General features: G+C 40.8%; 2 protein-coding genes and 1 non-coding gene across 8 annotated transcripts; 1 reads left to right on the plus strand and 2 right to left on the minus strand.

Moving 5' to 3' along the window:
- The first annotated feature begins 25,438 nt into the window (after nucleotides 1-25,438).
- FAM168A (family with sequence similarity 168 member A) lies at nucleotides 25,439-225,082 on the plus strand. Of its 6 annotated transcripts, none has more exons than XM_032853139.1 (10): nucleotides 25,439-25,700; nucleotides 161,131-161,218; nucleotides 200,367-200,447; nucleotides 205,692-205,718; nucleotides 209,754-209,765; nucleotides 210,631-210,756; nucleotides 217,500-217,642; nucleotides 219,166-219,340; nucleotides 220,818-220,948; nucleotides 221,665-225,082. In XM_032853139.1, the coding sequence occupies exons 2-9, from the start codon at nucleotides 161,149-161,151 to the stop codon at nucleotides 220,928-220,930; spliced, it is 747 nt and encodes a 248-aa protein (XP_032709030.1). In that variant the 5' UTR covers nucleotides 25,439-25,700; nucleotides 161,131-161,148; the 3' UTR covers nucleotides 220,931-220,948; nucleotides 221,665-225,082. The 6 variants fall into 6 exon arrangements, with proteins under 6 accessions (XP_032709030.1, XP_032709033.1, XP_032709035.1 ...); XM_032853140.1 differs by lacking the exon at nucleotides 25,439-25,700 and adding an exon at nucleotides 36,009-36,029; XM_032853141.1 differs by lacking the exon at nucleotides 25,439-25,700 and adding an exon at nucleotides 130,180-130,199.
- On the minus strand, nucleotides 114,330-115,743 carry LOC116865082 (heterogeneous nuclear ribonucleoprotein A3-like). Its single transcript, XM_032853138.1, is given in 2 exon segments — nucleotides 114,330-114,850; nucleotides 114,853-115,743. Coding segments are annotated over 2 exon segments (1,041 nt in total). The 5' UTR covers nucleotides 115,739-115,743; the 3' UTR covers nucleotides 114,330-114,695.
- Nucleotides 140,234-140,371, minus strand: LOC116865450. Its single transcript, XR_004382186.1, has one exon. It is a non-coding gene; the product is annotated as a U4 spliceosomal RNA (small nuclear RNA).
- Nucleotides 225,083-230,753: the final 5,671 nt, after the last annotated feature.

A 230,753-nucleotide genomic window follows, 5' to 3' on the forward strand; every position in this document is an offset into this window, starting at 1 on the left:
ATTTGCATATATATGAACTTTATATAAATATTAAAATATATATTGGGGCATCTGGGTGGCTCAGTCGGTTAAGTACCCGACTCTTGGTTTCAACTCGGGTCTTGATCTCAGGGTCATGGGCTCAAACCTTGTATTGGGCTCCATGCTGGGCATGGAACCTTCTTAAAAAAAAAAAAAACACATACATATACATACACATATATGTATATATCCAATTGTTTAAATATGTGCAAAATACTTCTAGAGGGCTATGTAAGAATTTCCATGGGAGATGTGGTAGATTGCAAAAAGATGACCACAGGGGTGCCTGAGGGGCTCAGTGGGTTAAAGCCCCTGCCTTCCACTCAGGTCATGATCCCAGGGTCTTGGGATCAAGCCCTGAATCGGGCTCTCTGCACTGCGGGGATCCTGCTTCCTCCTCTTTCTCTGCCTGCCTTTCTGACTACTTGTGATCTCTGTCAAATAAATAAATAAAATCTTTAAAAAAAAAATGACCATAAATTCCTCCCAATCCTTGTGTCTCTGACCTTTTGCAATGGGACTTTGCTGTCCCTTCCATCAAGAGGTGGAGCCTGCTTTTTCCCACTCCCCAGTCTGTCTGGCCAAGTAACTTGCTTTAACCAGTAGAATGCAACTGAGGTGATTTCAGAACTCTGAGCCCAGGGTGACTTGCCGTTTCCCTCCATTCTTACCATCATTCAGAGAAGCCTCTGTGAGGATGAGAGATCACAGGGAAAGAGGGGTCCCCGGACAGCCAGCCTTATACATGGGAGTGAGGCCATTGTAGACCTTGTAGTCCCAGTCCTTCAGCCAAAGGACGAAAGCAGCATGCCTCATGCCAGGTCAGACCAGCAGAAGCACCATCCAGCTGTGTCCAGCCCAAATTACTGACCCACAGGGTCCTGAGCAAATACAGTGGTTGCTGCTTCAAGCCGCTGAGTTTTGGGCCAATTTAATGCACAGTATTAGATAACTGTTATAGGAGGGAACTGAGTGGCTGAAGAACAGGAATAGAAGAGATTTTCATTTACCCTTTTGTATCATTTGAGTTTTGAAACTTGTGAATATATTACCTATTAATTCTCAAAAACTGGGCGCCTGGGTGGCTAAGTAGGTTAAGCCTCTGCCTTCTGCTCAGGTCATGATCTCAGGGTTCTGGGATCGAGCCCCACAAGGGGCTCTCTGCTCAGCAGGGAGCCTGCTTCCTCCTCTCTCTCTCTCTCTGCCTACTTGTGATCTCTCTCTCTGTCAAATAAATAAATAAAATCTTTTTTAAAAAAGGTTGGAATTTTTAAAAATTCTCAAAAACTTTTGTCACATTTGATGAATACATCTCTTATTCTGAACATAAGGAGTACAGTGCTTGACTCATCATTACCATCGATTTTTTTAAAAAGGTAGATTTATTTATTTTAGAGAGAGAGGGAGAGTGTGCATATAAGTTGGGGGAAGGGCAGAGGGTGAGGAAGAGAATGCTAAGCCCACTCACCACTGAGCATAGAACCCATTTGGGGCTCCATCTCACCATCCATGAGATCACAGCCTGAGCTGAAACCATGAATTGGATGCTTAAGGGTGACCTGAGCCACTCTTGTGTCCCACCACTGGTTTTTAAATAAACTTTTCTTGAGACATAACATACCTGCAGGAAAGTACACAAATCATAATAGTACAGCTTGATGAACTTTCACAATGTGAGCATACTTGTGTAACTGGACCCAGATCAAGAACCGCCACTAGTCTCCTTCATGCTGCTCCTAGCTGCTACCCACAAGCAGTGTATGTGTACATATACACACATATAATATATATATATATATATATTTACTTATATTTATAAATGTATTCACATATATATTTTTTATTGTTTCTTATTTATTTAGTGAAACAGTTTCTTTTCCTCTCCATTAAAAATATTTGAACAAGTATTTAAAGAATGTCATTTTAGGGGCACCTGGTTGGCTCAGTTGGTTAAGCTGCTGCCTTCAGCTCAGGTCATGATTCCAGGATCCTGGAATTGAGTCCCACATCGGGCTCCCTGCTCAGCAGAGAGCCTGCTTCTCTCTCTCCCTCTGCCTGCCGCTCTACTTACTTGTGCTATTTCTCTGTCAAATAAATAAATAAAATCTTAAAAAAAAAAAAAGAATGCCATTTTAAAGGCACATGGAGTTATCTGCCTTCACGAGAGCACCCGCCGATCTCCATCTGGCCCTTCGGCTTTAGCAGGTGAAAACTTCAGAGCTGTTCCTGGTTGAAACCAAACCCCTGCGGCTGGGTAGATGCGTTCCTCCCTCTTGTGGCCATATTTGGCTACTGCACCCAAGCGAGGCACTCAGGTCAGTCCAGGACTTTGCCAACACTTAAGCCAGGGTGCAGAACCAGATAAACCGGGCTCTGTTCTGGGTTGGCATTTTAGAGTCACCTTTGTAGGGCGAAGTGACCTGACCGTCCCCAGCTTGGGTAGCACCTGTAAGGTTGCCTTCGTGGTTGGTAGATGCTCCTGGGCTTGCCTATGTAGCTAAAGACCTGAAGCCCTGCTTCTCTGGAGCTTCTCCCTCCTGTCAGGGGCTGTGGGAGAAGGCGAGGTGTATGGGAAGCTTCAGTAAGAACCAGGAACCTGCGGGCGCCTGGGTGGCTCAGTTGGTTAAGCGTCTGCCTTCCGCCCAGGTCATGATCGCAGAGTCCTTGGATCCAGCCCCGAATGGCGAGCCCCGCATCTGGCTCCCTGCTCAATGGGAAGCCTGCTTCTTTCTCCCTCTCCCTCTGTCCCTGCTTGTGTTCCCTCTCTTGCTGTGTCTCTCGATGTCAAATAGATAAAATTTTTTTAAAAAGATTTAATTTATTTGACAGAGACATTGCGAGAGAAGGAATATACGCAGGGACAGTGGGAGAGGGAGAAGCAGGCTCCCCACTTAGCAGGGAGCCTGATGTGGGCATTGATCTCAGAACCCTAGGATCATGACCTGAGCCCAAGGCAGATGGTCAATGTTTGAGCCACCCAGGCACCCCTCTGTCAAGTAGATAAATAAAATTTTAGAAAAAAATATAACCTGGGGCCTGCCCTGGAGACCTGGGACTTACAAGGTATGGCCTGGAGGGGCGGAGGGAAGAGGCGGGAAGCTAGGAGCTACACACTTGAGTGCCCCAGGAACTGACAAAGAAATGACATGATGTGATTTCTGTCTTCAAAAGTTTACTCTTTGGGGAGGTGGAAGCAACTGGGTGACTTCTTGAGAGGAGTCCTGGTAGAGGAGGGCCCTGAGGAGTGGATCTCTGGGGGAGGTCTCCACAAGCAGGCCTCACCTCCTGCCACTCCCACCTGGGGCTGGTCCAGAGGACAGAGCCAGTTGCAATCTGTAAATGTGGACGTTGGTCATTTCTACTTTATGTCTGTTTTCCAGTCCCTATCTTTTGGTTTCCTCCTTGTGTAATATTTTGTCATGAATGGAACACACTCCACTAGCCCTCCTCAGCAGTGCAACTACCAAAAAGGGTATGAAGGGGGAACCGTACAGGCGGAGAGTAGGGCACGGGCAGCCGCTGGAACTCATTTCCCATGGCAGTGTCGCCAGAGTCCTAGTAGAAAGGGTCCTGTTCCAGTAATGTTGAAATGGAGCAGAAACGTGTTTTGGTGAGGTGAATGATTAAAAAAAAAAAAAAAAGAAAAGGAACTTTTAAATAGAGTGAGTAAGGAGAGGAAACAACTATGTGACTAGGCCACCTTGGAAGTATCACTGTTTAGCAAGTAGCCTAGTGAGAAGGGGGGAGCCTCTAGAACCCGGTGGCTGATATCATGGGGCTAATTCAGACGTACAGAGCTAGCTGTCTGGGGGATGAATGAGCCTCTAAGGTCATCAGATATATCTTTCCTTACACTTGAAAAAATATTCTGCACCAATTAGGATGCTTTTGGATGTAATTGAGTCTTTCTAACCAAAATTGACTTAAGGGGTGCCTGGCTGGCTCAGTTAGAAGAGCGTGTGACTCTTGATCTCAGGGTCATGGGTTTTAGCTCCACACTGCATGTAGAAATTACTAAGGAACCCCCCAAAACTTTATTTATTAAAGATTTGCTTATTTTAGAGAGAAAGAGAGAGAGAAAGCACGAGTGGGAAGGGCAAAGGGAGAGGGAGAGAGAATCTCAAGCAGACCCCACAGTGAGCACAGAGCCCCATCTGGGGCTTCATTCCACGACCCAGAGATCATGACCTGAGCCGAAACCAAGAGTTGGAGGTGTAACTGACTGTGCTACCCAGGCACCCCCAAAATAAATAAACTTTAAAACAAAACAAAAGCAACTTAAACTGTAGAATTTTCATAATCTTGCTTTACAAGAAGCCAGCAGAACAGTGCCTAGGTTGAAGCCAGCAGAACAGTGCCTAGGTTGAAGCCAGCAGAACAGTGCCTAGGTTGACTCAGTGGCTTAGCCTGTCCCTCCGGGACCTTGCCATCTCTCCCCTCACCCACCCTCCTTGGCAAGATCTTCCCTCAAGTGCAAGGTGGCTGCTGCAGATCCAAATATCACACCATCACTCAACGACATCCAAAATCTTCCCTCCTTATCTCTCCTCTTTTTTCTTGTTAATCACAGAGGGCAAGCTTTCTTAAAAACCCACCCCCACCTCCCACCAGGAGATGTCCCCTTTCACTTCACTGGTCAGAACTGGGGCGCACAGGCTCCACTGACCCAGCCACTGGGAACAGGGACTGTTACCAGGGGTGGCGTGGACCATGATTCGTCCTACCAACAGGGAAGAGGGAATGCTTGCTGGGAAGTGACCCCCTGTGTCTGCCATTATATTTGTTCTTTTCTCTGATTACAGAAGTCAGGTATGTCCAGTGTAGAAAATTTGGGAAATCCAGAGAAGGATGAAGTAGAAAATAAAATCTCCTGCTCTATCACTGGATCCAAGCACTGTCTTATAATGATAATTGCATTGCTTTTATCCCTCTCTGCACTCTGCTCCACCCAGCCCCCTCCATCCTCTGCCTCTACCAGCCGTTCATCTCTGCCCACCCACTTCCAAACCACCTTCGGTTCTGCACGGAAACACTTGCTTTTGACCTTGGCCCCAAATTCCTCCCTCGCTTTTTTTAAAAGCTGTGAAAAAAAATCGTAAATAACAGAGTATGTAAAATGAATGTGTATAGTTTAAATAATAATGTGATGAACGCTTGTGAGCCCACCACTCAGCCTGAATACTTTGAAGCCCTTGTCCCATCCCCTCCCCGAATCGGCTGTTGCTTTTATTGCGTTAGTCATTTGTTGCCACAAAAATGCCACGTATTGCCTCAAAACTCCACAAGCTTTCATCTCACTCTCACGGTCTGCAGGTTGCAATAATCTAGATTGGGATTGGTGGTGTGGCTCTCCTTCAGGTGGTGGGTTGTCTGAGTTTGGCTCCAGACTGCAGGCTGGACCCCGGTCTGCTCCACATGTCTCTCATCCTATGAGGATCAGAGTGTACCTGGTGCATATTCTCCTCCTGGCGGCTCCCTGACATGGGAGAACCACGTCCAACAGCAGCACAAGCACGTTTAAGGCACTACTCAAGTCCTGTTTACTAACATTCTGCTGGCCAAAGCAAATCATATGGCCAAGCCCAACCTCAGCGGAGCAGGAAAGTAGGCTCCCTTCACAACAGAGGGAGGTACCCCGAACATTTACTAAGCCATAACCCAGACTGCCACAAACATGCCTTTGGTTTTCTTTATGGTTTTACCAGAAAGGGATGTAACTCTGTGTAATATATTAGTTGTCTTCCTCTGATTTTAAATTTTATATAAATGGATTCCGAGTGGATATATTTTCTCTGAGTTACGTTTCTCCTCCCTTCTCCTTTCTTTGTTTTCTCCATCTTTTATCAGTCAGGAAGTTTGGTCGTGAACACAGACACCAATTCTGGCATTTATTGGAAGTGTGTTGGGTGGTTTGCAGAATTGTTGGGAAAATTGCATGGAGAACCAGGCTCAGGAAGTGGACAGGGTACAGATCAGTAGTTGCCTGGGGTTGGAGATGGAGGTTCCTTCCACAGGGAACTCCCTGGAAAGGGGCACAAAGAAACTTTTGGGGATGATGAAAATATTTTGTATCTTGATTGTGAGAGTGGTCATCTGGGATTAGTCAAAACTCATCAAAACTATGCACTTCCAATGCATGTGGTTTGTTATATGTAAGTGATACATCACCTTGATATAAAAAAGAGGACCGCCTCATTGAATAATAATTTTCAACTCTAGTGGCTAGTGCTTGAGAAAGCAACTGTGGGGTTCTCCCCAGACCAGTTTTTTTTTTCTTTTAAAGAATTTATTTATTTATTTGACAGAGAGAGATCACAAGTAGGCAGAGAGGCAGGCGGGGGGGAGTGGGGGAAACAAGCTCCCCGCCGAGCAGAGAGCCCGATGCGGGACTCAATCCCAGGACCCTGAGATCATGACCTGAGCCAAAGGCAGAGGCTTAACCCACTGAGCCACCCAGGCGCCCTCCCCAGACCAGTTTTATATGATTTGGGGTGATATTTCTGGCTCTATACCTCTATACCTTCTCTAGGCCTCTTGTGATTCTCTGAACTCCCCAATAGCACTTTTTTTAAAAAAGATTTTATTTATTTATTTGACAGAGAGAGAGATCACAAGGAGGCAGAGAGGCAGGCAGAGAGACAGGAAGGGAAGCAGGCTCCCCACCGAGCAGAGAGCCCGATGCAGGACTTGATCCCAGGACCCTGAGATCATGACCTGAGCCAAGGCAAAGGCTTAACCCACTGAGCCACGCAGGCGCCCAGCCCCAATAGTGCTTTTTGTGTTTTAAATATAAACCAATATAGCTCAAGAAACAATTCGGTGATTTGAGTATATTCACAGAATTGTGCAAGCATCACCACAATCAATTTTAGGACATTTTCCTCACCCCATAAAGAAAGGCTTTAAGCTCTGGCAGTCACTCCCCATCTCGCCCTAGTCCCTGATATTACTTTGCGAGCACTGCCATAACAAAGAATCTGGGTGGCCTAAAGCAGCAGAAATTGATTCTGTCACAGTTCTGGAAGTTAGGCTCCCAAACAGGGTGCTGGTAGGACCACACTCCCTCTGCAGGCTCTTGGGGAGAATCTGCTCCATGCCTTTTTCTTAGCTTCTCATGCTGCCAGCATTCCTCGGTGCCCCTTGGCTAGATGAAGAACAGATCTTACTCTAATATGACCTTATCTTAGTTTACATCTTGATTATGTTTGCAAAGACCTTATTTCCCAAAAAGGTCACATTCACAGGTACCAGGGGTTAGGACTTCAGCATATCTGTTAGGGGTACATAATTCAGCCCACAACACCTTTTCATCCCTAGGCAGCCACTAAGCTACTATCTGTATTTATGGATTTACCTACTCTGGACACTTCCTATCAATGTAATCATACAATGTGTAATCTTTCGTGATTACTTTATCGCATAGCATAATGTTCTCAAGGTCTATCCATGTTGTAGCATGTCGTATTAGTACTCCATTACTTTTTGTTTGAAATAACAGTCTGTTGTTTGAATATACCGTATTTTGTCTAGTCATTCCTTAATTGAGGGACTTTTGGGTTGTTTCCATTCTTTGACTATTACGAATGGTGCTGCTGTGAACATTCTGTACATATTTTTGTGTAGACAAGTGTTTGTTTGTTTTTTTTAAGATTTTATTTATTTATTTGACAGACAGAGATCACAAGTAGGCAGAGAAGCAGGCAGACAGAGAGGAGTAAGCAGGCCCCCTGCTGAGCAGAGAGCCCGATGTGGGGCTCGATCCCAGGACCCTGGGATCATGACCTGAGCCGAAGGCAGAGGCTTTAACCCACTGAGCCACCCAGGCACCCCATAGACATGTGTTTTAATTTCTCTTGGATATATACCTAGGAGTATCATTGCTGGGTCCTAAGGCACCTCTATGTTTAATTATGAGGAACTGCCAGTCTGTTTTCCAAAGCAGCTACAACACTTTACATTCCTACCAACAGTGTATGGGGTTTCCAATTTCTCCACATCTTTGTCAACACTTGTTATTATCTATCTCTTAAATTATTAGTCATTCCAGGGAGTTGGAAGTATTTCATTGTGCTTTTGATTTAGCATTGCCCTAACAACTAATGATGTTGAGCACCTTTTCATGTGCTTATTCCCATATATATTTTTTTAAGATTTTATTTATTTGTCAGAGAGAGAGGGAGAGAGAGAAAACACAAGCAGGGAGAGCAGCAGGCAGAGAGAGAAGCAGACTCCACGATGAGCAGGGAGCCCGATGCAGGACTTGATCCCAGGATTGTGGGATCATGACCTGAGCTGAAGGCAGACAGTTAACTGACTGAGCCACCCAGGTGTCCTTTTTTTTTTTTTTTTTTTAAAGTAGATGCCATGTCCAGCATGGAGCACGATGTGGGGCTTGGACTCATAGCTGTGAGATGAGACCAGAGCTCAGACCAAGGGTCAGATGTTTAATGGACTGAGCCACCTAGGTCCCCCTCCCATATTCTTTAAACGAATTCCTTCTCTTAAATCAGCCAGAAATTTTTGTCATGTTTTTGTTGCTGGACACCTGCAAACAACAAAACCATGAATCCCTGAAACTTTCCTGAAAGTCTCCTTAGAGATGTCTGTCTTCTGAGTTGGTTGTGGGCCTAACAAAGGAGTCTTCCGGGGTCCTTTGAGTCTTCCTTTAAGGTCCCTGAAGGTACAAGAGTTCCATTTCACAGAGGCGCTCAAAATTTACCAAGGCCCTCAGGGATGAGAGGTGCTTCCAAACTCATTAAATCATTTAGAAAACACTCACTCTTCCTACTTGCCCCATGCCTGGCTTAGTGCCTAAGGTTGTGCCTTCAAGGAGCTCATCATCTGCTACAGAAGGCAGACATGGACATAGCCAGTTTCTGCTCAGAGTGACCAGTGCTGCTGCAGAGGAAAACACAGGGCCTCTGTCCCTGGGAACAGGAGGCTTCTTAGAGACGGCAATGGCTGAGATCTGTCCTGGAAGATGAGTGGGAGACAGCCAGGTGAAGAGTGGGGCGTGTGATGATGCTAGAGAAATGGCTCAGTCGAAGGGACAGCTTTGTATTAGTGATAATGTAAACTCAACTGCTAGGATAACAATCCTCTGTGATGTAAATAGGTATAGATCTTTAAAGTTCAAGTGTGAGCTGTCCAAGTGGGAATATAAATTATCTAGTTCTACATAAGAACTAACCAAAACTTAGTGACTTGAAACAATAGACATCTATTTTTTATTTTTTAATTAATTAATTTTTAAAAAAAGATTTTATTTATTTATTTGACAGAGATCACAAGTAGGCAGAGGCAGGCAGAGAGAGAGAGAGAGGGAAGCAGGCTCCCTGCTGAGCAGAGAGCCCGATGTGGGACTCGATCCCAGGACCCTGAGATCATGACCTGAGCCGAAGGCAGAAGCTTAACCCACTGAGCCACCAAGGCGCCCATAATAGACATTTATTGTCTCACATATTATATGTGGTCAAGGATTTGGAAATGGCCTAACTAGATGGTTGCTACTCAAGGTTCTCATGAAGTTACAGTCAAGACATGAGCCAGGGCTGTGGTCATCCAAAGTCTCGACAGGAAGCTTCATTGTTGGCAGGAGGTCTCAGTTCTTCATAATGTAGTTCTGTTCTCATGACATGGCATCCAGCTTCTGCCAGAGCAAGTGATCCAAGAAAGAGTGAGGCAGAAGCCACAATGGTTTTTATTACACAGTCTCAAAAGTCACCCTCTGTCCAGGGTGTGAATACCAGGAGGTTAGAATCATGGGACTCCTGAGTGGCTCGGGTTAAGAGTCTGCCTTCGGCTCGGATCATGATCCCAGGGTCCTGGGAATGAGCTCCACATCGGGCTCCCTACTTGGCAGGAAGCCGGCTTCTCCTTCTCCCACTCCCCCTGCTTGTTTCCTCTCTCGCTGTGTGTCTCTCTGTCAAATAAATAAATAAATAAATAAATAAATAAATAAATAAAATCTTAAAAAAGAAAAAGAAGGTAGGAATCATGGGGGCCATCTTGGAGGCTGGATAACATAAACTGCCTTTTTAAAAATATATATTTTATTTATTAAGAGAAAGCGTGAGCGTGAGAGAGACAGCATGAGCGGGGGAGAGGGAGAAGGAGAGGCAGGCTCCCCACTAAGAAGGGAGCCTGACGTGGGGCTTCATCCCAGGACCCTGGGATCAGGACCTGAGCCGAAGGCAGATGCCAACCAACTAAGCCACGGAGGCACCCCCATAATCTGCCTTTTTGACCCCAATGATTTGTGTGTCTCCTACATGCAAAATACTCTGACCTTCCCCTAAGGCCCTAAAAGTCTCATCCTATCAGGGCATTAACCTGAAATCCTGAATTTTGTCACTTTAGTCAAGTTCTGATGAAAACAGGGCTTCTTGGAAGGAGTTCCTTAGCTGTCCTCACCAGATGCAGTACTGCTTTATCCAAACACTGCAAATGAGAGACAACAAGTTATCTGTTCTCTATCTATCCAACACACAGGCAGGCCCATGGTAACTGCTGTGGACCTTCCTCCTCACATAGGGAGGAAACAGGCACACAGGAGCCACTGTCTGTAGCAATTCTGAAATCAAGCAGTTCTATGATTTAGATCAGACTTAGGAATAATTCTCTGTGGGTCTTGGTTCTGTCCTCTGAATCATCCTTCCTTACTCATGAAAGGTGACCAGTGTTTGCAGCTGAGGGGTTGTTTCAGCCCATTTCCTAAACTATTGCACATGTTAAGGAATCTACAGTTCTCTTCTCACTCTATATTGTCCCTCTCACTTTCAAATGTCAGCATTTGAGTTTGTGACACATGGTTTGGACCGAGTTCTTGTAGGGAAAAATGAAATCTGTATTCAGGGAACTTTTTAGGAGTTCTGAATGACCAAAACATTGAGTGTTCCCTGGGTTTCTCTCTGCTAGAATGTCTAAACACATACCCACAGTTATTCTAGAGCTGTGTGTCAGCCCTCATTTCTGACTGTGTGAACCTCTAGGGCAGGGCCTATTTCTCAAGAAGAAATAGACAAATCCATTAAGCTGAGCTATTTTAATATAGCTCTCTCAGTAACTGATAGAAATAAAAACATCAATAAAGACACAGGAAATTTGAATAACATGCTTCAGAATTTTGACCTGATTGACATACTAGAATACTGGATCCAGGGTGCCTGGGTGTCTCAGCGGGTTAAAGCTTCTTCCTTCGGCTCAGGTCATGATCCCAGGGTCCTGGGATCGAGCCCCACATCAGGCTCTCTACTCAGCGGGGAGCTGCTTCCTCCTCTCTCTCTCTGCCTGCCTCTCTGCCTACTTGTGATCTCTCTCTCTCTCTCTCTCTGTCAAATAAATAAATAAAGTCTTAAAAAAAAAAAGAACACTGGATCCAATAACTATAGAATACATATTCTTTTCAAGTGCACATTGAATATTTATTGATATGCTCAGCCATAAGGTAAGTCTAACCAAATTTCAAAAGGCTAAAATTGTATAGAGTATGTTCAATGACCACAGTTGGATTACACTAATCATCAAAATCAAAAAGAAAACTAGAAAATTTCAAAATATTTGGAAATTGAACAGCACACTAGTAAATAATCCAAAGGTCAAAAAAGAAATCACAATAGAAAGTAGAAAATATTTGATTCAAATGGCAATGAAAGTATAATATGTTAAAACCTGTAGAATGTAGCTAAAGCCATGTTTAGAGTGAAATTTGTGGCTTTAAATGAATATATTTCCCAAAAAATGGCTGAAAATAAACTATCTAAATATCTACCTCAAGTAGTTAGGAAAAACATTCAGAAATTAAATCCAAATGAACTAAAAGGAAGAAAATAACGTTGATAGGATGAGTTAATAAAATAGAAAATGAAGATATGGGGGCACCTGGGTGGCTCAGCTGGTTAAGTGTCTGCCTTCGGCTCAGGTCATGATCCCAGGGTCCTGGGATGGAGCCCTGCATTAGGCTCCTTGCTCAGTGGGAGTCTGTTTCTCCCTCTCTCTCTGTGTCTCTGTCCCTACTTGTGCTCTCTCTCTCTCTCTCTCTCAAATAAGTAAGTAAAGTCTTAAAAAAAAAAAAAGAAAAGAAAAGAAAAAGGGGGCACCTGGGTGGCTCAGTCATTAAGCTGATCTGCCTTTGGCTCAGATCATGATCCCAGAGTCCTGGGATTGAGCCCCGCATGGGGCTCCCTGCTCAATGGTAAGCCTGCTTCTTCCTCTCCCTCTCCCCGACTTGTATTCCCCCTCTTACTGTCTCTCTCTGTCAAATAAATAAATAAAATCTTAAAAAAAAAAAAGAAAAAGAAAATGAAGTATGAAAGAGAGGTATCAAAGAACCAAAAGTTAATTCTCTGATAAAACTACTAAGATTGAAAAACTTTTGGCTAGACAGATGAAGGACAAAAAGAGGAGACACAATTATCACTTTAGAAATGAAGAATGCCATGACTACAGATCCCACATGAATCAAAAAGACAGTGAGAGGATATTGTAAATAACTATATCCCAACAAACTTGAAATTTGAATGATGTGAACAAATAACTAGAAAAGCAAAACCCACCAAAACTGACACAGGAAGAAATAGGAAAACCGAGTAGTCCTATTTCTATTAAAGAAATTGAATTTTTTATTTATAAAAACCTTCTTATGACGAAAACTCCAGGCCCAGGTGCTTCCAGAGAATAGAAAAAGTAGGAGTGCTTCTCAGCTTATTTTATGTGATCAGCATTACCTAGACACAAAAACCTAACAAGGGCATTATAAGGAAGGGAAATTAGAGGCCAAAAAAAGATGGAAAGTTCTAAACAAAATATCAGCAAGCCAAACCCAAAGATCTAAAAGTAAGATAATACTACACAACCAAGTTGTGTTAACTCAAGGATATAAAGTTGATTTGACATTTGAAAATTAATCAATATAACTCTCCACTTAACAGAATAAAGTTAGGAAAACCATAGGATCATCTCAAGAGACGTAGAAAAATTTATAAAAGTCACCACCCATTTATGATAAAAACTTTTCAAACTAAGAACAGAAGGGAACTTCCTTCATCTGATAAAGGACATGCACCAAAAAACCCCACATCCAACATCATACTTACTGATGAAATATAAAAACCTTTCCTCCTGAGATGGGAATGAGAAAAGTGTGCCCACTACCACCCCTTCTATTCAACATTGCGCTGTCCCTTGTGAAATAACAAGAAGGAGTGTAGAATAAGAAAAAAAAATAATTAAAATTATAATTATTTGAGGTCAGGGGCTTGGCTTGATTCTTCTGCTGGGTCCTGGCACAGAGTAGATGTTTGGTTGGTGGGTAATTGTTGAGTGGACAGATGAGCAATGGATGGACAAAGAGAATATTAAGTAGTGGGGCCCTAAGGCAGGGTCCTATATTACAGGGGCACTGGCCACTACGTAATCAACAGAAAAAATAAAAGAACAGTGAATTGCACATGGTGAAATTTTTTATTGATAAAAAAATTGATGGAAGAATCAGGGAAATCTTCCTGATATAAAATATAGGTCAGCAAAGTCTTGGCCACCGTGTCCATTTCTTTTTTCTCTCTAGGAGCTTCAGTAGAGAAGTAAAGATATTTGGCCCTGCTTTGACCCTAAGGATTTAAAAAAATCCTTAAATTTGGGGCGCCTGGGTGGCTCAGTGGGTTAGAGCCTCTGCTTTCGGCTCGGGTCATGATCCCGGGGTCCTGGAATCGAGTCCCGCATCGGGCTCTCTGCTCAGCAGGGAACCTGCTTCCTCTTCTCTCTGCCTGCTTCTCTGCCTACTTGTGATTTCCCTGTCTCTGTCCAAAAAAATAAATAGATAAATAAAATCTTTAAAAAAAAAATCTTTAAAAAAATCCTTAATTTTTTTTTTTTAATTTTAAGGATACTTATTTTATTTTGCCATATTTAAAAAAGATTTATCCACTTATTTTTTTTAAAGATTTTTATTTATTTATTTGACAGACAGAGATCACAAGTAGGCAGAGAGGCAGGCAGAGAGAGAGGAGGAAGTAGGCTCCCCACTTGAGCAGAGAGCCCAATGCGGGGCTTGATTCCAGGACCCCGAGATCATGACCTGAGCCGAAGGCAGAGGCTTTAACCCACTGAGCCACCCAGGTGCCCCTATCCACTTATTCTTAAAAAGGATTTTATTTATTTATTTGAGATAGAGAATGAGACAGAGAACACGAATGGTTGGGGGGACAGAGGGAGAGGGAGAAGCAGGTTCCCCATTGAGCAGGGAGCCCAACGGGGGACTTGATCCCAAGATCCCGGGATCACAACCTGAGCTGAATACAGATGCTTAACCAATAGATCCATCCAGGCACCCCTAATTTACTTATTTTAGAGAGAGAGAAGGAGAGAGAGAAACAGAGCATGTGGTGGGGAAGTGCAGAGACAAAGGGGGAGAGAGAGAATCCCAAGCAGACTCCCTGCTTAAGTGCAGAGCTGGAAGGGGGCTCGATCCCACAACCCCAAGATCATGACCTGAACTGAAATCGAGTTGGCCGCTTAACTGACTGAGCCACCCAGGAGCCCCTAAAGATTTTTATTTCTAAGTAATCTCTACATCCAACGGGGGGGCTCAAACTCACAATCCCGAGATCAAGAGTCACATGCTCTACCAACTGAGCCAGCCAGGTGGCCGGCACCTATCGATACTTTTGTCTTGTATTTATGAATACAGATTTTTTTGGTCAAGATTTTATTTATTTATTTATTTACTTACTTACTTATTTATTTGACAGAAAGAGAGAGAGAGAGAGCATGAGCACAAGCTAGGGGAGAAGCAGGCAGAGGGAGAGGGAGAAGCAGGCTCCCCACTGAGCAGGGAGCCTGATGCAGGGCTCTATCTCTTGACCCTGGGATCATAAACTGAGGTTAATTGTCTGAGCTACCCAGGTGCCCCATGAATACAGATTTTTGATGAAATTATATTATATTGATTACTTTTCACTGAGGAAATATTTCCCAGGACAAATCCCATTAAGTCAGTTCAATACCTTTGATTTTTCTACACAGCTATTAAATCTATTTCCAACCTTTTCATTTTCTCTTAAATTGAGCTATAATTATCTTCACCTGAAAAATAATTTTCCGTATAAATTGCATAATGATGACTTGTGTTATCAGTCAATTTAAAAAATCCATATCACAGTTTAATAATTATAGCTCCTGCCATTGTAAGTTATCTTTTGTGGTCATTATTTCTATATTCTATGAAGTTACTTTTCCTGGGATGAGTTTTGCAGATCCACATTTTGTCAAGAAGACTTACTTGATTTTTTCATCAATTTTTAGTCAAGGAGTAATTTCACTGTGTGCAATTTAGATGTTGCCATTTTTATTTTTTTCTGTTGATTATATAGTGGGTATGAATCTTACTTCCCAAAGTTAAGGAAGTAAAAAATGACATATTTATTCATTTTAAATCAAATTAAGTCTAATTCAGAACTTAAATTACATTGGGTCCTTCCCTTGCAAAGGATCCAATCTTTTGTAGAGAAAAATATTTCATGAGTCCCCTCCCATGCTTAATGGGTACCAATGTACTTCAGTCTACCATATTCTGCTCCTCCTCCACCTCTAGAGAGTAGGCCACCCATACGTCCAAGCTCCAGACCTTCCTAGCTCTGGCAATCTCTTCTCTTTTGCTACCCTCAAAGGCATTGGCTCCTTAATGACCTTTCCAGAAAATAGCCTCCCAAGCCTTCTTGGGTGAGAAGCAGACAAATTTCTTTTCCTGTTAATTTCTTTAGGTTAGGATTAAGTATCTCAAGAGCAGTTTAGGAGAAAACAAAATGCCTAGAAGAAAATGTGAGAGCTGGGAGGGATGCATTTGGTGGAGGAGCACAAATTTCTCCTCTTTGAAATTAGTTTTGACTGTCAAAGGGTGATTGTCCACAATATATGAAGACTTTCTAAAATTAGAGAAAAAAGGAACCCCCCTTAAGACCACAATGGGATGGACTAGTGGGTACACAGGTGGTTGGTATTCTACTCTCAGAACTTTTCCATGTCTTTCATTTCATTAACAACATGGCATGTCATAGGTATTTGCACAGAGCCTCAGCCTTTGTGGGTATCCTGACTTCTAGGCTTCCCCCCCCCCCCCCCCACGGGATTTCCTGCCTCAGTCCTGATCTCTCTGCTCTGATTTGCTTACCTAAAGTGTATTCTATGAGAAGCACCAATATCACTCCATCCTGAAACAACTTCTCTTCTGTCTGATCTTGTCCACTTTGCTATATCCATCCTTGCTACCCACGAGTGCCTCCTGCCAACCTTTCTAGAGATTTTGTCCTCCATAAGGAACCAAAACAATTCAGTTGTAAACAAAACAAAACAAAATGCAAAATCCTTGTCTCTATACAGAGTTGTAGGACTAAAGAAAAATTTACCTGAGACTCTTAAAACAGCCCTGTAGGGTGTGTATGAATATCCACATTTTGCAGAAAAATGAAATGACTTGCCTGAGGTCACACAACCTCTGGGAATGGAGATGGGGAGGAGGATTGGAATTCAATTCTCTCTGGCTTGTCAGTCTCTGCCAGCTGCATCCCATTACCTTTTCAGCCCCACACTCCAATAAAAATTCCTATCACAGGGGCGCCTGGGTGGCTCACTGGGTTAGGCCTCTGCCTTCAGCTCCGGTCATGATCCCGGAGTCCTGGGATCAAGCCTCGAATCAGGCTCTCTGCTCAGCAGGGAACCTGCTTTCTCCTCTTTCCCTCTGCATGCCTCTCTGCCTACTTGTGATCTTGTCAAGTAAATAAATAAAATCTCAAAAAAAAAAAAATTCCTGTCACAAACACAAGTCCCCAGTTTTTGTCATCCCTTCCTACATACTCTACATTCTAGTCCAGTTACTTGGGACAGAGGTTCTTAACCTGGGGCCTGAGAGGCCAGTGGGCTTGATCTTGGATGGAAGAGTTACTTTTTTTTTTTTTTTTTAAGTAATAAGCTTCACGCCTTGCATAGAGTCGAACGTGAGGCTCAAACTCACAACCCTGAGATCAAGACCCCAGCTGAGATCAAGACCTGAGCCAAGATCAAGAGTTGGACACTTAACCAACTGAACTACCTGGGAGAACTACCTTTTATATTCATTAATCTTTATAGAAATTAGTTTTTCTTTCCACTTTGAATATAGGTAACAAACCACAGAGATAGCAGTACCCGTGACTTCGTCATCAACAGAAATCACAGATGTTCCCCATCACATTGCTGTTGTTGCAAAACATCTTGGAATACTGTTTGTGTTTGTTCATCACCACTTGGAAATTGTGCAATTATTAGACAGGCAGTGAGATCTTATTATTTAATTTGTTAATGAATATATGTATTACTGATGAGATTTTAAAATATCTTGATAACTGTATTTCAGTGTAAATGGTTTCCTTTTCTCGTGTTTAAGTTATGCACTTAAAATCATTATTTTGAGAGGGCCTTCATAGACTTCACCAGCCTGCCTAAAGGGTCCAAGGCACAAAAAAGGTTGGGAACCCCTGACTTAAGTTTTCCTGAGCTCAGGGGAGGCTTCCTCTGCCCTCAACATGCTCCTTCACTGTCTGCTGTCTTCATCCTTCACAGTATAATTCGAGAGTTTCCGCTTTGGTAAACTTGCCAAAAGGATCTCAGTCCAGAGTGGAACTTCATAATTACAGGGCCGGTGACCCCTCTCTTGGCCGCTGTTCCTTCCAAACCCCTGGCAGCCATTGCAGGAGTTCCTTTGTGGAACATCCTTATTTTTTTGGCAATGCAAGGAGATTTGCTTTGCTTGTGATCCTTTATAGAGTCAGAAGCTGGAGAAGGGTCTTGCTGAGGCTCCAGGTATGAGAACCTTGACTTCTTGGGGGCTCAGGTGACTGTGGACAGCATGGGGCAGGGGAGAGGACCCATCTCTCCTCGTCTGAATGGAATCTGGTGCTTTCCTGGAGCCTGTGGCTGAGCTACGGGAACATCAACACAGGGCACAGAGGAACTAGGCCAGGTTAGAGAGGTCATGGAGATTACATAAGGAACATCTTTTGTTCTTTTAGACATTGAGTTTCATGAAATCCTGTCTGTTTGGCACACAGAATCTGATATCATGTCTGGCAAACACATGGTACTCAGGAAAAGCCTGATGAATGAATGAATGAATGAGTGAATGAATGAATATGAGATTATACCTGTGTGTGTGGATGAACAGTTGGAAGGGCTTTGTAGGGGCTAAAGTCCTGTGCGATGAATTTATATTCATTCACGTGACAAATATTCCTGAATGATTACTTCATGCCTGGCCCTGTTGCTGTGCTGGGGACACAGCTGTAAACTAGATAAAAATCCTGGAACCTCCTGGAGCTTCTAATGTCTTGAGGAGAATTTGTAGGTGGTAACCCTGGGCTTCTACTTGACCTCTTGGCCTGGGTTAGGCTTTCCCTCTAGGTTCCCAGAGCCCTCTTCTTTCTCCCACTATAGCACTGATCACACTGAGATGTAACTGTTCCCCTAGACTGCGAGCAAAGGCCTGGGGTCAATACTTTAAAGTAGGAGTCAGTACCTTATGCTCAGTGAATAATGACTAAGTGTACAACACTGTCCATCTTCTTCCATGGGGGTCCATGGGGGGTCCATGGCCCGACCCGCCCAGAGGAAATTCAGCTTTTCTGGGAATAACAGTACTTTTGTTCTTCCTCTCTTTCTGGAAAGCTTTCCAACCTTCTAGTTGAAATGAAAATTGGGAGCTCCTTCTTTTCCCTTCCCCCACCATCCAAACATCACCCAAACAAAAAGAAAGAAAATCTCTCTATTGCCCTCAGGACAAGGCAGTTATGAAATTCCTGGGTCAGGCACTGCATGTTCCATGAATTAACTCATTTCACCCTATAAAGGATATGATATTAGTCACATCCTACAGTGGAAGACATGAAGTTTCAAAGAGGACAAATGATTTTCCCAGTGTTGTAGCCTTTAAGTGACTGAGCTAGGATATGAACCCAGATCTGTTCTCCTTTGTGCACTTTGTATGACACCAGAGTTCTTCCCACTCGTTTGAAGTATGGGCCATTCCAGGAGACGCGTCAAGAACTAAGAGTTAAAAAGAGGGCACAGGTTCGAAGACAATGGACATTAACACAAATTTTTCATAGCTGCTGTTAGAGTGGACAAATTAAGTGGAACTGATAAATATTTCCCAATATATATAATCTTCTGAATCTATGGGGGTGTGTCTCAAAATATTTGCTAATTACTTGATTACTTGGCTTTCCAGCTTCACTGCTATATTAGTCTCCTAGGACTACCTTAACAAATTACTGCAAGCTGGTGGTTTCAAACAACAGAAATTTATTCTTTCAGAGTTGAGAGGCCAGATGTCCGAAATAAGGGTGTTAGCAAGGTTGGTTCCTCCGGGAGGCTGAGGGAGAATCCTTCTCTGCCTCCCTTCTTTTAGTGGCTGCTGGTGGTCCTAGGTGTTTCTTAGCTTGGGGCTGCGTGACTGACTAATCTCTGCCTTTCTTTTCTTTCTTTCTTTTTTTTTTTTTAAGATTTTATTTATTTATTTGACAGACAGAGATCACAGGTAGGCAGAGAGGCAGGCAGAGAGAGAGACGGGGAAGCAGGCTCCCTGCTGAGCAGAGAGCCCGATGTGGGGCTTGATCCCAGGACCCTGGGATCATGACCTGAGCCGAAAGTAGAGGCTTTAACCCACTGAGCCACCCAGGTGCCCCTAAGATTTTATTTTATTTTTTTTTAAGATTTTATTTATTTATTTGACAGAGAGATCACAAGTAGGCAGAGAAGCAGGCAGAGAGAGAGGAGGAAGCAGGCTCCCCGCCGAGCAGAGAGCCTGATGCGGGGCTCGATCCCAGGACCTTGGGATCACGACCGAGGCTTTAACCCACTGAGCCACCCAGGCACCCCTAAGATTTTATTTTTAAGTGATCTCTACACTGAGTGTGGGGTTCAAACTCATAATCCTGAGATCCTGAGTTACAGGCTCTATCAATTGAGCCAGCCAGGTGCCCCTAACTGAGTGATGTATTCATTCATTCAATCACTATGTATGGAAGCCTTACACTTGTAGAAAGCCAAGGCCGAACTGACTTATGTGGGCCACAGAGAAGCAGACCACCTTGGTCTTTGTCCTTAAGGATGGTAAACAGACAGTGAACATATAGTGCGAGCAGTCTATGGGAGCCCAGTAGGCTTCTAACCTAGCCCGGGTGTCAGGAGAGATTTCCTGAAGTCTGACTTGGGTCTTAAAGAATAGATGGGCAGGCTGTAATCTTATTCCCCTATTGGTTGTTAGAATTACATATTAGGATGGTCATTCGACACCCATGTATTGAATGTTATTATGTTACTCATTCTCTAGCACTCTGACAAAGTGCCTAACAGGTTCATATAACAGCCTGCATCACAAATGGCATTAACTTCCACTTGCCCAGGATTTGGTCATTTACACACCATTTTCACACTCCTTGTCTCATTTGCTGTTATAAAAATCTCTTGTTAATACATATTTAAAACCTTTAATTTCCAGTATAATTAACACACAGTATCTAATAGTTTCAGGTGTACCATATAGTCATTCAACGATTCTATATATTGCTCCGTGCTCATCACCGTAAGTGTGCTCTTAATTCCCCTCACCTGTTTCACCCATCCCCCACCAACTCATGGTAACCATCAGTTTGTTCTCTAGAGTTAAAATCCTGTTTTGTTTGTTTGTTTTGTTTCCTAAATTCCACATACGAGTGAAATCCTTTGGTGTTTATCTTTCTCTGACGGATGTATTTCACTGAGCTTTATACTGTTTAGATCCATCCGTTTTGCTGCAAATGGCAAGATTTCATTCTTTTTTATGGCTGAGTACTATTCCATTGTATTCCATATATATACCACATCTTCTTTATCCATTCATTTATCAGTGAATGACATTTATCAATGACACTTGAGCTGCTTCCATATTTTGGTTATTATAAATAATACTGCAATAAACATGGGGTGCATATGTCTTTTTGAATCAGTGTTTTTATTTTTATTTTCTTTGAGAAAGTACCCAGCAGTGGAATTACTGGATTGTACAGTAATTCTGTTTTTAATTTACAAAAGCTCTTTGTGGATGCTTTGTTTATATTCATGTATTTCTCTCAATTGTCTTAGCTAAACTAAAAAATCTTTTAATTTTCCATTAAGATGATTGCAAAAGTTAAAAATTAAGTAACATAACTTTGGAACTTATAAACATTCAAATTGTGCTGGGTGTTCAGGTTTCTGATCCTAATTTGGCTTCTTTTTCTGTCTCTCTGAGTCTCAGTTTTCTCTACTATAAAGTGGGCATGTGAAGGAAATTTAGGCTGAAGGATTAAATGAGATAATGGATCTTAGATGCCAGCACAGTACCTGGCTCGTTAAAGATTGGTTTTCCTAACATGGTCTCTAATGTCCATTTTTCCTGCAACTCTTTTTTTTTTTTTTTAAAGATTTTATTTACTTATTTAAGAGAGAGAGAGAGAGAGAGGGAGAGCAGGAACACAAGCAGGGGGAATGGGAGAGGGAAAGCAGGCTTCCCACCGAGCAGGGAGCCTGACATGGGGCTCCATCGCAGGACCCTGGGATCATGACCTGAGCCAAAGGCAAACACTTAACAACTGAGCCACCCAGGCACCTCTTTCCTGCAATTCTAAAGCAATTCTTTTTGTTTGTTTGTTTGTTTTTTAAGATTTATTTATTTTAGGGACGACTGTGTGGCTCAGTCTGTTAAGCATCTGCCTTTGGCTCAGGTCATGATCCCAGGGTCCTGCGATGGAGTCCCACATCGGGCTCCTGCCTCAGCAGGGAGGCTGCTTCTCCCTCTGCCTGCCTCTCCACCTGCTTGTGCTCTGTCTCTCTCTCTCTCCCCCTCTGACAAATAAATAAAATAAAATCTTAAAAAGATTTATTTATTTGAAAGACAGAGAGAGGGAGCAAGCAGGGAGAGGGGCAGAGGGAGAGAGGGAATCCTGACGCAGATTCCCTGCTGAGCATGGAGCCCAACATGGGGCTTGGTCCCAGGACCCTGAGATCATGACCTGAGCCGAAATCAGGAGTGGGCTGCTTAATCAACTGAGCCACCCAGGCAACCCTAAAGCAATTCTTAAAGTAATAGTCCAGCTCACACATATGTGTCAATGCTCTTAAAGAGATGCTCTGAGAGAAAAAGAGAGCTCAAACAGACTCATTAACATAGCTGATACAAAACCATCTCACAATCCCAGTTAATCAGATAGTAATAGGCAAAGGTTAGTGTTTTGACTTTTTTTTTTTTTTTTTTTTTTTGGTCATTTTGTTCCTGAGTTTGTTTGGGTTGGGTTGCAGAGGAAAAAAAAAAAAGATGTGGTAGAAATAATGAGCCCAAAATAAAACTGAAAATGGCTAAAACTACATGTGGTAAAAATTTATTATGGATGGAAAAGCAAGCTGAATGATCCCATCTTCGTTGGTAATATTAAACATTGCAAAGTTGACTCCTGGGGAAATTCCACTTGGTGGAAATAATCGACACAAAATAAAAATGACAATGGTTCAAATCTCTTCCAGGAAAAGGTGGAATTGGTGGAAAAAATGACTAGAAACTTCAAAATAGCTGAAGGAATAATCAGTAAAAATCGATAAAGATAAAAAATAACTGATGAATCTAATCTTTCTTATAAAATTAATAGAAAAAATATATCTTGATGAAAATTCAATAAAGAAAAAATTTCAGAAAAATCAGAAATTGTTTTTGCTATATGGAAAGTTTATCAAGGGCTAAAATTGACTTAATAGAGTTGATTCCTGAAATACTTTAATAATTTCATTAATAATGGTATAATTCTGAGTAAACAGTTTACCTGCCAACACTTGGCAGGGTTTTGGAGAGAGAATCATCCAATTAGATGAAGGGTTTGGGCTATAAATGCCACTTTACAGTCTTCAAAGCATTTTTATACTCATTGCTTTATTGGATTCTCCTAATAAACTTTTGAGGTGACAGGGCAGGAATCATTCCTTCCAATTTACAGATGTAAACACCGAGATTCAGAAAAGTTAAGAGACTTACTAAAGGTCACCCAGCATGTTCATAGCAAGGTCTGATTTATCATCTGATTCCCAGATTCCTAGTCTGGTAAACTTCCTCATACCTAGGCGCCTAACTCTAATAATGCTTTACTGTTCGCCAGATTAGATCCATTCTAATTCTGATCTTCACCTAGTCCCCATTTTGTGCCAGTAGGAGAAGTGGGAAAAAGGAGGAGAGGGAGTAAAGAGAGAAGAGGGTGTGGCCAATGCAACACTTATAGAGGGGAAGGGACTTGCCTGTCACATAGTCAACATATCATAGGTAATTTTCTTATTCTCAGAAAAGGGATCAGAGGGGCTAGGATTTTTTGGGGAGGTGTGGGTGGACTGGTATTTTAAGGCTGGGCTAATAGGTTGAAAAATGAGATAGGCAGTTTGAAAATGACAGTGCCTGATATACTTGGGTAAAGTGAGTCATAAGGAATAGGAGTGTAACTAGAGTAGGTGGAGTGAAGCTGAAGAGATTGGCTGCAGCAGGGCTGTGGACCGCATTAACCTCTGATATAGGAAAGCTGGCCTTTCTCAGGTAGGCCTGCTGTTCTCCAGTGGGCTGGCTAGTGAAGCTTGAATGTTTTGGTCTTCAGAACATCAAGGAATAATGACTTATAAAATCTAAAAATACTGTAATTGGATACAGGATTTATGCTACATCAGAGATTGTCTGATGCCATATTCCATGTTAGGAGAGCTGGACACAGAAGAAGGCAAATTATGTTTTTAAGTATAAGACTTACTCTATCTATAGACAATGTTTTGTTTAAGTAAAGCTTTGCAGACCCTTTACAATAACTCTGTTCCTCCCTCCTCACTCCCCAGCTCCACAGAGATATTTGGCCCACAGATTAAAACCAGTGCAATAAGATTTCAGATACAAGGAAGATCAATGTGCCTAAAATATGTTCTAGGGAAGGTAGGACTTTGGCTTGAGTTTCAAGAATGAAGAGAAAAGGAGGAAATGGCTATGGAAAGACCAGAAGGAGGAAAATTTTGAGAATAGACAATGAAAATAGAGAACATTCTTTGTACTGATTTAACAGTCTTTTATGAATTGTAAGTTACCACCATTATTTGTTTTAATAGTGGAACTGTTGAGCTCACAGAAAAACCAGACAGGCCTCATCCTGAAGCACCACTGAGGGCAACAGGAACCCATGATAAGCTTTTTAGGCAGCAAAGTATGGTTGCTGGATTTGGAAATTACATTTCTTGAAAATAGTCTTATAACTTAAACTATGCGCTCTTTTTAAACAATTTAGGCAGTAAGAGAATGAAAATACTTGAAATCTGACACCCTTTCCTTCAAGATAATCACTAATAATATTTTGAGGAACCTCTTTCCTGAAATCCCTTTGCTTATAGAATATCCTCTCACACATCACATAAATTATACCATTTTAAACGTTTTGTAATCAATTTGTTTCCCTCGAGAATAAATTGTGAATAGCTTTTCGTGTCAATAAATAGATCTATATCATTATTTTGAATAGCTGCTTACTACTGCATTGTTTGTATATATAATTTAACTAGCCCTTATTGACGGACATTTACATTACCCCTGTAATCAGCAATCCCATATAACCACCTTGTGCATTCATCTTTCCTAAAATGTTTCATTCTCTTTTTAAGGTAAAAATTGTAAAGTAATGGAGCAGGGTCAAGAAGTATCTTCTTTTCACATTTGGATTTCAGTTGCCAAATTGTCCTCTGAATTGCAAGGAGACCAGGAAGAAGCTGCTGCATTAGTTCTGGTGTGACAGTGGCAACGGGGATGGCGAAGAGAATACAGACTCAGGTGATCTATCCCATCGAGGCCTCTTCTCAGTGGGTTGGCATACTCCCACCCTTTTTCTTCTCTTTCGCTTCTTTTCCTTAACATGGAGGAAGAACTGAGAACTGCATCTCCCAGCATTTCGCAGGCACCACACCCCCTGGGAACTGTAGTACCGCGTTTTGAGAAGGGTCCGGAAGAAGGGCGGGAGACTGTGGGGCATGTTGGGAAATGTAGTCCAGCAGGGACGAAGGCGGGGATGTATGTCCGAGCGTAAAGAGGTTGGAGACGCTGCAAACATTGCTACTTGGAGAAGAGAGCACTTAACTTTCCTCACAAGTGGTCTCTGAGCCCACAAAAGCCGCCAGCGGATGGTGGATTTTACTTCATTGTCCGTAACCAGGAAGGGTTCGGCCCCTCGGTATAAGGCGCGCGGCTGCCAGCGCAGGCCGCGCAGGCCACGCGCGGGCCCGAGCAGGGCATGCTGGGAATTGTGGTCCCGGCGCGCTGTGGGACGTGTCACGGCGCCGCGCAGGCTCCTCCTTCCCCGCCCTTCTTAGCGGTCCCCCGCCCCCTCCCTCCGCCTCCTCCTCCCTCTCCCTCGCCCGCAGCCGAGCGTCCCCTCCCCCCACCCGTCGGGCTCTTCGTCGGCTACTGCAGAGGATTCAGAGCCGAGTCTGAGGAGGAGGCTCCCGTTCCCTGCGCGCCATCCGCCACCTTACTGGACACGGGCGAGGGAGCGAGAGCGTCGCCACTGTAGCCTCCAGAGAAGACAAGGGCATCGCCGCCTTCCGCCGTCGTCTTCGCCTGCAGCGGCTAGCCGGTGAGGAGACCGCCCCCCCTCTCCCGGTCGGCTCTCCTGGAGCCTGGGCCGGTGGTACTTATGGAGAATGAGAGTGGGGGCTGCTGAGACCCCGCGCGGGTTGGGGGAAGGGGGTTGAGGCTGCGATGGAACGGCGGGTTGGCAGGGGAGACTTGCCCTGGCGCGGGGCTGGGGGTGGGGTGAGGGTGGGACCCAAGCAGGTTGGGGGGGGCGACAAGGGAAGGGGACTTTTAATAGCGATTGACCCGATATGGGACAGGAGCGTGAGATTGGGAGGTGGGGGTGGAATTTGGGATGGTTTTGGGCGAGATAGATGATGAGAGTGGAGTGGGATGGCTTTTAATGGGGGAGGGGACTGAATGAGGGTGATGGATTTGGGGTTGGCTTGGAGCAGTTGACAGCTTGGGATCCAGCCGGGGTGCAGGGTAGGGGGATGATTTCAATACACAGTGGGATTGCAGGTTTGGATAGGACCCTGGGGGAGGGGTGTTAATTCATGAGAGTGGAATTTGGGGTGGATTTAAGGCAGACTGATGGAGGTGGTAGAGCTGGGAGTAAGGGGCTTGGCACGGGTTGAGACCTGAGCTGGAAGTGGGCGTTTGCCATCTCTGGGTGGTGGGATTTGTGGAGACTTATGGAATAGCGTGGGTTAGGAGAACAGAGGAGGTAGAATTTGGGGTTTTTCTGGGGAATGCTCATGGAGGTTGGAATAGGAGCTGTTGGGGGTGGGACTTTCAGTGAGAGGAGTGTGATGGTGAGCTGGCAGGAGGGGGGTAAATTAGAAGTTAGGCCCAAAATGGTCAGGCAGAGATTGAAATTGGAGGTGGGTACAGGAGATGGGATTTAGGGTGATTTTAGAAGGACTGGAAAAGGCATGGTGGCTCCTTGGGTGCAGGCGTGAGGCAGAGGGCTCAGAAGACGCTGCTGGGCTAGACTCACTGAAGGAATAGTGGCAGGTGGTGAACAAGGTTGGGGGATGGTATCTTAAAGAAAATGTCCCTTGGCTGAGGTGGCAGAGGGAGTTTTGGAGAAGCAGTGTCTGAGATGAACTCATAGGACTGCAGAGGTGGTTGCTGATAGTAAGGTGGCAAAGAGGCTATTTAACGAGTAGGAAACCTTGAGTTGTAGGTATGGATGGGGCAGGGAGGATGGAGTGGGGCAGTGAGCAGGGCTGGGAAGAGGTGCACTGGATGATTCTAGAGAGGAAGGATTCCGATGTCCTCCAAGAGACACAGGAGGGTCAGGGGTTGGACTTAAATGGACAGCTTTGGAGGCTGTGGTTGGGGGAGGAACAGTAATCAGAGGGGACTTTGCAAGGGACAGAGAAGATGCATTAAAGACTCTTTCCTAGAGGACTTCTTAAGCTGTTATTTCAGTCTTTTTGTTTCATTTGTATTAATATCATTAGTAAATCAACCCTAAGGGTAAAGTTAAGAGGGGCTTCAGTTAAAGCAGAATTAAGCAGGGGAGGGTGTTTTCTATTCATTTATTATAAAAAGAAAGTTTGGGGAAAAAACCTACTCTTGAACTAAAGGTGAAGATAAAACTGGAACGTGATAGATAATCTTTCTGTATGATGTCTCTGCCTTCTCTTTTCTGCCGTCCCCTTGGTGCATTTAAAAATTAGTCCTGGAATTTGGAATTAAATAGATTTGATGAGCTTGAGGTATTTAAGGGAGCATTCTTTGCTTGAGAACCCATGAATGACACTGAAAAATACGAGGCTGAATTTATTTTCTAGTCAGGCAATGTGCACGTATGTAGAAAGAGCTTAGGCCTCCCCCCCCACCCCTTAAAATTGATTGTCTGAAGACTCCATTTATTGGTGTCCTGGTTTGCAAGGCAATTAGGCCCATCATTGTATTGCAGGCTAATAATCCTGAGATGAATCTTGGCACCACTGCTTTATGTAAACAGAGAGAAGACAGGAAATATGGAAATGTCATAAATATTCATTGGTGAAATGGTTTGGTATTGATGGAGTTTTTCATTTGATTCTCTTTTGGCATTACTCGATAAGATTTAAAATAATTGGACTATATTTCTATAGATTGAATTTTCTTCTAAAGGAATTCAGGTGGTCAGAATTCTGTCAGATGTGGATAAATAAAGCATGTAGAATCATTTTTATTTTATTTTTTAAGGGTTGGTATTGATGTAGGCACATTGCATTAACTGCAGCGACAATGTCTCCATCTATTCATCAGCAATTTTCTTTAAAGCGTCATGATATATTTATTCTTATGGCCGACTGGTGATGCTGGAAGGTAAAGAGGGATGTGACTGGGGGAAACAGCTTTAGGGAACCAATTTTCTGCACTTAATTGCATTAACTATGATATGTTAAACATGAAGTGGCTGTTGATTAGAGCTCAGACTGAGAAAACGTGGGGAGGGGTGTAAAGAGGATAAAACTGGCATCAACAGGATCAAATTATTCTGTTTTTGTTCAGGCTTCAGAGTTCAGCTTGTAAACAAACCATTTTCTTTGGTTTGACAGTGGAGCACGTAAAAATGCCCAAAATTTAGGATTTTTTTTCTTCTTTTTTGTAGATCCAAAATAGGCAGAATGATGGAAGGTTGGCCTTATCCTTGGAATTGAAAGTGTTTTATTATAAGGAAGCTTTATTATAATGAAGTCCAGGTTTGAGCAGTTACCTGTAATTTGATGAGGGTGTAATCTAACTAATGCAAGCATTTCTCATAACTTTACTCTGGGGTCCAGACATTGCTTTTGTGGATCTGCAGGCTTGAGCTAGAGGTGAGATATTTATATTAAAGCTCTGGCTTTTGAAAGCTCAAAATGAAAACTAATCGCTTAGGAGAAATGTCTTAGTGGATTTTTTCCTCCTTCACAGCTATGGGCATCTGTACAGTGGAAATGTATATAAAGTGTTTGTTTGATTCTTCTGATGTTCTGGTAAGGAGAGAACAGAGGAGGTACTGGTAGGCCCCTTGGTAATGAATGGCCTGTGAATTTAGAGGTGCAGAGTCCTGAGTTCAAATTTCCCATTTTACTACTTGATAGCTAAGTGATTTCAGTAAAGTCATTAAAAACCTTTCATACTGGGGCGCCTGGGTGGCTCAGGGGGTTAAAGCCTCTGCTTTCGGCTCAGGTCGTGATCCCGGCGTCCTGGGATCGAGCCCCGCATCGGGCTCTCTGCTCAGTGGGGAGCCTGCTTCCTCTCTCTCTCTCTCTCTCTCTACCTATGATCTCTCTCTGTCAAATAAATAAATAAAATCTTAAAAAAAAAAAAACAAAAAACCTTTCATACTTAGTGGTAATGGTTGCACAACATTACTTCTCCTGAATTGTACATTTAAATATGGTTGAAATAATAAAAACAAAACTTTTATACTTTGCAAGGCTGTCAAGGGAAACAATGCCTTTATGCCCTAAAATAACCTTATGACCTGAAAACCCTACATATATGAACTATTTGTTCAGTGTTTATTTACTTATTACCTGCTAAATGTCAGGGGAAATGAAAATGAACAAAAAACAGTTGTCAAGGAGTTTTCATTGTTGGGAGAGAGATGATTTAAATATAGTGAGAGAAGTGAGGCATAACTAATGTGGTGGTTAAAGATGTGGATTCTGAAGTGGGTCCACCTTCCACTGCTAGCTGTGTGACCTTAGGCACAATGGTCTTATCTGTAAAGTGGGCATTAAGAGAATAATTTCATAGGATTGTTTTGAGGATTTAACAAAATAATCCATGGAAAGTATTTAACACTGTGGGTTGGTTACATAGTACACATTAAAAAATACTGTTGCCGGGCGCCTGGGTGGCTCAGTGGGTTAAGCCGCTTCCTTTGGCTCGGGTCATGATCTCAGGGTCCTGGGATCGAGTCCCGCATCGGGCTTTCTGCTCAGCGGGGAGCCTGCTTCCCTCTCTCTCTCTCTCTCTCTGCCTGCCTCTCCATCTACTTGTGATCTCTCTCTGTCAAATTAAAAAAAAAAAATACTGTTGCCATTATTATGAGATAGGAAGGTATTAGAATGTGCATAGCCTTGTATATCATTCCATTGAGTTTTTGGTATTATGTTCTATAATTTATTAAAGAGGGATTACTTTGGATTATCATCTCACAGTTTATCTGGATATTTTCATGTTTACATATTTGCATATTTGTAGTCTAGGAACTTTATTTTATTTTATTTTTTTAAAAGATTTTATTTATTTATTTATTTGACAAGAGAGATCACAAATAGGCAGAGAGGCAGGCTGAGAGAGAGAGGGAAGCAGCCTCCCTGTTGAGCAAGAGCCCGATGCGGGGCTCTATCCCAGGACCCTGAGATCATGACCTGAGCTGAAGGCAGAGGCTTTAACCCACTGAGCCACCCAGGCGCCCCATAGTCTAGGAATTTTAATCAGTAAAGTACTAAACATATGTCTTAGCTGTTCGCTTCCTCGTCTATAAAATAAGAAGAAAAACTGCTCTGAGGGTTTAAATGACTTGCTTAAGGTTGCACAGTAAGTGGAAGAGTCTGGGCTACAGCTCCCAAATTCTGATTTCTTAACTCTGTATCTTTTTAAATTATGGAATTAAACCGTAAGTATAAAGTGCATATAACATACATCTTTAAGGAATGGAACAAATTGAAGATCGATGTTTTTCCTGTTCGGCTTAAAAAGGAAATTTGTAGTACCTTTAAAGCCTCTTGTGATTTCCTGCCTGATTGAATGTCTCTCCATTTCTCTTCCTCATAAGTAACCACTTCCCTGAATTTTGTGTGAATCATTCACTTTCTTGTCTTTATTCTTTATAGTTTTACCAAAACAAGTGCATATTCTAAACAATATATATTTTTTTACCTTTGCAACTTTATATAAATAGAATCATAGTGTAAATATTCTTCTGTGACTTGCTTTATTTTTATCTATTATTATTATTTTTTTTTTTTGTAAGAGGTTTATTTATTTGAGAGAGAGAGAGAGAGAATGCGCACTAGCGGAGAGGAAGGGCAGGGGGAGAGAAATGTGGGACTCAATCCCAGGACTCCGGGATTATGACCTGAGCCCAAGGCAGGTGGTTAACTGACTGAGCCACCCAGGTGCCCCAATTTTTATCTATTATTTTTTAACTTTAAAGGAGCTTTATTTCTTCCACCATTAAAATACCATATGTGCATGGTACAAGTTGGAAATTATAAAAAGTAAAAGGAGGGATTCCTGGGTGGCTCAGTTGGTAAGCGTCTGCCTTTAGCTCAGGTCATGATCCCAGGGTACTGGGCTCGAGCTCCACATCGGGCTCCCTGCTTGGTAGGGAGCCTGCTTCTTCTCCCACTCCTCCTGCTTGTGTTCCCTCTCTTGCTGTGTCTCTGTCAAATAAATAAATGAATATAATCTTTAAAAAAATAAGTAAAAGGAGGCAAAATTATTTTCTATAATCCCATTATCTATCAATACTTATTTATATGTATGTGTAAATAAAAAAATAAATACACATATCAGTAGATGTATGTGTACACATACATACACACACACAGGCATAGTCTAGATAGCAAGAGGAAGCCAGTTTGCATTTATGGCTAATCAGATTAGCCAGATGTGGGTCAATCATACTTAGGAATGGGAGAGGGGAAATAGCAGCCTTTGTGAGCTGTGAAACAGCACTTTCTTAGAGCTTTTACCTCATTGACAGTTCTTTATTTACTAAATACTAATTCTTTATCACCTTAGCACTTCATTTCATACTTTGATAAGTCACTTAACTCTTTGGGTCAGAATTTTTGTGCGTTTTTTTGTGCCTAGTACATTGATCCTTTCCTGTTTGTCCAGGAGGGTCTGTCATCTGATGTACAGAGAGTACCATGAATAGGAAGTCATCACTTATACATACCAGAATTCAGCAACATAAACACCAAGAATGTTTTGTCTAAGAGATATGAAATCAAATTCATTAATAGTCTGTTGGAGCTTCAGTTTACTTATCTGTAAAATGGGTTTCAAATGAGATAATAAATGTGAAAATACCTTTTAAACTATAAAGAATTATATAAACATTAGGGTTTTTTTTCCCCCTCCTAGTTTACAAAATTGAAATCCCCACACAGAGGTACAAAGCTTGTTATGTTTGGTTTATTGCTTTTCTGAAAGGTTCTTCTTGGAGGCGGGAGTATATGGACAGTTCACAATTTCTCCCTTGAGACTTGAAAACTGTTGGGGCAGAGAAGGTGCTAGAAGACTTTCTTCTAGTTAATTTATGGGACATGGTTCTGCTGTTAACTGTGCTGGCTAGCTCAAAATGAAATAATTGAGGCTGTATTGAAGTGGAGAATGCAGTATACAATGTTTGCTCTTCATTATCCTGACAAAACTCAGTTTTCTACCTGTAACTTATTACCAAGATAGGGTAGTAAAGTGAGATAAATTATCTGTGCATGTGTAGAAGGGAGATAATACTCCATTGTTGATTTGTCCTATGGGTTAAACAAGATAAGAAGGACAGAGCACCTGGAACCTTGACTGACACATGTATAATTGGTACTTAATATGGTAGCTATGACTATTATTTTTATTTTACTTATGAATTGTTTAAATTTATGAATTGTTTAAATTTTCCTGTAGGCTGTTCTTTTGTTATTCAGTGTTTTCCTGGGCTGTATCTCCTCACACTCATTTTACATTATTTTAATATTAATACAAGTAAAGCAGAACAAAAACCTAAATCCACAACTGCAGTACATTCCAAGGCCAAAGAGCTAGTAGTCTTGTCTGCGTCAGATATGTTTAAGACATCTGTCCAACAAATAACATATTGAGTGATTATTAGATGGCAGTGAAGGAGTGCTGGAAATATGGGATACAAAAATTAAATTTCCCTGCTCTTAAGGAGTTTATAGTCCGTTTTTTTTTGGAAGATAGACATGCCACACATTGCCATAGCATAGCTTGGTAGGATAAGTGCTATAGTGGGGGAATGAACAATGGGCATGGAGGGGATGGTGGTGGTTGTGGCCTGATCTGCCTGGGGGGAGCAGGGAAGAGAGAGGTGCTTGAAGGAGTTAATGCTTGAGCTGAGACTTGAAGGAGATTTGGATGTGTTGCGAAGGAGAGCTTAAGAAAGGTTCATGAAGTCAAACCACAATCTTGATTGTTCCCTCCCAGTGTTCTTGTAGGCCTTGGTCTGTATCCCCTTTTTAAGGCCTTTCTAACATGCATACCTACTGTAAGACCAAATAAGCAAATCCCCAAATATATTGTACTGTCATGCTCCTGTTCTTTCTGTATTCTATTTCTTTTACCTGGAAAGCCCTCTTCTACTGAATTTCTTAATCTTTACTTTGTCCATTAGACAAGTTGTACTAATGAACACGTTTTTTGGTTTTTGTTCTTTCCAGTTTGTTGTTTAGCAGGAAGAGATTTTTGAAGCTATTGAAACTAGCTGGTATTTAAGAAGAAATTTTTATTGTTTTTGCTCTCTTAGTAAACGTTGATATTCCTTAGGGTTGGCTCCTTGGCTCACTGGACTTTTTTATTTTTTAAGGTTTTTTTTTTTTTTTTAAAGATTTTATTTATTTATTTGACAGAGAGCATAAGTAGGCAGAGAGAGAGGGGGAAGCAGGCTCCCCACTGATCAGAGAGCCCAATGCGGGGCTTGACCTGAGCCAATGGCAGAGACGTTAACCCACTGAGCCACCCAAGTGCCCCTCATTGGACTTTTTTAGATTCTTTCCTTAAGTAGTCTTGCCCATTCTGTTGGCTTTAATTGCTGCCTATAGGCTGATGAAATATCTCGAGCTTGGAGCTCTCTGCTGAGCTCCAGACTTGTAAATGTCACTGGCTTTTGGCTATCTACATATATCTATTTAGATTTAGCTCAGATTCAGTAGGTCTGAAACATAGTTCATTTTCCTGTCCACTTCTAATCTCTTCCATTTTGTACCTCTCCCCAAACAAAAAGTTAAAATCGTCTCTTCCTGTAGTTTTGTAACTTAAATGCACTCCATCCAATCATACAGGCTAATGAATCTGTGCCATGTCTTTTTTTTTTTTTTAGTTTTAATTCCAATATCATTAACATACAGTGTTATATTAGTTTCAGTGGTACAATACAGTGATTCAGCAATTCTTCCTGTTACTCAGTGCTCATCATGTTAAGTGTACTCTTAACCCCCTTCTCTGTTCACCCTTACCCCCCCACCCTCACCCCCTGCCACCTCCTCTCTGTTAGTCCTTGGCTTGTTTTCCATAGTTAGAGTCTTTTTCTGGTTTATTTCTTTTTTTTTCTTTGTTTTGTTCTTAAATTCCACACGTGAGTAGAATCCTATAGTATTTGTCTTTCTCTGATTTATTTCACTTAGCATTGCACCTTCTAGATCTATCCATGTTGTAGCAAATGGCAGTTTTTTTTATGGCTGAGTAATATTCCATTGTGTATAAATACCACATCTTCTTTATCCATTCATCTGTTGACAGACACCTGGACTGCCTCCATAATTTGGCTGTTGTAACTAATGCTGCAGTAAACATAGGGCTGCATGTATCCTTTTGAATTAGTGTTTTTGTATTCCTTGGGTAAATACTCAGTAGTGGAATTACTGGATCATTGAGTAGTTCTATTTTTAACTCTTTGAGAAACCTCCATACTGTTTTCCATAGTGACTACACCAGTTTGCATTCCCACCAACAGTGCACAAGTGTTCCTTTTTCTCCACATTCTTGCCAACACTTGTTTCTTGTGTGGCAGGTGTGAGGTGATATCTCATTGTGGTTTTGATTTGCATTTCCCTGATGATTAATGATGTTGAGCATCTTTTCATGTATCTGTTGGCCATCTGTATGTCCTTTAAGAAATGTCTGTTTTTAAATTGGATTATTATTATTTTTTGATGTTGTATAAGTTCTTTATATATATTTTGGAAACTAATCATTTATTGAATATGTCATTTGCAACTATCATTTCCCATTCAATAGATTGTCTTTTGTTTCCTTTGCTGTGCAGAAGCTTTTTATCTTGATTTAGTCCCGGTAGTTTGTTTTTGCTTTTATTTCCCTTGCCTCAGGAGACATTTCTAGAAAAATATCACTATGGCCCATGTCAGAGAAATTACTACCTCCGCTCTCCTCTAGAATTTTTAAGGTTTTAGGTCTCACATTTAAGTCCTTATCCATTTTGAGTTTATTTTTGTGTATGCTGTAAGAAAGTAGCCCAGTTTCATTCTTTTGTATGTAGCTGTCTAGTTTTCCCAACACCATTTGTCGAAGAGACGGTCTTTTTCCCATTGCATATTCTTGTGCCCTTAGTCTTCTCCCTTATCTCTCACAGCCAAAAATAAATCTAACTAAGTATTTCTGAAATTCATCTTTCCTTTCCTTTCCTAATTACCACCTTAGTTCAGACCCTGATCCCACCTGGACAAGTACAATAGTCTCCTAACTGGTTTCTGTATTACCCATCTAGTAAACCTTTCACTCAGCAGCTAGAATGTATCCAGTAGATGTGTATGTCTACATCATTCTCTTGCTTAAATCCTTTTATTGGCTCTAAAGTCTAAGCTCCTTAGCATGACTATTAGGACTTCTATGCTAGCTCCTTAGCATAACCTATTAGGCCTTTTGTGACCTGTTCTTGTGTACTTCTCCTACCTATACTTTTCCTATGGTTGATAATACTGAGTAGCGTGTAGTTCCTACAGACACCTTGCAATTTCAGACCTTTGTTTGTGCCATTTTTCCTGGGGGTTGGGTGCATCTCTCCTAAGAAACCTTTCAGAACCCTTAAGATTGCCCTAAGTGCCCCATTTTGTTCCGGGGGTCATCCAGTGCATGCTTCTGTCATAATACTTTGTTATGTAAGTCAACTGTTTTTGTTTGCTACTTCAGTTAACTCGAAGTGTCTTGATGACAGGGACTCCTGTCCTCGTCATAGTTTTCGCTCCTGGAGGGTGCATCCCAAGTAGCGAGTGAGTAGTTTTTTTTACTGAACCCAGTAAGGACAGGTGATAAGCCAGTACTATGAGATTCTACTTAGGAGTGAGGTGGTATTTTTTTCGATGTGTTTTTTAATTTGTTTAGAATGGAATTTAGAATTTAATTGGATTGATAAAGGGTTTAGTGATGATGATGGTGTGTAGCACAAGGTTCAGAAGTAGAAGATAGTAAGAGGGTATATTCAGGAGTTGGTAAATGCTTTCAGTAAAAATTTTAGGCTTTGTGGGTCACATGCAGTCTATATTACTTCTTCTTTTCCTTTTCCTCCTTTCCCTTCCCATCTTCTTCCTCCTCCTCCTCTTTTCTCCTCTTATGTTTCATTCTTAACTCACAGGCTATCGGAAATCAAACTTTAAGTTGTAGAATATTGAAGATCAAAGAGATTAAGGCAAGGTCATATTTCTTGTTTTATTTATTATTATTATTATTTTAAAAAGATTTTATTTATTTATTTGACAGAGAGAGAGACACAGTGGAGAGCAGGAAGCCTGATGTTGGGGCTCAATCCCAGGACCCTAGGATCATGACCTGAGCCGAAGGCAGATGCTTAATGACTAAGCCATCCAGGCGCCCCTTGTTTTATTTATTATAAAATTTAGTGCCTTGGGTAATTATACATATCTTTAGTTTACAGAACAATTATACAGGAATTTTATGGTCAAACTACCATGCTGTTTATGTAAAAGTTGGACATTTTATTAAATGGGCCATTGATCTTTGTATGAAGATGTTGTGAGGATACTTTGGTTTATTTTATTTTATTTTATTTTATTTTATTTTTTTAAGACTTTATTTATTTATTTGACAGAGATCACAAGTAGGCAGAGAATGAGGCAGAGAGAGAGAGGGAGGAGGAAGCAGGCTCCCCGCTGAGCAGAGAGCCCGATATGGGGCTCGATCCCAGGACCCTGGGATCATGACCTGAGCTGAAGGCAGAGGCTTTAACCCACTGAGCCACCCAGGCGCCCCGACACTTTGGTTTATAAAGCTCCAATACAACTCCCCTTCCTCCCTCTTTAAGCAGATATCTGGGTCCTGTCAGAATATGCCTATTTTTATGATGATATAGATTGTGTTTTTTCTTAGATATGGACATTTTCTTTTTAAATATTTATTTTTTTGTTATTTAAAAAAATATTTACTTAACTGAGAGAGAGCATTAAGTGGTGGGGAGATGGGGGAGAGGGAGAAGTAGACTCCCCACTGAGCAGGGATCCTGACAGGGCTTGATCCCAGGACCAGGGATCATGATCTGAGCTGGAGACAGATGCTTAACCAACTGAGCCACCCAGGTATCCCTGTTTATTTATTCAAGAGAGAATGTGAGCCAAGAACGTGGTGAGGAGAGGGGTAGAGTGAGAGGGGGAGAGAGAGAGAATCACCAGCATACTCCCTACTGAGCAAGGAACTGAATCCCATGACCCTGAGATTGTGACCTGAGCCAAAATCAAGAGTCAGATGGTCAACTGACTGAGCCACCCAGGCACCCCAGATATGAAGATTTTGAAGGAATTGTGGCTGATAAATTTTTTACAGTAAATTTCAATCCCTGACTGACTCAAGATTATGATCTTTATTTGCTTTCTGATCATGTCCTTCAAGCTTGACTGTTTCTGCTGATGCTCATATTTTCTAGCCTTTGTTTTATCATTTTTTCACATAGCCTAGTTTTTTTTTTTTTTAAAGATTTTATTTATTTATTTGACAGAGAGAGAGAGATCACAAGTAGGCAGAGAGGCAGGCAGAGAGAGAGGGGGAAGCAGGCTCCCCGCCAAGCAGAGAGCCCGATGTGGGGCTCGATCCTGGGACCCCGAGATCATGACCTGAGCCGAAGGCAGAGGTTTAACCCACTGAGCCACCCAGATGCCCCAGCCTAGTTTTTTTTTTAAAGATTTTATTTATTATTAGAGTACGTGCTTCTGTGGGTTGGGAGAGGGGCATAAGGAAGGGGCAGAGGGAGAGGGAGAGAGAGAATCTCCAGTGGACTCTGCACTGAGTGAGAAATCCTATATGGGGCTCAGTGTCACCACCCCAAGATCATGACCTGAAGTGAAACCAAGAGCTGGACATTCAACTGACTGAACCACCCAGGTGCCCCACATATCATAGTTTTCTAATTTGTCCTTCTTCTTGTATTTTGAATTTAGAGCAAAAATCTCTATCTGTAAATATATTTCTGCAAACATAATTTTATTTTATTTCTTTAAAGATTTTATTTATTTTTTGACACAGAGAGAGAAGGAACATAAGCAGGGGGAATGGGAGAGGGAAAAGCAGGCTTCCTGCAGAGCGGGGAGCCTGATGCGGGGATTGATCCCAGGACTCTGGGATCATGACCTGAACCGAAGGTAGACATGTCACAGGCTGAGCCACCCCCGCACCCCTGCAAACATAATTTTTTTTTTTTAAACTTCTCTTTTTTTTTTTTTTTTTTTTTTTAGATTTTATTTATTTATTTGTCAGAGAGAATGAGCACAGGCAGAGGCAGAGGGAGAAGCAGGCTTGATCAAGCGGGACTCCATCCCAGGACGCTGGGATCCTGACCCAAGCCAAAGGCAGCTGCTTAACCAACTGAGCCACCCCAGCGTCCCACAAACATAATTTTTGTATTTTACTTGACCTGTAGTGCATAGGTGTGTCATGTTGAATTATTTTCCTTAAGGATGAAGAAATCGAGACTCAAGGGTAATTTGACTGGCCTTAGGACTAGTAGGGATGAAGATGCAAAGATAAAAGGGACCTAAAACTTGAGTATTTGTAATAGGTAATGTGCTGGGTATTTTCTTTCCCTTATATAATTGTCACATTTACCCTTTATAGGGTATTGTGCCTATTTTACAGAAGAGGAAACTGAAGCAACTGTGGCTTGTAGGGATAAAGTAGCTTGCATTTGGTTACATAGCCAGGAAGAGAAGAGAGCATGTATTAAAAATCTAATCTGCCTTGTTCCAAAGTCCTCTGTAGTTTTAAACTCTGAGGTCAGTATTTTTTAGTCTACTTAGATGAGTGGTAAGTATTTGGCTACACATTAGACTCACCGGAGGAGCTGTTTAAAAAAAAGAAAGATGAAAAGACATGCCCCAGTTCCACCCCAACCAGTGCTAACAGAACTTTTGTAGATGAACCTAAGGTTGGTTGTGTATGTGTTTATGTTTATATAGAATGTAAAATTAAAAAGTTGTATGGGGGGAGTGAAACAGGTGAAGGGGATTAAGAGTATATTTATTATGATGAGCACTAAGTAGTGTATAGAATTGTTGCATCACTATATTATATACCTGAAACTAATATAATACTGCATGTTAATTATATTGGAATTAAAAAAATAAGTTGTATTGAGATGTATGTAACCTATATAGAAAAAAGTGCACAGAAAGTATAACCAGCACTCAGATCAAGAAAGGGAACATGGGACGCCTGGGTGGCTCAGTCAGTTGGGCATCTGCCTTTGGCTCAGGTCGTGATCCCAAGATCCTGGGATGGAGCCCCACATCAGGCTCCTTGCTCAGCGGAGAGCCTGCTGTTCTCTCTGCCTGCTGCTCCCCCTGCTTGTATACACTCTCTCTTTTTCTCTCTCTCTCACTCTGATGAATAAATTAAAAAAAAAAAGAAATAAGGAACGTTTCCCCTTCCTCCAAGATAACCAATAATCTGACTTCTAATACCATAGATTTTTTTTGCCTATTTGAACTTTCATAAGATATGACTGGCTTTTTGCACTCAACTGTGATTTATTTACGTTCTTGTGTATAACAATAGATTGTTTATGCTCATTGACATACTAGCAGTAGTTCTCAAGCATTTTAGTATCTTCACTCTTGCTAATTATTGAAGACTACAAAGAGCCTTCATTTGTGGGTTTTATCTATCAATTTTGCTGTATTAAAGATTAAAACTGGGGGCACCTGGCCGTCTCAGTTGGAAGAGCATGCTACTCTTGATCTTGGGATTGTGAGTTTGAGCTCCATATTGGGTGTAAAGGTTACAAAAAAACCCAAAAAAACCCATGAAATTTATTTTATTTTATTTTAAAAGATTTTATTTATTTATTTGACAGAGATCACAAGTAGGCAGAGAGGCAGGCAGAGAGAGAGAGGAGGAAGCAGGCTCCCTGCTAACAGAGAGCCCGATGTGGGGCTCGATCCCAGCACTCTGAGATCATGACCTGAGCTGAAGGCAGAGGCTTTAACCCACTGAGCCACCTAGGTGCCCCAAAACCCCTGAAATTTAAAAAGTATTAACTTACTTAAAAATACCAAATATATTAAATATTAGCATATTTTTATGAAAGTAATTATATTATTCCAAGTCAGAACTGTTAGAAGGATAATATTTTACATTTTTCCAGTCTTTTTACTGTCTGGATACACACACACACACACACACACACACACACACACACATATATATATTTTTTAAATTTATTTATTATTTTTAATTGGAGTATAGTTGACATCTGACTGGATATATATCTGCTTCTACATTAAATGTTTGGCAGTTGATTGTTTTGTATGTAATATATTTAAAAAATCTAGTCCCACATAGATAATGTTGCTAGAAGAGGAAGGACTGTTTTAATTGCCTTTTTAGATAATTGTGGATATTGCTTTTTGATACTACACCAAAACTTGACAACTGTTAGTTTCTTGAAGGTCCATTATGTTATAGAATCTGAAACTGTATCAGTGAGCTTTTCATATTGTATTACATTAAAATCATCAGTTTGTTTTGTACTTTGAGTGATCTACCTGTGCATGATTTTGTAGCATCATACATTGGTCATTTGGTTTACTGGTTATGTAAACTGGTTTACTGAATTATGCAGATCTTCTAAATGTTAATGCATTCTAATACATAATGTCAAAAAAATCACATTAGTTCATATTTCCACCAATCTTTTTTTTTTTTTTTAAGATTTTATTTATTGATTTGACAGAGAGAGAGATCACAAGTAGGCAGAGAGGCAGGCAGAAAGAGAGAGAGGGAAGCAGGCTCCCCGCGGAGCAGAGAGCCCGATGCGGGGCTCGATCCCAAGACCCTGAGATCATGACCTGAGCCGAGGACAGAGGCTTAACCCACTGAGCCACCCAGGCACCCCTATTTCCACCAATCTGATCAGACAAGTCTTTTCTAATTTTTGCTTCAAAGCTTAAATTTTAGCATTGGCAAGAAATAGTGACAGTTGTTTTCCATGAAGTGAGACTCATTGTTCATTTTTGAAAAAGTGTCTGCTGAACATGGAAGTCTGAATAATCATAGTTTGTCTGCCAGTTGTTCTTTCTTTCTTTCTTTTTAAAGATTTTATTTATTTATTTGGCAGACAGAGATCACAAGTAGGCAGAGAAGCAGGCAGAGAGAGAGGAGGAAGCAGACTCCCTACTGAGCAGAGAGCCCGATGTGGGGCTCTATCCCAGGACCCTGGGATCATGACCTGAGCTGAAGGCAGAGGCTTTAACCCACTGAGCCACCCAGGCGCCCCTGCCAGTTGTTCTTTCAAGTAAAAATGGTGTTTCATGAAAAAAGCTAGTTCAGCTTGGAACTTAATTGCACAAGTGCTTTAATGCTTTTCTTTGAGACAATTCTTGTACTTTGGTATGCAGGAAAAGTGCTTTATGTGTACTTTCCATTTCATCACAGAAATTAAAAACATGTGTAGTTAATGATTGAGATTAATAAAATTAATCATTTTTGTGGCTTCATTAAGAACATTTCACTAAAGTGAAACTGAAACTCTCTTTTTTTTGGCATGGTTATGAAGAATGTATAGATACTATTATAGTTTGGTGTCACTGCCTTCATTCAATACAAGATGGTGTGTTTTTATTTATTAGTATGATTATGTTTCCAGACTTTACTTATTTCTTACTGAGGGAATAGATGGTTTTGTTAAACCTTTACTAACAATACTGTTTGACAGCCAGCATGAATGCAGTTCGTTTTTCCTTGGCTTAGTAGAACCAAAATACTTTAGAGTTGAGCAGTTTCACAGGTTTGTCAGGATATTAGAAAATCACTGGACTTGGTACTTATTCTTCACCACCTTGTGGGGAAGGAAAGGTATGAAATGGCCTTTAGAGAATGGTGCATAACTATGCATAAAAGTGGTTCTCTAGGTGTATTTAGTCTTTCTGCTTTTAACTTGGATAATTTGCAATAGAAAAAGAAAAAAGATGCGGATGAAGTCACTGCCAAGTACTGTTGTTGCATAATGACTTGGGTTTTTCACTGTGATTGGGCAGGGGAGAATGGAGGAGGTAGGTTAGACAAGTTGTAGTGCTAAGCATTATTTTACCTTTCTGCTAGCATGCTTTTTTTTTTTCTTTTTTAAGATTTTATTTTTTTGAGAGAGAGAAAGAGAGAGAGAGAGAGATCACGAGTAGGGGGAGGATCAGAGGGAGAAGCAGACTCCCCACTGAGTAGGGAGCCCAGTGTGGGTGGGGCTCGATGCCAGGACCCTGGGCTCATGACCCCAGCTGAAGGCAGACACTTAACTGAAATGAGACACCCAGGTGCCCTCTGTCAGCACGCTTAAACAGCCTGGGACCTCAGTTCTGAGGGGAAAATGAACATTCATTGTGTATCTACATTGTGCTAGTCCTTTATGTATGTTATCTTATTTAAACTCACAATTATCCTGTAGGGTGGTCACAATTATTTTATACAAGAGAAAACTTAGGCTCAGAGATGTGGAAGCTGCTCGGGTCCATGAGCCAGTAAGTAATTAGTGTGAAATTTATTCCTAGACTTTTCTGTCTCCAAAGCCTGAGTGCTTTGCTATCTTCCAAGGACAGTGTCTTAGTGATCATTTGTGTATCTTTGATACCTGGGACCTAGTAAAGCTTAGTACATTTGGTTTAACAAATGAGTCAGTAATAAATGAGTGAACCAGTTTTTACAGAGTAGGATGTAGGGGTGCCTGGGTGGCTCAGTCGGTTAAGCATTTGCCTTTGTCTCAGGTCATGATCCCAGGGTCCTGGGACCGAGCCTTGCTTCTGGCTCCCTGCTCAGGAGGTTCCCTGCTGAGCAGGGACCACCTCCCTCCCCCCAATGTGGGGCTCAGTGGGGAGTTTGCTGCTCCCTCTGCCACTCCCCCTGGCTGTGCTCTCCCTCTCCCTCTTTCTCTTTCTCTCTCTCTCTGCCAAATAAATAAATAAAATCTTTAAAAAAAAAAAAAATCCACACCTAATCCCTCTGGGCTACTGTGTAGATTGATATTGATGCCACAAAGTTTGCCCTCTACGGTCTGGTCACCATTTGCTGTGGGGGAAAAGGTTAACCTTCTTGGTGATAAGCTCTATAAAATTATTTAATTTGGGTATTTAGGAATTGAAGAGATATAATAGGGTGAACGTTCCTTGCATTGTTACTGATATCTTTAGAAATAGGTAGTACGTCTATTTTGCTCTTGCTTTCCCCCTTACTAGCTGTGAGACCTTGGACATAGCACTTTTCTGTGCCTTGTTTTTTTAATATTTAAAAGGAGAAGGGCAGGGGTGCCTGGGTGGCTTAGGCAGTTAAACATCTGCCTCTGGCTCAGGTCATGATCCCAGGGTCCTGGGATGAGCCCCACATTGGGGCGAGGGAGGTGGTCCCTGCTCAGCAGGGAACCTCCTTCTTCCTCTCCCTCTGCTGCTCCCCCTGCTTGTGCTTTCACACACTCTCTCTCTCAAATAAATAAATAAAACTAAGAAGAAAATAGAAGGGCGGTAATATTAGCAGATAATTCCTGGTAGTTATGAGGATTGAATGAAGTAATTCATATAAAAATCTTAATACCATGTTTAGCATATGTTAATTACTCAATAAATGCTAGCTGTTATTCATATTATCCTTCTAGAATGAAGTATAGGATTTAATATGACTTATTGGAACAATGTTTTGACTTTTAAAGCATTTTCTAAAGATGAAAAAAAAATTTTAAGTAATCTCTACACCCAATATATGTCTTGAACTCACAACCCCAAGATCAAGAGTCACATATATTGCACTGACTGAGCCAGCCTAGATGCCCCTAAAGATTTATATTATAGAAATAAAGCACTGAATATATTGGGTTTTGTATTTTGGGATTTGTTTTCTGATTGTAGTTTGCTTGGTCTTCCTGGCAATGAAGCTCTAATTTTCACTGTTTGCCTGAATTTCCTGGTGAGCCAGAGCAGAGCAGATATGATGACCTTTAACTCTCCATCAACTTTTTAAACCTTGTAGTCTAGATGAAATAGGTTGGATTGTTCTGGAGAGTTCACAGAGGTTGATAGTTTTTTCTAATTTAAAAATGTCAGTGAATGTGACAAATACCCCTTTCTAAATTTTTATTAACTATACCAGTCATCAGTGAGAAGATGCAGTATTTCTCCATAGTACCCAGAACCAAAAGGTGTGTGTTTTTTAAAATTTTCTGCATTTATTTATGGTGGTGGAAGTATCCATCTTTTTGGGACTTCTGGCTTAGACAAGTACATTTTGGTCAAGCTGTGGAGTTATGGAGAGGAAAAACTTACCTGTTCTAAATGAACATATCTGAAAGCGTGACACCCCTTCAGTGAAGTATCAGTGTAAGTATACTGTCTCCTAGATGGGAGTTAGCATGAAACTCTTGAATACTTAAAACCTTTGAGATGAGGTCTAGGTTCCCTAATACAGTATAGAAGACAGTTTGTTAAATAACCTCTCCCTGTCTCCCTCTTGACTGTCATTATTTGCCTCTCCTCCTGTGTTACACATTTTATCTCTAATACTAATGAAATGTACACTGTACTGTGTTTTCAGTTCTCCAGATGCGCCGTGCCTCTTGTTTCAGTGTCTTTGACGTTCCTCTTTGGGCCTGGACATCTCTTTGTAAATCTTTTTTTTTTTTTTTTTTTTTAAGATTTTATTTATTTATTTGTCAGAGAGAGAGAGAGAGAGAGCGAGCGAGCGAGAGCGCACAATCAGGCAGAGAGGCAGGCAGACAGAGCAGGCTTCCCACTGAGCAAGGAGCCTGATGTGGATGTGGAACTCCATCCCAGGATCCTGGGATCATGACCTGAGCTAAAGGCAGAGGCTTAACAGACTGAGCTACCCAGGGGTCCCTAATCTCTTTGTAAATCTTAATTGACCTAACTCCTACTTGGACTTTAAGGCTTAGCTTAGGAGTTAACCTTTTCTAGAAAGCTTTCCTTGATTTTTCCCAGGTTGGGATTGGGTACCCTATCTCTGGGTTGCTCTGATTGTAATTGTGTATTTATTATCTATTGATTTCCTCCACTTGCAAGGAGCAGGGATTGTATCTGATCACCTTTTTTCTCAACGGCCCATTTTTGGAACTCGGACATCAGTAAGATCTTGTTGATTGAATCCATAGTTTCTGTCTAGTCTGTTAGCAGCTGTAATTTCCTAACTGGCTGCATTTACTCCATATTGTTCTAGGCTTAGTTTTTGTAGAATGGCTTTTTCTGATCCCCCTCCCCCAAGTCTTGTCTCTGCTACACTTCAGTCCACTCTCATGCTGTTCTTTGTCCGTGGTGGGATCGGTGGAGCCATTCGCAGTAGACCTGTAGATTCTCAGAAGTTGATTTGTGATAGATCCTAGACTCTCACTTGAAATGAGTCAAGGTTTTATTGGTAAATGAAGAAGTTGGGAACTTTTGATTGCTTTTCTAACTCTTGGTTCTTTTCTGTGCTTCTAAGTTTCCTCTTTACTAACCTTTGGGTCAGTTTTAACTTTTAGGTAACATAAAACAAATGCCACAAAATTAAATTTTATCAGTACTCAGCTTGTGCATTTGATTTTTTGACCCTAAATATAGGATTTGACTTATCAGTTATGGTGATGGGATGGACTGAGACTTAAGGAAATGTGGGGTTTTATGACTGTCTTGTTAAGCCCTTAGTGGTTCCTGACAGGTGATTTAAATTATGGCTTCCAAAAAAAACCAAAAAAGGTTTTGCTAACTAAAGTCTTAGTAGCGGTTAAAAATAATCATTTATGGATGTATTCATTTAGTTAACATGGATGTTACACTCTGTGCTAGGTAAGCTCTTTTTTCTTTCTTTCCTTCTCCTATTTTTTTCTCTTTTTCTTTTTCCTTTTCCCTTTCCTTTTCTTTTCTTTCTTCTAAGGGTTGAGCTCATGACCCTGGATCAAGACCTGAGCTGAGATTAAGAGTCAGACGCTTAACCGGTTGAGCCACCCAGGCACCCCATGTGCTAGGTAGGTTCTGATGAGATGAGTAGGATGTGGTCTCTGTCTCCAAGGGGCTCCCTGGTGCAAGGGAAAGGTATAAACAAATACATTACATTCAGTGTTTTATAGATGCTGTAAAATAACTAGCAAAGAGGGAGGTGTTGGTACCTTTTTCAGGGAAGAGTTCTTGGAGGAGTGAGACACCTGAGCTTATTTCTGAAGAGGAATGGGTTTGGTGTGTGGAAGATTCTAGATGTAGAGTCAGAAAACCTAGATTTGAACTCCAGCTCAGCCACTTACTAGCTCTCTGACGTGGGGAAAGTTGTTTAAGTACTCTGAATTTCAGGTTTTTTACCCTCTAAAGTGAGAATAATCATGTCAATAATTATTGTCAATAATAATATCAATAATAATGTCAATAATCATGAATAATTATTTAAGACATGAGAAATAACTTCATAAATGTTGTACACAAATATTGTATCTTGGTTTTTGTTTTTTATTCAGTGATAATAGTATTTTGACAGATTGGAGCATCAGTTTTCTTATCTAGTCTAGAAATAAGTGAAAAAAAGGCTGGATATATTAGTGTGTAGATGTCATTTTTTTAAGTACTAACACTGTTGGTATCATGAATTAGGGCAAAGACTTTTAAGTCTAGCATCCACGAAACTTTGGTTCTGTAATATTAGGGAAGATACTGCTGAGGATACTTAAGGTGTGGTCACTGAAAAAATACTGAATGTGGTTCTGAGTGGCTTGGATGTCAATAAGCCAAAGTGGAAAAAGGTCCTTTCTTACCTCTGTGTCAGCTTTGGATTTTAACGTTTCAGAATTACATTTTCCTCATCAGTAAAGCAGAGAAAAATAGTAGTTACTTTGCAGACTGAGAATTAAGGGATAAATTGGGTGAAGTGCACACCACTAGCCTTAGTTAAGCTTAATTAGTAGAATATTTAAAAATATTTTTCCTTTTAATGCAATAGACTTTGTAGAGAACCTTGCTTTACAGAATAGAGGGAGCTTTCTGTCATTTATATTGTACTAATACTAATAGTATTTTACTTCCTTCTTCAAATTTATTACACTGAATAATTTTGCAAGGTGAGTTTACCAGCTGTGGTACTTACTGGCTTTGTGACCTTCAAAGTTACTTAATCTTTCTGTAACTCATTTTATCTGTCTTTGAGGGAATATAGTGGTATTTACAGTATATAGTTATTAGGATTAAATGAGATAATTAGATAAAGTGTTTAGTTTGGTGTTTGGCATATAGTTAATAATTTCAGCAAATGAAAGGTTGTTATTATTACTTTCATTTTGTAAGTGAGGAGCTGGATAGAGATTTAGCAACCTGACTAGATTTACTTGTAAGAACCAAAGATGGGATTTAGTCCAGGTTGAGTAATGCCAAAGCCTTCACTCTTTATCCTTTTACTAGGCTATGTTTTGTAATTAATATTACATTTATTGGAAATGTATTAGGAGATGCTGTCGAGTGCTTGGAAAAAATCTGTTACTCTTGGATACTTAAAACTTTCTTTTGGTCATGTTTTACTAATAGTTTGCATAAACTCCAAACTAAATTGTTGGGGAAAGAATTCCTTGGCCTAGCTTCCCTGTGAGCAAACACAGTTTAAAGGCAGATATTCTGGTTAGTAAAAAGTGGTTGGTGGTTACTAAAAAGAACAGTGTATATTTTTTCCCCTCCGAAACAGCTTTCCTGAAGTAAAATTGACAGCGAGTGACAGAAGTTTAATATAGTTTGCTAAGTTTTGGCATATGTATATACCTGTGAAACCATCACAGTTCAGATATGAATATATCCATCACCTCCCAAAGTTTCTGGCATCCCTCTGTAGCCTCTTCCTCCTGTCTCTGATCCTCCATCCAAACAACCATTGATCTGCTTTCTGTTACTATAGTTAAAGATGGTCTAGAAGTCAGTCCAATCAGGATTCAGATTCCTAGTCTGCCACTGTACTGGTTGGGCATCTTTGGAGAAATCATATCTTCTCTCAGCCTAGTTTACTCATCTGTAAAATAGGAATTATATCCTTTGTTCAGAAGACCATGATAGGAATAGTTTGTAGAAAGCCTGGCATGGTGTCTGACACATAGCAGCCTTCAGTCACTGGAAGTCAGTATCACCAGCCAGCTTTCAGTTAGTGGTCCAGAGTACACTTAGGAGTTCAGAGCTCCAAAATGCTTTTCTATCACCTTAAACCCTGTCATTCCCTCCCATTGAATGAGCTTTTAACAGGAACATTTAGATTTGGGCCGCTTGAGGCCCTCAAGGGCTTTTGGTACTCTGTCCTTTCCTCCCCCATGCCCAGTGTTCCACATGCCATTAATTATGAACAGATGTTCTTCATAAATAAGCAAAGAACTCCACAAAAGATTTTTGAATTCTTGATGCCTATGTTTAAGTCTGGCATTGTGATAAAGCTGCATGAGCAATGAACTTACAGTCGGAGTTCTGAGTTTTAGTTTCCAGGCTGCCTTGGGCAAGTCATAAAATCTTTCTGAGCCTGACACAAAGTTTTCTCACATATTAAGTTGGGAAGGATCATACCACACAAATTTGGTGAGAGGATTAAAGAATTTTGAAAATGAACTGTATGATGAAGTCTTCGTTTATATGCATCATCCCATGACTGCTTTGCATTGTTAGAACTTTGTAAAATGCTCAGGTAGCATTTAAATGTGATGTCTTACAAGTTTTGTTTTTTGTTTTTTTGTTTTTTCAAAAACTGTATTTTATTAGGTTTTGCCACTAGTACAAAAAAGCAAAAACCAAAGGTTAAAAGTGCTTAGAATTTAAAGTCAGAGGAACTTAAATTCAAGTATTATGTTAATAGCTGTGTGACCTTAGGCAAGTTATTTAATTTCTCTGAGCCTGAAATTCTCACCTGTCAATAAAGGGTATCTAGTCTGCCTCAGAGGGTTGTTGTGAGGATTATAAATAATGAATGTGTCATGATTGGAGTATAGCAGATGCCCTCTGAAGCTAGTTTCTTTCCTTCCATTTCCAAAATTAGTAGATTTGTGGAGTTCAAGTTAGCTATTACTGAAAGGATTACTTTTGCCTTCCTCATTCCTTGATGCAGTTTGGCCCAGGATGGCTGTTAGCTAATGTCTCAGATTTCTCATTTAAGTCTAGAAATGAAGTTGGAAGTTTATGATGCTAGCCATTATTGTAAAGGGATTTATTTATTTATTTATTTATTGCCTAATAATGGGAGGAACCAGTGCCATGCTTTTGTACTTTCTCATTAATTCTCATTGCTGTAGCTAGAGATACTTTGTATTGTGGGAGTCAGGGAAACCGGGGCCATTTTCTTGTCTTTTCTGTTTGTGTTTATTTGGGTTAGAGAATTGTTTAAACGTTTCTCAGTGAATAAAGTGGATTTGCTTAGTTCAGATTCTTCCTCCTGGGCGAGGCCAGGAATGACCTACTGGGGTGGGGGTGGGGGTGGTTGGAGTTGGGGGGACTGGTGTGTTCTGCTTGTAAAGTAGTCAGGATCTTTGAGTTTGGGGGCGGTGGCGAAGAGTTGATTCTCTCTTCCCCTTTTCCTCTTCAGAACGTTTACAGCCCAACACAAAGGGAACTTTAAGATGGAGGTCTGCATTGTAATTTCCTAGAAATTGCTGCTTCTGGTAACTGCTCATTCAGTTTGCACCTCTTTGCTGCAGTGGATGAAACAATGGGGACAATAAAGCCATTTATCTGATAGCTGTAGCCTCAATGGGATGTTTGTTTTAATAATGGTATAATTTGCAGGGCTCATAAATTGTGATTTTATTCTCATGGAAATAACTGCCCGGTGGTATTTGGATTCTCAGGTCTCCTGTTGTGGATAATTTCACTAACATTCTGGCTGACAATTCCCTTTATTCTAGACTTCGTTTTAGATTGTTCAGGCTGGTTGAGTAATTAGCCCAGCGCAGAGCCAATTTTCTTTAGTTTGGGGCTGGCAGGTGGTTACTAGGTAACTAGAGGATCTTCTGAACAGCGAAGAAATTCTGCTTAGGGATTCAGAGAAAAATAGCTGAATTTGGTTTTGATTGTCATCTGGATTTTTTTTTTTAAGGTTTTGTGTATTCAATCCCAAAGTATCTGAATGAAAATAAAAAATTTAAATTGTCTGAATATTTATTTTTCACGCTACCAGACATCTCATTAGTTTTGGAAAATCATCTGTTTGAATTTTTAATTTTCATCTACATGTTTTTGCTGGAAATACATCCACAGAGGGCAGAGGATGATAATAGCTACCACAATCTAGACATTGCCCCTAGGTGTTTTAAATACATTATCTCTAAATTGTAATTAGAACCGTGAGAGGTGGTATTGTTTCTGTTTCACATAAGCAGAAACTCAAATTTGGAGAAGTAACCAAATTCAGGTTTCTCAGCTAATAAGTGGCAGGCTGTTTACCAGATTCAGAATTTGTGCTAGGTTTTTAATTATAGTATAAGACATTCTGAAGCAACCTTGAAGTTTTTGTTAAACTCTAGATATTGTAACAATTGGCTCAGTAATATACATGAATTAGTACCAACCATCAGATTCAGATATATCTTTATCTATATCTATATCTATATATCTATATCTACATCTATATCTATCTGATTGTTCTTCCTGTCTTCTAACCTTGTATGACAACGGTAAGGTACCTGGAGTATTTTGATTATCTTAACCAAAGTTAAAGGTCTTCCAAACATAACACTATTTAAGAAAGCTTTGAAAAGTACCAAAGCATAGTATAATGTCTGCAGATAGCCTCAGATTTGGAGTTTGGGGACTGTATTTTTATTTTTAATTTTTTTAGAGAGAGAGGTAGGGGAGGGACATAGGGAGAAAGAGACTCTTAAACTGGGCTTGGAGCCCTACTTGGGACTCGATTTCACAACCCTGAGATCATGACCTGAGCTGAAATCAAGAGTGGGTGGTTTAACCAACTGAGCCACCCAGGCACCCTGGGGACTGGGTTTTTAAATCTTGCCGCTGCCACTTCTTGGGTGATCTTGGGTAAATCTCTTAACCCATGTTGACTAACGCTTAGCCTTTGGCTAAGCCTCTGGCTTATCTGCAAAATAGGGATAGCATACCCATTTACTAGGAATAGTAGTGTTAATGTATGTGATAGTGCCTAGTATATGCCTGTAACATAGTGGAAGCTATGTTAAGAAGAAGCTTTTCTTCTTTTAGACTAACTCTAGTAGTAGCGAACTCTTGGAGTAATTTGATGTTTGTTATTATTGGCTGTAGGATTTATTAAAAGCTGGCCGACTTCTAGTGCCACTGTGTTATATTTTATGTTGATGCTGTTAGATTGACAGAGTTCATTTTTCTTGAGGAACTTCCTGCCCACACTAGGTAATTCGTTTGTTGTTTACACTCTGGTCAAAAGAGTGAGTGCGTATGTGGTAAGGAAATTGAATTTGTGATCATACAAACTTGTTGAAGTTCCATCCTTGCTGCTTACTGAGTTTCTTGGGACAACTGACTTTCTCTGGCTAAGACTTGGGATAGGGATAATACTATCTGACCTTCTCATCTGTTGTGAGGATCAAATGAGATAATAGATGGGACAGTGCCTTTTAAATTAAAAAATGCAGGGTGCCTGGGTGGCTCATTCCCTTGAGCATCTGCCTTTGGCTTAGGTCATGATGGCAGGGTTCTGCGATAGAGTCCTACATCCATTCCCCTGCTCAGCAAAGGGTTTGCCTCTCCCTCTGCCTCTCCCCCCGCCACCCCCAGCTCTCTCTCTTTCCCTCTCTCTCAAATAAATGAATAAAATCTTAAAAAAAATAAATTTAAGAATGCTAGGTGAGATAGTAATTATGTGACTTTCATAGTTTAGGTGGGCTTAATAAGAATTCACTACCATTTGAAGAGAGAAATTTTAAATTTCACTTGAACTATAAAAAGGAGATATTTTGATGAGTTTTATGTTAGCTCTTGGGGTAGTTGAAGAGAAGAGGCCAGGATGAGGTCCCGAGCAGAGGAAGTATTGGGTGAATGAATGTTACTGGATGGTGGAGGTAAGAATGGGGTGGGGTGGGAGTACAACTGTGAGGCCAGCCAAGGGGATTTGGAGAAGAGCCAGATATGAGGTTTGGATCTTGTGCTAATCTTGATCCATAGAGCAAGGAAGGTGGAGGCTCCTTGATTAAGAAAACTTAGAACATTGGGCATTGTGTGGAGAGTTGGTTGAAAGAGTAAGGATGGTGATAACGGCTGTAGTCTCTCTCATGAGGACACTCAAGTTGAAATCCCAGTTTTAAATCTTCTAGGAATATGTACAGAAGTTAAAATAGGTTTTGTTTCGGGACGCCTGGGTGGCTCAGTTGGTTAAGCGGCTGCTTTCGGCTCAGGTCATGATCCCAGCGTCCTGGGATCGAGTCCCACATCCGGCTCCTTGCTCGGCAGGGAGCCTGCTTCTCCCTCTGCCTCTGCCTGCTTCTCTGTCTGCCTGTGCTCGCTCACTCTCTCTCCCTCTGTCCCTGACAAATAAATAAAAATAAAAAAAAAAAAATAGGTTTTGTTTCATTCCTAGCTCTCCCTACTCCCCCCCCCCCCACAGCTAAGTATGTACATGTTTGGAGGCAAGTTCCAAGCAAATCCTGTGCTTATTGTACATGAAGCGATTGGTGGCTCTCAGGTGAGCATGTTGGCATATTTTCATTTAAAAGAGGTGCAGGTGGCTGGCAAGTGGGGGATCTCTTTTCACAGACTGGAAAGCTTAATTTTATGTAGTCATATTCAGGTTATTTCTTCCCTGAAAATTAGTTCTGTTTCCAGCATTTCAGTAATGCAGATGATATTTTTCCTAAGTGGAACATCAACCAAAATTTTTAATGTGTTTAATTATTGATGTGTCTGAATGTTGCAGTGTAGGAGTTAAAGATATTTTCATATGAAGCAAGCCCTGGCTTTTGGTGCTGCACCAGTTTTATTCATTTTTCTTTCAGAGGCTTGTCAGTTTTTCTTTACTACAAGTGACTGCATTATGTTGTGTGGATCATTGCCTTTTTTGTTGGGTATTGGGGTAGAGTATTGTACAGGATAGTCTCAAAGTCTTCATTTTATTTGATTATAAGAACTTATTTAGACTTCTGTTCTGCTAGTATGAAGGTGTTGCCATGATTAGGTGGGAGATGGATTTCCATAGGCCCCATTCAGAATCAGTGAGATTTATTTTATCATATTAACTTCTTATATAATATATGATAATGTCAACTGATATTTGCATAATTATTTCTTTGTTAAGTATTTTATGTTATGTAATATTTTTCTTTTTACTTACCTGTTACTTGCACTAAACCGATAGCTCTTTGGGGCAAGACCATGTATTTTTTCGTCTTTGCATTCACTGTATTCAACACATATCTACTGATGATGATGTGAGCTAACACTTTGGTGTATGTCAGGCATTGTGCCAAGTGCAGTAGTTATTTTAATCCTCATTATTCCCATTTTATTGAAGAAAAAGCTGAAACTCAGGGTGAGGAAGTAATGTGCTCAATCTCACAATTAACAAAGGGATGCACCTGTGTTTAGAACTCAAGCAATCTGGGCAAACAGCCTCTCCTCTGCAGTCTTGTCCATTCCTCCCTTGCACTATGTTCAATAAACTTCTATCTCCTTAAAAACAAACAAACAAAAAACCTCAAGCAGTCTGACTATAGAATCTATGTCCTTAACTCCTGCACTATATTTTCCCAGAAACAGCTTGTAAGAATATATAGGCATATGTAAAATGTGTAATGTAAAAGTGTATATGTAAAAGTATATGTAAAAAGTATGCGTATATGTAAAAGTGTGCGCGCTGTCTTACTTGAGCCTTAAACCTCTGTGAAGCAGGTATGTTGCTGCATCCATTTTATAGTGGGGAAAAAGTGAAGTGAATTAATTGTACAGGTTATACACTTGCTGTGTGTTAGACTCTGGATTCTGAATCTTACATCTGCTGACTCCCAACTCCTGTATTTTTTTCCCCTCAGTCATGCTATTGCTGTTGGTTGGAGCTACATGTCTATTTTCTTAGGAATGCAGAGTAGTCTTTTTAGATATGGAAAATAGATTCCTTTATCTGGACTAAATGAAGATAAGAGGTGGTCTTAAAAAAAATATTTCTGGGGATGCCGGGGTGACACAGTCAGTTAAGCATCTGACTCTTGGTTTCGGCTCAGGTCATGATCTCAGGTTCATGAGACTGAGCCCTACGTTGGGCTCTGCACTCAGTGCAGAGTCAGACTGTTTGGACTTCTCTCTCCCTTGGCCCCTCCGCCCTGTTCTTGTGTGCATGCTTTCTCTCTTTCAAAAAGATAAATAAATCTTAAAAAAAAAAACCAAACAAACAACTTTCTGTGAGCCTTTCTTTTTTAAATCCAAGGAACAAAATTGCCTGGTAGGTAGACTGTGAGAACTTCTCGAGCATAGATAGGACAACTGTGTGTCTGTGTGTTTGTGTGTGTCTGCACATGTGTGCACATGAAAATGAGAGAGAGAGAGTGTCTCTCTTTTCCTCATACCTGGCACAGAGCACATTTTCTGTAAAGGTTGCTGAATCCATGATTGCAAGAATTTTTGCTAAGTCTATTATTATTATTAAAGAGTGATAGTGTTAAAATTGCTTGTTTACTTTGGTCTTACGCTTTCTCCTGTGCTTCATTCTTGGCCGCTATTTGTGTGTGAGAATTACAGTAACTAATACAGTAATATATTATAGTAAATAATAAAATACAGTAATTATAGTGGCATTTAATATCGTTAAACCAGTATATGGTCACTGTCTATAGTAGAGTCTTCATGTGAGAGAGAGATTGCAGTTACACATTTGTAATCCTTGAAGAAGCGATTTTCTTGGTGTTGTGTGGACTTAATTGTTCTGGACACTTTTGATTACCTTGTCAGGTTCTTTCTTTTTTCTTTTCTTTTCCTGCCTTTTCTTTTCTGTGTATTTCTATGAAGAAGATGTGATAGTGGCAAATTAGTTTTCCAGTACTACTCTAAGTTTGCATCTTAAATAAATTAAAGTGATGCTATCTTGTGACTTCTCTTTTTAACATTGAAATATTGACATTAAAATAATAGTAGGTTAGCTCAGTAGTATATCATTAGAATAGTTTAAAACTCTGGAACTTCCTAGGCCTGGAAGATATCATCATCTGCTCTACCCTCCCTCTCTCCTATATTACAGAGAAGGAACTAGAAGCCCAGGGAAGTCAGATAATTTGTCCAAGGTTATATAGTTTGAAAATGGAGAACCTGAGACTGGAACATAGGTTTCTCTACTTTTTGCACAAAACACTCTTTTTCTTTTGGAAGGTATTTTCTTATTTTGGCAGTTTTGAAACAGATACTGCAGTAAAGGTGATGTCACAGGGCCAGAGTTACAGGCTGAAGTGTATTGACTCATCTGTCCTGCATATAAACAGTGTGGCTTTGATATGATAATCCTAATAGTAACTAGTTCCATGAATAGCCTCCTTCCATGTCCTTGGGAAGAAACCGGTTTTGCTTCATTTAGCTTCTAGGCAATATCACATTCAAATAGTCATGTCATAGCCTAGCTACTTGGTTTCCCTGGTACATTGCCCTGAATTATTTTTAGGTATGATTATAGTTCAGAATGTTTGAGAATTCCTAAGCCTTTCTTCTTATTTTGGCCTGACGTGGTTGTTATGTTCATTTAAATTAACCCTCACCTAGGAATGTCATAATTGACTCCTTTGTTCCAGATTGTAGATTTGAGTGTCAGGTAATAATCTACATATTATTGGATCTTTTAAGAGTTGTTCTAATGTGGAAACTGTATGAGATGAAAAATTAGAATTTTCAATCTTGATTAGTTGACTACAGGCCTGGTCCTGCTCTGTCAGTTGGCACATATCATTCCAACTCTTTTCTCATTTTATGTCTGAGTACACATGTGCATATGTACTCATGAATGTTCCCCTTCCCAGTCTTTTTTTTTTTTTTTTAAAGACTTTATTTATTTATTTGAGAGAGAGCACAAGCAGAGGGAGCAGTGAGCAGAGGGAGAGGGAGAAGCAGAGCAGGCTCCCTGCTGAGCAAGGAGCCCTATGTGGGACTTGATCCCAGGACCCTGGGATCATGACCTGAGCTGAAGGCTTAACCAACTGAGCCACCCGGGTGTCCTGCCCCTTTCAAGTCTTGAAGGTACTACCAATATCTAAGTAAATTTTTAGGGTCCTGAAATTTGTCTTGCACAGTTTTCTTGCAGGTTTTACAAGCTTGGGAGGTTATATAGAGTAGAGCATAGTTGCTGAAACAGACTAAAAAATTGAGTGGCTCACTCTGGAAAACAGCATGGAGGTTCCTCAAAAAGTTGAAAATAAAGCTACCCTACAACCCAGCAATCACACTGCTGGGTATTTACTGTAAAGATACAAATGTAGTGATCTGAAGGGGCATTGTATACCCGAATGTTTATAGCAGCAATGTCCACAATAGCCAAACTATGGAAAGAACCTAGATGTCCATCAACAGATGAATGGATAAAGAAGATATGCTATATATATACAATAGAATACTATGCAGCCATCAAAATAAATGAAATCTTGCCATTTGCAATGATGTGGATGGAACTAGAGGGTGTTATGCTGACTGAAATAAGTCAATCAGAGAAAGATAATTATCATATGATCTCCCTGATATGAGGAATTTGAGAGGCAGGGTGGGGTGTTTGGGGGGTGAGGAAGGAAAAAATGAAACAAGATGGGATTGGGAGGGAGACAAACCATAACAGACTCTTAATCTCACAAAACAGAGGGTTGCTGTGGGGTGAGAGGTAGGGATAGGGTGGCTGGGTTATGGACATTGGGGAGGGTGTGTGCTATGGTGAGTGCTATGAAATGTGTAAGCCTGTCGATTCACAGACTTGTACCCCTGGGGCAACAATACATTATATGTTAATAAAAATAATAAGATGAAAACAAAGCAAAATATAATCTCCAAAACATATCAATAAAGCACAAAACAAAACAAATATTGAGTGGCTCAAACAAGATAGACGTTTATCTCTTACATTAAAACAGTTAAGAGAGAGGTCTGTTATGACCAGTGTGGGCAGAGGTTCTGCTCCATGAAATCATCCAGGGATCCAGAATACTTTTATTTTGTTGCACTACCACAATGATGTGCTCATTGGAGGACAAGCTTAAGACAGCTTATTAGCATATCCACCTTCTAACTCATGAGAAGGGAGAAGAGAGAATAGAGGGCACATAGTTGCCTTTAAAAAAGAGCTGGAAAATTAGTACGTCACTTCTGGCATCTCATTCATTGTACTTAGAAATATGGCATACCTAGTTGTAAGTAGCACTGAGAAATGTCGCTACCAGCTGAGTTGCACGTGCCTTAAATCTTGGCAGAAAATGAGGATAGGGGAGTGTACTAAAAGGAAGAAAAGAAAGATGGATACTAATAGCTGTCTCTTCTACAGAGTCATAGGTAGAAGGTAATAGTAACAGCGCCCCTTCCCCATCTGTTACTCTATTTAATACTTACCACAACCTTTGAGGTATTTGATATTATAATCATTTTACTAACTAGAAGACTGATTGTGAAGTATTTAGTGATTAGCTTAAAATCACACGATTGGCTTAAAACTGGACTTAACTCTGTTCTTGCCCAAACCACCTTCTTTTGTGTTTATATTTATCTTAGTGAATGACACCACCATTCTCTCAGTCACCCAAACTAGAAATTTGGGATTTCCTCATCTTGCCATATTTCTGTAGTCGCGAAGCTGTGTAGATAGTATCACCTTTACATGTCTCAAATCTGTGCCTTTCTCTCCATTCCCAAAGCTGTTGCCTCAGCTCAAACTTTTAGCATCTCTTGCCCAGATAGTAGTCTTTATTTTTCCCTCTGCTGCCATGGTCACCTTTCGTGGTGTCTCTCTCAACCTCACCGTGCCAAACCACTTGGCATCTCCAGGATTTAACATATAATGTTATGCTACCAAACCTTTTCTCATGCTGTTTGTTCTGCCCAAATGGTCCTCCTCCTCAGCTTGGCATACACAGCCTAGTTTTATTTAAAAAAAATCTAGCACCAACATCACTTCCTTTTATAAAACTGTTGGTCTCTTTCCAGGTAGAATTGACTGTTTTCTCTTCATGCTTCTTCCAGGTTGATACCTGTCATAGGACCTGTAATACTTTATTGTGCTAGTTTGTTATATGTCTTCCTTATACCATCAGCACTCAGTATTCTTCCTGGTAGAGAGCAGCTACTCAATAATTGTTTGAATGAATGGAGTATGTGACAGACTGGTACTTAAATCCAAATCCAGTGTTTTTCTTACCATAATGACTCATCCTATGTGTGTACATATTTCTTGGGAGTTGTTTCCCAACACCACATTTGGAGATCTGACCTCCAGGGAACTCTTTTGGCAGTCAAGAGTAACCCTGCTTGGAAAGGGCTGTCTCAACAAATGGGTGCTTTGCGGCAGCCTCATCACCCTGTCATGTGTTTAGAATTTATATAACAGTTTAATTTGTAAGAGTCCATCTCCTTGAAAGGTCACACTTGGACCTTAGAATAATCAGCCTTGTGGGAAAATTATCTTTCCCTTTGGATTTTGGGCATGTGCTTAATTTGCCTTTTATGCAGGTGCTGCTGAACACATTGTAATGCGCAAAATAAATGTTGGATATTTGACTTTAATTTTTATTGATTAAATCAAGGGACAAAAGAGACTTGCTATATGGAGGGAAGGTAGGCAAATTGGAAAAAATGTATCCCCTTAAAGATGATTTCATTCTTTTTTTTTATTTTTTTTAATTTTTTTTTAATTTATTTTTTTTTTAAAGATTTTATTTATTCATTTGACAGACAGATCACAAGTAGGCAGAGAGGCAGGCAGAGACAGAGAGAGGAGGAAGCAGGCTCCCTGCTGAGCAGAGAGCCCAATATGGGGCTCGATCCCAGGACCCTGAGATCATGACCCGAGCTAAAGGCAGAGGCTTTAACCCACTGAGCCACCCAGGGGCCCCAGATGATTTCATTCTTTAGATTTTTTATAAAGTATATGAAAATGAAAAAGGAATAGCTTCAATTTACAATTGGTACAATTTAGGGAAACATGGTAACATCTTAGTGATTATAAATTCAGCTCGGCCATTATCATTTCTGATCATTGAAACTCATTGTGGATTTAAACCATCTGTTTTGGTGTTAATCCTTTAAAACTCAGTTGGTGGATGTTAATGTGATAAAGGGTAGTAAAGCTTGAAATATGGCAGTCATTTGGTCTGGTTTACTTTTCAACTAATTGCATGCAAACGAAGTGTCTTTGGGAAAAAGGGAAGAGGGGATTAATGCTGTAGTCAACTATTTTGATCTCAGCTTGAGCCCTGCACACCTGTCACTGGCTTGTGGAAGTTTTCCTCTGTAATTAAGAGCTCCTCTCTCATAGTACTACTTAATTGGATGCCACAAGAGCCTGGTGAAACAGTGGAATCCTCTTAATTGCATACCAGCTCTTAAAACAAATCACCCATGTTTAGTGAGGTATTGTTTTTATTCTAAGCCTTCCCTGGAAACATTTTTGTCTTTAAGTCCTTGTGTTTTGAAACATTGAGGCTTTTGCTCTTTGTAAAAGTAGAAGTCATATAATACTTGGGAACATTATTCCACAAAGTTAAAGAACATGGTAACTAACATTTACATAGTGCTTTACAGTTTGACCAAGTGCTTTCCCTTGCTTTATGTATATTTCTTCTATAATAGCTCCATGAAAGAAGGCGTTATACTCATGTTTCTCATTTGACAGGTGAGGAATCTGAGGGTGAGAAAAGTGGCTTGCCCAAGGTTACACGTTAGTAAGTCGCGGAGACCAAAACAGACCTCAGATTTTTCCTCCTTTTTGGTATATTGTGCTATCTCAACAAGCATAAACTGTATGTGTGGAGATGTCAGTTTTGTGGGACTTTGTTTTAACTTGTTTTGTCGTATGATAATGTGTCCCCAGCTTGTGTGTTTGGTACTTTTGTCTTTAAGCTTTTAACCCTTAACATATTGTGGAAAAGAGACAGCATGATAGTAGGTGAAAAGGCTAAGGTGTTGAAAAGTTTAGTTGATTGTCTAGTTCCGTGTTTGGATCATGACTGTATCTGCTGAACATCTTTCAGTGGGGTCAGCCGGGTCTTGATGGTTCTGCTGCTTATGTGGACAAGGCCTTTACAGTGTATTTAAGTACCGAGCAGTTATCATAGCTGGTTTAGATGAGCTTCTGTGGGAGTCACTTCTGTCGATGCTTCAATACCTTCTTCCTCTCATGCCATTAGGACCTGGTAATAGAAAGGCTGAGAGGAGTCATGAGAGGAGTCATGAAACCTTGGTTGTGCTGTTGTTGTTGTTGCTTGGGATTTACTTCTTGACCTGTTCTCTTTAGGACCGAGGTTGGTATGTGTGTGTGTATATATATATATACACACACACACACACACACATATATATATACACATATATATGTGTGTATATATATATACACACATATATATGTGTGTGTATATATATATATATATATATATATATATATATATATAAAGACCTCCCTGTGTACCCCACGTGGCCTTAGTGCCTTTTTGTTTATGAATGTTCACATATCCACTGTGGTACTTACTACATGGAGGCGCAGTTATATTTCTTTCTCACTAGAACCATACTTCTCAATATCAGACATCTGCACTTACAAACCATTACCCTAAACTCTGGCTTCCATGAGAGCACAGTCACAGGGTTCCTTGTAGTGGACATTTATAGTTTCTTTAGCTTCCCTCTTATCTTGGGATAATGGCCTCAGATGTTGGCTTTAGGAACCATACCTCCTCCCTGTTTTGCTCTGTGTGGTTTGGGTAGTAACTTTTTAGCTCTGGGGTATCTGAGCCAGGCCCAAGCTAACTAGCACATCACGTTCCTCTGGCCACAGTGATTGGTTTAGGGGTAAATATATGTTCCAAGCTGGTCTAAACTGGATAGTTAGGACATTTGTGCGAGCTACTACAAAAGACCCTCTCCCAATCTTACTGGACTAGAACGTTAGTTTCTAGAAGGACTAGAAGCTGTTAAGCTGTTTTACCACCATAAGAGGAGAGTCCGGCTTGTGATAAAACCAACATCAAGGAAGGGAGACAGAAGAGATGAAGATGGTAACTTTGAGTTCTAAACTGAGGTTCCTCCCTTGTCTTCCCTAATGCTGGGCTTTCAGTTAATTAAACCAATAATTAGGCAATTTGTTTAGACTAGTTTGGAGTAAGTTTTCTGTCATCTGCAATAGAAAGAGTCCTAACTGATCTGTTTCTCTTCCATACCTAGCATATTACATGGCCTAGAATTTGTTAAATGCGCAAATGAATGATCTCTATGAACATTAGCAGGAAGTTTTTTCTTTCGTGGTCTCAGTTGGTTGTTTGCTTGTTTTTTTTTTCTATAAAATGAGTATAATAATTTCTGCTGCCCGACCCAGAGTTTTTGTGAATTAATAGAAGGAAAGCTTTCTGGTCTCCTTCAGCATATATTTTATGGCATACAATTTTCACCATTTGATTATATACATGTATAACAGTTATGTTGTTTTCTCTCAACTAGATTGTACACTCTCTGAGAATGAGAATGCATCTATACCTGCTGTTTCCCCCTAGGGCTCAGCACAACGTTGGTAGAATAGTGGGTATTCATGAATAGTTATTAATGATAACAGTAGCATCTACAATTTATTGTATACTTTCTTTAGGCTGCACATTGTATAGGCATTCTACAGAAATAATTTCTAAACCACACTTAGCTAATAATACTACCTATTAGATAGCTATTAGATTAGTTTTGTCTTCAGTGGTTAGGTTATCAGTTAATAGGTGAGAGCTCTGACCTTGTCAGTTGTGTTATGATGGAAAATAGAGTGATTGATTCTTCCAGAGCATATACTAAGAATTCTTTTTTTAAGATTTTAGTTAATTGGGGCGCCTGGGTGGCTCAGGGGGTTGAGCCTCTGCCTTTGGCTCAGGTCATGATCCCAGGGTCCTGGGATCAAGTCCCGCATTGGGCTCTCTGCTTGGCAGGGAGCCTGCTTCCTCCTCTCTCTCTGTCTGCCTCTCTGCCTACTTGTGATTTCTGTCTGTCAAATAAATAAATAATCTTAAAAAAAAAAAGATTTTAGTTAATTATTTGTTAGACACAGCAAGAGAGGGAACACAAGCAGGGGGAGTGGGAAAGAGAACAGGCTTCCCTTGGAGCAGGGAGCCCGATGCGGATGGGGGGCTCCATCTCAGGACCCTGGGATTATGACCTGAGCTGAAGGCCGACCCTTAAGCACTGAGCCACCCAGGGGCCCCTATACTAAGAATGTGTGAGCATTCTGGCTTAGGTGAATGATAGAAATGGATGACAAGTAAATACCTGATAGGGATGAAGTGTTGGTCTGGAATTGCTTGAAAGGCCACCTGCGAGTCGAGTCTTGAGTAGCATAGTTTCATTGATTTCATCAAGCCATTGCATCAGTATTAAATGATGAAAGATATAGAGAGTAATGGCATTGGAAATTCTGGTCACAAGGGTAGTGTGTAGTATGGTGATATCCTATTGAATAGCTTAGAAATTCTCCCTCCCTGGTCTCTTCTGAATTATTGCCTTACTAAATATGCTTGACTGGTGCCCAGGGAGTGTTTTGCCCATGTTCTGGCAGAGTTACCCTGTCAGTAGGTAATCTTTAGTTCTTTATTGAGATTTAAAGTTTGAAACCAGATTAAGCAGAAATCAAATGAAAAAAAGTCTAACTAGCATTATAGACTTCATTCTATGCTGGAAAACACTTTCATTTTGAAGCAAGACATCTAGATTGTAGACCAAGGTCTGAATCCGATGATATGATTTACTGAGGACCTGCTAGATGATTTGCACATATTGTCTTTTATAATTTCCAAAAGAGCTCATCAGAGTAACTATTACTCTTCCATTTATGAGAAGGGTCAGGGAGATGAAGAGAGGTCATACAGGAGCCTGCAACTCTTGATCTCAGGGTTGTGAGTTTGAGCCCCACATTCGGTGTAGAGATTACTTAAAATCTTTTAAAAAAAAAAAAGAGAGAGAGAGACTGGTCATACAGCTGTAAATATTCCCCTGTAGTGTTTTGAATCACAGTCCCTCCTAAAATTGCAGCACTGTACCTTGAAAACAAGAATCTGATAGCAGGGGCACCTGGGTGGCTCAGTGGGTTAAGCCTCTGCCTTCGGCTCAGGTCATGATCTCAGGATCCTGGGATGGAGCCCGGCACTCTGCTCAGCAGGGAGCCTGGGGAGCCTGCTTCCCTGTCTCTCTCTGCCTGCTTCTCTGCCTACTTGTGATATCTCTCTGTCAAATCAATAAATTTTTAAAAAAAGGGAGAAAATAAAAGATTTCCTCTGGAAAAACAGTTAAACACTTATGAGTTTATCATTCATGCATAAGGAACAGCATGGACATAGCCTTATTGGCATGAAACCTGAACCAAATGCTCTTGATTTCCATGTTTTATCCCATGTTAATACATTGCTTTTTTGTAAAGTCCTACTCATAGAGGAGATAAATTAAGATGTACTACAAGCTATAGTTTATAGTAGGATAGGTTAAGTTCCCAGAGGTGGTCCTTAATGTATACTTCTGCAATTGTAGGAGCTCAGAGACCACTTTTTAGCCTGTGTAATGAGGAAAGACTTCCCAGTAGAGCACTAGATAGGTTGGGAGTCCAGCAGGAAGATCTGTTTGTCTGAAATGCAGACTCAGGTAGGAGCCCAGATCATCCAGACACTTAGGCATTCAGAGACTCCTGTTGCAGGATAGGTTTTACCCTCTTGCCTCTCCTAGGGATTCAGAGGCTTCTCATTTTTTATACCAGTTATATCTTTTGCCAAGGTCCTCCTTTGTGGTCCTACTTGTCTCATCTCTCAGGATAGATATACTCCAAGAAGATACTTTTTCCTCCTATACCACTATATGTTTAAGTGTACTTAACTCTTTCAGGTTTTTCTTTTTTTCCCTAAATGACTTTTTCTTTCCTCTCCAGCTCACATATTTCTGCACCTTCCAGACTCTTTTTGTCTGGTGCTCTATTTCTGAGCTCTTTATATATTTGTTGATTATATAAAGAATGTGTTTTGTTATACAGTAGTAATAATGAATTTCTTAAGTGTGTTAATAATAAATTAAGGTTATGATAGTTGCTGTATTAGAGAAGTTAGTAGATAGTAGCTAGTTAGTAGTTAGTAGTTAGTAGATTAGTCTCAGTAAAAAGTGTCTTAATTTTTATAAGACCAGTGCTCTAACCACTGAGCTATGGAGCCTACCCCAAGTGTCTTAATTTTTAAAATGAATGAGTCAGTGATATCAAAATTGAAAAAAAAATTGTTTTAGACTATATTGTACTATGTAATTTTTTGATGAATGGCATTTCATTACAGAATATAGTACTTAACCCAGAACCTGGCATTATAGATACTCAATTATTGTTTGTTAATTGTACTGCTTAAAAAAATCTATTTTTGTATTGAAATAATTATACACGTACAGGAAGTTGCAAAAATAGACGTAAAGTCCTATGTATCCTTCTTCCAGCTTTCCCCAGTGGTGATGTCTTATCTAATGTAGAATAATATCAAAACCAGGTAATTGACCTTGGTACAATATTTTAACTAGACTGTAGATCATATTCATTAATTTTTCACATGTATGCATTTGTGTGTGTGTAGAGCTCTGTGCAGTTTTATCCCATGTATAGATTTGTACAGCTATTGTAACAGTCAAGATACAGAGGTGGTTCTGTCACTACAAAGAAACTCCCTTATACAGTCCCTATTGCATATACTTCCCTTTCTCTCCAGCCTATTTTTATCATTGTCCCTTGGCAACCACTAATCTGTTCTCCATCTTTTGTCATTTGAATGCTATGTAAATAGAATCATATAGGATATAACTTTTTGAGATTGACTTCACTAAGCATAATGCCCTTGAGATTATTGCATCTACCATTGTTTTGTTCTCTTTTGTTGATGAATAGAATTCTATAATGTGGATGTACCAGAGTTTGTTTAACCATTTGTCTGTTGAAGTTCATTTGGTTTGCTTCCAGGTTTTGCTATTGCAGAGAAAGCTGTTATAAACATTTATGTATAGGTATTTTTTTTTTTAACCCTCTGGGATAAATGCCCAACAGTACAATTGCTGGGTTATATAGTAAGTCCATGTTTCGTTTTTTTTTTTTTTTAAGATTTTATTTATTTATTTGACAGACAGAGATCACAAGTAGGCAGAGAGGCAGGCAGAGAGAGAGGAAGAAGCAGGCGCCCTGCGGAGCATAGAGCCCGACGCGGGGCTCCATCCCAGGACCGTGGGATCATGACCCAAGCCGAAGGCCGAGGCTTTAACCCACTGAGCCACCTAGGTGCCCCCCCCATGTTTAGTTTTATAAGAAATTGCCAAACTCTTTCCTATGGTGGCTGTACCATTTTACATTTTTACCATCACTGTATAAGAAATCCAGTTTCTCTGCATCCTTGCCAGCATTTAGTATTACCACTGTATTTTATTTGGCTATTTTAATAAATACATAGTACTTCTTTCAGTTTTTCTTTGATTAAGCTACATTTGTTTTAAGCACAAAGCAAGTTGATAGCCTTAGTCCAGTCTAGCTTTTCACACTTTCTGTTTATATCCATTGCATTAGTTTTTGTTTTTGTTTTTTTAAGATTTTATTTATTTATTTGACAGAGAGATACAGTGAGAAAGGGAACACAAGCAGGGGGAGTGGGGAAGGGAGAAGCAGGCTCCCTGCTGAGCAGGGAACTGAATGTGGGACTTGATCGCAGGACCCTGGGATCCTGACCTGAGCTGAAGCAGATGCTTAAGGACTCAGCCACCCAGGCGCCCCAGTTTTTTGTTTTTTGTTTTTTGTTTTTTTTTAATGTGCTTTACATTTTGAAGGCTTTCAAAGCTACTTTTTTCAGTTTTTTTAGTTTTCTCTTTGGCTCTACATGTCCCCTGAATCCCAGCAACAGGTATCTTAGCAAAAGTGTCTTCATTGGGCTTTCCTGAAGTGAGACTTAGCCTCTTGGATTTATTTAATGCTATTGAGGATTTTGTATATGTTCCTTTCATTTGTGACAACTCCGTGGAGCTCTTATTTTCTTTCCTGGTGAGAATCAAGAAATATACTCTGTCTGTTGTTACAACTTGGTTCATGGGAAGAAAAGGCAATAACTCAGTATTTAGGGTGGACTTGTGATGGAGATTTCTCTTATCCAATTGATTGATTCAGGTGAAATTCACATAACATGAAATAAACCATTTTAGAGTGAATCATACAGCAACATTTAGTACATTTACAGTGTTGTGCAACCACCTTTATCTAGTTCCAAACTTTTTGTCACCCCAAAAGGAAAACCCATACATTAAATGGTCATTCCCCATTCTTCCCTACCCCTATCCCCTAGCAACCTCCAGTGTGCTTCTGTCTCATTGGATTTACCTATTCTGGATATTTTCTTATAAATGAAATAATAGAATATGTGACTTTTGTGTCTGGCTTTCTTCGCTTAGAATAATATTCTTGAGGTTCATCTGCATTGTCACTTGTATCAGTACTTCATTCCTTTTTATAGCTGAATGATATTATACTATATGGATATATCACAGTTTGTTCATGAGATGGTGGACATTGTGAATAGTGCTGCTCTTAACCTGTGAAGACATGTATTATTTGAGTACCTTTTTCAGTTCTTTTGGCTCTATACCTAAGAGTGGAATGGCTGGGTCATAAAATAATTGTGTAGGTTGTTGAGGAGCTGCCAAGCTGTTTTCCGTAACAGTTGTGCCACATTACATTCCCCTCAGCAATGTATGAGGGTTTAAATTTTTTCACATCATTGCCAACACTTGTTATATCTTACTTTCCCCTCTCCCGCAAAATGGTCATTTTAGTGGGTATAATATGGTATCTCATTATGGCTCTGATTTGCATTTCTCTAATGACAAGTGTTAAGCATCTTTTCATGTGCTTGCTGGTCGTTTGTGTATCTTTGGAGAAATATCTATTCAAATCCATTGCCCATTTTTAAATTAGGTGTTTTGCCTTTTGGTTGTTGAATAATAGTACTTTATATAGTCTGGATATCAGAACTTTATTAGATACATGATTTCCAAATATTTTTTCCCATTCTGTATTGTCTTTTCACTTTCTTGATAATGTCTTTTGATGCACAAAACTTTTTAATTTTGTTGAAGTCCAATTTATTCAAATTTATTTTTCCTTTTGTTGCTCATGCTTTTGGTGTCTTGTCTAAGAATCCATTGCTAAAAGGATTATAGAAGAGTATCAGTAAATGCAAGGCTGCTATTGAGATGTGGTCCATGTGAGACACAAGGTGGTAGGTTGGATGTGGAGGATAATAGAGATGAGAAATGCAAGAGAGATTTGTGGGTGAACTTTATAGAACTTTGTGATAAATTATATATTGGGGATAAAGGAGAAGGAATTGATAAGGATGACTTTAAGTTCTTGCCTTAATAACTAGGATGGTGGTGTCTTTCACTGAAATGGGCACACTGGAAAGGACCAGTTTGGAATAGAATATTATGAATTCAGTTTTGGATGTGCTGAGCTTGAGGTGACTTTAAGACATCCAAAGGATGATGTTGAGTAGTCAGATAAGCATGCCTGGAACTTAGAGAAAGGTAATAGAGAAAAATTGGTTATATGTTTGGCATTTAGATGGTAAATAAAGTCATGGACATGGATTAGATTGTCTAGGAAGGGAGAATAGAGGGAGAAAAGAATAGGGAATAGTGCAATCTTAAACATTTAATCATAGGCAGAAGAGGATAACCTTGGGAAACCGAGAAGGGGTAGATAAAGAGGCTGGAAGAAAACTAGGAGAATACTGTAATGTTCAGAAGCCAAGAGATTCAATAAGGAGGAGATGAACAACAATGCTAAATGGTGCTGAGAGATCAAATAAAAATAAAGATAATTTCCATTGGATTTATCAATGTGAAGGTCATTCATAACTTAAGTGAACTAAGAAGTGATTAATGGGGGATTGTTCAGCTGATATCTGTTTCATTGAAAAATAGAGTGTTAATCTGAAAAGGATATTATTGGTCATCTAGTGTATGAATTAAAAACTTTTTATAAGTTAGTAGAATTCTTTTTCTGTCAAATGTTACATGAAGTTCAATACAAAGAGATCAAATGAGAGCTGCTCTAGTTGGAGGGGGGCTTATAACACTATTCCTTTGTATCCCCCTTCTGTTTACTTCTTCTGATCCTGGGTACCATTTCATAACCCTTAGCTCTCTGAAGACCAGTTTGAAAACACTTATCTAAGTGGTCTCTTAATCCTGAGGGGAAAACTGAAGGGTGGGGAGAGGCAATCTCTTAGCAAAGCCTGCATGGCAGGCTTAAGTTTAGAATTAGTATTAGATGTCATGTAGCAGAGGAATGAGCAGGATTGGAATGTTTTGAAAGGTACATGGAAGCAGAAAAGAGCTTCTTTAGATTAGCCTTGAACTTGTTGGTGCTGGGGGTGGCATAGATGGGAGTGGGGAGGCCTGAGGTCAGATGGGCCAGAAGGAGACTAGAACTGGTAATGATTTCTAGGGTTGATGTAGGGGAGGAAAGGGAGTGAGGGCTATTAGTAATTGAAGCTTTTGTTAAGCAGCACTATTATTTTAGGTAGTGCCAGTGGCATGTTTACCCTCCTAGAGGAAACACTGTTACAAATGTTGTTTTTCTGTCCTGCTTGGTCAGTTTAGGGTCTGAAAGTCCTGTGATGAGCCACTCCTCTTTTGCTCCTCCCATGGCTCAATGTCTAGAGCATCTGCATCTTTGGCCATTGGGGATTGCCTAGAAAGCATTTGGTGATTACTTAATGTAGTTACTCCCAGGTGGTAACTTCTGCAGACCTGGAAGGCAGGACAGGCTGCGGGACTCAGCCCTTACAGTAACACAGAAAGGTACCTCATCCAAGATAACTGAGTATGAAAATAGAATTGTAACATTTACCTTTCAAGGTTACTGTTACAATTAGAGATAATGGTCATAAAACAACCATAGTGCCTGGCGTATATTAGGTTTTCAAGTAAATGACCCTTCCTTTCTGTTACCAGCAAAGATAAATAAAGGGTAAAGTCAATGAGCTGTTCTTTCATAATGCATCTTTCAGGTTGCCCATGGATTTGCTTGTTTGTGATCCCTTGGGGATTCCACATTTAGTACTTTTTTTTTTTTTTTAAGATTTTATTTATTTGACAGAGATCACAGGTAGGCAGAGAGGCAGGCAGAGAGAGAGAGAGAGAGAGAGAGAGAGAAAGGGAAGCAGGCTCCCCGCTGAGCAGAGAGCCCGATGCAGGGCTCTATCCCAGGACCCTGAGATCATGACCTGAGCTGAAGGCAGAGGCTTTAACCCACTGAGCCACCCAGGTGCCCCTAATATTTGTTTTAATTGGGGCTCACTTGCATGTAAAATTACTAAATTGGATATGAATGGAAATGGCAGTTGAAGAGAGGGATTGAAGAGACACTGCTATTTATCTTTGACTCCAAGCTTCTAAGAGTTGGCCTTAGTCTTTAGTTACACTTTTACTTCTTTAACCTTTTTTCCATTTCTTTTGTCAGCCTGCCTGCCTTCCACTCTCCTCCTTCATTCCTTTGTTCCTTCCTTTTAAAGCTTTATTTTAGAGAAGGAGAGGGAAAGCATCCCTGCACAAGCATGTGGGGTGGAGGAGCTGAGGGAGAGAGAAACTTCAGCAGACTGTGCTGAGCATGGAACCTGATGCAGGGCTTGATCTCACGACCTTGAGATCATGACCTGAGCGGAAACCAAGATTCAGATTCTTAACTGAGCCACCCAGGAGCCTTCGTGTTGCTTTGTTTTTAAGTAACATTTTTGGGGTGTGTTTTGTAATTTTTTAAAAAAACTGTAGTAGAATATATGAATATAAAATTTGCCATTTTAACCATTAAAAAATATACAGTTCAGTGCCATTAAGTACATTCACATTATTGTGCAACCATCCCATCCTCCATCTCCAGAACTTTTTTCATGTTGCACAACTGAAACAGTGTATTCATTGAACAGTAACTCTCCATTTCCTTCTCCTTCCAGCCCTCAGCAGCCACTATTAGACTTTCTGTCACTATGAATTTGATTACTCTAAGTACCTCATATGAGTGAAATCATATAGCATTTGTCCTTTTATGACTGGAGTTTTTCACTTAGTGTAATGTCTTCAAGGTCTGTCTTACACTGTAGCATATGTCAGAGTTCCCTTCCTTTTTGAAGCTGTATAAGTTTTCATTGTATGTATATGCCACATTTATTTTTTATCCATTTATCTGTTGATGAACTCTTGGTTTGCTTCTACCTTTTGGCTGTTGTGAATTCTCATTGCTTTTTCTTTTTATTAACATATAATGTACTATTTGTTTCAGGGCTACAGGTCTGTCCCTGTACCTGTCACTCTTACACAACTCATAACACTCACCATACCATATAACCTCCCCAGTGTCCATCACCCAGCCACCCCATACCCCCACCTCTAGCAACCCTGTTTGTTTCCTGAGATTCAGAGTCTTAACGGTTTGTCTCCCTCCCCAGTTCCCTTTTTGCTTTTTAATACAATAGCAAGCACCCCTGTCTCTTTTTCTTCACAAGTATTTATAGAACAGCTTCTTTGTGCTTGATATTTTTAGTATTAGAGATATGGCAGTGAACAAGGCAAATGAGGTCTTTGGAGCTTGTATTCTGGTGATGAGAATGGTTGCCTCTTTGGAACCCTTGCAGGAGGGACTGGTTACCTAATTTTCAGAGTTTGTGTCAGGCCAGGCCAGGTATCAGTGGTGTGCTACCATCTTGGATGTTACTGCCCTTAGCCCCATTTTTCCTTTGTGTCTCAACTTTGGCACCTTCTCTCAACTTTATCTCAACTTTATGAACCCCCAGGTTAGATTAGTTCCTTTTTCCTGTGCTATCTGATTTCACTTATCTTTACCACAACACTGCCAGTCTCTTTTGCTGGAGTGAGCTTCTTTTGGGCTGGTGCCCTTGTTGATTGATTTAATGTGAAGCCACTTGGCTAATACGCATGGCATTCAGGTCTTCTGGGACAGGCCCTTGATGACTTCTGAAACCATATCTTTCACCACTGCCTGCCTTGTACTTTGTATTCTGGCAACACTGAAATGAATGTCCTTTCCCTAGGCATGTTAAATTGATTCTGTTCTCTGGGCTGCCCCCTTTTTCCTAGACTGGCCTCACCTTTGTCGAGGTTCATGCCTCTTCTCTTTTAAAGTAGTCTTCTTCCACGAAGCCTTCCTGGACCTTTCCTATACTGTTTTGCCACATTGTTGCTGCTATCTTCCCTGATAGTCTTTATCACATTGAATGGTAATTGACAGGTACTATGCTTTTAAGGAATCCCCAAATTTTAGCACTAGGTTTTAGCCATATTTCTGTCATCTTCTTTACCCATCAAAGTTCATTCCTCCTCTCACTCATTGAACTTGGCCTTGCTGCTGACAGACATTCTAGAATGAAGGTGACCTCCTGGGAATCTGATTGGATTTCTTCTTTATTGCTGTCCCATTGTGTTTTACCCTTGTAGTTGTGTCGGTTCTCACTAGGGTTAACATAATCCTTTTATATAAAAACAATACGCCTTTTATATCCTTCTCACTTAGCAGAGATTTCAAAAATCTTGATCAGTCCTGATGGCATTTAATGTCCTCATTTTTCTTCTGTAAATCTCCTCTGCCCTGTGGATTTTTGAAAAACGCCTATTATGGAAAATTTGAAGACTTGACAAATCTCTGTCTCTATCCTATCTTCTCTGTATCCTACCATGTAGAGATTAACTTTTTAAAACTTTCAACATTTGTTTTTTAATGAGTGTTTTTTGATAGCTTTCTTCTGATAAAAATTTAGGAATATTGTACTTGGAGTAAAGGTATAAATTTTTTAAGGTTCTTGCTATGTACTGTCAAGTTACTCTAGTTCATTTCAGGGACTGAGTATTTTTTTTTTTTTTTAAGATTTTATTTATTTATTTGACAGACAAAGATCACAAGTAGGCAGAGAAGCAGGCAGAGACAGAGAGGAGGAAGCAGGCTCCCCGCAAAGCAGAGAGTTCATTGTGGGGCTCCATCCCAGGACCCCGGGATCATGACCTGAGCCGAAGGCACCCTGAGCCACCCAGGCACCCCTGGGACTGAGTATTTGTTAAATGAAAGAGTGAATACTCCCCAGAAAGACTGTACTTAGTCATGATTTCCACAGAAGGGGATGAGTGCTTGTAACCACCATACTGTGTTTTGTATTTGACCCTCTAAGTGTCCTCTGTCCTCATTTGTCATGGTTATGGCTTTATGTGCTTATTAGTTTCAGATTTTAATTGCTTACTTTATGCTTAGCCAAATGAAATCTGGTCTCTGCTTTTTCTCTTTTAAAGAGGAGACTGATTTTTTCCTTATTTGGTCATGTTGCTTTACCTTTCCATCACCCATTGGTAGGATCTTTTAACTCAGAGGTCTCTTCTTGCAACCATAGAGATTTGGAAAAACTTGACTGATTCCATAGGTAATTTGTAAAATATACAGAGAGAGCAAGCCCTAGGAGAGAGAAAAAAAAAAAATAGTAGTTTCTTTTCATTTGGTTCTTTCTTTCTCTTTCTTTCTTTCTTTCTTTCTTTCTTTCTTTCTTCCTCCCTCCTTCCCTCCCTCCCTTTCTTTCTTTCTTCCTCTTTCTCTTTCTTTTTCTCTCTCTTTCTTTAAAGATTTTATTTATTTGAGAGAAGGACAGAGCATGAGCCATGGCAGCGGGAGAAGGACAAGCAGAATCCCTCCTGAACATGGAGCTGGACTCAGGGCTCTGTCCCAGGCCCCTGAGATCATAACCTGAGCTGAAGTCAGACACTTAACTGACTGAACTACCCCCCCCACCCGCCCTCAAGTTTCTGAGAGACAAAAAGGGATTCTAGTTCTTACCCTCAGTGAGTGGTCTTAACCTTTAATGACTCTGAGACTTTCTTACCTGTAAAACAGCCCACTAGAGTACTTCTACTTGCCACACAGGCTTGATGGGATGAATGATTCACAAAACAATACATTCTTATTGAATGGCTACTGTGTGGCAGTTGTGTAATAAATTCAGAAAGGTCTTCCTCCTGTCACAGAACTATGAAAGCTTCAGTTCATGCATTCAGCCATTATTTTTTCATCTCCTCAACAGGTATTTATGAGGTTTTCTGCTAAGTATTAGGGAGGAAGACAGCAAATAAAGAAATTACAATATAGTGTGGAACGTGCTATGATAATGCTATGTAATAGTAACAATAGCAGCAGCCAACCACTATGATTGCCTGCTTTGTGCTACGCACTGTTCTAAGCCCTTTATCTGTATTAATTTATTTAATTCTTGTAATAACTTTTAAGGTGAGTGCATAGTTACTGTTATATACAAATAATAGTGAGGTACAAAGGAGAATGTAAAAATAGTTAACATTTATTGAATGCCCATATGAGCCCAGATGTTCCATAGGTATTTTACATATATTTTCTATCATCTTCATCACAACCCTGCCAGGTTAGTTGTTATCATTTTACACATGAGGAAATTGGTCTCGGGAAGATAAGAAACGTGTTAAGTTCATGTATAAGTTCATGTAGTTTGTAAGGGAGTTAGAATAGAATCTGGTTTTAGTCTAATTCAGAGCTTTCATTCTTTTTTTTTTTTTTTTAATTATTTATTTGACAGACAGAGATCCCAAGTAGGCAGAGAGGCAGGCAGAGAGAGAGGAGGAAGCAGGCTCCCATCTGAGCAGAGAGCCCGATGCGGGGCTCGATCCCAGGACCCCGAGATCATGACCCGAGCTGAAGGCAGAGGCTCTAACCCACTGAGCCACCCAGGCACCCAGAAGCCTTCATTCTTAAGACTTTGTTGGTACAAGGCAGGAGGGGTAGGTAAAACTCTCTAGGCTAAGGAACTACAGGATCAAAGTTATCAGAGTCTACTGCCTCTCTCTCTCTCTCGCTCTCTTTTTTTTAAAAGTAGGCTCCCCAATGTGGGTCTTGAACTCATGAGCAAGAATCTCTTGATCTACTGACTGAGCCAGCCAGGGCCACTCAGAGCCCATTGCCTTTTAAGGGAATAGGAGGTAAAATTGAAAGATACTTTGTTAAAATTACAAGATTGTTTCTTTTCATTTTCTGGTTTGCTCCCTCTTCTTCAGCATAGGCTAAGAAATCCTCTCATACCAGTAAGAGTTTGTAGGTACCTCTTAAGTACTTTGCTTGGGGCTGTTGCTGTTGATGGCACATGGCAGTTCTGAATGCTTTTGCCAAGTGCCTAATAACTGAAAACGCTGTATTCGTTCAGGACAGCTGCTCCATGCAACCAGATGGGATTTAAAAATTGGCATGTTCATTAAAAAAAAAAAAAAAAGACTAATTTAAAAATGTCAATTTGCAACCTGATGTTGCCATGTTAGAATTTTCTAATTTTTTTCTAATAAAGAATAGGAAATGTTTCATTAAACTCCTGTTAAATTGTTTACACTTGTTGCACACTGCACAGATGTGCTCAGCTGGCTAAAGTGTTTTTCCAAAATTGTGTGCAGTGGAATAGAGAAAAATGTGCAGTTTTAGTTCAAAGAATGGCTATTGAATAAAGAGTGCAGTGTAATTCTTTAGAGTTTATCTAACTGACTTGAACTGTTGTTTTGTAGTTGTGCTATATAAGTGAATCATGGTGTTACAGCCTCAAGAGGCGTAGACTATTGGAGAGAGACCCATTTAAAATAGGTTGTGTTTAAAACTATTTGGATCCGATGGGCCCTATCTCTTCACTTTTTTAACTAGTTTTTGTTGTTGCAGTGGTGGTGGTAAAATATACTGACTGTCTCTTCACGTTTTGCAGCAACTTCCCTGCTCCTGTTTTACTTCTCCAGATCGTCCTCCATATGGCTTCTCTGTGAGCTTTGTTGAATATAGGTTGCACTCCTTTTTCCTGCTTTAAAACCTTCATAGGTTTCCCATAGCTTTGAGGTTAAAATTCAAACCCTTTAGTTTAGCATGCAAAGCTTTTTCATGATTTGACCTCTGCCTGCCTCATTAGCCTCAAATCTTTCTTCTTTCTGATGTTGCTCTGGCCATATTGAACTACTTAACATTTACTGTCCAAGTCACATGTCTGCCTGTACGTTTTTCAATGCCAGTGTCTCTATTTGTGACACCTTCCACCCTTTCCTCATCTCCCAGGTTCTGAATTACCCTTTAAAACTTAACATTGGGCATATTTTTGAGCAGCCTCCTTTGGTTCTTTCATCCTCTACACATTTCACCATTGGGTTCTCAGTATTTCCTTTGTGCTCTTCTTAGTTCCTGGTACTTCCCCTTATCACTTTGTGTTATTCTAATTTGTTTCTGTCCACTACTAGAATTTATTTCTTTTAAGCCCTCAGCCCTTAATAAGTCAAGACTATATATATATAGAGAGAGAGAGAGAGAGCGCGTGCGCGCAAATGCACCCATACTGAGGATATATTCATTCATGGCCAAAAAGTGTGATAAATCTCAAACAGTGTCTCCCTATTTTTATTTCTGCTGAGATGTAAGATTGTTCCAATATTTGAAAAAAAATTTCTTTTGGAATTACCTGGAGTTTAATTACATGCCAAAACAGATGTAAGAAATAAGCCCTCTTCTTCACCAAGTCTCACATTAAGTAGTGGAGCTTTGGTTTGAGGAGAGGGACCAAACAGAGCTTTCTGATTACCCCTAACTATTGTGGTTCCTACCTCTTTCCATAAGTTGGGATGATGGTGAATTATTACACTGATTCTAGCCTGTAGGGGACATTGAATTTAAGAAACTGAGGCCCTGGTGATGTGTACTAATAAGAAAGATAGAACAAGCCATTAGTCATTCCTAAGAGACATTTACTAGGAATTTACCAAGGGCTGGGTTACCAGAATGAATTAGGCAGAGCTCCTGTCAGACTGCCTGCTAGACTGGTGTGCCTTGTGGAACATACATGATCTAGACCCAGTACTGTCCCATAGAACTTTCTGCACTAATGGAAATGTTTTATATCTGTGTTACCCAATATGGTAGTCACCAGACAGCCACATGTGGCTCTTGAGTGAAAGGTGGCTAGTGAGACTGATGAACTGAATTTAAATTTTTTTTAGTTTTAAGTAACTTACTTGGTTTTAAGTAGCTGCATGTAGCTAGTGGCTACTGTACTGGAAAGCACAGATCTGGAGGGGCAAATCTGTAATGAGATATTTAAATAAGGAAGTAAATTAAGTATAATAGGTGCTATGATAGAAGTGTATATCTAGGGTTCTACCTAGAATTAGGTCAGAAGCACCTGGGGTAAAGTGGAACCCAAAGAAGTAGATTAGGCATTTCTGGATTTCTGGGAGTGGGGAGAGGAAATCAAGAAAAGGCTAAGACTCTTAAGAATCTTAATCTTGAAAGATGAGTGGGTATGCCTGGTTGTCACATATGCTAGCTTAAAAGATTTACCATTCTCAGGGCACCTGACTGGTTCAGTGGTGGAGTGTGCAACTTTTGATCTTGGGGTCATGGGTTTGAGCCTCACAATGTGTGTAGAGATTATTAAAAAAATAACTAAGCTTTAAAAAATAAAGAATTACCACTGTCCTAGAACGAGGTTAGAGTCAAGTTTTTTAAGAATCATGATTGGTAAGATACAGACTTCCAGTTAGAAGATGAATAAGTTCTGGGGATCTAATACATACCATTATGAATATAGTTATTAACAATACTGTATTATGTACTTGAAAGTTAAGAGAGTAGATCTTACATGTTCTCACCAGAAGAAAAGCATGGTAGTTATGTGATGGAGGTGGTAGGTAATGGTGTGGTGGTAATCATCACAATATATAAGTGTCTCAAATCAATGTGTTGTACACCTTAAACTTACATGTTACATGTCAACAACATCTCAATAAAGCTGGAAAATATAAACCTAAAACAAAAAGCAAACTCAAAAAGATATAATAAAACATTGTTGCTCCTTAAGCCTCACTATACATAATGTAATCTTCTCTTTGATTTAGAAAGAAATCTAGGGATTTTCTGTTATTATTATTAGAGTACTTACTGTGTAAAGTCAATTAGGAGGGTGATAAGTTGAGAATGCCTTTTTAAATAATAATTGATGGTAGTTGGCACTTAAACTGTAAGATGGAAAAAATGTTCAGTTTTTGCATGAATAAGCAACACTATTGGTTCCTAGCTACTGGCAATAGAGTAACATAAGTATATTCTTGATAGGAGATTTATAAGATTTACTGATTGGAAGAGTGCACCATACTCTGTATTAATATGTCTGTGCATACATATCCTCTATATAAAGATAATAACAGGGTATTGTTGAATGTGGCGTGAGTGCTATGGACATTACTACCTTAAGTTAGGAAAAGAAATGAACACTGTAATCTGGGACAGTTATAGCAGATTTTGTAAAGTAGATGGAACCTGAGTTGTTCCATGACAGGTGGGTGGAATTTAGGTGAATCAAATTTTGGTGGCAGTGAGTCTTGTGGGAACAGTGGCAATAGAGGTGCTGAAGCAGGACTTTGGGGGCATATTTAAGGGGCGGTGTGGGTTCATGTTCACCAGGTATTCAGAGTTCTAAAAAGGTGTATTTGGAAAGAAAGGCGAGAGTCAATTTGCAGAAGGGCCTTACGTGCAGGTTAAGATACAGACTTTATTCTGAAGGTAATAGGGAGCTGTCTGAGGTTTACTTGGGATTTGCTGTCACTTTTTTTTAGAAGCTGTTGTGGGTTATCTATAAGTTTTTGGGAAATGTCCTGCAGGTGCACTATGCTTTTGTGCATGTGGGTATTTATAAAGAGTTATGGATTGAATGATAGATGATGATAGGAACCCTCCTTGTATAGTACTAGTACACTGTGGAAAAGATGGAGAACACTTTTAAATCTGACTTTATTCACTTACCCATTAATTTATATTTCAACAAATATGAGTGACTGTACTGTTCTGTGCCCTGGGGATTTTGATGTAAGCTACAGTTTTAGCTCGTCAGGAGCTCAGAATCAGACTTTTTGTCTAGTGTTCATTCTTGTAGGATAGATGTGGACACCTAACCCATCCTGAGGATCAGAGGTAAGGGCTGTGGTGGATGGTGCTGACCTTCCATTTTAGACATTTCCTAGTTCCTGCCACTTGGCCATGACTCCTTTTCCTCCCTAGAGAGTGCTTATTTCTTCCCTCACTTTGCTAGCCCAGGAATTTTTGTTTCCCCTGGAGCCTACTGCCTGGCCAGAACACTGTGGCTTTTTCTGTTTCTGTCACTCTGTGTTAATTAAGCTAATTAAGGCTTTAAAAATTTTTCCACCTGCATATGCATCTGTTCATCCAAAGGAGAACAGAGGAGAGAGAGTAGTCCTTATGCAAATCTTGGAGCATAAAGAGTTCTGCTTCAGGCATCCCAACTGCCAGGTGAGCCAGAAATGCTCCTAATATCCTAGAGTCACATCATATTATGAACATCCTTGTGGAGACCAAGACAAGCCAATTAATAAGATAGCTTAGAAAAACCATCAACTTTGGGGCACCTGGCTGGCTCAGTTGGGGGAACGTGCGACTCTTGATCTTAGGGTTGTGAGTTTGAGCCCCACATTGCATATAGAGATTACTTAAAAATAAAATCTTTAGGGCACCTGGGTGACTCAGTTGGTTAAATGACTTCCTTCGGCTCAGGTCATGATCCCGGACTCTTGGGATCGAGTCCCATATCGGGCTCTCAGCTCCATGGGGAGTCTGCTTCTCTCTCTGACCTTCTTCCCTCTCATGTTCTCTCTCTCTCTCAAATAAATAAATAAGATCTTTTAAAAATTAAAAAATAAATAAATAAAATCTTTAAAAAAAAAGGAAAATCAGAGTATGCTTTGGCAATTGTATTTGTTTGGAATAAGCCAACAAAATGGACAATTCAAGCATGAAGGAAGAAAAGAAAGGAACTAATGTTTATTGAGGAGCAGGCACTGATCTGAGTGCTTTGCATGTAGTAGTAAATTCCTACCTCAACCTTTTAAAATTCCAGTATAGTTAACATACAGTGTTATATTAGTTTCAGGTCTACAATATAGTGATTCAGCCATTCTATACATTCCTCTGTGCTCATAATTGTAAGTGTGCTCTTCATACCCTTCATGTCTTTTACATATTCCCCCCATCCCCCCGTCTGGTAAGCATCAGTTTGTTCTCTGTAGTGAAGAGTCTGTTTTTGTTTGTTTGTTTGTTTATCTCCTTTATTTGTTGTTCATTTGTTTTGTTTCTTAAATTGCAGATATGAGTGAAATCCTATGGTATTGTCTTTCTCTGACTGACTCATTTCACTTAGGCTTATACTCTCTAGATCCATGTATGTTGTTGTAAATGGCAAGATTTCATTCTTTTTTAATGGCTGAGTAATATTCCATTGTGTATATATACCACATCTTCTTTATCCATCCATCTACTGATGGACACTTGGGCTATTTATATAATTTGGCTATTGTAAGTAAACATACAGGTGCAATCTTCTCTAATTAGTGTTTTTGTCTTCTTTGGGTAAATGCCCAGGAGTGGAATTACTGGATCATATGGTAATCTATTTCTAATTTTTTGAAGAACCTCCATACTATTTGCCACAGAGGCTGCACCAGTTTGCATTCCCACCAACAGTGCATGAGGAAATTGCAGATGAGGAAATTGAGATTCAGAGAGGTGAGATAAAAGGTTTGAGTTTGAATTCTGGCTCCTCTATTTTTTCTTTTTCCTTTGCTGTTTAGTTGTAAGATCTTTGTAAGTTGTTTTAAGTGTATCATTTTCAGTTTACTTGGTAGTTTAAAAAAAAAAAAGAGGGTTCCTGGGTGACTCAGTGGGTTAAGCCTCTGCCTTTGGCTCAGGTCATGATCTCAGGGTCCTGGGATCGAGCCCTGCATCAGGCTCTCTGCTCAAGGGGGAGCCTGCTTCCTTCTCTCTCTCTGCCTACCTCTCTGCCTACTTGTGATCTCTCTCTGTGTCAAATAAATAAATAAAATCTTTTTTAAAAAATTTAAAAAAAATAAAAAAAAAGAAAGGGTGGCAGCCAATAATACTTTAGCCAAAGCATTCTTTTTGAGAATTAAATGAGAAACCTTCTATGAAAAAAATCTAGTTCAGAAACATAGTAGGTGCTCAGTTAGGTTTGGTTAAATGTGAGCCTCTTGCTATTTGTTTAAGCAGCAATTCTTTCCCTTTTTGCAGCAATTCTCTTTTTTTTTTTTTAAAGATTTTATTTATTTATTTCACAGAGATCACAAGTAGGCAGAGAGACAGAGAGAGAGAGGGGGAAGCAGGCTCCCTGCGGAGCAGAGAGCCCAATGTGGGGCTTGATCCCATGACCCTGGGATCATGACCTGAGCCGCAGGCAGAGGCTTTAACTCACTGAGCCACCCAGGCGCCCCTGCAGCAATTCTTTTTAAGGAAAGGATTAAAAATCCCAAGAAGACCAAGAAAATTTTATTAAAAATGTGGAGAATTTAAAAATGTGTCCTATGGTTTAATAAATACAGCTAACAAGTATATTTATTATTTAATGTATTTATTTAATAGAAGCTACAGGAGAGAAAGGAACCTGTGCTAAGGAGCCTTCATTGTCCTTCCTTGACTAATGAGGACTGATTATGTAGGAAGTTAGTTCCATGTCCCTCTTCCATGCTCAGGTTCCTCGGCCCCCCCATTTCTGCTGTTGGCAGAAATTTGGCTTATTGTGCTTTTTTTTTTTTTTTAAGGTTTCTGCCTTTCATATGAATAAACCTCATAAACTATGGTGTATGAGGGAATAAAGAATATAAGTAGACATGGGAGATTAGGGTAGCGTCAGGGATGGAGTAAGTTCTAGCACGCATTTGTTGGATGAAGATACAGAGGGTACAGAGGGTGATGTTTGTTCTGCAAAGCTTTGGGTGGAAGGGGAGAGTCTTTTGCCTTAAAGCAAAGATGAAAACTACTTCAAAGTTCCAGTTGCCAGCAAAGGAAGCAAGTGATGCTTGAATCTTACAGTACTGGAAGGCAGTTTTGTAATTGGGATACTAAAGATTGGGGTCTTAATGGATGTGTGTGTGTCCCACCTGTGATCTAGAACTGTCATTATTTTGCTCATTCTTTTATGGACTGGGTTGGGGCATGGTTCCAAAGAGAAAGACCGTGGGGCCCACTAAATTTATGTGTGTACATTTTTGAAAAAGATTTTATTTATTTGATAGAGCACAAGCAGGGGAAGCAGCAGGCAGAGGGAGAGGGAGAAGCGGGCTCCGCACTGAGCAGTGAGCCCTATGTGGGGCTTGATCCCATTTTTAATAAGAATAATCTTGATGTCTCCACAGTGCTTCTGATCTGCTACATTGGTTGTTCAAGATTTCTGCTTCTACTGTGGGTCTCTCCAATTCATAGTTTAGGTTTTCAGGACTGACTGGAGTAGTTGTCTTTGTCAACTTATACCTGTAGTATTTTATATAGTATTTTATATTGTAGTATAACAGTTAAGGTCCTGTGGCTTTGGAGTCAGGCTGCCTGAGTTTGAATTTAGTTTCAGTTACTTGCTATGTGATTCTGAGCAACTGACTTGCTCTTACTAGATTCAGACTTCTTTATTTCTGAGAGATCATAATAGTCCCCACTTTGTAGGACTATGGTCAAAGTTGGGTGAGATAACATGGTTACTCATACTAAATGCTCATTTAAAGTTAGCTATTATAATCGTTTTACCTCAAATAATGCCCACCTTATTTATTTATAAGTAAATAAATTACGAAAATACATATAATGCATTGCCGTCATAATCATTTTTTTTAAAGATTATATTAATTTATTTTGAGAGAGAGAGCGCGGGCGTGCACGCGCACGAGCCAGGGGGCAAGGCATAGGGAGAGGAAGAAGCAGACTCCCTACTGAGCAGGGAGACTGATGCAGGGTTCAGCCCTAGGACCCTGGGATCGTGACCTGAGCCGAAGGCAGACTCTTAACCAACTGAGCCACCCAGGTACCCCATCATAATCATTTCAAAAAATATTTATTTATTTGAGAGAGAGAAAGAGTGAGCATGGGTGAGCATGGGGAAGTGGGGGATGAACCTAGGAAGAGGGAGAGAAAGAATCCTTAAGTAGACTCTGCACTGACTGCTGAGCCTGACGTGGGGCTCAATCATATGACCCTGAGATTGCAACCTTAGCTGAAATCGAGAGTCGGCTGCTCAACTGACTGAGCTACTAGGCATCCCACCGTCATTGTCATTTTTAAGTGTACAATTCAGTGATGTTAAGTACATTCATGCTCTTTTTTTTTTTAAGATTTTATTTATTTGATAGGGAGAGAGCACAAGATGGGGGAGGGTGAGAGGGAGAAGCAGACTCCCCACTGAGCAGGGAGACTCCCCCCTGATGTGGGACTCAATCCTGGGACCTCGGGATCATGACCTGAGTGGAATGCAGTCACTTAAATGTCTGAGCCACCCAGGCACCCCAACATTCATTTTCTTTTCCTTTCTTTCTTTCTTTCTTTTTTTTTTTTTTTTGAGAAAGAGAGAGAGAGAGAATGAACAAGTGGGAGGAGGGTCAGAGAAAGGGAGAAGCAGACTCTCTGCTGAGCAGGGAACCTGATGTGGGGCTTGATCTAGGACCCTGAGATCACGACCTGAGGCGAAAGCAAATGCTTAACTAACTGAGCCACCCAAGCATCTGTTTACGTTTGTATTCTTAATGCAGTTTTCCCACTATCCATCTCCAGAACTCTTTTCATCTTGTGAGAGTGAAGCTCTGTATCCATGGAATAATAACTCCCCATTGCCCCTCCTACCAGCCCCTGGCAACCACTGTTCTACTTTCTTTGATTTTAACTACTGTAACTACCTCATGTAACTGGAATCATACAGATTTGTCTTTTTGTGACTGGCTTATGTCACTTATACTGTCCTCAAGGTTGATGTATGTTTGTAGCATATGTCAGAATTCTCTTCCTTTTTAAGGCTGAATAATATTCCACTGTATATATACACCACATTTTGCTTATCCATTCATCTTTTGGTGGATACTTGGGTTGCTTCCACATTTTGGCTATCGTCAATAATGCTGCTCTGAATACATGTGTACAAATCTTTTTGAGACCTTGCTTTTGATTCTTCTGAGTATATATCTATAAGTGGAATTGTTTAATCATATGGTAATTTGGTGTTTATTCTTTGAGGCAACTCCATAGTGTGTTTCACAGCGGTTGCACCATTTTACATTCCTACCAACAGTTACATGAGGATTCTAATTTCTACACATCCACACCAGCACTTCTTATTTTTCTTAGTAGCTATCCAAGTAGGGGTGAGGTGGTAGCTGATTGTGGTTTTGATTTGCAGTCTCCTGATGATTAGTGATGTTCAGTGTCTTTTCTTTTTTTTTTTTTTTTTTAAGATTTTATTTATTATTTATTTGACAGACAGAAATCACAAGTAGGCAGAGAGGCAGGCAGAGAGAGAGGAAGGGAAGCAAGCTCGCTGCCAAGCAGAGAGCCCTATGCGGGGCTCGATCCCAGGACCCTGGGATCATGACCTGAGCTGAAGGCAGAGGCTTTAACCCACTGAGCCACGCAGGCGCCCCGATGTTCAGTGTCTTTTCATGGGCTTGTTGGCTGTTTGGATATCTTTTTTGGAGAAATGTCTATTCAAGTTCTTTGCCCATTTTTCAATCAGGTTTTTGTTGTTGAGTTTTGGGAGTTTTCTATGTATTCTGGATTTTAATCCCTTATCAATATATGATTTGTAAATAATTTCTTCCAAAAAGGGTTGCCTTTTTACTCTTGATTATGTCTTTTGATGCACAAAAGCTTATTTTTAAAATGTGTTTTTTCTTAAATTTCACCTTTATTATTTTTTAAAGATTGTTTATTACAGAGAGTGCATGCATGCACACATAGTGGGGAGGGGCAGAGGGAGAGGGAGAGATGGTCCCGAGCAGACCCTTCACTGAGTGTGGAGCCCAACATGGGGCTTAATCCCCTGACCTTGAGATCATGACCTGAGCTGAAACCAAAAATCAGACACTTAACCGACTGTGCCCCCCAGGTGGCCCTCTCAGATTTTACTTTTAAGGTAATAATAATAAGATTGCTTTTCTTTTTGGTCATATAATTCTATGAATTTTAACACATATGTAGATTGTGTAACCACTACCACAGTTAGGATCACCCAAAAAAACTTGCTCATCACAGCTAGCTTTTTTTTTTTTTTTTTTTTTTTGAAGATTTTATTTATTTATTTGACAGAGAGAGAGTAAAGGGTAGAGAGAGACAGAGAGCAAGCACAAGCAGGGGGAATGGCAGGCAGGGGAGAAATAGGCTCCCCGCTTAGCAAGGAGCCTGATTTGGAGCTTGATCCCAGGATCCTGGGATCACCACCCAAGCCGAAAGCACCCACTTAACCGACTGAGCCACCCAGGCGCCCCCATAGGTAGCTTTTTAGTAAGTGCTTTTCAGTGGTATTATTGGGAACCTCTCTTATTTCAAGACACTTCACACTGCAAACCAGTGTGAAGTACTTATGTCTCTTAATTGGTTTGGTGAAGAATACTGTATACTTTTTCTTTTTCTTTTTCTCTCCTTTTTTTCCCTCCACATAGTGACCTTGGAAATCAGACCTACCCCCCATCTTTTCATGTAGCATGAAACTTGGACTGCTTACCAAGTTACTAAATGCAGGGATATTGGATTTTTTTTTTTTTTTAAGATTTTATTTATTTATTTGACAGAGAGAGATCACAAGTAGAGGCAGGCAGAGAGAGAGAGAGAGAGGGAAGCAGGCTCCCTGCTGAGCAGAGAGCCCGATGCAGGACTGGATCCCAGGACCCTGAGATCATGACCTGAGCCGAAGGCAGCGGCTTAACCCACTGAGCCACCCAGGCACCCCAGGGGATATTGGATTTTATGATACACAGTTCGGGTAATCATTCTCTCAGTCTGTGGTTATAAATATATATGCTTATGATCTCTTAGTCCTTGGCTTATTAATTCATAGTTTGTTTTTTTTTTTAAGATTTATTTATTTTAGAGATAGAGAAAGAGAGAGAGCACAGGGGATTGGGGCAGAGGAAGAGAGAAACTCCAAGCAGGCTCTGTGTTGAGGTGGAGCCAGTGTGGGTCTTGATCTAATCACCCTGAGGTCTGGACCTGAGCCAAAATGAAATCAAGAGTTGGATGCTTAACCAACTGCACAACCCAGGTGTCCCATTAATTCATAGCTTTGATTAGTAAGTGCTAAAGCTAGATCTTAATAAGGCTCACTAATAAGAAGTGGGATAAAAGAGGTGAGAAAGAGCCCTTAGATTTGGAAATACTGAATGCAGGACCAACTCTTGGTTCTGATGACTTCTATATATTTTAAATAATTTAATTTCTCTGAGCTGTAGGTTTCTTACCTGCAAAATGGGTGAGCTGATAACCCCTATCCCATAGTACTTTCAGTCATGAATATTAAATGAAATAAAGATGGTGAGAGTCGGGGTGCCTGTGTGGCACAGTTGGTTAAGGGTCTGCCTTTGGCTCAGGTCATGATCCCAGGGTCCTGGGGCCAAGCCTTGCATTGGACTTCTTGCTCAGTGGGAAGTCTGCTTGTCCCTCTACCTCTGCTGCTTCCCCTGCTTGTGTTCTCTCACTCGAGCACTCTCTGTCAAATAAATAAAATCTTGAAAAAATTCAGTAAATGTTAAGTTGAATATGAATGGTAAGGATGTTGGTAAATGGAACCTAAAATGAACCCCCAGATTACATTATAAAATTTAATAACAGCTTTATTGAGCAATAATGCACATACCATACAATTCATCCATTTAAAGTGTATGGTTCAGTGGCTTTTAGTATATTCACAGAATTGTGCCACCCTCATCACAATTAATTTTGGAACATTTTCATGTTTTTACCCCAAAGAGAAATATATACCCTTTTTAACAGTCACCTCGTACTTCTTTCATCTCTCTTGGCCCTAGGCAACCACTAATCTATTTTCTGCAGTAGACTTGTCTATTCTGGGTCTTGCACATAAATGTTATACAATACATGGCCTTTTGTGATTGGGTTTCTTTCATTTATTTTTACTTTTTTAAAGATTTTATTTATTTATTTGACAGACAGAGATCACAGGTAGGCAGAGAGACAGGCAGAGAGAGAGGGGGAAGCAGGCTCCCCGCCGAGCAGAGGGCCCGACGCGGGGCTCGATCCCAGGACCCTGAGATCATGACCTGAGCTGAAGGCAGAGGCTTTAAACCACGGAGCCACCCAGGCGCCCTGGGTTTCTTTCATTTAGTGTAATGTTTTCAAGGTTTATCCATGCTGTAGCACGTATCTATATTTCATTTCTTTGTATTTCCTAATGTTCCCTTGGATGGATATACCACATTTATTAATCTGTTCATCATATCATTAATAGACATTTGGGTGGTTTCTACTTTATAACTATTATGAATAATACTGCTATGAACATTCTTATATAAGTTTTTATGTAGACATATGTTTTCATTTCTCAAATGGATGAAATGCATTCTAGGTGTGGAATTGCTGGATCACATGGTAACTTTATGTTTAACCTTTTGAAGAACGCCATACTGTTTTCCAAAGTGGCTGTACCATTTTATATTCCCACCAGCAGTCTATAAAGTTTCCAGTTTCTGGGGTAGCTGGCTGCCTCAGTTGGTGGAACGTGTGGCTCTTGACCCTTGGGGTCGTGAATTTGAGCTTCACGTTGGGTATAGAGATTACTTAAATAATTAAATCTTTTTTTAAAAAAGTGTTCCAGTTTCTCCACATCCTCCCCAACACTTGGTGTCTTTCTGATTTTGGCCATCTTAGCGAATGTGACATATGGTATGTCTTTGTGATTTGATTTGCAATTCTCTGATGGCTAATGATGCTGAGCATCTTTTTATTTATTTATTTATTTGTTTGTTTATTTATTTATTTTTTTTTAATTTTATTTTTTATAAACATATATTTTCATCCCCAGGGGTACAGGTCTGTGAATCGCCAGGTTTACACACTTCACAGCACTCACCATAGCACATACCCTCCCCAATGTCCATAACCCCACCCCCCCTCCCAACCACCCTCCATCCATCAACCCTCAGTTTGTTTTGTGAGATTAAGAGTCACTTATGGTTTGTCTCCCTCCCAATCCCATCTTGTTTCATTTACTCTTCTCCTACCCCCTTACCCCCCATGTTGCATCTCCACTTCCTCATATCAGGGAGATCATATGAGAGTTGTCTTTCTCTGATTGACTCATTTCGCTAAGCATGATATCTTCTAGTTCCATCCACGTCGTCACAAATGGCAAGATTTCATTTCTTTTGATGGCTGCATAGTATTCCATTGTGTATATATACCACATCTTCTTTATCCATTCGTCTGTTGATGGACATCTAGGTTCTTTCCATAGTTTGGCTATTGTAGACATTGCTGCTATAAACATTCGGGTGCACGTGCCCCTTCGGATCACTACATTTGTATCTTTAGGGTAAATACCCAGTAGTGCAATTGCTGGGTCATAGGGTAGTTCTATTTTCAACATTTTGAGGAACCTCCATGCTGTTTTCCAGAGTGGTTGCACCAGCTTGCATTCCCACTAACAGTGTAGGAGGGTTCCTCTTTCTCCGCATCCTTGCCAGCATCTGTCATTTCCTGACTTGTTAATTTTAGCCATTCTGACTGTTGTGAGGTGATATCTCATTGTGGTTTTGATTTGTATTTCCCTGATGCCGAGTGATATGGAGCACTTTTTCATGTGTCTGTTGGCCATCTGGATGTCTTCTTTGCAGAGATGTCTGTTGATGTCTTCTGCCCATTTCTTGATTGGATTATTTGTTCTTTGGGTGTTGAGTTTGCTAAGTTCTTTATAGATTTTGGACACTAGCCCTTTATCTGATATGTCGTTTGCAAATATCTTCTCCCATTCTGTCAGTTGTCTTTTGGTTTTGTGAACTGTTTCCTTTGCTGTGCAAAAGCTTTTGATCTTGATAAAATCCCAATAGTTCATTTTTGCCCTTGCTTCCCTTGCCTTTGGCGATGTTCCTAGGAAGAAGTTGCTGCGGCTGAGGTCGAAGAGGTTGCTGCCTGTGTTCTCCTCAAGGATTTTGATGGATTCCTTTCTCACATTGAGGTCCTTCATCCATTTTGTCTATTTTCGTGTGTGGTGTAAGGAAATGATCCAATTTCATTTTTCTGCATGTGGCTGTCCAATTTTCCCAACACCATTTATTGAAGAGGCTGTCTTTTTTTCCATTGGACATTCTTTCCTGCTTTGTCGAAGATTAGTTGACCATAGAGTTGAGGGTCTATTTCTGGGCTCTCTATTCTGTTCCGTTGATCTATGTGTCTGTTTTTGTGCCAGTACCATGCTGTCTTGATGATGACAGCTTTGTAATAGAGCTTGAAGTCCGGAATTGTGATGCCACCAACTTTGGCTTTCTTTTTCAATATTCCTTTGGCTATTCGAGGTCTTTTCTGGTTCCATATAAATTTTAGGATTATTTGTTCCATTTCTTTGAAAAAAATGGATGGTACTTTGATAGGAATTGCATTAAATGTGTAGATTGCTTTAGGTAGCATAGACATTTTCACAATATTTATTCTTCCAATCCAGGAGCATGGAACATTTTTCCATTTCTTTGTGTCTTCCTCAGTTTCTTTCATGAGTACTTTATAGTTTTCTGTGTATAGATTCTTAGTCTCTTTGGTTAGGTTTATTCCTAGGTATCTTATAGTTTTGGATGCAATTGTAAATGGGATTGACTCCTTAATTTCTCTTTCTTCTGTCTTGTTGGTGTAGAGAAATGCAACTGATTTCTGTGCATTGATTTTATATCCTGACACTTTACTGAATTTCTGTACAAGCTCTAGCAGTTTTGGAGTGGAGTCTTTTGGGTTTTCCACATATAGTATCATATCATCTGCGAAGAGTGATAGTTTGACTTCTTCTTTGCCGATTTGGATGCCTTTAATTTCCTTTTGTTGTCTGATTGCTGAGGCTAGGACTTCTAGTACTATGTTGAATAGCAGTGGTGATAACGGACATCCCTGCTGTGTTCCTGACCTTAGTGGAAAAGCTTTCAGTTTTTCTCCATTGAGAATGATATTTGCGGTGGGTTTTTCATAGATGGCTTTGATAATATTGAGGTATGTGCCCTCTATCCCTACACTTTGAAGAGTTTTGATCAGTAAGGGATGCTGTACTTTGTCAAATGCTTTTTCAGCATCTATTGAGAGTATCATATGGTTCTTGTTCTTTCTTTTATTAATGTGTTGTATCACATTGATTGATTTGTGGATGTTGAACCATCCTTGCAGCCCTGGAATAAATCCCACTTGGTCGTGGTGAATAATCCTTTTAATGTACTGTTGAATCCTATTGGCTAGTATTTTGGTGAGAATTTTTGCATCTGTGTTCATCAAGGATATTGGTCTGTAGTTCTCTTTTTTGATGGGATCCTTGTCTGGTTTTGGGATCAAGGTGATGCTGGCCTCATAAAATGAGTTTGGAAGCTGAGCATCTCTTTACGTGCTTATTTCCCACCTATTATTTTTTATGTAGCTCTCTGTTTTACTAACTTGCTCTGTAATATCTTTCTTTAATAAAATAGTGCTTTGCACCCAGGGGTGCTTATTAATACTTAGTGATTTGTTAGCTGATTATAAGAGGATTCCAGAAGAAGGAAAATGTGGCTTCATCTTATTTTTTCCTTTTTTTAAAGTTAATTCTATCAGTGGTTGAATTGAAAATCCTCAGGAAGGACATTCAAAAAAGAAAATTTCAAATAATATTTAGTCTGTTTGGAGCAAGACCACACTGAGGTCATACGGTGTTAATTAAAGAACAGTTAATGGTTGAATTGATGACTGGTATTGATTATAGAGCACTTAAAATTTGATCTTGGCACTGTGGACACAGCAGTGAATAAATTAAACCCCTGGCTTTTAGTTGCACTCTAGTGGGCAGAGACAGGAAAAGTTAGGCAATATATAGGGAAAGGGAGTTATTGAAAAGGGGGGGGGCTATTTTCGATAGGATTGGTTAACCTAGGCCTCTCTAGTGAGGTGAAATTTTGATTAGAGATCTTAATGAAATGAAGGAACAAGTCATATTGATAATTCAAGGGAAGAATGGGTAGAGAGGGCTATAAATGCTAAATTCCTGAGGTGGGGTTGTGCTAGGGTTATCAATAAACAAGAAGGGAAAGAATAAAGAATGTCCCTGCTGTTCACATTAAGGAATCTGAGACTTGCATGTTCTTTTGGTTTGTTTTTGGCCACTTTGGAGCAGTTTCTAAACAACATGAATTAAGGCATTAAAATTTAATTTTATTAAAGTGTGGCTGAAATGTAGTGAGCAAAGAGGATAATGGTAGGGATGTAAGATAGATGGTAGAAGGGAACCAGAGATCATAGTGTCTTGTAGGCCATGGTAATGACCTTGTATTTTTTATTCTGAGTGAGATAGGCAGCCGTTGCACGGTATTGAACAGGATGGAGTGACATGATCTGAATTGAATCTAAAGGGCCATTTTGCGGGGCGTGTGGGTGGCTCAGGTCATGATCCCAGGGCCCTGGGATTGAGCCCCACATTGGTCTCCTTGCTAGGCGGGAAGCCTGCTTCTCCCTCTCCCACTTCCTCTGCTTGTGTTCCCTCTCTCACTGTGTCTCTCTCTATCAAATAAAAAACCAAAAAACAAAAACCAAACCCTTAAAGGGCCATTTTGGCTTCTGAGGAGAAAGGGTCAGGGGATAGATAGATGGCAAGGGCAGAAGCAGGGTATCAGAAAGGAGACTGTTACAAGAATTAGGGAATGAGATAATGACAGCTTGAGCCAGTGTGGTAGCAGTAGAGGTGATAAGAAATTGTTAGAATTAGGATATGTTTTGGAAGTAGAGCTTACATAGTTTGCTGGTAGATTGAATGAAGACTGTGAGAGTAAGAAAGTAGTCATGGGGAGATTTTTTGCTTTGAGCAACTATAAGATTGGAGGTACCATTTATAAAGATGGGAAAAACTGGGAGGAGCAAACTTATAGGGAGGGATAAGGTGCTTGGTTTTAGACTTACATATTAGATGGCTATTAGACAAACAAAAGGAGGTGTCAGGTAGGCAGTTGGATTTACAGGTCTGGAATTCAGAAAAATCCAGGTTGGAGATCTAAATCTGGGAGTCATTAGCATATGTATAGCTGTGGAGTACCTGTGATCACCTAAGAAATGTGTATAGATAGAGCAGAGGAGATTTGACAGTAGAGCCCTGGATATTCTGAGATAGGGAGGTTGAGATCAAAGGAATAGCCAGTGAGATAAAAGAAGAATCAAGACAAATAGCATGGAGGACAAGGGGAGTTAGAGAGGAGAAGGGAATTGAGGGAAATTGGAAGGGGAGGTGAACTGTGAGAGACTATGGACTCTGAAAAACATCTGAGGGTTTTGAAGGGGCGGGGGAACCAGGTGGTGGGTATTGGAGAGGGCACGGATTGCATGGAGCACTGGGTGTGGTGCAAAAACAATGAATGGTGTTATGCTGAATAGAAATAAAAAATTAAAAAAAAAAAAAAGAAGAATCAAGAGAAAGTGGTATCAGAGCCAAGTAATTTGTAGAGGGTAGTGGCAAATGTCCCCGCTTGGTTTCCTGCAGTCCTAGAGTCTAACCATGATTTGGTTCTAAGTAACCGTGGGGCATTGGATAGTGCATGTTACTTTTTTTGGGGTTTGGGGTGATCTCTAAAGTGAAAGTCTTGATTAGATCACTTGAAACTTTTCCATCATTGTAATAAACAAACTTTATGGTTTGCATAAAGCATTTTCATGTGTTTATCACATTTAATTTTTATAACAACTTTATGGAACTTATATATACATAATATATACCATATATTTTATATATATATATATATAAATAGTCTAGTGGGTAAGACTGACAGTAAACAAGTAAACTAATAATATAAGTTAATTTAAAAAACAAAGCAAGATGAGGGAACAGGATATGTTGTAGGAATGATCAAGAGAAGTCTTTCTGAAATAATGGCATTTGAGCAGAGACCTGAATGATCAAAAGTAGAAAGCCATGAGAAGATATGATGAGGGAAACAAGAAACAGAAAGGTGCAGAGGTAGGAATGAGTTAGATGTGTTTGAGAAGCGGCAGGAAGGTCCTTGGTAGGATAGGAGGTTGACAAACAAGATCCAGAGAGCTTTGGATTCACTTAGTCCTGGGGGTCTGTTGTGACTCCCTTCACGATTTGCTGTGTGACTCTGGGCAGAGTACCTGACTTTTCTGAGTTTTAATTACCTTATCTATAAAATGGAGATAATAAAATAAAGGCTATCTTAAGAATTAAATGACAGAATTATGTAAAATACCTAGGATGGTGTGCCTGGCATGTTACTTTATTAAACATGGTTATTGGACTCCTACTATTATTGACCAAGTCCTAGGCACTCATTCCACTGTCTTCCAATATGTTTAGTCTGTGTGTGTGTGTGTGTGTGTGTGTGTGTGTGTGTGTGTGTTTAATTTGTCTTAGTCTGCAGATCTTAAAGTTCTGTTTTTGTGCCCAGGCTAGGCACTCTCCCTGAGCTCACCTTTGTATTAAAATCAAGGAAAGAAGTGTTGGACTGAAAAGAAAATGGTTTAGAGGTTGATGAGTAGGTATAAAAATAAGGGTTTAGGATTCTGGTAATTGCATCCTCTAATATAGTCATTTGTTATGGAAAGAAACTGCTTGTGCATTTCTGTCATCTTTCCTCATCACTGGATACTAGCTCTACTTAGGCACTTCCCAGACAGGTTTCCTGCTGACCCAAACCTGCTTGCCGTAGGAAAATCAGATAGAGAAGTCTTCCATCCTTTTAAGACCATCTGTTTTTAGACCCACAGCTGCTGCCCTTACAATTGCAACCCAACACAACTGGAATGATTTATTCATCTCCAGGTAATGTTTGTGCACCAAGCTTCCAGTAAAATACAGTATCAGCTTTACACTTAATGAAGCATCCAGCACAGGCGGTGAGCTGCGCCGGAAAGGATGCTTCTGGCTTAGAAATGGCTGCTGGACAGGTGGAGGTAAGCTGTTAGTACTGAGAATGTAGCCGGAGGGAGAGCAGAGTGAATACTAGGCAACAAGGGAGAGTTTCTTGTCTAGTGGGGTCTTGACTGTATGTCCTGTATTCCTGGAGTTTCAAGATAATTTAACTTGTCTTTAAGTTAAATGTACCACTGTTGATTTAGGTGAGAAAATTAAAATCCAGAGAGAGGAAGGGATGTAGTTTAAGCTGCATGGCAATTTGGCACAGTTAACAGCAGAGCTCAGGTACTCCAATTCCGAGTTCATTGCTTACCTTCACATGTTTTGTTGTTCAATAAAAAACTTTAAAGTATTATCAAATATGAGGTGGCATTATTTTTTCCTCAATATAATTTGCTGATACTATGAACAAATCAGAACTTTTTGTCCTTTAGTAACTGAATGACCAAGTAAGTAGCTTAATTTTTTTTTAACCTTTCTTCTTATGTGTAAAAGGATTTATTAACACTTGTTCTGGATTGTTCTGAGGGTTAAATAAATTTAAGCTGCTAAGGTCATTTTTGATAATCAGAAGGTACTAAAGAAAAAAAAACAAGCAAAAGAAGGTACTAAATAAATGCTAATTTCTTCTCTTTTTCAGTTCACTTGAGGAAATACTGATTAGGCATCTGCCTTGTGCCAGCTCCATTTCTAGGCTCTTATTTACATTATCTTATTTAACCTCTAAGTTCCTTCCTCTCTCCCCTTATTATACGGAGGGTCTAATCAGTATAATAGCACTTTCCTTCTATGACAGAGTCCTTCATAGTTAAATCTCCATCATTAAACAAAGTTGTTGTAAACAAGTGGTGCTTATTTTTAGAAAAATTCAGAATATTAGTATTAACCGATGATGATAACTATGGACCAGTGTACCTAGAGCCTGGTGTGTAAGGTTTGGCTTCTGCTTCCACAAGGTGCTTTGGGGACCCTCTGTTTGGAGGGCAAATCACGACTATGACAGTATTCTTTGTCATCCCAGAGAAGCTTGGTTTCTCTTTTGGAGTGTTTGATTTTAGTAAATTGTTTCCTTTTCACCTTAGGTTTTAGGCTCTTTGACAAACCATCTGCTTCTCAAACCCAATTTCCTTTTACCACCAAGTGCTTGCAGGCAGTTGTTCAGATGGAGAACAAAAGCTTTCTCCAGTTCCTAGTGGTTTTGTAAGAGTGGGAATGCCTCAGGGAGAGATTGCATCTGCTTATTGGAATTCATTTGTGATGTGTGCCTGGCGAGGCCATATTTTACGAAGGACTCTGCTGGGGCTTGCTGAAGAGGAGATAAAATTTTGAAATGGAGGTCTGTCAACATGGGTTTTGGCTATTTCTGTCCTTGATAGTATCCACTAGAGCTCCAGACAGCTTGGTGGGATTGCTGTTGCTGCTTCTGCTGTTACTACTCCCTACAGCTGTTGCCCAAGTTTTCAATCTGTACTTTTGTTGTTGCTTTTCGAGGTTGGTGCTCTGTTCTCTGAGTGGCTCAGTATAATGCAGTTCAGTAGACTGAGTAAAGGAGACATTAACTAATGAGTAAAGTAAGATATGGGAAACCTAGTGTGAGGTGGTGGAAGAACCTTGGTAAACCCATAGGAATTGTGGCTTTAAATCTTAGCTTTGCTTTACACTGGTTCTGTGATTTTGGATATATTATTTAATCTCTTTGAGTGGAAATTTCTTTATCTCTAAAAGTGGGAATATAAATATCTACGTTGCTTAACGTTGTGGTGAAGATTAAATGAGAACTTACAGGAAAGAACCAAGCTTTAAGTTGGTGCTCATTAAATATTCCCTTCCATCTTTCTTCCCATCTCCTTAAGGAATGTATATGAAGAAATCAGACACATATGTGTGTGTATGTGTGTGTGTTTAACATAGCTTTGAGAAGTGGCTGGAATTTGCAACAGTCTTTGGAATTGGAAGGTAAGGACTTGGGGTAGATGCGTATCTTCTTTGAAACCAGGCTGAGAGATATACTCTGGTGACATAACATAATCTTTGTGTCTTTTTTTTTTTTTTAAGATTTTATTTATTTATTTGATAGAGAGTGAGAGAGCATAAGCAGGGGGAGTGGCAGAGGGAGAAGCAGGCTTCCCACTGAGCAGGGAGCCCGATGTGGGGCTCCTTCCCAGAACCCTGAGGTCATAACCTGAGCCAAAGGCAGATGCTAAACCAACTGAGCCACCCAGGCACCCCACCTTTGTGCCTTTAAAGAAGACCTTAGAAGGGAAAAAGAACCTGGCAGTGCAGACCTTAGGATGCTGGTTTCCTTAAGGGGACCATTAAAGTGTCTATGCTAGCTATTGGCCTCTTAGAGGTAGAATAATCTATTTCACAGTAAGCTGAGAATAGAACCTTTGTAAGTGTGAGACTTGCCTTTTGGGAACAGTAAGCATTGCTTGGAAGGTTGTAGCCTCCACCTTTCCCTTCCCACCCCCAAAATCTGTAACATCATCATTAGAATGATCTTTTCCAATATTCAAATCTGATAATCTTAATTGGCTATTAAAACTCCTCACTGGCTCTCAGTTACCTCTCGGTTAGAGCCCAGATTCCTTCTATGACATAGGAGGTCTTCTTTAATCTGATCTCTACCACCCTTTTAGTCTCATTTCCCACTGCTCTTGCCTGTGTTCCAGTGACACTGTCATCTACAGCTTCTCATCCCCTCTGCCTTCATGTGTGCTCTGTCCCATGGTAGTCTTTCTGCTATCCTTACTTCCCTCTTTCTTATTTCTCTGTTTTACTTGACAAACTTCTGCTCTTTCTTTAAAACTTTTCTTGAGAACTGTGTTTTCTGTGAAGTTCTCCCTGACTTCTGAAGGTGAGGTACCATGGGATGAGAGACTTCCTTCCTCTAAGTTCATCTAGAATTTTGCACATACAAAAATATAACTGCATGTTGTAGCATCAAAGATTAGCAGACACGGTCTCTTAATGCTTTTATTTATGACCCATTGACTTCTTTACTTTAGTGTCTTCATTGGGATACCCCATTCATGTGTAGGTTGATTCACAACAGATGTCTTTAGAATTAGAAAAATAAACACAGATACAAGACAGCATTTTGCCAGACTTAGCAAATTATATTTTATTATATGTCTCCCCCCAAGGAAGTGAATAGCCGCTAATAAAATGAACCATTAGGTTTGAAAAAAGCTATTCATGATCAGGTTGATGATGTAGCTCCATCTGATCAGATTTTTTAAAAAAGATTTTATTTATTTATTTGACAGAGATCACAAGTGGGCAGAGAGGCAGGTAGAGAGAGAGGGGGAAGCAGGCTCTCTGCTGAGCAGAGATCCCAGTGTGGGGCTCAATCCCATGGCTGAGATCATGACCTGAGCCAAAGGCAGAGGCCTAACCCACTGAGCTACCCAGGCACCTCTGATTTGATTTTTTTAATAATTGACAACCTTTGACAAATCACTGACAGAGCATCATTATTATATGTACGCTGTCTTTCAAATAGCTTTTCATTGGATCCTCAGATTTGTCAAAAACAGGATCTGAATTCTGTTTTTCATCCGGGAGCTTTCTTGAAATATCTGGTGATCCCTAATTGTCTGTTCATATTAAAATGGGATACTAAAAAGCTGATTGGAAATTTTTAAATACTAGGGTGAGGTTTACTGATTATGGACTTCACTGTGTGGCGATCTGCCTGGAATATTTGTGGTGTACCTATAGGGTCAGTAGCATGATGTCTTTCCAATAGGGCTGGTCAAATTCTCTGGAAGGGTCTTTTAGTCTTCTTCCTAGATGTTAACAGGCCTAGCTTTCAGTAATTTGTCGCTGTTGCACTTCCCATTTCTCTTTATTTTTGTGACATTATGCCTTATAAAAAGTCCAAAAGTGGGGTCTAAATACACTATATACCCCCTCTTCAGGATAGAAAACATTATTTAATTGTTTCTGAGATTCAAGTTCATCATTATAAAATTCGTTATCCTGTCTTTTTGTGTTATACTAATGCCATGGGGACTATTGTATTCTGTACTAAATACTTTGGTGCTGTATAAAACAAAAGCCTTTTTTTTTGGTGAGTACCATGCTTTTTATATCTTGTGATTATTTTGGAATTCTATTTCTGCCTTTTCTCCTTGCTGTTTATTCTCCTTTCTTACTTTGTCATTTCCTACCTACTGTATGTGGTTCTCTCAAATTACTAAGTTTATTAGATGTGTTTTTAAAGGAGAAGTGAGGCCCTAGGGATTCTACTAGCAGTAAAGTGTGAAGAATTAAAGATAGTTATTTTGTCTTTGAAGAGGTCTTTTTACAGTAATTTTAGTTCTCCATGTGATCCAGAAGACAAGTTTATTGAATTACTGAATTCCATACAAGTGAGGTATTGTAATAAAACTTCATGGCTTGTCAAATAAATTGCCTTCATCCATATCATCTCATTATTTTAAGCTTTGTAGTAATTCTACAAGGTAGTAGGGCAAGTAGCATTATTCCTGTTTCTTATATATAGGGCAGTTTGAGGTTCAGGGAGATTAAATTGTGTGTTCATATCACATAATTGAGTAGAAGAGCTGGGCCTAATCTCAGTTTGTCTGACTCCAACCCCCAGTGTTCTGTCTTCTCTGTATGTGACATTCTACAGAGAGGGTCAAATTCATAAGATTAAAGTCCAGTGCAAGAAAGAATAGTCCTCGTTTGATCCTTATGATAGCTCAGGGTAATATTTTTTCTATTTCCTGCCTGGGAAATTTGAAGTTCGGAGGTTAAATGACTTGTTCAAGGTCACCTGGCAAAATAAAGAGTGACAGAGCTGGGACTCATTCTCTTCGCTTGACTCCAAATCTTGCTCTCTGATTGTAGTACATGATACTCCTCCCTCAGTCTGAATGAACTGCCAAAAGAGAAAATAATGCCAGCTACATGGCTAGTAATAGCAATGGTTTGATCTCTTAGTAAACAGCCAAGTCCTCTTCCCTGGGAATATTTCAGCTGATTGGAATTCTCAGTCTGTTTTTCCAGTTCATGTAAAGGAGGAGGATAAAGAACTGTTGTGTTTGGACTTGCAACAAAACTTTAATTCCCCTAGTAGAAACACTAAAGAAACACAGTTGCATTGCCAGTTTGGCGCATGGAAATACTTAAACTCTCAAGCAGAAATCTTTACTGAGTTTTTAGTACAGCCTAATGTTCTAGACTCCAAGAAAAATTTATCATTGAATCAGGAAATGTTAGGGTTCTGAAATCTGCTCATTCTAAGGCTGAAAGGCCAAGTTTCTCTAGACAATTCAGTAGAACGGTTCTGTGTAGCTTGATTCAGCTAGCACTGGAGAGTAAGGTAAACTGGGCCTCCTTTCTGGTCTAGGACTTTATCAAGGCCTCTTAGGCTGTGCTAGTAACTACTCACTAGGTGTATTTTTCTTCATACACAGGTGTTCTCTGAGACAGGCTGCATCTCCTCTCATCTTGCTAGCCTTTCTTCAGAGCTTAGTACAATTACACATTCCTCTAAAAAGCTTTCCAGGCTGATAGATGGTACTTGTCTTATCCCAACTCCTGTTGCCCTTTGTAAGCCAGTACAGTTCTTTTCTAACTTAATACTAACTTAAACATAATTTGTTTCTATATTGCTTCCTATTCTAGAAGGGTTTGCCATTAGTAATATTTCCGATTATGCCTAGAGTGGAGGTTTATTGTGTGGTTACTTGTATTTCTTAAGTCTTGGTTATAGGCTTATGTTGAGGTTGTTTAGCCATCTAATCAGGGAACCTTCAAGTTAGGGAATGAAGTGTGGTGCAGTGAGATCCTCTAGGAAGTCTTCTCTGACACTCCAGAGCTAGTAATTTCTTTTCTTTTTGTCTTGGGGCTTGTCACTCTGCCCTAGAACTCTCTCTTTTTTACTGTCAGCCTCGGCAGCTAGGTAGTGAGCCCCCCAAGGGGAGGGATTTTGGTATAGTTCATCTCTTTTGTTTCCAACAGCCAACATAGAGCCTGGACACAGAATAGGTGCTTGGTACATGCTTATTGTTTATTGAGAGCCAGGATACAGGAGTTCTGGTTCCAGTTCCACCACCATGTGACCTTGGGCAGGTAAGTCACTTCTCATCTTTGAAACTCCAATTTTCTTATCTGTAAAATATGGAGATTGGACTCCATGACCAGTATCATAGCATTTATCCTACTTACAGTAGTCAAGGTCTCACTGAAGAGATTAGAAGCCACACCACTAATTTGAACAGGTACAATTTAAAACAAATAATCTTTAACTAAATAAAAAGTGTTTAATTGCGAAAGAGTTAAAAGAAAACTCTAAGGTGTAATAGAGGTAGTTAACTGCTGAGAACTGTTAACCATCCCTAGGGCAGAAGGAAAAACAAATGAGGAAAGAATTTCGAAGTTTAAGAAAAGGGAGTGCCACAAGGCTGAAATGCCGGCCTCAGAGGAGAGTGTATGCTTGTAGGAATGTGTTGCTTGTTGCTGTGGTGAAGAAGAAACTGGCTGGAGGGCGCTTGCCTCAGAACCTGGAAAGCTACTGTGTTGAAGTCTACCATGACCCTCTGCCTGCTGATCTACTTGGCTGACTTGTAAGAAAACCAAACACTGGGGAGGAAAAAAAAAAAATCCCTCTTTCTCTCTTAGCTCTGTAGTCTCCTTCCAGCACCCTCTATTGGCAAAATCTGACATGACCCCACTGGGAATGGAGACATGTAGCCTATAGAGTCCAGTCCAGTATCACAAAACAGGGCAGTGAAGAATTGGTAAATAAATAATAAAGTAAGCAAAGTTGAAAGTAAATAATAATTTCCATATTGTAATAATCTGTTTTGATACTTATTTTCTGCATTGCACCACAAGCTTGATAGTGGCTGGAACAGTATCATATTTGTTTCTATATCTGCATTGCCCCAGAAAGGACTTGGCACTAAAGAGTTGCTCAGTGAATACTATTTGGATGAAGGAAAGACTGTAAGATAGGGAAAATTAGGTTTTCTCAAAGTTGGCTTAAGTCTGATTATCCTGGGAGGAATTGGAGATAAGCATCCTCCCTGGCATTTAAAACCATATTGAATTCCATTTCTCTTGTGCCTACCTTGCATTAGATGCTAGTGAAGACAGTGAGAACATTTCTCCTGTTAATATTGATATATTTTATGAAATTAAACATCTCCCCTTTCCTAAAAGGTGACACTCTTAAATCTGAGGTAGTTATTATACATGTAAGTATATTCCTCAGAAGGGCGAGGAGATTAGTGTATTATGTGCCATGTGTAATTTAGTTCATTTCATCCCTAGAACCCATTGTATTATCCCCATTTACCAAAGAAAAAACTGAGATTCAGAAACATCGAGGTACTTGATTAAAGTTATACAGCCTGTAAGTTGCAAAGCTGTGATATGAGCTCAGGATTGATTGTTATAAAATTTGAACAGAGCAACACTCTATCCCTTTGTCCCAGCATATGAGGGCACAAGCACAGAAGTTTTGTTAGCTGATGGCAATATAAATCTGTGGAATTGATTTCTCTTTCTGGTCATTTGGGGCTGAGCAAGTAACAACAGAGCAAAATAGCAGCACTTGCAAGGCTGCGATGATAGTGTTTCCAATAATTGGCCTTTTCGGTAAGCCAGTTTGAGCCTAAGCTTCAGATACCCGATTTGTGAAGCATTTGCTTTCTGGCAGCAGTGTATTCTTTTTTCAGATCCCACACCTAGCAGCTCACAAAAGAGTTCTGATGCATTCTTTGCATTAAGCTTCTTTTCTCTTGCTCTTACAAGTTTCTTTCCTTTTCTGGGGCCTGAAACTAGATAGACCACTTAATTATTACTAGGAAGCAAAATTTATGAGGTTAGTGTGTTTGTTGCTTCTGAGCCAGGACATGTAAAGCCTTTAGGCAAATTATTTAGATTTGAGAGTCAGTTATTCCTTTCTTTGGTCACCAGCCAGACAAAGTTGGGGACTCTGATGCCCGTCTCATTGCTTGAAGGGTCAGAGTACTGCATATGGCCTGGGAGAGATACTGTTACAAGAAGAGCTTTCCCTTAAGAGCATTAGAAGCAGGGGCACCTGAGTGGCTCAGTAGGTTAAAGCCTCTGCCTTGGGCTTGGGTCCTGATCCCAGGGTCCTGGGATGGAGCCCTGCATTGGGCTCTCTGCTCGGCAGGGAGGCTGCCTCCCCCTCCCTCTCTGCCTACTTGTGATCTCTGTCTGTCAAATAAATAAATAAAATCTTAAAAAAAAAATAAAAAAGAACATTGGAAGCAACCAATAATGTCAGGAGTTGCTAATCAGATTATTCAGCTAGTTATTTTGTGATTATCCAAAGGGATAGCCACGGATTGCTGACGTGAGAGTATGATTTCCTCATGACAGTGAGAAGCCCTTGGGCCAACGTCACCTTTTCTTTATTTCTTCTGGTACTACCATTGACTAGGGAATCTTAGGATAGTTACCCTCCCCTTTGATTTTCCTGGCAGTAAATGCTGCTGCTTAACTGCTTTTCAGAAGTGATGACATTTATTCTTTGGAGGAACCTGAAGAAAGAGTCTGCACATGTCATTTATTTTTAACTGCATACTCATTAGAGTTGAAATCTTACTTTCATTTCGTGGTTTAGCATCGAACAGGAAAAGCGATGTAGTGGAATTAGCATGAGCTGTAATAACATGGTCACCTGGGCAAAAACCCCATTCTGCTACTTAACAACTTAATAGTTATTTATCCTGTCTCAGCCTCAGTTTCCTCTTCACTAAAGTGAGAATAATGATACATAATAATGGCAATAATAATGATCCATAATTTGGGGTAAATCTGTTAATTTCTCCAAGTTCTGAATTTATTTGTCTGTAAAGTGGAGTTGGTAATTCTTCAAGAATAGGTTTGGTTTGAGAAGGAAACTAGCTAGTGTAAATGAAAATGTCTAGTGAAGCGCCTGACATATAGTATTTGCATATGCTAAGTGCTAAATAGTGGCTATGACTGTTCTTAGGAGATCTGAAGGAAAAGATCCCTGGGAGTATGATAGTTCCTGTGGGATGGATCAGGGCTTAATAAACACTCATTAATTCTTTCAGTGGGGGTGGTCTTGTCATTTCCTTCAGGAACTGTTTTACTTGATTTGTTGGTATTCCTTTTTCTATCAGTCTCCAGCAGAACTATGGAGTTGTTTTCCCTGAGAGTTTCCTTCCCAAGCTGTAGTCCTGCTGTTGATATTCCAAGTTGTTCTCTGTAGAGAAAATGGAGTACAAAGACTGGCTTGTGGTTCAAAACGTCCACTAGCTTGTATTTCTGGGTTCATTGTTTTGTACACAAGACTAAGGGAGGGTTTGTCAGAGTCCTTTAAAGACGTATGATCATGTCATTATTTTGCTGTTTCTTTGGTATAAGCCAAGAAGGAGGGTTAGCCAGTAAAAATGTTTTACAGAACAGCAAACTGGATTTCTCTACAAAGCTGGCCTCTGATCTACTTAGCCTCTTCAGGCAGGAGAGTCTGACAAGTTTGAATTCCAAGTTTCAGATCAAGGGTTTCATTTCTCTTTTTCTCAGAGTTATAGGATTTTCAGAGATGTTCAAAGCTGAAACAGAGATTAGAGGACTTGTTTAAAGTCCTTTGGCAAAACTAGAACCTACGTTTCTTTTTAATTTTTTTTCTGTAGTTCTTTGGGGAAATTCATTGTTTCTTTCATAGAATGTTTAGTGAACAATAGGCAGTTTATTTTTAAGAATACTCTTTTACAGGGCCCTTGGGTGGCTCAGTTAAGCATCTGCCTTTGGCTCAAGTCATGATCCCAGAGTCATGGGATCGAGCCCTGGGTAGGGCTCCCTGTTCCTCCCTGCTTGTGCTCTCTCTCTCTCTCTTTGTTGCTCTTTCTAAAATAAATAATAATTAAAAAAAGATAAAAATGTTAAAAAAAAAAACTACTCAGGAGCAAAAAGGCCCTTTTATTATTAGACTTTTGATTATCACTGGGAACATTGTTGTACCTTGTCAACACTGGATATTATCACTCTTCACAGCTTCTGCTATGCTCCTTGAGAGAAAAAGTCCTCATTGTTAAGACCAGTTAAATATTTTTTCATATTATTGGCCATTTGTAGTTCTGTGAATTGTATGTCATTTATTGCATATTCTCTACTGGGTTCTTTGTGTCTAATCAACTTGGAGAGGGGGCTCTTTGTATATTAAAGGTATCCATCTTTTGATATATAGACTGCAAATATTTTTGCCATTTTATTTATGAAATTTGGTGCTTCTCTAGAACACCAGAGGGAAAAGTCCTTTATATTGGAATAACTATTTAAAAATCACATCTACCCCTATGTATAATACTTCTACTGAGCATTTACAAGTGTAAAAAGAACTTTCATGTTCTTTCTTTTGTTCTCTCAAGATCTTCAGGAGGGGGCTTATGGTTAAAATAAAGTGGATTGAGCATGTACATCTTATCTCCTTTTAAAAACTCCATGGAAATAGAATAAAAGTGCTATTAACTTACAAAGGCTAAGAGAACAGGAGAACATGGAAAAGAAGCACAAGTGGTGAATGATTTAGTGGATTAAGGAAGGCAAAACATTGAGGCTGCAGAAGGAATGTGAGTATGAACAAAGAAAGCCATTTGTGGTATGGAACCCCAGAAAGCTCTAGATATTGGAGGTTCTCAGCATCTTGAATGTTAGGCCGACAGGTGGAGCTGAAAACAAGAATTCAGAGGTTATAGAAGGAACAGTTAAAACCCCAGATCTTTTTGCTATTTCAGCAGAACGTTGGAGGTTTATTCTCTAGGGAAATAAAATCTGGGAGGCTCTGGACTTGGGAACATTTAGCTGAGAGAAAAAGAGTGGTGACATTCTGAAACCTGAGATTAAGTGAGATCTTCATCCAGTTACTAGCTCCTAGACATACAGGTAACCAGGCTTGTTCTCCTCTGGTGGGAATTTGGAGGATTCCTCTCTGAGAAACTGACTCACAGATGTTGGGGGCCTCCCCAATAAAATATTGGTTTGTTATTTTCTCTTGCTACAGTGAAGCCCAGAAGTTAACATGCCTTACTGCTCATACAGTGTGTATCTGTATGTTCCTTACTCTTAAATATGAAAGAATAGGCAACAATCACCTGATATTTAAAAAGAAAAAAACAAAAACCTGTAACATGAATAACAGAATGAAAATAAACAAGTGAAATGAACTCTACCTCCAAAAAGGGTGGGTGGGTGGAGAGCACAAGAGAGACAATATAGGGAGCAAAAGAAAATTTGAAAAAACTCAGATCAGAGGAGATACTGCCTCTGTGAAACAAGAATAACATCCTATTATAAAAAAGGAATAGTCCGAGAATAAGGAAGAACTTTTCAGCATTTAAAAACGTATCGGAAATAGGGGTGCCTGGATGGCTCAGTTGGTTAAGCAGTTGCCTTCAGCTCGGGTCATGATCCCAGGGTCCTGGGATCAAGCCCCATGTCAGACTCCTTGCTTAGTGGGGAGACTGCTTCTCCCTCTCCTTCTGCCTGCTACTCCGCCAGCTTGTGCTCTCTCTCTTTCTCTGTCAAATAGCTAAAAAAAAAGTATCGGAAATAAAGAATAAAAAGAAAGAAGTAGGAAAGAGGAGATGATGAAGGAAATAAGATAAAAGATCAGTTTAAAATTTATTTAAATGTAAAAGTTATTTAAATTTAAAAGAATTGATTTAATTATTTTTTATGATTTCCTTCTCTCCAACTTCTCTAGTTTCTTCCCTTTAGATCTCTGGATCTCCTAATAGTTAGGTGTTGGATCGTAGGGTGAAGGAAATCATCAAAGAAGCAATACAATTTCCCAGAACTTAAGCATACATATGTTTATATTGAAAACTCTATCAAGTATAGTCAGTACAATGAATAAAAAGAAAAATACATCATCATGAAATTTCAAAACACTGGGTAGAATGAGAATATTGTGGAAGCTTCCAGAGAGAATTAACAGGTCATATACAAAGGCATTGGATTTCTCAAAAGCAATATGGGAAGCTAGAAGAAAGTGAAAGAATGACTTACATTCTGAGAGGAAATGATTTTCCACTGAGAATTCTGTACCCAGTCAAAAGTAACTATCAGATATGAAGGTAGAAGAAACCAAAAGATATTTTCAGAAATGCAGCATCTCAGAAGATTTATTTTCTATGTATGCTATCTCAGGAAACTTGGTGTTTGATATATCAACATGGGATGGAAGAGAAAAAGGAAGGCATGGATCAGGAAACAAGGGAATCCAATATAAAAGAGAAAAGTGGGTTGAAACCCCAGAATGGTGGTAAAGAGATATTTCAGGACGACAGCTATTCAGGAGGCCTAGAGACTAGAGTCACCAGATTGGAACCAGAGGGTGGAGGTCTCCAAAGGGATGTTTTATAGTAAAGGTAAAATGCAGACAATATTTTATCTGATATTTTTGACAATATTAAAAGGAGCCTTAATGTTACATTAGAATATTTGGAACTGAAATGGGGAAAAGGACATTAAAACCAAGCAAATTAAAACTGAGCAACTATTAATTCCAGAAAAAATGGGAATTCTAGTCGTCCAAGAAAGGCCATGCAGTCATAATACATTATGTGGCTTAGCTGTGAAAATCATTTTAACAATGTAAACTTGACTATAAATGTTTTAAAAGCATTTATCTTGAAATTATTTCAGATTTACAGGTAGTTGCAAAGATAGTGCAGAGAGGTCCTATATGCCCTTTACCTGGTTTCCCCCAATGGTTAGATCTTATATAACTATAATACAGTATCAAAACCAGGAAAATGATATTGGTGTAATGTGCATTTATAGTTCTGTGCCATTTTATCACATGTAGATTTGGGTAACCACCGCCACAGTGAAGATACAGAATATTCCGTTACTCCAAAGATTTCCTTCCTGGTATCCCTTTATAGTCATAGCACCCACTACCCCCAACTCTTGGTAACCACTAATTTGTTTTCTATCTGTGTAATTTTGTCATTTCAAAATAAATATATAATTGGAATCATACAGCATATGGCCTTTTTTTTTCCACTCAGCATAATGCCCTTGAGATCTGTCCAAGTGGTTGTATATATCAATAGTTTACTCCTTTTGATTGCTGAGAAATATTCCATGGTATGGGTATCTCTTAAATATTAACTAAAAATTGTGATGTGACTATGTTAGTGGAAGGGGTAGTGTGTATACATATGTATGGATAGTTGTGGAGGTGATGATCATGTTATACAGAAAGATAATAGTGACTAAAATTGACAGCTCCCCCCAAATAAAATAAATAACCAGTAAATAAGCATGGGGTTTTTTGTTTTGGGGTTTTTTTTGGGGGGGGGTGAAATACAGAGATAAATGCCAAGAGAAAGAGCTAAAAGTTGAAAGTCATTACCCTTGGGAAGGGGCAATCAGGAGTAAGGTACGGGGCTGCTACTTTTTGGTTATAAGCTTTATAGTACTACTTACCTAGGAAGTTGAAGGTCTATTACCATACATAGAAATAAGGCCTAGAGAATGAGGGATCCTAGGTTTTAGAATGAATATCTACAGAAGCTGAGACTCCAGCTCTGGCTCTCCGACTCTCACCAATGCTCCAGCCTGCCTTAGAGTGTTCGCTGATGATGTTCATACAAGTGAGTACTTGTGCTTCCAACAGGGCCTTCTCGGTATTTTTTATGTTGGTCATTACAGCCTCTGCATTTGGGACACCACGAAGGGCCTGGCATAGCAGCAAGCAAGAGTCCTGATGACCCATTTCCTGGGTAGCTGATGCTGTGTTAATAAATTACCATAAAACTGCTTTCTGAAGGCCAGCTTGATAGCTTTGCTGTGTTTTGTTTTGTTTTCCCTTTTGACGGACTAGGGATAGCTCTTATATAGGAATTGCATGGATAGTTGAATGGATGGATGGATGGATGGGTGGGTGGGTGGATGGTTAGATAGATAATGTTTAAAAATCAGTTGTTGGCCCCACACAAAATAGTCCTATCATAAAAGAGGGTATTCACAGCCTAGGCATGGGAATCAGAGAACGTGAATGCAAGCTGTTTATCCACTACTTACTTTTTTTTTTCTCCCTCCTATGGCAAGGTAGTTTACTTCTTTTCTAAGCTGCAATTTAAGCTTCCTTGAGAATTCCCTCTTTGGCATCTTCCTTAGACTCTAGCACTCCTCAATTTCTTGTGCTCCAGGTAGCTCTTTGGGTCACTTCTGCAAATGATTTATTGCTCATCCATCATATGTGAGAATTTTATTCTCAGTGAGGAATCCTATTGTCTAGTGCTGGAGAATCATTTTTTGCCCTCAGGTATCAACTACAAGATTCAACCTAAGGTGAAGGCTTCGGTATGAGTCAGTGCCCTAGTGGTTTACTTCAAATACTAGGTTATCCCCTTTTCATTGCTATTACCATTAAAGCATTCTTGTCCACAGGCATTAGCGGCAAGCTCCTTTGGTTTTCTTTGCTTACTGGTGAGGCTGCTTTGTGTTTGTGAAAGACTGATTTCCTAGTTCTGAAGATGAAAATAAGAGCTGTCATTTGCCAGCAGAGCAAACGTCATGACCAGGTATTAGCAAAAATAAGAGCAGAGCTTTATTTTTATCTCTTGCCACCCCTGGGCTCATGGAGAAGAAAAGGGAGGGTCCTTTTTTTTTTTTAAAGATTTTATTTATTTATTTGACAGGATGAGAGATCACAAGTAGGCAGAGAGGCAGGCAGAGAGAGAAGAGGAAGTAGGCTCCCTGCTGAGCAGAGAGCCCAATGTGGGGCTCCATCCCAGGACCCTGTGATCATGAACTGAGCCAGAGACAGAGGCTTAACCCGCTGAGCCATCCAGGCGCCCCAAAGGGAGGTTTCTTTAACCTGGTCAAGTGTTCAGGATCTCGAGGTGGTTAGGGGTATGTGTGTCTCAGTGTTGTTGTCCCTGAGGAGCAATGCCTTCAGAGAGTTCCACAGGTGTTGCAACAACAGTCCAGACAAGAGTAGGGAGTCCCTATCCTGTTATTCCGACTGTTCTTGGAGAGGGGGCCATGGCTCCTACTGAGAGCCACAAAAATAGGCTGGGTTGCACATGCAGAAAAAGCCACCAACCCTTTCAAATTATACTACTAAAATCCATCTTATTATTAAAATAATAACTACCATAATAAAATTTTAATCAGCTCATTTGTAACTTGGAACTTACTGTTTTCAAACAATTTAAGAAACAGTCTTCTAGACCAAAAGACCTTGCTGTTAAGGTAGTATTTGCTGGGAGGTCTCAGGCTTGTGAGGTGGTTTTGTGGGAACCATTGCCAGTAATGGTTTTTTCACCTCGTTATTTTAGTTGTCTTTGGGTGCAGGAATAGATGTTTGACAGTAGTGTGAAATAATGTGTAAGCCCATCTCTTCTTTTTCATGGCCTTGACACCTGATAAGAGGACAAAGCCTTTGGGCAGAATATGTAGGGAGCCTCTTTGATGTTCTGAATTCTATAAAGGGACTGTTTCTTTTTAGACAGGGCATCCTTTGGTGACAGGCTTGATCATCCTTCCATTTATGAGTTATGGTTCCAAAAAACATTTTGAGACGACTGCTAAAGAAACTAGGTCAAATAAGGTATGATTTATGAAATGCACCATTAATGAGTCAATAAGAAAGTCAGTTCTGTCTTTCTGTGTCCTGAAATTCTAAAGAGGTTAATTACAGGAAGGCCTTCAAACCATATGTTCCTTTGTCTTGGAAACATTCCCATTTTTGCATAATATGCTTGCTATGTGACTGTACCTAGTTAATACAGTATTCAGTATCAACACTTATTCCTTGAGTTCTTTTGTTTTATATCTGAAGTTGTTTAAAGCTGGCTTTAAAATAGTATTTAAATTATAATTTTAAGAGGTGGTTTACTGTTATGCTACTCTCACTGATCTATGATTAACTGTACCAGTATTGCTTCAAAAATCTATCCTCTGGTCCTTCTGCATTCTCCACTGTGTTCATTCTGTTCCAGCCACACTCATTGTCTCTCAGTTCCTCTGAGAGGAGAGATGAGAGCAGCATGTTGGATGCTTTTCTGCCTCAGTGCCTTTGCCCATGCTGTTCCTTTCCCTAACCGATAACCTTGTGGCTAACAGCTCTTCTGTTATGGCTTGTTTAAATGTCACCACCTTGGAGTGTCCTTTCTTGACTTGCAAGTCTCAAGAAAATCTCTCTTTCCTTTTTCATGAGCATCTTTTACAAGTTGTAATTATAGGATGTATTCAGCTGTCCTACCTGCCCTTCCTCACTTTCCTCCTTTAGAGTATAAACTCTGTGAGGACAAGGGCAGTGACTGAGTGGTTCACTGTTAGATTATCAGTGACTAAAACAATGTCTTGGGTGTGCTATATAATAGGAATTCATAACAAATATTTGTTGGAAGCTTGAATGAATGATGAATGAAGGATTCTTTCTAGGGAGTATCCAAGAGAACCAGGCAAAAGCTGAATGGCCATTTTTGACTTAGCCTTGGAAGTCACATAGCATTACTTCCACTGCATACTATTGGTTGGGTCAGTCGAGCTCAGATTCATGAGGAGGAGAATTAAGCTTTAATTCTTGATGTGTTGTGGCAATCTTTGGGAGACATAATCTGTCACCAGGACATTGTTTCTAGCTGGTACTTGATATCTTTTCTGAGAAATGGATACAGCGTTATTATAGGCATGTATACTACTGTCTAAAATCCCTGGATGACACTCGTGGAGGATGGAGAGGCAGAGATTCATACCCTGCTTCTGTCACTTACTAGAGAGAGCAAAAGAAAACCTATCAAAAAAATTTAAGCAGTTTCTTTATTCAGTCAGGCTTTCAACAAATGTGTTTTGAGTACTACTATGTGCCAAGACATTGACATTGTATTAGACACTGAGAATACAAGATTGAATTAGATAGCTTTTGCTCCTGTCCCCAAAACACACAGCCAGTAAGTGGAATCACTGGGACTCCCCACTCTTTCCCCTAACCTCACTTAAAAAAATTTTTTAAGGGGGCACCTGGGTGGCTCAGTGGGTTAAACCGCTGCCTTTGGCTCAGGTCATGATCTCAGGGTCCTGGGATCGAGTCCCGCATCGGGCTCTCTGCTCAGCCGGGAGCCTGTTTCTCTCTCTCTCTGTCTGCCTCTCCATCTGCTTGTGATTTCTCTCTGTCAAATAAATAAATAAAATCTTTAAAAAAAAAATTTTTTTTTTAAGACTTTGAGGCGCCTGGGTGGCTGAGTGGGTTAAAGCCTCCGCCTTCAGCTCAGGTCATGATCCCAGGGTCCTGGGATGGAGCCCCACATCGGGCTCTCTGCTCAGCAGGGAGCCTGCTTCCCTTCCTCTCTCTCTGCCTGCCTCTCTGCCTACCTGTGATCTCTGTCTGTCAAATAAATAAATAAAATATTTAAAAAAATTTTTTTAAGACTTTATTTTCTTAAAATAGTTTCACGTTTACAACTAAATTTGAGAGGGAGGTTCAGAGATTTCCCATATACCCCCTTCCCTCACTCATGAATAGTCTCCTCCTTTACCAATAGCACTTATAAGAATGGTACATTTTTTGCCAAAGGTGAAATTACATTGATACATTATAATCACACGAAGTCCATACTTTCCCTTAGAGTTCACTCTTTGTGTTGTATATTCTTGGGTTTAGACAAATATATAATGACATAGCTATCATTATATCATACAGAATATTTCACTGTCCTCACAAGGAAGGAAAGTGACAAGGTCTAATCCCTCTTAACCTCTGGCAACCATTGATCTTTTTATTGTCTCCATAGTTTTGCCTTCTCCAGAATGTCATATAGTTGGAATCATACAGTATGTAGCCTTTTATGATAGGCTTTTTTCACTTCATAATATGCATTTAAGTTTCATCCATGTCTTTTCATAGCTCAGTTCTTTTTAACACTGAATAATAGTCCATTGCCTGGATGTACTACAATTTATTCATCTATTGGAGGATATTTTGGGTTCTTCGAAGTTTTGGCAATTATGAATAAAGCTGCCTATAAATATCCTTTTGTAGGTTTTTGTGTGGATATACATTTTTACTTCCTTTGGATAAATACTAAGCAGTATGATTGCTAGATCACATGGTAAGAATATGTTTGGTTTTGAAGGAGACTGCAAAACTGTCTTCCAAAGTGGCTGTATACTCTTTTACATTCCCATCAGAAATATATTAGAGTTCTTGTTGCTCTACATCCTTATCAGCATTTGGTATTGTCAGTGTTTTAGATTTTGGCCACTCTAGTAATTGTGTAGTGGTATCTCATCATTGTTTTAATTTGCATTTCCCTGATGACTTATGATGTGAGGCATCTTTTCACATGCTTACTTGCATAAGCAAGGTGCCTGTTAAGGTCTTTGGGCCATTAAATTTTTTTAAATTTTTTATTTATTTACTTTTTTTTTTTTTTTTCTTTAAAGAGAGAGAGTGAGCTTTGTGCATATATGTGAACAGGGGTGGGGAGAGGGACAGAGGAAGAGGGAAAGATGGCATAGTGCTATTTCTAGGGAAATTTAAGCATTTCCTTCTTTTATTTTTTTTTAAAAAGATTTAATTTATTTATTTGACAGACAGAGATCACAAGTAGGCAGAGAGGCAGGCAGAGAGAGAGAGAGGAAGGGAAGTAGGCTCCCTGCTGAGCAGAGAGCCCGATGCGGGGCCACATGCCAGGACCCTGGGACCATGACCAGAGCCGAAGGCAGAAGGCTTTAACCCACTGAGCCACCCAGGCGCCCAGAAAGAAAGAATCTTAAGCAGACTCCATGCCCAGTGTGGAGACTGATCTCACTCTCCTGAGATCTTCAAGAATCAGATACTTAACTAACTGAGCCACCCAGGCGCCCCTACTGGGTTGTTTTATTCTGTTATCGTTGAATTTTAAGAGTTCTTTGTATATTTTAGTCAACATCCTTTATCAGATGTGTCTTTTGCAAATATTTTTTTCCCAATCTGTGGCTTTTTTTCTGTGATCAGTTGAGATAACTCACTACTGGTGGCTTGTCTTCTGATTCTTTTCATACTGTCTTTTGTAGAGCAGCAGTTTTAATTTTAATGAGGTTCAGCTTATCAGCTTTTTTTTTATGAGTCATATCTTTGATGTTGTAGATAAAAAAGCATCACTGTACTCAAGATCATGTAGGTTTTCTTCTGTGTTCTCTTCTAGGAGTTGTATACTTTTGTGTTTCATATGTAAGTCTGTGATCCATTTTCTGTTAATTTCTGTGAAAGATGTAAGGTCTGTATCTGATGATGATGATGATGATTTTGCATATGACTGCCTAGTTTTTCTGCACCATTTGTTGAAGAGACTGTCTTTGCTCCATTGTATTGCCTTTGCTCCTTGATCAGAGATCAATCAACTGTATTTATGTGGCTTTATTTCTGGCCTATCTCTTCTGTTCCATTGTTCTATTTGTCATTTTTTTCCACCAGTACTACACTGTCATGATTACTATAGTTTTGTAGTAAGTTTTGATGTCAGGTGGCATCAGTCCTACAACTACTGTGTTGTATTGGCTATTCTGGGTCTTTTGCCCTTCCATATAAACTTTAGAATCAATTTGTTGTTATCCATAGGATAACTTGCTGGGATTTTTCTTTGGATTGTATTGAATCTATAGATCAAGTTGGGGACAACCGACATCCTGACAATATTGAGTCTTTCTATCCAGTAATATGGAATATCCACTTATTTAGTTCTTTTATTACATTCATCAGACTTTGTAGTTTTCCTTAAGTAGGTCTTATATATATTTTGTTAGATTTATACCTAGATATTTCCTTTTTAGGGGTGCTGATGTAGATGGTATTGTATTTTTAATTTCAGATTCCACTTCCTCTTTGTTAATCTGCAGAAAAGCAGTTTACTTGTATTGTGCAACCTTGTTGTATCCTACAACCTTGCTGTTACTATATATTAGTTTCAGGAGTTTGTTGTTGTTGTTGTTCATTCTTTTGGATTTTCTGTGTAGATGATCATTTAATCTGTGAACAAAGTCAGTTTTATGTTTTCCTTCCCAATCTGTATACCTTTGATTTCCTTTTTCTTGCCTTATTGCATTGTCAAGGACTTCTGGTATGATTTTGAAGATTTCTAGAGGGGACATCATTGCCTTGTTACTGATTTTAGTGGGAAAAGTTGGAATTTCTCACTATGCAGTGTTTAAGCTGTAGTTTTTTGTAGACAACATTTATTTATTTATTTATTTATTTATTTATTGACTGACAGAGTATGTGTGTGAGGGGTGGGGAGGGACAGAGGGAAAAAGAGAGAATCTTGAGTAGACTCCATGCCCAGTGTGGAGCCCAATAGGGGGCTCTACCTCATGACCCTGAGATCATGACCTGAGCCAAAATCAAGAGCCAGATGCTTAATTGACTGAGCCACCTAGGCACCCCATAGACAGCCTTTATTAAAGTTGAGACTGTTCCCCTATCTTAACTAGGTTATTGAAAATTTTTATCATGAATGGATATTGGATTTTGTTAAATGCTTCTTCTGCACCTGTTGATATGATCATGTAATTTTTCTTTTTAGTCTGTTGATATGATGGATTATCTTAATTGATTTTTGAATGTTGAACCACCCTTGCATACTTGGGACAAATCCCTCTTGGTCATGGTGTATAATTCTTTTTATACTCTTTAAGAATCCATTTGCTAGGGGTGCCTGGGTGGCTCAGTGGGTTAAAGCCTCTGCCTTCAGCTCAGGTCATGATTCCAGGGTCCTGGGATCGAGCCCCGCGTCGGGCTGTCAGCTCATCGGGGAGCCTGCTTCCTCCTCTCTCTGCCTGCTTCTCTGCCTACTTGTGATCTCTGTCTGTCAGATGGATGGATAGAATCTTTGAAAAAAAAACAAAAAAGAATCCATTTGCTAATATTTTGTTGAACATTTTTGCATCTGTGTTCATGAGAGAGATTGGTTTATATTTTTCTTTTCTTGTAATATCTCTGTCTAGTTTTGGTATTTGGGTAATGCTGGTCTTACAGAATGAGTTAGGAAGTATTCCCTCTGCCTCTATCCTCTGAAAGACATTGCAGAGAATTGATATAGTTGTTTCCTTAAATGTTTGGTAGAATTACCCCCATCCTGTGAATCCATCCTGGCCTGCTGCTTTCTGTTTTAGAAGATTATTGATTATTGATTTGATAGAGGTCTGTTCATATCATCTCTTTCTTCTGGTGTGTGTTTTGGCAGATGGTGTCCTTCAAGGAATTGGTTTTTTCATCTAGAGTTGTTTATAGTATTTTTCATTATCCTTTGAATTTCTGGGGGATCTGTAGTGATGTCCCCTCTTTCTTTCTTTCTTTTTTTTTTTTTTTTGAAAAGTTAAAAACTCCTTAATTTTTTATTCCTGGTACCACTACCACAATTTACAGGGCAATATACCTGATGTAATGAAAAGAAAAAGAAAAAGACAAAGCTACAACAGATAAAAGACCTCAGGAATGTACATCTAATTGACACTACATTGCATTAATCAATAGCTGCACTTTTTGCAAACTGTGGCTATGACAGTCCTGAACAAGAAGGGTTTCCTGTTTAAGCTGCAGTAACTTTTCTGACTATGGATCATCGTTCTTTCTGTGGCAGATTTTTACAGTTCCTCTAATGCATTTGGGACGACTGTCTCAAAGTAACCTGCAGCTTTCCTGACAACTCCTCGCTCTCCTGCTAAGAACTGTAGCCCTTTTCTTCTGAAAAAATTTTAGAACCTTCTACTACCATATCCACCACTTCCACCACCAGAGCCATAACCACCACCATAGGGACTGCCCAAGCTTCTTCCACCAAAACTGCCCCCCTTCATGGGTCCATAATTTGATTGCTGTTGTCCTCTATAATTTCCAAAATCATTATAGTTCCACCACCACCATAGTTACCTCCAAAATTTCCTCCTTCACTGTAACCATCATATCCTCCATCACCACCTCCATATCCACCTCCTTGGTTTCCATATCCTGGTCCACCACCACCATAGCCTCCTCTACTACTGTAACCAGGACCACCACCATAGTTGCCACCATCACCTCCTCTGTAACTACCTCTGCTGCCACCACCACCACCACCACCATAGCCTCCTCTTCCACCAAAGTTTCTACCACAGCCAAAGTTACCACCACCTCCAAAGTTTCCTCCACGACCCATGAAGTTGCCAGATCCACCTCCATGACCTCTTTGTGATCCAGCAGACTGCATTTCTTGTTTAGAAATGGCCTTTTTCACTTCACAATTATGCCCATTAATAGTGTGGTATTTCTGAACAACAATTTTATCAACTGTATCATGATCATCAAACGTTACAAAAGCAAATCCTCTCTTTTTTCCACTCTGCCTGTCTTCCATAACTTCTGTGGTTTCAATCTTGCCATACTTTTCAAAGTAGACTCTCAAATTATACTCTTCTGTATCTTCTTTAATACCACCAACAAAAATTTTCTTCACTGTTAGATGGGCACCAGGCTTTACAGAATCCTCTCTAGAAACAGCTCTCTTTGGTTCCACTACATGCCCATCAACCTTGTGTGGTTGGGCACACATTGCTGCATCCACCTCTTCAACACAAGAGTAAGTCACAAAACCAAAACCCCTGGAACGTTTTGTTTGGGGGTCTCTCATCACCACACAATCTGTAAGTTTACCCCATTTTTCAAAATCTTCTCTTAAACTATCATCTGTAGTTTCAAAGCTCAAACCACCAATAAACAGTTTTCTCAACTGCTCTGGTTCCTTTGGATCATGGCCCTCCATTTTGAGACCGGGATGTCCCCTCTTTCATTTCTGATATTAGTCTTTTGTGTCTTCTCTCTTTTTTTCTTAGTATCAGTTTTATTGATCTTTTTAAAGAACCAGCTTTTGGTTTCATTGATATTCTTTATTGATTTCCTGCTTTCAATTTTGGTGATTTCTGCTCTAATTCTTATTATTTCTTCTGATTATTTTGTATTTATTTTGCTCTTCTTTTTCTAGTGTCCTAAGACCCGCTGCCTTTTTTATAGGCGTTTACTATTAAGTTATGACCCATGCTGAAAGGAATGGTTCCAAATCTTCTAATACTGTAATTGACTCTAACATGAGCAATATATACTTCCTATATTATGTTGAAGTTTTAGTGTCTGCCTTCATGTTCAAAAACACTCAAGGTGATATTAGGTATTTCAGAAAAATTATTGGTATCCCTGAGCCAAAACCAAGTTTGTGCAGTATGTAAGATACTTACAAGTTGTTGTTTTTCCCTGATCTTCTTTAGGAACAGAAATATTTATTTCTGAAGAAATGTACCCTCAGAGAAATAATAATGGGCAGGCATAATCCATCATGACCTATATAATAAGACTTTTCCTTCCTAAATAAACTGTGTCTTTTAACTGTTAATATATAGCATCTATTTCTGTTGAATTTAGAAATCTATGAATTGAAATAGCAAAAAGAGCAATAGCCTGTAGTCATCAGGTAGCCTGGGTTCTAGACTACCTGCTTGAGGCATAAGGGTACAGAGATTGGGATGGACAGAGACTATTTACTACTCAGCTGCTTAAGAAAGAAAGGTATATGGGGTGCCTGGGTAGCTCAGGTGGTTCAGCATCTGACTCTTGATTTTGGCTCCAGTCATGATCTTGGGGTAATGGGATTGAGCCCCGTGTTGGGCACTGTGCTCAGTGTGGCACCTGCTTCTGCTTGGATTTCCCTCTCTCCCTCTCCTTCTGCCTTTAACCCTCCTCTCCCTCTCTCAAAAAAAAAAAAAAAGGAAAAAAAAAGTATGTGGACTCAGTGACCTTAAAGGTGCCTTACAATCTAAATGTTCTGCACCTGCATGTTCTTGTGTCTTCTAAGCTCCCATAGCAATCCGTATTTATTTTTTAAGTAATTTATTAGTATACTTGTAATTATTTATTCCATATTGATCTTCCCCACTGGGCAATAAACTCCATGAGGGCAGAAATCATGTGTTTATTCATTGCCAGGTACATGGAAGGCACTTAATAAATATTTCTGGATGAATGAATAAAGGGTTTTCTACCATGCAGACATTCTTACTCTTTAAAGTATCAGAGGCCCATTGATACATTCATAGACTCAGTAGACATTTACTGCTAGGCACAGACTCAGGTGGCTTTTCCCTGGCAAACACTAAACTACTTTCTTTCTCTGTGGATTTGCGTGTTCCAGGTTTCGGCAAGTTATTTAACCTTTCTTTGCCTCAATTTCTCATCACAAAGTGGGGACAGGAATATGATCAGGAAATATGATCAGTAATACGATCAGGAAAAGAGTTCATGTATAGGCTTTAGAATTGTGTCTGAAACAGAGTAAATGCTATGTATTGATTGTTGCTATGTTCTATTATGTTTAAAATTATTGCGATCCTATTTTGTTCCCTTTATAGCACTTAGCATAGGACTAAACACACGTCAGGCACATTCCTAGAATTTCCTAAGGCTCCACTATGTGCAGGCACTGTTTTAAGAGATGTTCAGTATGAATGAAAATACTGTCCCTGCTCTCAAACCATTCACAATCTCATGGCAGAGCTAGATATATGGAGTATATAAGTATACAAATATATATATAAACATACACATATATATACACATATTTATTCCATATTGCTCTTCCCCACTGGGCAATAAACTCCATGAAGGCAGGAATCCTGTCTGTATATTATATGTGAATATATGTATATTTATATATATATAAGGATAATAAAGTGGGGTTAGTGCTACTACTGGGTGTTATATGTAAATAATCATGGAACACTACATCAAAAACTAATGATGTACTGTATGGTGACTAACATAACAAAGAAAGTGGGATTAGTGCTATATTAGAAGTAAATACAGTATGGTATAGGAGCAGAAAGGAAGGAGAAATTCACTTTGAATGACTGCAGTGTTCTTCACATTTATCTCATTTAATTATCAGGCCAGCTCTGTGAGTTCGAGATTCTTAGTCACACTATTATGAATGTGGAATCTAATGGTCAGTGTTAAATAACTTGCCCACAGTTAGGTAGATAATAAATAGTTGCTGGGACTTAAACCTGAATCTGACCAGTTGGAAAAACTACTTGTACTATTTCTTTCTTTCTTTTTTTTTTTTTTTAAGATTTTATTTATTTATTTGACAGAGAGAGAGATCACAAGTAGGTAGAGAGGCAGGCAGAGAGAGAGGGGGAAGCAGGCTCCCTGCTGAGCAGAGCCCAATGCGGGGCTCAATCTCAGGACCCTGGGATCATGACCCTAGTCGAAAGCAGAGGCTTAACCCACTGAGCCACCCAGGTGCCCAAAAACTGTTTGTACTATTTCTGATGCTTAGAAAAAGAATTTGTTGCTATTTCTCTGAAATTTGTAAGTACTACAAAGCAAAAACTGTGTTTTTGGCTCAAAGGACTTGAGATGCAGTACATATTTTGAAAAAATTCAACATCTGAAATTCAACATTCTGTTGCTCCCGTTATCTGCTCTGGCAAGAGAAAATTTGATTACTGGGAAGGCTGTAGATGTGGCTCCAGCTTTGGGCAGGATGGGCTGTGCCCCATTTGACTTTATGCATTGTCTGTCCCACGAGGCTCCTGACTGGTACTTCTTCTCTAGGCAGCAAGGCTCCTTTGTGTTGGCAGGGACCTTGGGACCTGAATGAAGAGTTAATGCAGAGCTTTCTGTGAATGAGAAGTGTCTCTGCGATTAGCTATGACCTCCTAGCAGCAGATAATTTCGTCATTTGGCTTCAATTTTCCCACCATCCCTTTGAGGTTCCATTGGATCTGCCCATCACAGAACAGCTTCCATTGAATCCAGCATTTTGTTTCTGGTTACATTAGGCATGATCATACTGCCCTTTTGGCTCATTTCATGAATGGGCTAGCACTGTGGTTATTTCCCACTAAATAGCTAAGCTGGGAGGGCCTTAAAAAACCCTGATTAACCCCTGCTCATACTGAAGAGCAAGAAAGCTGAAACCCAATAAAGGGAAGATATTTACCCAGGTTCCACAGATTTTGTGGCAGTGGTAAGACCAAGACTCTAATGTCTTAATTCCAGGCCAGTTTCCTCCCCTGCTAGATTCTGCTACCTTCTGTTTTCTCACATAGAATCATAAGCTCTTATGGCAGAGATCATGCCTTTTGTACCTTTATATTCCCAAGTTAACTAGGTATACTCAGATTTGTTATTATCTGGTTTTACATGTGGAGAATGTGTTGCCTAGTGGGAAGAAATAGGTAGGCCTGGATGGGGATCTTGGCTAGGAGTCAGTGGAGCTGGGATTCTAACTCACATATTCTGAGCCCAAGTTGTGCTGTCTTTTTTCTAGTAAACTATAACCAGATTGGTATGCTTTTGATGGGGGAAAAATGATCCAGACGGAGAGCCAAGCCCCAGAGGCAGTGAGTGTTGGAGAGAAGCAACTAGACTGATGTGGCCAGAGCGCAGGTTGGATTAAGGGAAGGGAACTCGGAGGAGGGCAGCAAGAAACACTGAGGAAAAAAAGGTGGAAAAGGTTTGGAGCTGAAGGGACAGATCACTTTATTTTATTTATTTGTCTATTTGTCTTTCAGTTTCTAAGTTAATTTTTTCAGAATTTTGTGTTTGTTTCCTGAATCAATAAGTACTGTGCAAAACAATGTAAAATGGCTGTCATTTTTCTCTCCCCTGTTCCCCCCACCTGGGGACAATCCCCTGAGCCACTTAACTCAGGGGTTCTCCTGATTTAGTTCAGCAAATGAGATTGAGTGACGCTATAGCCGTTGAGTAGGACAGATCATGTTAATAAGTGCTATTTATTTATTTATTTATTTTAAAGATTTTATTTACTAATTTGACGGACAGAGATCACAAGTAGGCGGAGAGGCAGGCAGAGAGAGAGAGAGAGAGGAGGAAGTGGGCTCCCCGTTGAGCAGAGAGCCTGATGTGGGGCTCAATTCAGGGCTCGTTCCCAGGGACCTTGAGTCCATGACCTGAGCTGAAGGCAGAGGCTTTAACCCACTGAGCCACCAAGGTGCCCGTAATACATGCTTTTTAAAGAAAGCCTCCTGGAGTTGGGAGCTGGGCCTGAAGGGTGGTTAGGGTTTGAATTTACAGGGATGGCACAGGATTTGTGGAGAAACGTGTATATATATATACCTCTCTTCCTCTTCAAAGTTGGAAAGCCAAGCCCCTGTGTAATTTGCTTAGAGCATTGTTGAGGAGAGGGTACTTCTAGAGAGTGGAGGTTGGGGCTAGGTTTTAGAAAGCACAAAATTCTAGATTTGAGGATTTAATTTTTATTTCCATCAGTATCACTGTAGATGTGTTCCCTCTACAACGATGAGCTGTGGAAACCCTGGACAGCAGCTGGGTAATGAACTCTGCCTTATTACTCTTTATAAACTGGGACTTTGTTTTAGACATTTCACTTTGGATGAACTCACTATATGCAGATCTTGTTGTTCTTGAGCAGCCTCAAAGGTCCACGACCTGTTGTAATTCATCATTTTCTTGAGGTGAGCATTTGAAAAGCATTTGATGAACTAGTGGTAGGTGAGAGTGATTTACTTAGCTAAGGAATGTCTCCTACTTACAGTTAGTAAGTACATAACTTACTATACATACATAAATTTGGGAATTCTTGCATACATACATAAATTTGGGAATTCTTAAACTATCTTGAGATTTCTCCACAAATTACAAGGTTTTTAATATATTCCCTTCCTACATTTTATACTTGAGTCCATAATCAGCCTAGTCTTGTGTTCTGATCCCAGCTCGACTCCTTGACTTGATTGTGTGACCATGGATAAGCCTCTTTCCTTTAGTTCTTGCATCCATAGTAACACTGATGATGAGCTGGATAACCTCCAAAGGCTGTTTAGGTTCTGATACTTTAGGACTCTGTGTGGAACACAGATCAGCCTTTTCTTTGACACTCTTCATATACACAGATCATAAAGTACTAAAACGTAATTATATCATAGTGACTGTACACATATTGGCTTATTCAACACATGCACATGAAACATTGTTACGTAATCATGCTGCACTGGCTTTTTTGAGTAATTTTGTTGTGTCCTGTTCTTTTTATGTCTCTGCTGCCTTCATACTCTGGCTGTGCCTTCTGTCATCCTACAGAGCAGGTCACAGACCCAAAGACATCACCGTGTTCTAGTAGTATCTGGGAAAAAAAAAAAAACCCAAACCACATTTTAAATTGAACCAGCTGCTTCAATTTAACCTGGCCTTCCTGGCAGCTGCAGATTATCAATTTCTGTGCAGGCAGCCTGCAGAGCCAGAAGGAGGAGACATGGCAATTTTGTCCTAACTTGATGGAAAAACCTCAAGCCTCACCTTTTCTGTCAGTTGCAAGTATATAGCTTGCATTTCCACTCCTGCTTTACTGCTGTATTAAAGATTTGTGGAAGGAGGCCAAAAATGCAAAAAAGAGAACTATAGGAAACTATATTTACAAAATGTGGTTTAAGACAATTGCCGTTGGACATGTTTTCTCCTCATTTTTATTAATTTGCTCCATAGTTTTGGATATGAATAATTATCATTAGGCATTCCAGACATTTCATAGCACTTAGAGTTTAGAGCCCCCCCCTTATATAACACGCCTTTCTAAACAACCTGGAGATGATACTTACTATGAGTATTTGCTTTTTATTGAGTACTTACTGTGTGCCTGACACTGTGCTGAATCCTTTACATGTATTATTTCACTTAACTCTTGTATCAGCTGTAAAAGTAGTGTTATCACCATTTGAAACAGATGAAGACGCTAAGACCCAAAGAGAGTAAGGTGCCCAAGATCACACAGTTAATATGTGATGGAGCTCTGATTGGAATTAACCTAGTAGTACCTGGCCAGACAGCCAGTTCTGTAAACTTCTGTGAGATGGCATTGTATGTGTCTTTACTTACAGATGAACAAGCTGACTGGAGAGGTTATAACTTGCCAGTAATCATATGATAGGTATGTGGTAGATATAGGACCTGAATTTTGATTATTTGATTTGGAGCTCATGTCCCAATTGGTTTTTACTTATGTTTATTTTAAACTGTTTTATTTTATATGTGTGTGTGTGTGTGTGTAATATATATGTGTGTGTGTGTGTGTTTGTGAGAGGGAGAGGGTGGAGGAAGATGGAGAGGGAGAGAGGGAATCTTAAGCAGGCTCTATGCCCTGCACTTGAGTCCAGTTTGGGGCTTGATCTCACAACCCTGAGATAATGACCTGAGCCAAAATCAAGAGCCAGGTGCTTAGCTGACAGAGCCTAGCAGGCTCCCCTTATTTTTGTATCTTAATAAGATGAACCACTTCACATTCTTTTGGATTAGTCTTGGTATGGATTATAAATAAATTATGAAAAGGTCTTATTGGGGATGCAAAGAAAAATAAGGTGTTAGGTCTGTTCTCAGGGAACTAATGGTTGGTTGTAAGGAAAAGACATTTATAGAACTAGAAGCATTCTCACTTATTTAGTAAGTGGAGGGAAACCCCCTAAATGAGCTCAGGCTGTGAGTCATTTAAAGGAGAGAATAGAAATGTGTGCTACAGTTTAATAGGGAGAGTTTTGTTGTTGTTGTTGTTCCTTTGGGAAGGATTGTTAAGTATAGAATTTGATAATTAAAGATCCACAACCCTCTTAAGTGTGATTAGAAAAAAAAGAAAACTGGGCACCTGGGTGGCTCAGTCAGTTAAGCGACTGACTCTTGGTTTCAACTCAGGTCATGATCTCCTGGTTCTGGGATCCAGCCTTGTGTCGGTCTCCGTGCTCAGCATGGAAACTACTTCAGATTCTCTCTCTCTGCCCCTCCCCCAGCTCGTGTGCATGCACGCACGTGCACACACACACACGCACTCTCTCTCTCTCTCTCTCTCTGTCTCTCTCTCAAATAAATAAATAAACCTTAAAAAGAAAAGAATAAAAACAAAACTACAGAATTCTGGAGCCAAGTTTTGTTTTTAGTAGGAATGTTTGTATATATGAGTGGGGTCATTTAGTATATTTGTGTTTTCTATGCCTTGCTTACATAAATGTTAATTGAATGAATGAATTTTGGGTCTGAAGGTTTAGCGGTACTATGTCATTATTATGACTAATGTATTATAAAGGGCTAAAATGGAACCTTTAAAGAACATCTAGTCTAACCTCTACTTCTAACTGATGAAGGACCTGGGGCCCAGGAAGCAGAAGTGACTTCTAGTAAGTTTTAGAGGACTGGGATCCACTCCTCCTGGCAGCAATAATGATTTTCTGTAATAAATTTCCAATGTTTTCACAGAGATTTCATGAGCATAGCTAGAACATACAGAGAAAATATTCTTGAAAGTATTTTGACTCACTGACTTCTTTACAGGTAAAGTGAGGACATGGAGGTTTGGATTTTTTCTCCGTTCTATAGACCTTGTGTACCAAGTTTAGATTACAAAGGTTCAGTAGGTTGAACCTAACTTTTGATCATCGTTTTCCCACAGTGCACATCTAGCAGAGTTTTTTTCCCTCAAAGGCCTGGCTGGAAGCAGTGGCCTTTATCTCTGATGTATAATTTACCTCTCTTTCCTGGTGTTTGAGGCTTGTTGGTCTTGATAAATGCCTGTTTTCTATGCACAGCCTGCAGTTAACATGGGGAGCTCCTGGTGTGGAGCTGTTCAGGAAGCGGTGGGTGAGAGTGCATGTGAAGTGGGCAGCGTGGCTTAATGGCCTGTACCCACGAGCAATGCATTAACTCAAAGAGCTTGTCTAGTCTGAATGAATCTATCAATCTCATAGCCAGAAGGGGAAACCGATGTGAAGGATGCATTGCTATTATTTCACTGCAGAAAGGAATAGAGGTCAAACAGGGTTCAGTAGTGGAGAAGGAATTAGAGTCCATCAGTTCCGAATTTGACTCTAGGCTCAGTCATTTATAAGCCATGTGGTCTTGCATGTCTTCCTTAGTCTGAAGCTCTGTTCTCCCATCTATAAAATGGTGTTGGTAATACTAAGCACCTCACAGGGGGATGAAATTCTTCCTGAGATACCTGCATGGCATGTTTTCTTCCTCTTTTAAGTCTTTTCTCAGGTATCACCCTCTCAGTGAGGCTTCCCTAACTATCCTTTTAATAATTGTAACCCCTATCCTGGGACTCCCTGTTCCCTAACCCTGCTTTATTTTTCTGCCATACCTCTAATTGGTCATATTTTTGCTATTTGTTAATCTTGTTGCTCCCCACTCATAATAATAACAACAAAATATATCAATAATAGTAACAGCTAGTTCTTATATGTTGGGTAATGTTCTAAGCACTCAACATGTGTTAACTAATTTAATCCTTATAGAAATCTTGTTAGGTGGTAGTACTATTGTCATCTCCATATTATAGATTAAAAATTGAGGCATGAGGACACTAAGTGATTTTTAAAAAACATGTAGCTGGTTACCAGTCATAATCAACCTAGGCTCTCTGGCTTCAGTCCTTGCTTCTAACCACAATAGAACATAAGCTTCTTGAGGACAGGGGTGTTTTTTTATTCAGTGCTGTTTCCTTAGCACCTAGAGGAGTACTTGGTACATAGTAAGCAATGACTATTTTTGAATGAATGAATGAATATACTTTGATAATAAGTGAGAAAAAAGTTAAAATGGAGTTATTTTATTACTGTGGCCCCTCTTTATCTTGTAGGGTCCTAACAACTACTCTAGACCTGTGCTCTTCAGTCTGGTTGCTAACTGCCACATGTCAGGTGTTCAGTTGCCACATGTGGCTAATAGCTCCTATATTGAACATTGTAGATGTAGAACATTTCTCTTACTGTAGAATGTTCAGTTTGGATACTGCTTCTCTAGTACCTCCAGGGTGCCCAGAGTAGAGGGCAAAGAGAGTGAGGCCTGAGCTAGTGATGAGAAAAGAGGGGGGTGGGGTGGCTAATGGAGGGCCCCGGATACTGAAATAAAGTTTGGCCCTTATTTTTGAACCGGTGGTTTCTGAATTTGACCATCTATCAGAAATATCTAGGGGAAGCTTATTTAGCATTCTGAGTCTCAGGTGGTCTGAATTAGTAGTTTTGGTGTGGGACCTAAGTGTGTGTGTGTGTGTGTGTGTGTGTGTGTGTGTGTGTGTGTAGGGGGGTAACTTAACTATTTTTAAGTGTGCAGTCCAGTAGCATTAACTATATGTACCTTGTACAACAGATCTCTAGTACTTTTCCTTTTGCATAACTGAAACTATACCTGTTAAATAGCAGCTCCATAGCCCTCAAAGCCCCTGGCAACTACCATTCTACTTTCTAAGAGTTTTACTCTTTAGATACTAAATATAAATGGAGTTACACGTTATCTGTCTTTTTGTTTCTGGCTTATTTAGAATAATGTCTTCAGGATTATCCATTTTGTAGCATATGACAGGATTTTTTTCTTTTTTAAGACTTAATAATATATTGCATATATATACCCCATTTTATTTAACCATTCATCTGTCAGTGGACATTTAGGTTGCTTCTCCCTCTTGGCTATTGTGAATAATGCTGCGGTGAACATGGTTATGCAAATATCTCTGTAATATCCCGTTTTTAGTTCTTTTGGATCTAGACCCAGAAGTGGAATTGCTGGATTATATAATAATTCTATTTTTAACTTTTTGAGGAACTTCCATACTGTTTTCCATAGCAGCTGTACCATTTTACATTCTCACAAACAGTGCACAAGGGTTCCAGTTTCTCTGCATCTTTGCCAACCCTGGTTATTTTCTGTTGTTGTTTTTTTTTTTATTTTAATTTTTTTTTTTTTTTAATAGCGGCCATTCTAACAGATGTGAGGTGGTATCTCATTGTGGTTTTAATTTGCACTTCCCTGGTAATTAGGGATGTTGAGCATCTTTTCATATGAGGATTGGCCATTTGTGTATCTTCTTTGGAGAAATGTCTATTCAGGTTCCTTGCCAATTTTTAAATCAAATTATTTGTAGAACTGTTTTAAATAAGTACCCCGGGTAATTCTGATGGAGGGTGGTAGTGAGTGGGCCAGCAGCTGTGATGGAGAGTGAGGGGACTTGGCTCACTCAAGCTACATTATTCTCAATTGGATTATTCTTGGCATCACATGCTGTCTCCAATTTGATTTTTTATTATGTCTATACCATTAAGCCTCAAATTAGACAGGTGCTTCCCTGGGGAGAAACTTTGCTATGTCCTGAAATTACCCTCTCTTCCATTTCCTGAGCCTTTAGCTTCTAATACAATCTCTTTCCTTTTCGTCAGGCATGATTTTTCAGGGTTGGTGCTGCTGGGCAGGAATCTCTCCATTGCTCCTGTCTTCCATTCCGCTCCTCCTCCCCTGCGCCAAGTATCTTTAGCTTCATCAAACAAAACTCTTCCTGATCCTGCACCCAGGCCGGTAGTCCAGGGCTTCCTGGGGCCTTTGCATCAAACAGGGATGGTTCTATCTTGGTTTTCTGAGCCTTTCTGTCCTGAGACAAAGGACTTGGCCTGATACTCAGAGTCTCAACTATTTTGAATACAGCAGTTCCTGATTGAGTCTCAGACCTCCCATTGCAAGGGCCTAGTAGTCTTTGAACTAAACAGTAAGCAGAGAAGATTGCTTGTGCTTCAGGTAGAAAAACAGCCTAATTGCCATTCTTCTGGTTTGGGGAGTCTAGAAGCCGGAGGTCCAGTCCTGAATCTGTTACTGACTTGTTATGTAACTTTGAGGAAGTCATTCAGTCTCTGTTTTCTCTGTAGCAAAATGCAGGGCTTGAATTAAATATTCAAGGTCCTGCCAAGCTCCTACACTTTTAGGTCCTTTTCTGTTAATTAAACTGTGTAGTACTGGTATGCTTGATCCTCTGTTAGTTATTGGGAACTACATAGCTTAACAACATTGCCTCTCCTTTCACAAAGCTTCGAGCCCAGGAGGGAAACACTTCTGTGAACAACCGGGTCTAATTTGAAGCAGGTCTAGAATGGGACTATCACCAGGAATGTTTGAACAGAACACAGTGATTAGTTCTAGCTGGAAGGATCTAGGAAGCTTCAAGCAGGACAGAGTGTTTAAGCCTTTGGTGCTGTCTTCACTTCTGTTATTCTTTCTTTTCCCCATCCCCATGAGTCCCCAGGCCCTTTCCCTTCTTAAAATTTGCTACAGTTTTCATGGCAAATCACATTACTCTTTAAAAAACAAACAAACAAACAACCTAAACCCATAGTCGTAAAAATCCTTTCCTCCCTTGTCCAAACTCTTGCAATAGTTGCATAGGTGTACAGGTTCCATGTAAAATTCCTTTAGCTTTCCTTTTATATAAATTGGAACTAAGAGTTCAAGTGGCTTCTCTCATTTTGTCTGCCATCAGGATTTTTTTTTTTTAAGATTTTATTTATTTATTTGACAGAGATCACAAGTAGAGAGGCAGGCAGAGAGAGAGAGGGAAGCAGGCTCCCTGCTGAGCAGAGAGCCTGATGTGGGACTTGATCCCAGGACCCTGAGATCATGACCTGAGCCGAAGGCAGCGGCTTAACCCACTGAGCCACCCAGGCACCCTGCCATCAGGATTTTAAGCTTTGAGTGTTTGGGTCTTATTTTTGCTGCTACACTATGAGTACCATGAGGACAAACAATATATCTTATTCTTTCATCATCTATACCTCTTCCAAGAGATTTACATAACAAATAACCCAGCGTAGAGAGTCATTAGATGTGTGCTTATTATTTTTTTTTAATTTTAGGTTGTTTTTTTTTTTTTTTTTTTAGATCTTATTTATTTATTTGACAGGCAGAGAGGCAGGCAGAGAGAGAAGGAAGCAGGCTCCCTGCTGAGCAGAGAGCCCGATTCAGGGCTCGATCCCAGGACACTGATCCCAGGACCCTGAGATTATGACCTGAGCCGAAGGCAGAGGCTTTAACCCACTGAGCCAGCCAGGTGCCCCAGATGTGTGCTTATTTTAAACTGAGTCTCTTGGGTCACCTGGGTGGCTCAGTGGGTTAAGCCTCTGTCTTCAGGCTCAGGTCATGATCTCAGGGTCCTGGGATAGAGCCCTGCATCAGGCTCTCTGCTGAGGAGGGACCCTGCTTCCCCACTGCCCTCTTTGCCTGCCTGTCTGCCTACTTGTGATCTCTTGTCTGTCAAATAAATAAATAAAATCATAAAAAAAAAAATAAACTGAATCTCTTAACTCTGATATGGATGTCATACTTGGTTATTTATTCCAGATGTGCTGTTACTAAGTGATAAATTTAAACATGTAACATGGTTGTTTTTTGGTCAATCTGATCCTTCTTTCTTGCTTCAATCTTCTTGGCTCTAAGAGGGAGAGTGAATGTTATGACAGGAACTAAGGAACACTGGGTTTAGAGTGTGAGGAATCAGGGTAAAATCTAGGTGAGTTTGTAAGTGGAGGCTAATCCCAGTCTGATTCTACACTGAATTATTAGATGACAGCAGAAATCCCTTGAAAAGTAAAAAAATTTATCTTTTAATTTTTTTTTGGCTTTTAGCATTTTTAATTAACAAACATTCACAAAGTACTTCTTGTGTGCTAAGTCCTGTGTTAGAGGAATAGAAAGAAGAGTAAGATACGGCCTTTGCCCTCCAAAAACACTATATGGTAATTTGGCAGGCAAGTATGAACACAAAGGAATAAAAGGAAGTAGACAAAGGAAGTGAGGAGGGACGAGGAATTGGGCAAAATGCTTGAATTTGGGATTTGCCAGGTAATGGGATTCAATTTGGGAGCTTGGCTTGCCTTCTGAGGGTCCCATCTATGAGGTCTTTTCTCAGAGTACACCTGGGGTAAAGGATCTGCATCGCACATATAATATGAAAGTGAAGAGAGAGTCAGTGTTCAGTCCATTATCATTTTTATATAACAACACTGTCACACAGGAGAAAGAATAGGGAACTTGAGTTCACATCTCTGGTCTGTCACTAAAAGGGTATGCGTCCTTGAGCATGTTGCATAGTATTGCCGAAAGATTAATTTTGTTTAAAAAAATAAGAGAATAAATGCCTCACGTAATTGTTCAGTTCAGTTTGATAAACATTTATGGGAGTCCACTCAGTGCTAACTGGATTCTGAGGTTGCAGAAGTGAAAGGACAGTTTCCCAGGAACTCTTAATTTAGTGGGAAGAATTGTGTCATGTGAGAGTGTGAAATAGAAGCCATTTAAGAGGATCTCTTGAAAAAGTGCTCTATAAACATGAAGGCTTCCACCACAGATGACCATTCATAAGGCTACTTCCCACTAGAACAGTATTACTCTAAGTAATGTCTGATCAGATCTCCTTTCCTTTTTTGGGAGGGGTGTGTGTGTATGTTTTATCAATCCCGAAAGCTCAGGATTGCCAAAAGGAGTAAGTATAAGTAAGTATTATAATATCAGTCAGGTCGTCTGGATGAATTAACATCTGACACACAGTAGGCAATGACTAATGGAAGCTTTCACTATCCCTAATCTGTGTGTCATCTGAGTTTCAGAACAAGGGGAAATCTTTCAAATTAACTGCCATGTTCTCGGCAGTGTTCTAGGCATTAGGGGTACAACAATGAACAAAACAGATGCAAACATTTACCATGAGGGAGCTTACATTTTTGGGGGGAAGACAAATAACAAGATAAAAGTTAATAAGATGAAATATTAAGTGTGGCAGACGAGTGGGAAGGAGGAAAAATAAAGCGAAGAATGGAGAACTGTAGTGAAGGTTTGAACTTTATTTATTTACCTTTAAAGATTTTTTACTAGAGAGCGTACACACACAAGCAGGGGGAATGAGCAGAAGGAGAGGGAGAAGCAGGCTCCCTGCTGAGCAGGGAACCCCTCCAACATGGGGCTCCATCCCAGGACCCCACAATCATGAGCCAAGCTGAAGGCAGATGCCCACCCGACTGAGCCACCCAGGTAGTTCCACGTTTCAATTTTTTTTTTTAAGATTTTATTTATTTACTCAACAGAGAGAGACCACAAGTAGGCAAAGAGGCAAGCAGAGAGAGAGAGGAGGAAGCAGGCTCCCTGCAGAGCAGAGAGCCCAATGTGGGTCTTGATCCCAGGACCCCGAGATCATGACCTGAGCTGAAGGCAGAGGCTTAACCACTGAGCCACCCAGGTGCCCCACAACGTTTCAGTTTTTAAATAAAGAGCCAAAGAAGGCCTCATGTGAGAATGTGACTTTTGATGAAGACCTGAAGAAGATGAGAGAATGAGTTGGAGGAAGAGCATTCCAGAAAAAGGGAACAACAAGTGCCAAGGCTCTGAAGCCAGACCTGGTATGTTTCAAGAACTAGCAGGAGGCCAGGGTGGCTGAAATGAAGTGGTCAAAGGGGAGAGTAATAGAAGAGGTGAGAAGATTGTGATGTGAACAGATCTTGTTGGGTCTTCTAGATCTTAGGAATGACTAGCTTTTCCATGGAGTAATATGGGAAGTCATTGATGAGAAGAGTTACCTGATACAGTTTTTTTCATATATTTTCATAGACTCATTCTGACTATTGTGTCGAGAATAGATGGAAGAACGGATAGATTCCAAAGCAGGGAGACCAGTTAGGAGGCAGTTATATCAATCCTGGTGAGAGACATTGGTGGCTTAAATTAAGGTGGTAGAAGTGGGAGTAGTGAGAATTGATTTTTCAGGTAGAACTGAAAAAGATTTTCTGTTGGACTAGTTGTGAGGTATAAGAAAAAGAGAAGTGAAGAGTAACTCCAAAATTTTGACCTTTGCTCTTAAAAGGATAGAGTTGCCATTAACTGAACTGGGAAAAGACTTCAGGGAAACAAATTTCAGGGGAGAGGGTGAGAGGATATAAAAATTTAGATGGTATTTGCATTCATGAGATTAGATGAAGTGACCTTGGTCATGCATAAAGTTACAAAAGAGAAAAGGCACAAGACTTGAGCCTCGGTTACCATGAAGTTTAGATACTGAGAATAAGCTGCCAGAATAATGGGGAAAGAAACCAAAACAAAACTCCACCAAAACTCAGTAAGTATATGACTGGAAGCCAAATGAAGAGAGTGTTTAAAAGAGGGGAGAAAGTGATCAACTGGGTCACATTCTGCTAGCATATCAAGGAAGATGGTGGAGGTGACTGATAAGAACAGCAGTTGTGGTGTTATGGTGGGAATGAAAATCTGATAGGTATGGGTTCAAAAGAATGAGAGGAAAAATGAGAAAAAGCAAATATAAATAGCTCTTTCTAGAAGCTTTGTTGTGAAGCAAAGTAGAGAAATAGATTGGTAGCTGGCCTGTTAGATGAAATAAAGAAAGGGTTTTTGTTATTTTTTTAAATTTATTTTTTTAGGCAAGACAAAGGAACAAATGCTAAAAGGAATAATCCTGAAGAAAGGGGAAAATCTGATAATGTGGGAGAAAGAGGAGGGAAATAACTAGAGTAATGTCATTTGTGTTTGGTGAGGGGATAGAATCTGATGTATCTATGGAGGGTTGGAGAGGTCTTGGTCCCCATGGTAAAAGGGAAGAAGTTAGAGTGTATGTGCACAGATGCAGTTTGGTAGGTAAATGTAGGAGCGTGTGAAAGTTCTCATTTGGGTGATTGATTTTGTTCAGACAAATAAGGAAAATCACTAGATGACAGAATAACTCCCAAGGTTAGGAGCAAAGAAAGCATGAGATAGGATTATAAATAGTCTTGGCAAATACAGGATGATTGTCTATTTTGAGCCTACATGAAAATGATGATCAAAAGTTTAAAGTTTGACTTTAATGAACAGAGTCATGTATGTTTTCTTCCTCCCAAGATCTGTGCCAATGTAGGCAGAAAGTAGATGATGAATTTCATTTAACCAGGGCTGTGTCTTAATCAAATTAGTGTTAATACGGGTGATAGAGGGCCAATGGAGTGATTATAAAAATTGACCAAGGAATTTAAACTAGCCAGGATTAGGAGGGGAGTGAGGGTGTGAGGAAGGTGGTAGAAATTAAATGCAGGTAGCATCAGTAGATTCAATGTCCTGATAAGCTGAAGGATTGTTAAAGATGGAGTAACTATAGTGAGTGAACTAGAAAGATAAGAGGTACTGATTGGAGAATGAGAAATTTGGAATTAAGATTATAGAAGATAGACAGTTGTTGGTATTGATAAGGTCAAAAGTATAACCGTGGGAATGAGATGCTGAAACTCAAGGTGGAATTGAAGATAACAGAGAAGAGGAGGTCAAGTAACAGGGAGGACAGTATGTTGTAACTACTATTTATATAGTTATTGAAATTACCAAGACTTATGGCAAGAATGGTATTGGAGAGAATAACAGTTTACTAGGAACCACAATCTTTAAGGCATAAGTGGCAATAACAGCTATAAGTTCAAGCTCAGTGGTAGATGGTAAGTGAGAGAAAAAACAGCCCCATTTGCTAGGGCTGCTGAAGATACATTGTCAGGGACTGCCACATTTCACTTAGAGAAAGAAGGCAAGGGAGACATTAACAGAAGATATTGACAATACAGAGATTTGCTGACTTTGAGATCCAAAGGGTACAGTAGAAAAAGTTAGGAAGGGAGAGAGATGAGGGTTAGAAAATACAACGTGCAGAGCCTCCTAGGAGTGAAGTCTGGGAGATGAGGAACGGCCTGGGGTTCCTGGCAGTGGGGGTGGGTGCAGCAGCTAATGACAATTCCAATTGAGGAGGAGGTGGTCTTTTCTAATTGTTTGTAGTAACATTATTCACATTGGTCTTCCAATGAGATTTGGAATAAGATATGATTTTGCTGGGTAAAAAAAAAAATCCATGTGGATAATATAAATTTATTTGCAAATATTAAAAACATACTACTTTGGAATAAGAAACATTTATATATGTTTTATAAAGACCAGACAGATGCACACTTACTATCCTGCAAGAACATACGTTTGGCGATACCAAAGCACATCAGTATCTTGTTCTTAGTTTCTTTATTGAAACCACTTTGTCTTTTTTACTAAGACATTTTGCTTCCTAAGGGACATGATGGAATGAAGCAGGTTGCTTCATTTGAATGATCTATTCAGGAATTAGTTGTTCCAGATTACAAATCAATTTGGAAATCCCAGTGGCACTTGAGAGAAGAAAAAATCCGGCAGTGAGCTTTTGATTTTATCTTGAAAGGCTAATAAGTGGTGGTCAGACTTATAGTTTGTGATCATCTTTATCTAAAACAGAAAGTCTGTAATGTTTTAAAACCATGTTTTCATGCTATAACATAGATAAACCTTGACGACATTATGCTAAGTGAAATAAGCCAGTCATAAGGGATATGTATGATTCCTCTTAAATGAGGTTCCTGGAATAGTTAAATTCATAGAGACAGAAAGTAGAATGTGGGGAGGAGAAAAGGGGGAGTTAGTCTTTAATAAGTACAGAGTTTCAATTGAGGAAGATGAAAAAGTTCTGGAGATGGATGGTGGTAATAGTTGCACAACACTGTGCAGGTACTTTGTGCCTCAGAACTGTATACTTAAAATGGTAAATTTTACGATATCTATTTCAGGACCATAAACAAAAGAAGCTCCTGTGTTTTGAGTGTCTAGTGCCTACAAAGCTACTTGCCTAAACTTAATTGACCATTCTTATGTTGAATTACAAATAATGAACCCCGCTTTTCCCAATACCTTATGTTTCTGTACTACTCTATAGTTAAGTAAATGTTTTCGTATCTGATTCAGAACATCCTTGAGAAGTAGGTAGACAGAAATAGATAAGGAAACAGATTCTAAGAGACTTGCTACTGGTAGGTCAGAGAGAGAGAGGTCAGTGCCTAGTTCAGCATGGTCCAGTTCCAGAGCTTCCAAAGCCATAAATGAGGGGGTTTAAAACTTAAAAGTGGGGGGCTTTCTCTGAAGCAATATAGTTCCCTCAGCAGAGAGTCCATCCCTTTATTAGAGCTCAGAGGCGGAACAGTTGAGATCTACATTCTTAACTTGCACATTCTGCCTGGTTTGTATCCAGATCTTCAGCAAGAGCATTTGGACAAAGTAAGAAGACTGATCACACCATCTGTAGTTGGATTGATTAAATTCTATATGCCCCCCCCTCTTTTTTTTTTTTTTTTTGCCCATAAAGGGAATTAGTTTTTCAAATATGCATAATATAATATAATATAATAGGATCAAAAGTAAATAAGGAGATTCACAATGAAGGGGAAAATAAGGAAAGCAGAATAAATGAAGCCAAGGTAAATTTAGTACCAGAAATTCCTACTTTTGCTAAGATTCAGTAGCAAATTCAACTCTGAGCTTCCTAGTGGCCAGAGCAAGGTCTGGTTCAAGGTTCAGAGTATCTGTCATTCACTCATTTATTCTTTCAACTGATAGTTTATTCTCAGAAGACACACATGTATCTCTGCCTCTAATATCTAAAGAAAATAGAGCTCTTCTTAAACAATAGATGATGTTAGCGGTTGCCACAATAAACTTGATAGTAGGCTCTTTGTCTGGTTTATTTCTAGTTAAGGTGTACCTGGCACCAGTAATTGGCTCAGACTGAATACTTACTCTGGACTTGATAAACGAATAAGAAATGATTGCTTTTTTAAGGATCTCATGTAAAACTTGGACAATGGATAGTCATTTGATGTTTAGCAAATACTGGATACCTGAGGTATATACTTGCTCCTGTGCTGGCTCTTTGGAAAATAAAGACATGAATAAATTATGGTTTTATCCTCAAGGAGCATTTTTATTTTTTTTTAATTTTTTTTTTAAGATTTTATTTATTGATTTGACAGAGAGAGATCACAAGTAGACAGAGAGGCAGGCAGAGAGAGAGAGAGAGAGGGAAGCAGACTCCCTGCTGAGCAGAGAGCCCGATGCGGGACTCGATCCCAGGACCCTGAGATCATGACCTGAGCCGAAGGCAGTGGCTTAACCCACTGAGCCACCCAGGTGCCCCAAGGAGCATTTTTAAAAAGCTGATGATACAAAGTACTGTGAAGATATAAAATGCTTTGTGCGGACTGTGGGCTCTCAGAGGAGACAGTTCATCATAGGCCAGGCTGTTCAGTTTCCCCACGGGTAAAAACGAAATAATAGTACCTACTTCACAGGGTTGTTGTGAAAATTAAAAGGAGTTAACATAAAGCCCTAAGAAATATTCCTGGCTCATAGGAAGCATTCCATAAATTTTAGCTAATAATATATTTAGGGAAGACATCCAGGAGAAGGGGGTACATGGATTTAGGTTCTTTAGATCCCTGTGCTTGTCTCTACCAAAGCACGTTGGTGTCCTTATCTGACTCTTTATGTTTCCCTTCTCTGCTAGCTCCAAGGTCCTTTAGGGCATGTACCATAATAGTGTTGGTTGGGCCTGGTATAATATAAATACCCATTGAAGGTTTGTTGACAGAAGGAAGAAAGCAAGCAAGCATATTGGGAGCCAAGCAGGCTTGCTCCTTTAGCAACTGAGAATATTCTAAAGACATGCTTTCTAGGAGCCCTACTTGGCTCTGAATTATACCTGACAGCATATTATGTTGTCCTGTTAGTCTTCCTCCATGTTCCTTCATTACTGCCTTTATACCCTTGTTGGACTACTGCTGACTTCTAAGCAAATGAACTAATGGTTGGTGGGTAGTTAGTTCACAGCATTCGTCATCTCAGATCATATTGATTCCCAGTTATTCATTGGGTGTCTTTGCCTCTCCTTGTTCAAAAATGAAAGCCCTTGGGGCGCCTGGGTGGCTCAGTGGGTTAAGCCGCTGCCTTCGGCTCAGGTCATGATCTCGGAGTCCTGGGATCGAGCCCCGCATTGGGCTCTCTCCTCAGTGGGGAGCCTGCTTCCTCCTCTCTGCCTGCCTCTCTGCCTGCTTGTGATCTCTCTCTGTCAAATAAATAAATAAAATCTTAAAAAAAAAAAAAATGAAAGCCCTCTAGGTGCATCTGGGTTGCTCCGTTGGTTACAAGTCACGATCCCAGGGTCCTGGGATTGAGCCCCGTGTTGCGGTTCCTGCTCAGCAGGAAGTCCGCTTTTACCTCTCCTTCTCCCTTTGCCTCTCCCCCGCCTCCACTGCTCATGCTCTTTCTCTCTCACAGATAAATAAAATCTTAAAAAAAAAAAAAAAAAGAATGCCATTTTTCAGTGCTTATCTGGAAACCCCTTACTTTCCCCTCATTGAGCCCTGCATACAGAAAGTTTCTAAATCCTATCAGTTATGATTCAAAATAATTCCCCAGTTCTTTCTTTCTTTTCTATTTCCATTCTTCCTTTCTAGTGGAAACCTTGTTTCTTTTCTGCCAGTTCATCCTCCATCTTCTCATGAAATATGTCACTTTGTTACTTTAGTCTTTTGTGGCTCCCTGTCCATCTTCACAGCGATTCTTTAGATTAAATGGTAGTATTTCCATGCTATAGATGAGGAGATAATTGCCTTCCTGTAGCAGATAGCTTCAAGATGAATTTAATACTCAAAAGAGTATTTTTTTTTTTTTTTTTGAGGCTCTCTAATTACCCTTTTAAAACCTTAGACCCAGGAAGAGGATAGTCCAAAGTCCTGGGTGTCTTATAGACATTGTGGGTCCAAGCCATTGAAAACTGCAAGTGATGAGGATGTTTCCCTAGATGAAGTGAAGATAAAGTCACCATTCCTTGAGTATTTACATATTCTCTGACAAAACATTTATTGGCTCATTTTGTCCTCCCTAAAATCCTAGGATGTAATTAACACTAATATTTCCACTCTATGCAAGAGAAACTGAAATTAAGTTTACTATCCAAGGCTTCACAGGTGCCATGACTTAAAAACCTATGTTCTTGGAGCACCTGGGTGGCTCAGTGGGTTGAGCCTCTGCCTTTGGCTCAGGTCATGATCTCAGGGTCCTGGGATTGAGCCCCGCATTGGGCTTTCTGGTCAGCACGGAGCCTGCTTCCCCCTCTCTCTGCCTGCCTGTGATCTCTCTCTGTCAAATAAATAAATAAAATCTTAAAACAACAACAATAACAAAAGAAACCTATGTTCTTAACCATTATGTGAAGTTTCCAGGTAGCATTTTGCACATGTTGCTTCCGTAGGAAAGATGAGAACTTTATGTGCTATAAACTTGCTGTTGAGAATTGCTGATCTTATGGGCTTCATGGATTTGCTGCAGAGAACTAACATATTCTGGTAGAGTACTTTGAATAGGTTCTTCAGTGAATACCTTTATTTCTTTATATTTCCTTAGTATGCTGTGTCTCATGACACATCAATCCAAAATGCCACCTAAGACTTATGACCAGTAAAAGGGGAAGAGGAGCTTTACTGGGACTGTGTTTTCATACAGCTAAATTGTTTATTTGTTTGTCTTCCTGTCTAATTGTCTGTTCTTCTGTCCATCCAGAAAATGATCCAGTCTAAAGTTAGAGACCTGGGTCTTGTTAAGAACCCAGTCTGTGACCCTGACTCGCCGTGTATTTCTGGGGTAGTTCCTTCCCTTCTCTGTGCCTCAGTTCTTTTCTTCTACAAGAAAAGTAAATAAAGGGGGTGCCTGGGTGGCTCGGTAGGTTAAGCCTCTGTCTTCAGCTCGGGTCATGATCTCAGGGTTCTGGGATCAAGCCCCACATTGGGCTCTCTGCTCGGTGGATAGCCTGCTTCCTCCTCTCTCTCTGCCTGCCTCTCTGTCTACTTGTGATCTCTCTCTCTCCGTCAAATAAATAAATAAAATCTTAAAAAAAAAAAGTAAATAAAGGTATTAGATGGCATGAATGTAGACCTCTTCCATCCAGCTCTCTGCAGCTGGATGTGATAGGCAATATGGCAGTTGTACTTTTGAAAAGTAACACTGATACTTTTATATTAAATTACAGGCCTTTTCTCAGAAGATAAAATCTGATGCATATATATATATATTTGCATTGCAAATCTCGTCTCTTGTAAGTAACCATTAAAGAGGGGCTCTGAGGATGCTGGTTTTTAGCCTCTCTAGAAATGCCTGATGACTATTTCTTGTAGCTGGGAATGTTATATAGCAAGTCTGCATGTAGCAATCCATTTCTAGCAAATTATAACTTTGCTTCAGAGGTGTGTGATAATTTAAGGTCATTGTATTATGTGGTTGTGAAACTGTGGTAGGCAATCAATTTGTTCAGCAAATAGTTTCCAAGCACATACTGTGTGCCTGACTTTGTGTTAGGTAGTAGGAATGAAACTCTGACAAGATTAATCTCTTTCATGGGCTTGGCAGGAGTTAGGAGTGTGATATAATTATGTTAGAGTGTGATAAATACTACAGAAGCTTCCCAATGAAGGTAGCATCTAATAGAGCCCTGAAAAGAAGAGTAGGAATGATCCAGATTAAGAGATAGGGTAGATTAGGGAGAACCCCTGAATGATGGAGAAGGGTGGTGTTTCAGGCACGGAGAACAACCTGTGGAAATATTCAGGGGCAAGACAGTATGGCATGTTCAGGGGAACTCAAAGAAGATGAAATCTGCTGTATTATAAAGCGTGAGGGCAGGAAAAAGCTATTTTGAAATTACAGCCATTTTAGGTATCACATCTGGATTGGGAAATAGCATGATGCCATAGAAAGGACTGTACTTGGGATCTGAAGACCCAGATTTTAGTCCCTGGCTTTCCACTGGCTATCTATGGGATCTTGAACAAATTATTTAACTTCTCTGATTCTGTTTATCTGCAAAATGGTAACTGTTAACTCTTGCACCATCCTTTTAAGCTATAAAACTGCTATACTATGAAAGCTTTTTTTAATCCTTGCTCTGTTTTAAATGCTTTGTGTCAATATAGCACTTTTATTACGATAATTCTTATATACAACTGTTTCCCCATTAAGAACAGCTCTTTTAAGAGCAGAGAATGACACAAGGTGAGTCCCAAGTACTTGTGAGGTTTAATGAATAATTGGATTCTATATTAAGGGAAATTCCCTCTGAAATTTGTTTGCTCTTAAAAAAACCCTTGAGAAGAAATTTTGTATTATTTGCAAGCATTTGACTTGAGAGACAATTTTGTTGTGTTTTTGATTAGCAAAAAAGCCATTTTCTGAAAGCTATTTCAAATGGGCTGAATGCTCTAATGGTTAGAATGTGACATTTTCTAGATGAGCATATCATTTACAGGCAGGCACAAGAGGTGGTTATTGAGTTTTTGCATGAAAAGATCTTTTTGTTAATTGTGGAAACCTTTTTGATATTGAGATCCTGTTGGCAGATCCTAGAAATCAGAGTTCTCCTCCATTTCACCTTTAAATTGAAACATTTTCTGAGATGAGATGATATATACAGAACTGTAAAATATGGAAATCTTTATTTTTTTTATTTTTTTTTTTTAAAGATTTTATTTATTTATTTGAGAGAGAGACAGTGAGAGAGAGCATGAGCAAGGAGAAGGTCAGAGAGGGAAGCAGACTCCCCGTGGAGCTGGGAGCCCGATGCGGGACTCGATCCCGGGACTCCAGGATCATGACCTGAGCCGAAGGCAGTCGTCCAACCAACTGAGCCACCCAGGCGTCCCAAAATATGGAAATCTGATGTGCAGTTTGATTACATTTGGCAGAAAGTAGTATAAAGAATATATATAATGTATAAAGAATAGACAGCTGCTATAAAAACTGGCCTTCCTTGTATACCGTCATAGTGATAGAATTAAGAAAAAAAACCACTAAAACTGAGTTTTCTTAAATTTGTTAGGTAAGAATTCAATAAAAGGTTTCTTTTTATTTACCCATTAATTCATTCATCTTGACTAGTCAACAAATACTTAGCACTCTGCTTTATACCAGGACCTTTCCTAGAAATTTAGTAGTGAATAAAACAGATATGGTCCCTTGACCTCATGGTGCTTCAGATGTAGCAGGAAGAAAAGAATTGGGCAAACAAATTACAACTGGAATGAGTATTTATAATAGAGAAGTTCAGAGAGCTCTGGGATCATAAAATGCCCTGTAGCCATGTCTAACCTGGTTTTCTGAGATTCTTCATAGGAACTGTGTGGACAATTAAGAAATGGGTCCAGAATGATAATATCCCTGCCATGTTTTCCCTCAGATTCTATGCTCCAACCTTTCAGAACCGCTCAGCATTCTCTGTGCCTTGCTTTTTCATGGCATAGCCTCATGAATGCCCTTTCCTTTCCCTTCTCCTTCTGTAGACTTCCTGTCATCCTTCAAAACAGATCAAGTAACACATTCTTTAGAAATCTTCAGTATCTCTCCCCCAATTAAATAGGATTAGGTTTGGCTATGACGTTCTGAAATAACAGTGGTTTGGAAAATCAGGGTTTTATTTTCTCATATAAAAGAACTACAGAGGTAGGTATTCCAGGCCTAACCTGGTTGTTCCATGAAATCATCAAGGATGTGGGGTCTTTCTACCATCTTTGATTTGAAACTTCCATTCACAAGGTTACTTCACGTAAAAGAAAGCTGAGTTCCAATCATCATGTCCTAATTCTATTAGCAATAATCGCACCTCGGATAAACCTCATTGGCTGAGATACTGCCACTGCGCAAAGCTATCACATCCTAATTCTAGATAGCAAGAAGGAAAGGGGAGAAACAGGGCACCTCTGCCAGATAACACTGTTCCTCTTAAGTAGCCTTTAACAGAAGACCTACACAATATTTCAGTTATATCTTACTGAGCAGGACTAATCACATAACCACACTTTATACAAGATGGGCTGGGAATTAGAATCCTTTAACTGAGTGTTTTGCCACCTAGTGGTAGTCATACTCTTCCTTCCCCTACCACCACCCTTTAGTTAATTGTTCTTTAAATTTTCAGCACTCACTATAATAACAGTACTATATTGCTATTGTCAATTTCCATGTCTCTTTCTTTCTCTTATAAATACCACAGGGGTAGAAATTGTGTCCTATTATCTCTGAATTTGTAATACTTTGCACAAATCCTGGCACATGAGGAATCTTCATGTATATAAAATGAAGGTTTTGAACTAAATGACAACTTTTAGCTTATAAAAGATCTGTAATTATTTATTGAATCACCAGTTCATATTTTAAAACAGCTTTACTGAAGTATAATTTACATATGATAAATTTCACCCTTAAATTAAGTCTGCAAATTCAATGTGTTGTAGTAAATTTACAGAGTTGTGCAACTATCACCAAAATCCAGGTAAAGACCATTTTTATTACCACAAAGAGATCTCTTGCTTCCATGTGCTGTCAGTCCCCATTCCTACTCCAACTCCCAGGTGACCAAATATTTACTGTCTGCCTCTGTAATTTTGCTTTTTCTGAACATTTCATATAAATAGACTCATATAGTATGTGGTCTTTTGCTCTTGCTGCTTTTACTTGGCTTAGTATTTTCAAGGTTAATTCATGTTGTGATATGTATCATTGGTTTGTTCCTTTTTATTGCTGATATTGTTGAAATTTTTATTAAATTTTATGTTACTTTCTTTGTTTTGGCGATTAAATATATCTTATTACAAATTATTGTATTTATTATAATCTACATGCAGTCTACTTCAGATTCAAGCTAAATTAATTTCAGTAAGATACAGAAAGTTTGGGGCACCTGGGTGGCTCAGTCATTGGGCGTCTGCCTTTGGCTCAGGTCATGATCCCAGGGTCCTGGGATCAAGCCCCCATTGGGCTCCCTGCTGGGCGGGGAGTCTGCTTCTCCCTCTCCCACTCCCCCTGCTTGTATTCCCTTTCTCGCTATCTCTCTGTCGAATAAATAAATAAAGTCTTTTAAAAAAAAAGATACAGAAAGTTTGTTCCAATTAACTCCATTTCCCCCCCTCTCTTGTACTTGGGCTCTTGTGTTTTTTTTGTTTTCTTTTTTTTTTTTTTTTAAGATTTTACTTATTAATTTGGAAAGGGAGAGAGAAGGGGGAGGGGGAGAAAGAGAGGGAGAGGGAATCTAAGGCAGACTCCATACTGATCATGGAGCCAGAAATGGGACTCGATCCCACAACCCTGAGATCATGGCATGAGCCAAAACCGTAAGTTGGACTTAACCGACTAGTCATCCAGGCACCCCTGGACTCTTGTTTTTATATAAATTAAATGTTTATGTATTATATGACCAGCAATATGGTTTTAGAGTTATTTTATATAGCTGTCTTTTAAAACTATTAAGAGAAAAATATTTATACTTTTATATTCACCTACATAATCACCTTTATTGGTGCTCTTTATTTCTTCATGAAGATTTGATTTACTCTCTGGACCATTTCCTTTCAGCCTGAAAGCTTTAGGTATTTCCCTCCCCAACCCCAGTATTTCATTAGTATTTTTTGAAAGGTGGGTATTACCACTGAACTATCTCAGTCATTACTGATGTGGGAATGTCTTTATTTTTGCCTTCAGTTTTGAATGATAACTTTGCTGGGGTTATAAATTTTTTAATGAGGATATTTTATTTTTTATTTCTATTTTTTTTTAGTAGAGTTTACATACAGTGTTACATGCGTTTTAAGTGTACAACTTAGTGATGTGATAGTTTATACATTATGCTGTGTTTAAAGTATAGCTACCGTCTGTCCAGTTACATTGCTATAACTTACTCATTCCATAACTGGAGGCCTGTATCTCCCTCTGCTCTTCACCACTTTTGCCCCAACCCCAACCCCTCCCCGCTGGCAGCCAATCAGTTTGTTCTCTGAATTTATAGTTCTTATTCTACTTTTTGTTTATGCATTGTTTATAGATTCCATTTATGAATGGAATTAAATGGTATTTGTCTCTCTCATTCTTACTTATTTCACTTAGCATAATACCCTCCAGGTGCATCCTTGTTGTCTCAAATGGTGTGATGTCATCCTTTATTATGGCTGTGTAATGTTCCATTGTTTATATTCCATTGTTTATATGTATATATATTTTCCTTGTGCATTTGTCTCTTGAAGGACACTTAGGTTGCTTCCATGTCTTGGCTATTGTAAATAATGCCGCAGTAAGCATAGGGGTGCATGTGTCTTTTTGAGTTTGTGTACTCATTTTTTCTGAGTAAATACCCAGTAGTGGAATTATTGGATCAGGTGGTATTTCAGATTTAATTTTTTGAGGAACCTCCAATACTGTTTTTCACGGAGGCTGTACCAATTTACATTTCCACCAACAGTGCACAGGGCTTCCTTTTCCTCCATGTTCTTACTTTGTTGTTTCTTATCTTCTTGATTTTAGTTATTCTAACAGGCATGAGATAATATCTCATTGTGTTTTTGATTCGCATTTCCCTGATAATGAGTGATATTGAGCATCTTTTCATGTCTGTTGGTCATCTGTATGTCTTCTTTGGAAAAATGTCTGTTGAGCTCCTCTGCCCTTTTTTAAATCAGTTTTTGTGGTGGTGGTGGTGGTGGTTTTGGGGGGTTGTTTTTGTTTTGATGTTGAGTTATATAAGTTCTTTATATATTTTGGATATCAGACTCTTATCAGATATATCATTTGCAAGTATCTTCTCCCATTCAGTAGGTTGTCTTTTTTTTTTTTTGATGACTTCCTTCACTGTGCAAAAGCTTTTTATTTTGATCTAGTCCCAGTATTTTTGCTTTTGTTTCCTTTGCCTTAGGAGACGCATCTAGAAAAATGTAGCTATGACTGATGTTAGAGAAATTGTTGCCTTTGTTCTCTTTTAGGATTTTTATGGTTTCAGGTCTCATGCTTAGGTCTTTATTCCACTTGGAGTTTATTTTTGTGTATAGTATAAGAAAATGATTGAGTTTCATTCTTTTACATGTAGCTGTCCAGTTTTCCCAGCAGCATTTTTTTTAAATTTTATTTATTTATTTGACAGAGAGAGATCACAAGTAGACAGAGAGGCAGACAGAGAGAGAGGAAGGGAAGCAGGCTCCCCACCAAGCAGAGAGCCCAATGCGGGGTTCAATCCCAGGAGCCTGGGATCATGACCTGAGCCAAAAGCAGAGGCTTTAACCCACTGAGCTACCCAAGCGCCCCACCCAGCAGCATTTATTGAAATGACTTTCTCCCATTGTGTATTCTGGCCTCCTTTGTCATAGATTAATTGACCATATAAATGTGGGTTTATTTCTGGGGTCTCTATTCTGTTCCATTGCTCTGTGTGTCTGTTTTTCATGCTAATACCATACTGTTTTGATTACCAAAGCTTTGTGTATGTCTTGAAATCTGGAATTGTGTTACCTCCAGCTTTGTTCTTTCTTGGGATTGCTTTGGCTGTGCAGGCTCTTCTGTCATTCCACGGGGGTTATAAATCTTGGTTAAGATATTTGCTTTTTTTCTTTCAGCACATTTTATATATCATTCCTCTGCCTCTAGCTTCCCATTATTTCTGATGAGAAGTGAGCTGTTAATCCTGTTGTTCCCTTTTATCTGATAAATTGTTTTCTCTTGCTACTTTCAAAAACTTCTGTTTGGTTTTCTGCAGTTTTTACTATGATGTGTACAGGTATGGATGTTTTTTGTTTAGCCAATTTGGGGTTCATTATTTAGATATGTAGTTTAATGTTTGTTTTTAAAATCAAATTTGGGAAGCTTTTGGTCATTATATCCTCAAATATTTTTTCTGCTAATATTTTTCTTTCCTCTTTCTGGAACTCCCATTACTTATATGTTGGTTTGAGTTTCCTACAGGTCACTCTATTTTCTTTTTGTTTTTCAGATTGCATAATCTATATTGATCTTTGAGTTGGATGATTTTTTCCTTCTGCCAGCTCAGATTTGTTGTTGAGTCCCCCTTGAATATTTCATTTCAGAATACAATTTCCATTTGGTTCTTTTTTTTTTTTTTTAATAATTTCTGTGTATTGATATTCTCTATTTGAATTATCATCATTCTTCCAATTAATTCTTTAAATATGGTTTCCTTTGGTTCTTTTTTGCACGATTTATAATACCCATTTCAAAATATTTCTCTGCTGATCCCAACATCTGGGTCCCCTTGAGTTAGTATTTATAATCATCTTTTTTTTTCCTTGGTAAATGGGCACTCTTCACTGTTTCTTTGGATGATTCATGATTTTTTTGTTTGTTGAAAACTACATGTTGTATTTATTTTTAATTTATTTATTTTTATTAACATATAATGTATTATCTGTTTCAGGGATACAGGTCTGTAATTCATCAGTCTTACACAATTCACAGCACTCACCATAGCACATACCCTCCTCAATGTCCATGGTCCAGCCCCCCCACCCCTTCTACCGCCCTCCCCTCCAGCAACCTTCAGTTTGTTTCCTGAGATCAAGAGTCTCTTATGGTTTGTCTCCCTCTCCAGTTTCATCTTGTTTCATTTTCCCTCCCTTCCTCTATGATCCTCTTTCTAGTTTCTCAAATTCGATGTGTCAATGAGATCATATGATAATTGTCTTCTTCTGACTTACTTCCCTTAGCATAATAACCTCTAGTTCTACCCACGTTGTTGTAAATGGCAAGATTTCAATTTTTTGTTGGCTGCATAATATTCCTGTGTGTGTGTGTGTGTGTGTGTGTGTGTGTGTGTGTGTGTGTGTACCACATCTTCATTATCCATTCATCTGTTGACAGACATCTAGGCTCTTTCCATAGTTTGGCTGTTGTGGACGTTGCTGCTATAAACATTGGGGTGCACGTGCCCTTTTCGAGCAGTACATTTGTATCTTTGAGGTAAATACCCAGTAGTGCAATTGCTGGGTCATAGGGTAGCTCTATTTTCACCTTTTTGAGGAACCTCCACACTGTTTTCCAGAGTGGTGGCACCAGCTTGCACTCCTACCAGCAGTCCAGGAGGATTCCCCTTTCTCTGCATCCTCTCCAACATCTGTCATTTCCTGACTTGTCAATTTAAGCCATTCTGACTGGCGTGAGGTGGTATCTCACTGTGGTTTTGACTTTTTCCCTGATGCCAAGTGATGCTGAACAATTTTTCTTGTGTCTTTTGGTCATTTGGATGTCGTCTTTGCCAAAATGTCTGTTGATGTCTTCTGCCCATTTCTCAATTGGATTATTTGTTCTTTGGGTGTTGAGTTTGATAAGTTCTTTATAGATTTTGGATACTAGCCCTTTATCTGATATGTCATTTGCAAATATCTTCTCCCATTCTGTCAGCTGTCTTTTGGTTTTGTTGACTGTCTCCTTTGCTGTGCAAAAGCTTTTGATCTTGATGAAGTCCCAATAGTTCATTTTTGCCCTTGCTTCCCTGGGTTTTGGGAGTATTTCTAGGAAGAAGTGGCTGCGGCTGAGATCAAAGAGGTTACTGCCTGTGTTCTTCTCAAAGATTTTGATAGATTCCTGTCTGACATTGATGTCTTTCATTCATTTTGAGTCTATTTTTGTGTGTGGTGTAAGGAAGTGGTCCAGTTTCATTCTTCTGCATGTGGCTATCCAGTTTTCCCAACATCATTTGTTGAAGAGACTGTCTTTTTTCCACTGGACATTCTTTCCTGCTTTGTTGAATATTAGTTGACCATAGCGTTGAGGGTCCATCTGGGCTCTCTATTCTGTTCCATTGATCTATGTGTCTGTTTTTGTGCCAGTACCATACTGGCTTGATGATGACAGCTTTGTAATAGAGCTTGAAGTCTAGAATTGTGATGCCACCAACTTTGGTTTTATTTTTCAATATTTCTCTGGCTATTCGGGGTCTTTTCTGGTTCCATACAAATTTTAGGATTATATGTTCCATTTCTTTGAAAAAAATTGATGGTATTTTGATAGGGATTGCATTAAATGTATAGATTGCTTTAGGTAGCATAGACCTTTTTACAATATTTGTTCTTCCAGTCCTTGAGCATGAGGTGTTTTCCCATTTCTTTGTGTCTTCCTCAATTTCTTTCATAAGTACTTTATAGTTTTCTGAGTACAGATTGTTTACCTCTTTGGTTAGGTTTATTCCTAGGTATCTTATGGGTTTGGGTGCAGTTGTAAATGGGATTGACTCCTTATTTATTCTGTCTTGCTGTTGGTGTATAGAAATTCAACTGATTTCTGTGCATTGATTTTATATCCCGACACTTTACTGAATTCCTGTATGAGTTCTAGCAGTTTTGGATTGGAGTCTTTTGGGTTTTCCACATGAAGTATCATATCTGCAAAGACTGCGAGTTTGACTTTTTCTTTGTCGATTCGGTTGCCTTTTCTTTCTTTTTGTTGTCTGATTGCTGAGGCTAGGACTCCTAGTACTGTGTTGAATAGTAGTGGTGATAGTGAACATCCCTGCCATGTTACTGACCTTCGGGTAAAAAGCTCTCAGGTTTTCCCCATTGAGAATGATGTTCGCTGTGGGTTTTTCATAGATGGCTTTGATGATATTGACGTATGTACCCTCTATCCCTATACTGTGAAGAGTTTTGATCAAGAAAGGATGCTTTGGGGGCGCCTGGGTGGCTCAGTCAGTTAAGCATCTGCCTTTGCCTCTGGTCATGATCTCAGGGTCCTGGGATCGAGCCCCACATCAGGCTCTCTGCTCAGCAGGGAGCCTGCTTCCCCCTCCCTCTCTGCTACTTGTGCTCTCTTTGTCAAATAAATAAATAAAATCTTTAAAAAAAAAAAAAAAGGAAAGGATGCTTTGTACTTTGTCAAATGTTTTTTCAGCATCTATTGAGAGTATCATATGGTTCTTATTCTTTGTTTTATTAATGTATTTTATCACATTGATTAATTTGTGGGTGTTGAACCAACCTTGCAACCCAGGGATAAATCCTACTTGGTTGTGGTAAATAATCCTTTTAACATACTGTTGGATCCTCTTGGCTAGTTTTTTGGTGAGAATCTTTGCATTCAGGTTCATCAAGGTTACTGGTCAGTAATTCTCCTTTTTGATGGGGTCTTTGTCTGGATTTGGGATCAAGATAATGCTGGCCTTATAAAATGAGTTTGGAAGTTTTCCTTCTATTTCTATTTCTTGGGACAGCTTCAGCAGAATAGGTATTAATTCTTCTTTAATGTTTGGTAGAAATTCTTCCAACAACTGAGCCACGTAGGTGCCCCTGGTAGGATGCTCTTTAGCCTCCATGTATTTCAGCTGTTTCCAACTTTCCTCTTGTGATTGCGTTCGAGTTTCAAAGTATTGTGGTCTGAAAATATGCAGGGAATGATCCCAATCTTTTGGTACCAGTTGAGACCTGATTTGTGACCCAGGATGTGATCTATTCTGGAGAATGTTTCATGTGTACTAGAGAAGAAGGCGTATTCTGTTGCTTTGGAATGGAGTGTTCTGAATATATCTGTGAAGTTCATCTGGTCCAGTGTGTCATAAAAATCCCTTATTTCCTTGTTGATCTTTTGCTTAGATGATCTGTCCATTTCAGTGAGGGGAGTGTTAAAGTTCAATGTGTTTCTTTGATTTTGTTATTAATTGGCTTATATAATTGGGTGTTCCCATGTTAGGGACATAAATATTTACAGTTGTTAGATCTTCTTGTTGGACAGACCCTTTCAGTATGATATAGTGTCCTTCCTCATCTCTTATTATAGTCTTTGGCTTAAAATCTCATTTGTCTGATATAAGGATCACCACTCCAGTTTTCTTTTGATGTCCATTAGCATGGTAAATTATTTTCCACACCCTCTGTTTAAATCTTGAGGTGTCTTGGGGTGCCTGGGTGGTTCAGTGGGTTAAGCCTCTGCCTTCGGCTCAGGTCATGATCCCAGGGTCCTGGGATTGAGGCCCACATCAGGCTCTCTGCTCAGCAGGGAGCCTGCTTCTCCCTCTCTGTCGGCCTGGCTCTCTTCCTACTTCTGCCTACTTGTGATTTCTCTCTCTGTCAAATAAATAAATAAAAAATCGTAAAAAAAAAAAATCTTGAGGTGTCTTTGGGTCTAAAATGAGTCTCTTGCAGACAGCATATTGATGGATCTTGTTTTTTTATCCAGTCTCATACTCTTTATCTTTTGATTGGGGCATTTAGCTAATTTACATTCAGGGTAACTATTGAAAGATATGAATTTAGTGCCATTGTATTTACTGTAAGGTGACTGTTACTGTATACTGTCTCTGTTCCTGTATGGTCTGTGTTACTTTTAGGCTCTCTGCTTAGAGGACCCCTTTCAGTATTTCTCATAGGTCTGGTTTGGTGACCATGAATTCTTTTAGTTTTTGTTTGTCCTGGAAGCTTTCTATCTCTCTGTATATTTCAATGACAGCTTAGCTGGATATAGTATTCTTGGCTGCATACTTTTCTTGTTTTAGTGCCCTGAATATATCATGCCAGTCCATTCTGGCCTGCCAGGTCTCTGTGGATACATCTGCTGCCAATCTAATGTTTCTACCGTTGTAAGCTACAGACTTTTTGTCCCGAGCTGCTTTCAGGATTTTCTGTTTGTCTCTGAGAATTGTAAGTTTTACTACTAGATGTTGGGGTATTAACCTATTTTTATTGATTTTGAGGGGGTTCTCTGTGCCTCCTGGATTTTGATGACCATTCCCTTCTCCAAATTAGGGAGGTTTTCCACTTTAATTTGCTGCAGTATACCTTCTCCCCCCCCCCTTCCTTCTTTTTCTTCTGGGATCCCAGATATTCTAATATTGTTTCGTCTTATGGTATCACTGATTTCTCAAATTCTCCTCTCATGATCCAGTAGTTTATCTCTCTTTTTCTCAGCTTCTTTATTCTCTTTTTTCTTAAGATTTTATTTATTTATTTGACATGGAGAGAGAGATCACAAGTAGGTAGAGAGGTAGGTGGGGGGGTGGGTAGGGGGACCAGGCTCCCTGCTGAGTAGAGAGCCTGATGTGGGGCTTGATCCCAGGACCCTGAGATCATGACCTGAGCCGAAGGCAGAGGCTTAACCCACTGAGCCACTGGGGCGCCCCATCAGCTTCTTCAGCTTCTTTATTCTCCATCATTTGGTCTTCTATATCACTAATTCTCTCTTCTGCCTCATTTATCCTAGCAGTTAGAGCCTCCATTTTTTATTGCACCTTATTAATAGCCTTTTTTATTTCAACTTAGATTTTATTTCTCCAGAAAGGGATTTTCCAGAAAATATCTTCTCTGTTTTTTTCCAAGCCCAGCTAGTATCTTTATAATCATCAATCTGAATTCTAATTCTGACATCTTCGTAATGTCCACATTAATTAGGTCCCCAGCAATCGGTACTGCTTCTTGTTCTTTTTTTTTTTTTAGGTGAGTTTTTCTGTTTTGTCATTTTGTCCAGAGAACAGATGAATGAGAGAACAAAATGCTAAAAGGTTAACAACAACCCCAGAAAAATGTACACTAAAGAATTCAGAAGAGACCCGATACCACGGGGAAAAGAAAGAAACAAAGAAACAAAAAAGAATGTGATCAGGCTGATGAATAGAACAGAACCACTCACTAGATTTTGGGTGTATTTTGGTCTATTAGAATAAACTGCTTCCTAAAATTTTAAAAAAGAAAAACATACACACACACGCACACACACACAAATAAGGGTGAATACAATGAAGGGATGGAATATGACTGTAAAAATGAATATTAAGAAAGATTTTTTTTAAATTTTTTTTAAATTTTTTTTTTTTTTTTGACAGATCACAAGTAGGCAGAGAGGCAGGCAGAGAGAGAGAGGAGGAAGCAGGCTCCCTGCAGAGCAGAGAGCCCGATGCGGGACTCGATCCCAGGACCCTGAGATCATGACCTGAGCCGAAGGCAGAGGCTTAACCCATTGAGCCACCCAGGCGCCCTAAGAAAGATTTTTTTAAATGAATTGATAAAATAAGAAGTTGGTTGAAAAAAGAAAGAAGAAAATTTTAAAAAAGAGAGAGAACCTGATTAGACTGGTGAATAGAACAAAGCCATATGCTAGATTTAGGATATATTTTGGTGTTTTAGAAGAAACTGCATCCCAAAATTTTAAAGGAAGAAAAACATATCTATATACCAAAAACAAGGTTAAATACAATAAAGGAATAGAATATGGCTGTAAAAATGAAAATTAAAAATGTTTAAAAAGGAATTGATAAGTTGGTTGGAAAAGGAATGAAGAAAAATTGAAAAAAATAGCAAAGTAGAAGAAAAAAATAAAGAAAATTTTAAAAATTAACTTGAAAGACTAAAGAATCATAGGGAAAGAACCATGAATTCTATGTGCTGTATTCCCCTAGTGCTGGAGTTTTGTAGTTCTCATTGATCAGTAAACTTTGTCTTGACTGGATGTTTTTATTGATCTTCTGGGACAAGGGCCTGTTGCAGCGATTCTTAAATGTCTTTGTCCAGGTGGAATTGAACCACTCTTGTCAGGGGCCAGGCTAAGTAATCTGCTCAGGTTTGCTCTTGGTAGCTTTCGTTGCCTGAAAGCTTTCTTTACAGCTTTGGACGACTAGAATGAAAATGGTGGCCTCCCAGTCTCTAGCCCAGAGGAGCCGAGAGCTGGGGGCCCCACTCCTCAGTTCCCTTCAGAGAAAAGCCGTCAATCACTCCTGTCTCCCTGGTCTCCATCCACACTCTGTGCTCAACCAGCCTGTGACTGAGTGTTTCTTTTTTCTTTTTTTTTTTTTTTAAGATTTTATTTATTTATTTGACAGAGATCACAAGTAGGCAGAGAGGCAGGCGAGGGGTTGTGTGGGGAAGCAGCCTCCCTGCTGAGCAGAGAGCCCTATGCACGGCTCCATCCCAGGACCCTGAGATCATGACCTGAGCTGAAGGCAGAGGCTTAACCCACTGAGCCACCCAGGTGCCCCTGACTGAGTGTTTCTATCTCTGGCACACAGCCCTGTTTGGAGTCTCCAAACCCAGCAGATTCCTGTGGTGCACTCCCATGCTGCTCCTCCAGGGGAGGAAGGGGAGTCTCCCTGGGTCTGCTGCTTGAAGAGCAGTAGCCCAACTGCGCCACAGATCATGGTTTATGGCAACCCTGAGCTGAGATCCCTTTCCTTGGCTCACTCTTTGCAGCTGGCTTTCTTGCTCTGATACCTGGGAGCTCTGTCACGCTCAGGGACCCTCAGTCTTTCTGTGACCCCAAGGGTCCTAAGACCATACTGTCCCCAGCGAGGATTCCCACCGCCCACCCTTACCCCTGCCTATCCACTGGAGTGACATCCCTTAGCTGAGCGGACTTCTGAAAGTTCTGATTTTGTGCTCTGCTGCTTTATCACTTGCTTGTAGCCGGCTGATGGAGGTTCCCTCCCCACTGCGATCTAGCTTCCCAGATATCCCCTAGGATTCACTTCTCTGCACATCCTACCTTCCACGGAGTGGTCGGGTTTTCTGTTCCTAGAGTTGTTGCTATTCTTTTCTTCAGTTTCCTATTGAGTTCGTAGGTGTTCAGAATGGTTTGATAACTATTTAGCTGAATTCTTGGGACCAGATGAAATTTAGATCTCCTGCGTCTCTGCCATCTTGCTAGCACCAATCAAAACTACATGTTTTAGATAATATATTGTGGCAACTCTTAATTCAGATTTTTCTGCCATGGAGGTTGGATATTGTGGCTAGGTGACTTTGTTTATTTAGACTATTCTATAGTATCTGTCTTTTTGCAGTGTGTGACTACTGATGTCTTTTTTAAAAAACCATGAATACTTAATGATTTAAACATGAAATTAGCTTTTTCTGGTCATATTTTTAAAATTATTGTTTTAATATTTAAAGCTGGCTTCTTAAAAGTCACCCCTGGGTCAGGATAGATTAGTGGTCAATGATTGGCTTAAACCCTGGGCCAGGGAATCTACCCTTTGCTAATGGATCTGTTTATCATTTGGAGAATGCATTCAGAGTTCAGTCAATTTACAGTTCTGCTCCAACCTTTACTTTCAGTGTGTTCAAGGCCTTACATTCAAATAGAGTCAGTAGATAGCTAGGACCCCCTCCAGTTTCTCCTTAGCAATAGTGAAGTCTTACCACCAGGGATCCCATAGTCGGTCTTATCAAGACTCATTATGGCTTTTTGTTCCCTTGTATTCCCTTGTAAATTTGTCATTCGTCTGCTCTGTTAACCTGCTCTGACTAGTATTCTAACCTTAGTCTAGCTACAGTGGTAGCCTTCCTGGATTGTTTACTATTGTTCCCCAGATTGTCCCTCTGTTGTTTTTGACAGTGATGCTGGGCAATCTCCAGAGCTGATTTGCTATGCTCAGCTTCACATTAAATCAGCCCACTCTGGCACCAGTCGTCCTCTTGGCCTGACCGGACCTGCTCTGATGGAATTACTCCCAGGGAGCTAGGGGTTGGGAGATAGGGGCAGCCCTAGGATAAAATGCTACAGATTTTCCCTGTTCTTAGTATGGTTCAGTAATTTTTCTTTTTCTTTTCTTTTCTTTTCTTGGTTTTTTTTTTTTTTTAAGATTTATTTATTTATTTATTTGACAGGCAGAGATCACAAGTAGGCAGAGAGGCAGGCAGAGAGAGAAAGGAAGGGTAGCAGGGTCCCTGCTGAGCAGAGAGCCCGATGCGGGGCTCAATCCCAGGACCCTGGGATCATGACCTGAGCCGAAGGCAGAGGCTTTAACCCACTGAGCCACCCAGGCGCCCTGTTTTCTTATTTTTTAAAGTAAGCTCCATGCCCAGTGTGGAGCCCATTGTGGGCCTTGAACTCATCACCATGAGATCAAGACCTGAGCTGAGATCATGAGTCACATGTTTAACCAGCTGAACCACCTAGGCGCCCTTGTTCAGTAATTTTTCTCAGATAGACATTTCTCAATTTGATGTATGCCTTTGGTTAATTTTCAGAGGTACAAATTGGTTGGTTTTGACTTATTGTTGCTTTTTGGGGAGAGGGTTTGCTAAGCAGTTTAAGCATTCCAGAGCTTTAGGAATTGCCCAGTTAGACTCTAACCTCCTTTGGGCAGACACCATCTTTCTCTTTTCTGTACAGTATCCATCCAATGTGAATTAAACCTTTGAGCTTTCATTTCTTTATCTGTCAAATGAAATTAATAATCCTTGCATTGCTTACCTCAAAGGATCAAGTGAAATAGTGGTTAAAAATTCAGTAAGGTATAAACGCTTTATAAGATTCTTTGAAAAACTTAAAGTAGTTTGCAAGCCACAACACTGATTCCTAACACTGCAACCTGTTGTGCATATACTATTTCCAAGTATTCATCCTGAATACATGGGTTTGTTTTTTTTCCTGGTCATTTTATGCTCATGGGTTTTGCTGTTGGTTTGAAAGAAATAGTTCATGTGTTTTTGGTGGGCAGCAGCAGGCCACTTACAGAAGAGTCTGGGAATGAAAGCTAATTCCACCAGGAGGAGAGTTTTTAGGACCTCTGTTTTCTCTTTCACTGTTGTTCCACTGCCTGGCTTACCACTTCTGGTTCTGCAGTTAGAGAGGTGAGCTATCAGTGGAGGTTTCTGTGGACATCGGATTTAAATACTGGAGAGATGTGGAGCCAGGTAGTTTACTGGGATATGCCAAGAAGTGCCAAACACTTTGAAGCTTTTTTAGTTGTTTTTTTGGAGAAGCATGAAGGATGGTTCATCATGCATTCAACTACTATGTATTCAGTGTCCATTATGTGTGAAGTAATGTTCTGGGTACTGTGCATACAAGACAAAGGGAATCCTTGTTCTCGTGGAACTTACACTAATGGGGGAGAGAATAAATAAATAAGCAAGAAAATATATCAGGTAGTGTTAGGTGTCAGTAGGAAAGGTAAAGTAGATGAGGGGACATGGAATAACAACTGTTTTAGGTAGGGTGGTTAAGTTAATAAGGAAGTCATTTCAGATAAGGTGAGATTTGAGCAGAGACTTGAATGAAGTGAGGGAGTATGCCATTTGGATATCTGAGGGAAGGGTATTCTGGGTGTAGAGAAGAGCAAGTGCAAAGATCCTGAGATGCAAGCTTGCATGGTATGTTCAGGAAACAAGGAGGTCATTGCGATTCAAGTGGAGAAAGCTAAGGGTTAGTGGTAGGAGTTGCGATCAGAGATATGGGCATGTGAGGTCAGGTCTTATAAGGCATTGTTGAGATTTACAAGGACTTTGGGTGGTTGCTGGCACAATAATTGTAGGCTTGCTATGGTTCAGCCCCAGGAAGCAACTCCATATTTGGCTCAGGAGAGATAGCTAGGCAGGATGTGCACAGAGGGCACTTTCCTTATTTAAGAAGTGAAATTACATTGGATGGGTAGTATATGGCAGCTGAGATTGTAGAAGTCAGGCAGACAGTACTTTTATTCTCTTGTAACTGACCATGTGTGCCCAGAAGGGACCCAGCTGATAGATATGAACTGCCTCCATGGTGGGATCTATCACGGTCCAAGCATAGCACAAGGGACTCTGAGTTAAAGGGAAGGGTTCAGAGCCTGCCATTCCAGAGGAAAATCTAGTGCTGGGTTTGGGAAACTGGGAAATTGAACTATCTCGGTGGAAATAGCTTGGACATTGGGATTAGACAGACCTGGCTATGAAACTGACTTTTTCAATTCTTAGTAATGGGACTTTGGATAGTTCACTTTATTTCTCTGGACTTAAGTTTATTTAACTATAAATACAGTGAAAATAATACCTGTTTTGCAAGATCACTGTGACCTTTTGAGACTTATAGGGATTTGATAAGGTAGGTCCCTACCATAGTACCTGTCACATGGTGGATGTTCAATAAATAGTAGTTGTAATAGAGGTAATATTTATAATAGCGGTAATGGTTAACCCCTACAGAATGCTCAGTGTGTATCAACCATTGTAAAGAGAATTCTTTTTTTTTTTACTCCTTTTTTTTTTTTTTTTAAGATTTTATTTATTTATTTGTCAGAGAGAGAGAGAGGGAGAGAGCAAGCACAGGCAGACAGAATGGCAGGCAGAGGCAGAGGGAGAAGCAGGCTCCCTGATGAGCAAGGATCCCGATGTGGGACTCGATCCCAGGACGCTGGGATCATGACCTGAGCCAAAAGCAGCTGCTTAACCAACTGAGCCACCCAGGCATCCCGTAAAGAGAATTCTTAGGTATCTCAAATTTAAGTCCAAATTCAAATATCTGTTTTTTACTCCAAACATGCTCCTTTCATAGTTCTTATCCCAGTAAGTAGCATTTTTATTATTCTAGTTTCTCAAGTTAGCTTTGGAGTCATTTTTAATGTCCTTCTTCTCATACTCCAGATTCAGTCCATTAGTAATTTTTGTCAGCCTAAATCTTCAGAATATATCCAAAATAGGACTCCTTCCCACCACCAGTACACCACTGCTGCCACCCTATTTGAAGCCACCATTATCTTTCATCTGAATTATTTCAAACAGCTTCCGAACTGATCTCCCTTCTTCTCGAACTCTTGCTTTCCTGCCATCTCAGCTCAACAGTCAAAGTAATCTTAAAATGAAGTCAAATCATGTCCCTTTTTTGCTCAAAATACTCTAGTGGCTTCTTATCTCATTTCCGATAAAAAAACAAAGTCCTTATACTGGCCTGCAAAGCTTGGCATGACTAGACCCTCATTACCTTTCTGGTCTCACTGTCTACTTTTTTCTCTTTGTTTCACTGCTTTCCAGCTAAACTGGCCTCCATGCTGTTTCTCATACATGGCTCCACTTCAGGGCATTTGCATTTGCTGTTTCCTCTACTTGGGACAGTTTCCTCTCAGTTGTATGTTTTGTTTCTTCAACTTATTCATTGCTTAGATGTCATTCAATGACATTTTCCCTAGCTATTTTAAAAATTGCCCTCTCTCCCCTCAGCGCACTCTGTCCACCGCCCTCAGTGGATTTATCTATTGCATTTACCAGTATCTGATATACAATATATTTTACTTTTTAGAAAATTATGTCTTCTTCAACCCCAACTCAAATGCAGGTAGGAATATTGTTCTTGTTCACTGCTGTTCCTCTATCAGGCTTATGTGGGACAGATTGCATTTGGGAAGGAGAGTCGTAGGCAATGTCTTCAGACTGTTTGGGCTTCAGGATCTCCTTGGGAACATAGATTCCCGAGCCCCATCCCAGAGAGCGCATAAAGAATATCGTATACCGTGTGAAGGAGTTTGGATTTTATTCCCAAAGCCTTTGAAGAGGGTAACCCATACAACCTGTGTTTTAATAAAGAATATCAGGGATGAGGTAGACTGGATGAAATTTTGGAAAAAGAGACCTCTTGGGACTGTTGTAGTAGTTTAGACAAGAGATTTTAAAACTTAAAACAGACAATAGCAATGAGAAAGGGAGTTGCTGATTGATCAGGTATGAAAGAGTGGGAGGAATTTAGGATTTTATATATATATATATATATATATATATGTTTTTCTCTTAGGTGCTAGGTGGATGGATTGTCAGTAACTCTGAGACAGGCAATACAGGATGGAAGAATGGGCCTGGGAAAATATGGCGAGTTTAGTTTTGAGTATAGTGGATTTGGAGAAATGTTCAGGAACTAGGGTGTGTGTGAGTATGGATGTGTGGTCGAGTGTTATAATAATTATTGTGAGAAAGTGTGGATTTGGAAGTTACTAGGTTTTATGTATCATGAACTAATCTAGGCAACTGCTAATTGATCTTTTATCTCTATAGGTTTGCCTGTTCTGGAAATTTCATATAAATGGAATTACATAATATGTGGTCTTTTGTGACTGACTTTTTTCACTTAATATAATGTTTTCAAGGTTCATTCATGTTGTATATCATATATCAACACCTTTCTTTTTATTGACAAATATTTTGTTGTATCAGTGTACCATACTCCGTTTATCCATTCACCAGTTGAACATTTGTTTCCCTCTTTTGACTATTATGAATAATGCTGCTATAAACATTCATATGGACATAACATTTTCATTTCTCTGTAGTATATGCCTAGGAGTGGAATTGTTGGATGTTGTGGTAACTCTATGTTTAACAATTTGAGGAACTGTCAGACTTTTTTTTCTAAAGGGGTGTATCATTTTACATTCCCACCAGCATTATATGAGGTTTCATTCTCCACATCCTTGCCAACACTACTTGTTATCTTTTTGATTGTAGCCATCTAGTGTATGTGAAGTATCTGATTTGGTTTTGATTTGCATCTTTTCATTTGCTTATTGGCCACTTATATAACTTTTTCAAAGAAATGTGTGTTCAGATCCTTTGCCCATTTTTTAATTGGATTAGTGGCCTTTTTATTATTGAGTTAAGAATTCTTTTTTTTTTTTTTTAAAGATTTTATTTATTTATTTGACAGACAGAGATCACAAGTAGGCAGAGGAGCAGGCCGAGAGAGAGGAGGAAGCAGGCTCCCCACTGAGGAGAGACCCCCGATGCGGAGCTCGATCCCAGAACCCTGGAATCATGACCTGAGCCAAAGGCAGAGGCTTTAACCCACTGAGCCACCCAGGCGCCCCTTGAATTAAGAATTCTTAAAAAAAAAAAAAAAAGAATTCTTTATATATTTTAAATACGAATCCCCTATCCTATACATTTGACCCTTGAACAGCGCAGGTTTGAACTGTGTGTCCACTTACACACGGATTTTTTACAATACAGTGCTGTAAATGTATTTTCTTTTCCTTATGATTTTATTAATAACATTTTCTTTTTCTTTTTAGCTTGCTTTTTCATAAGAATACAATATGTAATACATATATAAAATATGTGTTAATTGAATGTTTGTTATGGTGAGGCTTCCAGTCAACAGAAGGTTCTTGGTAGTTAGGTTTTTGGGGAGTCAAAAGTTATATGAAATTTTGGACTGCAGAGGGGTTGGGGCAGAACCCCTGCATTGTTACAGGGTCAGCTGTTAATGATTTGCAAATTTCTCTCATTCTGTGGGCTGTCTTTCACTTTCTTAACGGTGCCCTTAAAAGCAGAGTTTTTAGTTTTGTTGATTTTTTTTTTCTTTTGGTTGTTTGTGCTATTGGTATCATATTTAAGAAGCCATTGCCAAATCCAAGGTTACAAAGGTTTATGCCTTTATTCTCTTCTTTCCTGTATGAGTTTTATATTTTCAGCTCTTTCATTTAGGTCTTTGATACATTTGGGATACTAGTCTTGACCCTGCCTTTACTTGCTTTGTGACCTTGGACTGTTCATTTGCCTTTCCTCAGCCTCACTTTTTTCATCTGTAACGTGAAAGTTGATATATGTTGTATATATAGAACAACAGAAAACAGATCAGTGGTTGTCACAGGCTGGGAATCAGTGGGAGGGTATTGACTACAAAGATGAGAGAATTTTTGGGGGTGGTGAAAATGCTTTATATCTTACTCGTAGGGGAGTTCTTATATGACTATACATTTTTCAGAGCTCACAGAATTGTATATCTGAAAGGGATAAGTTTCACTATATGTAAATTATACTTCAACAAATCTGTTTTTAAAAAAAAATCTTACAACAACTCTACTGTAATATTCTTTTCTATTTTGAAGCTAGAGGAAACTGAAGCTCAGAAGGTCAGTGGACTTGCCTGTGGTCCCACATTTGATCCGTGGCAGTTCCAGGACTTGAACCTAAATCTGCCTGATCGTAGAGTTTGTATCTTCTTACTCATTTTTAGCCTGTCCCTGAAACTATTAACAGTGTGTGGATTCTCTTCTGAAAGGTTGACCTTCCCTTGAAAGCTAGGAACCCTTTCTTCCTGTGAGCAGCTTCCCAGATGGGGCTGTCACATTGTTAATCTAAGTTTTGAACCCCTGGCAGATCTCACTTCTGTTGGTCATGAGTTGGGCTTGGGATCGATGCTGTTGTGGAGTGCTGCCCAGGCATGATCTCCTTTTGAGGCTTTGGCCCTCATTTTGGAGCAGCAGGAGACCCGTTCCAAAACTGATGCATTTCTTTGGTTATGAAAAGCAATTTCATACCTTGCCCAATCAGCAACACAAGGTACCTTCTCAGTAGGAGAGTGACCAGATGTTTATAGAGCTAGTTGTACTGCTTAGCACTTCAATAGCCTTGCTTACCCCAGCTTATTTAGCAGAGAACTAGCTGGGCAGAAGAAAGATCCCAGCCACGGAAAGCATACAAGTAGTCTTCGGTGTTGTTGTTGTTGTTGTTGTTGTCACATTACCATGGTCATCATTTACCCCTGCATGCCACCCAACAGTGTGCAATGTATTTTTGACATTCTGACATCTCTCTTAATTCTCCCAGTACCTTTCGGAGAGTGCTTATATTTAGAGAGCTACTTGGCTGTATTCTTGGATAACTGTGGCTGCCAGGGTATTTTCTCCTTAAGATGTGCTGAAATATATTATCTCCTGTAACTTTCATCCTCAACTTTTTTTCTGGTTTCAGTTTGTCAACTGGTGGTAGTTTAGTTGGTTGTCTTGGGGTGATTTGCCTGGGCTGCCCATTGGATACATTTCAGGAAGTTCTAGCCTTTGAAATTGACTGGCGACATTTCCCTTTTTGCCTGTTTGACCGCCCTACCTTCATCTCCTTGGGAACCTATTTTTACTCTGCCTTTCCTTCCAGAACCCTGGTGAGACTTAATTAATTGCAGAGCAATTGTCATCAAGCCAGCTGTTCACTGCCTATCTTGACATTTGACTTGTTTCCTATCCTGAGGTGCTACAAGAGAAGTTAATGACCTAAAAAATTGCCCATCCATCATTTGAGCCTAGTTAGGAGGGAATTGTTTGATTTTTATGAAGTGTAAATAATGTATTTGTAGAGACAAGTTTTTTAAGTGTGTTGTCCTATATATCAGAGATGGTTCCCTAAACAAGATGGGACAAATTGACTGGCTAATAGAGTTTAATGACAGATTTTTCCATTAATCAGGATGGAGAATGTGCTTCCTTAAGGTAATTAACAGAGCACTTGTGCAGGTGATACTTACTGTACACAAATATCCAAGTTTATTTCTTTCCATTGGATAAATTTTGAAAGAGATCTTGGCTGTGTTTCCTTGTTTGCATTAAAAAGATCAATGGCAATAAACTTCTATTTTTTCCAAATCTGCTGGTAACTGGTATCTTGTCCGCTGCAGGTGCAAAGGATTGGTAAGACACTTGCTTCTCTTCCTAATAGTTCCTAATAGTGCTCATTGTTTGGCTCTTGGGCTCCACCGGTGAGCAGTAGAAGTGCATCTTTTCCTAGCTCCTGGACTAGCATCCTTAGAATTAGAAAGTACTTCACAGAGTCTAAACTAATTGGTTTTACAGCAGTACATTGGACTTCAGTGAGGCGAAGTGACTTGGCCAGTGCCACACAGTATACTAGTAGCAGAGTCATCTGTGGGATAGTGGGTCTGATTCTGAACTGAAAGGCAAAAGGCCTGTGTTGGCATTAGGCAAGTTGTAGCTCCTCTCTGCTTCTCAATATGTTCATCTGTATAATGAGCAAAGTGTATAGCATAGGGCCAAGTACAAACAAACGGCTTTTTGTTTAGTCCTCTTTCTGCTGTACCATGTGTTCTCTGTGAGTATAAACTGAAGATTATAGAGGGGAAGCTGGTGTCCGGGAAAATAAGCAGTCAGTAATCAGTGCTGTTTTCTTTGTTTCTCTAAAGGTTTCTCAGTCTTCCGCAATGAACCCAGTGTATAGCCCCGTGCAGCCTGGGGCTCCTTATGGCAACCCGAAGAACATGGCCTACACAGGTGAGTGGTGTGAGAATTGTTCTCGTTTGGAAAAATGGTGGTTAAGGACATTACAGGTAACTTGCTGAATGACTTTTGGTGTATTTTACCAGAGCCTCCAAAAGCTCCAATAAAGCTTGGCAACTTACAGAAGAGATATGTCCAGTTCTTACTGGTCCAGTTCTTACAACTAAGCATTATTGAACTGTCAACTAGGGGAAAGGAAGGGAGGTAACATTTAATTATTGAGTACCTACCATAGGCCTGGCCCTGTGATTACTTCCACATATGTTTAATTTTAATCTTAAAGCAGTCCTTCATGGTACAGCTTCTTATCACTACTTCACAGTTGAGAAAGCCATAGTCATAGTAAGAGACCATTAAACAAAACCAAAAATAGATATTTGAACCCAGGTCTGCTGATTTTGAAGACTGATCCTTTTCCTAAACTGTATACCAAGCTCTTTTCCTATTTTTCTTTGTGTATGTTGTCCCTCTGTCTGGAGTGCCATTTTCCCCTTGAGCTTCATCTTATTCTTTAAGAACTCAGCTCTGAGCTTAGACAGCATCCTTTCAGGAAGGATTCTCTCCCTTACTTGGTCTTGGGCAAAATTTTTTAACCTTCCAGAGCCTTGGTGCTCCTATTATAAAATGAGGCCGATAGTATTATCTTCCCTCCCTTCCTCCCTTCCTTCCTCCTTTCATCCCTCTATCTTTCCATCCTTCCTTCCTCCCTCCCTTCCTTTCTTTCCTTCATTCTTCCTCATTCTAAGTTTTTTTTTAATTGAAGTCTAGTTGACATATAATATTACTTTAGTTTCAGGTGTAAAACATACTGATTCAACAAGTCTGTATGTTGTGCTAGGCTCATCACAAGTGTACCCACCATCTGTTACCATATATACACTAATATCACTGACTATCCCTCTGCTGTCCCTTTTATTCATTTTATATCTGGAAGCCTGTGTCTCCCACTCCTCCTGTCCTATTTTGCATCCCCCACCAAACTCCCCTCTGGCAATCATCAGTTGGTTCTCTGTATGTACAAGTCTGTTTCTGCTTTTTGTTTATTCATTTCTTTTATTTTTTTTAGATTCCATATAAAGTGAAGACATGCACTATTTATCCTTCTCTGTCTGACTTATTTCACTTAGTGTAATATTCTCTGGGTCCATCCGTGTTGTCGCAAATGATAAGATCTTATTCCTTTTTTTTTTTTTTTAGATTTTATTTTTTTATTTATTTGACACAGAGAGAGAGATCACAAGTAGGCAGAGAGGCAGGCAGAGAGAGGGGGAGGCAGGCTCCCTGCTGAGCAGAGAGCCCGATGTGGGGCTTGATCCTAGGACCCTGAGATCATGACCTGAGCCGAAGGCAGAGGCTTAACCCACTGAGCCACCCAAGCACCCCACTTTTTTTTTTAAAGAGTTTCTTTACTTATGTGACAGAGAGAGACACAGCAAGAGAGGGAATACAAAGAGGGGGAGTGGGAGAGGGAGAAGCAGGCTTCCTGCCCAGCAGGGAGCCCGATGCAGGGCTCAATCCCAGGACCCTGGGATCATGACCTGAGCCGAAGGCAGCTGCTTAATGACTGAGCCACCCAGGCACCCCAATCTTACTCCTTTGAATGACAAGAAATATTCCATTTATATACTCACACACACCCCATCTTTTTTATCCATTCATCTGCCAGTGGACATTTGGGTTGCTTCTATAATTTGGCTATTGCAAAAAATACTGCAGCAAACATAGGTGCATATATCTTGTCAAATTAGTGTTTTCATTTTCTTTGGGCAAACACACAGTAGTGGAATTACTGGATCATATGGTATTTTTGTTTTTAATTTTTTGAGGAACCTCCATACTGTTTTCCACAGTGTCTACCAATTTACATTCTCATCAATAGTGCACAAAGGATCCTTTTTCTCTACATCCTTACCCACCCTTGTTGTTTCTTGTTTTTCTTACTTTATCAGGAAGTGATACCTCATTATGGTTTTGATTTGTATTTCCCTGATGAGTGATGTTGAGCATCTTTCCATGTGTGTTTTTATGTCTTTGGAAAAATGTCTATTCAGATCTTCTGCCTATTTTTAATTGGATTATTTGATTTTTGGGGTGTTGTGTAAGTTCTATATATATTTTAGACAGATCCCCTACCCATTTTTAGTTGAATTATTTGGATTTTTGGTGTTGTCTAAGTTCTTTATATATTTTGGATATTAATCCCTTATTGGATGTATCATTTGCAGATATCTTTTCCCATTCGGTAGATTGCCTTTCCTTTTGTTGATGGTTTCCTTCACTGTGCAAAAACTTTTTATTTTGATGTAGTCCCAGTGGTTTATTTTTCCTTTTGTTTCCCTTGCCTTAGGAGACGTATCTTAGGAGACCCTGCAATGGCTCTTGTCAAAGAGATTACTCTCTGTGTTTTCTTTTCAGAGTTTTATGATTTCAGTCTCACACTTAGGACTTTAATCCATTTGAGTTTATTTTTGTGTATGGTGGAAGAAGGTGGTCCAAGTTTATTCTTTTGTAAAAAGCTGTCCAGTTTTCCCAATGCCATTTATTAAAGAGACTATCTTTTCCCCATTGTATATTCTCGCCTCCTTTCTCATAGTTTAATTAACCATATAAATACATAAATGTGGGTGTATTTCAGGACTCTTCTGTTCCATCGATCTATGTGTGTCCTTTTGTGTCAGAGTCATACTGTTTTGATTTAGGGGTGCTATCAGGATTAAATGAGATAGTGTAGGCACTGAGCATGTAATATCTGGCACAAAGTAAATGCTTTAAAGTGTTATTTACAAATAAATAAATATGGGTAAAATAGGGTAATAGAAGTAAATGAGAAAATGAATTTAGATTGTCTAGCATGGTTCTTAGCATATCATGCACCTTCAAAAATACAGTATTCGTTGGGGCGCCTCGGTGGCTCAGTCCTTAAGCATCTGCCTTAAGCATCATGATCCCAGGGTCCTGGGATTGAGCCCTGCATTGGGCTACCTGCTCAGTGGGAGGCCTGCTTCTCGCTCTCCCACTCACCCTGCTTGTGTTCCCTCTCTTACTGTCCTGTCAAATAAATAAATAAAATCTTAAAAAAAAAAAAAGAATACAGTATTCCAAGATGAAGGCAACAGTATGTATAAACACATGGGGAAGTAGGAAGGTGTGGTCAGGATACTGTCAATACTTGAGGTTAGCTGGACTAGAGTGAAAAAGGGGAAAATTTAGGGGGAGCGCGTGGCTGGCTCAGTCAGAAGAGCATGCGACTCTTGATCTCTGTGAGCTCCATCCTGGGTGTGGATATTACTTAAAAAAAATCTTGGGCAGCCTAGGTTGAGCTCCAGACTCTTGGTTTTGGCTCAGATCATGATCTTGGGATTGTGAGATGGAACCCCACATTGGCCTCTGCACTAGGCACAAAGTTTTCTTGGATTCTCTCTCCTTATGCACGTCTCCTCCTCCCAGGCTTGCTCATGCATGTGCTGGCTTTCTCTCTCAAATAAATCTTTAAAAAAATAATAATAATAAAATCTTTATTAAGAAAGAAAGAAAAGGAGAAAAGTGGGAAATGATGCTCAAACAGTAGATGAATAATGATTGTGATGGCAGGAATGGAGGTGGGGAGATAGAGAGTTTTGGCCCAGAAGAGAGCCATTAGCAGTGAATGGAACGTACTGATTCCTTCTTATAACTTTGTACTTTACTGTGTATTCTGTATAACTTCCTAGACTGAAACTGGAGGGATCTCCAAGAACTCTTTCTCTGATTGTTCCATACTTTGTTACATAAGAACACTAAAGTGGTGCTTCAGAAATTCCTCAAGTATGTGATTTGATTTTTTAAAAATATTTAGCACTATTTTTATAAAGAACTATTTTTATAAATATTAAGAAAATACTTAGAACTATTTTTATACACATAAGGTGAACAATGTATTAACTTAAGCTTCTAAGAATGCATGTTAATTTAAGTAAAACAACAGTAGTTGCAGCTTCTTATATTTGTAAATCAGGATTTTCTCAATGCGAAGCAACCTAAATAACATTCAGAAATATGTTGGAGGTTGAGCCTGGTAGAATTACAGCTGTTATCACTAACTTTCGATTTCATATGTTTGTGTTTATCACAACAGCCTTATTATCCTATGTAACCTTAATAATAAATATTTTGAAATTTCTGTTTGAAAATATTTACTATAAACTAAAATTGTTGTATGTTTATTCTATTAAAATTAATTCCAATAAATAGGACCCATTGAGTAGTTGCTCTTTTTCTTCCCTCTTTAGTGTCTCAGCAACTTAAGTCCCTTTGGCAGAGAGGACTGAGCTACTCTGGCAGACGGAGCCCAGGGGAATCCTGTGGGTTTCCTGTGATCTTGGCTGCCTTCATTCTCACTTAATTGCTAAAATTGAGAAAGAAGAGAACGGTTGCATTTATCTATTGATTTGCTCAAAAAAGATTAGGCAATGTGATATATTGGAAAGGAAATGGACCTTGTTTCTACTTGGCACATGGTAGAACTTGGTAAGTGTATTTTGATTGAGTGAATAACAACCAGATTCAAATCCCAGCTCTGTTAAATAATAGCTAGGTAACTTTGGGCAAGCTGCTTAACCTCCCTAAATTTAAATGTCTGTTATAAACTGGGGTAATATTACTTATTCCGTAGGATAGTTGTGAGAATTAAATGAGATAATTAGTATCTTTCCCAAGGGAAAGAGGGAAGACTTGTTTCTACTAAGTCTGAAACTATATTTTAATTTCTCTGCTACAGATTCTAGGACCACATAGGAAAATTAACCCCACACAAGTAGAATAAATTGACTTCACACAAGCCAAAGCTCCAAATTCTTACGGAAACTTTCTTTTTTAAATCTAAGCTTCCTGTTGTCTCTCTGTACTTTTGAGTCTTTTTTTTTTTTTTTTTTAAACAACAATATAACTCCTCTAAGGTCCAAGCTTTATGGAGAGGAATTTGAGTTCCAACTCATGGCCTCTCCAGGGCCTAAAGCCTCCTCTCCCACCCCCAGTGGCTATAAAAATCAAGCCCTTTAATTGCCCAGACCAAAAACCTTCCCACAGCAGTTCAACATTGGCTGTGAGAGTTCCTGATTTTTAATTTTCTCTTCAATTTTTCACCCCTGGGATTTCTTTTTCTTTCATAAAAATCTCAACTCTGTGGGGCACCTGGGTGGCTCAGTCAGTTAAGCGTCTGCCTTTGGCTCAGGTTATGATCCCAGTGTCATGGGTTTGAGCCCCTTATTGAGCTGAGCAGAGAGCCTGCTTCTCCCTACCCCTCGGCCTACTTCTCCCTCTCCCTGCCTATTTCTCCCCCTGTTTGTGCTCTTTCTCTCTGTCAAATAAATAAATAGAATCTTCTTTAAAAAATCTCAACTCTGCCTATGTTTGTTATATAACATGAAATGTTTTATACTTTATCCAGCTTTTCCAGGTGTTAGGTAGTAGGCAAATTTTCAGGTTATCTTCTCCTCCATAGTGCTGGAAATAGAAGACCCAAGTAAGATAATTTGTAAACAGATGCCAAATATCATGCGTTAAAGCAAATTTTTGTTATTGTTAGTAATAGCAATAGTTATGTTAAAGAGTATTATTTGGCAAACACATGCTAAGTACTTTTTATATATGAATTACAATCTTAACATAAACCTCATAGTACTTGTCTTTTACTGTTAAAGAAATTGGTAGTTTAATTCAGGTTTTAAGACTTGCCCAGTGTATATTGCTCCCAAAAGATGAGGGAAAGAGGTCTTTGTGATTTCAAAGTGTACATGCTTCCTTATAGTAAACTGATCTGTCTTAAAATATGTACTCTTTTCACTCTTTCCAGTGATAAGCTAGTTGAGAGGGTTGTTTTACAGTCTCAGAGGTTTTAGGACTAGGGATCCTCATCTTTGAGGGGCTAGAAGGCTGCTCCTGACCAGCAGTTTGGGGTCGGCTAGTGTAGTTGTAGTAGAAGGAAAAATGGAAGTTCAGGTGCATTGTGGTATCATCTGCTTCAGAGGTAATGGGGTAGTGCCACAGGGAACAGATGTTGGGAAAACTCCTGATTTGAAATTCTCTGTGAAATCTGAGAGGGAAATAAAATATAACTTCACAGTTAATGATTCTAACACCAGTTCTAATTTATGGGGCTTTTCCTCATACCACACAGTTCTCCGATACCAGCTGGGTGTCCCACAACCACTGCCTTGGGTTCAAATAATCTTCTAGAACGGCTCATAGGACACAGGAAACCAGTTTACTCACTAGATTACTGGCTTATTATAAAAGGATGTTATTCAGGAATGGGTAGATGGAAGACAAGCATAGGGCAAGGAATGTAGAAACGGGCATGAAGCTTCGGTGCCTGGTCTGAAGGGTGCCATTCTCCTAACCCCTCCATGTGTTTACCAACCTGTAAGCTCTCCAAACCTTGTCCTTTTTGGAGACTTCATTACGTAGGCACGATTGATCAAACCACTCGCCATTGGCAATTGATAGGTCAGTTGCCTCTCCCCATAGGTCAGGGATTGGATAGGACTGAAAGTTCCAACTTTCCAATCACATTGTTTGTTCCCTGGCAACCAGCCCCCATTGGTTTCCAGAAGTCATCTCATTAACATAAAGTCAGGTGTGGTTGAAAGGAGTTTGTTATGACTATCAAGGTATCTTTATGGCTCTTATCGCTTAGAAAATTCCAACGGTTTTAGGAACTCTGTTCCAGGAATGAAGACAAAGACCAAATGTATATTTCCTATTATAAGTCACAGCATCACAGCAATAGTGTGTATTCCAGCAAAAAGCTATCTTAAAGCCAGTTGACAGTATTGTCTCTCCTCCTTTTTAAAGTTCCTTTACTGAGTGCTTACTGTGTGCCAAAAACTGAGCTCAGTGTTTTACAGATAATATTTTTATACTTGCAACAGTCCTATGAAGTGGTTATAATTAGCTCCTTATGCATCTTGGAAAGGAGAATTTAGAGAATATGTTCACATACCTGAAAACACTTAAAGCATAGATAGTGTAATCAACTCTGTTTGTGTCCCCCCAGATGTATATGTTGAGGCTCTAATTCCCCATGTGATGGTATTTGAAGAGGGAACCTTTCTGAGATAATTAGGTTTGGGTGAGGTCATGAGAATGGGGCCCTCATTAAGGGGTTACTGCCCTTATAGGAAGAGGAAGAGACACCAGAGCTCACTTCCTGCCATGTTAGGACACAGCAAGAGGGCTGCCATTAGCAAGGCAGGAAAAGAACCCTCACTAGAACCCAGTTGGGCTGGCGTTCTGATCTCGCACTTCCATCCTCCAGATAGTGAAAAATAAATGTCTGTTGTTTAAGCCACTCAGTTTGTGGTATTGTATTATGGCCACCTTAGCTGGTTAATAAATACCCTTTACATAGGTTTACTATGTCAGGGAGCTCTACAGAATGGGGCATTTCTTTTTCTGAAAGGCCTCAAAATCTTTCTCTGTCAGAAGTTTGCATTGTAGACAAGACCTAAATTATTCTTCACACTTTTCCTTTTTTTTTTTCTTTTCTTGAAATGTTCTGATGGTAAGAGATCTCAAATAGATGCTGAAAAGAAGACAGGTTTTGGAGTCTGTCAGATCTGGGTTGGAATGTAGGCTCTGCCTCTAATTAGCTGTAGGACTTTGGGCAAGTTACTTAATTTTTCTCAATCTTTGTTTCCTCAACTCTAAAATGGGGTAGTGATGTATACAGATGATTGGTTCACAGGTCCATGAAAATGTTTATGATGTCTCAGATACCATGCTAGGCTCATAGTTGGTGCTCAGTTCACAGCTGAGTTAGTTATTAACAGAGTTTGTTATTTAGATTCTGCCACTTAAAAATTATGTGATGGCAGATAAATTATTAAACTTTTCAGGCCTTAGTAATCATCTGAAAAAGAAAAAGAGAAAAGCATTAGAACTTTATTCTTCACAAGACAGCTGAGAGTCATAAATGTAACAGGGCCAGCCATTGACTTGTAGTGAAGTTTCCAAAACCAAACTAGAAAGAATTCTGAACAGAACTCTTAAAGTATCCCATCGTTTTAGATGGAGAAGTGTTTTTGCAGGAAATACTGGAGCTGGGTCTCCCTATTTCGGGTCTGTGTATTTATTGTCTCTATACCATAGAGTAACAACCAAGGTTTCATCCTTGAAAATCTTCCTTGTCTATATCCTCTCCTGGCTACTACTCAATCCTCTGCTGGCCCATACTAGGTCATGTGCTCTCCCCCACTCTTGTGCTGGGCCCTAAATGAATTCCCTGCTTTTATCTAGCGGCAAATGTCTGTTTAAATACTTCAAATACCCTAACAAAACACATGATGCTCAAGGTTGGAAAATTAGGAAATTGATATGTTCAAAGACTTCAGTGTCATTTTCAGGTTTTTTCTAGAGGGTTTTTTTTTTGTTTGTTTGTTTGTTTTTGCTTAGAAACAATTTAAGAAACATATTTGTATTTGACACAATTTTTCAGCCAAGGGACCTTGATAATTAAGCTGACAGCCTGCAGATACAATGAATAATCTGGTATACTAGTGAGATTAAAAAAGAATATCTGTCTCTGCAGTGGCCCAAGCCCTGCACCCTTCACCTTCCTTTGTGAAGATCACCTGATAGAGGTTTTAAGACTGACTAGTTTGTTCTTTGCAAAGAGCTTTTGTGGGGGTTTTTCCCTCATATTTTTTTAAAATTTTTTTTAAAGATTTTATTTATTTATTTGACAGAGATCACAAGTAGGCAGAGAGGCAGGCAGAGAGAGATGGAGAAGCAGGCCCCCTGCCGAGCAGAGAGCCCAATGCAGGACTCGATCCCAGGACCCTGAGATCATGACCTGAGCTGAAGGCAGAGGCTTAACCCACTGAGCCACCCAGGCACCCTTATTTCTTATAACAAGTCTAGAGAGATAGTCTCTGTTTTCCAGATGAAATGACTAGGGGTCAGCTTTCCCAAGGTCACACGGTATAGCAAAGCTGAAACTCCGGATTTTCTGCATTACAAAGCAAGAGCTTTTATTGCTCTAGCCTACTTAGCTATACCTTGGACACCATAGAGATTAGGATCTTAGATGAGCCTGGGAAATGGATTTCGATTCCTGCAACTGCTCCACAAAACCCTCTTCTGATACTCAAACTGATCTCTACTCAGAAAAGATTTCTCAGGTCAAGTTTTTCGTCCATGACTAAAAAATGTCTCTAAGAAGAATTCTTTTTTTTTTTTTTAAAGATTCTTATTTATTTATTTGATAGACAGAGATCACAAGTAGGCAGAGAGGCAGGCAGAGAGAGAGAGGAGGAAGCAGGCTTCCCACCGAGCAGAGAGCCCGATGTGGGGCTCGATCCCAGAACCCTGAGATCATGACCTGAGCTGAAGGCAGAGGCTTAACCCACTGAGCCACCCAGGCGCCCCTCTAAGAAGAATTCTTATTAACTGTTCTCAATATGGTTACTAGTAATCTCCTTGTTGTTGAATCCAGTGGACCCTTGTCAGCTTTCATCTTAATTTGGCACCCCTATATCATTTGATGCTCCAGATTCATCCCTTCTGGAAGTTTTCTCTTTTTTTGCTTTTCATTGATTACAATATAGTTTTTCCGTTTGTTTATTTTTCCATTTTTTTTTTTCTTTCTTCTTCTCTGGCTGTTCCTGAATCTGTCTGCTTTCCAGTTTTTCTATCCCCGCTCACTCAGGAAACGTTGGTGTTGCCCAAGAGCCCAGTTTCTCTTTCACCTTAGTTCCAGCTACTATCTGCAGGCTGATGATTCATAAACTCTAGCTCTGCAGCAAACCTCTCTTCTGAGCCTCAGACCAGTTTATCCAGCTGTCTTCTGAACATCTCCATAAATGTCTCATACTTTGCTCAGATATATCATGTCTAAAACTGAACCTATTATCTTTCCCTGTAACTCCCCTTTACTTTTATCAATTTGTAATTGGTACCATCCTTCACCTATTCCCTCAAATCAGAAACATAATCGTCATTCTTGATATCCCTTTTTCTTTTGCCTTCTCAAGTTAGATACTAAGTCCTATCCTTTTTTTTAATTTTTTGTTTATTCTGGAGAGAGAGAGAATATGTGACTGGAGGCCGGGGGGAGCAGAGGGAGAGAGAGAATCTCAAGCCGACTCTCCGCTGAGCACTTCTGTGCTCAGTCCCAGGATTTTGAGATCATGACCTGAGCTGAAGTCAAGAGTTGGCTGCTGAACCTACTGAACCTCCCAGGCACCCCAGTCCCACTTTTTAAAAATTGTGGTAAAATACATATAACATAAAATTATTTGCCGTCTTAATCATTTTTAAGGGTACAGTTCAGTCACATTATGTACATTCAAATTGTTGTGCAAGCATCATCACCATCCATACATAGAAATCTTTTCATCTTACAAAACTGAATCTGTACACCCATGAAATAACAGTTCCTTATTCTCCCCCTTTCCCCAGCCTCTGGCAACCACCATTCTGTATACTGTGTGTCTCTATGAATTTGACTACTCTGTATACCTCCTACAGATGGAATCATACAGTATTTGTCCTTTTATTTCACTCACCATAATATCATCAAGGTTGATCTATGTGTAATATGTGTCAGCATTTCCTTACTTTTTTAGACTGAATAATATTCCCTTGTATTTTTAGGCCACGTTTCTTAATTCATCTCTCAATGAACATTGGGTTGCTTTCACTTTTGAACTATTATGAATATACTGGCTATGAACTGTGCAAATATCTCTTTGAAACCTTGCTTTCAGTTCTTTTGAGTATATGTCTAGAGGTAGAATTGCTAGATCATATGGCAGTTCTGTTTTTAATTTTCTGAGGACCCTCAATATTGTTTTCCACAGCAACTGCACCATTTTATACTCCTACCAGCAGGGCACAAGTGTTCTACATCCTTGCCAACTTGTTTTTTATTTTTTATTTTTGAAAATTTATTTTTTTAAAGACTTATTTATTTGAGAGAGAGGGAGAGAGAGACTCCAAGCCTGGCTACATAGATAATGTAGGAGGTTTGAGGACAGCTCTTCCTAAGAAGCTCAAAGGAATTGCCAGACTTCCATTATAATTGTTCCCCCAAAAAATAAAATTTCCTATAAACCAAGTTTCTCTGGGGATCTGTGCTATCTCTACATAATTTCATAATTTGAAAAGTCTCCCTGTTCAATCTGATCCATCCAGAGGGGTTGACCAGTCACAACAGATTGCCCAGATTAAATGTCCTAAGTCTCAGTTCATTCACCTACAAAGCAAGAACAATTTCTTCCATACTGGCCACCTGTCCCAGACTCTCCTTGCCATGGCAGACGGCTACTCACTTTTTCCTTCCTTCCCTTCCTTTTTCAAAATTTACTGAGAGTCTGTTCTGTACCAATCCCTGTCCCAGGTACTGGTGAAATATATGCATACCTCGGAGATATTGCAGGCTCCATTCCAGATCACCGCAATAAAGTGAATATTGCAATGAAGTGAGTCAAACGAATTTTTCTGTTTCCCACTGCATATAAAAGTTATGTTTGGAGGTGCCTGGGGGGCTCAGTCAGTTACGCATCCAACTCTTGATTTCAGCTTAGGCCGTGACCTTAGGGTGTGAGATGGAGCCCACTCAATGGGGAGTCTGCTCAAGTTTCTATCTGCCCCTCCGCCTGCTTGCTCCCCACTCTCTCTTTCTCTCTCTCACAAATCTTAAAAAAAAGAAAAAGTTATGTTACACTATACTGTAGTCTATTAGGTGTGCAGTAGCATTATGTCTAAAAAAGAAAATGTGTAGGGGCGCCTAGGTGGCTCAGAGGGTTAAGCCTCTGCCTTCGGCTTGGGTCATGGTCCCAGGGTCCTGGGAGCTAGCCCCGCATTGGGCTGTCTGCTTGGTGGGGATCCTGCTTCCCCTTCTCTCTCTGCCTGCCTCTCTGCCTACTTGTGATCTCTCTGTCAAATAAATAAATAAGATAAAATCTTTAGAAAAAAAATGTGTATACCTTAATTAAAAATTTTTATTCCTAAAAAAATATAAACCATCATCTGAGCATTCAGCAAGGACTAATCAGCAATCACAGATCACCATAACAAATATAATAATGAAAAAGTTTGAAGTATTGTGAGAATAACCAAAATGTGACACAGAAACATGAAGCAAGCAAGTGCTGTTGGCAAAATCATACTGAGACTTGTCACAAACCTTCAGTTTATTTAAAAAAATGCACTATTTGTAAAATGCAATAAAATGAGGTATGCCTATAATGATGGCTAACAACAAAACAATGCTTTAGGACCTAATAAGAGCATAACTTTATACCAGATGTTTTACGCATGAGTGTCTTGGAAAGTAAATAGCAGCATAAGGTGAATAAAAAGAGAACTAGTTTAGCCTCCAAAGTTTTGGGTTCTATTCCAACTTTAGTATCTGTCAGTCCATCTATCTCTCTAAAAAATGCTTAGTATTCATGGCACGTCAGGGACTGAGTACTAGAAACACGGAATTAAATCAGGTATTGAATTTATGGTGAACTGTAATAAGTGTTTTCCTTAGGTAGTTATGAGACCTCAGGTTCCTCACCTGAGAAGAGGATTAGACCTGATGATCTCTAGTGAAACTATAGTTCTAAATAAAAACATATTGCCAGCCACCATCTGGAATAAAAATATAGATACATAAGATGAATGGGAAATGGGCTAGAGGTATCTGAATGGTCAGGTCATAAAAACCTTCTCTTGCCAGCTAAGGAGTTTGGATTTCAACCAAAGGCAATGAAGTATCATCAAGGGGTTTTAAGTACTGGAATGAGGTGGTCTAATTTTCAAGTTAGAAAAATTATTTTGGCTGCTATGTAAAGAATGCACTGGGGAGAAAGTATGTGACAAGGCAGGAAGACCAGTTAGGGGAAAATACAAATAATTCAAGAAAGAGTAATAATGGCCTGATAAGGGTAGGAAGGATGGAAGAGAAACGTCAAATCTGAGAAATGTAAAAGGTTTTATAAAAAATAAAAATAAAAAGTGTGTTGCCTGGCTGGCTCATTTGGTTACGCTATTGACTTTTCTTTTCAGCTCAGTTCATGATCTCTGGGTCCTGGAATCAAGCTGCACATTAGCCTCCATGTTCAGGGGTATCTGCTTGCAGGTTCTCTCCCTCCCTCTCCATCTGCCCCTCTCCCTGCTCACACATGCTCACACTCTCTCTCTCAAATAAATAAATAAATCTTTTTTAAAAATAATTTTTATTTTTTAATTAACATATAATGTATTATTAGCCCCAGGGGTACAGGTCTGTGAATTGCCAGGTTTACACACTTCACAGCACTCACCATAGCACATACCCTCCCCAATGTCCATAACCCCACCACCCTCTTCCTACCCCACTCCCAATAAATAAATCTTTAAAACAAACAAAAACTGACTCTCTAATGACAGATTTTCTCTGAAGCTTGAGAAAAGGGGCCCACAAGACCCCTGATAATAATGAATAAGAGGTAGAATACTTTACAACTTAGAAAATTATTTTTTTTAAGATTTTATTTATTTATTTGACACAGAGCAGAAGCAGGGGGAGCAGCAGGTAGAGGGAGAGGGAGAAGCAGGCTCCCGGGCCTCAATCCCAGCACCCTGGGAGTTATGACCTGAGTTGAAGGCAGATGCTTAACTCCCTGAGCCACACAGGTGTCCCACAACTTAGGAAATTCTTTACCATTTGTAATTTCATTGAGTCCTTACAACGATGCTGTGAGGTAGAAATTTTTTTTTTTTAAGATTTTATTATTTATTTGACAGAGATCACAAGTAGGCAGAAAGGCAGGCAGAGAGAGAGGGGGAAGCAGGCTCTCCGCCGAGCAGAGTGCGATTTTTTTTTTTATTAAATTTTTATTAAAACATCCATTTTACAGACAAGGACTCAGAAGGGTTAATAAATATGTACAAGTTCACAGTGTTAGTAAATTGCAAGGCCACAACTAGAGCTTACATTTACTTGACTCCAAATCCAAATGCACTGCTCTTCCTACTCCACCAAGATGTCAAGCAAGGTCTCTCTGGGTTTTGGAGAGAACTCCTAAGCAGTGTGTCTGCCTTTGATATATTGTGTGTGAGGTCAACAGAAAAAGCAGATGGATTAAATCTTGTTTGGGCAAGAATCATGCTCATTAAACTAATTTGCTGTTTGTTTATGACTGATTCACTTTGGTGGATCACAAAATTATTTCCTGCTTCTGTAGAAAAGATCAACCTTGGGGCGCCTGAGTGGTTCAGTGGGTTAAAGCCTCTGCCTTCGGCTCAGGTCATGATCCCAGGGTCCTGGGATCGAGCCCTGCATCAGGCTCTCTGCTCAGCAGGGAGCCTGCTTCCTCCTCTCTCTCTGCCTGCCTCTCTGCCTGCTTGTGATCTCTGTCTGTCAAATAAAAATAAATAAATAAAAATAAAATAAAAAAGAAAAAGAAAAGATCCACCTTTTCTCCCAAAGAAAGCAATGTTGGTGGTGGTATTGCTTTATTATTCCCCTCCTCCTTCTTCGCTTCCTGTTGTGTAGGAGTTGTTAATTTATTTGATTTCTTTCTAGACTGTGGGCTCCTTGAGGGCAGCAGTCATGTACCTCCTGTGTCTAGAACAGAGCAGGTGGTTAGTTACTTACTAAATATCCATTTGATTAAGTTGTTAATCATTATATTTTCATTATGTTTATATTAATTATAATGTTACTGTTGCTGTTGTTACTTATTACAGTAATAGCTACCAGTAATGACTATCAGTCTGGAGTGCCAGACACTTTACAGACATTGTCTCCAGTTCTCTTAATAATCATATAAGGAAGAACTATTATCATTATGCATGTGAGGGAATAAGGTTCAAATATAAATATATGTATTTGTGTTTGAACCTTATATATATATATATATTTATATTTGAACCTTATATATTTATATATATTTATATTTGAACCATATATACATATATATATATATATATATATACATATATATATATATATATAAAAAGATTTTGTTTTTTTTATTTGAGAGAGAGCACGAATAGGAGTAGAGGCAGAAGGAGAGGGAGAAACAGACTTCCTGCTGAGAAGGGAGCCCTGTGTGGAGCTTGGTCCTGGGATCATGACCCAAGCCAAAGGGAAATGCTTAACCAATTGAGCCACCCAGGAACCCCAGGTTCAACTATATTAAGTAACTTCCCAAGGTCATGTAAGCTTTTAATTGTCACCTTAAGTGTGAAATAAAAGTAGACTTAATTTTTTTTACTTTATTGCAGCAAAATATACCTAAAATCTACCATTTCAACCATTTTTAAGTGTATAATTTATTGACATTAAGTACCTTTACAGTGTAGTGTAACCATCCCCAGTATTTCCAGAACTTTTTCATCATCCCAAACAGAAATTCTGTGTCCATGAAATAATAATTCCCCATTCCCCCTCCCTCTAGAACCTCTAATCTCAGTCTAAGTGAATTTGCCTATTTGAAATATTTCACATAAGTGGAATCATATAGTATTTGTCCTTTTATTTGGCTTATTACACTTAGCATAATGTTTTTAGGGTTCACCCATGTTGTAGTGTGTATCAAAACTTCATTCCTTTTTGTGGCTGAATAATATTCCATACAGTATATCTGCCACATTTTATTTATTCATTTCTTTAAATCTTCTGGAATAAATGTCAGCCAGTGGAGGTTGGACCATGGCTGCCAGCCTCTGTGCCTGCCTCTCAGCCATCAAAAGCAGTCATCAACAAAGATGTATGTAAACCCTGTATTTGGAGGACAAGTCCCTTCTTGCCCACCCTAGATGAAAAAACTGACACAAGGGAGGTTAAATTACTTTTCCAAGGTCATAAAGGATTTCATTAGTTTTGCCAGATTTTAAAAACCCAGCACATCTGACCTTTATGCCGTGCTGAATGAGGGGAAGACCTAGAATAAAATGGTTTTATTTTGGCTCAGTTTTCACATTCAAAAAATGAGGTTGCTCTGCAGGTTGCTTTAGGAGCTGTTAAAAGGAAAAGTAAGCCAACTGGGTGCCCCCTTGCCCTCTGGTAGAGATCTGCTCATGCCTATTTTATATACTAGACTTCCAGATAAGATTTTTATCTGGCCAAAAATGTTCTGCTGCTGTAGCAGGGAGCTAAATGAACTGCTCAAGATGAACTCTGACCTTCCAATTTTCTTAGACATTCTGTTCTTCAAATTGTAAGATTTTCAGTTTTGTGAAGACACATATAAAGTGACGGTGTGTCCTTTGTGTGTATTGCTTCTCTACGGACTCCCCATCTTAACAAGCACAGATTAAGAAGAGGAAGGACACAGACATGTAAGGAGACAGTTACAGTACACTGAGACAAATGCTATGGCAAAGGGATGTGCAACTATGTTCTAAGAGTCTAACATAATAAATAGATGTACAGATTGCTATGAAAACTTATTAGGTAAGTGGGAGAGGCCACAACTCTGGCAGAGGTTGGTGTCGGGAAAGCCTTCTGAGAAATCAAGCATGGAACTAGGTCTTGAAGCACGAGGATGAAGTAAGTTCTAGGTCTGCTGCTAAGGACTCAAGATACTAGACAAGACCTGCCCATCTCTCTTGTCTTCCCTTCCCATCCAGGTTGAGGGGCTTAGAAGAGTGGCTTAGAAAAGATTATTGTTTAGCAGTTCCCCTTCCAGCTCTAACATTCTGGGCATTGATTTATAAATTTTTGTGAGCTCTGTTTCATTATAAAACAACTGGCAAACTCATTCCCTTAATCTATTTCTTTTGCCTCTTCTTGAACAAAATTTTCTTTGCCCATTCTTGGAGTCCCTGGGCTTAATGGAGAGTTCAGAAACAGGGAAAATGAGGTGAGCTGAGAACTGTCTCCTGGTGGCTGTACCTTTTGTCAGCCTAGGGCTTCTTACCCCAGAGCTCTTGACGTTCTTGGGCAAGATCAGTATGAAACCATGAAAACTTTTTCACAAATATCCTTCTGTGAAAGGTCAGCTATTGCCATAGCCACCACCAGTGCCCTTGTCCTGCCCATTAAGCTCCTGCAATTTAATTTAATTTTCTATTAGTTATCTATTGTTCTCAGTCAATGGAAATACAATTTTGTAGCCATGAGTAAAGTTGAAAATTGGTGGGATATTGATAAAGGACATGAAGAGCTTTTGGCAATGCTATATAGATTTTCATTGGAAAGAGTTCTGTTGTTTAATATAGTGGGGAGAGTCCCCGGTAGAAGTTAGAAGGCCTGAGTTAACTCCTGGCTCTACCTTGAACTGATAACTTGAACAAGTCACTTTACTTTGAAGGACCTCAGTTTCCTCCTCAATAAAGTAGGAATAATAACACCTACCTTATCTGTCACTTGTTTGTGAGACTTTAAGGAGATAATTGATCTGTAAGAGCTTTTTAAATGAGGTAAAGTCAGGAGCAGAGCTGGGTCCATGATTTCACTAACGGTTCTTATCCTGGGGGTTAACTGCTTGCGCAGACTGAGGCCTGGGAGGCCTGGAGGTTGATGACATTAGCAACTTTGCTGGTGCTGAAACATTCTTTTTTGCCTGTTTTGAAGAGAACTCCCTGGCATTTGGGGGCAGGATTGGCCTGCTTCTTGGAGTTGCACTTCCCAGGGAATCACAAGGTTTTCTGGGGAGCAACTGAAGAAGTCTAGAGCTTGGAAAAAAAGGGACACCTGAGTAGAGAGGACACCTTCTTATGCCCCAAACACTACAGAGTAAGTTTGTTTCTCCTGTGGATGGGTTAATAATAACAGCTGTCTGTTATTAACAGTAACGGTTGCTATTTGTTGGGCATCCATTACTGGCAATGCACAGTGTTTTGGAAACTTTCCTACCCAAGTGACATCAGGGGAGAACAAACTCATCCCTGGATGGGCTGGGGGTGGGAGGCAGATAGCACAGAGCAGGAACTCCAAGGTTGACATTTATTTGAAGCCTGTGCCTTATCTTCAAAATGCTTATGAATTTCCTCTTAAGTCACCATTATATAGTCATAATTGTTTTCTGTACCACAAATAATCTATTTCTTTTTATATTTTATTGTTTTAGATTTTATTTATTTATTTGACAGAGATCACAGGTAGGCAGAGAGGCAGGCAGAGAGAGAGAGAGAGGAGGAAGCAGGCTCCCTGCTGAGCAGAGAGCCTGATGCGGGGCTCAATCCCAGGATCCTGGGACCATGACCTGAGCCGAAGGCAGAGTCATTAACCCACTGAGCCACCCAGGCGCCCCCAACAAATACTTTAAATTATTTACTCTCTGCTGTAAGTACCCTACCAAGAAAGTACATTATATTTGTTCATTTACTGTTTAGTATATTGCTGAGTGCCACAGGAGTTCTACGCCCATTTTGAGAACAATTTCATCATTATTTTAGTTAACCCTTATTTTCCAAAGTTTTGATAGGTATAGATGCAAGTCAAGAAAGATGGAAAAACTTCTCCCTGTCACAGAGCCAGAAACCAGTGGAGCCAGAATCAAGTCTAAGTTTAGATATTCCATATTCTTAATCACTGAGCTACATGTAGTCTGTATTATTTACTGCCTTATAATTGTTTATATGGCTGTAACACTTGTTCCTCCTACAATCACTGTGTCCTCAGTGCTTAATACAGTGCCTAATACAAAGTAAACTCAGTGACTGTTGACTGGTTGAATGAGTAAATGACTACATTATCAGGCCCCTAATAACGAAGCCTTTTCAGAGGTCCATAGTATCTGGCAAATTGACTTCAGTTTGGAATAAACGTTTTTGTCCAAAGATTCTTCGATAAAGCAGTGATGCACAGTTAGCTTTAAACTAGTACCTCCACACAGAAAATGATGATATTTATAGAGAACTAGATAAACAGACAAGGCCGCCCAGGAGCTGCCATGCCCCCACTTCCTCCCAGACACCCTATATGCTTAAGGATTTAGTATCTCAATTCACCTGTAACCCACTGACAACTCCTAAGCTACTATGAATGGTTTCTTTCTTTTTTTTTTTTTTTTAAGATTTTATTTATTTATCTGACAGAGATCCCAAGTAGGCAGAGAGGCAGGCAGAGAGAAAGGAGGAAGCAGGCTCCCTGCCGAGCAGAGAGCCCGATGCGGGGCTCGATCCCAGGATGCTGGGATCATGACGTGAGCTGAAGGCAGAGGCTTTAACCCACTGAGCCATCCAGGCGCCCCGCATGAATGGTTTCTAAGAATTATCTGGTTTTTATTTGTCTTTCCATTTCCCCAGTATGCATTCACACACATTCTATTTGCTCCATCCGTGTACCTATCCATCCCTCATCATTGCTGTCATGAACACAGGTGTGTTGGAAAACTTGAGAGTTTGGACCCAGTGGTGGGTTTCCAAAGTCTCTGTGACTTACTGATTTATATCTTACATCAGTGGATTCTAAGTGTAGGGCCCCGGTATAGCAATTTGTCAGAGATGACAGTTATTAGGCCCTCCCCCAGACCTATGGAATCAGAAACATGGGAGGTGGTTCCCAACAATCTGTTTTCACAAACTCCCTAAATTATTCTCATGCTCGTATCTGCCATCTAGTGTAAGTGTTCAATAAATAGGCATTCTCTTCTCTCCCCATTTTGTGAGCTTGTCTGGGAATCTTGCCATCATTAATGCTGTAATTTCTCTGGGAAATGCCCTTTGAGTTCCAAACAGCTTTAGAAACAGAGATCATGTGTCAGCTATGACATGTGAGCTGTGACAGAGGGGTGCCTGGCCCCTTCTCAGACAGATAGGGAGGTCTGTGAGTAGGCAGCCTAAACCTTGGACATGGGAATAGAAGCTGCTTCTTCCAGCAAGATAGTCAGCAATCCTGTTTTTTTCCCTGCACATGTTAGGAAAACTAAATAATTGACCCCCCAAATTGGCTTTAAAAGGACTCATGTTGGGTGAGGTCAGAAGTGTGATTACTTGAAAATTGCTCTGCTGGTGGGGAAGGTACTTGAATTTAAGTGTCTAAATCAGATTTTTGCTATTCCTGCTCTCAGCAGGAAAAGAGACAGAAAAATCAATAGTCCATGGTCTTGTTTAAGCTACAAAACCACACTTCAGCCTTCTGGCTACCAGAGAGAGACTTCAGCTCTCAGTGTCACCACAGGTGCTGTCACGATTGTAAGTTTATGCTGAGTTCCTTGAACTCTGTTCTCTTATACGTAAATGGTAGGAGGCCTGGAATATTTGTGGGGCCATGAGAGAGGTAGGTGTGAGCATCCAAAACCTGTCTCCAGACCTTCCTTTCCACTTTCCCTCCCGTGAGCTGGGAGAATTGAATTCAGAAACACAGACAAGGGGTGCCTGGGTGGCACTCAGTTAAATGTCCGACTCTTGGTTTCAGTTCAGGTTGTGATCTCAGGGTTGTGCATACTCTGCTCAAGAATCTCTCTCTCCCTTGCCCACCCGCCCCCCAGAATACATGAATAAATATTTTATAAGAAAATGCAGACAGGGGTGCCTGGGTGGCTCAGTGGGCTAAAGCCTTTGCCTTTGGCTCAGGTCATGGTCTCAGGGTCCTGGGATCGAGCCCCGCATCGGGCTCTCTGCTCGGCGGGGAGCCTGCTTCCTCCTCTCTCTGCCTGCCTCTCTGACTACTTGTGATCTCTGTCAAGTGAATAAATAAAATCTTTAAAAAAAAAAAAAAAGAAAAGAAAAGAAAATGCAGACAAAAGGGCTGGGCACAGTGTCTAAAAGGAGTGGCCTATTTGTAAGTAGCTACATTGTGATTTAGGTTACTGGCAATCCGTCAGTTTCCAGAGGAGCTTGGAACCTTGAAGAAGAAGGCTCAGTGACTGGCATTATTGTAATAATTTCATCATTTGAGTACCCATTCCCTACCAAGTCCAATGCTAAGCGTTTTTTTTTTTTTATCATTTAATGATTAAGACTGCCTAGTTTTCAATCTTAGCTCTATCATTTGATTACTGTGTATCATTTTTTAAATACCTGAAGAGGCTACTGGAAGACTTACTGATGGTAGCTTAAACAAAGAAAGTATGTTTTTCTTACATTAAAAAAAAAATGTCTGGGGATGCCTGGGTAGTTCAGTCAGTTAAACATCTACCTGCAGCTCAGGTCATGATCTCAGGGTCCTGGGATCGAACCCTGTATCTGGCTCCCTGCTTAGCAGGGAGTCTGCTTCTCCCTTTCCCTCTGCCCCTCATACTCCCTTTCTCTCAGATAAGGCTTAAAACTTAAGAAAAAAAAATAATCTCTCCTCCTCTCACTGCCCCCTCCCCCCACTTGTGCTTTTGTGCTCTTTAACAAATTAATTATATTTCTACACAATTGTAATGAACAATCCAGAAATGAAATTTAAATAATTATTTAAAATAATTTATAGTAACATCAAAATGAATAAAATACTTAGGGATAAATTTAATAAAAGAAGTGCAAAACTTTGAAAACTACAAAAAATATTGTTGAAAGAAATCAAGGATCCAAATAATTGAAAAAACATCCATGTTCATGGATTGAAAGACTTAATCTTTTTTAAGATGGTAATAGTTCCCAAATTAATCTACAGATTCAATATAATCCCTATGGGGGCGCCTGGGTTGCTCGGTGCATTGGGCCTCTGCCTTAGGCTCAGGTCATGGTCTCAGGGTCCTGGGATCAAGCCCTGCATTGGGCTTTCTGCTCAGTGGGGAGCCTGCTTCCCCCCCTCTCTCTGCCTGCCTCTCTGCCTACTTGTGATCTCTCTTGCTCTGTCAAATAAATAAATAAAATCTTTAAAAATATATATATATAATCCCTATCAAAATCCTGGCTGGTTTGTTTGCAGATTTTGACAGGCTCTTACTAAAATTCACATGGAAATTCAGAGGACCCATATTAGCCAAAACAGTCTTGAAAGAGAACAAAGTTGGAGGACCCATACTTCCCAATATCAAAGCTTATTAGAAAAGTATGATAATAAAGAGAGTATGGTTTTGGCATAAGGATAGACATGGATCAGTGGAATAGAATTGAGTATCCATAAATCAGCTCTCACACTTATGGTCAATTTTCAACAAGAAAATTCTTGTACCAAGAATAATTCAATAGGGAAAGAATAATCTTTTCAGTAATTAGTACTGGGACACTGTATATCCACATATGAAAGAATGAAATACCTCACAGGACATGTAAATATTAACTCAAAATGGATCAAAGACCTAATTATGAGAACTAAAACTATAAAACTTGTACAGGAAAACTTGGAAATAAATCTTTGTGAGCTCAGATTTGGCAATAGTTTCCTAGATATTAACACCAGTAGCACAAACAACCAAAGGAAAAAATAGATAAATTGGACTTCATCAAAAGTAAAGGCTTTCTGGGGTGCCTGGGTGGCTCAGTGGGTTAAACCTCTGCCTTCAGCTCAGGTCATGATCCCAGGGTCCTGGGATCGAGCCCCATATCGGGCTCTCTGCTCTGCAGGGAGCTTGTTTCCTCCTCTCTCTCTCTCTCTCTGCCTGTCTCTCTGCCTACTTGTGATCTCTCTCTGTCAAATAAATAAATAAAATCTTAAAAAAAAAAAGTAAAGACTTTCATGATTCAAAGGAACCATCAAGAAAGCAAAGAGGCAGTCTACAGAATGGTGTAAAATATTTGCAAAATCATCTGTCTGGTAAGGGACTTGTATCTAGACTATCAATAACTCTTACAATTCAATAATAAGAATACAAATCCAACGAAGAAATAATGAGGAACCTGAATAGACAGTTCTCCAAGGAAGATATACTAATGGCTAATAAGCACATGAAAAAATATTTGACATAATTATCAGGGAAATGCAAGTCAAACCACAATCAGTTGCTGCAGTCTAACCCTAGGATGGCTGTAATAAAAAAGTCTGGTAATAACAAGTGTTGATAAGGATGTGGAGAAATTGAAGACACTCATACTGTTGGTGGGAATGTAAAAAATGGTGTAGCCACTTTGGAAAATGGTCTGGTCATTCCTCAAACAGGTTCCTTTCTCTGACTTTGCTTGTATTGTTTTTTTGTTTTTTGTTGTTGTGTTTTTTTGTTTGTTTGGTTTTGCTTTTGCTTTTGTTTTGTTTGGATGTCAGTCCTTATCTTTGCCTGTCCTGCCATCTCACAAGGCTCACTCAAAGTCCAGTTTCCCAACTGCAAGATTGTGTATCTTTAGGTATTACAAAATTGCCCATCAGAATGCTTTTACTGATTCCCATGGTTTTAGATCCTTCCCAACACTTGATATTGTCACACTTTAAAATTTCTGCCTGATAGGTGTGAAATGATATTTTATTCCATTTATTTGCGTTTTGCTGATAACTAATGTGATTGAACACCTTTTCATCTTCTCCTCCTTTTCCCTAATCATTTGAGTGATTCCTTTTGTGAATCCCACAGTTAGATTCTACTGGCTTATTTTTATTTTCTTATTGATTAATATGAGTACTTTTTTTAAAGATTTTATTTATTTGAGAAAGAGAGACAGAGATAGCATCAGAGATAGCGAGCAGGAGCAGGGAGCAAAGGGAGAAGCAGGCTCCCCGCTGAGCAGGGAGCCTGACTTGGGGCTTGATCTCAGGACCTTGGGATCATGACTTGAGCCCAACGCCAACATTTAACTGACTGAGCTACCCAGATGCCCCTAATATGAACTCTTTTTTCAGGATGCGTTTGTTATAAATATCTTTCCTCACTCTGTACTTGTTTTTTAACTTTGTTTAAATTTCGCTAAGTTAAATTTATCAACCTTTTGTGGTTTTTCCTTTTGATCTCATCTAAGAAATACTTTCTAATCCCTAGGTGAAACTGTATTCACTATATTCTCTCTCTCTTTTTTTTTTTCATAATTGTTTTAAGGTCTTTTTTTTTTTTTTAATAGTTTGGTCTTTGGTCTTTCTAGAAGTACAGAAGTATGAGATGGGGATTTAATTTTTTTTCTTCAGATGGAAAAAAACAAGTATTCTACTGTATTTTATTGAATTTGAGCAAGATTCTTCCCTTCACCAGATCTCTTAAAACAGAGTAGTAGGATAAAAGAATGAGTTGACTGGGGAGGGAAACAGATTTATGGACCAAATCATCAATTTGCAAAATTCCATCTTGTTCTTTTATTTCTTTTTAGAAGATAAATACAGGGAGGGTGGGACTCATTCACCAAACAGTTTGTAAAGTGTTGAATACCTTCCATCTGCCTACATAGATGTGTTGAATTAATAAGCAGCAGTAGAAGAAGAAGCTCACTCCTGGAGTGGAGGTTAAGATAGAATAGGCCATCTGCTTTCCATTAAAATTTCTTCCATACCCAATACTGGCGAATAAGGAGCTTTGGAAAAACTGTTGGTTTGTAAAGGAATTTTTCCCCCTCGGGAGCAGCACACACTTGGCCTTATGTGCTTACCTAAGGAGCAGGATTTTGTTTTTTGTTTTTTTTTTTAATATAATGTATTATTTGCTCCAGGGGTACAGGTCTGTGAATCATCAGGCTTACACATTTCACCACTCACCATAGCACATACCCTCCCCAGTGTCCATAACCCAGACACCCTATCCCTCCACCCCCCAAACCCCAGCGACCCTAGTTTTTTTTGTGCGATTAAGAGTCTCTTATGGTTTGTCTCCCTCCCAATCCCATCTTGTTTCGTTTTTTTCCCTCCCTACCCCCCGTAGTCCCCCCACCCTGCCTCTCAAATTCACCATATTGGAGAGATTATGTAATAATTGTCTTTCTCTCATTGACTTATTTAACTTAGCATAATACCCTCTACTTCCATCCATATCATTGCAAATGGCAAGATTTTGGGTTTTGTTGATGGCTGCCTAGTATTCCATTGTATGGAATACAGTGTATACCACATCTTTATCCATTCATCTGTTGGTGGACATCAAGGTTCTTTCCATAGTTTGGCTATTGTGGACATTGCTGCTAGAAACATTCAGGTGCATGTGCCCCTTTGGTTCACTATATTTGTATCTTTAGGGTGAATACCCAGTAGTGTGATTGCTGGGTCGTAGGTAACTCTATTTTCAACTTTTTGAGGAACTCCATGCTGTTTTCCAGAGTGACCGCACAAGCCTGCATTCCCACCAGCAGTGTAGGAAGGTTCCCCTTTCTCCGCATCCTCGCTAACATCTGTCATTTCCTGACTTGTTAATTTTAGCCATTCTGACTGGTGTGAGGTGGTTTTGATTTGTATTTCCCTGATGCCAAGTGATGTTGAGCACTTTTTCATGTGTCTATTGGCCATTTGGATGTCTTCTTTGCAGAAATGTCTGTTCACGTCTTGTACCCATTTCTTGACTGGATTATTCTTTGGGTGTTGAGTTTGATAAGTTCTTTTTTTTTTTTTTTTAAGATTTTATTCATTTATTTGAGAGCGAATGAGTGAAGCTTGTCACCAAATAGGCAATACAATGGCACTAAATTCGCATCTTTCAATAGTTACCATTAATGTAAACAGGTTAAATGCCCCAAACAAAAGACACAGGGTATCAGAATGGATAAAAAAACAAGATCCATTGATATGCTGTCTACAAGAAACTCATTTTAGACCCAAAGACACCTCCAGATTTAAAGTGAGGGGGTAGAAAACAATTCATGCTGATGGACATCAAAAGAAAGCTGGGGTGGGACTTCTTATATCAGATGAATTAGATTTTAAGCCAAAGGCCATAATAAGAGATGAGGAAGGATACTATATCAAACTGAAAGGGTCTGTCCAATAAGAAGATCTAACAATTTTAAATATCTATGCCCCCAACATGGGAGCAGCCAACTATATAAACCAATTAATAACAAAATCAAAGAAAAACATTGACAATAATACAATAGTAGTAGAGGACTTTAACACCCCCCCTCACTGAAATGGACAGATCATCTAAGCAAAAGATAGCAAGGAAATAAAGGCTTTAAATGACACACTGGACCAGATGTATATCACAGATATATTTAGAATATTCCACCCCAAAACAACAGAATACACATACTTCTCTAGTGCACATGGAACATTCTCCAGAGTAGATCACATCCTGGGTCACAAATCAGGTCTCAACCTGTACCAAAATATTGGGATTATTCCCTGCATATTCTCAGACCACAACTTGAAACTAGAACTCAATCACAAGAGGAAAGTTGGAAAGAACTCAAATACGTGGAGGCTCTATTCCTTTCCAGTCTGTTACTTTTAGGCTCTCTCTTTGCTTATAGGGCCCCTTTCAATATTTCCTGTAGGACTGGTCTAGTGTTTGCAAATTCTTTTAATTTTTGTTTGCCCTGGAAGCTTTTTATCTCCCCTTCTATTTTCAATGACAGCCTAGCTGGATATAGTATTCTTGGCTGCATATTTTTCTCGTTTAGTGCTCTGAATATATCATGCCAGTCCTTTCTTGCCTGCCAGGTCTCTGTGGATAGGTATGCCAATCTAATATTTCTACCATTGTATGCTACAGACTTCTTGTCCCAAGCTGCTTTCAGGAATTTTTGTCACTGAGACTTATAAGTTTTACTATTAGATGACAGGGTGTGGACCTATTTTTATTGATTTTGAGTGGGTTCTTTGTGCCTCCTGGATTTTGATGCTTGTTCCCTTCTCCAAATTAGGGAAATTCTCTGCTGTAATTTGCTCCATATATCCTCTGCCCCCCTCTCTCTTTCTTCTTCTTCTGGGATTCCAGTTACTCTAATATGGTTTCATCTTATGGTATCACTTATCTCTCAGATTCTCCCCTCATGATCCAGTGGCTGTTTGTCTCTTTTGCTCAGCTTCTTTATTCTCCATTATTTCTCCACTAATTCTCTTTTCTGCCTCATTTATCCTAGAAGTAAGAGCCTCCATTTTTTTACTGCACTTCATTAATAGCTTTTTAAATTTCAACTTGGTTAGATTTTAGTTCTTTTATTTCTCCAGAAAGGGATTTTATTTCTCCTTTTATTTTATTTATCTCTTTAAAATTTTTATTTCTCTAATATCTTTCATGCTTTTTTCAAGCCCAGCTAGCACCTTGATAATCATCATTCTGAACTCTAGTTCTGACGTACTGCTAACGTCCATATTGATTATGTCCCTAGCTGTCGGTACTGCCTCTTGTTCTTTTTATGTGGTGAGTTTTTCCACCTTGTCATTTTATCCAGAGAAGAACAGATGAATGAGAGAACAAAATACTAAAAGGGTAGCAACAACCCCCCAAAAATACACACTAACCAAATCAATAGAGACCCGAAACCGGGGGAGAAGAATAGGGAATTTTATATATGTGTGTATACACACACACACACACACACACACACACACTAAATGTGAATTTTGGTCTGTTAGAAGAAACTACCTCCCAAAATTTTAAAGAAGGAAAAACATATATACATAAATAAGGGTAAACACAATGAAGGGGTAGAATATGACTATAAAGATGAAATAAAATTCTAAAAAAGGGAATTGTTAAGATAAGATGTTGGTTGAAACAAGAAAAAAAAAAGAAAGTATGTGATCAGGTTGGAAATTAGAACAAAGCCATGTGCTAGATTTAGGGTATATTTTGACCTAGTAGAAGGAATTTTATCCCAAAATTTTAAAGAAAAAAAAAAAACCTATATGTATACAAAAAATAAGGTTAAATACAATGAAGGGATAAAATATGACTATAACAATGAAAATTTTAAAAGATTTTTAAAAAGGTATTGATAAGATAAAATAGTTTAAAAAGCTTAAAATAGGAAAGAGGAAAGATTTTAAAAAATAATAAGAAAAATAAAAACATTTAACTTTGAAAGAGTCAAGGATTATTGGAAAAAAGCCATGAATTCTATGTGTTCCTTTCCCCTAGCTCTGGAGTTCTGCACTTCTCATTAATTGATGAACTTGGTCTTGGCTGGATGTTCTTGCTGATCTTCTAGGGGAGGCAACTGTTGCAGTGATTCTCAAATGTCTTTGCCCGAGGTGAAATTGTGCCTGCCAGGGGCCAGGCTAAGCAATCTGCTCGGGTTCGCTCTTGGGAGCTTTTATTCTCTGAACGCTTTCCAGAGCTTTGGAGGACAGGAATGAGAATGGTGGCCTCCAAATCTCCAGCCCTAGAGGAGTTGAGAGTTTGGGGTTGCACTCCTCAGTTCACCCTCAGAGAGAAGCAGTCAATCCCACCTGTCTCCCTGGTCCTCCAGCCATACTCCGAGCTCACCCAGCCTGTGACCAAGCATTTCTATCTCTGGCACTCGGCCCTGTTTGGAGTCTCCAAACCCAGCTGATTCCTGCCATGCGCTCCCTTGCCACTCCTCCTGGAAGAGGAATGTGAACATCCCCGGATCTGCTGCTTATTGGGTGCCTGCCCAAGAGCAGTGGCCCAGCTGTGCTGCAAATCACGGTTTAAGGTAACCCCGAGCTGAGAACGCTCCTCTGCTCTGTCACTGTAGCTGGCTTCCCCGCTCTGATACCTGGGCTCTGCCACACTCAGACCCCTGTTCTTTTTGTGATCCCACGGGTCCTGAGACCACACTGTCCCCATGAGGGCTCTCCCCCTCACTTAGCCTCTAAGCAGAGTGATGTCCCTCAGTGGAGCAGATCTCTGAAAGTTCCGAGTTTGTGCTCCGCTGCTCTATCACTTGCTGGGAGCCTGCCCCTCCCCCCACGCTCTGTCTTCTGGAATGTTGCCTCGGATTCACCTCTCCGCACGTCCTACCTTCCGGAAAGTGGTCGATTTTCTGTTCCTAGAATTGCTGCTCCTCTTCTCTTCTCTCTCTTGTTGAGTTTGTAGGTGTTCAGAATGGTTTGATACCCATCTAGCTGAACTCTTTGGACCTGATGATATTTAGGTCTCCTGCTCCTCCACCATCTTGCTCCTTCCCCTCCACCATCTTGCTCCTTCCCCCAGGAGCAGTTTTATTATTAGCTTTAACGTAACTGATTTTCTTGTTGTTGATGATGATAGTGTTTTTTGCACTAAGGACATACCAAGTTAAGCCTTCTCTGGCTTTAGCAGCCTTCCTCTTCTAGAGCTCAGCCAGGATGAATGACCCATACAGGTTGCTGACTTTTTAACTGTAGGTAAGTTCACCCTGAAGAACTTACAACACAAGTCATAACACAATTGATCACGATCGTCCCCCTTTTTTGTTACCTCAGAGGGGATGTCTTGCCCAAACTGGGAAGAGCAGTATCTTACTTACACCATTACAATTTCATGGGGGCTCACTAGTGGGAACCTAGGTGGATGGGCCTTAAATCCAGTGTTCAGGCTACCCCATATTCAAGTCTGGTGGGCATGTGCAGAGCTAGCACTGCGGAATGGCTATCTGCCTAGACTGACTTGCAGTCTCACCAGGAGAGCATGCTCAGCAGGTAGGCCTCTCAGCTAGGAGGAAATTCAGATTCAGGATGTTTTCTGGAGCCAACAGATTCAAGAGTCCATTTAATTTATTTTTTTCCCTTATGCCTATTAAAGAAAAGAAGCAACAAAAAGCCTGAAAAACCTGTGGTTAGAACGTTTCCCATCTCGCTTCATAGGCTTTCAGCTCACAGCAATAAAAGTGAGGTTTGCTATCAGGATGATGTTTTGTAGGCTCTGTCTCCTAAACATCTTTGTTGTTCCCCCTCTCCTCTTTATCCCATTGTTACTGTTTTAGCTTTGCCTTTGGGATCTTGCAGTAACTTCCTGTCTGGTCCCTCCTCTGATCTCACCTACTCTGAACCCCTGTGTACAATTGCTGCTTGAGTAGGTAAAACACAAATCTGAAATTCCCAGTTTAAACTCCTCCAATGGATTCCTATTACTGAGTGATAAATTCCATCCCTTAGCCTGGCATTCAAATTATTTCACAATCTGTTCTCAGTCTACCTTTTTATCTTCATTTCTTCTTGCTTTCCCCTACACACTATAAATTCCAACCATACTGAACTACTTGCCATTTCCCTAGTATGGCATACGCTTTCAAGCTGTCATGCCTGAAAGGAATATATATTTCTTTGTCTCCACACCTCTGACAAACTCCTCCCACTCATTGTTCAAGGCCAGTTAAAACGTTTCTGATGAAGAAATATGGATTAACTCACTTTGGCCTTCACTGACCACCCATCACCAGAACCTTGTTATGACAGTTTTTTGTTTTTTGTTTTTTGTTTTTTTAAACTTGGGATAACCCATCAGCAGAAGAGTGAACAAGACAAGAAGAAAATTGAATTGCTTTAAAGGAAGGGGATTTATAAATTGAAGTCTGGCTTAAAGGTGGACAACCAGAATGAAGAAGGAATTGAAGGATTTTTACGTCTGTTTGGATTTGGACAAGAGAAAGGCAGGAAGAATAACTGATGTCTTCATCTATCTAGAGGATTGCCCGCGGTTACGAGGATTAGACCTGGTCTATGAGGGGGGACCAGTAGCTGGGAAACTTTCCAAGGTTAGATACCTTATGAAGCAGACTTTTTGGACACAGTGAGGAATTTCTTAACTTCCAGAGCTGTCCAGCAGGAGTTTTGACTGCCTGAAGAGGTTCTGAGCGTACCATCATTAGAAGGCTTTATGGGCCATTATAAAGGATATTCCTGTACTGGGTGGCAAATTGGACTTAATCACCTCTTCTAACTCTGTGATTTAGTGCCTGCCTGATGCTTTTCAATAACATGAGCTTGTCCTCTTTTAGTATGCTGAGTGGGAATAATAGCTTATTTGTTTGTTTGTTTGGGTAACTGAACCATCTTTGACCAAATTGACTCTCGAGAGTAATTTTCTGTTTTCCCAGATTATGAAGCTGAAACATGGGGAGGCGGGGTCAGGGGCATGGCAGCCAGATCCAGAGGTTTATGTTGAGTGGAATCATATTTTGAGGAGAAGTAGGGAAGTTGTAGGAATTGACTTGTCTCATTCAGCAGGCCTGGGTTCTATCTCCACTCTTTATTTACAAGCTATTAATATAAGTCTAAGTTTTAGTATCCTTATCTCTAAAATGGGACTACTACGATTTTTCATGGAATTAGTGTGAAGATTAAAGAAGGCCTGACAAAGTGCTTAGAACATACTACAGGTTCAAAATTATATTCTTCCTTTGGTCTTCTTCTTTGTTTTATTTATTTTTTTTATTTTGCTTGTTTGGGTTTTGGTCACCCTGGCCTTGGGGGCGTGGGGAAGGACACTTTTTTTTTTCTCTTTCATCTTGAGCTGCAGACCTAAAATGTCTTCTTTGCATAAGTGTCTCTCCCTACTCACAAAGCAGTAATCCTCTTTGTCTTCCTAAGCCAGGGAGTTCATCTTCTAGCCTTTTGATACTCTTGCTTTCTTACTTCCTATAAGGATCAAGTCATTTCAGACATAGTCCTCTGATTTCTCTTAAAAAGTATTTCTAATTTCCATATTAATAAAGAAATGTAATCTTCAGTTCTAGTCCTAGTGACAAGAAAAGATTAGATTGTATTGATAGCTATAAAGCAATTAAAATGTATACATCAGAATCCCAGGAAACCTGACCACTATCATAGCTTTTGGGATACAAAGTAGAAAAGCTCATTTGTGTCCATTTATTTTCTTCTCTCTTGATCTTCAAAGAATGTAAGTATTGAAGGGGCAGACTTCCTTCCAAGGACCAACTCATAGTTATTTGGCAGGTGTGGAAAAGGCATTGCTTTCAGGATTCCCTTTCCAGTTCCACTGCTGATTGCTGAAAAATCTTAGTAAAAAAGATCTTCACCTTTCCAAATCTCTGTTTCCTTAACTATAAAATGGGGGAAATAACATTGGTGCTTTGGTTTTCTTTAATACATATATATATATTTTTAAAGATTTTTTATTCTATTTATTTGACAGAGAGAGAGAGATCACAAGTAGGCACAGAGGTAGGCAGAGAGAGGGGTGGAGGCAGGCTCCCTGCTGAGCAGAGAGCCCGATGCGGGGCTTGATCCCAGGACCCTGAGATCACGACCTGAGCTGAAGGCAGAGGCTTAACCCACTGAGCCTTCCAGGTGCCCCTTTAAATATATTTTTAAGTAATCTTTACACCCATCTTGGGGTCTGAACTCACAACCCCGAGATCCGGAGTTGCATGCTCCACTAAGCCAGACAGATTTCCCAACATTAGTGTTGGTTTGAGGCTCAAATGAAATCACAGGTATAAAAATATTTTTTGTATGAGCAATGGAAGAAATGTATATGGTGTATTATTTGAACTCAGTATCTTGACCCCTGATGAGCTTCCACAGATCCGGGTAGCCTTGGAGATTAGGATCTGCAAGGCATTCTGCTCCCTTGGGTTTTGAGAGTCAAAGACAGTGTCTTTGGAGTGTGCTAGGACGAGACTTCCAGTAGGGAATAGCCACAAACTAGCAACTGCTTCTGTGGCCTAAGCTTACATTCTAGTGGTGGGACACAGACAGTCTACCCTAAGCAAGTATATACATAGTGTGTCAGATGAAGTGCTATGAAGATAAACAAAAGAGGATAGAAGCATAGCGATTAGTGGAAGTTGAAAGTACTATTTTAGAAAAAATGTAAGGTGATCTTTGAACAGAGTTCCAGGAAGAGGGAATAGAAAAGGTAAAGGATGAAATGGGAAAAATGCTTGGCACATGAGGAACTGCAAGGAGGCCAGTGTGGCTGGAATAGATCAGCATGGGGGCAGATAGTAGGAGAGGGGGTTAGAAGAGGTGGCTGAGGCCCAGGTGGGTCATTAAAGGGATTTCCACATTGTCATGGGAAGCTACTGTGGGGCTTAAAGAGAGGAGTGTCATGATCTGATTGAATGTTTTAACAGGATCACTCTGGCTGCTGAGGGAAATAGATTGCCAGAATCAAAGGTGGAAGCAGGGAGACCAATGATGAAGCTAGTGCAGTAATCTGGAAAGAAAGTGTGTAGGCAATGAGAGTAAGATTCTGAGGGTATTCTGAAGTGGAACTGAAAGGGTTTGCTGACGTGGATAGGAGAGAAAGAATAGTGTCAAGATGACTCTAAGGTTTTTGGCCTGAGGAACTGGAAGAAAGAGTTGTCATTTACTGATCTAGAGAAAACTGCAGAGGATCAGGTTTGGAAGGGAGTAGGAGGACAGAAAGTGACAATTTAGTTTTTAATATCATAAGTTTGAAATGATAATAATAGCTGACTTTTTGAAGGCTTAACTATTTGCCTGGCTCTTAGTGCTTTGGGGTCTTAACTAATTTAATACTTATACCAACTTACTAGGTAAGTAATAGTCCCATTTTACAGATGGGAAAGCTCAAGCACAGAGAGGGTAAGTGGCCCAAGATCACACACATAATTAGTGGTGTTGCTGGGATTCAAACCTAAGCCTAGATCTAGCTCCAGAGACCACACTCTTAACCACTCACCATATAGCCTTGGTAGTCTAGCAAACGCCCAAGTGGACATATTGAGTAGGCAGTTAGATACTAGATGAGTCAGGAGTTTAGGAGAGAAGTCCTGTCTAGCAGTATGAAACTCAAGACATAGTGACAGAACTAGGAAGGTAAGTTAGGGCCATAAAGGGAGACATGGTTATAAGGAGACAAAATCATGAGATCAAGCCAGCAAGCCTTTCCCCTCAGGTGTGGTTAGCTCATGAGTTCTGCTTCTTAGAGCCAAGGCGGTTGCAAACCAGGCCACTTATGGATGGCCCCCAGATGCTACCTATCATGCTTTTGCCTGGAATGTCCTTCTTCCCCCTTTCTTATCCACATCCAGGAATACCTAGTGCCTAGCATAATCCCTGACAGACAATAGGCACTAAAAAGATATTGGTTAATGAAGGCCCTTCCTCTGCTCATTCTACCCTTATTATGGCACTTTTCACATAACTGTCCACTTATTTGTCTCTCTCCTTCATTAGTTGGTGATTCACTCAAAGCCAGAGACCCTGTTGAATTTGTTTCTCTTGTTTACCAACCTCTCATATCTCCAGAGTACAAACCACACCCCCCCACACACACACACCCTGGTAATCTCTGCACGGAGTACCTGTTTTCTGCTGTTACCTGTACTAAGCTTTAGAGATGCCAGCATCATCAGCAACAGAAGCAGCAAGATTAATAGTATCAGTTGGGCCAAGGAAACAAAACCAAACCAGGAAAGTTGTAGGGAGGAAGCCTAGCTTACCTTTGATGCCCTTTTCAGAGAGGGTGGGGAAGAGATTCTCTACTGGCTACAAAGACTATTTACTATCACCTTATGTTTGAGAAGCTCAGATGCTTCCTGTCCAGGCTGAGGGGAGGGGAAGGGTTAGGGGAGGGCATGGTGTGTTGACAGAGAGTAGGAAGGAGGAACTGACCAAGAGCTATTGTGTATAAGCAAATAAGACATAGCTGTGTCTTCAGGGAGCTTACAGCTCGGGGAGTGGGGGCAGGACAGGAAATATAAACATACCAATAATGTATTGTGTGATAAGTTCTGTAATTAGGGATGCATGTGCCTTTAAATCTGTTCTGTTCTTTTTTTTTTTTTTAAAGAGGTTTTTTTTTTTTTTTTAAGATTTTATTTATTTATTTGAGAGAGAGGCAGTGAGAGAGAGCATGAGCGAGGAGAAGGTCAGAGGGAGAAGCAGACTCCCCATGGAGCTGGGAGCCCGATGTGGGACTTGATCCCGGGACTCTGGGATCATGACCTGAGCCGAAAGCAGTCGTCCAACCAACTGAGCCACCCAGGCGTCCCAAATCTGTTCTGTTCTAAAGGGCAGAAGCTACAGGTAGAGTTAGTGATATGAAAAGTCATTTTCAGACAATCAGAGTAGACTCATAGTGGAGTAGGGGTCTCAGAAAGGAAGGAGTTCACTATCCATAGAGATATAAGACCTAGGCTGAATGGATCCCATGAGCATGTCGCAGGGGAGGTTCTAGCCCCAAATGTGAGGGTGGACCAAGTGGCCTTTAGGGTGCATTCTAGTATCAGCAATCTGTAACTCTGAGTCCCTTTCCTTTCTCTTGGCCTGAGGATGTCATTTATAAAATGACAAGGGTTGGAGGATCAAATAAATCTCCTTCTATTCTGCCATTTTACATCTGCCAAATTCAAGTGAATGAAAAATAAATCTACTTGGAACATTGAAAGAAGATCCTATGATTTCCTCCCCCGCTCCCCCCGCCATTTGGCATCTGAAATGACAAAACAAGGGTATAATTACCCTTGGCCGCACAGTCTCTCACATGAAGCTGAATATAGATTTCAGCCATGAGACTGGATTGCTTTGCTTTCCAAATTAAACCCCTGACTTTCTTCTTGATAAGTGGCAACCTCCATAATACTAATTAAGAGACAAGTTGTCCACCTTGGACATACTTGGGGGGTAAAGTTAGATGAATTTTCTTTGGAGTTGGAAAGGATTTAGGGAAAGGCATATTAACAAAGACATTATTAAAGTGCAATATTTACAAATCCCAAAGAAGCTTTTAGGGATTTAGAGATTTAATCTTTGGCTTTTAAAATCAGCTTTCCATCATCAGTCAAAGTACCAATGAACATTAAAAAGCTGTAGGGAGCAGTGAGACAGGCACTTACATACTGCTAGTGCAAGTACAAATTGATAGTCTTATCTGGGAAGTAGTTTGGCAAAGTAGGTGAAAACTCCTAACATGCCACTTCTCACTTCTGCTGATTTTGCCCTTTTCGAGACCCATCATCTATTGCCAGGAATTTGCAATGGACTCCTGACTGGTCTCTACTTCTCTACCCTGCCCCCATTATAGTCTGTTTTCTTTTTTTTTCATTTTTTAAGATTTTATTTACTTATTTGAGAGAGAATGAGAGCAAGCATGAGCAGGGGAGGGGCAGAGGGAGAAGCAGGGCCCCCACTGAGCAGGGAGCCCGATGTAGGGCTCGATCCCAGGACCCCAGGATCATGACCTGAGCTGAAGGCAGATGCTGACTGAGCCACCTAGGGGCCCCTATAGTCTGTTTTCAACACAGTAATCAGAGTGACCCTTTTCAAACAAAAGTCAGATCATGTTATTCTTCTGCTCAGACCCCTGTGATCGCTTCTCATTTCACTCAGAATGAAAGTGAAGTCCTTTCAGTAGGACTATAAGGCCCTCTGTGAACTGACCAGCCCTTTATCTCTCTGACTTCCTCTACTACTACTGTCCCCCTCATTTGTTCTACTTCAGCCATACTGGCCTCTTCGCTGTTCCTCAGACACATCCAATAGGCTTTCCACTTAGGGGCTTTCTGCAGTTTCCTTCACCCGAAATGCTCTTTAACTCTATTTCCTTCAGGTCTTTGTGAAAATCTTACTTCTCAGTGTGTCTTATACTGGTTATCCTATTCAGTATTGCAGTGCCCTCCCTCCAATTCTGGTACTTCTTATACCCTCTGTCCTGCCCTTTTCTCTTTTCCATAGCACTTTAGACTGTGTTTATTCATGTTCACTACTAATCCACTGCCTTCTTCCACCCTTCAAAAATATAAGCTTCAGAAGTACAGTTTTCACAGTGTCTGGCACAGAGTCGCTACTCAAATATTTGTTGAATGGATGAGCTTTAAAAATAGCACTATCTTTTGACCTAGAAATCTCACTTCTAGACTTGTTCCTAAAATAATAAGATGTAGTCAAAGATTTATTTGGGTCGTTTTCATAGTTGTATTTATTATAGTGAAAAATTTCAAACAACCTAAACATCTAAAAACAGTAATGGTTAAATGATTTGATCTATATACATAATGGAATATTAAAAAGTATTTAAAATAATGTCTTGAAGAGTATGTTTTTGAAGAATAAGAATATGAAGAATATATGGGAAAATGCTTATAATGTTAAACTGAAAGAAGATGCCTCCGTCTAAGTGATCGACTCTGGAGGGTAGCTCAGGTCATGAGTTCACAGTTGTGAGATCGAGATCTATGTTGGGCTCTGTATTGGGTGTGGAGCCTGCCTAAGATTCTCTCTTTCAAAAGGGGAACCCTCTTATACTGTTAGTGAGAATGCAAACTGGTGCAGCTATTCTGGAGAACAGTATGGAGGGTTCTGAAAAATTTAAAAATAGAACTACCCTATAATCCAGTAACTGCACTACTTGGTATTTACCCAAAGGATACAAAAATACAGATTCAAGGAGCTCCTGGTTAGCTCAGTTGGTTGTCTTCCTTCAGCTCACGTCTTCCTGGGATTGAATGTGCCATGTCAGTCTCCCTGCTCAATGGGAAGCCAACTTCTCCCGCTCCCTTTGCAGCTCCCCTGCTCATGCTCATGCACGCTGTCAAATAAATTAATTTAAAAAATACAGATGCAAAGAGGTACATGTACCCCGATGTTTATAGCAGCATTATCAACAATAGCCAAACTATGGAGAGAGCCCATCGATTGATGAATGGATAAAGATGATGTAGTATATAGATATACACAATGGAATATTACTCAGCTCTCAAAAAAAAAAAAAAAGAAATCTTGCCATTTGGAACAACATGGATGGAGCTAGAGTGTAAGTGTGGTAAGTGAAATAAGTCAGAGAAAGACAAATACCATGTAATCTCACTCATAGGTGGAATTTAAGAAAGAAAATAGATGAACATATGGGATGGGGAGGGAAGAAAGAGGGGGAAATAAACCATAAGAGACATTTTTAGTTTTTTTTAAAGATTTTATTTATTTGAGAGAGAGCACGAGAGACAGGGGAAAGTCAGAGGGAGAATCAGACTCCCCACTGAGCAGGGACCCCCCCCCCCCCGATGCAGGACTTGATCCCAGGACTCTGAGCCAAAGGCAGACGCTTAACCAACTGAGCCACCCAGGTGCCCCTGTAAGAGACTCTTAAAGAAAGATTGAAAACAAACTCAGGGTTGGTGGGTTGGGGGATGAGCTAGATGGGTGAAAGGTATTAAGGAGGGCACTTATGATGAGCACTGGGTGTTGTATGTAAGTGAATAATCACTTAATTCTACTCCAGAAACCAATATTGCACTCTATGTTAACTAAGTAAAATTCAAATGGAAAAAAAAAAACAATTCTCCCTCTTCCCAATCCCCTCCCCCCTCTTTAAAACAAATGTGAAAGAAGCTAGACACAAAAGGGATTGTATGATTCCATTTATATAAAATACCTAAAATAGACAAATTTATAGAAACAGAAAGTAGATTAGAGGTTAACAGGAGCGATGGGGAGAGGGAATGGGATGTTACTGCTTACTGGGTACAGAATTTGTTTGGAGTGATTAAGAAGTCTTAGTAACAGATAGTGGGGATAGTTGTAAAACATTGTGAACACAATGCCACTGAATTAATTATACACTTAATATGGTTAAAATCACAAATTTTATGTTATATGTATTTTGTCCCAATAAAAATTTCAAACAAAAATGGGGCTCCCCATTGGCTCAGTTTGTAGAGCATATGACTCTTGATCTTGGGGTCATGGGTTTGAGCCCTGCATTGGGGAGTAGTAAACAGTACTTTAAAAAATTCTTTAAGCATTTAAAGAAAAAGAAAAAGAAAACCCTCTATGTAATATACAGTGGCAGGCTAGATCTGGCTTGTGGGCTAGAGAGCCAGTTGTAAGCATCTTTTCCCAACTGTTCTTTTTGACATCGATAGCTTGAAATTGGCCATGGTGGGAGTATTTATACCATGGAATTTGGCAAATGCTACACATAGAGCTTGACTTCAATCCTCTCAAGCCAGATCTGGTTGAATATTTACCAGAATACCACTGACAATATGTGCATAAAAATGTGTTGAGGGCACCTGGGTGGCTCAGTCAGTTTCTGCCTTCGGCTCAGGTCATGACCTCAGGGTCCTGGGATGGAGCCCCATGTTGGGCTCCCTGCTTAGCCGGGAGCCTGCTTCTTCTCCCTCTCCCTCTGCACCTGTTCATGCTCTCTCTCTCACTCACTCTATCTCTCAAATAAATAAAATCTTTAAGGAAAAAATGTGTAGAAAACTATTTGGAAGGATAACTGTTACTACCCCTGGGGAGTAAAGTAGTAGTGGAGCGGGAATGTAAGAGTGAATTTAGACTTTTTACCACATACACTTCTATGGTGTTTCCATTTTTTTTTTTTTTAACAGTGAGTATATAGGCAGAATTCTTATACTGCTTTTAAAAATTAGAAAAATTAAAAGAAAGAAAAATCTGCATATGTTGGGACTGTGTTACTGGTGACTTTCCTCATAGAGGCTAAAAGCTAGTTGCATATACTATCTGAAAAGGCCCTCAAAGAGGCTGAAGGCCAAACCTGGGATTTGGATTCTGTTTCCTTTTCTTCTTGCCCAACCACCTGGGTGTTTTTTGTTTTTTGTGTTTTTTTTTATCTCTTCACAGGTTACCCTACAGCCTACCCGGCAGCAGCCCCTGCCTACAATCCCAGCCTGTACCCCACCAATAGCCCCAGTTATGCTCCAGGTAAGGAGAAAGTAGAGACCAGCAGTAATGCCTGGGGTGGGAGGTGGGCTCTGTTTGGAAAAACAAACCCATCTGCTGGCCTTTCCTTGTCCTTAATCGCTCTGGACTCAGCCTGTCCAAGCCTGATTCTCCTGGGAGTCCCCTCTGGGAACTGGGGCAGTTTGGACTCAGGGTTGGGGTGGGAATAGAATTTCCCCCATTCTCCTTGGGACTTAAGTTTGGCCCATCTCTGCTCTGCTGGCATATCTGAGACATGCATCCTCCTCACAGAACTTTTTCTGTTCTCCCAAACAATGTCCAAATCCATTCTTTTTTCAGTTTCCCCTAAGGCTGCCATTGAGACACACATAGATGCAAACACACACTCACTAGACTTCCTGGATGTGGAATTGGAAGAGAGTGAGAGACTTGCCACCAGAGGATAAAGAGCTGGTTTTCAAGCTGAGGCAAGGAAGCTGTTTTTCAAAAATAACAAAGCCCCACCACTCCTTGGATAGAGATTGAGATAGATTTGAAAATGTTGAAAAGTTATTTTTAGTTTGGGCTAGGAACAGTGCAGAGGTCTTAACCGCTGATACTAACCCTCACACTTGGCGGGTCCTTTAACATTCAAGGGGTGGGAGAAAGTACGGATACTGCCTTTAGAAAGTCATGGGTTTGAATCCTGATAACTCACTAGCTGTGAGGCCTTGGACAAGATAGCTCATCTCTCCGAGGAATGTGCTACTTACCTCAGAGGTGTAGATGGTTTTATATAAGTTTCTCTTCCTTTACTCAACAAGTATTTATTTTTTTTATTTTTTTATTTTTTTTTTTAAAGATTTTATTTATTTATTTGACAGAGAGAGATCACAAGTAGACAGAGAGGCAGGCAGAGAGAGAGGAGGAAGCAGGCTCCCTGCTGAGCAGAGAGCCCGATGCGGGACTCGATCCCAGGACCCTGAGATCATGACCTGAGCCGAAGGCAGCAGCTTAACCCACTGAGCCACCCAGGCGCCCTCAACAAGTATTTATTTGTTGAATGTCCTCCATACTAGAATTGAGAAAAAGAACTGTCTTTGCCTAAAATAACTTACAGTTCATTTGGTAGTTGGCATTTAAACAAATTTATAGCCGTGTGACGAGTATTGTGAAGAGAACACATGTAAGGAGAGGAAGCAGAGGAGAGAACAACAGTCTGCCTGAGGCTGAAAGTGTACAGGAGACTCCACAGGGGTCCAGCAGTAGAGACCCGAGGGAGAAGCAGGGGTCGTTCTTTTAAGCACACAAAGGAAGAATTGGGCATTCTGGACAGTGTAGAGCCTGGGCAAAGGGATGGCAGTGTGAGGACGTGACACTGAGGAACCTAGAAGTAGTGAGAAAGGTTGAAGCACACTGTGGGGCTGGAGAAAATAGAGGAATCTGAACTACTGATGTCCAAGGGCAAGGTGTGGAAAGGCCTTGAATGCCATAATAACACCAACTTTCTTATTTAGTAATGATTAGAGTTAAAAAAGCTTGAAAAGACGTTAGAGATCCTCCAGTTCAACCCCTTCTCTTGACATGGGAGATCCAGAGACAAGCAGTGTTTTGTCCAAGTTACCCAGGGAATCAGCAGTAGCACAGGGACTGGAACCTTAGGCAGATCTTCTGGTTCTTGGTCTCATGCCTTTCTGTGCCCATGTAGCACTCATCCTACCATCATTCCCTTTCTTCTAGAATATTTAAATGAGAGAACATGGGCCATGTCAGAAGACTTGGGTTTGAGTTCTGTGACTTCCTAAATTAGCAACTTTAAATCACCTGACCTCTCTGAACCTCAGTTATTTCATTCTTTTTAAAACACCAGAGTAAAATAAAATAAAATAAAATAAAAAAATAAAACACCAAAGTAGTCTCTCTTTTTTTTTTTTTTTTAAGATTTTGTTTATTTGACAGCGAGAGAGGGAACACAAGCAGGGGGAGAGGGAGAGTGAGAAGCAGACTTCTCTCTGAGAAGGGAGCCTGATGCGGGACTCGATCCCAGGACCCTGGGATCATGACCTGAGCCCAAAGCAGATGCTTAATGACTGAGCCATCCAGGTGCCCCCTCAGTTACTTCATTCTGAAGTATGGTCATTTTGCATTTGTACACACATGTACACACATACTGTGGATCCTGTCTTTTTTGGGAGACAAGAACTATTTTATGCAAATAAGTGTAGTTAACCCCTAAAGTGCTTTACATAGCTGTATCATTCCACAGACATTTATTTTGGCCTGCGATGTCCAAGGCACTCTGGAAGACACTGGATGTAATTCAAACTCGAGGAAGCTAAAAGTCATTGCCCTCAGAGCTTGTGAGGGTAGCAGTGACCCATAGGCTAAAAAAATCCATCTCAGCATTAATAGTTTATTCTGTATTCACTTTTAGTCAATAAGATATGTATTTCTAAAAAATGTATACTGTGAGGAAGAAACAATAAAATCTGTAGAAATTAACTCTGATAAAAGATTTAATCAAGTTTGATAAGTTCTGTCTTAAAAAAAAAACAGTGGTTTTCTATCTCTCACAGTATGGAAATGAGTTAAATCTAAATGCTGTGAGATCTGTGAATTGGCTTGGTAAACTGCCTGGTCTGAAACAAAATGAGGTGAGTTGTTGTAGTAGAAGGTCAGCTAAGGTCAGGAACAAAGAAGATGGGTTGTCTGTGTAGTCAGGAGGCTGCCGTGACATGTGGAAGCAGTCCATGAGATGGTGAGGCTGGGAGTGAAGACGCCGAGTTAGTGGATAGAGCCTGCTCTTACAAGAGGCTTCTAAGAGGGCAACGAGAACAAGGGAAGGTGGGATTAAAGGAGGGATTTTTTTAGATATGAGCATGGTTAAGTAAGTTTTGATGCAGAGTCAGAGGTGTAGGAGGAGGGGTACCAGAAGGAGCCAGGCCTTCAAGGAGGCTTTGGTGAGGTGAGAAATCCAGAGCTCTGTTCTCTTCTTTGTTTTGGGGAGCAGGTGGAGTGGGTGCCTCATACAGGAGGGCAGCTTTCCCTCTCAGACTAAAGAAAAAGTCATAGATGGATGTGCTTAAAATAAGTTGCCCGGTGGAAAGTGGAGAGATCTTGTCTAATGATTTTGATTTGCTGAGAGAGGGGCGAACAAGGATAGAGGAATGGTTCTTAAGGAGAGAGGTCAAGGTGTGAAAGCTTTACTGGAAGGAGAAGGTAACACAGCTGTGTAACAGGAGGCCCCACAGAGGGTGCAGGCCGTGAAGTCATCAGAGCTCTGATGTCCGGCACTGGGGTATTGTTTCATAATGTTCAGAACTTATGGTGATGGTTTCTGGAATTGTTTGAGGATTAATTTGCCAAGAAAGTAGAAGTACAGAAAATAAAAATAAATTGGTGATATTTGTTGAATGGTTCCTATGTACCAGGGACTATTTTAAGCTTTTTTCTGGATATTGACTTGTTTTCTATCACAACAAACCTTTGAAGTCATTACTGTCGTTATTCCCATTTTCCAAGTGGGAAAACTAAAATTTAGAGAAGTTGGGAACTGGCCAAAGATCCAAACCATGCATCCTGCTGTGTGTTCCACAGTTGGGCAGAGAGAGATTAAGGAGTTAAACTAGAGCAACCAGACTAGGGAGAGCAGACAGGAAGAGCCTGGGACTGTGGAATAAGGAGATGAGATTGGAAAGCTCCTAGCATGTGTAAAGTACTAATAAACTAATTTTAAGACAAAATATCAGCCCTCACCTAACTTTATTTTCCCCAAATTTGTGTTTCCTTAGAAACCCATACACTATAGAGGGTGATGTTAACATATTGTGTCAGAAAGCCCCAAACTAGGAGTTGGAAGGACTGGGGTTATAGCACTAACTCTCCTGCTGATTTTGGTGTGACCTTGAACAGATCCCTTTCCTTTGGAGTTAGACACACAGACACAACGCACGCATGCGCAACTGGTCTGTTTCGTATTTTGGGAGGTGAGCCTCAGCATTCACTAGGTCTTCTGACTGCCGTAGGGGAGCTCCTGCTGAGGAAGAGCTGGCTCAAGGACAGAGAAGGCGGTGTAGGTTCCTCTCAGCTTCCTGCCAGAACCAGCCATTTGTGATGCCATGAGATGCCTGCGGGGTAGAAGCCTGCAAAGGAGCCAGGCTCTCAGGTTTAAATTTCTCTCAGCTTCTTCAAGGAGACCAAGAAGTTGCTTCAGAGAGAGCTATTTTTAGCAGCTCTGAGTACTCTAAGATGTCATCTGTTCAGGATGCAGGGAAACATTTCACTCTTTCATTGGTTCTGAAAGCAGTGTGGGTACTTGGAGCTTTTTTTCCAAGCTCTTAATGACTTCAGGGATCTTATTTAAGAACCGTTTGGCCCTGCAGGAGGTGGGAGCCAACTGAGACTTACTTTCAGAATCTGGAAACCAAAGGATGTATCACATTATTGGTAATCTGACTTGAAAATGAAAGGATAAACAGAATAACTCATATAGATAGAAATGAAATACCTCATCACAAGAGGTTTATAAGCCACTTCCATCTACTATCTCACTTAATCTCATTGCAACTTTATAAAGTACAAATATAAAAAAAAAGTACAAATGTATTGTTCCTATTTTGCATATGACAAATGTGAGGAAAGGCAAGGGAGAGGAATATGTGTTTTCTGAATCCTGTCATATTGCAGACACTGTGCAAGGCATGTCACAAATGTTCTTACTTTAGTCTTGTGTGACTTGGATCTTCCTGCTTCCAGTTTTGCTCAGAGGTTAAATAACTTGTCCAGAGTCTCACAGCTAAAAAGCAGTGAAGCTGGAATTCAAACCCAGTCTATCTGACCCCATAGCCTGTGCTCCTTCTAAAAGCACCACAGTCTCCCAGAAGTTTTGAGGGAAGTGTCTCTGCATTGGTCCTAGCCCTGTGGGGCTTTACAGAGAGTTCTTCAGAGGCCACAGCTGATGATTTTGTCCCTGTACCTTACTTCTGGTACATTAAGCCTCTGTCATGTGTGAAGTCCCTCTGCTCTGCAAAGAGCACTAACTTGGGTCAGCTACCTGGAAGATGCCAGGGCATCAAGGAGGTGGTTCTCCTCAATGAATGGGCTTTTCTGGATGGCAAGTCTGTCATTCCTTCTGGGGTAGAGGCACTTCACACCCTCTGCATTCACTGTTTCTTATGTCACCTGGGGGAAACTGCTATCTTGAGACAGTCTGTTTTTGTAACTGCGATATGTACTACTTTGCACAAATTCTTAGTGGTAATTTCAACTAACATTTCTATTCAACAGAGTTTCAGTTCCTGCATTCAGCTTATGGTAGGAGAGCTATTTTTCCTCATCTGTATTATGGCCTATGAATGTGTTATCTCATAACAACGGTAGATCCCCTCTCTTTCCCTCCCCAAATCCCATCCCTTAGGCTTGGGCTCCCCCAGGTGGCTCAGCAGCAGTTCCTAAAGCATGCAGGAACATGTCTGATGGTGCAAAATCATGGGTTGGAGACACACATGAGTCATCCCCTAGGGCAGCAATGAAGGATCATGGCACTAAAAGGCATCTTTCCCCTTCCTCACCTCCGGGGTCCTGTCTGACCTAGGTCAGAAATGTTCACCCTAACCTGGTTGCTGAATTCAAACAATCTAGTGAACAAAATTCTTCAGCCTGTATGTCTCCTCTGTTGGCTTTGTGGCAGCCCCTGTGGAGGAGTACCTGGATTATGCCTATAAGAACCCCAAAAAACAGTCTGCCCCAGGATCTAATTTTCCATCTCCATTGGCAGTCTGACATGTTTGAAGACCTGGTTGACCTTAGATACAATCTGTTCCCTTAGCCCAGATCTTGAGCTCTGACTCATTTTCAGGGCATTTTCCTGGATGGTGAGAGGTGAGGGCCAAGTGTGCTAAATAAGTGAGGTCCTCTGGGCAGTGTGGACTCCAGGCCCAAGGCACCACGGGAACTTCTGGGCACCTGTGAGGGTCCCAGCAGTGTAACTGGACTAGGTCCTTTTTGTCAGACAGTAAGGGACCATGGGAGGGATTTGCCACTTTCACTACCCTCACCTGGGCTGCTCAGGACAATGTTTTCATTAAAATCCCTGCACACTTTCTCAGCTTCTAACCTTGAATTATTTGGATGTTGAATATTGGATTTGTGTGTGGCGCATCTTTCAGAAGATGAGCTGTGAAAATTTCTCCTTGCCGCTGCTGTGGGCTGCGCGATCTTGGGCAATTTGCTAATGTCTCCAGGCCATAGGTAGTGTTTTGTTCCAGATGATCTCTTAGGTCCCTTTAATTGTTAATAATGTATCCTCTTATAATTGTATTATTTTAGCTTTTGCTAGTCATAGACCTGTTCCTCTTATCATATATGGAGAGTCCATTTTTTGTTTGCCTCGGTATATATGAACTTGGACAGAGGACTCCATAAAAAGTAGGAGAAGCTTTCATGTTTCCTTACCCCTCTAGTTATAACATCTGAAATAGCAATACTAAAGAAGTATGTGTGGAGCCCTTCTCTTCACAAAACGTTTTGTGCCAGACCCTACACTGGCCCTTTAAAGATAAAGACCATAAGACAAGCTCCCTATTCTAAAGAAACTCACAGTTTAGTGGGGGAGACACATAAGGCAGCAAGTACCGGGGCTTCTAAGAATCACAGAAACTAGGATAGGGAAGGAACTGTGGTCAAAGGGCGGGGAAGAGAAAAGATTTCATAGTAGAGGCAAGCTCATGATTGGTGGATTAATACATTTTTAACAGGTGGCATTTGGGGAAAGACATACCAGGAAGAGTGAACAATGTGAGCAAAAATACAGAGATGTGATGTGACACTTCTTGGCATAATCTGGGAATGATAGAGTTTGTGTAGCTGTAGTGTAGGATTGGAAAGTGAGAACAGTGAGAGTCTAGAGGGATCACAGGGCTAGATCATGAGGGTCCTTGAATGCCAAATAGGAAGTTCCGCCTTAGCCTGTAGGCAGTGGAGAACCATGGAATGCTTTTAAGATTTTGTGATTAGGTTTAGGTCTTAGAAATATCTCTTGATTACAGTTTGGAGATTGGAGTTGGCAGGTTTAAAGTCAACAATGTGGAAGAAGTCGTAGTCGTTAAGAGATGATGGGAACTTACATTAGAACTGTCCAGAACTATGGTGATGGAAGATGAGCAGATGCCAAAGTTAGAAACTGTAAGACTGGATGGCACTTCACTTTTGATCCTCACATCAACAGTATGAAGCAGTCAGGGAGAGAGTATTATTGCTATTTTATGAGACAACAGAACTGAAGCTTAGGAAGGTTAGGTGACTTGCCCAAGGTCCCCCAGCTAGTAAGTGGCACAGCCCAGGCTAGAACTCAGATTTTCTGACTTATTGGATTATTCAGGATGATGGTCCCTTGCTGCCTCTCCTCCTTGTAAGTGTGCTTAACAGATTGTTCAAGTGTCAGAGGGCGTGAGGGCCCCGTATCCCAGGAAGTGAACAACCCAGCACCTGGATGTGGGCAGCATGCTGTGACTGGGCCATGGCCCTTCACTGCCAAGGGTTCTCTCTGTCTCTCTCTGCCTCTGTTCTAAATTGAGGAATAACACCTATACAGTAGCACATAGCACGCACTAGTTTCAGATGTACAGCTGGTAATTTTGACATACGTATACACTTGTATTTACTACCCAGTTCAAAACCTAGAACATTTCTAGGAGTTGGTACCTTCCATGGTACCCAAGAGCAGGCATGCCTGCCAGGGCAGCCTTCTCTCTTACTGTGCCTCTGAAGTTTCCATTGGATTGTCTTTGTCCCACAACTGAACTCTGAATTGCTACCACCAACGGAATGGGTTCCTTTAGAATTGTACATGGAAGACGAAGATCATATGGTACAACCAACCAATGAGGAAGTCACATTGACAGCTAATATTTGTTGGTTTTCATGGTCTTCGTATTTGTCCAGTTATTTAAATTATGAAGTATTAAAATAGAGAAATACAGAAAATACTAGTATTTGTTTTCTTATTTTCTGGTTTCAATGAAACCAGAAGAAAATACACACTTCTTCAAGAACATACATAGTTTAGTTCACTCGATCAGTTAGACAAGACATAATCAAAGGCACAGTCGCACTTGCTTCTTTCCTGGTTAATCTGGAATGTTATTTTATTGTGTGTAATGCTGTCTTGTTCACTTTCTGGTTGGCGTGTGGCTGTGTTGCATCCCCAGCTGGCCCATGAATACCTTGTGTGCGGTGACTATGACCCACGTGTGTTCCTGTCCACCGTGGTGCTCCCCTCAGTGCTGAGTGCAGTGTAGGCTTCAGTACTCTTTGGTTAATTTTGATTTACTTTGTCATGCAGTCCTTCAGACTAATGTCAGACTTTTGGCTTATGATGAAAATTATGGTAAAGTATGCACCACTTGGGGAAAAAAACTGGACTGGAACAGGACATCCAAATTCTCTGTGGCAAAATTCAGGCCTCCTGATTCCTTATGGAGTCCCTAAGGGGTCTTGAGGACATGTGACTTCTCAGAACTATATGTTTTACTTTTTAGGGAGTTGTTTTGAGTGACCAGGGCTTTCCAGCACATCGAGTGGCTGGTTCTAAATTTGGAGACATTTTGATAAGAGTTTTCAACACTAATTGGATCCTTTATTAATCCCGACTTCCCCTACCCCCACACTGGGGAAAGGAAACCTAAAACTGACTGCCCTCCTCCAATTTTGTCTGCAGAGCCATGTCCTGATGTCCAGCAAAGGCTTTGGACTCTGCATGGGATTCTGCTAGATCTCCCTTTCTTCTGCCGGAATTCTCCTTTTAGTGTCACTTTCCTGCCCATGATTTCCTTCTCATTTCTCAGCATCTGCTGTATATATTGCGGGCCATGAATGCAAGTGCAGTGTCAGCCCAGAACAGGTACACCTCTAGCCTTAGTTCAGCAAAACAGCAGAGTCCTTGACCTCCTCCTCTGGCCCCAGTACCTTCATGATTGAAGGAATCAGAGGCATTACATGTTAACCTGGCTGGGCGGAGGGGTTATGAGGTCTCTCTGAAGGAGGACCGGCCTTGCCTTGGTGGAATTAGAGTGTATAGGCATACTTCTCATACCGCCCTGCTTTACCTTAGCCCCCTGTTGAACTGTTGCCATTGTAGCCCCCCTCCCATCCAGCTAATGTTCTTTAAAACCCCTCATGTCTAAGATCTTGAGTGCAAAAGATACTGTTGAAATTATTCTTCCTACTCTAAGTAGAAATTTGGGTGAAAAATGGTTTCTCCTCTAGGAGAAAATATGTCAAGAGAAATCTCTAAAAAGTTAGGCATTTTCCCCCCCTTTGAAACCCTCTTTCCTCTCTCCTTTCCCACAGGATACCATGAAGGTAAGTTTTTTGAGTCATTCCGACTTCTAGATCATATGAAGCATCATCCTTCAAATTTCTCAAGCTGAGCTTCAGGTCAGCCTGGGAAGTCTCTGCAGATTTCTTTCAAACTGGGCTGCATCTCTATTTTATACCTGCCCCAAGTTTGACATATAATTTCTTAATGGCCCAGCAGATGCTCTCTAATTCATGAGAGGACATCTCAAGTGGGGCACCAGCAGCACCTCACCAGGAAGTATAAAAATGTGTGCAAGAGGTTTATCTGTCTGGCCCCAGCTGGGCGTACAGGAGAAGGAGTGGGAAGTGCCCCACTGGACAACCTGTGCCTTCCGAACTGCCAGAGCTCAGTCCCTTTAGAGGAGGTGACAGTCCAACAGCATTCATGTCATGTGGTAATTCTTTTGAGGTCTCTCTTTGGGAATAACTTAATGACTGCCCAGGTGAGATTTCAGGCATAAAAAAATGAATACTCAGTTGATCTGGCCCAGTACACAGTCGGAGGCTCCCAAGTTGCTCCATATTAGTAAGAAAGCTGCTAAGGACTATCCCAGAGCCTTAGGCCAGAATGTCAGGCAGTAGGAGGTGGTAGTCGTAGGCATCTTCCTGGTTTTTGGTAGTGGGTAGAAAATCCTGGCTCTGTTAATGTAAGCTCAGTTTTCCTCGGTTTCGAATCATTTAGAAGTTCACGTCAGCAGTTCTCCCAACCCACTCACCCATCTCAGAAAGGCTGAACCATCCTGTGTGTCTGAGCAGGGCCCCTCGGGTTATATGTTTCCATCCAGCACAAGACCCTTGCTTTTTGTCTGTGATTGGTGGTGCCCACTTCTTATTTCTGCCTAATGCCATTCTTGTGTCTTCCCTTAAGCAACTCTGCTGATGAAACAGGCCTGGCCACAGAACTCGTCTTCCTGTGGTACTGAAGGCACCTTCCACCTCCCAGTGGACACCGGGACCGAGAACCGAACTTACCAAGCATCCTCTGCGGCTTTCAGTAAATACAGCCTGTCTCTTCCTTTCCTTGTTCCCCTTGGTTGGGACTGATTTGTTTCTTAGGAAGAAAGGAAAGGGAACTTTTAAAACTGACATTAGAAGATACTCTTTTAAGAGGTTCTCCTACCCACACAAAAAATTGACCTTCCTCATTGATCGTGTACACAGCTTTGGGGAGACACAAAGCAGTGAGGGAGGGAGGAGGAAGTATGCACCTGGCCCACAAGTACGATTAGGGAAGAGCTGGTACTGCATTTCAAAGGAAAGAACAGAGGGCATCTCTGAAGGTCAGTGGACCTTTGGACAGAGAAGTCTCCTCCAGCTGCAGAGGGTTTCTCAGCCTTGCCCCTATGGACATCTGGACCAGATAATTCTTTGTTGTGGGGGGCTAACTGTTGCATTGTAGGACACTTAGCAGAATCTCCTGGCCTCAGCTCCCTGGGTGCCAGCAAACCCTTATTATGGCAACTAAAAATATCTCTAAACATTTCTAAAGATCTCCTCGGGAGGCAGAATTGCCTTCCCCGTGAGAAACCTCCCCTAGTGGAAGCTACACTTAGGGAGCAAGGTGTGTACCTGGAGTCCCCAGGGAAGACAGAAACCATCTGGCCAGATTGCTTACACTCATCTTGAGGTTCAGCGGGGTGACTAATGGTTTCACCTTCACACCTGATTTTTAATACAAGAAGGCTCCCCTGGGTAAAATGAGGACCCGTGTTTGGAAGTTACTGAGTGGCACTTGGACTCCATAGGAAGATTTTATGCCTTGTTGGAGCTGTCCAAAAGAGGAGTGGCTGGCTCTGGATGGGGGGAGTGCTTATTTCTTAAATTGTGCTGGCAGGGGTTTGACGTACCCTTGGCGGGATGCTGTAGACTAGGCCTGATAGTCTGGGGTTCAGTAAAGTATTAATCTTTTAAGTAGATTAGAAGAATATGCTGCATTTTTTTCTTTTCTTTAAAATACCTGTGTTATTTTCTCCTTACTTACCATTGCCTCTAGTTGTTAACATCAACTTACCTTTAAACAACATAACTCTCACCTGTTAGAGGATTTGCTTTAATAATCACCATCTCATTTAACCTACACTAGAGTCCTATTATTATGGTGGATTTTCATTCATTCAAGTTTGAAAGCTGAGGCTCAGAAAGGTAATATGTCCAGTGCCATCCAAGTAGCCAGCAGCACAGCTACAAAAAGATGATATCACTCAGATTAAGTTTCAGGTTAAATTTACTGACTTTTTCCATGAGATTAATTTTACTCATTAAGAGAGGGATGGCGGGTAGTAGGGAGTTTTTTCAGGTGCTTCAGGTGGAACTGAATGAACGTATAGGTAAGCAGGCTTGTACATACATATTTTCTCTTAAATCCACACATACGGTTGTAGGTGCGTTTAGACACACCTACTGTAGTGGAACAGAAAGAGGCCTGGGACAGAGACCAGAAGAGTTAGATTCTAGACATGCTTCAGTGTAACCTTGGATAATTTATGTCCAAGTTTTGGACCTACGTTTTTCCAACTGTAAAATGAAGGGACAGGACTAGGTATTCTTTAAGTTCTCTCTAGCTTTTAGACTCCCGATTCTGTGACCTTGGTGTAGTGTACTCAACACCCACACCCCAGCAGGGACATTCTTTCTGGCTGCCCTGCCCATAGTTGACCAACTAGCCTTCACTCACCTATCTCCAGGGTACTCATTCCCTCCACAGCAACCCTTTCTACAGTGAGAATGTCTGAATAATAGAAGGCTTTGCCTTCTCCTGTGTGGAAATCTTCCTGAAGTCCCATTGAAATGTCCAGCAGCTACTCCCACTGTCCTCTCAAAGGCTGTCACATTTCCTGGAAAGAACCAAAATGCACCTGTTCTTCTTTAAGCAAGTCCTGTGTGAACCTGTGCAATTGTGAAATAGAAGTGGACTCGACTCACCCTCCCCATCCACCAGGGTTCCTCCCAGCACACAGATTTTTGTGATTTCTAATGCCACAGAAAATTCAAGATTCTTTGACAAATTCAATTTTACTAATACTTGCTAAACCTGTTTGTAATTAGGTCTCCCTCCTGTTTATTCCACAGTATAAACAGGTTGTTTGGCTACCAACAAGGAGACTCGGGGGTCAAGGCAAGACTCAGACATAGAGCTTTGTTCCAACATGTTAATATCTGACGGTCAATAAACCACTTAGTCTAAAAGGCATCCTTGATGTGAGGACCTTTAAAGGTGGTAGGGGCTCTCCCAACCCCGTAAAAAAAGATTTATGATAGTGCAGAAAAATTGAAGGCAGGGCTGAAATGATTTCATCTCACTAATGTATACACTCTATTTATTATCCTGTTTAATGGAGCCTAAAATTATAGTTAGAAATCTGAGAGAAAGAACAGGGCCTCATAAAGCCTCTTTCATAAGGCAGAGCTGGGATTTCTAGTGATCTAATTCTTTTTTTTTCTGTCATATGATATTGCCTTTAGTGAAATAAGGACACAAAGGCCAATATGCCAAATGTCTAAGATTGGACTGCAGAGACCAATAACTCAGAAAGGAGCCCAGCCCGGGGCATGGTAGCCTTGAACTCTGAGCCCAGCTCTGCACGGATTTGCTATGCAGTTTTGGGAAGGTCCCTGGCCCCCTCTCAGCTCCAGGTTCTTCATTTGAAACACAGAGAGTTGAATGCAAGTCTCTAATGTCCTTAAGGCATAGTGTTCCAAAGTCCTCATTCTGTAACCTTCGGACTTAGGTAGAAATCCATCCACAAGTGCCAGGCCTCCAGTGAGGGAGCAGAGTCTGAGTTCCTGTGGGCAACACCAATGAGGTTTTTTTGTATCCAGCCCAACAGCTTTTTTTACTTAGATGCAGAGTAATAAATCCTCAAATTTTGTGTTACCCAAGGTAGCCCAGGCTCCAGCCCCAGGGGAATTTCTGATCCTCAGTGGTATGGACAGGACCACCAGTTAGCTATAAAAAGTCCTCTAAAAGGATTTGCTCATGAAAGTTGCACTGAAATACTCAGAGACTTGGAACACCAGCACCAGAATGGCCTAAAATATCTAGTCCAAGTAAGGGTATTCCTTGAGAAAAGAATTGACCTGGCTCATTGACAGAGCCTAGGCTAGGGGCCTAGGCAGTTTCTGCAGCCTCCTGACCCAGATGGAAACCTTGAGAACCAATGTAGTTGGAGGAAGGAGCACTGAGTCCTGAGTCCTGGCGAGCAGTTGCACTCTCTCCTCCATCTATCCGTCATCTCATCTGTGAAATGTTTGTGTTGGGCTTAATGGCCTCTAACGTCTCCTCTAGTTCTAAGTTCTGCTTCTCCCTTCTCAAACCGCCCGGACAGATGAGCAGGGCTTTCTTCTGCAGCCTCGTCTTTTTGGCTGCCAAGGGCATTTTGGCTGCTGATTTGTATGCTGCGCATGTGTGCATCTCATTTTAAAACATGAAGAAAGGGAAACATTCTCAGACAAAGTTATTCTTAGATGTGGAAACCAAATTCTCCTGCAGTCTCTTGGAGCTTTTTGATTTTCCTCAGAGAGAGAAGACCTCAACACTTTGTAAGATGGTTGTCCTTGTGGCATAGAGGGTGTAGTGCAGGCTTACCCAGGGGATAAAAACTCCAGAGCACATTCTTGGGGAGCATGAGGGAAAGATGCCAGCATCACTGGCTTGTTAACTTTAAAGTATTATGAAGTCATGGCATTTTAAACCATACAGGTTTAGAATCTTAGAATCCTGGAGTCTGTGTCCCAAATTGGGTCGCATCACGGAAGTCATAGTTGAACCTCACGACTGTAGTCTTGCAGACCAATCTCTTGCTTGCACATCCCCAGGACAGGAAGCTTACTATTTCTCTACACACAAAGAAAGAAAAGAGTAATAGCTCACTTTTATGAAGTGCTTTTAATGTGCCAGGCACTCTCTGAAGGGCTTTGCAATTATTCATTAATGTGCTTATCAGAGTAACCCTCTGAAGTAGGTACTGTTGTGATCCCCATTTTACAGATGATGAGACTGCTGTAGTCTGTAGCTATTAGATAGCAGGGCTGGGGTTCGGACCAGGCAGTGTGGCTCCGGACTACTCACAGCCATTACAGTGTGCTGTATAGCTTTCAGAGCAGGCATCTTAGGATTCAGGGGTGTCCTGCCCTTCTGCATAGAAAAGAGATTCTCTCCACCCTAGCAAGACTCCTCATACCTTATTCCTCAAATCAGGAGTCGGCAAGCTTTCCCTATAGAGGACCAAATAATAATAAGTATTGGAGGTTTCTCGGGCCATATGGTGTCTGTCGTGATTACCATTGTAGCAGGAAAGCAGCTATAGTTGATAAGTAAATGGGCATGGCCATGTCACAGTAAAACTTTACTTCCCAAAATAAACTGTGATTACAAAAAAAAAATTGTAGTTTGCATGTTTTATTTATTTAACTTATTTAAGTTTACTTATTTTTAGCAATCTCTACACCCAGTGTGAGGTTCAAACCCACGACCCTGAGACAAGAGTCACATGCCTTTCCAGCCAAGCCAGCCAGGCACCCCTGTAGTTTGTGTGCTTTAAATGTTAATAGCGTGAATAAAAGATTTGGTAATAAATAAATTTGGAAAAAGTCTCCTGCATATCCCTATCTTGGTGATTCATAGTTCATCCTGTCATTTAAAACTTCTCATTTAAACCTATTTATCTCTATTCTACATTGCTGCTACTCTTCACTCCAAGGTGAAGGAGCCCTCAGGTGGCTCCTTTTAGGTGTCACAAGCCTAGACTTCCTCTCTTCCCCCACAGTATCTGCTTCACCTGCTCTAACTATGTATCGTAATTAGCACCACAGTCCAGAAACTTGGAGGACCCTGTTCCGTACTTCTCTTTCTCAGCAGACTCGTACCTCCACATCTAGTTAGTTTCTAGTTCTTCACAGTGCCACCTTCTCATGCATGTATTCCACTCCATCCTCATTGCTACTTATTTCCCAAGCACATGTGACCACAAAACTAGCTTCCCATGGAACAAACTATGGATCTGAAAGGGGAAGATTAAATGACAGGATTCCAAGGAAGAGGATAGGACACTTTTTTTTTTTAATTTTTATTTATTTATTTGACAGAGAGAGATCACAGTAGACAGAGAGGCAGGCAGAGAGAGAGAGAGGGAAGCAGGCTCCCCGCTGAGCAGAGAGCCCAATGCGGGACTCGATCCCAGGACCCCGAGATCATGACCTGAGCCGAAGGCAGCGGCTCAACCCACTGAGCCACCCAGGCGCCCCGACGGGACACTTTTTGGTGGTGCCTTTTGTAACCACCACAGCAGCTCTCCTTGCTGAGTACCTCATCATGGGGGCGGGGGATGCCAAGCCAGTGCTGTGGAATGAGAGATTTGTGACCCTATGGCAGCTTGCCATAGGTAGAAGAGACTCAAGATCTTTAGAAAAATGGGATTTTAGTTCAGGAAGAGATCTTCATTCTTAGCCTTCTGTTTCAACAGTCTAGGAAACGAAGACCCAGAGACTTGGCAGTAGTCACTGCAAATTGGAAGAAAGCCTAGACTAAAACCTAGATCTGTTCTCTCCCAAGAAACCACCTCTCTTCACCCTGCCCCCAAGTCCCTTATTGCAGAATCAGTACCATGTTGCTGACAAAAGTCCTTGGTGAGCATCCCATAGGTAAAAGAGCTGAGTTGAGGCCAAGAGAAGCCCAGTGATTTGCCAGGCAAACTGAGCCAGAATGAGCCAGAATGAGCTGGCACAGGGAAGAAGCTCCAGCAACACCCCTTTCGAGATCAGAAGCCAAGGTCTCCTGGCACTGGCACTTCAACTCAGTAGTAGTTCCTAAAAACACTTGCCCTTTCTGAGTAAGAGAGTTGGGGGTCACTTGATCATCTAGTTTCCATAGAATCACTTCATTTTGTGTTCTGAAAGTACATGGTCTTGTTCCTGAGTGTTTTATGTTTCAGGTTTTTCCTGCTAACGTAGGATCTGACTCTATTTTCCAGAAGATTCAAAGGCAGCACAGTTTTATTGAATGGCTGATTGTGAATTCCCTGGGGCTAAGTTCCAGGTTGATGTGAAGTTTTATGACCCCGGACCTTAGGTCTTGAGGCGGGAGGTAGTCCTTCCCTGAGCTGCAGGAGTGGAGGAAAAGCTGGCTCTGTAGGGCAGTTTTTTAGCATCTCAGAAGATGAGGCTCTGTGAATGGTGTCTTCTGTGGGCTTTTCGCCTTAAAATTGTCAGGGAAGAAGAGGAACATGGTAGGAGAAGTCCAAAAAGAGAGAGAGATAAGGAAAAAACGAAAGAGAGTAAGGGGGAAAGCAAGAAAACCAGAAACAGAAGACACCCTGGGCCGCTGAGGGAGGCGAGAGAAAGCAGGAAGACGGATCACAGTAGGGAGTGAGTGGGCAGAGGCTCTCCCTTCTGTCTGTGCACACACGCCCATCTCCTGGTACACAGAATCCCAGACCGTCAGTGCTGCAGTGGTCCCTTAAGAGATCATCTGGTTCCGGCCTCTTATTTTATAGATCATACCCCTGAGAACTAGAGAAATAAAAGATGCCAGAATCACTCGTGCAGCCCTGTGCACCAGGACTGAGGGAGCTGCCTCTGGGCCCAGGGCTTTCTGGGTGGAGCCCTGTTCTCTGTTCTCATCTGTGTTTCCAGCCTGGAACCAGCCCCTCCTTGTCTGGGGAGTCGTGACTGGGACCTGCTGTCTTCCAACAATGCTGTTCTGTCAACTAATTGGAAGTCTCTCTTATTGCCTTGGTACAGGATATACTGCGGGGACACCATACAAGGTCCCACCAACCCAGAGTAATACTGCTCCGCCCCCCTACTCCCCATCACCCAACCCCTATCAGACGGCCATGTATCCAATCAGAAGTGCCTACCCCCAGCAGAATCTGTATGCACAGGTAGGTGCATCTGGAAGCCTTGGCCCACCTCAGGAGGAGGAGCCACTGCCCTAGGTGGGGTGGGGGTGGCTGAGAAAGAGAGGGAAGGCAACTTCATGGCTCTGGCCAGTTGTTACTGTGGTATCATGGAAACAATAGCCCTGTAGTCTACATACTCTCTCACCCCACCTCAGCTCCTGGAGGGGTTACACATGAAGTCATTTAGATTAACAGAGCCTAGAATGTCAGAGGAGCAAGGGCCCCTGGAGATCATCTAGCTCAATTCCTTTTTATATAGTGGGGAAGCTGAGACCCAGACTTGTGTTCTTGTCACTATGTGACTTGTCCAAGGTCACATAGGAGGAACTATTAGTTGAGTAAGGATGAGACCCAAAGTGTCTGGGCTTCTCTCCCTAACCCCCACATCTACCCTTCCTTGATAAAGTCCATGATCTAAACAGGGAGGAGATAAGGGCTCAGGCTCTGTTACCAGTTCACTGTGTGATCTTGAGTAAGTTACTCTCTCTCTCTCTGTGCCTCCATGTCCCCATCTGGGCTCCTTCAGCTAGAGGATGTGTGTACTCTGAGGGGATGGTATGATAGGGACTTTGTGAACTCCAGTATGCACCTGGCACAGTTTTCTGGGGTGACCATTCTTCGTGATGTTTCAAGTAGTGAGGAGAACACTTTAGAAAACAGCTACGTTGTAGAGTAGAATGGGAAACTTGAAAGATAAGACAACAGGCCTAAGATGGATTTTTCTTGTTTATGGTAAGCTGCTTTGCACTATGTTCTCAGACCTCTGGGATTATAAACCCATATTCTGTGGCCCCTGTCAGTAGTTAGTAGAGGCATTTGAGAAGCTCTGGATTAAGATGATCCAGAGGCCTGTGTCTACTCCTCAAAAAGGTCAGTAGGACTGTGAGCTGTGGCAGCAGGAAGCAGCCATGTGATCTAGGCAGTGGGAAGTCACCTCAGACCTCTGTCTCCATCCTCACCTCTTTGCCTAGGGAAATAGTAAGAGACATCTGAGGAAATGCTTTGGATTTTTGACAGTTTCCAATAGGTGAGATGGCAGGACTCACACCAGTGTGACCGTCCCACTAGTAATGCTTCATGTGCATGCACACAGTGGTCTGGATTCACCAGCCCCATCCATATCTTTTCTCATGGGCTATAGTCCCTGCCTTTACATTTTAGGCAGCTTGCAGAAGCACACTGCAATAGGATACAGACATTTTAAAATATTAAAATCAGGGCTATTACCCCATCAGATCATCATAACAGCCCTAGAAGCAAGGCAGGACAGGGTTGGAGCCTTATTTTTCATACGAGAAGCTGAGCCTAATACCGAACTGTCCACAGTCATGTAGTAAGACAGACGCAGAGTCCCACTGGGGCCCATACTTTGAGTCCCTGGGCCCGTGCTCCTCTGAGCCCATCTCATAGGGTCTGGGAAGAAAGGTCTCCCCTCCTTCCTCCTCTCTCCATATCCTACCCCACGTCTCCAAAAGCCTGTATGACCTCAACTTTTTTTCCCCCAGGGAGCCTACTACACACAGCCGGTGTATGCTGCTCAGCCCCACGTCATCCACCACACCACGGTTGTCCAGCCCAACAGCATTCCCTCTGCCATCTACCCGGCGCCTGTTGCTGCCCCCAGGACCAATGGTGTGGCCATGGGCATGGTGGCTGGCACCACCATGGCAATGTCAGCAGGTGAGGGCAGCATCTGTGTCACTGTCCCTCTTCTCCCGAAACTCATGACAGACCAGAGAACACCGTCATGGAATCAAGTGTAGCATAGCATGAGAAATTGTTCTGGGAGCCCTGTCCACAGAGACGAGGAAGATTTCACTGAGAAGGACTTATTGAGCTTGATCTTACAGGGGGAACAGAAGCCAACCAGAGGGATGGAAGAGGGAAAAGCAGTGGAAAGAACATGAGCACAGCGCGTTCACAGAATGGAAATGGTCCAAGGCCCTTAAAAAATAGGGGCATGAAATTGGAAGGGCAGCTGGAGCAGTCAGTAAAGCCAAAGTGGAGAGGCCCAAATTCCTTTAGGGAATAGGGGAGCTAGCAAAGGGGTTTAAGCATCGGGGAGATGGGTTTGATTTAAACATTCTCTGGCTGCAGGGTGGAGGCATGGTCAGACGGGAGAGGCTAGAAGTAGGTAGTTCAGTGGGGCGGCTGTAGTTCAGAGGAAGGATGGTGGTACTTGGACTCTGGTTCCAGAAATGAGGGCATGAGGCAATGTTATTTAGCAGGCAGGAGCTCAAGACCCTGTCCTGTAATTGATTGTAAGGCACGGAGTGCCCCTTCTCCATTTCTGGCTTACTCCAGAAATCACACCAGAGCCCTGTCCATCTGGAATCTTGTGGATTGGGTAGAAACACCCCAGGAATAGCAGGGAAGTCTCTGGATGCGCTGACATTCAGAAGAGCATGAGATGTCAAGAGGGCCATGAATAACCTTTAGAGACCCAGTTTTTTTTTTGATGTTTTTATTTATTTGACACAGAGATAGAGTACAAGCAGGCAGAGGGAGAGGGAGAAGCAGGCTCTCTGCTGAGCTGTAAGCCCAATACGGGGCTCGATCCCAGGACCCTGGGATCATGACCTGAGCCAAAGGCAGCAGCTTAACCAGCTGAGCCATCCAGGTGCCTTGAGACTCAGCTTTTAAAGAACCACTTAAGGGAAGAGAGTACAAGGGGTCTAATGGATGGGAGGTGAGAGCTGGGATTTTATTCTGCGCCTAATGTAAGGGGTTGTTGAGGCCTCTTTCCCCAGATCAGGTCAGTAAGCTATTGATTATCTGCTTGGTGCCAGCCTTGCTCTGGTCCTGCGGACCAGTTATTGACAGATAAGAGCCCCACCTTTAGCAACAGCAGGGCTAGGGGTACATATAACCATATAAACCAACAGTTTCCACTCGGTAGAATAGGAGGAGCATACAAAGAAGAGTAAAAGGAAGCCACTGAAGACGGATGATTGACTCTGTCCTGGAGCATCAGCAAAACTTACCCTAAGGAGATGAAGCCTGGCAAGGTGGGAGGGGTGGGCAGCAGTTCATGAGCAGGTCGGGAGGTGGGGGCCCAGGTTGGGGAGCAGCTATACGAAAGGCCATGGCTTCATCCTCTTCATCCCAGTGCCCTGGGATGGCCTCATTGGGTTTACTCTTCTCTTTGGATACTCAGGTACCCTGCTGACCGCACCCCAGCACACCGCCATCGGGGCACACCCTGTCTCCATGCCAACATACAGGGCCCAAGGGACCCCCGCGTACAGCTATGTGCCCCCGCACTGGTAAAGCCTGCAGCCCATCCAAGTGAGTGGGGTCTGGGCTGGGAGAGGTAGGAGGATGACCAAATACCAGGATTGCCCCTAGCAAAGCCCCTGGCCTGGTCTACAGCACAGGTGTCTGCAGGGGCCAGTGACAGTCACCAGCTGCTTTCCTGTTCCATGTTCAGTAATACCACTGTCAAGGACAGCTGTGACTTTGCATGTATTCTAGATACTTTACATATGTTATGTCATAATCCTTATTATGGTAGCTCTGTGAATGAGGATTATTAGCTCTATTTTACAGATAAATACATAGTTCAACACACCTAAACTAGTAGGACTCCAGTCCTCTAGTACTAAGTTCCATGCTCTTACCTACAGTCTTCAGACTTCCTTTAACTCTGAGCCTCATTCTTCAGATGAAGTCTTAGCTTAATCAGAGAGAAACTTTGGGCCATTGCCCCTCACCCACCAGCTTCCCTCCAGACTGCACCCCACCCCCACCCTCACCACAGCTCCCAAGGCAGAGCCAGTGAACCTTAGGGCTCCAGGGATGTCACTGTTAAATTCTCTGCCCTCTCTCCTGATCTCCCCTGCCCTCCACCTCCTCCAGGAGCTCTTGGCACTGGACGGGAAGCAAGCAGCTCCACCAGGAAGGCACAGAGGGCTGCTTGTAGGGCACAGGATGGGATCCAGCAGCTTCCTGAAGTGGCCTCAGGAATATCATTGTCACTAATGGCTCTCCCCTTCCTTCCTCAGATCTGGAGTCACACATTGTATGCAACTACTCAAGTCTTACACAGGTGCTGGAGCAGTCCCCTAGCAGCACCACCTCTATTTGCAAGAAGAGACAACGGAAGTGCAAGGGTCACTTTATGCATCTTTAACGGTTTTGGTTTTATTTTTGGTTTTTGTAAAAGCTGCTTTTTCTAATCTCCTGCCTCTCCCCACTGTCCCCTTCTTAGCCGCTACCCTTCCAGCTCTATCCCTTCCTCTTGACCAGGCACATCCTCTTTGCTCTTCTCTCCTTCCCCAAGCATCTGGTCCCTGGGGACCCCAGTCTAGTGGCAGGCAGAGAGTGGGGTTTATTGCAATGGTTCAGCTGAAGGTGTGATTTCCTTTGACGAGCATAACACATGTGGCCCTCGGGTCCAGGGTAGAAACTCAGAGCTGTTGAGCAGGTTACACCTCTGGGGGATCATTTATTTTTCCTAAGCAAGATTATTTGAGGACATGGCCATGTCCTAACGCAAAGGGAAGTCTTCTGAGAACCATCGCAACAGACCAAGAACAGAGCCACCTGATTAGGTAGGAGTGTTCATAGCCGCTTAATACCCCAGGTGAGAACCTGGGAAAACCAGATTCTTTCTTTGGGAGAACTTGGGGGAGGGGGGGGGCACTGTGGGAGGGAAAGAAGGAAGAGAGGTGCTTGCCTGCTGGCTTTGGTTTGTAAGGTCTCTGGCCAAATTGTCTGGGCCTGGACCCTCTGATTTGCACAGTGTTGTTAACCGACCTGGCACTTCCTCAAAAGGTAATTTTGACCTCAGACCTGCCAAGCAGCTGCAGGGTGATGGTATCTCAGCCTCCCAAAGCCTTGGAACGCCAGGTGCCCTATGTAATCCGGACCTTGGCCCCTGAGCCCACGTGGACCCACTCTGATAAGATGCTTCCTCCTGATTAGAGTGGGAACCTGTGGCACTTCTCTCCCTACCCTCTGCCCTTCCCGGTACCAGGGCTCACCAGTCTGTCCATAGGGCTTTTGGTTACCTTGTGCCATTCATGGCCAAAGTGAAGGAACCACATTCCAGGTGGGTGCTGGCAGCTCTGAAGGTCAGGATAGTGAAGGAAAAGCAATAGCAATAAACATTTCATAGACTCATGGAACTGAAGGGACCTTAGCAATCATCTCATCCATTCCCCTGTTTGATTGATGAGGAAGCTGAGGCCCAGAGAAGACGGAAGGACTTCCCTAGATCTTGCAGTAAATTAGCATGAAATGCAGCCTTCCTACCTAGGGGCATGTTACCCACAAAAATTTACCTAGGGATGGATTAGCTTGGTTTTGTAAAAATTAAGTCAGCAGCACCCACACCTGGTGAACTCTGGAACAGTCTCTGGGCTTTGGTTTCTGCTCTTTTCCTCCATGGATTCCAAAGGAGGGGGTTGAAGACTGGGCAGAGGTCACATGGGGGCAGATGGCAGGAACAGAAATTGCAAATGAGGAAATAGCATTCGGAAATTCTGGGAAGACATCTGGAACTTTCATTCTATACCGGACTCCAATCCTAGAAGGAGCAAGTGGGCTGGCTGAAAAGGAGAATCTATGCTTTTAGGACAGTAGCCCCTCATCCTGAGAAGAGAGGAGGACAAGGATGAGACCCAGGAAACAGGGGCTCTCATGGTAGAAGAGGAACTTCTGAGTCAGGAATCATGGCTAGTCTCAGCCTGGAGCCCACTGTCCCAGAACTGTCCCCTGTACCCGGCTTCTGGCTGGGCCAGCAGCCCCTTTGGGGATGGAGGGGTGCAGGAACATTTTATTGTACAAAATGGGATCATTGATAGCATTTGGAACTTCTAAATAACCCTTTTCATTTTAAATTCATGCATACTTGGACATACTCCTACCTGTACCTCCCATGTCTCCCTTAAAGGAGGAAAAATTTCAGGAAACTTGAGCCAGAAGGACCTCAGAGGCTGTCTGGCCATTCCCAGGAGGGCAGAGCCCATCAGCATCCAACTGAGAGTCAGGAGTTGGGGGACCTACCTTCTTGGCCTTCCAGGAAACTGCAGGACCAGTAAGGAGAAACCTAGCTATTCTAAATGGTCTGTTCTAGGGTGCTGATGGGGTTTCATTTTAAAACAACAGTTTTCCAGTGTTAATCCATTTTTTGCAAATACCTCCTCCTACTCTTTGGTTTTGTAGGGGTGTGTGAAGGTTGCTCTAGATTATGTCATATGTGTTTGGAAAATGCCAAAATACTACTAATGATAATAATAGGAAACCTCTGCATTTGTCAGGTGCACCATAGATTTCAGAGTGCTTCCCAGCATTTATTTTACTGGCCCTGAGAAAGAGGCGGGGTCGGAGTTCTTGCACCCATTGAACGAATGAGGAAACTGGTTCTAGAAGGAAAGGGAACTTGCCAGTGTGAGCAGAATGCTAGTGTCTTAATAGGCTTCTCTGAACCCTGCTGCCTCTAGGTGAGCTGGCTAGAACCACAGAGAGGAGGTAAAAAGGAGACGTAGGAATGACCTAATTACTTTTGTTCTTTCTATACCAGTAAGTAAAAACTAACATCTAGTACCTCACAGTTCACAAAGCAATTTCACATCCATTCATCTGGCTTAACCCTGTGAAATAGAGTATTCCTCCCATTTGATCCATGGGGACACGGAGACTTGGGAAAGCAAAGAGACTTGCTTATCAGTGGCACAGCCACCCGAATCCCAGTTTGTCCGCTTTCCCTCCAGTCAGATTCCACACACAGGCTTGTGGACTGAAGCGTCTGTGCTCTGCACCCCCCCTTTGCCCTAGTATGTAATTCCAGATCAAAGACCAGCCCCGAGGCAAAAAGGTGCAGAAAGGCCGTGGTCTGGAAGATCCCAAGTCCAGCACTCCTTTCTCAGTATCTGTAGTAGAACCCCAGTTCTGCTGGCCTCCCCTGCTTGCTTTGACGGAGATCCACAAGCCTAGCCAAGCTTAGGGAGTCATCGCAAAGGGAGTAAGTCCAGGAGAGCAGGGGCAATAGTGTGCCTCGGGCAGGAGGAACATTCCTGGTAGGATCATAAGCATCTGCTGGGCAGCATCCAAAAGTACTGGATGGCCCAATGGCAAAGCTGGACAGAAGGTCAGCTGGAAAGGCTGGGTCACTGTAGGAAGGCCAGCAAGCCAGAGAGGACAAGGGGTGTGCCCACAGGACATAGCTACAAAGGTGGCAATGGCATGCAAACGCCTCTCCGCTGTCTCCCCCACCCCAGCACCACAAGCTTGGTGGCCGGGGTTAGGGGCGCTGGTGGTTCCAGTCAGTAGACTGTCCTCTTGGTTTTCCCGGCTTCTCCCTGACTCCCTCTCCTCATCAGCCTAGGGCCCAGGAATCTGGAGTCTGGAGTGCCCCCAAGTGGTCAGAACATAACCTTGTTGCCACTTTCTGAAAAAACGTAATGTTTTCTTCAGACAGGACAGTTGCTACAGCTCTTCTCTCTTGGCAGTGACCCTAAAGTGTATATCCCCTTAGCTAAATATTGAACAAGGCCAAGTTCAATATCCATGGGTTCACCTATCCATGATTTTTTTTTTTTTTATGTACAAAGTACTTTGACATGATTGCCAAATCCTCACTTTACACATGGGAAAAACTAAGTCTCAGAAGGCTTAGGAGACTTGGGGCACCTGGCTGGCTCAGTCGGTAGAGCATGGGACTCTTGATCTCAGGGTCAGGAGTTAAAGCCCCACGTTGGGCCTAGAGCTTACTTAGGGGGGAAAAAAAAGGCTTAAGAGATTTGACAAAATTCATACAGTTAAGAGAAGGAGCCCAAATTTGACCCTTCAAATTCTCTGCTCTTTCAGCTGGCATCTGTCACCTGCTGGGTCTCGGTGGCAGGCAATGAAGAAGGGGTGAGCTGTCTACCCCAAACAGAGGAAGACTCCCTAGAGATCTGGGGAGCTCAGTCCTCCCAGCTGAGATTTTTATGATGGGCAGACCTTGAGGACCCTGGCAGCACCAGGAGGATGAAAATTGGCAACAAAAGGCCTAACTTGAACAAAACACTTTGGGGTCATAATGCCTTGGACTGAAGCCACATTCAAGGGTAGCTCCAGGTATCTGTCCATTGAAAGACCCATGGCCCTGGGAAGCCTGTACACCCATGCTTTCTGACCCTGGAAAGCCTGCCCACTGTCCGCATGCAGTGAGTTGGCACTCCCAGGGGACCTGGTGTAGTCCTGAATGGCCAAAAGCACATCGGACTTCAATTCCTGGGCTTGCTTTTCCCCACAGATGAGAACCAGGACCAAAGAGTTCTTACTCTATCTTAACTCTTACCCCTGGCCACCCAAATTGTTCCAAGTTTGAGATTTACTACTCCGAGAGAGCAGGGCGGCGGCGGGGGGGGGGTCCTTTGTTCTGAGTGGCATTCGGAAATGAATCACATGGAACATAAAAGTAGGGCAGGCCCCTTGGTCACCAAGCCTGGGGCCCTGCATATCAGAATCCTTAGCTCTGCTCCATGGGCAGAGAAGGAAGGCCCGGAGGGCATGGGTCTTAATCTTTGTGTGGTCTTAGTTATAGCACTCTGGCTGGATTAATCACTTAGAGGTCACCGTTGCGGCTGAGTGAAGATACATGCAAGCTCTGCTTTTCCATCCTGTATTCTACCATGTCCCTACAGAGTATGCGGTCCCATCTGCTTGCCAAGCTTCAGAGAGGGGCAGGTCAGGCAGTGGAGCGGGCAGGTAGGAGACCATCTCCGTGCAGGTGCACAGCCCCAGGGGAATCCAGGCCCCTCCCAAAAGCAAGATCACAGCAGAGGAAACCCAGCCAGGCTAACCATCGATTCTGTACCTGAGCGTCTTGAGATCAGGCTCCCATGGGCATGCCAGGCAGATTGTGGTCCTTCACCTGTGTTCCTGTCTCCTAGAAAACTTGTTTCTGAAGTTACATATTACATGGTTCCAGGGCCCAGCCTTCAAAATTCCTGCCTGGCAGGCCAGCTTCAACATTCCGTAGCCAAATTTGCCTGAGCCAGACTTGGGCCCCGTTAACCTCAGTTTTTCCAATGGTTATTTTATATCTTGCATGCTGTTGAGTCCAGTCCAGTGGCCAAGGGAGGAACACGGGTTGGGACTGGCCGCCACAAAGCCAGAAAGGGAAACGAGAACCTTTGTTTTCCGAGGCTGCATCCATAGTCCCTGGACATTCGTGTTGTGGTGGTGAGGCCCTGTACCCATCCCAGCTCCTGGTGAAGTGGGTACTCTCTTTCCTGAAGAGAACAGTTAGAACAGCTTTGCAGATAAGTACCAGCCCTTAGGAGTCAAATGGGTAAAACTTTGGGCCTGACCCCAGCAAGACCAGCATCTTGAGGTTCTAGCCTTCCTCCTCATGCCTGTGAGTCAGGGAAAGAGTGGGAATGCCCACAGACCACCTTCTCGGGTCAGCCAGATCACATGGCTCTGTGGGGGACTCCAGCTCCTCCTCCTTACCCAAGGGGAGGTAAGGCCAGGCCTCTAGCAACTTGGAAGTTGTCTATAATGACCTTTAAAGGCCCAAGGGTCTGTCCCCATCTCCTGACTATTTCATCCCTATTTCATATCACATGACAGAGAAGCCTGTTCTCATGGCATGTTAACATCCCTGTAAGAGCATTGTATATGATTTTGTATTTTTTAATTCATTTTAATCTACAGGTTGGAATCTAATTTTTAAATTTTATTGGAACTCACATTTTAAAAAAGAAAAACATTTAAAATAATAATAATAAACCTTTGACCGGTGTCTTCCAAGTAGTTTGATCAAAGAACAAAACACAGCCTGGAGTGTAAAGATTGGAAAGCCCCATGGCCTTGCCTTGTGTGTATGAAGTGTAAATCTGGTTTTGTTTTGTTGTTTTGGATTCTTTTGGGTTTTTGTTTCGTTTTGTTTTGAAGATCAGATAGTGATCACTCTGAAAGATTGAAGCCAAGAATTTGTAACTATGATATTTACTGTAAGCTGTAGAACATTCAATAACTATTAAAAAAAAAAAAAAGTTTCCAAAAAAAAAAAAAAAGTCCGGGGTGACCAGACTGGTGGTTTTTGGGGCACGGAGACACAGCTCATCTCTTAGGCTAGTGAATCCCCTGGGTTTCTTCCCAAGCTCATTATGAACTTGTTTTCACCAGATTAACACCTGTGGTGCATCTCCCCACAGGCTTAGCAGGCCTTCCCTGGGATTCAGCTGAGGGGCCTGGGAAGTAGCCATCAGCACCTGGACTAAGGTGGGTGATAAGGGAGCTGGGGGGGTAGGTGGTGAATGATGAGGGCTGCCATCTGCTGAGGCCCTCCCAGAGCCTCCCATAAAGCACTGTGCTTTATGTTTAGTAACTCTCCTAATCCTCACAGCCCAGTGGGAGGTGAGCCTGTCGAGAGGGGGCAGCCAAGGAGAGTAAGTACTTTGGCCCAGGTCACAGAGCTTGGTGCTCAAGGTTCAGAGATGGAGCTCACACTTGGTCTGGCTCCATAGCCCAGGCACTGAGTCCCACATTCTGCCCACCCTGGAGGTGGCAGTGTCTGTGTTTACTTAAACACAGGTAAATTTGTCAGGTGGGAAACCAAGGGAAGTGCTTTCAAGTTTATAGTCACAGAACGACTGTCAGGGGAGGTCAGGTGGTCTCCATCCAAATAGTCACGTGCTGTCACTTTCTATCCTGCATCTCTTCCTCCTCTCCCCTCTGGGCAAAGGCACTGCTCTAGCCCAGGCCCATGCTTCTCTTCCTGGTCATTGTGGCCACCATTCCCTCCCAGGGCCTGACCCAGACCATCCACGCTCTACCAGCCTCTAAATGTTCAGCCTCCTCAACTGGAAACCCCTCAAGGCTGACTGACCTGGCCCACACCGGAGCTATAATTACAGTTCAGGACTCCTAAGCACCCCAGCCCTTTCTGGCACCCAGTGCCCTGTACCTCCTCACCTAACAGGGAACTCATTCTTCCTCCCTTGTGCAGTGGAAGGCTCTGTCACATGTGGGAGCCGAAGGCATCTTTGGCCACAGACTTTGTCTGGTTGTATCAACAGTTTCGCTAGGGCAGGAAAGGGATTTTCTCCAGGGACTCAGCTCCAGGTCACAGTGGTAGGACTAGAGGGCCAGGAGCAGGCAGGGAGATGGAGATCTGGGCCCTCATCCTCATTTGTCTGGTCCTTGGCGCGATGGGTGGAGTTAGAAGTCAAACTCAGAATTCCCCTCAGCCCAGTGCCCCAGCTTGTCTTCCAGCTCCCAGGGCTGCCAAGATTCAGAGGGGGCACACCTAGGAGGGGACAAGCCAGGAAAACTTCCAGCTGAGGGTGCGGGCCCTGAAGGCCAAGGACATTGGCTATACCTCTACCTGATCCTGCAGCAACTCATCCCATCCTTTTGGGAGCTGGCCACATGGGACAGGTGAAGAAATTTAGGCCAGAGTTCTAGTTTCACCTTCCAGCAAACAGACAATGAGGGGGTGGTGCTGGAGGGGAACTGTTCTTATTACCCCAGAGCCCAGCACCATGGTGGGGGTCTCTTACGTGGCCTGGGAAGCCCAAACCCAGCCTCAGTTTCTGTAGCAACATGGCCTTTGGAGTCCACAATCCAACCTTTACCCTGGGAAAGGAGGCCAGAGAGTCGAGAGAGTAGGAGGGCCCAGCTCCTACCCCATCCACCTAGGCACTGGCTCTTGCTGTCTCATCATCTTGGTGTGTCATCCAAGTGCTGGGTGAAGTGGGGTTGGTTGGCTGAGGAGACAGCCAAGTTTGAGAAACCAAACCCTGAGTTGCAGCTAACAGTTGACAAATAGGAACACCGAGTGGAGCCTGGCAGCCCAAGGGAATATTTCCTTAAAAGTGCTAGTCCCCTACAATAGACATCTGTTCTAGACTTTGGCAACCTTTGGTAATCCAGAAAATTCCTCCTGATGTGCAGCCTGCCTCCTTTCCTCTTCTCCCCTAGAGCAGGTAAATCTTTGTCTCCTAGGCACTAAGAGGTGCCCTCCCTTTCCTGCACACCTCAGAAGCCTCAGAGAGAAAAGACCGTGCCCTGGAGAGTCAAAAGGCAAGGAGACAGCAAATCTCAAGGCCCATCTGCCTAGCTTCTCCGGGCAGGAGTTTTCCATGATGCTGCTGGGGCAGACCCCTGCCCGTGGCTTCCACACAGGAGAAAGGCCTCTGCCCACAGACAAAGATGGTGACCTCACCCTGGCGTCCTGCCATGGCCCCAGCCTTGGGAAGCCCTGGCAGGGTTGGGCGGGAATCTGGGAGTGGGGGCAGTGGCAGCTGTGGCCTCAGGGGACAGCAGCACCTCAGGCTAATTCTGGCTACAACAGGAGTAGCAAGAACAAGAGAGTGAGCTGGCCCTCCTGTAGCCCCAGCCTGACAGCCACTCTCCCCCATCTGCAGCAAGATGACTCCCACAGGCTGTCCCTTTCCATACCTCCCCCAGCTCCCTCAAACATCAGTAGCTGGTTCTTCCCCCTCTCTTTGGGACTCTCCCATTAGCATTTAAATGTGCTCCTTCTGTCTTTAAAAAATATACCAAATACCCAGAGAACCCAGAATTAACTAAAAACCTCTCCCTGGAGCCTAGGTCTCCACCTGCTTTACCTGGCACAGTCTGGCTTCTGCAGGGAGCTCAATCCACTCAGACCTGGTCCTGCTCTCACCATGTCCCCATGTCCAATAACCAGGGGCTGACCCAGTGGTGGCCCTTGGCCTTGTGACCCACCTTGCCCCTCACTCTCCTTTCCTCCCTTGCAGGATACTTCTCCCTTGGTCTCCTTCCCACCTCTTGGCAGTGCCCCTGGAACAGCCGAAGGGTCTGTCCCGAGCCCTCTCCCGGTCCAGTCCTGGTACATTCCCTGCTTTTCCCTTTCCTAAATGCCTTGGTATCCCTGGCCTAAGGGCTTCTAGGAGCACGTGGAGCTGCCTTCTGTTGCCCACCCTCACTCTGGTCTCCACACCTTTCGCCTTTGACTTCCAGCTTCTCCATTTCATCATAGTGTCCTTGGGCCTCTGCACATTGTTATTCCCTCTCTGGGGACCATGCTCCCCCTCCCCACATTATCCAGCTCCCGCCATGTCTGTCTTACCCATCCATCCTCCAGGCTCCTTATCCTCTAGAGCTATGC

The sequence above is a fragment of the Lontra canadensis genome, unplaced genomic scaffold, assembly GCF_010015895.1.
Source record: "Lontra canadensis isolate GAN:19392208 unplaced genomic scaffold, GSC_riverotter_1.0 scaffold7, whole genome shotgun sequence".
In the NCBI taxonomy this organism is placed as follows: domain Eukaryota; kingdom Metazoa; phylum Chordata; class Mammalia; order Carnivora; family Mustelidae; genus Lontra; species Lontra canadensis.

What these genes read in the sequence shown, in the direction of transcription:
- FAM168A (XM_032853139.1), top strand. Translation starts at nt 161,149, where the DNA reads ATGAACCCAGTGTATAGCCCCGTGCAGCCTGGGGCTCCTTATGGCAAC. An exon ending in AGCAGAATCTGTATGCACAG is followed by an intron (nt 217,643 to 219,165) that starts GTAGGTGCATCT and finishes TTTTTCCCCCAG; the next exon opens with GGAGCCTACTACACACAGCC. An exon ending in CACCATGGCAATGTCAGCAG is followed by an intron (nt 219,341 to 220,817) that starts GTGAGGGCAGCA and finishes TTGGATACTCAG; the next exon opens with GTACCCTGCTGACCGCACCC.